The sequence below is a fragment of the Pleurodeles waltl genome, chromosome 2_1, assembly GCF_031143425.1.
Source record: "Pleurodeles waltl isolate 20211129_DDA chromosome 2_1, aPleWal1.hap1.20221129, whole genome shotgun sequence".
NCBI lineage: Eukaryota > Metazoa > Chordata > Amphibia > Caudata > Salamandridae > Pleurodeles > Pleurodeles waltl.
The window spans coordinates 522,286,926-522,575,283 of NC_090438.1; positions in this window are offsets into that span (position 1 = coordinate 522,286,926).

The window sequence follows — 288,358 nt, forward strand, 5'->3', positions numbered from 1 at the left end:
TGGGGTGCCACTGAGCCTGACTCACAAAGGGTCCTTGTCTGCAAAACTCGCCCTGGCCTAAGGTAACCCACTGCCTACCTCCCCTACCCAGACACCTCCCATGTGTGCTGAATCAGCTGAATGAGAGTGTACTCACCCCCTTGTGGCTGCTGTGATGCCCTCAAGTGCCCATCCAACTCCAGAAACGCCACTGCCAGGATACGGAACATCAGGAGGGTCATGGTGCTACAGGCACCCCTCCCACGTTGGGAGGCCATCCCCAGCTGGGCCTCCGCCGTCTTCTTGCTCCAGCGGCGAATGTCCTCCCATCTTTTACAGCATTGGGTGCTCCATCTGTGGTGGACCCCCAGGGTCTGGACTTCTTTGGCGATGGCACGCCAAATATTCTTCTTCTGGTGGGCGCTGACCTAGAGGAATAGTACAGGGGAAAATTAGAAAATATAACCATCCGGACCGTCACAGTCATTGGCCCACATTCCCACCCTTGCCCGCACGCACATACACTCACTTTCATGAACGCCTCATTCCCCCCCATCTCCCATCCACACCACACCACTCCGAACAGGCATTGCCAATACCGCATGCTCACAGTGTACTCACCTGTTTGTCTGGAGGACCGCAGAGTAGCGTGTACTGGGGGAGGACCCCATGCACTAGTTTGTCCAACTCCTCCGAAGTGAAGGCAGGGGCCCTTTCCCCAGACACTGTAGCCATTGTCGCTTCCAGACTGAGGTCACAGCAGCACTTGCAGTGTAGGTCCTCTCCTGTCGGAGATCAGGTATCAAGTGAGTGAACAGACAGAAAATGGCGGTCACGTCCGCGGTGGGGCGTACCATCACCGCCGGCGTACATCGTCATTGGCTCCTGGGACCCAAAGGGTCCAATGTTAACCAATGCAGGATTGTGCCGCGGTCTTTGACCGCCTACCGCGACGGTGTACAGCACCAGCACAGTTACCTCATATCCCATTGTCCCAACTTACAGGTCAGGCAGCTGCCATTTCAGGGGGCCACATGGCATTAATTTTAAATGCGTCACACATATCTAGGCCTTGCATACACACTAAGACAGGCACAAAACAGATTGACAAATGTGTTGAATAAAGTTATGTTTTCGTACCTCAGTGTTGGCTAATCCTCTGCTCGCTGTTCTCATCCATAGAACACGTCCGCTGGGGCAGGTGAGGAGATGGCGGCATCCTCCGGTAAACAGACCGCTGGTGGACCTGTTGACAATGGAAGAGCGACATGCAATTGTCACCTACAGACTTGACCGTGCCACAATCCATGAACTGTGTGCCCAGTTGGAGCCAGACCTGATGTCACCTATCCGCTATCCCACAGGGATCATCCCTCTAGTGCAGGTCCTGTCAATACTCCATTTCCTGGCAAGTGGGTCTTTTCAAACGACAGTGGCCATAGCATCAGGGATGTTCCAGCCTACGTTCTCCAACGTGTTGTCCAGAGTGTTGTCTGCCCTGCTGTAACACATGTGCAGCTACATCGTTTTCCCTCAGGTAGAGGATTTGCCTACAGTGAAAGGTGACTTCTATGCTTTGGGACGTATTCCCAACATCATAGGTGCCATTGATGGGAAACATGTGGCCGTGGTCCCCCTGCAGGAGTGAACAGGTGTACAGAAACCGGAAGAGTTACCATTCTATGAATGTGCAGATGGTGTGTTTGGCCGACCAGTACATCTCCCATGTGAATGCCAAGTTTCCTGGCTCAGTGCATGACGCTTACATTCTGAGGAATAGCAGCATCCTTTATGTGATGGGGCAACTCCAGCAGCACCGAGTGTGGCTATTAGGTGAGGACATGGACCCTATACAGTGTGAATATTTGTCTGGGTCTGGGGTTGTCCCTAAGGGTTAGTGTGTGTCTAAGAGTTGTCCCTCGAGATTTGCAGGTGACTCTGGCTACCCCAACCTGTCATGGCTACTGACCCCAGTGAGGAATCCCAGGACAAGGGCAGAGGAACGCTACAATGAGGCACATGGGTGAACTAGGAGGGTTATAGAGAGGACCTTCGGCCTCCTGAAGGCCAGGTTCAGGTGCCTCCATATGACAGGTGGTTCCCTATTCTACTCACCAAAGAAGGTGTGTCAGATCATCGTGGCCTGCTGTATGCTGCACAACTTGGCTTTGCGACGACAGGTGCCTTTTCTGCAGGAGGATGGTCCTGAAGGAGGTGTCTTGGCAGCTGTAGAGCCTGTGGCCAGTGAAGAAGAGGAGACAGAAGAAGAGGACATAGACAAGAGAAACACCATGATCCATCAATACTTCCAGTGAGTCACAGGTAAGAAGACATCACTGCCTCCTACATCTGATACACTTGTTCTACCTATCATCTGTCTGTCACTTTCACCCAGTGTATGGACCCTGATTTGTCACTTTCCCTTTCGATTTCACAGATGTGGGTCCCACTGTGTGACCTCTGCTGTGTTTCCTCATGGACTAGAGCTGTGTGACATAGGTATGTTGACAATACATGGACATTGCTATTTCCCTCAGTTATTGCAAATACACATTTGTGAAAGCACAGACTGACTCCAGATTGTTTTGTGATTTAAGGGTGTTTATTTAAGTGCTAAATAGTGGGGGGGTTGTAAAACGGTCAGGGGTGATGGTGGAGGAATGTCCATGGCAGAGTCCGTCTATTAGTCTTGCAGGTGCATTGTCCAAAGGGGCATAGGAAGTGGAGCTGGGGCAGTTTAAGGATGGACAGGGTGACAAAGTGGGACAGAAGGATGACAATCAGCGTGGTCTAATTTCTTGGCAGGGGTCTTGGCATTGTTCTGTGCCTTTGTCCTGAACCTCAGGGACCGCTTGCGGGGTGGTTCTCCATCTGCAGGGGGTGGGGTGCTGGTGTCGTGGTCCTGTGGCAGTGTCTCCTGTCCACTAGCGCCAGCGGAAGAGGTGGGCAGTTCATCGTCGAGGCTAGTGTCAGGGGCCCCTTGTTGTGCCACAGTGTCCCTCCTGGTGTTCACGAGTTCCTTCAGCACCCCTACAATGGTGCCCAGGGTGCTATTGATAGATTTGAGTTCCTTCCTGAACCCCAAATACTGTTCCTCCTGCAGCCACTGGGTCTCCTGTACCTTGGCCAGTACCATTGCCATCGTCTCCTGGGAATGATGGTAGGCTCCCATGATGTTGGAGAGGGCCTCGTGGAGAGTGGGTTCCCTGGGCCTGTCCTCCCCCTGTCGCACAGCAGCCCTCCCAGTTCCCCTGTGTTACTTGGCCTCTGTCCCCTGAACCGTGTGCCCACTACCACTGCCCCCAGGTCCCTGCTGTTCTTGGGTTTGTGGGTTAGCCTGGGTTCCCTGTAGTGGTGGACACACTGCTGCTTGACTTGTCCTGGGGACAGAGGTATGGGCCCGCTGGGTGGGTGCTGTTCTGGTGTTTCCTGAGGGGGGAGGCTCTGTGGTGGCTTGTGCCAGTGTGAGGGGAACCGCCTGTCCTGAGGTCCCAGATGGGCGGGGCTGGTCATCTAGATCCAGCTGGACAGAGCTGCTGTCATCACTGTTGGCCTCTTCTGTGGGTGGAGTGGACATGTCTGGAACATCCTGTCCGGTGATGTTGGGTAGGGGTCCTGCAGGGGTGTAAAGGCATGATTATTGTATCTGTGTGTGCCATGGTGTGCAATGGGTGGGTGACCCTGTGCCCCAGTGCTTGCATTCCTGTGTAGGACCTTTTGTGCTAATTATTTAGGGGTCTGTGTGGGTATGTGTAGTGGACATGCATTGGTGATGGGTGTCCATTCTTTGTTGTTGCATGCAGGATTTGGTGTTGGGCTGTGTAGTTTGTGATAGTGGGACATATGTGAGGAGTTGGAGTGATGGGGTTGAGGGCGAGGGTGGGGGTATGTGATAGCATGCAGGTAGGGTGGGTGATGTAATAGTTAAGATTTGACTTACCAGAGTCCATTCCTCCAGCTACTCCTGCGAGGCCCTCAGGATGCAGTATAGCCAAGACCTACTCCTCCCATGTTGTTAGTTGTGGGGGAGGAGGTGGGAGTCCGCCGCCAGTCCTCTGAACCGCTATGTGGTGTCTTGAGACCACGGAACGCACCTTCCCCCGTAGGTCGTTCCACCTCTTCCTGATGTCATCCCGTGTTCTTGGGTGCTGTCCCACTAGTTGACCCTGTCCACGATTCTGTGCCATAGCTCCATCTTCCTAGCTATGGTGGTGTGCTGCACCTGTGATCCAAGTAGCTGTGGCTCTACCCGGATGATTTCCTCCACCATGACCCTGAGCTCATCCTCGGAAAACCTGGGGTGTCTTTGCGGTGCCATGGGGTGCTGTGGGTGATGTGTGAGGTGGTGTGTGTTGTGATGTATGGGGTGATGTTTAGGGGTGTGTGGTGTTTTGTGCGTGGATGTGTATGTGTGATGGTGTTGTGTGCCTCTGTATGCTGGTGTTGTCTTTGCTGTGCTCTCTCTCTGGCCTTCGTCAAACATTTTGGTAGTAAGGGTTTGTGGGTGATGTGGGCGGGTGTTTTATATTGTATTGGGTGTGTGGGAGTGGTGTGTGTATGTATATCAGGTGTGTGTATTTGGAATTGTCCAAGGTGGTAGTGTTTTGTAAATGTGTGTGTATCTTGAGCGCAGTGGTGTGTACCGCCAATAGTTTACCGCGGTTGAAAGACCGCCACGTGGATTCGTGTGTCGTGATAGTGTGGGCGTATTCCTGTTGGCGTGACGGTAGAGGTTTTGTTATCACCAGTTTATCACTGACCTGTGGTGTGGCGGACTTGTGTGGGTGTCTAGATTTTGGCAGATTCCGAGCTGTGGGTCGTAATAGCTGTGGCGGAATTCCACGGCAGTGTGTTGGCAGTCTTCTGCACGGCGTAAGCAGGATTTACCATCAATGTTGTAATGAGGGCCTATATGTCCTACCTTAACCACACACTGCACCCTGACCTATGGCTACCTAGGGCCTACCTTAAGGGTGGCTTATATGTAAGAAAAGAGAAGGTTTAGGCCTGGCAAGTGGGTACACTTGCCAAGTCAAATTTACAGTTAAAACTGCACACACAGACAGTGCAGTGGCAGGTCTGAGACATGATTACAGGGCTACTTATGTGGGTGGCACAGCCAGTGCTACAGGCCCATTAGGAGCATTTGATTTACAGGCCCTGGCCCCTCCAGTGCACTTTACTAGGGACGTACTAGTAAATCAAATATGCCAATCATGGATAAGCCAATTACATACACATTTTGTAAAGGAGCACTTGCACTTTAGCCCTGGTTAGCAGTGGTAAATTGCCAAGAGTAACAAAAACAGCACACATCAACAACCTGGGGAACAGAGGCAAAAAGTTAAGGGAGACCACACCAAGGATGAAAAGTCTAACAACAATAAATAACCCACATTAATAAAACGCTAAACAACACTAAAAGGCAGGAGAATACCAAATCACGCTGTACATGCAGGTGAATCGCCCACTTACAAGGCATCCCAAAAAATAGCCTACATAAACCACAGTGTAAAACATGCATTCTTCACATCGTCATAACATGCTACACCAAATGTATTGACATATATATTTACATACATATATATATATATATATATATATATATATACATGCAAACATACATTTACACATGCATATACACACACATAAAATAAAATCACCCACCAGTGCTCCTCACGCAACTGACAAAAGTTAAATACCTCCAAGCAAAGTGAACCAACTAATACCCGAAACCAATTCCAAAAATAAAGCAACACAGCATATTAATACTTTCTTGTACATCAACTTCCTAGAATAGCACTGCTTAATCCTTTTCATCTGCCACATCCAACTAAACAAAAAAACATAGCAAGTCAACAGTAAAGTTCTTACATCCAATCTAGTAGTAGAACTCCCTCCGTACCATGCTTACCGCTAGTAAGTTACTCCAGTATAAAGAAATGACGATGTAATCTACATAAAGACAACATAAATGCTAATCCAATAACCAACTTCCCACATACACACTCAACTTGAAGTCGCTAAAGAACATAAATCAATTAGACCCAAATAATATTTACTTCACCACAGGTACGTGAACTCCTGCTGGACTTGAATCAATCATAAAGCTCAAGCGCGCAAACAAACCGTCCCTTTTAACAAAACGCCTGGAGGTCACAGCCCCTTAGAAATCACATGTCCTAGCCACACAACTGTGGAGGCCATCTTGGAAAAAATATCTTTAATCAAACCTATTGGATTCCTGATCAGCCCAAACATTTTACACAAAAAATGGGCAACAATATGATGCATTCAAACATCAAAGTGAATCCAGATCTTATTAAACACAGGTGTACAGTCATAACTACCTTGGTGGTCAAATAGTCCCTCTTAACCCAATGCTTGGAAGGCCTTACCCCTTAAAAAACACATGACCAGTCCACAAAACTGTGGCGGCCATCTTGGAACAGAATATCTTTCATCAAACCTATTGGATTTCTGATCAGTCCAAACATTTCATACAAAAATGGGCAACAATATGATGCATACAAGCATCAAAGTGAATCTAGATCTTATTAAACAGTCATAACTACCTAGGTGGGAAAATAATCCCCCTTGACCCAATGCTTGAAAGGCCTTACCCCTTGAAAATCACATGTCCAGTCCACAAAACCTTGGCAGCCAATCTGGCAATGAGTATCTTAAAACAGATCTTAATCAGGATAGTCCATCTAACAAATTCCTATTTGGTCCGAAACATTCCATAAATTAAATGGCCAACAACATGAAACATAAATCAAACCTGTAACAGCCAGAGGCCTCCCAAACATCAAAGTAAATGTGGATCCTATTACAAATAGCTATGCAGTCATACCTACCTCAATCTCAATTGCAACCCCCTTTGCCTGCTGGCTTTATTATAATATCTTTTCGACAAGCCAGCGAGTCCAAGGCAGCTTGCTGTATTTTGGAGAAATTGTATTTCACATATCTATTTAGTTTTAAAACCTGTTCCACTTCAGCCAAGACTACATTTTCAAAGGTTATCAGTTCTTTAGGTATGAGGTTTGTCGGTGGATAAAAAGTCGAAGGACAATGCAAACCTGTAATATCTTGATGTTCAATAATTGGTGTAAATTGAAAAAAATATTTCTATCTCAAAGCTCAAAAGAATTAGAGCCCTGCACCGACCTGCCTCTGTGACAACACAACCTGCCATCACTTGTGTGTCTTGTGTCAGCTCCCCTGGGTGGCAGGTGCCTCCCCGATCGATTGCAGTGCACGGGCCCAGCCCCAGAGATTTGCTGTTGCCACTGCTTGTCTTCTTCTTCTCCTCTCCCCACCTATCTCGGCTGCTGGATACGCCCTGCCAAGGGTGCTGGAGTAGGCAATATACTGTTACATCCGCTGGACTCTTCTGGTTGCGGGGATATATAGGGCTTGTAGGTCCATCAAGAACCTTAGGTACCCAGAGCCAATAAATGAGCTGCACCTTGCAGTGGGTTTTCATTCTATACCGGGTATACAGCAATTCATTTGCTGAAATATAAAGAGTCAAAAATAGGTATCAAGAAAACCTTTGTATTTCCAAAATGGGCACAAGATAAGGTGTTGAGGAGCAGTGGTTATTTGCACATCTCTGAATTCTGGGGTGCCCATACTAGCATGTGAATTACAGGGCATTTCTCAAACAGACGTCTTTTTTACACACTGTCTTATATTTGGAAGGAAAAAATGTGGAGAAAGACAAGGGGCAATAACACTTGTTTTGCTATTCTATGTTCCCCCAAGTCTCCCGATAAAAATGGTACCTCACTTGTGTGGGTAGGCCTAGTGCCCGCGACAGGAAATGCTCCAAAACACAACGTGGACACATCACATTTTTCTACAGAAAACAGAGGTGTTTTTTGCAAAGTGCCTACCTGTGGATTTTGGCCTCTAGCTCAGCCGGCACCTAGGGAAACCTACCAAACCTGTGCATTTTTTAAAACTAGAGACCTAGGGAAATCCAAGACGGGGTGACTTGTGGGGCACTCACCAGGTTCTGTTACCCAGAATCCTTTGCAAACCTCAAAATTTGGCTACAAAAAGTACCTTTTCCTCACATTTCGGTGACAGAGAGTTCTGGAATCTGAGAGGAGCCACAAATTTCCTTCCACCCAGCGTTCCCCCAAGTCTCCCGATAGAAATGGTACCTCACTTGTGTGGGTAGGCATAGTTCCCGCCACAGGAAATGCTCCAAAACACAACGTGGACACATCACATTTTTCTACAGAAAACAGAGGTGTTTTTTGCAAAGTGCCTAGCTGTAGATTTTGGCCTTCAGCTCAGCCGGCACCCAAGGAAACCTACCAAACCTGCACATTTTTTAAAACTAGACACCTAGGGGAATCCAAGATGGGGTGGCTTGTGGGGGCTCTCACCAGGTTCTGGTCCCAAGGGCCAACAATAATGTGCCCCCATGGGGAGCGACCCTTGCCCAAGGGGCTGCCCCCCCCAAACAAAACACACTCACCAATCCCTGGTGACTAAGTGGTTTCTTCCCCCCGGGGGCAGATGGGTCTAATAGAAATAGGCCGATCTGCCCCCAAGGGAAGCAGAAATGACCTAAATATAAATTTGCCCCCCAAGGGGAGTGACCTTTGCCTAAGGGGTCACTCCCCTTGTGTGAAATCGGCGCAAAAAAAAAATCCCTGGTGCCTAGTGGATTTTGTCCCCCTTGGAGGCAGATCGGCCTAATAAAAATAGGCAGCTCTGCCCCCAAGGGGGGCAGAAATGGCCCAAAATAAATTTGCCCCTCGCATCGCGATCGGGCAGCAGAAATGCTCAGAGAAGCATGAAAGGAGAGGAAAGGCCTTTCCTCTCCTTTCAGGCTTCTCTGCCCCCTCCACGTGATCGGAGGAGAAATGCAAAGCATTTCTCCTCTCATCGGGTGCTGGAAGCTGAGCTTCCAGCGCCGGAGGGAAGGCCTCTGATGAGGTCAGCGCGCGAAAGCACGCTGATGTCATCAAACGCCACAGGGGGGTTACGGGGGGGGTGGGGGTGGAAGGGGAAGCAATTCCCCTTCCATCCCTGCCTAGGGGAGGGGTGTGCCTGGCCATCGGGGAGCGCTAGCAGGACAAGGTGACACACAACCGGTTAAAGGATTTTTGCCCCAAGTTACTCTCAATTACTCAGGCTATTCATAATTTTGTAACTGGTAATGTTGCATCACAAGAGTAATGTGTAATTACTATAATTATTCTGATTACTCCAGCATAATTAAAATATTGCCTACGCATACTTATTACCTCACATATTACATCACAAATGACATATTCTATGAAATAATTCATAGCAACACTGCAACTTCAGAAATGACCTCATTGATGATAACAGGCACAACTTACAGTGACTTAAAAATAATAATGAAAGGTGAATTCATATATAAACTACTGGCTGTCACCAGTAGGTAGCTATAGTTAGGACCAATTTCCATAGGAAAAGTGCTTTTTGTTTTGCCAATATCTTTTGCACCATCTTGTTTGATGAATCTTCACCAACATGTCAAAATTTGTACACCACTCACTTCAGCTGCTGTCTTCAAGCAGGGATTGAGAAAAACGGGATTCCCAAAACACATTTTCCAATACAGTTTCTTATAGGGTCTTTAGACATGACTGCAGCTGGAACCACTGAACGGAATTACACCAAATTTGACAAGAAGCTAGATCTTGGTACACAAATTTCGCTTTTTGTTATTTGGTGTAAATCCGTTCAGTAGTCTTTGAGATATTAAAGAAAAATTATATATATATATAAATATTTATATTTATATATATGGACAATTGGCATTCAGATATGCTCTGATTGGCCAATTTAAAGGAGACTAGTTAATATTGATTGGTTGGTGACAACCTGAACAATATGTTTTGGCAGCCATTACAAGACCCAGTGACTTGGTCCCTCTGTCCTGAAAATGAATTACAAAATGATGTAAGTGGGCAGGGTGAGAACAAGCAGACCACAAAGGGCATATGTGGGAGTCCAAAATGGACCTCACTTTATTTGCTGATCACAAAATGGGCAACGTGCTGTGGCGGCACTTACAGGGCTCTGAGGCGTGGTCCCCTGTGCAATGCATTGTAGTGAATGAAAGGTTTTGAGGGTCACAAAAATGAGAGTGTAAAAAGGGTGATAACAGATTTTAGTTAAAATAAAAATAATTTGTGATGGTACCATACCAATTTTAGGAATTGTGGTGTGTTCTAAGGTTATTTTACTTTGTGAAAAAGCCTTCTTCTGGGATTTCATGAATTGTGTTTGAGAGAAAACTGTTTTCTTATGATTTTCCTATTTCCTAAGCTAAAATGAGAGCATATTTTTTGAAAAATCACACAAGTGTTCTCAGCCATATGAGAATAAAGTTTGACATTCTCAGTAATACACCCACTTCCAACTGGAGCAGCCTGGCAGTTGATTCCTTTGTGTCCCACTGCAGCCTTTCAGAGTGTTCTAAAAAACAGCTAGAGCACTAACAGTCTTACATGAGAAAAGTGTGGCACACCTGAAGCCTTCTTGATTGAATCAAACTGGCAAAATTTGGAACAATTAATTTAGAAAAGAGCAAATTGACATAGAAATTATGGTTAGTGCTGTAGAAAAAAATAAGGACATGGTTTCAGTGAGTTCTCAAATATCTGCCTCTTCTATTTCATTAAAACATTCTGACATGCAGACTGAAACATTCACATTCAACCTCTAACAAAGGGACCCCATGCTATGAATAAATGGTTCCAAGGACAGAGAAATGTTACATAGTAAAACAAATACCTTGGCAACCTTGTACATACTGTTTGACGTGGCTCAAGCAGAAATATTTTTTGTCACAAAAACGTTACTTATATATGGAGAAAAGATTGTATTAAACACATATAATACAGTTTTTATCTAGAATACTATGCTATTCAAAATTAAAACAAAGTCAACTTACACTCCACATTCATTGCAACAACCTTTCCCTCAGACATTCAAATTTCAGTAAGACTCTGCATTCATACTCACTTCACTAAAACAGCTAAAGTCTTTCACTTTGAATTTGCGCTCCTTAATTATGTTCCCAATCAAATTGTATTTTTCCTCTAGGAAACCATGGTCATCATTTCAGTGTTTATATCTTTTAATTTAATCACAGACTTCCAACCTCATTGTTGTGGCTTACACATCCTTCCAATATTGTGGCTTACACATACTTTTACATATGTTTTGGCACATCTTGCCTTTCTCAGGAAAGCCACTTCACAATTGCATCATAGATTTATTTCTTCTGCATTAGGAAAAATATTCTGCTGAGGCAGAAATTTAAATATAAATGAGAAGTCAGGACCTCCACCCAGAACATACTCCCTCGCACAAAGATTTCTTGCAATTGTTAGTTCCATGCATTTTGCAACAAAGGTGATCTCATGCTTCTGAGTGTCAAAAGTGCACCTCAAACAACCATAATGAGTGCAATGCTTATAGATCACCATATACAAAAGCACACCATTAAACCTGTGTACCCATGATGTGCTCACTGATTTGGAGACCAGTTTCCACCCTATTTATATTCTTTACAAATCCTTTGTAATTATCTTCCTTCTAGTGGAGACTTATGTTGGAATAAGAAGAGCAAACTGTCCTTTTCAGTGCATAACTTAATGAGAAACCAATCTAAGAGCCAAAAATAAGAAACCCAAAGAAAACGTCTAGGTTTGAAAATTATTGGATAATTGAGATAATTGAGGGCAGGGAGGAGGGTACAGAAGGGACAAGTTCCCATGCTGGATGGGCTGAAAGGGTGGAGCCAGCACAACAGACCATGGAAGGCAGGGGTAAGGGGAGCAGGGGCAACATACCAACCATGCAGTACAGGTAAGAGAGGCTATGGCAAAAGAACAGACCATTGGGGGCAGAAGGAAGAGGCAGTGGCAGTCCAATCATACATGTCAAAGGACCTGATTCAGGCAGGAGACACCTGATTTTTTAAAGCCCAAAGGTCCTTTATTTTATCTGTGTCCTGTGCAAAATCTCCTCTTTTTCAATGCAAGTAAATGGGGAAAATCAATTCCCCAGGTTTTTTTCAAAGTCTCCCTCTTGCCAAGTTCAAAATGTTGGCAAGAATGGTATATTGGATCACGGAGCGCAGGAGGAATGAGGTAGGGACATGAACTTGTATAACCGAGGGCAGAATAGAAATGGGGAGGTGCACCAAACTGACCTTTCAGGTCAGGTGTAAGGGTTTGCAGCATCACAGTACATCACACAGGGCAAGCGAGATGGCAGTGCAGCCCAACAAACTATGGAAAGCAATATAGAGGGGACAGGGCCATGCACATGGACATCGGAGAGCGAAAGGGAAAGAGTTTAGGACAGCAAACTGACCATACTGGTCTGACAGGAGGGACAGCTGCAGCTTAACGAACCTTGCAGGGCAGGAGGGAGGGGGCATGGGCATGACGACAGAATAGACAAGGCAGGAGGGATTGGATGGGGCCTGCCCAGGGAAAACAGATGGCAGGGGGCAGGAGGGGCAGGGCAGGAGCAGCATGCTAATCATGGAAGGCAGGCAGGATGGGCACTGGAAGCACAACACACCATTGAGGGCAATACACAGACAATTGAGGGAAGGTGGGAGGGGGTCAAGAGCAGCAAGCTGACCACATTGGGCAGGTAGGAGGGGCTTTGGCAGCACAGAGGATCATCCATGGCAAGCAGGAGGGTTAGTGGCAACACACCTGCATGGTGGGCAAGAGGGAGGGGGCAGGGGCCTGCACAAAGGGCCAAGGAGAACAGAAAGGAAAGGTAGGGGCTGGACACAGACCAAGAGAGGGCAGGGGAAGGGGCTGTACAACAGACCATGAGGGCAAGCAGGAGGAGCATTTGCAGCACAATAGAGCATGGAGGGCGAAAGGGAGTGGCAGCAAAATGGACCATGGAGGACAGGAGGGAAGGAATAGGGGCATGGAACTTGGGCAGGCAGGTTGGAGGTGGCAGGAACAGGCGGCAACCATCTGACTATGTTAGGTAGGCAGGATGGGCAATGGAACTTCAACAGAAGACTCACAGTAGATAGGATGGGCAGTGGCAGGTCCATGGAACATGGTGGGTAAAAAGGAGGGAGCATTGGTATGCACACAGACTTCGGAGTGCAGGAGCATCGAGCTAAGCACAGAGGCTAAGCAGGAGGGCAATGATGAGGCATAGAATTGAGCATTGGAAAGCACAAGGAGTTGGCAGGGACATCAAGTTAAATGAAGGGCAGTGGCAGCACTTTGGACCATGCAGGGCAGGTAGGAGGGGGCTGGTGCATGGACTCAGACAACAGAGGGTAGGGAGGAGGTGGATGATATAGCAAGCTAACTGTTAAGGGCAGCCAGGAAGAACAGTGTCAGAACAATAGCCAAACAGGGCTGTAATGAGAGAGCAGGGTCATGGAGTTGGGCAATGGATGGCAAGGAGGAGGGAGGCAGGAGCAGCAAGTTTGGGTGGGGACAGGGCAATGCCAGACCAGGCCCTGAATCCACCCCACCACCATACATTGCAATGGACATCTTACTTAGGTGGTCATTACGAGTCTGGCGGTGTCGGGACCATCATGCTGGCAACGGCAGTCATACCACCAATGGCCTGGCGGTGAACACCACCATATTATGACCAAGGCGGTCTTCTCAACTCAATACAGCCAATACACCACCAGTACCGCCAGTGCGGTCTGACCGCAGCAGACGGCTGAAGGCACCTCCAGACCGGCGGACGACCATGTTTCCGCCAGACATATTATGAGGCTGCACACCGCCAGGGTTTCCGCCATGGTCGCACCATGACTAAAAACCTGGCGGAAACGGATGATATAAAAGGAAACACTCACCTTAAGGAACACAGACCTGACCGGAGCAGCCATGGAACCAGAACTTGAAGTCTCCCACTGCTCCTGCTTGTACAACAGCACCAGATCCAGTGACGAAGACAACAACCGTAAGTACACACCTAGCACACATTGGAGGGAAAGACATTAGTAAACACACACACACACACACAACACACAGAGCTGGGACTCCTTGCAACAGACACACATACACGTACCCACACACCCATATGAACACACACTCACCACTACATACACACACACATACTACACACAGGAACTACATACATCACGGCCAACACACGAGTGACATACACACAGCTACCCGCACACACACAACACCCCCACTGTTAAACACAGTCATACACAACACCACTGAATCACAAAACCACATCACAACCGCAACTATACAGACACTTCACCTATCACTCTCACTGCACACATCCACAAAACAACACATACACACAACACATAACAACACATCACAACCAACACTAACACACAGCCATACAATGAATGTGTTGTCACACCACGCCCACACCACACCACACACAATGCATAGGACACCACACACATCAATGCACACACAACAACCACACAATGGCACACTACACCAACACAACACATCACACCATGAACAATACACAAGTTAGCTGCACACATACAACTGACTACACAATCATATCACACACACAATACACGGCCATCACAGCAGGACTGATGCCAGGGCCTCATACACACATACAGGCCATGCACAACAGCACGCACAGCCAACACACCCACACACACACACACACACGTCACATGCACAAACTAAGGACCACAAACAGAAAGAAAGGTAGGACAAGTAGTGTTTGATGGATGCAAACATCTAGTTGGCCCAGATGTATTCAGTAAACAAAATAAATAGAAATAAATAACTATATACAAATGTGCCCCTAGGCAAGTTCAATGTCCAAGGATGCCAGACAAACATTAGGCATCCCACTGTGCCCCATCTTGACTCCTGGCCGCAAAATGACCTCCACAGGGTAGGGGCATCAGAGGAGCAGGCAGGTACCTCAGTGGTGAGGAGGAGGTGGAGGGTTGGGGCTTTGGAGGGGGGGGGGTCTTTGGGTTTGGGCTTGGGAAGGGACTCTTTGGGCTTGGGTTCGGGTAGGGAGTCCCTGGGTGGCCTTGGGAGAGGGGCCCTTGGCCTTGTGGGGTGACTTTTTTGCAGCAGGAGGGCCAGGGGCACTAGCATGGCTGGCAAGGGATGACTTGGAGGTGGAAGGGATGGATTTGGGGAGGGGCTCACGGGGTGGGAGAGGGGTGGGGAAAGGGAAATATCATTCAGGAAACATTTCTTAGGCACATGGGGGCAGTCATGGGAAAAAGGTTTGGGAGTAGAGGGAGTGGGAGTGGTCATCAGATGTGTCTTGGTGGATGTCTTGGGTGGAGGTGCATGTGTTGCATGCTTGTGTGTGCTGGGTGTCTGTTGGGTGGGATAGTGTGGGCGTCTTGGGGGAAAGGGGGAGGAGATGCTGGGAGATACCATGCTGGATGGGTGACTTTCTGTTGGGGTGGTGTCTGCAGGTATGGTACATGTGCTGCATGTGGGGGTGTCGGTGGCTGTGGTGAGTGAGGATGTGGTGACTGGGGTAGATGATCGAGGGCCTGATATTGTGGTGACTGTGGGTAAGATTGGACTGGTGGCTGGATCTGCAACTGATGACGTGCTGCTGCAGGAGTGTAAGGTGTAGTGTCTGTAAAGGAGGGGACGGTGGGGAAGTCTGTGCAGGGAGTGGAGATTGTTGTGTCTGCAGGTGGATGTTGTCTGTGTGCATACCAGTGGTGGGTCTCGTGGTGCTTGTGTTTGTCAGTGTCAACCGTGTCTGTTGAGGTGGATGCATGCCTTTGAGAATGTGTGCTCTGGATGGGTGTGTGGATAGGGGTTTGGAATTGGGAACAGGTAGGTGGAGGGGGGCAGTAGACAAAGGGACACATGTTGCCGACAGTGAGGAGGCCAGAGCCTAAAAAGGATCTCTGTAGTCCAGCCATGGCACTGTGAATGCCTTCCTGGAATGCATTGTTCTGTTGTACTTGAGCTGCCAGTCCCTGGATAGCATTCTTGATGGTTGACTGACCCACAGAGATCGACCTCTGGTAGGTCAATAGCCTCCTCACTGTTGGCAGCAGGGCTGACTGGGGCAGGGGCAGAGGTGCCTGCAGTGAAGGAGAAGCCCACCCTCCTGGGTGAGTGGGCAACTGGGTGGGGGAAACAGGGAGGGAGGTGGTAGTAAGGGGGTTGGCCGACAAAGATGGTGCTGGGGTGGTCCACCACCGCCAGGTAATGTGCACCAGAGGAGGATTCTGAAGATGATGTGTTAGATCTGCTCTCACCGTGGCCCTCCCCTCATCCTCAGTCCCATTGGGTCCTTCAGTGTTGGTGGTACCACCTTCCTGGGTCCCGTTGGCTGTGGCTTCCCCACTCGCTTGTGCCCCTTCTCCTCCAGCATACAATGCTGATGCACACAATGAGAGACAGAGAGAGAGCGAGGGAGCGAGGGAGAGAGAGAGAGATGGGAAGAAAATGGTTAACATACACCTACCATAGGCACAGCTAATCATGTATATCTGTCACTATACATATCATGGCTAGGCAATCTCATTTGCAAGGACACATTACTTACATCATGTCATGACATTGCTCTACTTCCCATATCTGGCTGCGAACCCTCATACCTACAGCAATACCTAAGTAGGACAGCACTACTAGAGTCATCCCCATGATGCCAACCTATACCCTCTTAAGCTGCCACAGCATGCCCTGGATGCACTATTAATACCATGCCTGATTACACACCTTACCTCCCCATGCCCCTGTCACCCAATGGATGTGCAGATTACACAACAATACACTGCAGTCCCCCACAGTGACAACACCTGAATAGTCCATGTCCACTGTCAAATGTCAATTACAGTGAAGACAACTCCAAACACTGAACACACAAGACTTACCTGTCCTTACACATGTCTGCTCACTCATTATAGTGAGGCCATCATAGTGGACAACTCAGATTTGGCCAATACCAGACGGACACCCAAGCACTTCACATCAGATATGTCATGCAATACCCAAACAACACCAAATCTCAATCAACCTAATTGCCAAGCCAAGCTGTATGAGTCACAGGCTATCTGAAGTGTCCCAAACTATCCATGTTGACATGATGTAGGCATTCAGTCAGCAATGCAGCAGAGGACAAGCTAGGGCTTTGTAACACATGCCATATACACACCATGGTGACACATCTAGGATCTCCCAGGGTACTTACCACCACCAGTCCCAACCCATACTTTGGAAGGACACATCCCCACAAGTATAGCCCACACGAATGTTGGAACTGTGCAATCAGACCTCATTAAATCGACATGTATCAGTGTCCCAGGTTGCCTACCTACACATACCCGACAGTCAGCCCATCACCTATAGATGCCTAGTCAGCTCTCAAGCCAGTGCTCCTGCATATACAGTTTGGCTACACAGATGGGAGTGGACTGATACCTAAGAGCCACTGATGCAGATGGCTGGAGCTGGTCATACACTATGCTTAGGGTACTACTTACACTCGCATCCATCGTAGGGCCAGGATGGAGTCACACATGTGCCCATGTAATTTGTGCATATTCACAATACAGACTTTGAGAGGTATGGAACAGGGAGATGAAAATCCAGTGACAGTAGAGAATGGGGACACAACTACAAAAGATAGTCTGAAAGGGTATCTATTGCCCATTTCCAAATGCTGATGCACATGTAGCAGTAACTACAATGTCACTTTGGCAGCACTTGGGCACCCAATCCCAAATATGGCCAGCCAAGTCTCAGGATCCAGTCAGTACTCACCCCCTTGTGGCTGCTGTGCTGCCCTCAAACACCCATCCACCTCCGTGCAGGCCACTGCCAAAATACGTGCCATTTTGGGGGTCAGGGTCCTACTAGCACCCATTCCTGCTTGGGAGGACATCCCCAGCTGGGCCTCCGTGGCCTTCTGTGCCCAGCATCTGAGGTCCTCCCACCGCTTGCGACAATGGGTGCTCCACTGGACATGGAACCCCAGGGTCCGCACTTGCTGGGCAATGGCACGCCAAATCCCCTACCTTTGATGGGTGTTGACCTGCATGGGTTACACAGACAGAAGAAGAAAGTAATGTAGACTGGTACCATATCAACAGCAGTGGACTATAAACATCAGAAGCACCATATGCCCACACATACCCATCCTAATGGTTCACAAGCCTTAATTCCATGCCTCCTGCTTGCTTGCACTCCCTGACCAACACACATACGCCATTCACCCTCACACACACCTCTATCACACATGACTGTGGCATTGGGTTCACCTGTTCCTCTGGTGCCCCATAAAGCTGTCCACACAGGGGTTGGAGATCATCCACCACCCTTTAAAGTTCTTCCAGGGTGAAGTTGGGAGGGCTATCGACTGCAGGATGTGGCATGATGGCTCCCAGAGACAGTACACAGCAGCTCAGTACATGGAGGTCTTGCTTGTTCAAGTGTCAGGAGTGAAGTGAGATAGGCAGAACAAAATGGTGGTCATGGCCGCCACATACTGGACCGTCACCGCTGGCAGTGATCACAATTGGCCCCAGTCTCCCATAGGCAGCAATGTTAGCCAATGAGAAGTTACAGCCATGACAACATACGCCGGCGGAATTAGGTCATTACCACCTGTCCAGTGCTGCAGGTCAGGCGGCTGCCATTTGAGGCACAAATAATGCCATTATGTAGAAAAATAAGTGCACTGTACACATTATACGGTAGATAGCGGGTTAGGCCTAAGTGGTGCCATCATGTTTTGGTACATACTTGTGGCTGGGTGTCTGATGACCAGCATGTCCAGGTACGTCCAGGTACATGTCGGCTGATTGGCGGTGTCACTGTATAGGTATATGGCATGACTACATACAGGCTCATTGCAGGACAGATCAGTGTACCACATATAGAACTTGACACATGTGATGTATGTCAGACACTATTGATCAGGGGCAGCAGTTTGCATCAAGGGAGTAGTCCAGCCACTTCAGCGTGCCCAAAATTGTATGTGGCAGCAGTGTACACCATGTGGGCAGTGTTAGGTGTGTGTGTAAGTTAGATATGTAGTGCCAACATGTGTGGTATGCAATTCACATTGTGCTACTTCTCCTCTCTGTTCTAGATACCCTGTCCTGAGGAGAATGAGACATGCACCAGTGCAACGTCCTCTAGTGGACCTTGCAACTCTGGAGGAGCAGCACATAATTCAGATTTATCATCTGAATTGTCACACCATCATGGAATTATGTACCTAGTTGGAGCCACATCTATTGCCTGCCATACATAAGACTTATGCCATATCCCTACCACAGTTCAAATTCTGTCATTGCTACACTTTCTTGCCACGTGCTCCTTTCAGATGACAGTGGGCTTGGCAGCAGGGATGTCACAGCCCATGTTCAGCCTTGTGTTGAAGGATGTACTGTGTGCTTTATTGACACACCTGAACAGCTACATCAGGTTCACCCAATGATGAGATTCAACCCATGCAAAGGTAGACTTCTATCATGTGGGACACATCCCACATGTGATAAGGGCCATTGATGGCACCCATATACTCTTGGTCCCTCCCAGCACCAATGAACAAGTGTATAGGAACCGCAAAAACTGCCAATCCATCAATGTGCAGGTGGTGTGTATGGCAGGCCAATAAATCTCCCAAGTGCCAGCCAAGTTTCCTGGATCTGTGCATGACTCCTCTATTCGGAGGATCCCACATGATGACACGCCTACAGAGGGAGAGGGTTTGGCTCATAGGTATGTAAGCTTTTGGTTGTATGTCTCTGTTGTGGCACCTGTTATCGCAATCTTTTCTGTGGCTGTAACTGTATCATAACAGGTCCTACCTCTGTGCACACAGTTGACTCTGACTACCCTAACCTTTCCTGGCTGTTGACACCAGTGAGGTACCCTGCCACTGAAGGGGAAACTGTTTCAATGAGGCCCACTGCAGGACAAGGCATGTAAGAGAAAGGACATTTGGCCTCCTGAAGGCCAGATTCAGGTGCCTGCATGTCTCTGGAGGTGCCCTTCTCTACTGTCTCCAAAAGGTATGCCAGATCATACTAGCCTGCTGCATGCTCCACAATCTAGCCCTGAGATGTCAGATACCCTTACTAGCTGAGGAGGAGGAGGCAGCTGGACCAGTGGCTGGTGATGCTGACATGGAAAATGATGAGGAGGCAGATGAGGAAGGTGGAGCTGAGTCATGGGCTGAGCTCATCAATCAGTAACATACAGGAATGTTGTCTGTGTATTTGCAGGTCTGATATTTCAACATAGTTTTTTTACACATGGTCCTCCTGATTTGGTATATCAGTGGTGGTGTAATGTGTTTATTTCCCCATGTGTGTGTTCTGGGAGGTGACTGACTGCATGTAAGGTGCTGAGTTGCAATGTATACTGTCAAACATGTGTACTCTCTTGAGGTTAACTGCATCACATCTCTCATGGTCAGGCTAATATTGTGCAATGTGTTCTGCATACTGCTGTTCCCATGTTATTCCAGCTACTGACTGTGCATTGTTTATCTTTGACACTCATACCTATTGCTTGAGACATGCATGTTCTGTATCCTTTGGTTCCTGTGCACATTGTGGATTTTAGCATGTGAGAGGTGTCATGTACAGTGTTTGGTGATGTATTTCCTGCGACTAGTACAGTAGAGGTGTTTTCTGTTGTGCCCTGTTAAGTTGTCTGCTACACTGGGCAAGCCCATTATGGACTAAATATGTGGTTTAGCTGTCACCATGCCTACTATCCAGATGGTGATCTCTGTTAAGGTTTGTTTTGCAGGTTGGATGTGTGGATTTCCTCTGGTGTGTGGCAGTACTACATCAGTCCTGGCACATATCTGTTGTACTGTGTCTACTGCAGAGGATGCCTCCCTCTACAGTCCTTTACACTCCCTGTTGGACTGTGGCCCATTCCACTTTGACAAATAGGTAAACATACTTTTGTGACTCTAGAAATAAATAGACATATGCAGTGGCTGTGATCAATGGTGTTTATCTTAACTTGAGTGGCAAACAGGTAATGAGTCGGGTCATGGTAGAAGAAATACTGAGAGTATGTGGCACAGCTGTAGGTAGCACAGGTCCAGTGTCCATGGGAAAATGGTGTTTAGGCATTAGAACAGTCAACAGGGTGTCTCAGTGGCACACAAGGGAGAGCTATCAGGTGAGGCTCACTTCCTGCCAGTAGTTTAAGTCTTGGCATCTGCTCCAGCCGGATGTCTGAATGAGCAACAACATTTGCACGGGAGTTCTCCAACTACAGAGGGAGGGGTGCCTGAGGCCTGTGCCTCCTCTGGCAGGGCCTCCATCCCACTAGCAGCTGCAGATGTTGATGGCTGTGATGTGATGTGGCTAGTGGAAGGGGCCTGCTGGTGGGCTGAGGAAACTCACCAGGTGGTGGTGAGGTCCCTTAGCACCCCTGCAATCGAGGCCAGGGTGGCATTATGGGCCTGCCACTGCTGCAAGATCTCCTGGTGGTATTCCCTCTGCAGCCTCTGGTTGTCCCCCATCATGGATATGATCTGGCTCATCATGTCGGGGATAGTTGATATGCTGCAAGGGCTTGTGAGATGACTTCCTGGTCAAGTGAGTGCCTTGGCTGCCCCGTCCTCTAGCCCACAGGTTCCCTCCCATACCCCCTGGGTGTGAGGGGTCAATTCAGGTCCCTGTACTGTGGGACGCATTACTGATTGAACAGTTCTTGGGACACAGGTTTGGGAACAGGGGGTTGGCTGAGATGTTGTTGCCACAAGGTTGGCTGAGTTGTTGTTGCCACAAGGTGGGGGGTGTTTGGTGTGGGCAGGGAGAGGCAGGGAGTGGTAGACTGACCAGGGCTCCCAGATGAGCAAGGCAGGTCATCTCTGTCCAGACATCCAGAGGCTTTGTGCTCACTGGGGCCTTCATTCTGAGGAGGGATGGCAGCCTCTCGTATCCTCTCCATGATGGCACTGGCAAGGGTACCTGTGGATGGAATAAGAAAAGGTTTAATGGTGGTGTGAATGGTTGTTAGTCTGAAGCATCAGTGGCTTGACTTGATTCCCAGCAATAACATTGACAAGTGCAGTACTGCTTACATTGTTTGTGGATGGTGGATTGAGGCATGTGTGCCATGCTCCTTGGGCTTGTTTGCATCAGGCCTGGTCACTTTTTCTTAGTGGTTTGGTTGTGTTCCTGTGTGATGGTTCACTTGACAGGTTTGCCCTGTTAGCTGATAGACATTCTGGCTTGCTAGGTATGTGATTGGGAATGGCTGTACATTGCAGCGTGGTGTCCATATGGGAGGTGGGTATGTGTGTATGCTAGGTTGTTTGTCCTGTCTGTGCCTGTTGTGCTTGGAGTATACCTCCTTACTGTAATGGCCACGATTGGTCCATTTCAGGGTAGTGTGCCTGGATTAGTGACCCTTTGGATTGCTGACAGTGCTGTGTTTGTGTCTGGGTTAGTTTTCCATTGTGTAATGCCATAGCATTGCTGTCATTGCCATGTAGTGGTCTTCAGTCGAAGCATCCAGTTGCTGTAGCTAGTGCAATAGTCATACACGAAGAGGTGTGATGTGACGTGCACAATGCAGGTTTTTGGTGGATGTCCTAGTGCATTGTGGGAGTCATAGTGATTGGTATTGGCAGTGCTATCCGTGCACTTGGCAGGTAGAGTGTGGGCATTGGGTGTGGGTGGTGGTGGTGTATGCAGGACAGGGGAGTTAGGTGAGTAGGTGGGAGATGTAGTGGGAAATGGAGTGATTTGGGGAGTAATTGGGAGGTGAGGAAGCATGCTGGTCAGGACGACTTATTGGCAAGGGAGCGTTAGTTACTCACAAGAGTCCGGTCCTCCAGGTATACCAGTCAGGCCCTCATGATGCAGGATGTCCAAGACCCTCTCCTCACACAATGTGAACTCTGAAGGAGGAGGTGGGGGCCCACTGCCAGACTTCATTACTGCCAGCTAGTGCCTGGACGCCATGGACCACACCTTCCCCCTAAGTTTGTTCCACCTCTTCCTGATGTCCTCCCTTGTGCGTGAATGGCTGCCCACTGAATTGACCCTGTCGACTATTCTCTGCCACAACTAATTTTTCTTGGGTATGGAGGTCTGCTGCACCTGTGCTCCAAAGAGTTGTAGCTCTACCCTGACGGTTTAATTGACCATGACTCGCAACTCCTCATCGGTGAAGCGTGGGTGCTTTTGCCGTGATGTGATGGTTGTGTTGGGGTGGGGAGGGGTTGAGTGTGTGGGATGCAGTGCTAGGTGCTTGGTGGAGTGAGGTGTTTTGCAGTGAGTGGTGGTGATGGTTGTGTTTAGTTGTGATGTGTGTATGGTTTTGGTGGTACAGTTGTGTGGAGTGTGCTGAGTGTGAAGTGTATATGTGCCTATGGTGCCCTAGTAATAAGTTTGTGGGTTCTCGCTGTCTGTGTATGTGGCTTTAGTTGCAAAGGACTGTGGGTTGTGTGAGTGTGTGTTATATAGTGCTTTGAGTAGGTGTGCCTCGTGTGTGGATGTGTGCCCGGTGTGGGTTATTCGGACTGCCCAATGTGGTGTTGTGTTCTGACAGGAGTCAGTTCTGAGTGTGGTGGTTCAGGCTGCCAATGGTTTTCCACCATAGAAGGACCACTGTGCTGATTTGTGGCACGTAATCTGGTTGGTGGGAAGTTGTCAGTGTGGCAGTGCAGGTGGTGCAACTGCCTCTTTCCGCCCTCCTCTGTTCTGGCGGTGTCGGATTTGTGGCTGCTTTTTGCTAGAATACTTTGTGCACTCTTAATACAGAGGGTGGGATACCGCCAACACTGACGGCCGCCACCACAGCGGTCTTGCTTAAAGGCCGCCAAATTCTTAATGAGGGCCTTAATGTTAAAAACAAACATAGAAATCCACTGAAAATAAAGATTACAGAGTTATTATAGATAGGTTCAGATTTTACACACACAAAAACATAGAAATTCAGCTTTTATGGTTAGAGTTATTTCAAGTAATTATAATTTGTGCCCTAAGGTAACTACAACTCACGCTCTCACCATGCACAGTTTTCTAATCAATAATTTTACTGCAGGTGTTACAGTGATATTATCAATGATATCACAGAAGATGTCATGAGTGATGTATTGTCTGGGGTAATTAGCAGTGTATGGCAAGGGAGTGAGTTACAGTTACATTGAGGCATAATTTAACTCAAACTATAAAAGAAGAATTTCTATGATTTTGTTTTTATATTGAATATACATATATATATATATATATATATATATATATATATATATATATATATAGATATATATATATATATATATATAAAACATAGTGGCAGTTTCCATTAGGAAGATATAGTTAGGACCATGTTCCCATAGAAAAAGAGTTTCTCAACTTGCCTATATCTTTGGCACCATTAGACGAATCTTCAAAACATTTTCCCAAAACAGTGCCCCGGTGTACACGAAAGGTTTCAGGGTGATCCGTCAATCAGGGGCCGAGATAAAAGGGGGAATCAAAAAAGTTGTGTTTCCCCTGTTAATTCCTATGGGACCTTTAGACAGAACTACAGCCCAAACCACTGGACAGAATTACACCAAATTTGGGAGAAAGCTAGCTTCCGATATATAGATTATGCTTTCACATATTTGGTGTAAATCAATTCAGTCGTTTTTGAGAAATGTAAGGAAATTTAAGGAAATTCAAATTTGAATATCTCTGTCTGTGATGACTTTGCAAATAATGACAAGCTTGTGCAGGGAAATGCACAACTCTGATTCGATGCCAATACTTCAATCAGGAAGTGTTGGCAGCAATCTTGGGATTCAGCTTCAAGTGAGTCACTCAACAAAATGTGAAAAAAAATAAAGGGTCCATGAAAGAGATACCCTGATCCCTTAGCTCAGGTGCTGGAATCATAGAGGGACCCCACCAGAGTAAAAAAACTGCATTTTTTTCAATGTTTTTTACCCTAAATTCATCCGTTCCCCCCGCAGCTCCCAGACTTCCACCTACCTGGTGCTTGATTCTATTTGAATGTAGGGGGGCACATGGCCCCCTCGCAGCCCCAGGGACTGCCACCTCCCGGTGCTTCCTTCTATTTCAATGACAGGTAGAATGCATATCCCACTCACAGCCCTAGGGACCACCACCTCCCCAGGGCAAACATTAAAAAAAAGAAAGGGGGTCCACTTCGAACCTCCACAGCCTCAGGAGCCGTCACGTCTTTGAGGATAAATTCACAGTTGGAGGGGGGCAGTGTGGCACCCCTCAAGGAGCCAATGATGGCCCTGGAGACCACCACATCCCAGGGCTGGCTCCTTCTTTATCCACGGTTGTCCACATTCTTACTTGCAGAAAGCAGAGTTTTCTTCTGTCTTCCCTGCACGCAAATATGATTGTCAGGAATACAGATGAAAGCATTGCTCCCACAAGCAGGGAGCTGCTGTTAAAAGCAGTTCTCTGCTTAGTGGAGCAATGCCAGCTCCCACAGGATGTGCAGAGCCAGTTAGGACCATGGTGGCCTTCAGGTTCCTCACATGGACCTGTCACTCTCACTCTCGCTCTCACTCTCACTCTCTATCCCTTCCATCCTATAGTGGGATGTAAGAGCGAGAGAGAGAGAGACTGTCATTGCAATGATCTCTCCATGCAATGAATTGAAGGCTTCAAACTAGCAAGATGTTTAGGACGAATGTCATAGTTACGTCTGGATGCAGAGTAGAACAGAGTCATTTCTGGCCGAATGGTCAAGCTCTTGTACTGTCACTCAGTAGCTGAAAGTTCAAATCCTAGTATCACTTGGCGGTGTGTTCATTTAGTTAGTAGTATTTTGACTTGTAAAGGTTCCTAGTGATGGAACATTCCCTTTTCTTTCCAATCACATGTGGGTGACTGTCATAGGTATTTCTGAAAGCATCAAAGTAGAGAGCCACCTATGACCTAAAGGTTGAGGTCAAAGACACTCACACTGAAATTTGAGGGTTCTACTCCAGGTGTGTCCCTGGTAATTTTCTGTCTTAATTTTTTTCTAAACTTCAAAAGTTTAAAAGGTTCATACTGAAAGGTGATCTCACTCTTTTTAATTGAAAAATGCAAATTTGTCCAGAAATATTTCATTCTAAGTAGATCATTCATCAAAGCCTAAAAAAATCTCTCTATCTCCCTCCCACTCTTTTTTGTCTCTCTCTCTCTCAATTTCTCTTTTTCAATCTTTCTTCCACTCACACACCCACTCAGACCCTTAAGTTCCCACTCATAGACCTACTCAGACATTCACACACCCACACAGACCCTCTCAGACCCTTGTGCACCCACTTACAGACCCTCTCAGACACTGACACACCCACTCACAGACCCACTCAGACACTGACACACCCACTTGCAGACCCACTCAGACTCTCCACTCCCACTCTCAGACATACTGAAACTCTCATGCACCCACTCATAGACCCACACTGACTCTAACACACCCTCTAAGACACTGATGCACCCACTCTCACACCCAGACATCCACTCTTACAGTCACTCTCATGCTCAGATACACCCTATAACAAATATTCTCACAACCCCAGAGATAGGCCAAGGCCAGCTACCACCACGCATAGCCAAAAGGTTGTGCCCAGCGTGAGGTTGGGTGGTTACAGGGGGTTGGCACAGGGTGTGGCTGTTGCCCTGGCCTTGTAGCCAACCTTAAAGTTGGGTGCAAGGTTGGGTGCTTATAGGGGCTCGCCTCAGGGTCTGGCCACAGGCCATAAACAGCAGTGGTTGGTTTAACGTATAGTAATGAAAATTACAATACGTTAGAAAAAAACATAGAAGTTTACTGAAAAACCCAAAGGCTACAGGGACATTATTATTAGGAAATAGAATTTAACGTATATTAATGGAAATTACAATACACTAGAACAAAACTGTACCTGTGGACTACTGATCTTGATTTGATATTGGCTTCTCTGATGAAATTGTCCCAATGCTATTTATATTTCTTTCCTAGAAATGGTGGAATGCTAGTGAGGCTTCATCATAACTAATGCATATATTTGCTCTTCCTATGCTGTATAATCAATAATATAGATATACACAATTGGTGGATCATAATCAATCATAAAAAGATGCAAAAAAATACATGATTTAACTAGCAGTTATGCTGATTCACCCATCAATAAGTGTGTGTTGATGGTTCCTCATCAATGTTTAGACTTCTGGGAGTCTTTTTTGCTAGCTCAATGATGGTACTTGTTTGAAGCCTACTTGAATTTCCCAGTCTGTCATTTTCTCAACCCATATGTGGCACTGTGTCAATTACAAAAACAAAAAAACTGTACATCAGGATTTGAATAGTGGCAGCATTTAAAATATTCTGTGTGATCCATTAAGAAGGGACCAAGGAAAAGGGGTCCAAAACATTGATTTCCCATGTTAATTCCAACAGTAAACCTTTGTCCCAGCTGCAGGAAAAACAGATGAAAGGAATTTCCAATTTGGCAAATCGTTAGAACTTTAAGTAGAAAGTATGCTTTTGTAAGTTGGTGTAAATCAATTAAGCTGTTTTGGAAACTCTGGGCCTCATTTATTAGGCCCTTGCAACATCAGAGAGTCACTTTTAGCAATGCTCTGGTGGCACAATGCCCTGTGCCATATTTACAAGGTGGTGTTGAGCCACTTTTTGTGGCTTAACGCAGCCTTGTAAATACAGTCCCTTCACACGCATGGCTTAGCGTGGAAGGGGTGTGCAATGGATCTTGCTGTGGGCGTTCCACTGCAACACCCATTGAATTTTGATGCTGCCACACATTTATAGGATATTGTGAACTTGAGGCAGTGCCAAAAACTAAGACTGCCCCAGAGGTGGTGTTAACATGGTGCAACAAGGAGAAATACTTGTATTTCTTCTTGTTTTTTCTTTTTTATATGTGTGGCATTTTGCAGCACACATAGAAAAAGCAAAACGCCATTAACAATTTTTTATGTGCAGGAAGGTGTCAATTCCTGCTCATAAACAATCATTAAATAATGATGATTTGTTACTTCTATGTGTGCTGCAGAATGCAGTATGCTCATGCTCTCTAAATGTGCCACTTTCTCGTAAATGCAGCCCTTGGTTTAAAGTGGGCAGGCTTGGCATGAAAGAGTTAAAAATTAGACATATGTGGACAGTTGGTTCCACAAATGAACTGCAGGACCATAATTTAGATAAATATGGCCTTCTGAATGGCTCAAGGGCTTTTTCATTACTTTTGGACCAGGACAAGTTCAAACCGTATGGTGTAATCTGATTGACTGGCCATAGCCAGAAACAAACTGCTGAAGGGACATAAGGAGGCTGTGCAGGATCCTGGTGTCTAGGACCCAGGTCTGTAGAGTTTAGGTTCCTATTCCATGAGTGCAAGGACTTAGTTCAGAGCACTATCACTGAGTAAGAAAGCACAGTTTTACCTCAGCCCCTCATAACCTTCTGAGTATTTTTGCAGGTGAGGGTTACTTACAGTTGTTACAGGTTTAAGGTGTCTGGATCTTTCAATCCTGCCCATACATGGTGGTACTTGAAGACCGTCTGTGACCCACCTTCCGTAGAGCACACTAGTTTGTAACCTGCACTGTAATTCAGTTTTCATTCACAGACTCTAAAAGTCCTTTTGGAAACCAGATCGACTCTTGATTCTATTCCTGGGTTTACTTTTCAACTTTTAATACAGTATGATACTAGAATGCCTCACCCAAATCTGAGAGCTGGAGTGAAGTATTTCGGTGAATCTCATTTTACTTTGAACTGTGCCTTAAATGTTCAGCATGCCCACGTTCTCCCTTGCATGAGTTCTTGCAATATCCTGAAACACAATATGTTCCACTCTGGAGTATTGTTCTGTCCACTGGTTGCTTCCTGAAAGTTCAGTTCACTGAATCAGACAGTGTTGGAGGAGGAATTTAACTGCTCCCACCTGCACTGTGTAACAGCTAGCTCACACCTGTTTTGATTTCCAATCTCCCTGTGTGGCTGTGAGATGGAAGGAGGGATTTAACACTGGCTTCTTTATTGAGAATGTGTGCTTCAACTGTTGTTACTGGGAACACCTCTTTCTTTTCCAGTTGCCTACACTGCTTACATTTTGAGAACCCAAAAAGGGTCATGTTTACTGCTACTGCATTTTGCGGTGTTCTGATTTCTGTGGCTGCCCTGTGAAACATTGAATTTAATGAGTTACTTCCTTGCTTTACAGTGTCACCCTGTTTCTTCCTTTCCATTCATCCCTGATATCCAGAATTTCTGTGTTTTCCCTGGTGGGCTTCTGATCAAGTATTTGCTTAGTTGGGAGTGGTTCTCTTTGCTTCCTTGTTCTGAATTTCTGTTCTCACCTTGTTATAAATTCCTGTGTTTATCCATGTACCAGCAGAGCATTACTTGTTTCAAGGCCTGCTGGGAATACATTTGAAATCCTGAATCTTACTTTATGTTTCTAATCTTAGCAGGGCAATACTTGTTCCAGTGCCTGTTGTGTACATTCATGAATTCCTTTTTATGAAATAGACCTGGGAGAAATTTTAATTACAACAAAGAAATTTCATTAATTAGGCATTAACCTTGTGATGTGAAATTACTGAAATTATGTGGTTATGCCACCTTGAGTAATTAAGAGTAATCTGGGGCAAATGTTCTACCATAGGAACAACAAGCTAAGAGGGAGCGAGTGGCTGCTGTCTACTGCTGTTCATGCCCTGTAGCATTTAGAGCAATTTTTGTAGTGCAAAATGCATCCTCTGGTCCATTTTTGATGCAAGGGTGCATTTTGCACTAAGAAAATAGAGCTAAATATTGGATTACGCTTATTACGAGTACTTATGCTAGAAAGAATCATGTCAGTTACACCAATCGCTATTCTGAATCCTAGTTCGAGTTTCCATGTACCAAAAGGGCAGGTAGAGGTAGGCATACCTGTCACAATTTCATGTAGTGTAATCAAGTGGAGTTACCTAAGAATTCCGTGAGATCATGCCTTGAATTACTGGAGAAGATTTACTATTTCTTAGTGCTAAAATACCCCCTTGTGTCCAGAATGGATGTAAGGATGCATTTCAGGCTAAGAAATAGAGCTAACTGCAACAGAACAAGAAGCAGTTACTCTGGCTTGCTAAATCTGCTCTTGGGATAGAATTTCCACCAATTTACTCCCGGCAATTAGCACTATTTTATTAGTGCTAAAATATCTCCTTGTGTCCAAAATGGATGCAAAACATATTCTGCATGAAGAAACTGCTAAATGCAGCAGCACACAAATAGTGAGTGCAAGAGTTTGCTCATTCTCACCTAATGGGGTCTCACAGTAGAATTCTTTCCACCAGATTAATTATGTGAGCAGGTTTAATTGTGTAATTACAGAGAAAAGGGAGAGGTTGGGAGGTGCTGGGGATCACAGGAATAATGGAGGGTAGGAGTTAGGGGCTTGGGCAGTACACTGACAACAGAGGACAAGTAGAAGGGGGGGAGCAATCCATGTGCAGTACAGGGCAGATGAGAGTCAGCAAGCTGACAATGAGTGGTAGGCAGGAGGGCTTGGGCAGTATATGGAAAACTGAGGGTAGGTGAGAGGGGCAGGGCCAGCACACTGAGAACAGAGTACAGGTGGGAGTGTCAGGACAGCAAGCTGACAATAGTGAGTAGGTAGGGGTGTTAGTAGGCTGCAAACAGAAGGTATGTGGGAGGGTCTTGGGCAGCCCATGGATAATAAAGGGTAGGCACTAAGGGTAAAGGCAGTAAGTTGACAAGGGAGGGTAGGCAGCTCCAGGATACCCTTGCAGGTGATAGTGCACTTTACAAATACACATTGCATAATATACCAGAGGCAGAGGGCTTGGGCAACACACAGAAAATGGATGGTAAGTGTAAAGGGTAGCAGCAGTGCACAGACATGAAAGGGCAGGTGATAGAGGCAGGGACTGCTATTTATGGAAGGTAGGTGGGAGGGGCTGGGGTAGCACACATCCAATGGAAAACAGCCTGGAGTGGCAGGGGCAGCAGGCTACCAATGGAGAATAGGCAGAAGGGTCTGGGCAGCAAGCTGACAACAGAGGGTAGGCAGGAGTGGCAGGAGGAGGGACAGCATGCAGACAACTGAGTGTAAGTGGGAGGGACAGAGGTAGCACACAGACAGTTGTGAGTAGGCAAGAGGAGTATGGGCAAAACACAGACAATCAAGGGTAGGTGGCAGAAAAAGGGGCAACAAGCTGACAACAGAAGGCAGGCAGGAGAGGCAGGGGTAACACAGAGACAGTGGATGGTAGGCAGGATGGCTGGGGCAGCAAGGTAAAGATGGAGGGCTGGTGGGTGGGAAATGGGCAGCACACAGACAATGGAGGGACGCTAGGAAGGTCAAAGTTAGTACACATGAAATGTAGGGTAGGCAGAAGTGCAAGGGACAGCAAGTTTTCTTGGGAGGGTAGGCATGAGGCATGGCAGGGGATGCAAGCTGGCAATAAAGGGTATGTGGGAGGGGCTGGTGTAGCATACAGAGGCAGGGGCCACACACAGACAATGGAGGATAGATAAGATGGGCAACAAACCAACAACGGAGGGTAGATTTGAAGGGCAGAAGTATACATAGACAACAAAAGGTAGGTGGAGGGGCAGAAGCAGCACATTGTCACTGGAGAGTAGGTGGAAGGGGCAGGAGCAGCACACAGACAATCGAGGATAAATGGATGGGGTACAGGAAGCAAGCTGACAACAAAGAGTAGGTAGGATGAGCACCATAGGGACAATGGAGAGTAGGCGTCCATATTAAATGGAAGTGTTGGCTGAATATGATTTAAAAAACAGAAATTTACTGAAAAAAACAAAAGTTAAAGAGGTGTTGCAGTTAGAATGATCATGATCTTCCATTACATTAAAAGCATCACCAAAAATTACCGAAAAAAATGAAGGTTAACTTAATGTTATAGTTAGGAATAGTAATAAAATCTTAGCTTCTGTAAAAAAAAAAAAAAAAGAAATTCACTGAAAAATCTAAGGGTAAAGAGTGATTACATTTGGGTGTTTAACAAAGATAAATACTAATGTTTAAAGCATAAAAAACACTAAAATTCACTACTTATAGTTCAGTGAGCTAACTACAACTTTCACCCCTGACATACACTGCTCACGACCTCACATGTTCTTGAGATGTTAAATGACATCATTGGTGACATCGCTGACATCATCTCAAATTACATAATTGAAGACATCACTAACAGTTTGCTATATACTTCTTATTGGGAGGTATTAGGCAAGTTACTCCTAGACCCAATTTTATATCACTTCTGTAATGCTAATGGGAGGAACCTTTCTCAACCTGCAGGAAATTAAGCTCTATAACCACCCATATTTCGTAGATATTCTGCTCTTTTGTTTACTGGTATTCAGGTGCATAGGAGAAGTTTCTATAGAAATTAATACGATCAGCAATTTATTAAACTTTGAATACTGTTAAAAAGAGTCTCTGGTCATTACTTCGTTTAACGACACATTCACATCTATCTATTAACAGGCTCTTATGACAATCCTCTTTAGTTCGTAAAAATATTTTACACATATTCCTGAAATGAGCAGAATGGAGTACACCATTAAAAAAATGCTTACAATCACATAGCAACTTGAACCCTTTGTAAGTGAGTCACATTCCTCAACAATGTATAATGTTATAGAATTTTTACTGAAATTCTGAAAATAAAAAGCTGCATCTTCTAAATCTCGAGTATACATAGAAATTGTTGGTAGCAATACATGACATTGTCAGCATGTGCACAGAAATACACAGTTGTATAATATTTTGCAATGATAAGCTTTAGTTTTTCTTGCATATTTTGGCAGCAGGCTTTTGATTAAGCCCAACCTATTTGTAGGGTATGACTGCAACTCAAACTAGTTGTGCTCAGTCATACCATGTTTGAATGGAGCAGTGTTTCCACTTACAACTTCACTGATAGGTAAATTTTGCACCATATAACTTTTCTACACTGAACTAGACTTGTTTCCAGGAAAACACTATTTCTATTTTGTACATGCACATACAATCAATCCATGGTGTACATGCTTGTGGGGCCTTTACTACCTACTTTGTACAAGTTAAGAACACACGTTTCAAATAAAAAAAAACTGAAATTAACCAGTTATAATTTGGTGAACTAACTATATATTGAACCTGTCATGCACTGCTTATGACCTCAACATGACATCACTCATGACATGTTACATATCATCATTGTTGACATTGGTACCTACAGGTGAGGCATGTATTCTCTCTCCACATCTCACACCCAGCAGATGTTCAAACACACTATTGCAATAGAGATATAGCAAGGCACACATGCATACACAAGTCATTACTGAATTAAGTTTTAGGGTTGTCAAAAACTCATAATTCATTCATTTTAACCACATGCGAGGGTGCTGGCATACTCCCCAGAAGCTGCGTGTGGTACTGCTGTAGACTGTTTCATGTTGCACAAAGTTGCCATGTGACGGGGCTTACATAGCGAGCTTGACACTTATCTATCCACAGCCCAAATCCACATACCTTGTGCAGTTTGCAAAATAGAGATCAAGGTATTCAGATGCAGGATCCACTAGTTAACCAATTTCTTCTCTTGAGCTACTAGCCTTGTTGCTGTATGTATGTGGTTGGACAGCAGCTTATAAATGATGAATGGTGGACAACCACTATGCTGTCCATATATATACCATCCTGACACGTCAGTTTATTTCATATAATTTCATCAACTTATATTCAATGCTGTACTGAAAAATAATGTGTCACTTTATTTTCTGTAGCATTCAATAACTTATCATACGTACAACATCTCATGGGGTACACTAATGTTTTATGTCCAACATATTGAAAATGTTACTTAACACACATAGTTTAGGTACACAAGCCATACATATTAATAGTTTAATGAGTACCAATTGTTTTGTTTTTTAGCTACATGCAGATTTTTCTTTCCTGCATGGGGAGATATCTCCTGAGCAGTTGGAGGGTTCCTTTCCACATGCAGAGTCTCTGCAGCCAAGTCGGAATCCTCTGACTACCACAAAAACATGAAATTATATATATGAAGAGGCAGTCACCATTTTTCTTCCTTTTGAGTCATTCTCAGAGCACCGCAACACCATCCTCCTCTATCCTGCTGCTCCTTGCCATTATCTAACCTGCACCATAGCTAAGAGATCTAATGAATAGCATCCCAAATTCAATGACCAGAAATTAGATATAATTGGTGAGGAGATTTTCAAAAAGATTTAACAGCTTTATGGGATTTCGGAGATCTAGTTCAGTAATGTAGCACAGACCCAAATTTGGTGAATATTACCATGTGTTGTGCGCAGATGGTGTCCACACCCGTGAGGGAAGCTTTGCAGTAAAGGCTAGGAGGACATTTGTTGCTGGGCCCTAATCAAGGTCCTGAGCATTATGGGCTTGTCCACCCAGACACATTCTAAGTACCCCTGAGTGACTTCACTGAGCAGAAGGGTCCTGAGAATAGCCTGGTTGACCCTTCATGATCCACTGGGAGAGTTTGAGCAGATGCAAGAGGGTAAGTGTTTTATTGAAATTTTTACTTAAGTGCACATCCATTTTGAGAGTGGTTTCCTGTCACAAGTTCATTCTGACCTTTGTTCTAACCTTCCATATTGCATCTAGCTTGTCTTTTTATGCGTCTTTTGAAAATATTGAATGTTTAAATGTACTGACATGCCAAATATAGTTGTAGTTTTATTTGGATTCACTAATCATCTGATATTGATATTATGGAAGTGCTTTTAAAGTTGAAAATCAGGTGGCACATAACACATACAATGCAACTTGGACATTTTTAATTGTTGCCTTTCCGTTTTGTCAACCTTAGTTTATGTGATACTGACACTGTGCTAATGTTTGGAAGGCGTAGCAAAACATTATTTTGATGAAGGGCAGAATAAGTCAAAGAACTAAGCTTTATTCATTAGGGCACCAATTTGTGCCTAAAGAATCAGATAACCACAAGATTATTATAGACTGTACAATATCAGCTCATGTATTTAAGGATAAAATATACCTTTCAAATGAAATTATACTGATGTGCAGTAGTGAACATAAGATTTTAAAATGATTATCTTTTTTTAACAGTGTTTTTCAGAGGACTGGGTTGGCCAATAACCATCCCAGCAGGACATGGGCAAGGAGGACGATCCTCGACTATAAAGTGTGCACAACCACTTGATATCACCAGTAACAATCTATGGTGTCCAAAGAGCAGGCCACAACTGACCTTTTCATGGCACAAATTTCAAATTTCCTTCTCTCTTACCTTTTCCACCAAAAGTCAATAGAATCACCCAGTCTTCATCCAACAGTTATCAGAAGTTGTGAAATCCTGTTTGGATAACAGCCTGCTGCCTTGATCTGCTGAAGGTTTTTAATTCCATTTCATGGACTGAGAGTCTGATTTAGAACTTGGAGGACGGGTTACTCTATCACAACAGTGATTGATATCCCATCTACCAAAATCTAAATCTCATAGGACATAATGGGATTTAGATTTCGGTGGACGGGCTATCTGTCACCTTTGTGACGGAGTAACCTGTCCAGCGAGTTCTAAATCAGGCCCTAAGTGAGAAGGCAACATTTCTGCACGGGTTGAACCTGGTTGAATTATCCAGCCACACTTCATTGTGGTCAGTCTCAATTTGCATGCAGTTACTGGTCAAGTGCAACCACATGACCATGGTTGGTGCTCAAAGCTTTTTCAGTTATTTTTAAGTTAAAGTTCTAAAATTAATGTCTGCAGTTTCCCTTATTGGATTTTTGTTACTATGGTGTCATTTTATTTATTGTAAATTATTTTAATGTTCTCACTTGGTTTGAGAGTTTTCTTGTGTTGTTTTGACTTCATTACTGTTATAGTCCTGCATAAATGCTTTATACATTGCCTCTGAGTTATGCCTGTAGCATTCCTGCCAGGAGGTTGGTCTGAGGTTTTATTATAACTTGAGGTGGATGCTTAGTCCTATCAACTAATACTCCCATTTTTTAGATTGAAATTCAGCTGTGGGATCCATGACTTTTGGTGTGCAGTACCACTCAGTGATTTATGTTAAAATCAAAATTGTCATTTGTAAACTGACATCAAAATTGACTTTGCATTTTGTTTTTTAATTGCCCGTTATGTTATTGTTCCGAAATTTCATTCTTACTCTCCAAATCTGCACTTGAAAGAGTGGAAGTGGACTTAAGCAGCATAGAGAGCCTCAGCATGGCAAATCTGAGGAGGACATGCTAAGAGAGAGGGCTGAGGCTTGTGAAGGGGTCTAAGAAAGTAGATTACGAGGTTTCCTTCGGAGCTTGGTAGGAAGAATGCATGCTTCAGTCATCCCCACAAGAACAAGTGGATGAGGAAGAGGTGGAGAAGATGGATAGAGAAGAGAAAAATGACACTGAGGAGACTGTAGCGCCAGAGGAGAATGTGCCCTCAGAAGCTACATCACCTGCATTGGGGCAGTGTATCAGCCCACAGGCTGTCCAGTCAGAAATAGAGGATAGACATGCAGAAAGTTAAGGGTTCAATTAGTCACCGTTACCTTGGCCATAACTAGCCTTGGACGATGTGGAGCAAAAGACAGCAGCAGCAGAGAAGGCAGCAGCAGAGCTGACAGTGGAAGAGAAGAAATAAACCTGCTCCTTGGTGGAGTAGAAAGCCCCCCTAGCCCATGTGGCCCATGAGAAGAACCAACAAGAACTCAATGGGAAGGCAAAAAGAGCCTCTAATTCTAGTAATGTCTGTGGCAGTGACAGTGATGTGCCTGGGAGAGGTAAAAGAGTCCACCTCCCGAAAGACGTGGTGCCCAGTTATTATGAGGGGACAACATAGATAAGTGCTGTCCAGTGTATGAGGTTTACCCTACGTATGTATAGAGTCCAAGAGGAGAACTGGGAAACATGTTGGAAGCACATGCTCATTCGTGGGAGGGATATAATGATGACTCTTCAAGTAGCTGACCAGATGAAGGAATCATAAAGTTAAATTTAACCTCAGCAAAGTTTCACGTTATGTTCATAGACAGCCAGAAGCAGACACACTAGTCATGTATGTATGTATGTATGTATGTATGTATGTATGTATGTATGTTGTATTTCTGTAGCTCAAACCTAACCAAATGGAAGAGGAGTGCTCCACATTGTTAAAGGCTATCTTAAAGTTGTTGAGTAATAGTACAGGAAGCTGAGTTGTAGACAAATAATTCATTGTGATGTAGTGTCCTTGAAAGAGGTGGGTCTTTAACTTTTTCCTAAACTGGAGCAGCTTTGTGTGAGTCATGATGGATTGGATAAGGGAATATTGTTCCAGATCCTGAGTGCATAGATGGAAATGGCATGTTGTCTTCTTTTTTCTCTTTTATACTCATTAGTCTGCAGTCTGATGGTTTCCTGATACAGGTATGCTGAGAACCACCAGAGATGGTCAGCTTACCTGCAAGACAAGTTGGTGCTGGCTGTGATTGCTCCATTTATGATGCAGCTAGTTTGGAAGATGCTGTGGACTGTTAAGGGGAGCCAATGGTTTTTGATCAGACTTGGGTTGATAGTTTAGGTTCTCCCAGTAAAGCAGTGGAAGGTTTGTTTAAGAGCAGCAAAGTGAATTATTATGATGAGCTTTACAATTGGAATTTGAAGGATCACATTCTGAGTGATGGTGTTGCACCATTGAGCCAGAATGTAATCAATTCCGAGCTAAATCTTCCCAGAGAACTTGGGAAAGAGGCTGACACTCTGGATCAGTACCCGAGTGTCAAGGAAGGCACTTGGGGGAACTACAAGAAAGGAAGACAGGGCTCCAACCAGCAAAAGAAGGGTGGAACAAAATAACTAAAAGAAGTTCTATAAAGGCCCCAAAAGATTTTCCAGGAAAGGGAGTTCCTCTTCTGACCATATGAGGGAGGTTTTAGTTTAATGAAACACATGGGGCCTTACCAGCCCCTGTGCGATGACTGTCTCCAGTGAGGGCACAAGAAGAGAGATGCCATCTGCGGCAAAAAGTAACAGCCCACCACTGGTGAGCCACCATCAGGTATTGCCAATGTAGTGCTGGGTGAAAGAGCTGTTTGAATTAGGTTTGGGAATAATGAGAGTACCCCATGTCCCTGAATGATAATGAGACGATAAAGAGATAAGGAGATGTAACCAAAGCTCACATACCTGATATCATTAAAAAGTACAGACAGTGGCTTACCAGCATAGGGCAGAGGTTAGAGGCTCTTAGAAACAAAGGAGCCATTATGACTACTGTTAGGTGTTGTCTGGTATCCTCAAAGCAAGTATTCTCTGCTGTAGTCCACCAAGTATTGACAGCTGACAACCAGGTGCAATTCTGGTTCTCTGGGAGTAGCCGTGAGTCCAGCTACACCTGTAGAGTTAGAGTTCAGGTTACATGTTCAGATGTTGGAATTACCTGAGTGTGTGCTTATAATTACAAGAATGATGGCAGCACAACAGGGGAGTCAGTAGGACCTGGTGCCTGAAACAGTGGCCTGTCAGAACGAGAAGAGGCAGGAGGCATGGAAACCCATCTTGGAAGTTCTCATGGTCCAGCAGGACACAGACTCTCAGGGGAGACCCCATTACCTACAGGGCAAGATATTCCTACCCTGGGAAACTTACCTACACTTGCTATGTTTTAAGCTACAGGAGGACTGCCCCAGGCAAAGGTTTGCATTGCACAGGACTACTCCACTCCTGCGGGGCTACGTTGGCAAGTCAGGACACTGAAAATGACAACATCTCTGGTGATCACCACATTTATTGAGAATTAATTCTTATATAGTGAGCCTAAGCTCCCTGAGCCTGTGTCAATTAGAGGGTGGGTAGTCCCCAGTGCTATAGGGTCTTCTGACTGGTGCTGGTTCATGAGATACCCTTGGCAGACAATTGAAATGGCTAAAGCCTTTGTCTTTCTAGTTGTCCACTTTTTTGGGTTCCAGGTGAAGAGTAAACAAACATTCTGCAGGTATTGTCTGGCTTGCCAGGCCAATGGCAAATGAGTGGTGAAGCCTAAGGCTTAACTCCAACCTTTCCCTGTGATGAGAACACCCTTTAAGAGGATGAGTGTCAACATTGTTGGGTCTCTGGACCCCAAGACATGGGCTATGCCAAATGGTACCCTGAGGCAATACCCTGAGGACAATGACTCTGCCTGTGGTGGCATGGCTACTGTTGGGGGCCTTAAATAGAGTAGATTTGCCCGAAGAGGTAGTGTCTAACAGGGGTGCCATTTTCGTGTGAGCAAACAAGAAGGCTATGTGGGATGACTAGGCTTACTTTTAGATTCACAACACCATACCACCCATAGACCAATAGGCTTGTTAAAAATGTTCTATAAGATCCTAAAAGGCATGATTATGGGCCCATGGGACATAAATGGGATGACCTGTTGCCATGCTTGCTATTTGCCTACAGGGAAGTAACCCAGAAGAAATGGACTTCAGCCCCTTTGAGCTTCTGTTTCAGCACCCTGTAAAAGGACCTCTCAGGCTTGTGATTGGGAGATAGGAGCAAGCTTCTAAGATGCCTCCACAACATGTAATTTACAAAACTGCCTCAGAGATGGGGGTGGTACAGAAAGAGGCCACTGAGAATTTAGAGGTCAGCCAGGATATGATCAAACAATGGCATAACCAGAAGGCTGCTTTAGTGATGTGAGAACCTTTGCTGAAAAATGTGGGTCATGGAGCTCTGAGCTCTCCATGACCAGTGGACTGGGCACTATGAGGTCAAAAACAGAAAGGTGAGGTCACATATCTGATTGACTTCCCATCATCTAGAAACCCCTTAAGGGTTCTGCATGCCAACCGACTCAAACCATACTTTCAGAAGTCTGACATGACACTGCTCATGGTGACAGATGGTGGTGAGGAAGAGAGTGAGCCCCTCTGTGACCGCCTGTCATACAATGAGCAGGATGGGTCACTAGAGAGGGTAATCCTCTTCCCCTCATAGAAGAACTGTCATCACTTGCTGGGGCAGTCCTCCACTCTTTTCTCACCGACCCTACAGCTCACCAATTAGTGTACCCATGATATTGACACAGGACATAGCATGCCTGTCAATGACAGAATTTACAGGCTATCTGAAAAAGTGAGAGCCGGAATCGAGGATAAGGATTCTGAGAAGCCAAACCTGGGGATGAATGAGCCCTCCTATATTTACAGGTATAGCCCAGTGGTACTGATACACAATTCCACCCTGTCGGACAGCACCCCATAGCCAAGGTTCTGTCTGGATTACTGGGGCCTCAATTCAGTCACCAAGACTGATGCACACCCTATCGTCAGAGCTGGTGAACCCAAATTCCCCAAATTTGACTTGACATGATGGTATTGCAGATTGCCCTAACTGAGGAGGTCAAGGAGTGGACATCATTCTCCACAACAGAAGGGAATTTTCAGTTCAGGGATATGCTCTTTGAGTTTCCCAATGCTCCTGCCACTTTCCAAAGGTTGGTGAATCAGGCCCTGGTTGAGTTGCAACAGGCAGACCTGACTATCAAGGACAGTAGATGCATATAAGGCAGGGCTCAGTTGTGTACCTGGATCACCAGTTTAGTGGAGGCAAAGTACACACACTCCAACCCAAAATTCAAACAATTTTGGCCTGGGAACCTCCCAAGATGCAGACCCAGAGGAGGGCTATTTTAAGCCTTACTGGTTAATACAGGAGAGTTTTTCAAGAGGTATGGTACCATTGTTTCCCCCTCACTGAGCTGACTTCCAAGAAGCAGCCAAGGAAGGTGATCTGGATAGAGCTGTGTCAAAAGGCCTTAGACACCCTGAAGGCAGCCTTGTATTTAGCACCAGTGCTTAACCTCTTCGCTGCCAGGCCTTTTCCCCCTCCAGTGCCAAGCCTTTTTTTGGCTATTTGGGGCAGTTCAGGCTTAGGCCCTCATAACTTTTTGTCCACATAAGCTGCCCATGCCAAATTTGTGTCCTTTTTTCCAACATCCAATGGATTCTAGAGGAGTAAAGGAGAGTAGAGTAGACCAAGAAATTAGCCAAAATACAGCTAGAATTTCATTTTTTTTTAAATAGGAAAAAAGGGCTGCAGAAGAAAGCTTGTTCTTTTTTTCCTGAAAATGGCATCAACAAATATTTCACCATAATTTTGGCATTTTACTGGGACATACCCCATTTTTACTATGTTTGTGCTTTCAGCCTCCTTCCAGTTAGTGACAGAAATGGGTGTAAAACCAATGCTGTATCCCAGACAGCTAAACGTTTCTGAACAGTAGACAAAATTCTGAATTTGGCAAGGGATAATTTGTGTAGATACTTCAAGGTTTTCCTACAGAAAGTAACAGCTGAAATAAAGAATTTGTTGAAATTGAGGTGAACAAAAGAACCGTTTCTGTGCATGTTTTCTGCTATAACATTTTCCAGCTATAGCAGATTTTTTAAAGCAATATACTGTTACATCTGCAGGACTCTTCTGGTTGCAAGGATATATAGGGCTTGTGAATTCATCAAGAACCCTAGGTACACAGAGCCAATAAAGGAGCTACACCTTGCAATGGGTTTCAATTGCATACCAGGTATGCAGAAATTCATTTGGTGAAATCAAGAGTGAAAAATAAGTGTCAAGGAATTGTATTTCCAAAATGGACACAAGATAAGATGTTGAGAAGCAGTGGTTATTTACACATCTCTGAATTCCAGGGTCTCCATACAAGCATGTAAATTACAGGGCATTTGTCAAATAGACTTCTTTCTGCCCCCCCATTTGTTCTGAACTGGAGTTTTACCTGCAAGTCTGGGAAATATGCCAATCAAGTGTATCACAACTGCATCATGTTTACAGGGAAAACACAGGAACTCTACCACTGGCAGCAGGCTATGGTGCATAGAATTCTACAGCTACACGTGACCGCCACAGCAAAAATGGTGAAAAGCTACACACCTCCATGGGCCGTCTCATTGCTAAAGCACAAAAGATTGGAAAGACCATCAACATTGGGATGGTCAGTCCCAGGGTGATGTTTCACAGTAAGATGGACCACCTCAAGAGTTTAGAATTTTTATCAAGCATTTGCATCCGCCATCTGAATGGTCCATGGTCAATCCAAACAGGGAAATTAGTTCCAAACAGATATGGTCTTAGTTTTGTCAGTGCCAAGACCAATGCCAAGGCTTCCCTTTCAATTGCACTCTACTTGTGCTTCCTGGGTAGTAGCCACCTGCTAATGAAAGCTACAGGTTGGCCCAGCACCTCATCATTCATCTAGGACTCCCATTCTCTGAAGCACCTGTTTGCACAAGGATTTCTTTACTGAAGTCAAGTATCTTAACCCATTCTGTACCCTGGACGTAATGGTTATGTCCTCGGCATCACCGCTCGGGTTCTAAGGACGCAACCATTACATCCAACACCAGGTGAACTGGGCCCACGAACTTGATTATCTTCAAATAGGACAAACCTGCGATGGGCAGATATAGCTAACACATGGGCCAGCCCCTTCCTTTGTTTCTCCAGTCAAGCAGACACCAAACCCATTGGGTGGGGAACTGCTTCTAAAAATGGTTTAGAGTGACCACAGAAGAGAGGCTGATCATTTCCATGGCCAAACCTCTGAGATAGACATACAAGCTCTGAATAGGGGAAAAACAGTTTCACCATATTGAAGCTAGGCAGACAGGGGCACTGTGGTGTTGTTTGCATCAGGTCACACAGGAAGTGCTTCAAAAGTGTGTAGAGGTACTCCTGGGAATGTTTGCCCTGTTGGTTAGGGAGTGGTCAGGAGTTTCCCCCACCCAAAGGCTTGTGCCAGGCATAAATGTTGCATCACCAATGCCCTCCTCAGAACACTACAAGACCAGATAATTTTTTTTAAAAGGACTGAACTTGTTGTCTTAAACCAGAGTGGAACCCTGAATAACAACGTTCTTTATAAAATATATCAACAAGACTGATTAATAAAAAAGAATTTTAAATGAATGTGTACTTAACTGTTTGAAATATAGTAATTATTATATATATGTGTGTTCTCGTGAATACACATTTTATGTACCGTATATTGTAGTAGTAGCAAGTTTTTTGAAAATCTGATCATTAATGAAGATGCGAGTGATAAAAGCTTATGTGTAGGGTGTTTTACCCATTCAATTATTGTCCAAGGGGAAATTTCTCTTTTGCTTGTAACCATGGCAGAGACAGAGTAGTCTCCACCATGGTTACACCAATGATCTGCCTGCATATGAAGTGGGTGGACAGACCATTATCTTGACAGTAAGGATACTCCATCACTGTTGTGACAGGCTATACACACAACCAACATTTAAATCGGCCCTATGTGCTTTAGTTGATACATGTTTTTTCTTAGAGTTGGAAGATGTTTTCACCTCCACAACAGATTCCACTTTTATGTGCTGATATTCTCATTCTCAAAAGGTGTGTTATCTCCCCCAAAAGGAATAGATTTCATAGCCATTTGATGGCATTGGCTAACCAAGCAGTCCATGTGTGGTGTTTCCATGGGTAAATATGTTTTTTGCACAGCTGGACAATTACAGGATCTAAAATGGCGTAGGGCTGAAAGGTAGTTCTGTGCTGCAGGTTAATGTGCTATTAATATTAGGCTCAGATGGGCACTTTTATCATATGGTTGTAATTATTTTTCTCTTTCTAGAAGAAGATAAGCTTGAAAAATAATCCTCGTGGTTGAAAAATTGTGCCAGATGTGAAAAATTATCTTTTTGATGGAATTACCAAAATACCTGACTATATTTCCATGTGCATTTTGATTTTTTTTGCTTGTCATATTTTTTTGGAACAGAAGGCTCTTCATTGGGTAACAGCATAGGCCTTCACCTGCTTTTTTTAACCACTGCCAAAATTGGCCTCTATTCATCAGTCTCTTGCATAACATTGCAGATTGATCAAAAATTCAATTTCATGTTCTGCAAACATAAAAACTTGTCCAATTGTAGATTGCATTCTGTTTGCTTGTAGGTTTTCAAAACAGGGTTGTATAGGTCTTGTCACTATCATGTTTTATCTTTTTTTCCAAGGGAATTGATTTGGTGCTGCTATGTACACTAATGAATTGATGAGATTGGCTCCTGTTATTTCACCATTGCTCAAATGTATTTCACAGTTATTCAGAGCCATCCCAAATTGGAAAACATAATCTATGTATGTTTGCTAGAGCTTTATAATTTCAGTGAAGGGGATGGTATTATTGAGTGGATGTGTTTCAATGAGAACCTGAAAAAGCCTGTTTTTTTATCATGTTCTTAACGACATCTATGTATTAGGCTGTGGAAGCAAAAGTAAAACATTTGGACCAACTTGGTGGCTGTAAGAAATGGGGTTCTTAGTGGAGAGGGAAGACAGCCCCACTCAAATAATAAACACAGTCCTTGTCAAAGTGAACCACAAAGAGTCTTTTACTGAAAAATAGCACCTAAAAAATCAAAGCACCAACCATGGGTATCTGGCCGCACAGACCGTGGCCAAGTTAAAAGTTGAGCTCAACCCCAATGGAGTGCAAGCCAGATACAGGGGGTGAATTCAGCCTGATCTTGGCTTACATTTAGACTTAAAAAACAAATTCTTTAAATATGTCCTGGAGAAGCTAGTCTTTAGCCTGGCAATGCACCAGGCTGCGTCTGAGGAGGAGGCGGCATTGTGGGGGACACACTGGATGAGGCTGCGGTGAAGATTTCTACCTTTAGACCTAGACAATTTTTTGGAAGTCAAAATCCACCAGTGGACTGAATCTGCAGGTAGCCGAAGAGACTTCACAAAAACAGATATGTACATCAAGAGGTCCCACTGAAAGGGATTTGCAGCTTTGGAGAAGAATGCAGTAGGAACTGCAGAAAAGTCAATCCCACTGCCAATGTATCTTTGTTGGATTGGCTTGCAGATAGGTCCCGGTCTCCTGTTGGTTCTCAGAGCAGACGCTGTTTAAGAATTTCTAAGTCCTAGGTGTCTGGAGAAATTCTACCCTACACCACTATGAAAGGGCATGTGGGGGGCACCACTTTGGGGCTTAAGACTCACTTCAACAGAGGCCTACAGCGGGATTCAAGGTCTTAGGAGCTTGTTATGTTCCTTGTATCTCACACAGGAGACCCGCTAACTAGCCCTTGGAGTCATTCAGGTGGGCCTAGTTCAAGGAGCAGGTCCATTGTTCCCTCTTCAGGGCAGCAGGGCAGTCCTTCCAACAGCAGTGCAGCCCTTCCACTGGCACTTTCCCAGGTCCTGAAGTGATATGAAGAGTGATTCTGGGGATCCAATATTTATACCTAGTTTCAGCCTTTGTGTGTGGGGGAAACCTTGTCCTACCCCCACATATACTTCTCATAGGTTCTTCTCGTTCCCTGTCATAGCACTAAATGGCCCTGGGTTCCTTTGTGTAGCCTGGATGCAAGCCCATTTGAAGTGTTAAGAGGCTCAGAGAACTGCTCCACCCCCATCCATCCTGACAGGATGGCCCATCCTAATGGATAGGATGGGCCATCCTGTCAGGATGGATGGGGGTGGAGCAGTTCTCTGAGCCTCTTAACACTTCAAATGGGCCATGTAATCCCCTTTGTGTCACCGCCTGGGAGGAATACACAAACCCCAGCAGCAGGAACATTCACAGTCATGTGACCCAGGACACTGACTGAAGACAGAAATGATTAGGGCAAGAAAATGACAACTTTCTAAAAGGGGAATATTCAGAATTATGACTTAAAATCCAATTTAACGATTAAAGTGGATTTTAAATTACAAATCATTTGATTTTAAAAATTATCTCTTTGCTCCCAGTGCAAAGTTAGCACGTAATAAATGTAATAAGATAAGCAAGTTTTAGCCAATGGGAGAGACAGGCCGTAAAACATTGAAAAATAACTTTAGGGGTTTTTCACTACCATGACATGGAAAACTTAAAACCACATGTCCTATATTTTAAATACAATGCACCTTGCCCTAGGAGCTTTTAGTGTCTACAATAGGGGAGACTTGAAAGTATTAAAATGATGGTTTATTCCTGGCAAAAGATTTATTTGCCAGGTTGAATTTGCAGTTTAAAACTCCACTACAGGCGGCAATGGCAGGCCCGAGACATGGTTTCAAGTGCTACTTTAGTGGGTGGCACAATGAGTGCTGCAGAGCCACTAGTTGCATTTGTTTTCAGGCCTTAGGTACATGTAGTACCATATGCTAGGGATGTACAAGTAAATTAAAAGTGACAACCAGGAGTAGGCCAAATGTACCATGTTTTATGGCAAGACCACATACACTTCAGCACATGTTAGCAGTGGTAAAGTGCATGGAGTCCTAAAGCCAACACAAACTAATTCAGCAAAGCAGGAGGGTTGAAGGCAAAGAGGTTGGAGGTCACCCTCCAGTGAATTCCCGGTCCAACAGTGGCACTTCAAATTTCTCTCATTTTGTGGAATCATCCATATTATGTTATCAAGCTCATAACCACATGATACAAAACAAGGCCCTATTTATAGTATGGACGGCAAAGTGCCATCCACCGGGGAGTGCAGATAATAAACTGCCCTTACGGACTACCCCTCATCACATTTAGAGATCTCTGCCTTCCTGAAGGCATTGAAAATGTACTGAGTGTTTGCCATGTTTCATGCAGCCACTCAGTAAACTTGTCCGTTCTTTCAATCAAACTTTCAAAGTGGAAGCTTGTTTTTATAAAGCAAAAAACTCCCAGGGTGTGGTGTGATTTTGTGTTTTCTCTCTTCAGGACTGATAAGCTTTTCTTGGCAGTCCTGAATAGGAAATAAAGTATGTTAGATCATGCGCTATACAGTAGATGGTCTGAAGTACTTACACCAACTCTCTGAAATTCTTTGGGCAACCAGTATGAGGTTTCCGTTGATAGAGCCTGTGGGGACACAACTGTAGAAAAGATAACATCTCCTTCAACTTTAAATGGAGCAGGCTGACTGTCAGTAGAGCAGACAGGGCACTCAACCACTCTTGAGGCAATCAGTCTGGCATTTTCTGCAGAAATTATCTGTTATCATCTCTTAGAGCCAACTTACATTTCACTCCATTATCCTTAATGCAGGCTGAATGCAGTGAATTCAATGGACGCGATTAGAATCAATGCTTTTGTTTTCCAGATGGAAGCAGAGACATCGCTACTTTTAAATTGCACCGTAGAATCCAATAAAAGTGCATTTATGTGAGATTGACTTAAGGGCAGAATAACACAGAAGATTAATTTATAAACAGTGGTCCCTAAATTCAGTTTTGATCAAATGGCATGGACTGCTGTTCCTGCCGCTAAATACAATTTTCTATGCCCTGGAACCAAGAGCAGGATTTTAGCGAGTGTAATATTTTGTAAAGATAACGTATACTGTGGATTCCATAGGGTAGACAGAAAAAAGAAAATGCATTGATAACTTGTTATAGATGAACCGACGTGACTCAAGCATCACAGAAAGTAGAAAACCTTCTGTACAGCTAACCAAGAAAGAAAAGAGATGAACAGAGGGAATAAACAACATATACTAATATGAATGCCGCAGGCTTTGACAGAATACATGGACCCAATGTACTCATAACTCCCTAAAAGGGCTGCAGATGCAAGATACGGGAATGGGTTGAACTTAGTAAGCACAAAAATGTAGAGATATGGCAAGAAATGTAGAACACAGGAACAGCAAGCCATGATAATAAGGACAACAACACAAACGCCATAAATAATGCCATCGTTGAACACAACAAACTACTACACCAAAATACCTCACTTCAACAAGAAAGAATAATGATACATGGCATTAACCCTAAAGCCAAATCCCTGGGCCATTCAAAGAAGTAATCACAAGAAAAAGCCCCATTGGATATGACAAGGCCCCTTTTCTTTGCTGAGGCGCAGCAGGGGCGTGCTAAAGCTGAATGTTAAATGCCAGCTAACCGTACGACTCACAGTGAATTACAGCAGCACCAGGACCTCGTATTACTCCACAGTGGTCCAGCAGTCCACAATGCAGGCGAAGGGATACATCAGCATCATTGACACACACAGAGAAGCTTGTACTGAGCTGTCAGTGTATCCAAGAAAGGCCGCAGTTATGATAGCCACATACCCAAAATTGCATTATGTTTTGTTTTATCTGGAGAGTTGTTACAGCCAGACAAGCCATTGTTACCCAAGAAGGTTGACAAAACACACACTGTCCAGTACGGTGGGATAACCATTTAAGTACCTAATAGTATGCACCCACGTAACTAGGCCTAATAAGAGTGGAAGCTCTCAATGACGTCTCTCTCCTGGCAATACACACAGGCAGGTGAGAACAATGGAGCGTGCCAATGGATATGTGCTGAGTGCTCAAGTGCTTTTTGGGAGACAACAGGTACTGTGCATGATATAGTACAGGATGAATGATATGCAATGGCGTGCAGTTTTGGTATGCATTTGAGAGAGAACTGCATCGTGTCAGGAGAGGCTGCGTTTATTAAGGTAAGGCTGCTTTTAAGAGATTTCCTGACTGTTCTCAAATGTGCCCCTTTTCCTTTATCCAGGAGCAAGTCCGCTTAATTTATGTCAGGTCAGGTCACATGACCCTGGGTGGTCATGTGACATCTTGGGGTCATATGACCGAGTTTGTGATTTCAAAATGTTCAGGTGATCCAATACTGGTCACGTTAAGCAGGCTGTGATGTCACCGTGGCCAGGTGACCCTGGGATGGTCAAGTTACCCAGCTTTGATGTCAGTATGGTCAGGTGACCCCAGAAGATCATGTGGTATGGTGTGACAGCACTAGGCTGGAAAGCCGCTCCAAGCTTTGTAAAACGCTCGAGTCTAAGCATCCAGTATCCTTCAGTGAGTAAAGGTTGTAGAGTTTTGTACACAGATATCCAGATTGGGATTAAAGTGCAAAATTGCAACACATCAGTTCGTAATGTACACTCATGCCACTGTACTGCGAATCACATTAGCCTAGAAAGTGTTGAGACCACACTTAAGAAACAAAAACCAAATGAACGTGTAGCCAACCCCAGCACATAGAAAGATGCCCCTCTAAAAGATGAATCAGGTATGTTTTATAAACTGTAGTATAAAAAATATTATATGTGCATTTTTCCTAAGCAACACATTTCTCCCAGAATGAAAAAGATCCTATTAAAATGTAACAATGTATCTACCCTGGTTATAATCAGCTGTCTACACAGTATGTGAAGGTTTTAATGAATTCATATTTTCTGATCTTTTAAACCATAGATACATTACACAAGAGAGGATGCAGCTGTGCAAAAAAGTTAAGTCTCCATCAATCAGAAAGGATGAAAGTGCACACAGCAGAAAACATCACTGTGATCGGTTGTAGGATATGACTATAGGGCAAGGTTAAGTGTAAGTAGTTTATTTCTTTATGTAACAACCAAATTGTTTAAACATGGGAGTTTTTCCTGCTTCCTCGAGGGATGTGGGGAGGAATGGTGCTCTCTCTCAGCCGTCAGTTTCTTCATGTCTCTTGATCCCTTTCCTCAAAGGGGAGACAAAACAAAGAAATGGTCTGAGTAATCCAGCAGTTTTAATATTAGGGTTAGCCCTTTTCTTGCTTTTTTTTGCTCCACCTAGTGCCCCCTTACTGCCACCATGTGTGCGCATATTTAAAAAACAGAGCACCATGGCACAAAGTAGGGGGCAATAGCATGAAAAATGTTGACGATATTGATGTGTTGTTCAGGGTTAGCACCAACATTTTGGCACTAACCCTGAGCATTACATAGGGACGCATTATAAATAATGTTGTGCCCCTTTTTAACGTCTGCTCTGAGCAGGCATTAAAAATGCTACAAAAGGGGGGAGGAGCCAAGATGGCGACCGGGAAGGACGCTTGATTAAGCGCTCCTCTCGGCTCGCGCTGCCACATTCCTGCGGCGGGATCCGCTTCTGCGGCCGCTCTCCACTTGCTGGCGGCTCTGGGTGCGTTCGGGCGGCCGGGCGGAGGTGCTGCCGCGGAGCGGACCGGAGCAGAAAGCTGCAGCTGCCATCTTGTCGGCCGCGCCGGGCTGGTCGCGGCCCCGGAATCTGGAAGAGAGGTGGGTGCGCGGAGCCTGGAGCGACCCACCTCACGAGGGCGTTAAGCCCATATTCTGTCTCGGTTCTGCCCTGGGCGGCCCCCCCCTCCTCGCCAGGATATCCGACATCGGGGCTCTCCCCCCCCTCCGCTGGGCGTGGGGAGTTCCGAGGCACAGCGGCGAGCCGCGGCTGGGAACGAGCGAGGAGACGCACTTCCCCCCGCAAAAGGCCTTGTGGGAGTACAACAATATGCCTGGGGCAAATTCGCTCCATGAGCGGGTCGGGACCTGCTCCCTGGACCCCCCCGGATGCTTCACAAGGCTGTGGAGCCTGCCGGGCGGCTGTGAGCTCGGCCACAGCAGTCGCGCCCTCTCCAGGAGGCTGCTGGCGTTGTCTTCCCCTGAGGTGGGGTTTTGCACCAGATTGGAGGTCCTGACGGTGAGACGGGTGCACAGCGAGGGGAACTGGGAGTCATTGCCTTTGCCCTGTGCCGACTACCCCCTCCCGCCCAGAGGGGGGGATGAAGGACGGGTGACGAATCCTTACGTGGGCCACTGGGGGTGCCTCCTTTATCTCATGTCTGATGGCGCGGTGCGCCCGCCCCGGGAGTCGTCTCTGAGCCTGCAGCTGGATATCGAGGCCACCACAGACGTGGTCCGCGCAGGGTCAGTCAGGATCAAGCTAAGCCATATCCTCTGTTAAATGGTGCTGACCTGCACCACAGGGTGGAATAGCGCTTAAAGAACTGTGCGGGCCTGTAATACACTAAGCTCGGGAACGCCACTCCCCTACTCCACACCGAAAGAGGACCTAGAGCCTGGAGCTGGCTGCCGACCGGGGGCTTGTGACACGCGTGTGGAACTAGCGACAGGAGGTACTGGATCGCCTGAATAAGATCTCGCTTAGAGGACCATCAGCAGGGCCGAAGCCTCAAACACTGAAGTCTGCACTGGAGTGGCCCCGCGGGGAATTGTATGCCCTCCTCGCTTGCAGGGCCCAGAGAACGCAGGTGTGCGCGTGATTTTAGGAGGAATCAGGCCGCAACAGATAAGTCAAAATGGCCGGAAGGCCCAAATCAGCTAAAAACCAGGATCGGAGCACGCAAGGCCAGGCACCCGGAGATCAGCAGCATAAGCCCTCTCTGCAGTCATTGGAGTCCACGCTCATGTCCCATTCCTCACAATTCGAGAAAGTTCTGCAAGCAATCATGGACACTAAAACCTCACTGGAAACCAGGATAGACACGGTATCGCAAGATCTGAACATCCTCAGAGTAGACCATGGCAAACTATCTGATAAAATGAAGACAACGGAGGCGGCGCTAAGTGAACTGGCCCCCACGGTAGCGGATAACCAAAAACAAATTCTCCGCCTAGATGCAGAAGTTAAGTCACTGCTGAGAAGAGCAGAGGAGGCGGAGGGCAGATCCCGCCGCAACAACATACGGTTTCTCGGTTTTCCTGAAAAATCTCTGGATCAAAGCTCAGAGCTCCTGTTGGAACACTGGTTAATCAAAGAGGTCTTGAATGGAACTCCATCCAAATTCTTCTCAGTGGAAAGAGCATACAGAATCCCCGGACGCCCCCCGGCACCGGGCCAACCTCCGAGACCACTGATAGCTAGGTTCCTAAACTTCAGGGACCGGGATACCATACTCCAACAGTTCCGCAGCAAAGGCCCATACAGGTATGAGGATTCGACTGTTCATGCTTATCCAGACTTCACTCAGGATGTGCAAAGGCAACGCAATTCCTTCACCCAAGTCAAACAACGCCTCCGGGAGTATGACATAAAATATGCATTAATGTTCCCCGCTAAACTTCGCGTAATAACAGATGAACGCACCCATGTGTTCACCTCTCCGGAAGATGCCTGGACGTGGATGCATGCCAAAGGCTTCGCCCAACCACGTGAGGCAGCCGGTGCTGACGAGAACTGGTCAACGACGAAACCTAGGAAACGATCTAAGAGGCACGCCAGGGGTCAACCCACGGAGGAACAGGCTGCAGAGGAGAGAGCCAGGGCCCTTAAAGAAACTCCCCTACTAACTCAGAACTCCTTTGAGACGCTTAGGTCCCATCCAGTGGAGGGCTCGGACTCGGACTCGATCAGCTCGGACTCTACATTAACGGAGGCATTGAGAGGCCCGGAGTTCATCCCCAGGTCTGCAGACGCACTCTGAACAAAAACCACTGAACTATCCCCCTAGGGGGGTCCAACCGCCACAGCCGGAGCACAGAACTGAACTTCTCTACTTCCTCCTGAAATAGGTGATCATATCACCTGAACTTCTGTATCCTTACACGTTTGCTCCTGGAGATAACTCCTTTATTCATATTGTGCGCAGCTGGTGGCGCAGAGCGGAGGGGGGTGGGCGGAGGGCCGTGCCCTGGGAGCGCCCCAAGCTAATCGCGGACCGTGTCTGCAGAAGGATGCGAGCCCCTAAAATGAGCCGCATCTGGATAGTATTATTGCTCCCCGCAGATATCCATACGGATACACCTTAGCCCGCACCCACTATGGGTGTGTGGCCTGTTGCAAGTTCACAGTTGGGGTTGGGATCCAGTTGGGGAGGGTAAGAGGGTAACTATTAGTTCGTGCACTACCGGTCTGCTCACAACACTGGGCAAATGCCCGGCGGTGTGGGGCCCGCCCGCGGGGGCGATGGGGGCGGTGGGGACCCAATGGAGCTTCCCGGGTTCCGGGGAGCAAGACATACATTCACAAATTGAATATGGCCCAATCCACAACCCATAGCACATACAAATATGACATAATCACCTGGAACGTCAGGGGACTGGGGACTCCGAGCAAGAGGGCCAGGGTGCACACACGACTCAAACGCCATGGCACACATATTGCAATCCTACAAGAGACTCACTTGCGGGACCTAGACCTGCAGGATCTACGTAGTAAATGGGGAGGTCAGATTGTGGGCACATCCTATTCATCCTTCGCGAGGGGGGTACTCATATGGATAGCAGGAAGTGTCCCCTTCACTCAAACATCGCACAAGATAGATCACGAGGGCAGGTATGTGGTGGTGGAGGGTAAGCTGGACGGGAAACAATTGTCAATTATAGGGGTATACGCTCCCAACAGCGCACTGCCTGAGTTCCTGAGTACACTCACTCCAGCGCTATTAACGAACCCCGAAGCACCCGCCATATGGGGAGGAGACTTTAATTGCACGCCAGATCCAGCATTGGACAGGTCAAATCCCCCCACACATTCAATAGTCATTAGACACCTCAGCCGCCCATTATCGACATGGGCTAGTAACATGAGCCTTCATGACATATGGCGCATGAAACACCCACGACACAGGGAGTATTCATTTTACTCAGCACCACATAAGGTACACACTAGGATAGACTTGATGTGGGGCACTCAGGAGATCTGCACAGGGATCAGCGGAACAGAATATCTAGCCAAGACACTATCAGATCACTCACTGCTTAATATAGCCTTGGACTGGGGCAGGAAGCGCCAGGCTATTCCAACATGGAGGCTACAAGCGGAAGCATTACATGTCCCTGCATTCACAGACTCACTGAGAACAGCGTAAAACAGTACTGGGAACTAAACACCGGCACCACAAAATCAAGAGCAATGGAGTGGGACGCACACAAAGTGGTGATTCGTGGACATTGTATTTCCACTACATGGGGGGTGAGGCGCATACTTCACGCAGAGGTTAGCAAGCTGGAGAAGAAACTAAGAGTACTAGAAAACGCGGTTGCTCGCAATGAAACGCCATACATGGCTCTGAAGGAAATGCGCGCCGAACATTCAAAGGCTGATGCCACATTACGCCTCCACGACCACAAACACCACGTGGCTAGGCTACAGTCGGAAGGCGACAGATCTGGTAGGCTGCTCGCGTGGCTGCTGCGGGAGGACTGGCGGTGCCCTCCAATAGGGGCAATAGGAACAGGCGCAGGCGCAATAGCTACTACGCAGGTCAATATAAATGATGCGTTTAGGGAATATTATACACAATTACACACCAAAAGCACATCAAGCACCATTCAACAGCTTGTGTCCTTTCTAGCAGACTCTCCTCTGCCCCAACTAATGCACGTCGACAGAGAGACACTAGAAGCCCCCATCACATTAGGGGAACTTGATAAGGCCCTCGAACAACTACCTAGGAATAAAGCCCCAGGTACAGACGGCCTGCCATCAGAATACTACTCCACTTTTGCGACACACCTTAACACACATCTCCTAAAAACGTTCGAAGAAGCAGGGATCAACGGTATCCTGCCCCCCTCAATGAGAGAGGCAATGATAGTGGTCCTTCCAAAGCAGGGGCGCGACCCCACTGACGTCAGGTCTTACAGACCTCTCTCACTATTGAACCTAGACTGTAAGATACTTGGCAAAATCCTGGCTAATAGACTAGCTCCCTACATGCATATCCTGGTACATGATGACCAGAATGGATTCATCCCGAAACGTAACACCTACCTAAATATTCGGAGGCTGCTCAGTGTGATGGGAGATACCTCCCCGACCGCACTCGAGGAAGTGGTGATATCGCTTGACATAGAAAAAGCGTTTGATACATTAGAATGGGACTTCCTGTTCGCCACCATGCAGTTATTGGGTATTGGTCCAAAATTCATAAACTGGGTACGTATTCTGTACACTGCCCCACAGGCTAGGGTGAGGACGGGAGGAGTAATATCAGAAACCTTTCCGATTAGCAGGGGAACAAGACAGGGCTGCCCCCTCTCCCCCCTCCTGTTTGCTTTAGCGATGGAACCACTAGCTGTACGCGTCCGGGCCAAAAAAGAAGAATGGGGGGTGTCAAGGAACGGTACTCTCCACTCCAAATCATTATACGCAGATGATGCCTTGATATACATACGCAGAGTGGAGGATTCGCTGGCCCCAGTGATGTCGCTACTATCCGAGTTCGGAAGGGTATCTGGTCTAATAGTTAACTGGGGGAAATCCTGTATATTCCCACTAACCAGCTGGCCCCCTGCGAGGCAAGAGAGCGCCCCATCAGGCCACCTAAAATGGTGCTTCAACACATTTAAATACCTAGGGATCAATGTCTACCACAAGGCGGAAGATCTAAGGGATTGAAATCTGGGGAAAGCGGTGTCCTCTGTTAAGAGCTCAATACGCTTCTGGAATAAATTACCACTCTCACCACTGGGTAAAGTAGCTATAGCAAACATGCTGATATTACCTAGACTGTTGTATTATTTTGCGGCCCTGCCAATCAATATCCCCAAAAGCATTTTCGTTGGTTTGAACTCCATCCTACCACAGCTGGTGTGGGGTGAGGGCAGAAGGCGGATTGCACTTACCACGCTGCATCATCCGGTAGCAATGGGTGGACTGGGCGCCCCAAACTTTGAGCTCTATTCTGCGGCCGCACAGCTGCAGTGGATCTTAAATTGGCTCCATAGACCCAGCTCGGCAGAACCCATATGGCTGCAATCCCGACTCCAGGGCGCTCCCGTACTAGTGTGGTTGCTGGACAAGCAGACTAAAAGCACATGCACAAATCCATTGATGATAGTGGCACACACATATTGGAAGAAGTATATCCAAAAGGGAATTAAAAAGCTACCCTACTCACCACTCCTCCCATTGGATCGGCTCCCCGGGTGGGTGGAAGCCGGCTCATATTCACCTACAACTTGGTCAGACGCGGGTATAAGCACAGTAGGAGACTGTTTCGAGGAAGGGAAATTAATGACTTTCGAAGCTATACAGGCCCTCACAGAGATCAATCCGGGGCAATTCCTGGCATACCACGCGATATGCCATGCAATCAGGAAAACGTGGGCATCTGGCGACGCAGAGCCTGATATCTCAGTCACCCTGCACCACATGCTGAACTGGGATCCCCAAGGAAAAGCAGTCTCAAACCTTTATAAACTTCTGAACAGACCCCCGGAAGACAACCTGCAGAAAGCTAGGGAGAGGTGGAATACCGTATTGCCCACTCCGATCTGAGAGACAGAATGGCCAAAAGCTCTGTGCCACACACGCGAGGTCTCAAGAAACCCCAGATTCAGATACACACAGTTCAATTATCTACATCAGACATATCTGGCGCCGGCCAGGATTAAGCGCATGTTCCCCGGATCGGACCCAGCCTGTCCCAGATGCAAAATACCAGCAGCACAGTTCCATCACATGGTCTGGGAGTGCCCGCGGTTGGGGGGGAGGGGTGGGGGGGGGCGGTGGTCACAGCCTTAGCGGAAATCACGGGGCTCAACCTGGACACGAATCCCAAATCCTGTCTACTCGGACTAAGGACAAGGACGAAAAGATATAAACACTTGCACAGGTTTGTGGATCTAGCGTATGTAATGTACAAAAGACTGATAACTGGAAGGCTCGCAACACACCTGACTTAAAAGTCTGGCTCGCCCTCACGTTACGCTGGGCTCGCGCTGAGCATCAGGTATTAACAAATTTAGCTCGTAGGGGACTGCGACAGGCGGGCTGCGAGACCTGGGGCGTCTTAGTATCCAGGCTAGAAGCCAAAAACGATGAAAGACCCCCCTGAATCACAGACGGCTGCACCCACCTGGAAGGCTGTGGGCCCACCCCCCGGCAGAAAGACATCACCACATCTGGGGAAGCATATATATCCATCATTAATGCCTCGCCAACATGGATAGCACAGCAGTCCCCCCCTCCCAATGCATGCATGCCACAGCACTAAGAAGCCTGCACACTCAACCAATAGTCACCAGCGCTACGCTCCACTGTGCCATTCCCCTCCCCCTTGCCCTCCCCCCTCCCTAAGCTCCTCTGACCCCCCGCCCTTGCCCATGTGGCAATGCGGGCCCCTGTCACCAGTGGCAATAGAACCACATTGCAATTGAACGCCTCGTCTTATGCGGCGGCAACTTCGGAAGTGATGGGCAGAATAAACATACCGGGTAGTGCACACAAGTTCTTAGGAGTTTTGTTATATATATCGTTCTTAATACGGGAAAGCCAGACGGCAAACTGTAACCAATGACAAATCATTATTAATGTCTGTATATGCAAGAAATGTGTGGCTTTTGTTTTGAAAAATCAATAAAAATATATTAAAAAAAAAAAAAAATGCTACAAAAAATGGCACAAAGAAATCTTTTAGATTACTTTGCGCCATGTTTTCGCCCTCCCTAATGCCAGAACACTCTTCTGCATACATTATGCGTGGTACATGCATAATGTGGTGCAAGGTGTTACAAACTGGTGAACTGCATGCATTGCGCCACCTTGTAAATCTGGTGCCGCGATTTTGGCTTCGTTGGGCCACATTAGCATAAAAAAAAGAAGCTAATGTGGCGCAAGGAGGTGAAAGGCCGTCTTAAATCTGGGCCAATGCTTTCAAGAAACTCTGGACCCTCTGTTCCCCAGATAGTGAGTGCTTTAAATGACCCAGTGAAGTAATAGCCTTGTTTCACACTTTGCTGCCACCACCAGAGTGAACCTCATAATCCTATGAGGTACCTCCTCTCCACCACCCACATCGAAACGGAAGGCATTTTCTCTGTTAGTTGTCTGGTGCCACAGCTCCACCAAGTCAGAGCCATAGAGCAGGGCCGGCTCTAGGTTGGTGCGACCAGTGCCACAGTACTGGGTGTTGACTTCAGATGGGGGCACCGTGTTGGCAGGTATATCGTAATTTTAAAAGCACCTGCTGCCAGCGTTCCTTGCCTCCAGTTTTTTTCAGGCAGCAATAAAAATGTCAAGATAACTCCTAGATTAATGATCTTTCTGGAGAGAGATTGAAGTTCTGCCTAGTGGAAATTTGGACTCATGTAAGTTAACATAGAGGTTGCGAAGAACGTATACCATGCAGATCACAAAGTGCATATAATGTAAATGGGTCAGTGTTACTGATTTTGTTTCCGAGAGATCCTTTTGTTACTTGCAGTTTATAAGCTTAAATTCTAATACAGCACAGTGAGCTATTAACTGTCATGTAAGAGCTGCATGCAAACTGCAAGGTATGGATTAGAGCATTATGATTTTTCCCTTGCCTTTCAATATCCTAATGTTCCAAAAAGGGTTCATTTTGGTAGAAATCAATTATTATTATTTAAAAGAATACCCAACCATGGTGTTACATTTTAAATTATGAGTCTGTGCTTCTCCTGAACAACTACTCTTAAACTATATTGCCTACCAGTATGGGTGACTAGTGACACCTACACATTGTATTCCTCTGTCTTAATTAACATTTCCTATACACTGATTTACACACTTAGGATTAATTGTCTCTGTGCTCTGGCACCCTACTAGGGATGGACTGGTCGTAGCAGGCATCTGGCATTTTCCTAGGAGAGCAGAAGGATAAGGGCTGGTTTTGCAGCAGTGGGGCTGGTTTTGTGACTGGGTTGCCAGTTTTACAGAGATGCTGCACCAGTAACAAAAGCAGTAGTGCTTCACACTTGCAACCTCCACCCCCAATCCAGGGGCTGATCTAACACAATTGCCAGGGCTGCTTTAGGTCCCAAGTCCAGTCCAGCACCCTACCCTACACTGGTATGAGTTGTGCTAGGTAATGAATTAAATACATCTTAGAGAGAGTGGTTATGGAGACTTGAGTGGTTCTGTTAAAGGGTGGTAGAGAGGGAATCCATGGAAGAGGTGGTCATTCGGGGGGAGGTCCAAAAATCATTGTCGCACTGGGCACCACTAGCTGTAAAGCTGGCCCTGCTACAGCATTCTGGATCTCAACACAGTCTCCCACGGCCAAGTTGGTCTCACAGCAACTCCTGCCGTCTTCTATCTTCTCCGGGTCTTTCTGGCTCTCTAAGTTGTTACTTGCCATGCCTCTCAACCCCTTCTCTGCTTCCCTCACAAGGCTGCCGACATACCATTCTCTTCCTGGTTGTGTCCTCTCTTCCTCAGTGCCCTCATCTTGCTCCCTCTTCCAGGCTCAGATGACATCCTTCTCTACATGCCCTCAATTTCTTTCACCAGGGGGCTTGGTCAGCCCCACAACTAGAATGCTGCCTGTGACTTCCTTCAGGCCAACAGCAGCAGCCAATGAGGGGTTCTCATCCCCTCTTTATGGTACCCTGGCTGCAATCACCTAGAACTGGTGACTTGTCAAGGCGTGAAAAATCCCAAACAGTGACTTCGAAAGTGATACCATTAGATGCATTATTCACTATGGCGGTCATTCTGACCGCGGCGGTCGGCGGTCGCCGCCCGCCAAGCGGTTCCCGCCGAAAGACCGCTCTGCGGTCAAAAGACCGCGGCGGCCATTCTGGCTTTCCCGCTGGGCCGGCGGGCGACCGCCAGAAGACCGCCGGCCAGCCCAGCGGGAAAGCCCCTTCAACAATGAAGCCGGCTCGGAATGGAGCCGGCAGAGTTGCAGGGGTGCGACGGGTGCAGTGGCACCCGTCGCGATTTTCACTGTCTGCACAGCAGACAGTGAAAATCTTTGTGGGGCCCTGTTAGGCATTGTCATGGGCAGTGGCATGGGCAGTGCAGGGGCCCCCAGGGGCCCCACGGCACCCGTTCCCGCCATCCTGGTTCTGGCGGTGGACACCGCCAGAAACAGGCTGGCGGGAAGGCAGTCGGAAGCCCCATGGTGTTGCTGCAAGTAGCGCCGCCATGGCGGATACCCTGGGCCAGCGGGAAACCGGCGGGAAACCGCCGGCTCCCCTTTTCTGACCGCGGCTTTACCGCCGTGGTCAGAATCGCCCAGGAAGCACCGCCAGCCTGTTGGCGGTGCTTTCGCCGCCCTCCGCCATGGCGGTCATGGACCGCCAGGGTCAGAATGACCCCCTATGTCTTTCCAGGTGAGATCTTCATTGGATACACAGTACACAGAAACTGAAACTGCACTTGTTACTAGGGATGTAACCCTCAAGGGTCCCAGATCCTGAGCCAAACACTGGCCAGACCTTTCCCTTAAAAAAAGTTAGACCTATCCCTGAAAAAAAAAAACTATGGACCTCTCCATCTAACTTAATCTTTTTTCAAACTCTACCCCACAGAGAATCTGAGTTCTGCTGTCATCTCATAGTATCCTCAGAATCATACCTAAAGGTCTTATTTGGTCTCTGGGTCAAAGCAGATGTTTTTGAACAACCTCAGGTGGCAGAGACATTGTCTATGGACATTGGTTTCCCAAGAAATCTAGTTGGGGCTCATTAGCTTCCTGAGACATTTGCAAGAGCATCATTGCCTAAAGTTCTGAATTCTCATGTACACCCCGAGGATCACCCACATGAAGCTGACTAACCCCATAATTCACAAGTGGACGTAGATCCTGACTTTTGGAACCACCATACAGAGCCATGTCATGTGATTTTCCTGTGTACATTTTGACATGCATGCTTCCTTATTAGCCCTTCTTCAGATTTTGAAGGTGACACTAATCCCCACACTCACACCTCCTTGACCCCACAGAGCAAAACTGAGAGGAATGAGGGTCTTAAGCCATTCTTTCAAACACAGTGTCACAATTAGGCTTGCTTAGGAACTGAAACAGAATACAACTCAATTTATTCTGCACAGGGTTTACAGTCTGTTAAAATGACATTACAACTCCATTTATTCTGCACAGGGTTTACAGTCTGTTAAAATGACATTTGTTGGACATTATACTGGTATTAGAGCTGTGAGAAAAGAGTGATTCTGAGCAGCAAATCTATTGGTACACCTTTAATGTACAACAGTACGCATTTTACATTATTGTGTGTATTAAAGAGATGCATACTTGTCTTTGAAAGCTAAAATCAACCTGTAACTCACATTTGTTTTTACATTTATCTTACTCTTATTTACCTGTGTGTTTTTCTTTCTATTGCTCTTGGTTGCTGTACAAAACTAGATGCTAGTCCTGAGAAATTACAGTTACTGGGCCATACCTTCAACCACTGCTCAGATTACACATTGGAACTACCCAAATGGCAAAATGAGTTGCAAGAAGATCTGCATAGTACACAACTCTAAAAATGCAGTACCAATAGATGCTGAATCAGCTTTGTCAGCATTGAACAATAATTCATATTGTTCCTCAACCCCTTCAGTACCTCCCTAGTGCATCTGTTGGCCTTTGGCCAACACTGAGGAGGTAAATAAAGGTCCCTCTGGTGCAGAGCACCATAGAGATTCAATCATTATTTTTTAAACCTAGGTATACCTTTTTTTCACTTGGGTGTATTGACAATCAGCATGTAGGGCACACTGACATCATGATATGAAAGTGAAAGTAAAACTAGCTAATGGGCTTGTTTTACTTTTACTGTCAGTACTCAGGGGGCTTATCCTAGCCCCAGAGCACTTATTTGGGTGGGAAGGGTATAGTTGGAAAGGGGGATCATCTCCCCTTTCCAATGATAACATCATTCATTGGATCCATGCTTGGGGATCACCATATGAGAGCAATACCCAAGCAGGGATCCACCCACTAGACACCAGGCATTTTGGGGGAGCAGACTCTTGGGCAAAGGCTTTTGCTTCCCCCACCCAATATTAGAACAGTCTTTCTGCACCCCTTGGAGTGGATTGGGGGCAATTACCCCAATGTACCCCCTCGGGGCACAAAGCCCAGTAGATGCCAGGGACTACATTTATGCAGCATTTTGTTGGGGAGAGCAGCCCACTTTAGGCTTGGGCCCATGTTCTCCCCCACTTAGCAGCCAAATAAAAGTTCTGCCTCTTTCCAGGGGATGGTTTGGGGTAGTCATCCCCAATCAGCCTCCAGTGGCCAGAAAACCCACTAAACACTAGACATTTAAAAAAGGAGCCAACACAAACAAAAGAAGGGTGTGGCTTCTGGCATTGAGTCATACCCCTCCCTAGAAGGTAGTGTTTTTCAGCCCACGTGGGGCAGATAGGAGGTTTGTCCAATTTGGAGCAATTGCCTCAAATATGCCCGGGGGGATTTCGAAAATTTCACCTGACACCAAGGATTTTGCCTTTCGGACATACAAAGTGGTGCGGGTGTTGCACTCTGGCATTGGCCGCACCCTCACCCTCAAACAAGGAACAAACCAGTCTTTATGCCCCCCTACTCCCTCGGCAGACAGGTAGGTGTTCCTCAATTGACCCCTGGTGGCCAGAAAGCCCACTGTATGGCAGAAATATAGTTTTAAAATCCTAACATCCACCCCACCCTCACCTCTAAAGCCTCAACAGTCATTCTGCTCCACTTCAGACTACAAAATCCCTTCCCAATGGCAAACGAAAGGACATTTGATTCCTGTGGGTGTTGTTTTTAAATATATGCCAGGACAGTGCTGCTAACTCCCCACATTGTCCACTTGCAATGATCAACAGCTCAACTTGCTGGGCTTGGGTAGGCTGCCACCTGCAAAAACCTACCAGACCCAGACACTTCTAAAAACTAGACCCCTTTGGGAGTCCAGGGTTGTGTGCTCTGTGTAGATACAGCAACATTTTCTTGCTAACAATGCCCTGCAAACCACAAACTCTGACTAAAACACACACCTTCCTCGCATATCTGTGAGGAAAACATCTGGCATTTGAGGGGAAACACATTTCCTACCACTCAGCATTCTCTGAAGTCTTCTGATAATAATGGTACCTCACTTGCGGGGATGGACCAAGAGACCTTGACACAAAAGGCCCTAAAGCGCTACGTGGAGAGATCAGTGATAGGGGTGGCTGTGGGATTTGGGCCATGCTCGGCCACCAACCATGTAAACCTGCAAACCACAGACATGTTTGAAGGCTATACAAACAGGGATTGCAAGGTGGTGTGTCTTGTGTAGATCTTCTTATCATCAATGCCCTGAAAACCTGAAATTGTGCCTGAAAGTTTACATTTTCCTTACATTTCTGTGACGGAAACATCTGGAATCTGCATGAATCCACAAAAATTCTACCACCCAGTGTTACCCCACTTGTGCCAATAAAAATGTTGTGCCACTTGTGTGGTTGGGACTAGTGCCCACAATAGGAACGGATTCAATCACAGTCAATGGGAGACAGTGACCTCGGTTTGTGTGTGGCTATCTACAAGTATGTTACAAATTTGAAAAGGAAAACTTATCTATTTAAAAAGCCTTGCAAGGCAGTGAATACCAGGTAGGATTGCATTTCCTAGATGAGTACACAGCAAATAACAGCATATTAAGAGCCTTTGAACACAATGGTTATTTTTACCACAGTTAACCTCAATGCTACAAACCCCATGGGGTTCACACCCTGCTGGGTGCCAAATTTGAGCACCTGAAAAGGCAAATTTGGTCAAAGACCAATAGTTTGATATTCCCGGCATTGTTCTGAGATCCCTTTGGGAGCCAAATGGTTAGGTATGTTAAAATCAGATAAGGAACTCAGCCCTTCCTTGGAGAGCAGGGAACTGCCACAGGCTTTGAAGCCCTGTGATGCCTTTTATGATTACCCAGCTGTATAAATACACTGGCGATGGAGAGAATATACATTACAACTATTCTACAAGTCTGCATCCATACATGAACAAGGTTAAACTGAATCCCCTAGGACACTCACGGATCCTATATAGGGACTTTAGGGATCGCAACAAATGTTTTGTTGTGATTAAATGTCAAGTTTACCTTCCAAGGAGGCTTTATATCCATGTTGATGATAAGCTAATGTTACCTATGTGTCACATGTTTTAGAAAGCAAGTAGACTAAAGAGTGCAGACACTCTGACAAGTAAAGATCAATCACAGGTACGTGGTGGAGCATGGAGGTGCAAAGTTCCCTGGAGAAAGGATATAGCATTAAAAAAAAATACATGGAACATGTCACTATGAGTGGACTAAGCTTGACCTCTTTCCTAAGTATATTAAGTAATTTCTCAGGGATGAGCAGTAATTCTCAGTGTTTCTAGAATGGTTCTCAACAGGGCCACAAATCACAAATATTTTGATGATTAGTATGTGTTAGACTTGGCATCCTTGGTGTGGTCTCCCCTAACTTTTTGCCTCTGTTTCCCAGGTTCTTGATGTGTGCTGGACTCTGCTTTTGCTGTTTGTGTTACTCTGGGTACTTTACCACTGCTAACCAGTGCTAAAGTAGAAGTGCTCCTACATAAAATGTATATGTAATTGGATCTCCATGATTGGCATATTTGATTTACTGGTAAGTCCCTAGTACAGTGCACTAGAGGTGCCCATAGCCTGTAAATCAAATGCTACTAGTGGGACTGCAGCAATGATTGTGCCACCCACATTAGTAGCTCTGTAATCATGTCTCAGACCTGCCACTGCAGTGTCTGGGTGTGCAGTTTTAAACTGCCAATTCGACTTTGCAAGTGTACCCACTTGCCAGGCCTCAACCATCCCATTACATGTAAGACACCCGAAAGGTAGTTCCTAGGTAGCCCCATGGGCAAGGTGCAATGTATGTTTAAGGTAGGACATATACTAATGTGTTTTATATGTCCTAACAGTGAAATACTGCTAAATTCGGTTTTCACTGTTGCAAGGCCTATCCCTTTCATAGGTTAACATGGGGGCTGCCTTTAAATATAATTAAAGTGTAAATTCCCTTTGGGAGCAGATAGACATGCAGAGTTTGGGGTCTCTGAGCTCACAATTTAAAAATACATCTTTTAGTAAAGTTGATTTTAAGATTGTGTGTTTGAAAATGCCACTTTTAGAAAGTGAGAATTTTCTTGCTTAAACCATTCTGTGACTCTGCCTGTTTATGGATTCCCTGTCTGGGTCGGTTTGACAGTTGGGCTGTTTGCACCTCTCTCTAGACGGCGACACAAAGGGAGCTGGGGTGTAGCCTGCATATCCTGATGGGCCATCTGTGCTAGGAGGGAGGGGAGGAGTGGTCACTCACACCTGAAAAGGCTGTGCCTGCCCTCACACAATGCAGTCTCCAACCCCCTGGTGTGTGTCTGGGGCCTGGCCTGGGCAAGGCAGGATTTCACAAGCAAGAGAGTCTTTCCTTTGAAGTAAGCCTACTTCAAAGGCCAAAATGGAAATAAGAAGGGCACCCTAAACCACAGACTTTAGATCACTTCAAGGAGGCAGGAGCCCCTGCCTGGAGAAGAGCTGAAGAGCTGAGGAGAAGTCCCTGCCTGTGCCTGTGCTTTGAGAAGCTATCCTGCAGTTGCTGCTTCTGCCTGTGTAAGGGGACAAGTTTAGACACTATTTCAACAATGTTTGGCTTTACTTATGCTGGTACGATCTATACACCGAACTTCCAACAAACAGCAGATCGCAGTTATGGGGAAGCAAACAGAGAGGTTAAATCAAACTAGAGATTGGGTACTCCCTCTGTCACATACAGTGGCATACAGTGAGCTTTGTGTATATTCTAATAGTCAAATGTCAGAAGCTATGTTGCTTAGAAATTGTATGAAGCTATATTCCAATAGCTGATTAATAGGTTTTTTTCTTGGAATAATAGGTCAGAAATTATATGGCTGAGGAGCTCAAAGGCTTACTTCTGGATACAAAGCTTTTCAAAACCTTTATTTTTGCCATCCATCTACTTATCGTCAAAAGGTAAAAGTGTGTCCTTTCAGCAGAGCTCCATAGCAAGTTAGATGTGCACAACATTGGTTCTGTAGTTGAAAACATTCTCAATACAGGCTCTGTAGGCAAAAATATTATCACTTTGCATGATGAAACAGTCACTATGGGTAATGTCCACTTGGTTAAAAAAGATTACAATGGGGTAGGCAATTGTTCCAACTCTGCTATTGTCTTCTACAATTAGACCCTCCACTTTCTGATTTTACAGACCAGATACAGGAGACTATTGCTGAGTTCCAGCTACATGTCTGTGGACCCTGACACAAAAAACCCTATTGGTGCCTGTGGGGTTAAAGTGGCTAGAGGCTAGAGGTAAGAGTTCCATTAAAAAGCTACTTTCAATGCTGCTCTGTGTGGTTTTAAGAGAAAACAAATAAGTCCAACTTTACGCATTCCCCAGAAGTACAATGCATGAACATTATGGTTACTGTTTTTGAGTTTAAAAAATAATTACTTGCACAGTGATTTCTCTTGTGTCTTGCAGAGCTTCTTTTGTGAGTGACTCTGAAAGCATGGTTCCTCTTTTTATAAGGGGAAGACTGCCCCCTATGCACTGATAGTGTTCACTTTTCTTTAGTGCCTTTTTGCGTGCACACAAGTCATGTTTTGTCTTGTAGCTGCTTGTTTGTTTGATCCCACCACATCCTGGATGATGTTTGTACAGCCGCTTCTATGTGAAGCTTTGCAATTTCATATCCTCTTCTCAAGAAAGGGATACCTTTTCTAAATAAAGTGTGGAAAAACCCAGTTCTGCACAATACATAACAGGTACACTTTGAAAGAATGAGGGTCTGCTATATTTGGCATGGTGGTAGTAATATTCCATGTAAAAATCACAGTCTGTGTTCAAAAATGCCATAGTGACTTCTTTTATATTCACTGCTGTGTTGTGCCTTTAAATAAAGCTCAAAAATCACTTCCCTGTATTTAACGGCCACTGGCTCAGATTGGTCATCAAATATTATCATGGTCATGGTTTCACAGTGGTTCCTAGACATTTGGTTTGAGAAAAAGTCAGCTTTTGCACGGTCATCCCCATTTTTGTCTGAATTTTATTGCTGATTTTTAGACTCTGTATACTGAGTCAATGCTGCCCAATGCCCAGTGTATGTATTCTGACCCCTAAAATATGTAAAATTGTCTAATCCATTTATAATGTGTAGGAATTACTTAGAAACATAGATAGTCAAAAGGTAAGTGTGGGCTGCATCACTTAAGAAGCCATCCACTAGTGTGACAAACAAACATGGCTTCAGGCCTACCAGTGTAGCCTGGCGGCAGCAGTTTAAACCTGCAGTCTGACCTGTCCACATAACCCTTTTGACAAAGGAAAGACCTTCCTTTTAAATATTGATGTCGGGCGTGGGAAAGATGGCAGCAGGATAGGACGTGCCCGTCCGAGCTCCGCAGCCCTGGCCCTGAAGTTCGTCGACCGGCCCGGCGGGGGGATGTTTTAGGGCCCCCCGAGGCAGCGGGCGCAGCCGAGGTCCAGTGGTCACCCAGTGGAGGCGGTCGGACGTGTGGCGCCGCTCGCCGCGAGAGAGGAGTGGTCAGCCTGATCTGCGCCCGGGGCCGCGGAGCGGCTTGGGCAAAGACCTGGGCCGCGAGGTGGGCCCTGCTCGGGCAGCCTCCCGAGACTGAGCCGGGAGGGCCGGAGCCCCAGAGGGATCGTGCTGGGCCCGGGGACTGTGGGACTGAAATCGGGGCCTATGGCCCAGGAGTTGCAGGCGCCCAGGGTGCAGAGGGCACCCCGCCTGTTGGATTTGGTCGGGGGGAACTCCCCCCTCCCCAGTTGCTCTCTCCGGGACTGCGGAGAGGCCAGGAGGCACAGGCGGAGACAGGAGGGGCCGCCGCTTTGCCTCAAGATTTTCATGATTACCCGCATGGTGGAGAAGTAAGCGCGGGCCCCTGAGTAATGGTGCGGACACTACAGAAAGGCGACAATTGGTAAGAGGAGGTTCCACATTGCAAACACCAGGCAGAACCTTTGATACACCGGCCTCTGGTGATTCTGTCCCCGATGGAGCTTGTGGAGAGACCCAGGGGGGTGACCTGGTGAGCTGTGATCACGCACGTGTGCCATGCCGGCGTTCAAATCCAAGCAGGAGCAATCAGTCAGAGAAATGTTGACAGGGGCCCGTCTGACATCGGGCAGTATGGCTGAGGATCCACCTGCGGCGAAATCCCTAGAGGGGCGGACGGAGATGGACCCGGATGAGGGCTCCCCGGTCACGAAAGGCTTTCTAACCTCCCTGTTTGACTCGCTCCGGAGCGACATCTAGGAGCTCTGTAGGGACATTTCTCAGGAGGTGAAGGAATTGTGAGGAGAGGTTACCTCCCTGGGAGAGCGGGTGACGCAGGTGGAAGACGGCGAGATCTCTCGAGGTGAGGAGGTGGCGGGCCTGCAGCAGGAGGTCATCCAGATTGCGGTCGAGGATTTGGAAAATCGCTCGAGGAGACATAGGGGGTCATTCTAACTTTGGCGGGCGGCGGAGGCCGCCCGCCAAAGTAACCCCGTCGAAAGACCGCACCGCGGTCAAAAGACCGCGGGGGTCATTTCGACTTTCCTGCTGGGCCGCCGGGTGACCGCCAAAAGGGCGCCCGCCGGCCCAGCGGGAAAGACCCTGCAACAATGAAGCCGGCTCCGAATGGAGCCGGCGGAGTTGCAGGGGTGCGACGGGTGCAGTAGCACCCATCGCGATTTTCACTGTCTGCTTTGCAATCTTAATGGGGCCCTGTTAGGGGGCCCCTGCACTGCCCATGCCAGTAGCATGGGCAGTGCAGGGGCCCCCAGGGGCCCCATGACACCCATTCCCGCCATCCTGGTTCTGGCGGTGTAAACCGCCAGAAACAGGCTGGCAGGAAGGGGGTCGGAATCCCCATGGCGGCGCTGGATTCCCTGGGCCAGGGGAAAACCGTCGGGAAACCGCTGGTTCCCCTTTTCTGACCGCGGCTTTACCGCCGCGGTCAGAATGGCCCTGGAAGCACTGCCAGCCTGTTGGCGGTGCTTCCGTTGCCCTCCACCCTGGTGGTCATAGACCGCCAGGGTTGGAATGAGGGCCATAATGTCTGCATCAGAGGGGCCTCGGTGGGGGCAGAGAAGGAGGACATTGGGGACTACGTGGTGGGCTTGTTTCGCTCGCTGCTGGGCCTGGATGAAACCCAGGAGATGGTCTTTGATAGAGTTCATCATGTGGGCCGCACTGGTGGCCCTGGAGACCGCCCCTCAGACATCCTAGCCTGTGTCCACAACTTTGGGCTTAAAGAAAATATCTTATACCGGCCTCGCAATCTTCAGCAGGTACTTTTTAGAGGACATGAGCTCCAAATATTTCACGACCTCTCTGTGCGGACCTTGCAGAGGCGGAGAGAATTTAAGCCCATTACGGAGCACCTGCGGGCGCACGATGTGACTTACTCCTGGGGCCACCCGGTCCGTCTGGTTTTCAGGTGGGAGGAACAGCTCCGGCAGGTGAGATCCGTATCGGAAGCAAATCGGATACTGGGCTTGAAGGAGAGTTGCCAGGACGCGAGCGAGAAAGTGAGCTTGCCTGCTGGGGGGCATCCACGTTGGCGGCAGAAGGAGAAAAGAAGGAAACTGCAGCGCCCTACGGCTTTGGAGTTGAGGTCGGAGCGGGAATCCGTTCTGAATAGCGTGGCCGCCGGAACTCATGCCTAGCGGAAGGGAGATCGGAGATCCCCAAGTTGCAGATGGCTGTGATGCTTGCGGCCTGTTGGACGCTGTGGAGGGCTGGGGCGGCAGGGGCGATGGTGCTGGTTCGACAAAAATGACTGGTTCTACTGCCCTGTGGAAACTTTTCCTCGTGAAGTTGGATGTGCAAGGACTTCTTGGTTGTGAGCACCCATTGTGCCCATTGGTTGAATGTTGGTGGGTTTCCCTGTGATGCTTGCTGCTGCGTGGAGATATTTTCAGGCCCTGGTGTTTGATGTGGTTGATGATCTGGCCTGGGAGGGGATCCTCCCGTGGGGTCTCTTCCTTCTTGAATGCTGCTTCCATTCTATGGTATGATTATTAAATGTACAAGCTTGAATGTCCGTGGGTTCAATAATCCCATGAAGAGGCTAGCCATCCTGTCCGCCTTAGAGAGATCGGGGAGTCACATATGCCTGCTGCAGGAGACACATCTCGTCCAAAGGGACATTTACCGCATGCGCTCCAAGTGGTTCCCTAGGCAGTTCTGGCCTTCGGCATCATTGAACCATGCAGGGGTTGCGATATTATTAGCGCGCTCATTCCCCAGGGAGGTGGTGACAAAACTGCATGAGGTGCAAGGTAGGCTTTTAGCTATGAGGTTGGGGGCCTTTTCTTTTACTATTGCTTCTTTATACGCACGTAATACCCAGCAAGAAGTCTTCCTAAAACAGGCCTTGACCCCGCTGCTGCAATCCCCGGACAGTGCTATCTTGGTGGGGGGCGATTTTAACCTGGTGATGGACAGTGACTTGGACCGTTCAGGGCACCGTTATGGGCAGACGGGGTCTTTGACAGCGGCTGGTCGGCAGTGGCTGAGTGAGTGCGGCCTGGATGTGTGGAGGAGGGCACACCCCACGCTAAGGGATTACTCCTTTTACTCGGCAGCGACTAAGACATACGCTAAGCTTGACCTTTTCTTGGCCTCACAGGAGCTCCTGTCCCGGGTTAGGGAGTCAGCGATTGAGCCTCAAGCCCTGTCGGATCATGCTCCGGTTACTGTTGAGGTCGTTATGAATATAGAACGGGTGGGGGCATCGGGATGGCGATTCAGGGACTCAATGCTTCAAAATGGTGCAACAGTGGAGGCGATTCGTAGTGCAATAGTAAACTACCTTAGCATGAATGATGATGAGAGCACCTGCTTGGCGACGCTCTGGGAGGCACTGAAAGCTGTAGTAAGAGGCGAGGTGATGTCGCTGTCTGCCAGGGATAATAAAGCAAGGAGACTGTTGAGAGAGGATCTAGAGCAGAGAGTGATGGTACTGGAGCGATCACATAAGCATACCGATGCTCCAAGAGTCTGGCGAGAGCTTGAGAAAATAAGGAAGCAGTTGAGGAGGTTGGACTGGGATAGGGCGGAGTATGCGGTAGCGCGCCTTAAGCATAAATATTATATAGGAAGTAATAGATGTGGGAAGCTACAGGCACATCGGCTACGAGCGCAGCGTGCGGCGACAATGATAAAAATGGTTTGCTCTCCCTCGGGAGCGGATGCACACACGAACGACCAAATTGTTGAGGCGTTTGCAGAGTTTTATCGGGGATTGTACGGGGCTGAAGATCCTGGTAATGTAACTCCGGAGGCCTTCCTAGAGGGCATAGCAATTACTTCTTGGACCGAGAGAGAGGCGACTTCTTTAGATCAGCCTATAAGGGTGGAAGAGGTTATATCAGCAATTGCTCGTTTGCAGGCCAGGAAGTCACCTGGCCCTGATGGATTCTCAGCTCTTTTCTATAAGACCTTCTGTATGAAACTTGCACCGATATTAGTGCGGCTCTTTAATTCCTTTCGACAGACGGGTGCGCTCACAGCCAGCATGCTGGATGCCACCATTGTGGTTATTCCTAAACCAGGGAAGGATCCCGAGGAATGCGCCTCCTACCAGCCGATTTCCCTTTTGAATATTGATGCCAAATTGTTCACTGGAATACTGGCACACCGTCTTAATTATTACATGCCGGGCCTTGTGGACCCCGATCAAGCAGGATTCATACCGCACAGGCAGTGTAGTGATAATACTAAGCGACTGCTTCATCTATTGGATAAAACTGATCGCTCACGCAGGGAGTCTCTCTTCCTTTCTATTGATGCCGAAAAGGCGTTCGATAGAGTCCATTGGCCATACCTGTTCAGGGTGCTTGAGCGCTTTCGGTTGGGCCCAGGTTTTATGGCATGGATCTGTTGTATCTACCAGGCGCCTCAGGCAGTGGTCCGGGTCAACGGGATGCTCTCGTTGCCGTTCCCAATTCAACGAGGGACCCAGCAGGGGTGCCCGCTCTCGCCTCTCCTCTTCGCGCTTTATATGGAGCCCATGGCGCAGCGACTATGGGATAACCCTCAGATCATGGGTGTGAAGTTTGGGGGAGATGAGCATATCATTTCATTGTACGCGGACGAAGTGATCCTCACTCTGGCGGAACCCGCGACCTCATTGCCCGCACTAATGGGGATACTGGAGGAATTTGGCCGGGTCTCGGGATTCCGAATGAACATGCTAAAGTCGCAGGCTATGACCAGGTTTATAAGTGCTGAGCATGAAAGGGATCTGAAGGCCCGATTCCATTTTATATGGCATTCCTCAAAACTACTGTATTTGGGGATTGATTTAGCCTCCTCTGTTGCACGTACGGCGACACTGAACTACACGAAACTGACCCAGAAGGTGCAGCGCAACCTAGTGACCTAGGGGAGACTTAAACTGTCTTGGCTGGGCAGGGTGGCAGTGGTGAAGATGACCATCCTGCGTTCTGTATGTCTTTCAGGCACTCCCAGTAGCGCCCCTGCCACGAACGATTGCTACCCTTCAAACGGCGGTCCTGAGATTTATTTGGGAGGGAAGGGCACCACGGTTGCCACGTCGGGTGCTATATCGCCCCAAGCGGGAGGGAGGTTTGGCTGTCCCCTTCCTTCTACGATACTTTCAGGCAGCACAATTGCGTTTTCTATTAGAATGGAGTCGCCCGTCTTCCGAGAAACATTGGTGCTTTATGGACCAAGCGGTGGCGGGCTCCCATATATGGAAGGAACCCTGGCTCCGGCGCCGCCACAGGGCGTGCGGGTTGTATGTATCCCTGATTACGGAAGTGTCGATGAGGGTGTGGGATCTGGTGGCTAGCAGATTGGGCCTGAGGACGTTCCCATCCCCAATGACCCCCCTGGGTGCTAACCTCGACTTTGGTCTGGGCATGCAGCGGGAGGCACTGCGCCGTTGGCATGAAGGGGGCTGCAAAAGGGTTGGATACCTTTTCGAATAGCAAGGGGTGATCTCCTTTGACCAGATGAAGGAGACATATGGCTTAACAGAGGCGGACAGGATGATGTACTATCAAATACGACATTGGGCCATGTTGCCAGCTAACGGAGCATTAATAGATAGGCCGTTAACACCGTTTGAAAAATTGATCCTAGTGAAAAAGGACGATAAGTGGGTGATTTCGGAGCTTTATGGTCTCTTACGGGGAGAGGACCGTCCGCCTAAGACCAAGGGTCAGCTGCGGTGGGAGAAAGAACTGGAAAGGGAGCTGTCTGATGAGGAGTGGGAGGACATCTTTTACAGGACACATCACGCGGCTTATAATGCGGCAGGCGCAGAGACAGCATATAAGGTGGCCTCCTATTGGTACTAAACCCCAGCAAAGATTCAGGCTTGGGATTCCACTAAGTCCAGCCATTGTTGGAGGGGGTGGGGGGGGCGGGGGACGCTTGTACATCTACTATGGCATTGCCCTAAGCTTCATCGGTACTGGGAGAATATTATAGACACTATCGACGCAGCGTTTGATACTCAGATTCCCAGATTCCCTGCGTACACTCTGCTGGGCCTGCCCAACTCGCTTACTTTCCCCCTGAGATCATTGAAAGGACGGCAGATGGCCTTGGCCCTAAACACGGCACTGCAGCTGACATTAGCTATGTGGGGTACTGACAAGATCCCAACATTAATAGCATGGCTTCATAAGCTGTGGTTCATTCTCGCTATGGAGAAGCTTACTTTGACTTCACAGCAGCGCAGTGCTGACTTTAAGGAGCTCTGGCAACCATTTTTACAAATATTATCCACGGAGTTCACAGAATTGACATGTCCGGCCTATCTGAGGGTGCTGGAGTTGAATTGAGCGAATGGAAGTGTGTGAGCGGGGGAGACTTTGTGGAAGACCGGGACCACACTGAATAATACTTGGGTCCGAGTGATTGCTGTATGATGTGCCAGTTGCAGGGAAACAAAGTTGATGTTTGATTCATGTTTTATTCATGTTTTGTATCACTTCACATGGAGCACGCTTCATATGGCAGCACATGACTGGTGGTGTTCCCGTCCGGGGTGCGAGGAAGCAGAGGAGGTTGTAAGGTGTCCTCCTGGGATAAGATGATTAGAAGAAGACTTTGGCTACCTATTCCGCACCTCCAGACAAGTTATATTGCTTTGTGATTATATTACTTGGATGAGCTGCAACTGTGATGTTTATAACCTGTTTTATAATTTGAAATAATAATAAACAGATTTGATCCATAAATATTGATGTCACCTGCATGTAGGCCATGTAGCCCATAAAGTAGTGCGCAAGGTATTCAAAAATTAACATGTAGAAATGTCCCTGAAGTGATAAGTCTCCAAATGATACTTTCACTGTGGAAGTCCATGGATACACTTTGAAAAAACTTAAAGTACAGATTAAAATATTAGTTCTGCTATCTCAAGTTTTGGACGAGCTAAAAACAATTCAGCCACTCTTTTTAATATATCTAATATTACAAGATCAATTTAATGGTAAAGCAACTTTTCAAAAGAGTCAGCTTTTGCACAGTACCTTTCAGCCGCCTGTATCTCCTGGAGACTAATTTGCATTAGATCGCCAGCATTTTCCAATGATGTACTACACCTTAATAAAGCGCGAACTTCATCAGATGAGCAGCACAATAGACTCCTTTGATTTACAGGTTGACCTGAATGGGCACGGGGGTTAACTCTTCTAAGCTGAGCTCAACCTTCAGGGTAGGGGGATACTGCCCCTTGGGTTGGCAAACATTTTTCCCTTAGAAATGGATAAACATTCCCAGAATACAATGCTTGTTTAGCCCCCGTCTGGATGCTTATTATATTTTGCTCTCTTTTTATAACTTGGAGTACGATTTTTATTGTGTTCTGTCTTTGACTTTATAACTGTTTTGGTACTTCAAAATACTTTGCACATGTCTTTAAGTTAAGTCTGTCTACTCTGTGCCATAATTACCGATTGGCGGTGTTATTACTTGTTGTGGAATACTGTCCACCTCAATTAATAATTTATTTTCCAACAGTTGGGTTTATTATCTTGAAGATTAACAATTGACTTAATATCCCCTTTCACCTGTACTCATCTTATCATGGGGGGATAGCTGTCCTCAGCCATCTGTGGCTCTATAGTATCGCTACATGCGTTGAGAGAATAGAAACCACTGATAATATTGTGATAAATAGGATCTAGTAGTATAGTGCTTTTTATATGTTGTACAGTTCCTAAAACCCTGCTTAATTTACCCCTAAATTTAAGCTCTGAATCAACTCCAAAGGGTCTTTACAAAATTTCCTACTGACTTTATCTAAAAATAGCTGAATATCAGAATACATGTCGACATTGGCTAGGTGTTTGAGGATGGTCTCAATCACAGTTGCTGTGGTGGGGTAGTTGCCAGGAGGAAACCCTGCATAGCGTACCTAGACCTACTAGTCATGCTTTATGGTAAATCTGCAAAAGTATTCCAGGTTCAAGGGTAATGGATTTTAGTGAGAGCTACCTCCCAGTCCCATTTTAGCTGCCCTGGGTTTGCTTGTTTCACAGTAATATTAAAAATATGATCAAAATGGTCATTGTTAGGGAAAAAGTCCCTCAATGTGTTGAAAGGCAAGGTGATATAAAGAGATGTTGTATCCATATTCTGTCCTTGAGGGAGTTACATAATCACACATCTTTAGAGAGCTAGACAACATTCAACTATTGAACTACTCAAGCCATCCCCTCCATTTGACTAAGGACTGTTTCTTTGCACCCTTATCTTTCAATTTCACAATCATTCAAACCATGTCGACCCAGTGTGGATCAACTGTCACGTTTTGTAACACTTTGTTGACCTGGTTGACTTTGTACTCTATTATACTGTAAATATATACACCTTCTTTAAACTATAAATTCACCACTATAACTTTTTACTATTCAATCTTTGGTAGCCTTTTGAAAAGACCACTTTCCGCTAAGGTATCCTAACATGATCACATTCTTTCAGAATAGGATGGCCACTTGAGACACATGGTGCACCACTCAGAAGATAAGCCCACATCCTTGAGAAGAAAAAAAAAACACAAGTTCTCTGCACACCAATTACATATTGGTATTTTTCAGAGTCACATTGATAGGCCAACAATCCAAGTGCATTATGAAATTTGACAAATTTCCACAGTAGCAGTCACTGATTACACCATCTACTGGTCCTCCTACAGTTGGTTCTTCACAAGATGGTGACCTCATTGTGGTGGATTCAACATCTGCTGCAGCACAACCAGCTAATCCCAAGAACGAATTGCTGGTGTGGCAGTTATTTTTGTCACCTGGTTGGCAAAAGAAAAAAAATGCACATCAAGTAGCATGCACCTTGTGCAAACAGGTGCTACATAGAGGCAAAGCTAGCTAGTACTCCACAGGGATGAGAAAAATGTGGAATCCCTTGCATTCTATACATCCCAACCACATAGCCCGAGCAGAGTGTGGAAGAACATGACAAGGACCTGAAGACAAAAACCTTTATGCCCAGAAGTACAACAACAACATTTTGCTATTTACTGTGAACACTACTTCAGAATTGTAGCTTCTGGAGAGACCAACAAAAGAGCGTCTGCTGAAGCCATGGAAGACCACATAAAAAAGCACAAATAGTTATTTATAAAACAAAAACAAAACATTTGATACATAAAAAATAAAGTGAAAACACACAGTAGGACAACACTTGAAAAACATGCAAATAAAAAACCCCATAAAGAACAGCACAAACAATGAAGTTGGCCAGAGACAAACCCATATGTTTTGTACAGAGAGGGTCACACTGAATGCCTGCAGAGTGTTGGGCACAAGGTCTAGTCAAAGGCCAGGTCTAGTTCTCCAAGTCAACTGCACATGTCCATACATTTTGAGCAGTGGGGTGGCTTACCTGATGAAGATGTTACACGTGGTATTTTTAGAACATGATAAAAAAAACAGAAATTCACAGACAAAAACAAACTTTAAAGTGTTGTTATGAGTAGGTACATTAATATGTTCAAAACGTGAATAAAAAAAAAAACAAAGGTTAAAATGACATTATAGCTAGGTGATGGAATGAGACAAGTGCTAATGTTTGAAAAACTAAACTCTTCCTATGTTCATAATTTGACTTTTTATAATATTCCCTGCCTAAAACCTCTAAAAGGCTATTTGTGTTACATTCCAACTGTCAGCTATGAGCTGAGTACCCACCTTGACCAGGTGTGAACTTGGTCTCAGAATTGAGACAAAAGCCCTGGATGGGGGAGATATTCAGTTCTTCAGGTCCTGAACATAGCCAAATGGCCATCTTCTGGCAGGATGGCCTTTTGGCTGTGCCCAGGAACTGAATTATCCTACCCTGTCACAGGCAAATATAATCTGACACCTGAGCAGGGCCCTCTTTTGTCCATCTACTCAATCCTAGTGGGAAAGAAGCTGCCCTCAGAACTGGTTTGAAGTGACCACAAAGGAAGGGCTGCTAATTCACCAGCCACACCTTTGGCATGTGAACTGGAGCTCTGCACAGGGGAAGAAAGGTTCAGTCATCGTGATTTTAGATAGAGGCACACTGGGATTGTTTGAAATAGGGAACACAGTAATTGCTGCAAAAGTGGGGAGTATTACCCCTAGGGACTTTTTTTCTGTTTGCTAGGTAGGGACTAGAGCGTCAGGCTAGTACCAGACATAAATGTGGAACTCCTTAGCACCCTCTTCAGAACACCTCTGTACCTGTTGAAGTAGAAGAAGAATGGCAACTGTTGTTGAAATATGTGAGGAGATCTGAATGGCTGGACCTGCTCCCACTTGTACCCAAGTTCAGAAAGTGGATTTTAAGGTTGCCTGACCTCCTATTAAGGTACAAGAACAAAGCAAGCTTCTAGAAGCTTTTGTTGAAAGCCCAGCTTCCCATTTTCAACTGGACCTGACCCGGACCCTGCTAGATTCTTCAGCTGAAGTGATTCTTGACTGCCCAGTGATCCTTCTGAGATCCTGTGACCCTTAGCTGTGTACTCCTCCTAATGTCCTGAGAGATCTGGGACTTTTTCTCTCCAAAGACCGCTGGAGAACTGGGAAAAACCTACCAAGTCAGTCCAATGAAGGTGCATTGCTACAGGACCAGAGATTCAGGTTGCCCCTGCCCAGAGCTTTTCCACAGCAGAAAATCCATTTCAGTGGGACATTTGTGGAGAAGGTTTCTGACATTGTGGAGCCCTGTTTGACTGTAGCTTGCAGCCTTGCCACGCTGGAGAAATAACAACTCAGAAAAAGTCCCAATGTAGAAATCTTCATCAGGCAGAGGCACCAAAAGTATCCAACCAGCAAGGGAACTTCCTTGAGTGCCCATTTTGAATTTTTCTTGCTCTGAGCTTTCCCTCCAAAAGTTCACCAGGACCTCATCTGTTGGCTATTTAGCCTCATGGAATCCTTCAGGGCAAAATCATACTGCATTGCCCTGCTAACGATTTTTACTTAGCATTTCAGGGACTGAAGTCTGAAGGTAAAAGTCTGACCAGGAAAAACCTGCCTTCCACATCTGACCAGCGCTCCATTGTGGTTAGCTTAAATCATATCTAGGACCCAGTCAAATGCTTCCAGATAATAGTGGTTGTCAGTTTTTGATGCTATTATATCTCCAGTTACCCTTTCTATTTTGTTTGAAATAGGGAACACAGTAATTGCTGCAAAAGTGGGGAGTATTACCCCTAGGGACTTTTTTTCTGTTTGCTAGGTAGGGACTAGAGCGTCAGGCTAGTACCAGACATAAATGTGGAACTCCTTAGCATCCTCTTCAGAACACCTCTGTACCTGTTGAAGTAGAAGAAGAATGGCAACTGTTGTTGAAATATGTGAGGAGATCTGAATGGCTGGACCTGCTCCCACTTGTACCCAAGTTCAGAAAGTGGATTTTAAGGTTGCCTGACCTCCTATTAAGGTACAAGAACAAAGCAAGCTTCTAGAAGCTTTTGTTGAAAGCCCAGCTTCCCATTTTCAACTGGACCTGACCCGGACCCTGCTAGATTCTTCAGCTGAAGTGATTCTTGACTGCCCAGTGATCCTTCTGAGATCCTGTGACCCTTAGCTGTGTACTCCTCCTAATGTCCTGAGAGATCTGGGACTTTTTCTCTCCAAAGACCGCTGGAGAACTGGGAAAAACCTACCAAGTCAGTCCAATGAAGGTGCATTGCTACAGGACCAGAGATTCAGGTTGCCCCTGCCCAGAGCTTTTCCACAGCAGAAAATCCATTTCAGTGGGACATTTGTGGAGAAGGTTTCTGACATTGTGGAGCCCTGTTTGACTGTAGCTTGCAGCCTTGCCACGCTGGAGAAATAACAACTCAGAAAAAGTCCCAATGTAGAAATCTTCATCAGGCAGAGGCACCAAAAGTATCCAACCAGCAAGGGAACTTCCTTGAGTGCCCATTTTGAATTTTTCTTGCTCTGAGCTTTCCCTCCAAAAGTTCACCAGGACCTCATCTGTTGGCTATTTAGCCTCATGGAATCCTTCAGGGCAAAATCATACTGCATTGCCCTGCTAACGATTTTTACTTAGCATTTCAGGGACTGAAGTCTGAAGGTAAAAGTCTGACCAGGAAAAACCTGCCTTCCACATCTGACCAGCGCTCCATTGTGGTTAGCTTAAATCATATCTAGGACCCAGTCAAATGCTTCCAGATAATAGTGGTTGTCAGTTTTTGATGCTATTATATCTCCAGTTACCCTTTCTATTTTGTTTTCATGTTGGTGTCATGTAAATTAATACATTTTGTTTTTTTATAAGTGGGATTTTTATAATGTTTTCAAACTTTTAATTGTTTTAATACATCTGAATGCTTCACACAATTTCTAAAGTTAAGATTGTCTTATTTGTGACATAGCCCCACATTGGCTGGTGGCGGAGGCTGCCTGCCAAACTCGTGCCACCATCAGGCCGCCTGCGCGGCCTGAACACTGCTGGCCCTATTAGGAGTTCACCGCAGGGCCGGTGGGCAGAAACAGCATTTCCACCCTCCGGCCCTGCGGTGAATAGGGCCTTAACATTGATTCCAGCTCCTAATGGAGCCAGTGCCAATGTGGTGGTGTGGCTGGTGCAGCAGCACCCGTCGCGCTTTTCACTGCCAGTAATTCAGGCAGTGGAAAGTGCAACGGGCTGTCCATGGGGACCCCTGCACTGCCCATGCCAAGTGCATGGGCAATGCAAAGGTCCCCGTGGGGCCCCGGCACCTCCTTTCTGCCAGCCTTTGCATGGTGGGGCTACTGCCATGCAAAGGCTGGTAGAAAGGGGACTCGTAATCCCCAGGGCAGTGCTGCACTGTGGATTACAACCGCCAAAACCGCCACACTGTAGACTGGTGGCAACATGGTGGTGTTGACAGTCCAACCGTGGCCTTTTCACCATGGTAAAATGTCGTGGTCAGACTGCCACTTTGGCAGCGGTCCGACCATGACCCTGGAGGTCGGGTGACTGCCAGGGTCATACTGGGGACCATATTGTTAAGTGTTAAGCCTGTCTTATTTGTGACATAGCTACCAGGGGGTTGACCTCAGGTTTAAATTATTGAAGCATGTACTAGACCTCAATCAATGGTACGGTGCAGCTAATTACCCAGAGTGTCTCAAGGCGCTGTTTGTGTGCGTGCTGCTCAGTCGAAGAGCCAGGTCTTGAGGTCCTTCCTGAACTACTTCAGTGATGTGGTCTGCCTGAGCTTGATAGGTAGTGTGTTCCATGTCTCGGCAGCAACGTAGGAAGAGGATGAATAGCATCTACCATTCACTCTAAATAATAATCCACTGTTGGGAAATTACCCTTCCTGCACGGTCATCCTCGGACCTTCTGCCTTCCTCCTCCTGTTTTTCCTGACTTCATTTTTGCTGGCTTTACGACTCTGTGCACTTTGCCACTGCTAACCAGTGAAAAAGTAATCATGCTCTTTCCTTAAAACATGGTAATATTGACTTATCCCTAATTGGCATATTGAATTTACTTATAAGGCTGTAGTAAAGTGCACCCCATGTAGAGAGGAACTGAAAATTACATGCTACTTGTGGAGCTGCAGCACTGACTGTGCCACCTACTTAAGTAGCCCTTTTACCATGTCTCAGTCCTGCCATTGCAGAGCCTGTGTGTGAAGTTTTACACTGCCTTGTCCACTGGGCAAAATAACCTTTTTGCCAGGCCCAAATCTTCCCTTTTTATACATATAAGTTACCCCTAAGGTAGGCCCTGGCCACACGGGGGGCAAGGTGCCATATATTTAAAAGGCACAGCATATACATTTAGGTTTATAAGGCCTGGTAGTGAAAAACCTACAAAATGTCACTGGAATCACAATTGAAAGTGAAGTCAGATTTTAAATTGCAATTCTGAGAATGCTGCATTTAGAAAGTTGGCAAGTTCTTGCTTTAGCCATTTGGTGTCTGCTGTTTATCTCTGACAACTTGTATGGGGTGGGTGAAAGTTTACCTTTGTATTTTTCCACCAGGCAGCCACACACAATGGGAGCTTAGAGGTGACTTGATGGGGCAACCTGGGAGGGTGGGATGGAGGAACTGGACATGGCCTCACTTACATCTGAATAGGCTGTGTCCTGTCCCCACACAAAAGGCTGCATACCCCATGTAGTGAGTCTGGAGCCAGAGCAGGAAAGGCAGAACCTATGTGCAATTCAGAGGTTTGCCTTTGAAGTCTCCCTCACTTCAAAGGCCCAACTGGATATATATGCAGGACCTCTAACACCAACAACTCAGTACACTTCTGGAACTCTGAATATTCTGCCAGGAATAAGGACTGCAGTGCTGCTTAAAGACTGCCACTCTGCTGAACTGCTGCTTTGCTGGACTTCTGACTTGCTGTGCATTCCTGCTGCCTGCTGTTCCCCTGTCTGGGTAAGAAGGACTGGACCTGCATCACTGGAACTCAGAGTGACTCCAAGGGCTAGCTGTCTGTCTCATGGACATAAAGGATTTCCATCCACATTGCTCCTGCACCTGGACTCTTCCGTCTGTGAGTTTGCCCTGTCAAGTCGTGCCACCCCATTCCTGGACCCTTTGAAGTAGGTCTAAGTTGTTTGTTCCAGCAGAAACAATGCAATCTCTGCTGTGGGAGCAGAATCACTGCATCACCGCTGTTGCATGGAACACAACCAGCACAGTGCCTTCAGAACTGCCCTTGAGATGCTTTTCCCAGTGTAAGGGAAGAATCTCTGAATCTCAGCCGCTGTGCTGATTGGAACTGATGTACCGCCTCGACTGTACAATGTCTGCTCGACACTGATCTTTGCACCACAAGCCACAATGCCTGGATCATTGACGTCAATGAGGCAGGAACCCACATCCTAACACCACTGCATCTCGGAACAGAGGCATCTCCACTGTTGCATAGCGAAAACCAACAAATCATCTCTACTGTGTGGTTCAGAACCAACGCAATGCTTCACAACCTGGATTTAAAGTACTTTGGTTCAGTGGGCCCAATTGGGTCCCTGTAGCTGGCCTGGGCTCCATTACAGTCAACCTGAACTCTTGACGTTGTTCCAGTCTAGCACATCCAGTTATCCCCAGTTGGTGCTTCTTGTTTGCAAATGCTATTATACAGTTTATCCATCAAAAATTCATTTCTAGTTCAATTTATTTGATTTTTGTCATTTTGTCATTTTGGTTTTGTATTATTTATTCAATTTAGATCTATTTTTCTAACCTGGTGTGGAATCTTTTTGTGTGGTATTTTCACAGTTTTACTCTTTGAAGTGTTGTACAAATTCTTTACACATTGCCGCTAGGTTAAGCCTGACTGCTCTGTGCCAAGCTACTAGACTGAGAGCACAGGTTAACCTAGGGTTCCTCTGACACTTACCCTGACTGGGATTGTGCTTGCTGCTTGACCAAGAGAACCAAAGCACTAGCAACCAGGAAGAAAGAACATAGAAATTGGGCGCTCACAATGAATCCACAAGGTAATACATATACATAGCAGATAGGGCACGGTGCTCCTGGCAAGAGGATCTTCCCTAATCCTCTGAGGTTTCCGAAGAGACCAAACATAGATAAATTATAAGTCAGGGCACTCATGAATCAAAAACAATTACATATGATGTGTTTAGTGTCCATAGAATCCTGATCGAGGAAAACGCTGTGAGACCGAAAATCGTGAAAGAAGGAATCTTCAGTTTATTCTAGAGAGATAGAGTACATCACAGTGATGAAGGAACAATCCTTAAGGTCAACACATCCGTGACCATAGCATCCGAAACGTAATCATGTAACACAACGCCGAAATATAGGTTACAGCACAGTGTTAGAAGAGCAATCCTTGAGGTCAACACATCCGTGACCATAGCATCCGAAAGGAAATCAAGTAACAAAACGCCAACACGTGTTTCGTCTTATGAGATATAAATCTCCAAGACTTCATCAGGGCTGAGCTACAAATTGATAAATAATCAGTGATGGGACTCCTGAGCCATCTCAGGAATCTGAAATTCGTGGTACCTTGAATGGATAGAGATAGATTAAAGTAGAAAAATCTGTACCACCGAGAATCCTAATTCCAAATGAAAGTATTAGAGGAACGGAGACCGCGGTCGAATAGTTGCGCGGCGTCCCGTAATGTCCGTACCATGTGTGATTTATATCTCATAAGACGAAACACGTGTTGGCGTTTTGTTACTTGATTTCCTTTCGGATGCTATGGTCACGGATGTGTTGACCTCAAGGATTGCTCTTCTAACCCAATTTCTAACATACACTTTCTACAATATGCAACTTAGTGTAGATTGAAATTGTTCTTAGTGTAATAGGATAAACCTAGGAATTCTTCTTCTAATTTCAAAGAAAGAGTAATGATATTCTGTAGTATTTCATCTTAAAGTTGTTTCCTCCGGTCAGTTTTTTAGGTAAGCCGTGATCCTGTTGCTTTCCATCCATTTTTTAGCTTAGATTTGTCTTTTTCTTTTATTCCTTTTTTCTCTGTGTTCTATTGATTTTCTTGAGAAGGCAGTAATCATCTAAAAAGTGTTCACGTTTTTTTCAATGCTCCCCTCCTCCGTGTTTTCACTAGCGTATATGTAAGCACTAGTCCTTTGCTCTGAGTTGCTGATGGTTGATACTGCTTCTGCTGTAAGCATCTTTAGAACGTTCTTTACTTGAGATATCAACTCTTCTATGAAAGTTGAAAATTCATCCCTACAGATAGTCTTCCATCCATGTAGAAATTGCCACTTTCTTTTACCTCATCCACATATTTGATGTTTTCTTTCAAATTGTTCACAAAAATGCTTGCCTGCTTTGTGGTACGTCTCCTTTTCTATGTTCTTAGTCAGTTTCTCAATCTTGTATGAAAGCCTCTTTTCTTTTTCACTAAAAAGAAAAGACGTTAAAGTTGAGTCTTTAATGTATACAATTTTCTTTTTCACGAGTTATACGTAAGGTAGTAAGATTTTACGTTACTTTTTAAAAAACATTGAAATTCATTGAAGAAAACAAAGATTAAAGTTGAGTTACACATAGATCTTCTAATAATAAAAAATGTTTTAAACCCAAAAAGACTACCAACATTCACCAGTTACACATCAAGGACATAAATATAACTTGTAGCGCATTGGATTCCATATGTCATCAGTGATAGTTATACTTATGCCATTTAAAAATAACTGGTGAATTTTAGTGTTTTTTGGTTCAATTTTTTTTTCTTCTTATTATTAGAAGACCTACACACTCCACTTTAATGTTGGACTTTAACAGTGAATTTTAAGGTTTTTTTTTTCCTTTAGGTAAAATCTTGCTATCTTAAGTCCGTATAACTCCACTTCAACCTTTTTGTCAGTGAATTTCCATGCTTTTTTAAAACACAAGTTATTATGGTATTACTATAAGTCTGTGGTCCACCCCTTAATGTACATGGCCTTTTAGCCGTTCCTGAGGAGGATTGGCTGCATGGCCTGGCCTGTGGTAGGCCCTGCCCCCCTACCTCCCGAGGGCTGGACTTTGGCCACAGTGCCTGCATATAACCCCCTGAGGACATCTAACGTCCAGTGATGCAAGCCATTCAGCTGCGCATGGTGGGGTATGGCCACAGGGCCCACACCTAACCTCAAGTAGGTGGCCAAAACCCCTATGAGTAGCCACAGATCACTAACACACACTTTCTTTCCAGGATTACCGTGGGAGCTTGTGGGATCACACGAGGGGGGTCACTGGCTTAGTGGGAGACTTGCAAAACTACACTGAGTCCCAAAAATATTTTCTGGGGGGAGGTTTGGCCCCATGTGGGAGGCCTCCACAGGGCTAAGGTGTCAGGAGGTCCTTATCCTGTCCCTTTACATGTTACAGCTCATGTAATAGTAGACAAAACATTTTTCCTCATGTTGCAACTGTCAATCATATCACCAGGTCAAGTGGGACTTCAGTAGCACCAGCCAATCAAAATTCAATGTTTTCCCATGAGGGTTCTGCTGTAACATGTAGTTTGTGAAAAATATTGGTCAAAGTGTATGTATCTATCATGCAGAGGAGGATCCACGGACCCAACAAATCTAAAGATATGATTTGATTGGCTGCCACCACATCAACAAACTAGTAACAGTCACCATTTCAGAATTCAGGAACACAGTCCTCAAAAAAGATAAGCAAAACCATAAAGGGGGACAGGGTAGGAAAACCTTGACTCTCCAGGCCTGGTTTAGTGGTTCCCAGAGGAACACTCTGGCAAAAAACCTTTTTTCAAACAGTACAGCTCCCACCCATTTCAAATGTAAGCTCTCAGGCAGGGCTAGGGCTTCGTGGCTCAAGGCAAGTTTTAATTTTTGAGGTGTGTGGTCCCCTTTCCCAAGTGACTTTAATTTAAGGCCCCGTGGACCCCAGAGACCGGGCTGATTTCATTTTAAAGAAGAGGGTGGCAGCAATAACCTGTCCCCTGGTATCTCATCCCACTAGGCCAAAGCAATTTGTAATTGGGGAGGGGGTGTGGACCCAGGATGGGTGTTACTGCTAGCTGGGGGAGCTGGCAAGGGTTGCAGGGACCTTGGGGCTCCCCCCTTGACTTGAAAGTGAACATAAATTGTGGCTGTCTTGGGTGAGACAGTAACATTAAAAAAAAAAAAGAAAATGAATGAGCGTCATAAGCCGCTTATTTATTCTTCACTTCTTGAGGCACAGAGCACCCAGTAATGCTCTACAAGGACTTTTTAATTATATTTTTGATCTTGGTGGTGCCCCTAGAAGGAACGGGGGCAGAACCAAGCATTTTTTTTTTTATGTTGTGGAGGGCTGTAGTGAATGCAGCTTCTTCCCAGTAACATTAAACAAAAACAAAAAATCATAGTATATCTCCTGGGTCATTGATTCCAATACCCTACTTCTTCTTTTTCTTTTTTTTTTTAGAGTGCATGGCTACCTGGAGGCCTCTCAGGAGTGCCCAAGTTAGCAGGGGCATAAGCAGGAAGAGAGTTTGTTATCAAAAAGCCAGGTCTTCAAGGCTTTCTGAAAAGAAAGTTCATGCTCTAGGCTGCGCAATTCAAGAGGCAATAGATACCAAAGTCGGAGGCAAGGTAGACATTGGACCGCTCCCCCCCCCACGGGCCCTCTGGATCCTGGGCACTTTCAGAAGATGAGCAGAGGATGAGCCTAACAGTCTCTCTGGAGGATAGGGAATGGCTAGAGAATGAATTAAGGCAGGACTCTTGTTATTGACTGCCCTGTGAGGGGCTTTCCCGCTGGGCCGGCCGGCGGTCTTCTGGCGGTCACCCGCCGGCCCAGCAGGAAAGCCGGAATGGCCGCCGCGGTCTTTTGACCGCGGAGCGGTCTTTCGACGGGAACCGCTTGGCGGGCGGCGACCGCCGACCGCCGCGGTCAGAATGACCGCCATAATCTCTGTTTTGTTCTTGTTTATCTTAAGCTTACAGGTGGACATCCAACAGGCACCTTTCTTCAGACATGTGGATAGAGATGACTGGCCCATATGGCCATTCTGGGAGATGGACATCACCATCTGAGTATCATCAGCATATACACCAATGAGAGCCCATGAGCCTAAACAATCTCAGAAAGAGGTCGCACGTAAATATTGAAAAAGGTAGGGCTTACAATCCCTAGGAGAGCTTTCGATTGTTTTTAAAGCACTCTGCACTGGAGCTGTATACTCTTCAGCTGGAGTGCCTGGAACCCTTGTAGTTGGTTCTAAGGCTGCATTTTGTGTCCTGAAAAATGTGAAAAAAAGATTCAAAGACATGTTTGTGGTTGTTTAAAAATGCTTTATTTAAAATATTTTCTCATGATAAGTGTAATTAAACATCGCAATATGTGCATTTATAAAATCTCTCTTTTGTTATATTTATTGATGACCTTTTGAAAAAATCAATAGGCCTCCTTTATGTATGTTGAAGTGCTCACCACATGATGAAGCCATAAAGCCTGCACTTTATATTTTAAATAAGAGGGTTGGGTGCCTGTGGGTGGTTTGGCTCAGCACCCAACCTCATGCTGTGCATGACTGAATGCATGAGTGGTAGAGAAATTTGGCAGCTGTGGGGGTTGAGCTCAGGCCCTGCACCCAACCCTCACTGGGGGTTAGGCGCCCACTGGCCCTGCTTTTTATAATTATATATTTAAAGAAAGAGGGGGTTGGGTGTCTGCAGGGAGTTGGGCTCAGGCCATGCCCTAAATGAACTGTAACTCGTGCTCTCACCATGCACTGCTAATTACCTCACAGATTGCACCACTCATAACATGTTCAGTGACATCATTGATACTATCACTGCAACATCTGAGATGTCATAACTGATGAAAACACTGTGCATGGCCAGAGGTGTGAGTTATAGTTATTTTAGGAAACAAGTTATAGTTACTTGATATAACTATAACTGGTGCATTTCTTTTTTTTTTCAAACGTTACACTTTGTTACTGATCATTTTACCTACCAATAACATGACTTTAACTTTTGCTTTTTCAGTGAAAATATTTTAATTCCCATGGAGATATTTATACATGACTGCAACTTGAACTGCTGGACAGAATTAAACCACATTGAAGGGAAGAAAGCTCTTGGTCTGGAAAGAGTGTTTGATATATTTGAATAAAACAAATTGTATATCTGAGGTTACAACAAATTTGCGATGAATTTGAGAGTAGTCATATACGTGGGAATAGATATGCAGTGATTGACTGGTTGCAACCTGAACAGAAAGTTGCAGCTGTCATTTTAAATTATGGGCATAGTTCCTGGGGCTCCAAAAAATAAGTGAAAACTGGTATAAGAGGTGAGGTTGAATGTAACCTGATCCCATGTTTTGAATATAGGGGGTCTTTCTTGAAGAAATTATGGATGTTAAATGTCAAATAAAATGTTTCTTTTACCTCAGATGCAACATTTGGGAATTTGTTGCATTGCAGAGCACGGCCCCCTCATGTAGCATTGGACAAAATCGCAAATATCAGAAAAAAAAAAAAAAAAAAATAGATATTGGCACGCTCACTAACCCACTCAGACACTCGTGCATCCACTCACAGACAACTTAGACACTCATGCACCCACTCACAAAACTACTCAGAGATTCATGCATCTGCTCACAGTCACACTCAGAAACTCATGCACCCACTCACATAAGCACTCATGCACTCATTCACATAAGGACTCAGACACTCCTGAACCTACTCGCAAGCCCACTCAGACACTCATACAGCCAATCTCAGACTCACTCAGACACTCATGCACACACTCACAGACCCACTCAGACACACATGCAGCCACTCACAGACCCACTCAGACACTCATGCACCCACTCACAGGCCAACTCAGACATTCACATACCCACTCACAGGCCTACTCGTGTACCCACTCACAGGCGAATGTAGACACTCATGCACCCACTCACAGAACCACGCAGACACTCATGAACCCACTCACACACCTATTCATAAAGCCACTGAAACACTTATGCACCCACTCACAGACCCATTCGGAAACTCACAGAACCACTCACAAACCCGCTCACACACTCACACACCTACTCACAGACCCACTCAGACATACCCACACCCTGTCACAGACCCACTAAGAAACTCATGCACCCACTCATATAAGCACTCAGACACTCATGCACCCACTCACACCCCCACTGAGGCAATCATGCACCTAATCACAGACCTACTGAAGTACTCATACACCCACTCACATACCCATTGAGAGACTCATGCACCCAGTCACAGAACCACTTGGACACTCAGCCACTCACAGACCCTCTGAGGTACTCATGTACACACTAACATACCCTCTGGGAGACTCATACATTCACTCTCAGACACATTCAGGGACTCTGCACCCATACTCAGACCCACTGAAAGACATCTGCACCCTTTCACACACCCACTGGGTACTCATGCACCCACTTACAGATGATGTCAGATTCTCATGCACACAGACATAGACTTCGAGACTCATGCACTCACTGACAGACCCACTCAGTCACACATGCACAGTGAAAAAGGTGCATGGTAGCCCCTCACTTTTTGTGTTGAAAATGATGTGGTTTCAAACTGTAAGTGCTCTGGTCCTCCGCTAAACAGGTTCCCAGGGCCAGCTCTCTTTTCCTAAATTTTTCTATGTCTGGCACTTCAGTCACTGTTGTAAGTTCCTAGTAAATTGTACCCCTGGTACCTAGGGGATGGGTATGAAAAAGGGCTCCCCAGAGCTCCAGCCCTAGTTGTGCTACTCTGACAGGCCCCAAACCAGCCTCATGCAAACTGCCATTGCAAGTGCATGGCAAGGTGTATTTAAAAGTTGCAAACTCAACATGGCACCCACCAAGTGCCATGACCACTAACACTGCATGCAACATAAATAAGTCACCCCTTAGCCAGGCCTTACAGCCTTAAGGCAGGGTGCACTGAAAAGCATGTGAGGGTGTATTTGTTCAAACCTTAATACATAGTAAGTGTACAGGTAAGCCATAGCAAATACATGTGCTGGACACTGGTTATTATGAGTTCCCTAGCTATGTGATGGCTTCTCTGATTACTCGGTTGTGTTTTGGTTTCTAACAACTCAGAATAATAAACACACACTAATGCCAGTGTTTAATTTATTATGAACAATACCCAGAGGGCACCTTATGGTTGCTGACTGGTCTTAGCCTGCCTGCCACCAACAAACAGAAGTCCTGACTCCTGGGTGAGAGCCTTTGCTCTCAGGGACCACAACACAAAGCATTTCCTGGGTGGAGGTGTTACACCTACTCCCCCAGGCAGGCACCCTGCACCAGTGGTCAGCTTCAACAGCTTTACAGCTTCATACAAATCACCAAGAACCTCACTCAGAGTGAAGGTATTACTCACCTGCAACCAGCAATCAAGGAACCAGTGAAGTCCAGTTCACTGATTTGCTGCTGGCCAATGAACTGGAGACACCAGCCTGACAAAAATCCATATGACAGACTCATAAACTCAAACCCACAAATGGTCCATGTTTGCTGGCACTATAACTTCCAGGGCCTGAGACACTCCATTGCCCGGGGTACTGGTCCCCAAACGTCAAACACCAAGAAGGAAAGTCTACTCTGGACTCTCAAAAGCCCAGAAGAAAGCACTAGGTAAGGACTTCAGGACACCCAAGAACCACCTCTCAGAGTGGCCCTGCTGGCCTGCAATCTACCCTGCAAGTGACCTGTTCCTGGCCCCAAGGACAATTCACACATGCAGTCACACACTGAGAGAGACACTCATGCAGTCATGCACACATCCCAACAGCAGCTTTGCCTACTGGGGTATCACAACTACTTGCTAACTAATACAGCTACTCAAATATGAAGTCAGGTGCCTAGTCTCCAGACCAGAGAAGTAGGCCTTTAAACATGACTTGGGCCTACTACTTCTGAGCCTGCATGCATAGTTTTAAACATGAGCTCAACTTGTTACTAAAATATATTCTTGACAACTCTAAAGCTGAGTATTTACTACAGAAAAGCTACCCCTCACCTAGGCTATAGGTAGGCCATGGACTGTGATCTTGAGATTAAAAGCTGATACATATCCTTTATAGTTTTGTTGAGCTAGATGTGAACTGGTAGACCTCTATGCCATGTTATATCTCCAGAGTACAAACTATACGGAAACTCATGTAACTATTTATAAGAGGATATAACCATTCACATATGCAGCCAGACACTGAGAGAGACACCCATGCATTCATACACACATTCCATCAGCAGCTGTGCATACTGTGGTAATAGAAAAAGTTGTAACATATCTAGGCAACTACTGACACAGCCTAGTCTCTCTAGTCCTTTAAACATGGGTCAGGCCTACTACTGCTAAGCCTGAATCTGTAGTTTTAAACATCACCTGACTTAGCACTAGAGAACATGCTTGACAACTGTAAAACTTAGAAATTACTACAGAATCCCTCCCCTAAGCTGTAGGTACTGCCTGGGGTATAGTGCTATGTGGTTAAAAGTTGAGACGTGCTTAATAGTTTCACAGACTTACGTGTTCTTTCTGGAGGTCAAAACATTGGCGGCCAGCGTCCCCGGATCCCCACCAGCCAAATAATGAACTCTTCTGTGAGCCGGCAGGCAGAAACATTGTTTCCGCCTGTCGGCCCATAGAAAGGCCTGGCTGGGACATTGAAGGCGGCTTCACCCGTCGCGCAGATCACTGCCCAAAAATCAGACAGTGACTTGCGTGACGGGGCACTGCACCGGGGCCCCTGCACTGCCCATGCAGTGTGTGGGTACCCCCTCTGCCAGCCTTTCCCTGGCGGGATAAACCACCAAGGAAAGGCTGGTGGATCAGGAAACATTATCCGAGCGCATCGTATGATGTTTCCACTCACCGCCAGCGGAAGCCTCATTATGCGGCATGGCGGGCCAACCCGCCGTGTTCATAATGAACAACTTAGATATGTACTGGCAGACCCCTTTGCCTTGTTATATCTGCAGAGTCCAAACCATTCTACAACTTATACACCTGTTTATAGGAGGATAGAACTATTCACACATACAAACACTGAAAGAGACACTCATACATTAATGCACACATTGAATTTAAGTAAATGTAAATATAGTGATATTTTCTGTTTTCTGTTTCTATAAATCTACTAATACTTAAAAGAAGAAAACAACACAATAATGCCTGCAAATAGGCAAACAAGAAAGAAAGAATAGAAACAATACTATCACCTCAAAACTGTGAAACAAAAGGGGCGAGATGTAGAGAACATGGTGAAAGAAAAAAGAGAATCCGGTAAGAAAACAAATACATTTCTTAAAAGAATATGTGAAAAAGTATATGATACGAAGAGTAAAAATTTGTATCATGAAGGACAGAGTTTAATTAGCAAGAAGACACAGGCAGTTTAAAGAATTAGGAAATAGAATGTTTTATGGTAGGGTAATTCAGAATCTTTTTTATGGTGTCTTTCTTTTATTTGTAGAGTACTGGTGAGTATGCAGGATTATGCAGACTTTTCTGAGTTCTCACCCGCAACACACACAAAACCAGACACTACAATTCTGTTTACATCAGTTACAAAGACTAAAGTGAAATAACGTAAGAAAAACGTACCAAAAACCAAGCAAGAAATAAACTACACCCACATTGACTGCACTAGAGCATACCAATTCTTCTATTTCCAATTGCTTCATAAATGTTTTGGCTTGTCTCCTTTCCTTTCTCAAAAATTCAGTAATGGAAGCATTAATTCTACTATTATGCATTATCTTGGCTCCAGAGGATTTGTTTTCAATTCAATTCAATTTCAGCTTTATTTCGGTAAAACAATACCATAAAAGCATGCCGACACAATTCATACATTTCTAAAAGAAAACAAAGGTAATTTGGTAAAAACAGTAAAACCAGACCCATCATAAGATTAAAAAAAATAAAATCCAGGACTCCCCCAAGGCCATACAGTACAGTTAAATAAAAAAAAAGAATAAGCAATTGATCGATTAAAACACTATAGAAATACACAGTACACATCACTTTACAAATCACCATAAGAATATTATAGAATAACCATGAATACAATCTATGTGCACAAAACAAATGGGATTGATATCTGACTGTTAATAGCAACGGCTGTGTACTGGCAAGAAAGTTCACTTGGTCTCTAGAACTATAAGTAAGCACAAATAATGACCATTATGAAAATAGAATTTCGTGCTTCTTTTGTAAGACATTAGTCCCTAGCATACCAAGGTGCCTCTAAGATTCTTGGCAATGTGCCTACCATCATCACATGTGGTCTTGTTTTGCTAGTTTTTGAGAGCTGAGTGAGAATCCCTAATGCCCAACGATTTCTTTTTCCCATACATGCCTATATTTGGCTGAAAGCCATAAAAGGCAAACGATCAAGTATTATAAAAGACACATTATTCCAACAACAATTAATATTCATTTAGCTACTAAAAACCGACTGTCTGGATAAAAGCGAATATTAATCTTAAAAGCTATAAATAGGAATCAATTACAGTATTACATTTTTATAAAGCCCTTAGAATTTGCCTCCAGTGCCATCAGGCACTTATTTTGCTTTGGTAAGGGAGGACTATTTAAAATAAAATTAATAAATAACTAAATCCTAGAGCCTTAGGCCCACCTTGTCTCTAATAAATGAGATTGCTAGTAAAAACCGGCTTAAACCAAAAACAACATATGGTATCGTACTAGATCTCAAGAATCTTGCTGCTTCATTATAGTTCCTGATTCCAACGTTCCTGCAAATAGGTCGAAGCCATTTCCTCCTTGGTTTATCATAGGCATTGCAGTTTAAAAGGACATGGTCCGTCGTTTCAGGAGTCTCCATATTACACAGCCCACAAATCACCTCTTGTCTTCTCCTATTGAGGGGGCCCCATTTAGAAGTAAAAGCCTTAACCTGGAGAGTCCCATATCGAAGCTTCATAAATAAAACTTTTGCTCGTCTAGGTTGGATAGTATCTATCCATTCCTCAGCATACGGTAATGGTTTAATATCCAGGAAACTTAAAGTAAGTCTACCTAGATCCTTGCTGTAAAGAGGGCTGTTTAGGGTAAAGTCCCAAAATACTTGTTTTAGTTGATTCTTAGATTGTTTTGTTAGTGTATGTGGTTCTTCCCAGTAACATTTCAGGCCAAGAGTGTAAAAGCATTGTCTTATATAATGGAGCCACGGGAGGGAAATTGCCTTGTCCAAGTCTATAATCTCAATTAGCGCTTGCCTATAATGGATTAATTCAGGGGTAGACCAGAGTCTACACCAGTAAAGCAAGGGCCTCAAGGCTGCCAGTTTACCTATTTGTTTCATGTTAATATCATAGGTTAAAGGAATCAGTGGAGTAGATGGAGGGAGACCCAGTATCCCCCTCATAAAATTATTTTCCTGGGTAACCAATGGAGTTAGATTTATGAATCCCCAGAGTTCAGCACCATATAGGGCAGCAACCTGTGCTTTGCACCTATAAATCTCAAATACTGGTGAAACAATACTAGATCTTGAGCATTTGTAATTTTTGCCAATTGCCATGGAGCTATGCGCTAAGGAAATAGCAGCTTTGTTAACATGCGGTGCCCATGACAATTTGGCATCAAGGAGTATCCCTAGATAGTTGAAATTTGTTACTCGTTCCAATGCCTGCCCTCTAATCCGAATGTTTCTCTTGAGTGCTTTATGAGGGTTAACAGTCAGGTATTTGGTCTTGTTTGTATTAATTTCTAATCCCTTCAGGCTGCAATACTCGCTAAATTTATCTAATAGAGTTTGCAAGCCCATGGGAGTTTGGGATAATAGGATGGTATCATCTGCAAAGAGGAGGGCGGGGACAGGATCACCGTTCAATCTTGGTGAGTCATGGTTGCTTTGTTTCAGATAATGAACCAGATCATTAATGTATAGTGAGAATAGGGTTGGGGCAAGCACACAACCCTGTCTCACCCCCCTCTTGATAGGTATTGGGTCTGTCAACTCACCCTTTGGCCCCCACCGAACCTTTGCAAATGTATTTTCGTGTAGTCTCTCTAGCTGGCTCAAGAGGTTCCCTGGCATACCCTGTTTCCCTAGTGCAGCCCATAAGGAGTCTCTTGGCACTAGATCAAAAGCTGCACGCAGATCCACAAATGCGATATAGAGATGGCCTTTCGTTAGTCTAGTATATATTTCCACATTATCGTCAATAGCCTAAAGGCCTGATCGACTGTGCTCGTCTGCTGTCTAAAGCCAGCTTGGTATATAGTCAGTATGCTGTTTCCATCTATCCAGCTGTTAATCCTATTCAGCAGCTGTCTAGCATATACTTTTTGCGTGACATCTAAGAGGCTAATTGGTCTATAGTTCCCTGGTTCATCCCTGGAACCTTTTTTGAAGACTGGGATTATTTCTGCCCCTTTCCATGTCTCGGGCACAAGACCTCCCCTTGCTATAGCGTTACTTACCAAATTTCTAAACTATGTTTGAACAGATCCCCCGGGATCTTGTCCAAACCGGGGGCTTTCCCCAGCTTGATTGCTTCAATGGCGTTCACCGTCTCCTCCAGGCTAAATTGTAACTCGGGTAAGATGCCCTGAGTAGCTAAGGTTTTATGTCTTGAGGGATAGAAATCAAGGCTGGGGGGATCAGAATAAAGGTGTGTAAAATAGTTAACCCATGTATTGGGATCTATATATTATGATCAGTAGAAATTATCCCCTCTTTGCTACCATGGGAAACTATTTTCCAGAAGATCCTAGCGTCACTGGTTTTTGCTGCTTCCAGGAGATCTTGCCATTTTTGATCCTCCCAGTTACTTTGGGCAGTTGCCAGTGTTTTCTTGTAACTGGTCCTTGCCTGTTGTATGGCCAATTGGTTCTTTTGCTTTAGAGCCTCTATCAGCTCTCTTTTCCTCTCCCTACATTTGGTAGTGTACCATGGGCTGCTTGGGGTGATCTGCACCTTCTCCTTTTTGGGCTTGTACCGTGGCTGTTTGGTCAGGAAGGGTCTTAGTGCAATACTCATTGATTGGTGAATGGCCGTGATGGGGATATCAGTAAGTTCATTTTCAACATAAGGCTCTAGGAGATTAGAATATGTATGGTAAATATTTGTCATAGTCTCCATATTGCCTATTATTGCAGGCCATTTTATATCCCGTCTGTTGTTACTGAGGAAGGGTTGTAACTCCACCTTGTTATGTTCTACATATTCCAAATCCAAATCTACGAGGTGGGTGCTAAGTTCAATTATTAGCGGGAAGTGGTCGCTTTCCCTTCTTTTATCTATTTTAAAAGTCACTATTCTTCCCCATGTACTTATACTATGTAAAATATAATCTATTTTCGAGGTAGAGTTGCCTCTCTGGAAGGTATCCAAATTAAGGCCTCCTTCACCCACTCTACCATTACATGCCCTCAGTCCATGTTTTAATGTAAGGCCCATAAGTTGCAATGCAGCCACTGTGCCTGGAACAGTTTTTTCTATTGTTAAATAAGGAATTGCTCTGGCTCGATCTTCTTCTTCTGCTAAATGTTCAAATCCAGTTATGGGTTCATAATTACAATTAAGGTCACCCCCTATCATAATTGTCTCTCCTCCTGGGATCTTTTTAAGCAGGTCGTCTAATAGAGTTATTTCAGGCGACTCCAAGTTTGTCCTTCTAGGTCTTATGTATACATTGAACAAGTGGGATATTATCTTATTTTTTCCCCCCATTACCATCCATAAAATGTCATCTGACTCTGTGGCTTGCATACGTATCTGAACATTTAGTGAGATTTTCACCCAAACAGCCAGTCCCCCCGACGGTCTCCCTCTGGCAGCTGAAATTGCACTAATAAAGTAGGTTTTATATCCTAGCTTATACGGCGGGTCTTTAAGCCAAGTCTCTTGAAAGAGACAGACATGGTATTGATCAATATAGTCCTGCCATTCCGGGTCTGTAAGCTTATTTTTTAAGCCTGCTACATTCCAGGAGATCATAGTGATAGGACCCCTCCCGTTTGGGGTTGTAACATTAGAAGTAGGGCTCAAATATGCTGTCGAGTCTTTCCTACGGGGCAAAGACTCCACTACATTCCCTGCCCCTGTAACATGAGGATCAAACCCTATGTGGGGCTCACCTACTGTTGGGTCCCCAATTGGTCCCACTTGTGCCTGATCGATCTGGAGTAGTCAATCTACTCTTTCAAGATTGGAATCACAGTTTCTCTTTTGCAATCCCTCCATGTCATTATACTTAAGCCTCGGGACTAGGGGTTTGGTAATGAAAGGATCTGAACTGAACCTCATGGAATTGATCGTGGGGGCAGGGGTTCTCTGTTCCATGTCAATCAGGCCTCTGGATAAGCTTCCATCCTTAAATGTTAATGCAATAACATCATGTTGCCCCATCCTTCCTGAGATTCTTTCTGCCCTCTTAATATCTGAATGAATTATGGATAGACAGTGTCTTTTGGTCCTAATCCAGTGTGTAAGCTTATTCTTTAGGGAATCTTCGTCTTCACTACTATCTAGGGCCAATTTTGGAACATTTAACAGATAAACGACATTGGTCCTAATGGGAAACCTATCCCCCACAGAATGTCGATTCCATGTAGTATAATGGTAACGGTCATGAGACACTTGGGGATGGGGGATCTGAGTGAGCTCCACATTCCCTTTTTGGGGCCCTTTTACCAAGCGGGATTCTCTTCGTGGATTCCCTATTTTTTGGCATAAATCACTAGCATTACTTCTAGGGTAGTTGCGTGGACCAGCATTTTCCCCGTTTACCCCTCTCGTGTATCCCTGCGGATGCTGTAAAATCTTGGCTGTAGCTGGGGTAGGGTTGGGGTTAGTATTCGAATTTTGAGAACGTGTGGATCTACCTTGTGGCTGAAATGATATAAGGGGGGTCTCCTTTTCGCACTGAGCTTTGTGGGTACCCCTACCCCCCTCCTTTTCCACAATATCTGATAGGGTTCTTACTTCAAGTTTCAGGTCCTTAACTTCCTGTATTAATCCAGAGAGTAGGTCATAGAGGTCTGCTATAGTTCTTGTTTTATGTTTTGGAGGGTTCACTGGTTCTAAGTTGCATGGAGAGATCCTCTCTCTAGGTAACTGTACAATTGGAATAGTTGGGTATGACTCATCCAGCAATTCCCCCTCTTGTGTATTCTGTACTTTATTACTATCAAGTTCTGCCAAGACTGCATATTTATTGAAACATACAACTTCACACTCCTGCATGTGGCCCTTCTTCCTAGTACTATCTATGGTGCATGGATGTCTGGATCGAGTTGTAGCATCCTTAGGGCTACCAGTCCTAATATCAGGTGATACCTCCCCCTCTTGCTGACTAATAGTCTCTATCACTTTATCTTCCTCTAGTTCAACTTTCTTCGTGTAGTAAGAGGTAATCTTTTATCAGGTCCCTCCCGGACAGTGGCCCTACTACATAATAATGACTCTACCTCCTCAATAAGATCATCAATTTCGTCTATAGTGCAGTTCTCGCCCGCATTCCTGACTTTTTTTGTAGATTTCTCTTTCCCCCTTGGGGGTTCTGATGCCTTACGTTTTCCCATACTTTGAGCCACCTATATGATACTTCGGCTCTAATGGAACCAGAGGACAAATATGTATTTATGGACAAGAATAGAAGTAGGTCTAGTGGGGGTAAGCCTAAATGATAAATACTGACAATGAATATGACAAGTATTTAAGTAAAGATTTTACACTCAAGATTACAGGTAAACTTCTTGCAATAAAGTAGAGAGACAGCGACCCGGCCCGGCCCCACTTCAAATCTAGCAGGTAATAGTAAGGAAAGCACTATGCTGGGAAAGGATGACTTCCGTCCTAAGGCCCTCTATAAAAGGACCTTTTTTAGGGGTAGGTATTGGCACAGTACCTTCAGGCGGCCAGCTACTTATGAGCTGCCTAAACCGAGCGTCTTGATGTGAAAGTTAGGGGGGTGGCCCTGCCCTGCCTCTTCCTGGCAATGACGGGCAAGGACGGGCCCGCCCTTGGCCCGGGCTTCGCCCGGGCGCCGCCCGCGCGCGTACCGCGACGGCGGGAGCGCTGTAGGAAATTAAAGGGCTCCTGCCCCTGGACACACCTCTCGACGCGCTTCCCGCGACGGCGGGAGCGCTGTAGGAAATTAAAGGGCTCCTGCCCCTGGACACACCTCTCGACGCGCTTCCCGCGACGGCGGGAGCGCTGTAGCAAATTAAAGGGCTCCTGCCCCTGGACACACCTCTCGACGCTATTCCCCTGTTTTTCAAAAACAGGTAAATACACAACATTAATTAGTATAATATCCCTCCCAACCCTCCCTCACAGGAGCAAATTGCAGAAGTTACGTGCTGTACATTCATTAGTGCTCAGACAATACAGTCAGCTTTTCAACCCAGTGCAGAGGTATATACATTCCTTCATCGCCATTCCCCAATCAATCCATTTGTCAGCCATCCAATCTTGTGTTCCCATCCATGTATTCTCCTCCAGTTCTCCCTGTAAGTGCACCTAAACCATATCCCATTCAGCCCAGCCTCCTTGGTTCATTCCACTATAAATTAATATATGCCAAACCCCGCTGTCCACCCGTGTCCATTTAGCAAACTCCCACATCCAGTGTTTATTGGGGGGTGGCTTGTTTGTCATCCACCAGAAAAGCAACATATTTCTTGGCTACCATGTACTCGAGCTCTAATACTTCCACCATGAGTTTGGCCTGCTTGGGAAACTGCACAATTCACAGTACACACACCTGCGCCGATGGTTGGATCACATGTTCCGTCAGATCCCTCAGTTTATCTACCACTTCCTCCCAGAAGACACTCACCCCGGGCAGGTCCACGACACATGTAAGTATGTTCCCTGTGCGATTTTGCATCACTGTTCCGAACTAGTAGGATCAATCCTATTTAGCTACTGTGGTGTAACATAGTCCCTGTGAATGCATTTATAATATATCAGCCTTAAGCAAGCATTTCATGTTACTTTCTGGCAGTTACCCCTAACCGTCAACAACTCAAGTTCCTCTAAGTCCACCCCGAGGTCGCCCTCCTGTTGGGTCCTCAGCTTTTCCATTCAGGTAACCGTAATAATTCAGAATCTGATTTGATATATGTAGAAGTATAAAAGGAAACGCAAAGTTATGAGACAAAAAGAACATGTTGAGGCTGTAGTAGAGAAGGCCTTTGTTCCCAAGAGGATGCTATCTATTTTTATTCTAAACAGAAAGAGGACACTGGATAAATTAGTGCTATCTTTGAGGAAAAGAAACCAAAAGAAAAGACTTGTGAATAGAACTAACTTTGGCAAGATGTTCTGTTGTGAATGGAAACATACTTCCAGTACTAAGTTTTTATTTAATGAAGAAAGCTACTTCCAAGAGAACACTTTAGTGCATGTAGTGATGAATCTGAACGAAGTTATGAGATGAGAAATAGCAGTGTTATTCCAAAAGAAGAGATAGTACCTAAAAAGATAGAGGAAGTGATAGCTGAAGAGATACACAGATGACATAGACAACGCCCTGTACACAAATGGAACTATAGCAGTATTTGCAGTGTATGGCAGGAATCAATCTATAGCTTGAGAACCTTTCTTTAAAACTTTTCATGCAAAAGTCTGAAGCTAAAATAGGTATGTTGCAAGGATTAGATTCATGAAAAGTTAGGAAGTACACAAATTGTTGTATAGCCATTTTAACCATCTTTTAAACATGTTATTTTAGCAAACTAGGCCTGCTGTTGTGCATGTTAGCCCAGTTACATTTTTATTTAGCATCGCTTTATTTTTCTGGCAATAGACACTTTTGCTGTGTTGTTTTATTTTCTCTAATTGTTCTTACGTCTAGGAAAGCATTATGGCCCTCATTATGATTCAGGCGGTAAATCCTGCTTACTGTCATGCTGACTGCCGCGGTGGCGGATATCCATTCACCAGATTATGACACACACACACCAATCCAACAGAATACAGCCACATACACAAATCCACCAGACCATAGGTCAGTGATAAACTGGTGGTACCAAAACTCACACCGTTACGCCAACAGAACAACTCCCATCACATTATGACCCACGAATCACCACGGCGGACATTTAACGGCGGTAAACCATTGGCTGTACATATCGCTGAGCTCACAATGGACACCCACAGACTAAACAACACTACATTGGACAATTCAAACAACACACACCTGACACCCATACACACCACACCCACGCCACTATAAAACACCCACCCACATTACCCACAGCCCCTTATGAATACTAATCATTGTATGAGACTGACACCAAGACCACTGCGACAACTAGACACACTCACACCCATATACCCCTCATGCACTCCACATCACACACCCCAACACACCCTCACATTACACATCCCACAACACCCAGGGCACCACAAAGACACCCTTGTTTCACTGAGGAGGAGTTAAGGGTCATGGTGGAGCAAATCGTCAGGGTAGAGCCACAGCTGTTTGGAGCACAGGTGCGACAAATATCAATAGCCAGGATTTTGGAGAAATAACTGAGAATCGTAGACAGGGTTAATGCCGTGGGACAGCACCCAAGAACAAGAACATCAGGAAGAGGTGGAACGACCTACGGGGAAAGGTACGTTCCTTAGCAGCAAGACACCAGCTCGCTATACAGAGGACTGGCGGTGGACCCCCACCTCCTTTCCCACAACTCACAGCATGGGAGGATCAAGTCTTGGCAAAACTGCATCTTGAGGGCCTGGCCGGAGTCAGAGGACGACTGAACTCTGGTAAGTCAACTTTCAACAATTATCACCCCCATACCTGCATGCCATCACATACCCTCACCCTTACTCCCATCACTCCACTCCATCCCACACTCCACCATCACATCTCACTAATCCCAATGCCAAGCCCTGCATGCTGTACCCCTCTCACAGTCCTGCATGGACACTCATCACTAAAGCATGCACAGCTTAGGGAAACTAATAATCCCACCATACAGCAAACATACACAAGTAAAAGCTGGCAGGACAACACCAGCCATAGAGGGGAAGCCAGGGATGTACAATATGTCATATACATGAAGTATAATACATCATTTACATCCCCACAGGTACCCCAGCCAATGCCACTAGAGAGGAGGTGCCAGCACTATCCAGTCCCCCAACAGAAGAGGCCCACAGTTATGACAGTAACTCTGGTCTTCAGGATCTGGACGATCTACCTGGCCCATCAGGAACAACTGGACAGCCGGTTACCTAAACCCAGTCACAGACCACCACAGAGCCTCCCCCAGTCCCCAGTAGGAAACAACACCGCAACACCCACCCAGCGTACCCAAACCTCTGTCCCCAGGACACATCAATCAGCAGTGTGCCCCCCGCTACAGGGGCCCAGGCCGTACCTCGCCCCAAGACAATCAGGGACCTGGGGTCAGTGGCAGTGGGCACACGGTTCAGGGGACAGAGGCACAGGACAACAGGGAAACTGGGAGGATTGCTGTGCGCCAGGGGGAGGACAGGAGCAGGGAACCGACTCTCCAGGAGATGCTCTCTGAGATCCTGGGAGCCTATCGACATTCCCAGGACACGATGGGCCAGATCCTGGACAACGTACATGAGAACAGGCGGCTGCAGGACGGACTGTATCAGGGGATCAGAGAGGACTTGCAGGCCATCAACAACACCCTGATCTCCATAGCAGGGGTGCTGGCAGACATGGCCAACATTATGAGGGAGGCAGTGTCACACCAGCGGGCCCCTGCCACTAGCCAGTCATCTAAACAGCCTTCCACAGGACCCACAGGCCACAAGCACCCCTTCCCCTGCAGAAGGTGAACCATCCTGCAAACGTTCCCTGCGATCCAGACAGAAGCCAGAGACACTTGCCAAGACCCCCACCAGGAAATGAGACTCTCCTGATTGTCCCCCCTGTGTCCTTCTCTGTCACCCTGCCCACCTTGAACTGCCATTGCTTCCTTTCCTGTGTCCCCTTGGACAATGCAACTGTGCTAAGAACAGACTGGAACAATACCCTGCACTTTCCTGCATCATCACCCTATCCCATTGCACTTTCCCCTATATATTAGTACTACAATAAAAACTCTTTGATATAAATCGATTTCGAGTGTGTCATGTATTTCAAATATGTATTGATTGAAACAGGTACAACCATTGCAAATAAACTGTACATAGAATGAGCATAGAATCAATGACCTGTAGCTGGCTGTTGTGATCACACCAGGAGTATTTGTCAAATCACCAACATCTGCAAAATGAATAGCCAAAGGTAACAGTGAGTGGGCATAGAAGTGGTAAATATCAGCATGCCAATGCCACACAGAATACAACCAAAGTCATTGAAATGTAAAATTGCACTGTCTCACCTGTGTGTCATTGGAAGTACTGATGAATCACAAATGTTCTGTTGTCCACATCCTCATCCTCTGCCTCCTCATCCTCACTGTCCACGGGGTCCACTGCTGCCACAGGGGCATCTCCAGTCTCCTCCTCCTGCAGAAAATGTACATGGCGTCTGAGGGCCTTGTTGTGCAACATGCAGCATGCCACGACTATCTGGGAGACCTTCTTCGGTGAGTAGCGCAGGGATCCATCTGTCAGATGGAGGCACCGGAATCTGGCCTTCTGGATGCCAAAAGTCCTTTCAATTATCCCTCTGGTTTGGGCATGTGCCTCATTTTAATGATCTTCTGTCCTTGTCCTGGCATTCCTCACAGGGGTCAGCAGCCATGATAGGTTTGGGTGACCAGAGTCACCTTCAAATATTGAGGGACAACATTTAGCCACACACTATCCATATGGCCAACACCATAGGCATACACCAACATATAGTGGGTGGGAACCAGGGCTCACCTATTAGTCACACCCTGTGCCTCTGTAGTTGGGACATTACATTTGGGATGCTGCTATTCCTCAGGACAAATGCATCATGCACCGACTCAGGATACTTAGCATTGACGTGGGAGATGTACTGGTCCGCCAAGCACACCATCTGCACATTCATGGAGTGGAAACTCTTACGATTCCTGAACACCTGTTCATTCTGGCAGGGGGGGGACAAATGCAATATGTGTTCTGTCAATCACCCCAATTATATTGGGGATATGTCCCATTGCGTAAAACCCGGCTTTCACAGTGGCCAAATCCTCAACCTGGGGGAATGCAATGCAGCTGCTCATGTGTTTTATCAGGGCAGACAACACTCTTGTCAGCACAATTGAGAACATTGGCTGTGACATTCATGCTGCTAAGCCCACTGTCACTTGCAAAGAATCAGTTGCCAGGAAATGGAGAACTGATAGTGCTTGCACAAGAGGGGGTATCCCAGTGCGCTGACGGATTGCAGATATCAGGTCAGGCTCCAATTGGGCACACAGCTCTGTAATTGTGGCCCTGTCCAGTCTATAGGTGAGGATAATGTGCCTGTCCTCCAGTGTAGCCAAGTCCACCAGGGGTCTGTACATAAGGGTATGTCTCCATCTCCTATTCATCGACAGCGGTAGGTATCTAAGGGACAAAAGAGTGAGGAGGCTGTCACAAACTGAAGAATGGTGCCATAACAGCAGTCCACAATCTGCAAACAAGTTATGGGACAGTGTAATTTGTCACGTATGTGCCTATTTATCCTGTGATGCAGCATTAATCCATAGGCCTGTCCCCCCCCCCCGAAATGGTGTCCGCCTGTCCTGTGTGGAGGGACAGGTGGAAGTGAGGTAATGCCGCTGACGCTGTGCGCCGCGCCGGTAGGCAGTCGTGAACTCCTCATTGGTTATAATTGCACCGCCGCGGACACGACCGCCATTTTCTATCATATTCCTCACTTGTTTCCTGACCTTCCATAGGAGAGGACCTACATTGCATGTGCTGCTGTGACCTGTGTCTGGAACCTACCATGGCCCGTGTGACTGGGGAAACGGCCCCAGCCTTCACTTCTGAGGAGTTAGAGAGACTGTTGGATGGGGTCCTACTCCAGTACGGACTGCTGTATGGGCCTCCAGACCAGCAAGTGCGTACACTGTGGGCACGATGCATGTGGCATGAATGCATGAAGTTGTGTGTGAAGGCATGGTGTAAGGGGGGTGGGTGGATGTCCTCTTGGCGGTATACACGTTGTGTGCTGGGCTATGTGTGTGCCAATGGTGATGGAAATGGGTATGGTGGGCCATTTGTGTTACAGGCTGGACTGTTTGTCTAATGGTTTTCTCCTGCCTGTATTGTCTCTGCAGGTCAGTGCCTATCAAAAAAGGGGTATATGGCGTGCCATCCAAAGGCCCAGCTGGGGATGCCCTCCCAACGAAGAAGGGGTGCCCGTCGGACCCTGACCCCCCGCATACTGGCGGTGGCCTATCCTGAACTGGGTGGGCACTTGAGGGCATCACAGCAGCCACAATGGGGTGAGTACAGTGGCCATCATTGAAGCTCACGGCTGGAGGGGTTGTATCCGGGTGGTGATTGTGTGTCAGAGGGTGCCCCTAGGCCAGGCCAGACATAGCAGCGTAGGTCTTCTGGTGGCTAAGGGTCTGAAGGGGAAATACTGCCTAATTAGCTTGTTAGCATCCACTACTGGTCAGGGCTGCAGGGGTCCCAGGTGTGCTGCCGTTGGCAGTGTGTGCTCCTCCTCATGCCTTGGTGGCTAGCAATATCACTGGTAGTGCAATGCATAGTGCATAGGTTTGTATCCTGTGTGTGAGGGTGCTGTGTATGCCAACGGTGGTGTTGGTGCAGTCATTGACCCAGTGTATCCTCTGTCTCTCTCTCCCCTTTCTTGTTTTGTCATTCTGTCCTTATGTGCATTAGCATCATCTGACAGAGGAGCAGAGGCACCAATGACAGAGGGAGCTGCATCCCACAGGACCCAGGAGGCAGAGTCCACCGAAGCTGAGGGCACCAGTGGGACAGAGGGCGAGGGGAGCACCACAACGGAGACTGGAGGGGACAATACAGACTCTGATACCTCCTCTGATCGGAGTTCCCTGGTGGTGGTGGACACCTCAGGGACCACCCCAGCTACAGGTACAGCAGCCACCTCCCGTACCAGCAGCGGCCTCCCAGCAGCCCCACAGCGAGTTGCCCATGCCCGCTAACCCAGGAGAGTGGGCATCTCCTTCACCCCAGCCACCTCAGGCCCTGCCCCAGTGAGCCCTGCTGCCCTGAGTGAGGAGGCTATTGACCTCATTAGATCCATCTCTGTAGGGCAAACAACCATTGTGCATGCCACCCAGGGGCTGGCAGCCCAGATGCAACAATCTAATGTATTCCTGAAGGGCATTCACTGTGGATTGGCGGCCCAACGGAGATTGATCCAGGCCCTGACCTCCTCTCTGATGACAGCCTTTGTTCCTGTTTCAACCTCCCCCATCCAACTTCCGCTTTCCAATCCCATTTTCCTCAACCCCAACCTATCCCAAGCACACAGCCAGACAAGCATGCACACAAGAGAACACCCAAGAGTGTTACAGGCAAACACAAGCACCACACTTTATCGCACAGGCACTCACACAAACACCATCCAGTTGCAGACACAACAACATCCACTATTTCCACAGTCTCCCCCTCCTCCTCCTCCTCCACCTCCCACCCACTTATGTCCACACTCACACCTGCATGCACTACATCATCATCCACTAACAGCATCATCACCACACCAAGCACAACACACACCTCACTGGCAAACACCTCCACAACATCCATCCACTCATCCACTGTGCCCTCTCCCACCGTGTCAGTCCCCCCTCCTAAAGTACACAAACGCAAGCACTCAGACACCCAATAGCCATCCACCTCACAACCACATACAACCCATGCACCTACACCCAAATCCAGCAGACAGACACCTCCAACATCCACTCCCATTACTTCCCTCTCTTCCCGCCCCAATGTCCCTAAAAAGCTTTTCCTTTCCCAGATTGACCTCTTCCCTACCCCCATCCTGCACGTATGACCAGGGTATCAAGGACCCATCCAAGCACCTCAGCCAAACAGTCCACTGGCTCAGTGTTAGCAGCACCTACTCATGGTGGAAAGGATTCCAGGCCACAAATACTAAACGGGAAGGAGCCTGCCCCAGCCACAAAGCAGCTGTCACGTAGCCCCCACCACCAGCCATGGTTGCGCAGCCATCGGAGGGTCCAGGGGCAGAGAAGGAGCCTCCTCAACCACCACCACAGTGCAGCCATTAGAGGGTGCAGGGGCTAAGCAGGAGCCTACCACAACCACAACCACAACCACAGTGCAGCTGTCGGAGGGTGCAGGGGGTGACCAGGAGCCTCCCACAACCACCACCACAGTGCAGCCATCAAAGGGTGCAGGGGCTGAGCAGGAGCCTCCCACAACCACCACCACAGTGCAGCCATCGGACGGTGCAGGGGCTAAGCAGGAGCCTCCGACAACCACCACCACAGTGCAGCCTTAACCGCTGGCGGACACCATATAGTCCAGCTTCTGGGGGCTGCTGTGCGCCCTGCCCCCACCAGAACCAGTGGGGTATTCACACACTCAAGAGACTGTGGCCTTGTACTCCCCAGGACCAAGCACATGGCATGTTTCCCCCTCCAGAACCAGTGGGGTATTCACCCACTCAAGGGACTGTGGCCTTGCACTCCCCAAGACCAAGCACAGGGCAAGTTGTCCCCTCCAGAACCAGTGGGCAAGTCATCCACTTGAGAGACTGTGGCCTTGCACTCCCCAGGACCAAGCAGAGGGCATGTTGCCCCCTCCAGAACCAGCAGGGTATTCATCCACTCGAGATACTGTGGCCTTGCACTCCCCAGGACCAAGCACAGGGAATGTTGCCCCCTCCAGAACCAGTGAGTAAGTCACCCTCTCAAGAGACTGTGGCCTTGCACTCACCAGGACCAAGAACAGAGCATGTTGCCCCCTCCAGAACCAGTGGTCTTGTTTCCACATCCGGCTGAGGTGCCCCCTCCCCCTGAGGTGCCTGGCTATTTGCCAACTGATGCCCCTGCAGTGTTCTCTCCGTATTGGTGCAGGAATTGAGTGGGGCCTTGTACTTTGCCCTGTGGCCGTGTGGGCCCTGTGAACTATGGACTGGGCAGTGTCCCTTTTTTGTTCATTTGTACATATGTGTTGCTTCGCCACATCGACTTCTTATTTTTGATGTTGATCTTATTACAATCACTTTATTCAACTCCTGTTGTCGCTGCATTATTCGGCAGACTATCGGGGACAAATTGATTTTCTTGTGCATCTGCTTGTGTGTATGGTGTGTGTGTGTGGGGGGTGTGTGTTGTGCGTGTGTGTGTGTGTGTGTGTGTGTCACTCTCATTTTCCTCCCCCCTCCCTTGTGTGCTAGACAGCTGTATTCACCGTCATCGTCTTAGCCAGCGTTGGTGTTTGTGGTGGAGCATGACGTAGAAGATCATCTGGAAAACATGCAGTTCGGGTTCCATGGCGGCATGGTTCTTCCCTGTGTCTCCAATGGTGAGTCCTTTGAATTCTGTGCTCTATTTCCGCCAGGCTTTTGATGGCGTTCGTACCGCCCCAGAAAAAGTGGCGGATTGAAGGGTCTTTATATGGTGGGCGAAACATGTTCTTCTGCCTGGCTGTAGGCAGCTACCGCCGTGGTGACTGTTGTTTCCACCCTGGCAGTCGGTGTGGTACATTGGCTGTCTTTAGGAGATATCACCGTCATGGCCATAATTTGGCGGTAGTTACCACCAGCCTGTTGGCTGTATTACTACCACTTTATCACCCACTGCCAGGGTCGTAATGAGGGCCTATGTTCCTAGCAGAACATTCATTTCACTTTGTGCCTTCTTCAAGGTTGCAGTCAGATAGGGTTGCCGGCAAAAGTGGTATGCTTTGTCTCCAACATTAAAAAAAACACATACTCCTACATGTGACCCTTTCTTAGAATGTCAACTATTTTATTATAAAAAACATTCCTTTGTCCCATACACATTAGGGGGAGATTCCAGCCAGATGACCATGACTGCAAGCTGGATGAAAAGTGCCAAAGCACCTTTCATCATTTCAAAATGTTATCTGTACATCCCTCAAAAATGCAAACTTTTGTTAGGATGCTTGACTAAGTGGAAACTCCTGCTCTATCTTTAGGAGAAATTAATAGAGTTCTTTGGAATGGTATTGTAGCAGAGGAAGAAAACATATATGTGGGTGTTCATTTTTGTGTCTTTGGTACAGAACAAGAATGTAGACAAAAAAAAGAGATGGTAGATATAGGTATTGACAAACAGAACGTAGTTATTAATGTTGATAATTTTAGAGAAGAAATTTGGAAGTTTAACAAAGTTTCTTCAGAAAAACCAAACTGTGTTTGTATGTGTTGGTGACGCACTCACTACAAAAGTCAAACTTGTAATGTTGATCTGTACTCAAAAACTGAAGAAGAAAACGGGGATAAGTGGCAAGATTTTGGTGCTTATTTATTTGTAGAGGAACTTTTTGATTTGACCACAAAGCAAATAATATGTAAGTACTGCGATGATACGTTAGAGGAAAATAAAATGCCAGCTATAGCAGTACATAACAAGTTAGAAATAGTTCCAATACTGCAAGAACTTCAAGATTTAAATGTTTTTGAATCGATTCTTATACAATGTGTGCATCCCCTCCAAGCTATCATTAATATGGAACTGCAATTAGGTAAATTACCCCAACAAAGCTTCAGAAAGGTCTTAAAGGTAGAGTCATGTACTTGCCATTAGATTTTAAAAAGAATTTTGAAACTATTGGGGTACAGAGAGATATTGAAGATGCACTTATTATTTTAGTAAATGGTGTACCTACAAAGAGCAAAACGATCTGGAATTAGTAATTAACAAGGTTAAAACAGTAAGGCTATAACTGGTACAATATTACAGAAATACTGATATTATACAGGCTATAACACATATACAAGATGAGACATTATCGTTAAGTGGTTAAACAGAAAAGGTGGATCGATCAAGATCAGAAGAAATTTATGGGCACTACAGTATCCATCCTTTTCATTCAAAATAAGTTATTGGTGACGCAATTCACCAAATTTCGAATGAAGCAAGCTAATGAAGCTCCCATGAGTGTCTGGGAAAAAAATGTGGAGGCTTGCTGTTTTCCACAACTAGGTCCCACTGGAGAAGGTGGGTGCTATGATGATGGCCCGGTAAAGATACCAACAGCTGAATACCGCTCAACAAGATTATACTTAAAAACCCTCAGTTTTGACAGTGTGTTCCCTGTATATTTCATCTTATTTTTTTAAGTGATTTGTCTGGACTTTCATATGCTGTAAACCATATTTTGAAGACTGTAAGAAAGGGTCACTTTTGACATGGTAGACCCCACTTTTTGCCTGAACATGATGTGGTTTCTACTCAGAGTGTCCTGAGCCCCTGCTAAGCAGGAGCCCAAGGTCAGAACTCTTTCCCCAAAACTGTACTATGACCCTCATTATGACTTCGGTGGTCTTTTCCTAACACAGCTGAAGCCATGGGCACCAGGAAACTGCCAATGCTGGCAGTCTTCTGACCACCATATTATGAGTACTGAACCATTTCCACCACAATTTGAGTGGAAATCCTTCAGTAGTCATGCTGGTGGTTGGAGGCACAGAGGTGGTTCCACCACCATCCCTGCCCTGCCAAAAGGACTCCACCAGCCGTATTAAGTCCTGTACACCGGCCTGGCGGTGTCCTGATGGTGGGGCGCTAGTGGAGGTGGGGGTGCCGGGTCCTGTCCCCTCAGGGAGGAGTACCTTGTCGGACGAGGTAAGTGTCCTCCACACGGGGAGAGGGTGGGATGTGTAAATGGATGTGTGTGAGTGTGGATGGAGGGGGAGTATTTGTGCGTGTGTGCATTTGTGTCTGTGTGTAAATGTGGTGATGGTGACAAATGTGTCGGTGAATGTGAATGCTGGGTCAGAGTGCATGTGTACATGCTTTAGACAGGGGTGGGGTTGTGTGTGAATGTATGTTGATGAAAGGAGGGGGTGGGGGATGGAGTGTGTATGCGTGTCAATGGGGTGAATGTAGTGAGTGCGTGTGTGAGTGGCGGTGTTGTGCGTGTGTGCGTGTATGTGTGTATGGATTTGGGAGGGTGTTGCATGTGTGTGTGCGAGTGAGCGTAAGGGTGTTGTGAGTGAGTGTCAGTGTGTGTGTGTCTGTTGGTGCGTGTGGGTGTGTGTGGTGGGAAAGTATGGGGATCGGGGTGGGAAGTGAGTACATGTATGCAAGGGGTCACTACTGGGAGCAGGGGTGGGGGTACTGTGGGTTCGGGGAGGTGAGGGGTGGTAATGTTGTAAGGGAAGGGGGTGGGGGGGCTCTTTGGATAGATGAGGGGGTGGTGGAGTCATTTTGTGATACCACTGGTGAAATTGGGTGGACCGCTGGGTCGGAGATGCTGATCTCTGGCCCGGCTGCCATCCGCCCTGGTGGTACCAGTGGGGATTTGGCGGTTTGGCACAGGCTAAACCGCTACACTCATAATGTGGTAGTCTTTACCGCCAGCCCGTTGATGGTGAAACCACCACTGCAGCTCTGGTGGTCTTCGGACCGCCAGGGTGGTAATGAGCGTCTATGTTTGGTACTTCAGCCACCTTTGTAAGTCCCTAGTAAATGGTGTCCCTGGTACCTAGGGCAAGGGTACTGAAGAGGGCCTACCAGAACTGCAGTTCCAATTGTGCCACTCTGAGAGGCCCCCGCCAGGCTCATGCAGACTGCACTTGTAAGTGCATGACAAGGTGTACTTAAAAGTTGCAAACTCGACATGGCACTCACCAAGAGTGACATGTCCACTAACACTGCATGCATTATAGGTAGGTCACCCATCTGGCAGGCCTTGCAGCCCTAAGGCAGGGTGCATTATAATGCATGTGAGAGCATATGGATGCATGAGCCAATATGTCTCTACTGTGTCGTTGCGAAACCTTAAGACATAGTAAGTGGGCAGGGAAGCCATAGTAAAAACGTGTGCTGGATACTGGGCATTACAAGCTCCCCAGCTATATGGTGGCCTCTCAGAAAAATGGGTTGTTTGGTATCAAACAACTCAGAATAATAAACCCACACTGATGCCAGTGATGGATTTTTATAAAGAGTACCCAGAAATGCCCCCTGCAAAGCCTTACTGCCCTGGCATGCTTAATGACTGTTTTTTACCACCCTGCCCCAACCAGACAGAAGCCTGGCCTTCTGGGCTGAGAGCTTCTGCTGCCAGGAGCCAGAACATGAAGCCTTTTCCTGGGTAGAGGTGTTACACCTTCCCCAGGCAAGCATCCTGCACCAGCAGTCAGCTTCAAAGGCTTTACCGTCTTTGAAATCTGACCTCTGCTGCTAGCAGCATATAGCTGCCCAATGTTCTCCCCCCCCCACTTTGAGTGGGAAAACGACAGGGAAAACATAGCCTGAGTAGAAGGAGTGGCTACAGGCAGCCTGCCCACCCCTCAGGTGTGGCAGGTGACCTAAGACCTCCATTTCATTCTCCTCCATTCTGGATGGTAGGAAAATAGCCAATCAGGGTTAGGGATGTGATCCCTTCCCACAGGAAGTGTTCACATATTTTGTGTAGCCACACTAAGGTTGGTAGCCCTTTGGCCACTACAAGGTACCCCCTCTAACACACACTAAATGCAGTATTCAGTGGACATCCCTAGACCTACAGATCAGATTTGATGGACGCAAGAAGACCAGGAACAAAGAAGACCCAGGGCAGGAGAACAGAAGTTCTGCTGCAAGAAGAAAAAGGTGCCAAGCCCTACCTGCTGCTCCCAGGATTCTACAAGTAACGTTGAGGAGTCGCCTGGAAACCCGAAGGACTCTACAACCCCCCAGAGCACCTCCAGCCTTCTCAAAATCACCAAGAACCTCCCTCAGAGTGAAGGTATAACTCAATTGCAACCTACAAGCAAGAAACCATTGAAGTCCAGTTCACTGACCAGCCACTGACCAATGAACCGGACTCAAGAGCCTGACCAAAATCAACATAGCAGTCCAAAAGGACAATGCCTACCAATGTGCCAAGTTTGGTGACACTGCAACTTTGAGAGCCTGACATAAACTATTGCCTGATGTACTGGACCCCCAATGTGGCACACCCAGAAGCAAAGTCCACTCCAGATGCCCAAAAGCCCAGAAGCAAGCACTAGTCAAGGGACTTCAGGGCACCCAAGAACCACCCCCTAGAGTGGCATTGCTGACCTGCAATCTACCCTCCATGTGACATGTACCTGCCTCCAAGGACAACTTGACACACAACTTTTGGCTGACCTATCTCTACTGCACCCGGCCTCCCTGGCCTCTGCATTGGAACACCAGCTGTGTTCTAGGGATACCTAACCCCTTGCAACCTCTACACTTCAAGGAGACTCACCAGACTTACCTTTAAGTCCATCTGTGCAGTGTGTTTCCAAGTGGTCCCACACTCTGTTGCACACCAGCTTCAAGACTTTCAGCCACTGCTCCCGTTTGAACCAGGAACTGCCAGAACTCCTCCAGCTGGCCCATAGGTCATCTCGATAACCTCAACCTAAAAGTAGAAGGTGACACTTGTGAGACCATTGCTTGATTTTATATGCAATTTTAAAGTTTTTCCCTTTCATTCCAATGGTGTGTAATTATGCACAAAAAGCATATATTTTCTAAACTTTAAAAAATCAAAACATAAGATGTACTTACCATATATTAATGTTCTTGGTCTTAATATTTTTATAAAAATTGGAAGAAATTTTGTAAATTGGTCTTAAGCTATTCTTTAGAGTGTGTTTCCACATTTATTGATACCGTGAGTACAACAAATGCTTAGCACGTCTCCAAGATAAGCCTAGCTGGTCGCCCACAGAACCACATAAACAGAGCATCAGGTGGTCTGCTTTTTAAGTTTGAATACTAAAGTGGGGGTTGCTTGGAATCTCTGCAGAGTGCACGTCTTTTCTGTACACAATATAGCGAGCCAGTCTCCTACTAAGACAGGAGCAAATCTTCAAAACATTTCGGCAAAGGAGTTTGTTGAAAAAGTGAATGGAAAGGATGAAAAGTTGGAGTACATCTTAATTACTGATGGCATTGCCATTATGGGACCAATGAATTTTGATACAGTTGACACAGTGAGCTGAAATGTATGTTAAGAAACCTAGGTGCACCTACTTGGTTCTTGACACTCAATTGTGCAAGCATGGAATGATCTCCTTGAATATTTGAGAGAACCAAACTCTAATATCAAAGACATTGCACTGAAGACAGTAGTAGAACTCTGTTCCTTAGGTCCCGCTAACGTTTGCAGATATTGTAGCCATCGATTTCAAACTATGATGTCTTACATTTGCAACAAGACAAACCCTCCTCTTAGTGAATTATCTGATTTCGTTTGGGGTAAAGGTTACCAAGCAAGAGGTGCTCCTCATAGTCACATGCTGTTATGAATTAAAGATGCACCTAAATTTGGAATAGACAGTGATGAATCTGTCCTGTCTTTTATTGAACAGTATGTGACATGCACACTTCCAAAAGATACAGCTGAAAAAGGTTTGAGACAACAAGTTCTGTGCTTCCAAACTCACAGTTGTGGAAAGTACTGTCAAAGAAAATACAGAACTAAAGGTACATTTTTATACCAGATGCCGTTTTAGTTTCTCTTGACCTGTGATTTCACAAGGAAGAGTCAACAGCTTTCTATCTGCAGTCAGACATACATTGTCGTGAAAGTCACCTAAAATACTTACAACCTGAAAAAAACAGAGGCTTCAAAGTTTAGTAATGATTATAATCTAGTCATTTTAAAAATGTAGAATGCAAACAAGGACACACAGTTTGTTGCAGATAATTATATTGGTATTCCTCTGTAAGCCACATTATATATCACAAAGTCTGAGACAATAGAAATGAGAAGAAGATGTGGCAGGAGATTTCCACAGAAAAGAGTCTTACTAACAAAGTGTACAGTTTTAGCTTAAAAATACTTTCCCACAGGGAAATTGGATCTTATGAGTGTGGAGATGGATTGAGCTTATCTAATTTGTTCTTGAAGTCTAGGGGAATTGTTTGGGTAAGTCTAAGGCTTGCGAACACACAAAACAGAGTCTTATAGTATTTTCCTGAAACTCTGTATCTAGCAGAGTTTGATCTAGAAAGTAGAGAGATTGTAAAATAAAACATTTTGGACACATATTACCCAAGAAGGAGTTCAAATGTAGAAAACGTGTACTTGTATGAGGTTCTTTAGTACTATAGGTATAGAAATATTAAAACTTAAAACATAGAAGAAGGGAGATATCCAGTTCTTGGATGTGATGGTTGTTTAGTGAGACATGGCAAAAGAAATCTAATTTACCACAGAAAACTTAGTTGCCAAGCTGCAGAGAAAAGAGATTTTTTTCTACTTAGCACATTTGCAACTCTTCAAGCCATTGCTTGATTAATTTGAATTACTTGGACATTATGACTCCTATGAAGACTCTTTTAGGGCTGTGAAAGACAACATTCAATGTACTATCTTGCCTAACTATTTGAAAACGTTGAGAGATGAACCACATGGAAGAGATGATTGCTGCTGAGATGGCAAAGGAGCGTTAACAAAGCAGCCAAAGGTCTGGACCAGGGAGTCAAGATCCTCTTGGAGAGCCAGTTTTTGAAAAATGAAGCAGCTTTAACAATGATGAGGTGGAGACTGCACTGCAGCAAGCAAGAGAGGAACTTGTTGATTTGGAACAGTTGGTAGAACAGCTGAACAATGAAGAGAAAGATATCTATGAAGATGTGAAAACTAAAATAGAGCATGGATTTTTTAATGAAAAGAAAGAATGTACATGCTCTTCATTTAAACCTCTACTATTATATATTAATGGTCAAGCTGACACCGGACAAAGCTTTCCAATTAAAGTCCTCACTGCTTATCAACAGAAGACTACAGAATCAAATTTATCATGTGTAGTAATAGCATAAACAGGATTAGCTGCCCACAACATTAAATGAATTAATTTACATTGCCTGCTTATGCTTCTTGTTGAACATGATAATGGAATACCAGACATTTTCTGGTGAAGCCTGCCACAGAGTTTCCAGAGTTTTGAAGACACTGAAGCTTTTAATTATTGATGAGGTATGCATGGAGTCCAACGTAATGCTTGCCTTCATACACTTAAGAATGCAGCAAATTTTAAGGACAGAGTTCAATGTACTCTTAGGAGGAAAGCATGTAATTGTCTTGGTGACCTACTGCAAGTTACTCCTATGAAAGGACAACTTGTTGTCAAAACAATTCTTCACAATGAAACAAAACATTCTTTGGCACGTACTGGGAGTATAAATATTTGGTTGAATGTAGGGAACTTGTGAAGAATATGTGTCTAGCATCTAATCTAGAATATGGAAATATTCTGAAGGACATTAAAGTAGGAATTTTGACAAAGCATGGAAAATGTGTTTTAGAAAGTCAACTTATCAAGAAAGTATTCTCATCAAACATTATATTAGCTGAACTAATGTTCAAATGTGTTCAAGAAGTTAAGTATGTACTCTGTTTAAAGCCAGCACTTCAAGAGAGTTCCAACTACAATGAACGATTATTAAGATTGGAGAAAGAAGATATTACATAAATTACAGCCATTGACAAAATAGAATATTAGGGGCTCACAATTCCACTGACAGAAAAAATACAAGCAAAATTGGATTCTTTAGAAAAGTCGGTTTCAAAGACTGCAGGACTAGAAAGGTGCTTACGCATCTGCGAAAACTGTAGACTAAATTTGCGATGTAATTTAAATGTTAAGGAATGGTTTGTAAATGGTTCAATGGGTAAAGTTGTGGATTTTATTAATTTTCCTAAAGAGATGAGATTGAATATTTGGCCGTAAAATTTGATCAGAATGATGGAGCAAGCATATTTGCCGATGTACTGTACAATTTTTGTTAGTAAATAATTTACATGTCCAACACCAAAAGTTTCCATTCTCTGTAGCATGTTGTCACTGCCCATAAATCACAAGGTTCATAGGTAGGCACAGCTTTTATTAATATAGAAATTACAGTATGTAAATTTAAAGAAGACATGTTCTATGTAGCATTATCATGTGTTAGAATATTATCTGGTTTGTTCCTGGTTGAAGTTGATGAAAGCAAAGTTAGTGCTGATGTAAGCTTTGTCAGAGAGTTTATTTGTTTAAGAAGTTTACATACTACTCACTTAGGTGAATACCCTATTTATGAGCAAGAACCCTCACACATCCTGACGAATGTCATGCTTCATCATCGGGGTGCTCCTCGTCAGACCGGAGCTGCAATGTCTGACGGGCTCCCCGTTAGGGGGCTCTTTGCCAGAGATCTTTTGGTAGTGACTGCCGTGGTAGAAAGTTCTCAAGAGAATGCTACGGTCAGGCACTATTTCAGGCAGGAGAGCGAAAGACTAAAATTGGTTCTAAACCCCGGAAACAAACACTGTTTATTATACCAAAGAGAGGGGTTAGACCAAGATTAAAAACACAGTGAAAGTGGAAATTGAGAAGTAATGCTCAAACACTTTTTTGAGTGAATGGGGACGGGGAAATTATCACGTCACCCCTAAACACTGGTCAACATGTTTCGCGTCCAGCGGTCTAAACAGATCCTATGATGCTTCTTCAGGACCATCATAACAAAGGGACTTCTCCTGACCCATAGTAAGTAAAGACACTAATAGGTCTAACTAGATACACAAAAATGATTTTTATATGTATTAAAATCCAGTCACTTACATTGAAGTATACTGTCCAGTCGATCAAAAGAACAAAAAGGTCGCCCGTCCCCAGTCGTAGGAAGGGCTCCTTGGGAAGGAACAAGCCTAGGAGGGTTGCTATTGTGCGGCGATGGTCCCTCTGTTTGGTCCTGGGAGAACACGCTGGGAGAGTGCTGATCTCCACTTGGGGAGTCGGGCTGCATCGTTCTGGTTCAGCGTGCGGTGATTTTCTCAATGCAATGCAGGCTGTGTCGTTTCTGGCATGCTGTGCGTCAAATTTTTGCCGCACAAGGAGTTCTTTGCAGAGATTAAGTCTTTTTGGTCCTGAGACTTCAAGGAACAGGAGTCAAGCTCAATCCAAGCCCTTGGAGAGCACTTCTCAGCAGAACCAGAGTGCAGCAAGGCAGCAGGGCAACAGCAGGGCAGCAGTCCTTTGCAGAAAAGCAGTCAGGTGAGTCCTTTGGGCAGCCAGGCAGCTTCTCTTGGCAGGTTGCAGGTTCTGGTGCAGAGTTTCTTTCCCAGGAAGTGTCTGAGTTGGTAGGGTCAGAGGCCCTGTTTAAATACCCAAATGTGCCTTTGAAGTGGGGGAGACTGTTTTTTGAATTCCAGAAATATTATACTAACACTTACTGAAATTAATTTTCCTTTTCAACACTGATTGCACTTATATCTGTTCACATTTGTGAACATATTCCTAGTGCCTCATGAGAATTTATTGAAGAAGTTCTGGGGAGGATCTTCTTGCGCTTAGAATTATTTACAACTATTCTGGTTTGGATGCGGCGTATAGTGAATAACTCTCATAAATACATTGCAACTTTATACCCCAGAATTGGAAGGGACAACTTTATCAGAGCAAATATGGTGAGCAGATGCCCCTCAAGTTTCTTACAATGCCGATGCAGCCCTTTTAATGACAAATGCAGGGTCCAGATGCTGTGTGCATAATTCTTTGTTTATATGGCTGAAAGCATGTTAAGCACAGGAAACGGACTGGGAGCTAAAATTTGCTGTCTGAATGAAGAGACATTGTAGATGGCTTCTGAAAAGCACAAATTGTCACAAGCATTATGGTTAAGAAGACAATTAAATTGCATACTATGATATAATTTGAAGTAAAGCAAATGTACTGAAAGTACATAATTAAGGAAAGGTACTGCAATGACTCTCAGGTGTTGAAAGTTGTAAACTACGAATCACAGAATGCTGCACATAAATCATGACGGCAGGAGAGAATGAGGAACAGCAGACAAAACCATCAGAAAGAAGACAAGATTTTGAAACGTGTTGTGGTGCCTGATAGAAAGCTTTGATGAGCAATAAATGAAGAATGTACACTGGAGCCTCCAGGAGTGCAGCGGCTTTCTTTTGGGATTGTATTTATGAGGGTTCTGGTCTTAACCCTAATGCGGCACCAGCAAGAACAGTGTGTCGTGAGTTTTGACAATTTGTTTTGTTATATATATATGTATATATATACCTATATATATACATATATATATATATATATATATATATATATATATATATATATATATATATATATATATATATATATATATATATGCAAAACAAAGTTGTCCTCCGGACAAAAGCGCACTCTCTAAAGGTTGCAGTTTATTTTGGGAAGCAGCAAAGCCAGTAACATTGAAAGAGTTCTTTACATATTTTCCATCCCTTAAGCGTTTCAGACATCTCGTCCTTGGTCACAGGCCAAATGCTTGGGTTGAGCAAATGATTACAGGTACACTTTTACAAAAACATGCTGAGTTAATTAAAAATTGCAAGTATCGGAACATACGTCACATAAAAAATTCACAACAAATTTGTGAATATTTTAAAAAGTTAGAAAAAATAGAGTAAACATAGTATCAAATATAGTCCTGCCAAGTATTAAGTATCAGATGTTGCACTAACAAAAATCCTTAATTACCCCACATTACTATATATGCACCTATTTCTCACACACTTTCAGGCCCATAACACAGGTAGAGGTGTTTGTGCTTTGCTATCTTTTCCACTATTATTATTTCCATTGAGGTGCACCATGTCAACGGGCTACACATCCCTGCTGGTAGCTGGGGTTCTGAGCATTATTTCAGACAATGTACAATTTGTTGCTGGACTTAGCCCTTTCTGTTTCTCTATGTTTTTTTGTATTGGCTCACAGCAGTGTGTCATTTGGATTGAGTGTCTTGTTTATCCCTCACAAGGCCCACCCAGTAATCGCAGGACTCAGCAATGCTCACTAAAATATGATGTTGGATTTGACAGGTTAGGTCAAACATCCAATAATGAGACCCAGAAATAAACTACACTGTCAGTACAGCTGAGATTAGAAGCTAAGGGGTATATATGTGGAGAGGGACTCTCAAAAAGCATTGCCTCTGAATTTAATACAATATGTACATTTCAGACAGGAGAATGCCATACAGTGATGTCACTTACCATGTCACGAGTGATATATTATGTGAGGTCATAAGCAGAGCATTGCAGGGGCTTAAGTTATAGTTAGGGCTGGTAACTATAACTGCTGAATTTCTGTGGTTTTCTGTGAGTGAATTCAGAACCTAACTATAAAGCCCCTGTAACTATTGGATTTTTCAGTGAATATATAGATAGATAGATATGTATTTCTACAAATATATATATACGTACATAGATATACATACATATGTTTAGTAAACCCTATAATAATATGAATAATCATAATACTATCACTATTAATAGTATTGAAAATATTATTCATCAACATCGTACTGCCCATATAAAATATAACAAAGTATAACACCTACAATGAATAGCCTGATGTGGAATCATACCCTTCAACAATAACAATCGTGGGGTGAAATTTCTATGTGCTAACGCCAACAGACATGTCGTTTCACTTCTGAATGCATGCTGTTGTTTCGGAAGAAAATGATAAAAATGTGGCAAATGGCTGAAATGACACCTTTATAAGCCACAATGCGCATGACTTACAAAAACTTACATGATGAACGCACAGCTTGAGCAACCATTAATTCGGCTGGGTCTCTGTGATTTACTGATATAATGTAATTACGTGACAGAAACTGAAATATGCATGACAGTGCCTTCCATAATGAAACATAACATCAAGAATGGAAACAATCACAGTCAACCTCCCACAAGGTCGCAATGAATAATTCATTCCACATAGCAAATGTGTAAGCTGACAGTGGAAAGTGACATTTCTGAAATCTTACTTGAAAGGTAAATGTTATTTCTAAAAAAGGCCTTACCGCTCCTGGCACCTATGACTTTACATCTTCGTTTGGAGGTACTAGCCAGTGCTCAACAGTAGTACATGCGAACAAAAGGTGAATGCAAGTCATTTGTATGAATTAACCAATCACTCCTGTTAACTTTGAATGACACACAGGGCCAGATTTACAAGAAACTGGTGCATCAGTACAGATGCACCAGTTTTCTTGCGTCACCCCTGCCCCACCTAAAGACACCATGTGTGTTCTGTATTTACAATATGGTACATCATGGCACACGTTAGGCCAATAGAGTCAGAAATCTTGTAGATTTCACTGTGCCATTTTTGCGGGCCTCCTAATGCAGGAACATCCCCCTTGTATACATTTTGCCTGACGCAGGCACAATGTGGTGCAAGGAGTAGCAAAGTCGTGCAATGCATGCATTGCGCCACTTTGCAAATATGGTGCAGTGAAAATTACCTCCTTGAGGAACATTTGCGCCAAAAAAAATGACACTAGTATTGGGCAAGGAGGTTCTAGGGCCTTGTTGATCTGGCCCATAATGTGTTCAAGTTAGAGGCGACATTTTCCTCTGGCCATCTCCATTGCATGGATTCATTTGCGTGTTACCTGATTACACCTATGCTCCAACCAGATAGTTTTCCAGACACTGAGACACTAATTCAGCTTTATAACTTTAAATAATTACGGTTTGTTACTAGATATATTGAAAAGACTCGCTCACTCATACATCACTTAAAATCAGCAAAATTTTTACTTGGAAACGCAAGTGTCTTTCTTCCAGTGACTCTTACCAAGCATTCTTACCGTTGCTGCTAGAGCAACATTTTTCAGCAGTACTCTAGCCCCAAAATATCAGTGCCACATCATCTCTTTGAGAAAGGCTCAATAAAAGTGCCATGCAATTATGTAATGCCTATACAAAGGATCTTTTTACTCCTTCACCCCTTGGTCCTGGTAACCTAACGATTGTCTGACAGCTTCATCTCGTATCTTTTGTCTAAGAGGTTTTACATTTCATAGCCCACTCACAGTACTTAATAGTTTTGTAAACAAATAGGCTGAGGAAGTAGAAAGGTGCTGTTATTTTACGTTCTCTATAAGAAGCATAAAATAAAAAGCACACCTTTTGAGCACAAATCAAAGAAAGTTATGGTAATATCTATTTTAAAAACAACTGGCAGAGCCACAAAATCATTTATGGTTGTGATAAGTAGCACTAGAAGAGTATTTGTTAACACACTCTAACATAATGGATTGAACCACCTTGAAGTGTCCTGCTCCCTAATAGTGAAAGTGCAGAGGGCACAATCTTTTCTGTTCGTGATCATTGTATATGCATACTACTTGAATATTTCCATTTTGTTCACATTGTAGATGTTTTGGGGGTAATTCACAAAAGTATGCATGTGAGAGAAGGAGTACCACTGTACAAGTTTGCATACTTGAAAATGCCTTTGTGAATAGGCCCCAGAATATTTACACCTTACGGGAGAGAGGTGTTAATAATTTAAGTCTAACCTTATGTAGGCCTGTAGTTTCTATTTTAAATAGTCTAGCTATTGAGACTATTTATGATGACCTGTAAGAAACTGTTGGAAATATTGTAGTGTCCAATACCTGCTTGGAAAATCTGTTAAAAAGTGCAGCCTGACCAGGCTTCATAAAGAACACAGAGGACACTAATTCATTAAAGGAAATGATGTTCATGAATAAGCTTGCTTGCATTAAAATATGCAATTTGCAAATGAGCAAAAGATAAGCCAAATTTTCAAAACTTTGTTCTACAAGTGCATAACGTACACATATGCAAAAACTAAATGACTGCTACAAAGGGAAAGGGCAAGCAAAATTTAGATTTTAGAAGAGGGGGTCAGTGTCACATATTTGTAAGAAGTAAAGATACATGAAGGAAGTCAAGTACCTGGATAGCTTTGTGATTCATAGAGAAACCATTTGTTACAATTTTTGTGAACCATCTATGGCTCCCTTCTCAAAGGAACAATACTGTTTTTAAATAAAATCTTGTATACATGTGTAAGGCTTTTTGATCACCAGATCTTAGCTGTGTGAAAGAAGGGTTCTGATCTGCTTACTCATCCTGTGCCATAGAAATATGTGGTAATTATTGGTTATGAAATGTCACACCTGGAGCAATGTACAATAAAAATACTTGCACAACACACTTGTGCTTTCACCCCCATTGCAACCACTCCCAGCAAATAACAAGTAATGTATGAAGGAGACCCTGCTGCAAGTTACTATATTGAGGATGTAATAAGCAGTGCTACAATGCTAAAATCATTGGTTTCTATTGTTCAGGTAGTAAACCAGCAGAAAGAGATATTGGTGCCTGAGAGTTGTGAAAAGCTTACATATGGAAGTATGTTAGAGACAGATAAAAAAAGGACTACGTCTTAAAGCTGTGCAACCTACTTAGCAGGCTTCCTCCTCTTCCATTACTGATTATACTCTACCAAATGTCCTGGTTATACCTAAAAGTGTATTTACTACTCAGACAGTGACCAAAACATCTATGTTACAGGGCTGTGATACTAATACAGAGCTTTAAAAGGAATATTCAACTATCTGTTACTGCTTTGCTACATGATTTTTTGTGTACAAATTATCTGAACAATGATCACATATCAGAATCAATGTAAGGGGCAGAGCTTGGACTTGCTGACCATCCCTTGATTTGCTCCACAAGTGGCTGCCCTCTCACTCTGCTTGCTGCATATTCATACAGGCCCAGTGCCATTTCCAACTGGTTCCCACAACTCTTGATTCCTTCAGGAGAGGATCCCAAGCCCCGTCAGCTGAGAAGGGCCCAGATGGACGACTCTTGATGCAATCCAGAGGAGACGTGGCCTGGAGAGACCTGTGGTCCCAGTGTGGAGGAACGTACTGCCATCCCACTGGTCTTCGATGGTGTATGTGCTCTTTTGCAGTTGCTGGTGCTTCTGTGCCCTTTTAAGAGCAGTAAGCCGCCCCACTGCTGCTTCCCACCTAGACACTCCTGGCCTCCTGTTGATCACCACCATAGTGTTCATGGAGCTCAGAGGCCTTTAATCTCAACCCCTCACTGTGTAGACATGATCTTCAGCTGTATCAAGAGCACCTCCCCTGCCACCCCTCCTGATCATGCCTACCAAATCAGTATTGGATGACCCCAGGACTGTGGTCAGCTTTGCTTGGGCTCCCCTCTTCATCCTGTTGCTGGCCACTACATTTGTCTCACCCACAGCACCACCCGCTGACTTGGAAGGCTAACTGCATTTTTTTATCTGTACATCCACTGAACATTGACCAACGCCGCCCTATACTTCAGCCGAATTAGCTCCTGCTTGATGCATCTTGCATGGTCTTCAAATATGTGTCGGAACCCCCCACACCACTGAAACTTTCCAAATGCCAGGGGCAACGCATCTTGACAACTCTCTTTTGTATAGGCCCTGGCTAGCCCCAAAGATGAGTCACTCCCAGCCATGGCCATCAATTCTCCATGATCCTCAAAACACTCCTGTTGGAGCTGCAGGATATTAAATCCTAAATCAGGGCTGTAGAACAATCTTCCACAGAAATAATGAAAGAATTGAAAGACATATCAGGAAATGTCCACCTTAAAATCTGAGCTGGCCGCAACAGACACACATGTCTTGGTGCTGGAGGACATATTCTACAATACGAATGGCGCTGATTTGGGTCAAATAGTGTGGACACTGCAAGAATGGATTACAGACCTTGAGGACTGGAGCACACATAATAATATACACCTGTGTGACCTACCAGAATAAGATGAAGGAAACAAGCACCACAGTTTCATGAAAACCTATATTCCCAACTTCTAAATGTGGACTTTGCAACATTGCTGGAACTTGAGAGGGCTCATAGAATTAAGTCCAGACGATCAATCAAGAACGGCTGCCCAGATACAGTCGTAATGTGCTTCTCCCATCATCCACAGGCTAGGGGGATCTTACATTTTGTGATAAAGAATTGTTAATTTCTGTATAAAGGGAAAAAGCTGGCCTTCAGAGATGTTTTCTCCTTTGACATTCATACACTTCGGAAAGAAAATCCTTTCTCTCTTTTTCCCACTCTTAAGCATAGGGGCCTCAGCTATGGCCTCTTGGAACCAGCCACAATGCTTACTACTATAGATGAAAAAACATATGAATGCCATTATCCACAGGAGCTGGAAGATTTCTTAGATACACGTGATCAGATCCTGATGGAGAAGTCCTTGGCATCTCAAGACACAGACCCTTATCAAACAGCAGTTTCCTCAAAATTGAAGACCCTGCCCTGGGGCAAATCTTCTCAGAATATTTCTCCCACTAGATTCCTGCAATGAGATAGAATGCTTAAAGATCTGTCACTGAGGACAGGACAAATCAAGATCCCCTCCCAAAGCTTACCTCTGATGACCTGTTCCATCTGTCACTGGTTATGATGGTATTCAGGAAACTGAGACTTCATGCATCCCAACTGTTTATCACATATCAAACCCTCATTATTGCAAACAAATCCTCATTGAAAGACTATGCCAAGGCGACAAAGGGACATCTCACCCTTATAAAGGTTCACAAGCAAAGGATGCTTGGGTGCTGCCAACAGGGTAGTCACAGTCTATGGCACAGTGTCCTTTTATTCTGACACTGCAGATGTACCTGTGTTTGCATGTTCCTTGTAGCTTACTTATTCCTATTTTACAAGGGAATATCACTGCTGTTACTAAGTTATTTGTGTTTACTGATTTCTTTGTCACTTTATGCTTGCACATAGATGATGCAACCCTTGACACAGCCTCTATTTGTCTGGTCCATTAATGTTTCTGGAGTTATGAGCTATGTATGCTGGAAAATAGCACTGTCCTTTCTTGGCTCTAAATACTCCCTGCCCTGTAAGACACATGTCCTTAGGGAAATTTGAGAGGCAAAAAAAAGTCTGGGTGGGATGAGTTATTGCAGCCTCAGGCTGCAATGCGTCATGAGCACTTGGACCCTCAACAGCTTTACCAAAAAAAGGAGTGGCCATTCTCTTCAATAAATTACTTCAAGTGACGGTCCAACAGACTTGTTGTGACCCACTGGAATGGTTCATTTTCACACAGTTGATGTGTCAGGTGCATGTGTACGTTATTGGTTTGGTGTATGCTCACACTGTGGACAAAAAAATATTTATTTTCCAAAGTAAATGGATGCTATCCAAAGCTGGATCTGTACCTTAGTGGTGGGGGTAGAGGGACTGAAATCTGACAACTGACCCAAATTTGGACAGCTCAAGCTGCCCTGACCTACACCACAACAATGATGAGGGCATGTTGAACAACCTAACAATGAACTGCTTCCTGGTTGAGCATTGGCAATTAATTCATCAAACAGACTGAGAATATACATTTGTCTCCTGTTCACACAATGTTGAGACATGTATTGATTATTTCCTGATCAGCTCCTCTCCTTGCCAAAGTAACGAATTGCATAACTAGGATGCTATGTGTATCCGATCATGCCCCTACTTCCATAAGCATTGATTTCAATCCTTAAATCTCAAGAGACAAGCTGCGGATAACGAAGTTCCTCAGATACTGGCTCCTCAAGAAAAAAGGACAAGTTACTCCCCTATCTTAAGGTCTAGGTGGAGATGGGGGAAGGCTCAATATCATCTGGTCAAAGGTTCTCAGCTGCAAGAAAAGCCGACTTCGAGGGCATGATGATGAGGGATTCAGAAGAGGCTCACAAGAAGTCAATGACATATAAGCATCACTTGAAACTGAGCTGTAGGATCTTACTAACGCATATCACTCAGTGCCCTCTGACAAAACCTTGAGCTTCTTAGCAGCCAAAAGATACAAACTGAACATGTTGCTCACTGAGCATGCCTAAAAATACTTACATAGTATAAGAGGGTGCCACTATGAACATGGTGAGAAGGCCAGAGACTCCTTGCTTTTCAACTCAAGCAAGACAAGCAAGATCCACTATTCTGACCCTCTACATGAAGGATTATATTACCATCAGCTGCTCCAGAGCCATGACACAATATGTGACCTTCTACACAGGCATCGGTACATCAGGGCAGACCCCTACCTTTACTTTTGAACAGAATTTCTCTGCACGTCTCATAATTCTGCACTCATGCCAGGAAGCAGATCTGAGCTGGATAGTGGCATAACTGATGAGAAAATAGCAACAGTGATTAAGAACCTACCCTTGAACAAGGCCCTGGGTGTGGATGGCTTCCCTGTGGAATTTTATGGGATAACAGCAGAGTTCACAGTCACACATATTTCAAAGTATCATATCCCCTACTCTTCCCCTGCTGTCAGAAGCCCCTCGACTGAAAAATGGCAGTACTTTTATCTCTCTGTTCCCTTAGCTGGGAAAAGGCCACAGGAGATGTAAAAACAGTAGGCCAATCTTGCTGATCAATTGAGACATTAAAAGTTTGGCCAAAGTCCCATCAGACTAAAAAAGGTCAATTTCTTTGCTAGCTCACAGGCATCAAGTGGGGCTTTGTCTCGCAACCATCACCAGACACTATCACATTTGCTATAAGAAGTCTGGGAAAGCGATAAGGAACAGGTGGCCTGGTGGTAAGAATGCATATAGGCCATGGATCCCTACAGCTGAGGTGCTGGCTTTAACAGCTTCCAACAGCAGTGGGTTCTTGTCAACACTGATTGAAATTAGACAGGGAACTAGCCAGGGCTGCCCTCTCTCCTATTCCTTCTTTCTCTTGAACCATTGGCTATCAACATATGTGCATCCCCCATGATGCAGGCCATCCCACCAGCTGGCAATATGAAATTAATGCTTTAGGCAGATGACATTATGATGACGCTAACATCCCCTACCACCTCAGTACCACCAATGATGGACTTTATTGCTAACCTTTCCACCTTTTCAGGTTATAAGATCAACTGGGCCACAAAGTAAGGTGATGCTCTTGTCTCCTACCACTATGGCTCATTTTTTACTGCAGTGCCATTCCGGTGCCTACTGACAAAAATGAAATACCTCAGGTTTCTGCTTGGCACTGACTGACAGGCTATTGTGTGGACTAACCCTCCCTAATGGAAGACCAAGGGCCACATGTACAGAGCATTTTTCAAGTGGCAAATGGGTTGATTCGCAGAATCGGCCAGTTTGCAACTAGAAAATTGCTTTTTAGAATATACAAATCCCAAATTGAGATCCATTACTTTGCCAGGTAAGTGACAACTGACACTGTCCTCACAAATGTCAAACACACATGAATGTCCAAAACAAATACCCTTTAATGTCAGGATAGCATTTTGTGAATAGTAATACTGTGGCATGTGCCAATAAGTCAAAAAATGAGGTTACATCACCTAACACATTCTAGCCATGTGCATTAAAATGCAGCCAACTTAGTACATCACACCCTCCTACGGCTACGACCACCATGGCCTGTGCCTGGTTGGTCCACAGATGTCTGGCTGTACTGCTATGCCACATGATGCGGGCATCCGAGGTGGAAATGCTGCTCACACTGGATATATCCTCACTGTCCTGAGGAGTGTCACCAGTGCCTCTTGCTGCCTGGGAGGGTTGTAATAGGTTCACAGCTGCAGTAATGCAGCCTAGTCCCCTGGCCACATCTCCAGCAAAATGTACCTATTCCATCTAGATTGTGACTGTGCGCCGTGACAAGCATGTTGTAGTTGTGGCTAGACAGCCAGTGGACTAACTCAGCCGGTCCATCCGTGCAGCAGTGTTGTGTTCATAGTACCTTACATGGACATGATCCACCACTGTTTCCCTGCATAGTCAGTGATGGCAGTGGTGAGGCTGACCATGTTGCTATTCATGGTGGCCAATTGTGTTAACATATTCCCAAATCCCTATGTTGGAAGGTGTTTCATCTGGCGTAAATTTCTGTTCATTAAACACATCCGTTTGTTTTCCAGGAGTTGACTTTTGAGTAGGGAAGCCTCCAGACCCAGAAACAGTTGAGTACTGCCATTCTCATCACCTGCATCATGTGCCAGACAACGCTTTCTATGCCCATGCCCTGCAACTCTCTGTGTGTGGCTCTCACCCATCGGTGGACTGGGAGCCAGGATTACATCATCATTGTCCAATTCTGTGTACTCTGTGGGCTCAATGTCATTGCAAAATAGAGTTTGTGGTTTGCACTCCCCTGTGTCAATGTTATAAAATAGGTGCCTGAAGTCTGTGGACTGTTCGTGGATCAAGTATCTTCGAGACCCAGAGGGTGCCCATATTTCAGAGAAAATTAAAAGGGCGTAGCAGGAAAAATCATATCTTGATACATACTAGGTCCTGGTAGATTGCTAAACAATTTTCTTGTCAGGAGAAATTGGCTTGCTGGGAGAGTGGATTCAGGATTAAAGCAGATTATAGTAGAAAGGGAGTAAAAGGATCAGGAGTAAATAAAAATAACCTCTAAACGTATGAGAAGGAGTAGGTCATTCCTTAGTCGGGCCTGTGAAAAAAACAAATCAATCCCCTTAAGAAACAAGGGGGTTCAGAACCTAAATACAAAAAGTTTGAACTCTATCCTCTCATTTCTCTGAAAGGACTCTTGTGAGAAATTGGCAGTCAAGGGGGGAAATACATCCGGCACCAACAATAATACCCCTCAAGGTTCCGCCCAGGGCAATGACTTGAATAATATGACGGATGATGGCACTACTGTCAGTGAGGGATTAGCTTCTTTCTCCGCCTCCCCCTCCCGAGTAGGACCAATCAAGCCAAAATTATGGAATTCACCCTTCCCGATAGTGATGCGGATGAGGTGTCTGGCCGCAGAATTGTCCCTCCATCCATCCCAATAACGCCTGTAGTAGCACAATCTAATATTGGTTCCTTTGTCCTAAAACTTTTAGTAGTACTCCTTCGGACCACTTTCTTTCAGATATAAGATCTTAGGAAACCCCAGATTTGGTGTGTGCAGGGAACTTTTCCAACTGTCTTCCAGATCAACACATAGGCTCTCATTACAATCCAGGCGGTCGGTGATAAAGCGGCAGTAATACCCCCAACAAGCCGGCGGTAAAAAAAATGGAATTATGACCACGGTGGAAACCGCCAACACAGACAGCCACTTTAACACACCAACCGCCACAGCAGTAGCAACAAGCACCGTGGTGGTAACTGCCAACAACCAGGCGGAAGACAATGTACCGCCCACTGTATTACAACTGGCCTGTCCGCCACCTTTTCAGGGGTGGTACCAACAACATCAAAAGCACAGTGGAAACAGAACACAGAAGGCAAAGGACTCACCTCTGGAAACTCAAGGAAGAACCAGGACGCCATGGAGCATGAACTGCAGATCTTCCCCATGCTGGTCTACCTCCTCCGACACCAGGAATACCAACGCTGGCGACAACGACCACGGTGAGTACTGCCGCCTAGCACACAAGGGAGGGGGGAAGAAAAAGAGAGTGACACACACATACAACAGCCCCACCCCCAACACGATACACACAAACAGATGCAGTAACATTTCATATTCACCCCGTATCCCTCAGGAATAATGCAAGGACAAAATGATTTGAAGAAAGTGAGTATAATACGATAAAATACTAGAAATACATCCTCAAAAATCAAAACAGTATTTACAGATATTCAAATGTAGGGACACTGCCCAGTCCATAATGTCCGTGGGCCACAGAGCCAAATCACATAGGCCAAGGCCCCACTTGACTCGTGCCTCAACATGGGGAGAACACTTCTGGGGCATCAGGTCAAAAACACACAGGCACCTCAGGGGGAAGGGGAAGGGAGGGCGCCTCAGCCGGAAGATGGTACAACTCCACTGCTCCTGGAGGGGGCTACATGCCCTCTGCGATGTCCTAGGGAGTGCAAGGCCACAGTCTCTCAAGTGGGTGGTTTGCCCACTGCTTGGTCCAGGGGAGGGCAAGGCCACAGTCTCTCAAGTGGGTGGTTTGCCCACTGCTTGCTCCTGGGGAGTGCAAGGCCACAGTCTCTCAAGTGGGTGGTTTGCTCACTGCTTGGTCCTGGGAGTGCAAGGCCACAGTCTCTAGTAGATGCCTTCTTCCACTGGTTCTGGAGGGGGCCTTGTGCCCAGTGTGCTTTATCCTGGCAAGGAGAGGGTGAGTGGATGCCTTCTTCCACTGGTCCTGGAGGGGGCCTTGTGCCCTGTGATGCAGCACTCGGGGAGTGCAAGGTCACAGTCTCTCACCTGGGTGTCATACCCACGAGATTTGCAGTGGGCAGGATGCATGACACTGCATGGAGGCAGAACTACAGTCCATCCACCGGCGGAGACGGCTGCACAGTGGTGACAGTTCTGGTGGCGGTGCTGCCAGTGGTGGGGGGAGGCTCTAGCCCTTCCCCTGCAGCCTCGGACGGCTGCCCACTGGGGCTGCCGCTGCTGGCAGTGGTACATGTGGTGGTGCATGTGGCGGTGCTGCCAGTGGTGGGGGGAGGCTCCAGCCCTTCCACTGCAGCCTCGGACGGCTGCCCACTGGGGCTGCTGCTGGAAGTAGTGCTGGTGGCGGTGCTGGTGCTGCCAGGGGTGGGGGGAGGCTCCAGCCCTTCCCCTGCAGCCTCTGACGGCTGAAGCGCCATGGTTGGTAGTGGGGGCTCAGATCCTGTCACAGCACCAGGGGCAGGCCCTTTGCCCTTGACCTTGGCAGTTGGTGGTACATCCTTGCCCTTGGCAGCTGGTGGTGCCTCCTTGCCCTTGGCAGCTGGTGGTGCCTCCTTGCCCTTGGCAGCTGGTGGTGTCTTCTTGCCCTTGGCAGCTGGTGGTTGTTCCTTGGCCTTGCCCTTGGCAGCTGGTGCAGGCACACTGCCAGTGCAGATGGGTGTCTCCTTGGAGCCTCTCACACCTGCAGTAGCTGCCGAAACTACAGTGGCCGTTGACTGGGTGGCTGAGGTGCTGGTCTGGGTTCTGCCCACCCTGGCCTGAAGTGAAGGACGGGTGGGGAGAGGTAGGGAAGAGGTCAAGGGAGGAGAGGGAAAACTTCTTAGGGACACTGGGGTGGGAAGAGAGTGAAGGTTTGGGAGTGGAGGAAGATGGAGTGGTTGTAGGAGGTGTCTGTCTGCTGTGTTTGGGTGTAGGTACTGGGCTGGTTGCTGTTGTGAGGTGGATGGCTGTTGGGTGTCTGAGTGCTTGCGTCTGGGTACTTTGTGAGGAGGGGGCACAGACACAGTGGGAGAGGACACAGGGGACGAGTGCATGGATGTGGGGGTGGTGACTGCCAGTGAGGGGCGTGTCATGATAAGCGTGATGGTGGTAGTGGACGAGGATGTAGTGCATGCAGGTTTGAGTGTAGACGCTACTGGGAATGAACTGTCTCTTCAATATTACCTAATTGAGTTAACATATATCTTAATTTACAACTGTTAAAGTGTGGGGGGCCTCATATTGTTTTTCTTAGCTTGTTGGGTTTATCTCAAACCTTTAAGGGATGGGTGTTTTCCCTTGTGAGGGCGCCGCATAGAACATTGTATTTGGGCTGATTTGATTCCAGAGCGCCTGGTATTCCCTTATTAATACACCCCATTAGCTGAATTGGTGTTGTTTTGTATGTGTGTGTGTGTATTTTGAGGGCGGCGGTATGTACCACCAATGGATTACCGTGGTTGAATGTCCTCCGCGATGATTCGTGGGTCATAATGCTGTGGGAGTAGTTCGGTTGGCGTAACAGTGTGGGTTTTGGTACCGCCATTTTATCGCTGACCTTTGGGTTGGCGGACTTGTGTTTGTGTCTGTATAGTGACAGATTGCTATGTATGGGTCATTTTATGGGTAGCGGTATACCGCTGCGGTCGCGGTATGTTGGTGGCAGTGGGCATGGCGGTAAGCGGGACTTACCGCCAATGTCATAATGAGGGCTATAGTCCTTTCTGAATCCTTTAAGTGCCTTGAAAGAATCCTTTTGTCTATTTTGGAACGTCTCGAAAAATCCATAAAAAATTCTGATCACACTAAAGATATTCTTGTTTCCATTCTAAAAGTTTTATCAGTAAAACAAAAGGTGAGCCACTCTCCTGACGAGTCGGCCAAGACAACCATAAAGGATGTATGTAAAGGTTTGGGTCTAATCATAAATTGTAAATGTTTGCAGTCCCGAATTGCTGAAAATGTGACTAACATAGGTGATATGTCCACCCACTCCCAAAAAGGAACCCAAGCAGGAAAACCACACCTGGATGAAGTAGTCTCTACACTAGCGAATCTGGCCTCCCAAGAGAATGAGGTCTATTCTCTAGACAGCCTCTTTTCCAGTATGAATTCAGCATGCAATATTCCACCATTGGTCCCTGATGTCCAGAAAAATGAATCCGTTCTAAATCCTCGAGCAATTCCATTCCAAATCTTTCTTCCAAAAGATCATTTATCCTTAAAGTTGATGGAACAAAATGAAATCGACATGGAAAAGGATAGTAAAGTAACTAAAACAAGAGGGAAAAAGACGGGGGAAAAAAGGAACCTGCGACTCTCTAAAAAGAAAGCAAGGATGGTTAGGTTTGGGGAAAGGGAGCAGGTGTTGTAACAGGTCCCCTCACTGGAGAACTCCCAAAACAGGACTGAGGTGGCGTCTCTTGTTGTACTGCGGCGAAATCACGAACAGACAGATTTTCCGGTGACCCCTAGTGCCATATCTGAGTCCATCAACGTAATCCCGCCTGATACTGCCCCACTAAGAGCTATGGACATTTGCCCTAGATTAATTATTCAGAAAGTGGGAGAAAAATTCAGAAGGGATAATGCCCTTGTTGGGAGTATGGAGTTACTGGACTGTTTGGAGTTTTTTACTATATTTGACTCTAATATATGTCTAAATCGTTCCTTTCTACTGTCATGTTTTTTGGAAATAGAAAAACTCAAATTAATTGAGAGTTGTGATATTGTGAGGGTCTTTCTTGACTACAGTATAAGGGGTGTAAGGCAAAGGTATGGTTTACCTCTAAAACTGTTTTGAAATTAATGCTGGTCAACTGTGCCCAACTCCAACGCAGGGGTATAGACGTTATCCCAGTTCAGTATAAGTTAACATACCTTGGTGGGCAGTATCCTACTCATGGTTTAGACTCCACAAATAGTATTGTGAACCGGGGGGAAAACATTCTTTATCCTCTGGTGAAATTGTGCAAGTTTCCCTATTCCAGGGTGCAAGGGTAGTGAATGTTTTGGAAGGTCCCAAATATCAGGGCTCCAGTCCCAATCAGGAAAACTGGAATTGGTTAGCGGGCCCCTGAGCAGATCTCAGTTGAAGGGTAAGCTGATACAGTCAAGTTACTAACACTGACCTCTCATTGGTCTCTTGGAATGCTGCAGGACTAGGGAAATATCGAACTGATTTGCATTTAAGAGACCTGGGCCCATATTTATACTTTTTGACGCAAACCAGCGCCGGCGCTGGTTTGCGTCCAAAAATTTACCGCCGGCTAACGCCATTCCTACGCACCATGCAGGTGCCTTATTTAAGGATTGACGTTAGCTGGCACTGCAGGATGGTCAGAGTAAAAAAAACATGACTCAAACTAGGCAGCGCCGGCATAGGGGAAAATGGGGGTTGTGTGTCAAAAAATGGTGCAAGTCAGGTTTCAGTAAAAAATCATGGCTCAAACCGGACTTGCGCCGTTAAATAAGGATTCTGTCCCCTGGGCATAGCCATAGGGCACAGTAGCATGTAGGGGGGCCCAAATTAGGCCCCCCTATGGCACTTTACAAAATATAAAAATAATACTTACCTCAACTTACCTGGGATGGGTCCCCCCCATCCCTGGGTGTCCTCCTGGGGTGGGATAGGGTGGCAGGGGGTGTCCCTAGGGGCAGGGAAGGGCACCTCTGGACTGCTTCCAAAGTCTGAGACCATGGACGTGAGCCCACAGGTCCCTTAACGCCTGCCCTCACCCAGGCATTAAAAAAGGGTGCAAATCAGGCTGTGTGTTGTTTTTTAAGGCCCGCCCCCACATGTGTGTCAAAATGACACAGGAGTATAAATAAGGCGCACAGGCCTTAAAGTCATTTTTTGGACAGGAACGCCTACCTAGCATGTCATTAACAGAGGTCTTTTGACGTCCGCAGGGTCGGGCGTCATAGCTTAAATATGGGGCAAGGTTTGTGCCGAATGTGCGTCAAAATGTTTGACACACATTCGGCGCAAACAGAGTATAAATATGCCCCCTGGTGTTTGAATGACTTCTCATGCCCAGGTTACACGGTTTTAAGCAAAAAAGCACTTCCGTCAAAAAAAGGGCGCACTAAAGGGGGTATACCCATGCTTTTAAGCGACAGATATAACTGGGAATTTGATAGCCTCCCCGTGACTACAAACATTTTTCAAATAGTACGAGTACATGTTAGGGGGTGAAGGGTGGGAAATTCCCCTTGATTATTGTAAATGCATTTATCCCCCCTGAAAAGGAATTCGACAATATTCTTCAACAGTTGCTTAAACAAGTCTGTGCTATAGGAAATTCTGTCAACTTAATTATAATGGGGGACTTAAATTGCAAAATTTCAAATCCCTCGCTCCACATCTTTTGGGACCCAGACAGGGAAAAAGTGCTGAATATTCCACCTATCCTATTGCCTCCCAGAATTAGGACAGACAAAAGAGGACTACTTTTTTTTAAACGTCTGAGGTCCTGTAGCAGTATTATACTGAATGGGCGTTTCTGTTTGGATTCGCCCACAGCTTACACACATAAGTCCCTCAAGAATAATTCCATTATAGACTATATTTGTAGTTAGTACAATTTTGTTCAAAGAGTCGAGGATATGGAAATAATAGACCCCTGAATAGTGACCATATGATTCTAAAACTTACCTTAAAACTGCAGCTAGGGGCCATAGATCCATGGTATATAAAAGGCATAAACCCTATAATGAATGGGAAAAATAGGAGAAAGTTTTGGTCGACAGCTAAAATAACATCGATTAAGCTATTGTTGAAAAACATTGTGGGAAATATGGAGGTTTAGGGGAAAGATGCTTTAACATATTTTCCCAATTTAATGAGTCACAATATTACATGTAAGCAACTTGAGCGTATTATAACTGGAATCAAAAAAGCTCAGCTGCCCATTCTGAATCTGAATAGAGAAATAAATAAGTTAGTAAGGCAACAGCTGGAGCATAAGACTATGGAAATGAATAGGAAAATAACACTACTTAAGAGAAGAAGATCGCGGCTGAAACTGGCTACCTGAAGGAAAGAAGAGGATCATAAGTGGATCGCATTGAGGGAAGCAGCCGCAAAGAGAAACCCTAGTAAATTTTGGGCTATCATCTCAGAGGGGTGCGGAAACTGTAAAACCCTTTTCGCCCCCCACCGATAGTAGAGGAAGAGTGGAAGCTGTATATCCAAGTCCTTTATGCTGAAAACTAGGTCATTGACCCTGGGAGAGAGGTAATAGTATTAAATGGGGGGAGAGAAATGGACAATACGGGTGCACTTACTGTGGTTGAATTAGAGGGGATTATAATTTCAATGCGCCAATCGGGTGTCATGGGCCCCAATGAGGTTTTGATCACTCTAATTAAAAGGGAGCCTTCGCTCTGGGCAAAACTTCTTCATCCAGTATTCTGCACCTGCTATGCTCAAGGTAATATCCCAGAATCATGGACGGATAGTATAATACTTCCTTTACATAAAAAGGGAGATAAAACAGTACTGTCAAATTATAGACAAATTACCTTATTAGATGCAACAGGAAAGACATTTGCGAAAAGCATCTTATTGCAATTAACTGATTGGGTTGAGGAAAATGGTATTCTTCCATTGGACAGGCAGGTTTCAGAAAGGCCCATAAAACTTTAGATAATATTCCTATAATGCAAACCATCATTGACAAATATGTCCAGACTAGCGGGGGAATATTGTATGCAGCATTTATTGATTACTCCACAGCATTTGACAGAGTGGATAGGAAAATCCTGTGGAGGAAACTTCAGGAATTAGGGTTTCAGCCTTGCCTCCTGTGATTGCCCTGCACTCTTCGACTTGGTGTAAAATGCTTATGGGAGGAGAGCAGGGATTGTCCTCAAACTTTTCAACCAAAAATGGCCTGAAACAGGGCTGTTTTTTGGCTCCACTGCTTTTCTCCCTTTATATCCATGACTTCCCCAAAAACCTTAGTTGTACTTTTGGCTATGCCCCGTGGTGGGTGCCCACCAATCGTCTGCTTATTATATGCAGATGACATAGTTGTGTTCGATCTCACCCCAAAAGGCCTAAATCAACGTCTGGCTGCTTTAAATCTTTACTCGGAGAAGCACTACTTGAGAATTAATACATCAAAGTCTCAGGTTGTATGTTTCTCCGGGAAAAAAAACAGAAGGAAAATCTTTTCCTCCTGGGTTCTCTATCAACATAAGTTGGAGCGGATAAATACATATCGTTTTTTGGGTAAGATCTTTTCTGCCTCAATAAACGAGCAAGAGCATATTTACAATAATACTAGCAAGGATATTTCACATGCTCAAGTTTTGATGGCTTTCTTCAATACAAATGGTAAACGCCACTTTTCTTATTTATTGCCTATCAGGTTAAGATACCAGCTACTCTCCTATATGCAAAAGAATGTATAGACATAAACAAATGGGATTTCCTTGACAAGACAGAAGGCTGCATTCTAAGACGCATGGCCTCTTGTAATCACTCAACCTCAGGGGCAGCGCTCACACTTGAATTTGGCATTAGGAATATCTTCGTGCAAGGCCTTGCAGCCGTCATTAGAAGGGCACCTAGCCTTATCCATAGCGAGGAATTTACTCTGAGAAACCTGGCTTTCAACGAAATCTTTAATAATTTGAGAGAAAAATCCAGGTTTTTCAGAAACGACATCCATACTATTCGGCTCCTAGAGCTGGACCCAGACCTCACTCCTTCAATACCCTTCATAAGTTTTAAAAAAATCTTGAAGGAAGTGACATGGTCCAGTGGCTTTCTAATAGATCTTGATGCATGTCGCCATAGAAGAGGTCTTAAAAAGTTTACCAATTCTGTATCTATGAAAGTGGTGCAACCTTACCTGACTTGGAATCTACCACATGGTGTGAGGCGATTTTATATACTGATCAGACTTGATAGAATACCCCTGAGGGATTTTACTTCCAAATGGGATGGCTCTACTAATTCCTGTAACTTGTGTCAAGGTGGGGTACAGAATATCAAACATATTTTATTTGTCTGTACCGCTTTAGCCGCACAGAGGAAACTATGGCTGAAACCCATCTTTTTGCAGCTAAATATTAAATTAGATTTATGTTATACCCCTCCTACTGAAAGATTTTGTTATAGGATTTTCACATTTTTTTCAAACCTTCCTGCAGATATATTGATCCTTTGCGTTCTTTTTAGAAAAGTGTGCTCTTTTATTATGTATTTATATGGTTCTGTTTTCTTTTTTAATAAAAGCGTATTATTTTATTATGTATCTATATGCTTCTGTATCGTTATTCATGTGGATCTCTTCGGAGTTCCAAATCATGATAATAAAAAAATGTAATTGAATTGTGGCAATGCTGACTGCCTCCTCTGCTGCCATGCTGGCATCAACACATTGGGGTCCTCAGTAGATACCTGAGGGAGACCTGTGGGACACAGGGGATACACTGTCAGTACTTCTCAGATGTTTGGTTCATTAAATTTAAATTACATCACTCTTTTGGCTACTGGACTACATCACCCATAATGCACTATACATGCACAGAACTTATAGGCATGGAATTCTCTGAATGCTGCATGCTCTTGTGAACTGAAGTTGTGTGCATGGTGCCCTAAGAAGTGTGAAACTGTGATATGCGCAGCTTACTTTTGGGGGTTCCTGGTGCTGAACAGTCCAGGTTCCCCATTCCCACAATAGCCTCTGGCTCCAGTGTGGTCTCCACCATACTTTCGATTGCTATATTTCAATACCACCTTTTGCGCACTTCATCAATGGAGCGTGGCTGATTCCAGTAGCATTTATTTTGGATTGTATGTCCATCCATAATTGTTTTTGTGAGACAGGTACAGTCATTGCTGCCCTCCCAAACAAAACATCATGATTTAGGTAGCATTCCTCAGTGAGGACATCCAACTCTTTTTCAGAGAATGTTCACTTTTATTTCCTCCCTGCTGTGTTTGTCTCTTTGTTTGGCTAGCCATGGCTCCAGTTGCTCCTCTCTGCTTGGTGAGCCTCTGCTGTGTGTGCTGCCTAGACTCCCCTCACATTCATGGGACGCACTTCCCGGTTCAAAGTTTATTACACAATACCAGGAAGTGAAGTTTCTCTATTATCTTGCTCCTGTTCGCTAATTGTGACTCACAGTTGCAAATTGCAAGCCTGATTCACAATTTGCAATTTGGTAACAATCCCATTCTAAATTTAGGGCCGCCAGGGCCACCGACCACAGGAGCACCGCCAACAGGCTGGCGGTGCTCCAACGAGCATTCTGACTGCGGCGGTTCAGCCGCGGTCAGAAGCGGAAAGTCAGCGGTCTCCCGCCGACTTTCCGCTGCTCGTGTGAATCCTCCATGGCTGCGGAGCGCGCTCCGCAGCCATGAGGATTCCGACCCCCCCTACCGCCATCCTGTTCATGGCGGGAAAGCCGCCATGAACAGGATGGCGGTAGGGGGGGTCGCGGGGCCCCTGGGGGCCCCTGCCGTGCCCATGCCAAAGGCATGGGCACGGCAGGGGCCCCCGTAAGAGGGCCCCGCAAAGTATTTCAGTGTCTGCCTTGCAGACACTGAAATACGCGACGGGTGCCACTGCACCCGTCGCACCTTCCCACTCCGCCGGCTCGATTACGAGCCGGCATCCTCGTGGGAAGGTCGTTTTCCCCTGGGCTGGCGGGCGGTTTTTCAGCAACCGCCCGCCAGCCCAGGGGAAAACTTGTAATACCCGCCGCGGTCTTTTGACCGCGGCGCGGTATTTCCGAGGGGGGAATTCTGGCGGGCGGCCTCCGCCGCCCGCCAACATTGGAATGAGGGCCTAGGTTCCAAATCGCTAAATTGATGGTCACTTCCTACGTATATTCTGATTTGCTAGTCGGTAATTGCGATTTGCATTGCTTCACACTTACAGACTCACAAATGTTGGTTTTCGTACATGTGACCCTAATTTCTGGACCCTAGGACTCCATGGAAGATACTCTTACCTTCAAACAAACTATGAAACATCTATATCGATGTTGGAATCACTTCTTTTTGGAATCTTTTGATGAAATAGCCTGGCAAGATGTGATATCCACACATGACAGGAACCTTAGAGAGGCGAGACTGACATTTAGCTTTTTTCAAAATACTGCACCATTGGCATTGGTTTCTGTATAAATTAAATCAGGCAAAACTGTCCCGAAATGCTTACTGCTGGAGGTTTGGCCTCGCCAGGGGAGATATGTTCCATATACTTTGATCCAGCCAGGTAATCAAACCATACTGCGAATCCGTCTGGCATACACTGCAAGACACCATGGACCTCCACATCGGCCCATCTGCTGAATGGGCCTACTGTATGATATCCAGCACACAGACGGTACTACACATCATAAAAAAAAAATAGCTAGCCATGTCACTTTCTGTGGCTACATAATGCATACTATGGCACAGGAAACCTCCACAGCCTTCAGTGTTGGAGGAATGGCGGATATCACCTCCCATGAACATGTAATTACAAGACGAACAAGCAATTGCAAAAGTTTGAAGACGTTTGAGGACCCATCTTTCGTCAGAAACTCCAGTGTTCCCTAGGGGTATTTCACCACGTTTGTCTTTGCCAAGTCTACAGGCCCACTGACCAACGCTATAATATTCTCCACCATTCCTACTCACCATCCCTTAGCATAGAGTTGTAAACAGTAAAACTTGGGCACTTATATTGTGTTCCCTGTGGCACTTAACACTGCTGCCGCCGTGATAACCAATGTGGTACTCGACGAGTGAAGTAGCACACAGGTGAACAAAATGTTTACTATACACTTAAAAACTGTCTAATTGAACACTAATGTATTTTTGATATCTGTACTATATGTATGTTGTTTGTATATATACATATCAAATAAAAGACATTCAAGCCGGAATCGTTGCAAACTTTGCAAATGCTTTTGACGTTGATGCTTACCCTCTCTGAAACATCTGTAGCGGGCTTGGCTCATGCTTCTTTGATCAGAACACTAACACTACAGTCCCTGGTCAAAAATATCGGGAAGGGTCTAATGCAAGCTAAACTTCTTAAAAAGGAGACTGTGTCACAAACAGACGCCAAATGTACTGTTACGATGTCCATCCACAATAACAACCTGCCCAAAGAAAGATGTGACTCAAAACCAATAAACAATCCCTTACCACCAACAAAGGGATGTAATGCTCTAATGCTAGCACCAACAATAACGGCACTTGAGAAGCTAGCAAGGAACTCTTACCGCCTCCTCGTTCATGTTGAGGAGTCATAATCAAGATGGCAAAAACCAAAATAAATATAAGAGGAATAATAAGCTCAAGAATGGTAAAGATGTAGTTTATTCGCTGAGGCAATCATTGCTCCAACTTCATTCTCTGGAGACTCAATAGCAGAGTTTAATTTGTAAATAAAAAGGTGCCGTGCCCAAATCCCTCCTCTTAAACACGCAGCTCCTGCCATGTGTGAAAATGGAATACGGAGGCGGCGTAATCCTGAAGCCATCTCGTGCCTCTCCGATCCATATAAAGCCACTCTCTGCCCCTTCAGCTCACTCTTGCAGCTTTCTCCCTTTGTGACGCTTTTACGTTTTCCCGTCATTCGTCTTTCCCATATGTGTCTTTTGCTCGCAGCAAATGCTTGAGGCAGAAGAATAAGCCCCGGCCCTCAAAAATAAATGCTGGTGCTCAGCACTGGAAACAACAAGCACAAATTAAGCACTGCTCAATAGGACGACCAGGTATTGCATCTCTGCTGGCACAATAGACACGGGCCCGATATTTTCTTGCAAAAAGAAAGCCACTATAGCTGGGCTATTTATTAACGATAACTAGAGAAGGAAACAATGTCAGATGTCTAAGATGGGAGCGCAGAGAGTCAGGTTTGAGCTTCAGGATGAAAATAAGGAAGAACAGAATCGTGAGCTTACTGGTGAAAACAAAGCTCTAGTAAATAATGGATTTCATATTGCCCAAAAAATGGAGGAGTCTCCATCTCCAACTTCCTCCCTCACATTAACTAGAAAATTAAGGGGCATATTTAAGAGCCCCCTAGCACCTCCTTGCACCACAATAGGATAACCTTTTTTACGCTAGTGTAGCCCAACAAGGCCAAACTCACTGCACCAGATTGGCAAAGTGGCGCAATGCATGCACTTTGCAACCCCTGGCACCACATTATGCCTGTGCCAGGCATAATGTATGCAAAATGGGTGTTCCCCGTTGGGGGGGGGGGGTGAGTGTGATAAAAAGTGGCACAAAGAAATCTAAAAGATTTCTTTGAGTCATTTGTTTCAGCATTTTTAATGCCTGCTCCAAGCACACATTATAAGAGGGCATGCCATTGTTTTCAATGGGCCCCTATGTACGGTTCAGGGTTAGCGTCAAAGTTATGGTGTTAACCCTGAACAGTACATTAATAGCGTCAGAAATTGTGATGCAATTGCCCCCTACTGTGCGCCACACACAGTGGTGGTGGGGGGGCGCAATGGGCTGCACGAAAACCGGTACTACATGGAAAGTAGCACCACTTTTCTTAAATCTGGCCCTAATTCTTCTAGCAGAACCTTTCATTATGGCTACTGAAGATAGTTCTACAACCTATACAGAAGGCCTGGAATATTTACCTCACAATGTACCAGACAAAGAATTTAATAATAAATTACTTCTACTGAATTGTATTGAGCTATTCCCTGTTGTTTCTATTAATTTATCTCCGGACAGATCATGTTTGTTTGCTAGTTTTATGCACTGCAATCTTTGAGATTGAAGTTTGTGAGTCCTGTGATCTGTAATGATAAAAATGGCCCACTCGATACTCACATGGAATTTACAACCACCAATGCAATACGATTGGTTGTGGATAATGTTTACGGCTTGCAAAGAACGGGAATAAATGTAGCTCCCTATTACCCAGCCAATCTAGATTCATGTAGTGCCACTGGGTCTTCAAATGTTGCACTCAGCATGCATCATCGATCTGTGCCCCCCCCATGAGTTACTACAAACTCCCACAAAGAGTTAAGCTAGATGCAAAGCAGTTAGTAGCAACAAGGAAAGATTGCGAGAGTGATTTGTGATTGGTCTAGATGGCGGGTAAATGTAAAAAATTATGATTATAGTGGAAAATCACCTGGTCTTGGATACCTGTAATTCTAACTGATGCATATGAACTACACCCTTTTCTGAAGGACAAAAGGGAGGCTTGGCAACATGTAACTGTCCAGACTTTACTAGAGTGGGGAAAACAAGAAGGAAATGGTAGTGTACATTGTGAGCTAAATGTCCTGAGAATAGTTAGCTGGAATATAGTAGATGATCTAGAATAGCAAGCATTTATTGGGTGAAATGATATTTGTTGTATACAGGAGACATGGGCCATAACTGAGGTTAGTATGGATGGGTACCTCACGCATTACACCCGAGAAATTAAATAGAACTCTGGTCTTCCATATCAAGTATGCCTAATGGCATAATCAATACTAGACTAATCTTGGTCAGTCCCTCTGGAGATTTGAAATTTTGAATATGTATATTCTGCAGGGAGGAGATATGGGGGTTGAGGTGAGCCTATCCTAGTCACCCTTGAATGATTTGTTCAGTATGTTCTAATTTGATACCATAGACTTTTAAGCTCTGGAGATATTAATCCCTCTGCAAGCAAGGATATGCAAAGGAATGCAATCTTAGAAGAAGAGTTTTCATGGAGAGTACCTGTGTCTGATATGAAGTATGGTAAAGAGAAATGGGAGTTGAGGAAATGTTATTATGTTGCGTAAAACATCTTAATGCACACACACCATCCGATGTACCAGGAAATTTGAGAGGATAAAATATTAAACCTCATAGATTATGTTTTGATTAATATTGATGTTTTGCAATCTGCAGTTTCTGTTGTTTGCTACAGTTTTTCAAGGTCACTCACTCAATCTAGCATGTATCCGTATATGTGTGATCACCCATATGTACTGAAAACCAAATGCCTTATATTGAACTTCACTGTTGTAAAAGAAGGGCTGGTGAGTCATTTGAAGTCTTGTTTTATATCTCTGCTCTGCACCAATCAAAAACATTTTTAAGAAGAGGGAGTTATTCCTAGGTTCCGCCTGCTCTTAAAAAAATTATACTTACACATTTTAATTTTTTTCAGGCTCATCTCGTTTTCTTTTAAAGAAAACATGTTGAATAAAAAAAGTTGCTTTATTTTGATTGTTTCACTTAATGATTGAAAACATATGGGATATAGTGATTGTAATCGTGAATGCGTTTTTGAGTGCTCCCCTTGCATGTATTCATATATAAATCAAGAGAAATAATAGACTACTCAGAGAGCAGGCTGAAATTCAGCAGACACATTTAGGACGATTCAAGATCACAACCTTTTTCAAAGGATGACACATGCATCTTAAAACTAAAACTTATTTTTTTCATATGTTTTACATGGCTAGAACAGACAGCTCTATGGATTTAGCAGCACACCTTAGTTCCAGAAACATTTTTACCTTTTCCCTAGCTTCTTAGATTTTTTTTTGCTCATTCTGCCCATTTACGCCCACTTCTTCAGTTCATGCTCTATTTTTCACCTCATCTCTTGCTCAACCTATTAACTATTCTATCTGGTTCAGCTACCTCCAATATCCACTTAACCTGCATTATCTCCTCTCACCTCTCTTACCTCCCCAAGCATCTTACCTTCTTTCTCTGATTTAGCCACTCAAGCCCCCTACTCCTATCGTCTCATCTTACCACCCAACCTCTCACCTTCTTTGGGCTCAACTTTTGTTGCTTGTTCTGCCCCTTTACAGCCTCTGCTGGTTCTGCTCCTCTTAAATTCACATCTTCCCCATATATTGCTCTTTAACACTTTTTCCCCCTAGCCCCTTACCTTGTTTCAACTGCTCTCTTTCTTCACACCCATCTCTCCTCTTCCACTCTTCCACTCTCTGAAAGGGTTTTACATTTTCTCATGGATTCAGCCTCTAGTAACATTTCTCTCTCTTTGCATCCTGTAGGTGGGTGAGGCTCTGAAAGCTCAAGCCAGAGGCCTGGCTTTGCTCAGCTCGGAATCCTCTTGCAACATCAAGTCCAAAATTAGCGGAGCTTTCACAAGAGGTAATTTAGCCCAATGGTTACAACTACCCACCAAGCATCGTGGGGAGCCAAGCTTGAATCCTGGCCTTGGCTCAGCATCTTGTAAATCTGGGCAAATATGTGTACTGAAAAAAAATGAAAGCGGTCCTTGCCTGTGGCAAAGCGCTCTTATGTACACAGCCAAGGTTTGAGCCATGTAACACTGCCAAAATTATAATTTGGACCCTGCCTGTCACTCGTACTCTAGTCTTACTTTCCAAGAATTAAAGGTAAATCATTAAGCTTTAATGCTGTAAAACAATACCCCTTGAGTGGTAAAATTGCACAGTGAGAAACTGGAAAAGGATCAAACCTGGCTTTCTCTGCTTGACCAAATTGTGTGGTCCTAGTTAGATGCTTTATTTCATCAACCTCCATTTTGTTCATTATAACTGTTAGAAATGGGGTCTTTGGTTGGCAGTCAGGTTACCCCCGTCCAAGCAAGGACCCTCACTCTAGTCAGGGTAAGTCACACACAATCTGAATTATCCTGTACCCACCCTCTGGTAGCTTGGCACTGAGCAGTCAGGCTTAACTTAGAAGGCAATGAGCAAAGTATTTGTGCAATAAATCATGCAATAACACAGTTGAACACCACAGAAATACACTACAGTGTATAGAAAAATATATATAAAATATATAATATTTAACTGGTAAAATGCAGGTCAAAACGATTAAGATGCAATAAGTATATGTTGAAACTATCACTGTAGAAATGATATAAAGTGTCTTTAGTCTCTTAAAAGCAATAAGGCCCTCATTACAACGTTGGCGGTAAATGCTGCCTACCGCCGTGCTGACGGCCTCCAACATACCGTGACCGCAGCGGTATACCGCTACGGCTATTATGACCCACACAGAGAAATCTGCCAGCATACAGACACCCACACAAGTCCGCCAGCCCAAAGGTCAGTGATAAACTAGCGGTACCAAAACCCACAACGTTACACCAACAGAAATACGCACACAGTATCAGGACCCACGAATCACAGCTGCGGTCTTTCAACCGTGGTAAACCATTGGCGGTACACACCGCCGCACTCAAAATACACACACACTTACAAAACTACTCCACATTGGACAACTCAAACTACTCACACCTGACACACATACACACACCACACCCACAACACTATAAAACACACAACCACATTACCCACAACCCTTTAAAAAAAAAGATTGCTAACAGAGAGAGAGACAAGCCAGGAGCACCCACTCAATCTGAGCCACAGAACACCATCACCCATACACCATCCACAAACCTCACAACAGACACCACAACACATCACCCCACACATCCTCACACATACCACTCAGACCACGTCCATGGCACCCCAAAAACACCCAAGGTTTTCAGAGGAGGAGCTAAGGGTCATGGTGGAAATAATAATCCGGGTAGAGCCACATCGATTCGGATCACAGGTGCAGCAGACGTCCATTGCAAGGAAGATGGAGCTATGGAGGAGAGTCGTGGACAGGGTCAACGCTGTGGGACAGCACCCCAGAAAAAGGGATGACATCAGGAAGAGGTGGAACGACCTACGGGGGAAGGTGCGTTCTGTGGTTGGAAGTCACCAGGTAGCCGTACAGAGGACTGGCGGTGGACTCCACAACTAACAACATGGGAGGAGCAAGTCTTGGCGATCATGCATCCTGAGGGCCTGGCAGGAGCAGCAGGAGTACTGGACTCTGGTAAGTCAAATCTTTACTACTATATCCCTCATCCTACCTACATGCCATCACAAACTCCTACCCCTACCCTCATACCCATCACTCCACCACCTCACATAGACCCCACTATCACAACCCACCCATCCCAATACCAAGCCCTGCATGCAATACCAATGCATGGGCACCCATCACAGACCTGCATGGATGCCCATCACTAAAGCATGCCCATTAGAGAGAATCACCTAGCCCACAAAATCACCACGCACAAAAGGCAAAGCTGACAGGGCAATCACAACCATATAGGGAAACACACCCATGCACAAGATGGCACATGCAGATACAATAACACTGCATTTACATCACCATAGGACCCCCACTTAATGTCACCGGAGAGGAGGTGCCACCAACATCCAGTACCCCCCGAAGAGGACCACAGTGATGACAGCAGCTCTGTATGCCTGGATCACAATGACCAACCTGGCCCATCAGGGCCCTCTGGACTATCAGATACCCTGACACAGTCCCATACCACCACAGACCCTCCCCCCTCAGGAAACACCAGCACAGCACCCACCCATCGGGCCCATACCACTGTCCCCAGGACACGTCAATCAGCAGTGTGTTCACCACTACGGAGACCCCAGGCAACCCCACAATCAGGGACATGGGGTCAGTGGCACTGGGCACACGGTTCAGGGGACAGAGGCACAGGACAACAGGGAAGCTGGGAGGACTGCTGTGCAACAGGGGGAGGACAGGCCCACGGAACCCACTCTCCACGAGGCACTTGCAGGGATCCTGGGAGCATACCACCATTCCCAGAACTCCTTGGGCCAGATACTGGCCAAGTTGCAGGAGACCCAATGGCTGCAGGAGGGACAGTACCACGAGACCAGGGAGGACCTTAAACACATCCACACCATCCTGGTCACCATTGCAGGGGTGCTGGCTGACATGGCCAACACCATGAGGGAGGCAGTTGCACGCCAACGGGCCCATGACAATAGCCACACTGAAGAACAGCCCTCCACCTCCGCCGGCACTAGTGGACAGGAGGCCCGCTGCAGGAACAACAGGCCACCAGCACCCAACCCCCTGCAAAAGGAGAACCACCCTGCGATCCAGGCAGAAGCCAGAGAACATTGCCAAGACCCCGCCAGGAAATTAGACTCTCCTGATTGTCACCCTTCTGTCCCACTCTGTTACCCTGTCCATCTTGAACTGCCATTGCTCCCCTTCCTATGCACCCTTGGACAATGCACCTGTGATACAAAGAGACTGGACTCTAACTGGACATTACTCCACCATTACCCCAGCCCATTGCACATCCCCCTCAACTTCTTAGCACTTAAATAAACACCCTTGGAACAAATACAAGTCTGGAATCTGTCAATTGATTGAAATATGTATTAGTCCAACAATCTATAAACATTGCAATTCATATGTACAGTTATATATACATTGGTATGACCTGTAGTGGGCAGCAGTAAACACACCAGGAGCCAGAGTGGTGCACAGAGATCTGAAAATTGAGCTGCTAAGGGGTACAGTAAGTGGCCATAGACATAGGGAAATCATGCTGCCATATCCAATGTCCAACACAAAACTGCAATGTAAAGTGAAGTTACAGTGTCTCACCTGTGTGTCACTGAAAGTACTGCTGTTTGAGAGAACTTCTGTTGTCCACATCTTCATCATCTGCCTCCTCTTCCTCACTGTCCACAGGCTCCACCGCTGCCACAAGACTCCAGCCTCATCCTCCTGCAGAAAAGGCACCTGGTGTCTCAAGGCCAAGTTCTGCAACATGCAATGATGATCTGGCACACCTTCTTGGGTGAGTAGCACGTTTGTTGTACTCATAGTATCAATAAATGTGGACACTCACTCAGAAGAAAATCTTGAGACTAATTTACAAAAATACTTCAGAGTTTTATAAAAAAAATTTAAGAACAAGATCATGAAAATCAGAAAAGTGCTTCTTAGGTTATTATTTTTCAACGTTTAGCAATAATGGTCTTTTTGTGAGTAATTACACAACATATGCATGAATGGGAGAAACTTTAAAAATGCTTATAAAATCAGGCCATGCTCTCTGAAATGTTACCTTCTGTTTCTAGGTCAAGGTCATTAAGATGTCCTGTTGGTCAGCCGGAGAAGTTCAGGTGGTTCGCGGTTCAAGCAGGAGCAGTGGCTGAAAGTCTTGGAGCTGCTGCTAAACGGAGAAGGGGACCACTTGGAAACACACTGCACAGATAGACTTAAAGGTGGTGGTCCCCTTGGAGGTAGAGGTTGCAAGAGGTTAGGTTCCCCTAGACCACAGATGGTTTGGCTTTGCAGGGGCCAGGGAGGCCGGGTGCAGTGCAGATAGGTCACCCGAGAGTCACGCATCAGGGAGTCCTTGGAGCCAGGAGCAGGTGCCTTGGAGATTAGAATTCACACCAGCAGGGCCACTCTGGGGGATGATTCTTGGGTGTCCTGAAGTCTCATGGCTGGTGCTTGCTTCTGGGCTATTGAGAGTCCGGAGTGGACATTCCTTCTGGGTGTCTGACGTTGGGGGTCCAGTACTCCAGGTATTAGGATTCTCAGATCCTGAAGCTCGCAGTGCCACCAGTCCTAGCACCCTGGCAGGATTTGTCACTTTAGTCTGCTGAGTGGATTTTGGTTGGGCTGCTGTGTCTGGTTCATTAGTCAACAGCCGTTCAGTGAACTGGACTTTACTGATTTGTTTCCTGCAGTGTGCAGGGGATGAGGGGATCACTCAGAGGGAGGTTATTGGTTATTTTCAGAAGGCTAGAGGTCCTTTGGGGTTTCTTAGAGTCTGTCCGTTGTCCAGTCAAACCCTCAGGGATGATTGTTGAGTCCTAGGTGCAGCAGGCAGGGTTTGGCACCTTTTCCTTCTTGCAGCAGGACTTCTGTTCTTGTGCCTCTACCTTTTAGTGGCCAATGGTCCACCTACCTTAGGGTGGCTATAACCACTATGTGACCACTTCCTGTGGGATGGGGTCACATCCCTAACACCGACTGGCTATTTTCCTACCATCCAAGATGGAGGAAAATGAAATAGAGTAGTCATCTTGCCTGCCACACCTGAGGGATGCTGAAGGCTGGGAGTGGCCACTCCTCCTACTCTGTTTAAGTTTTCCCGCTGGTTTTCCCACTAAATGTCGATGAACAAATATTGGACTGCAATCTTCTGCTAGCAGCAGAGTCAGATTCCAAAGGTGGTAAAGCCTTTTAAACTGACCGCTGGTGCAAGGTGCCTGCCTGGGGGAGAAGGGGTAATACCTCCACCCAGGAAAGGCTTTGTTTTCTGGCTCCTGAGAGAGGCTCTCAACCATGGAGTCGAGACATCCATCTGGTGGTGGCAGGCTGGTAGAAACCAGTCAGCGACCATGCCAGGGCTGTTAGGTTTTACAGGGGCCACCTCTAATGTGTCTTCCGAGTACATTTTATACTAAATCCAACACTAGCATCAGTGTAGGATTATTATTCTGAGTTGCTCCATATCAAACAGCCCAGTATTCAAAGAGGCCACCATGTAGCTGGGAAACTTTGTAATGACCAGTGTCCAGCACATGCATTTGCTAAGGCTTTCCTGTACACCTACCATGTCCTAAGGTCTTGCAAAGACACCTCAGGGACATATATTTGCTCATGCAGACATATGCCCCCACATGCATTATAGTGCAACCGCCTAATGGCTGTAAGGCCTGCCAGAGGGGTGACTTACCCACAATGCATGCAGTGTTAGTGGACATGGCACTTTTGGTGAGAGCCAGGTAGAGTTTGCAACTTTTAAATACACCCTGTCATGAACTTGCAATGGAAGTCTGCATGAGTGTAGGAGGCTGTCCTGGCTTATAGTGGGTACCTTGTGGTACTCACACCTTATGCCAGGTCCAGTTATCCCTTATTAGTAGATTAGAGGTGTTCTAGCAGCTTAGGCTGATAGAGGTAGCTATAGCAGAGCAGCTTAGGCTGCACTAGGAGACATGCAAAGCACCTACCATACCACTTATATCACTTAGCACTATATCATAAGAAACACAATACTCAGAGTTACTAAAAATAAAGGTACTTTATTTTAGTGACAAAATGCCAAAAGTATCTCAGAGGATATACTCCCTTAGGAGGCAAGTAATATACACAAAATATACACACAAACCAAAATCAGGTAAGTAAACAGTTAGAAAAGTAGTGCAAACACTGTAGAATACAATAGAATGCCTAGGGGCAACAGAAACCATAAACTCCAAAAGTGAAATGCGAACCACGAATGGACCCAGGCCTAGTGTAGTGTGTAGAGGGTCGGTGGGAGTGTAAGAAAACACTAAGGGCCCAATTTATACTTTTTTAGCGCCGTATTTGCATCTTTTTTTGACACAAAATCGGTGCAAACTTACTAAATACAATTGTATTTTGTAATTCTGCGCTGCTTTTGCATAAAAAAATGATGCAAATGTGGCACTGAAAAAGTATAAATATGGGCCTAAGGGTGTCCAAGATACCCCACCCCAAGACCCTGAAAAGTAGGAGCAAAGTTACCCCACTACCCAAGAAACACAGTAAAATCGAGATAGGGCATTCTGCAAAGACAAGAACTGACTGCAAAGCACTGAAGATGAATTCCTGGACCTGAGGACCTGTAAAGGAAGGGGACCAAATCCAAGAGTCACGCAAGTGTCCAGGGGGGGCAGGAGCCCACTAAACCCCGGATGAAGGTGCAAAAGGGCTGCCTCTGGGTGGAAGAAGACAAAAATTCTGCAACAACGGAAGGTGCCAGAAACTTCTCCTTTGGTCAGAAGATGTCCCATGGCGTGCTGGAGGATGCAGAGTTGTTTCCATGCAGAAAGACCACAAACAAGCCTTGCTAGCTGCAAGAGTCATGTTTGAACGTTTTTGGGTGCTGCCAGGGCCCAGGAAGGACCAGGAGGTCACCGCTTGGAGGAGGAGACAGAGGGGGCACTCAGCAACACGGAGAGCTCATGCAGAAGCAGGCAGCACCCGCAGAAATACCTGAACTGGCATTCAGAAGATCTGAGCACGACGATTGACTCAGCACAACAAAAGAGGGTCCCACGAAGTCGGAGTCTAACTCAGCGAGTTGGGCAATGCAGGACGGAGTGCTGGGGACCTGGGCTAGGCTGTGCACAAAGGAAGTCTTGCAAAAGTGCACAGAAGCCCTAGCAGCTGCAGTTCACGCAGTGCACAGGATTACTGTCTGGCGTGAGGAGGCAAGGACGTACCTCCACCAAATTTGGACAGAAGGGCCACTGGACTGTCGGGGAAACTTGGATCCAGCTCCTGTGTTCCAGGGTCCACGCTCGTCAAGAGGAGAGGGGACCCAGAGGACCGGTGATGCAGAAGTTTGGTGCCTGCGTTTGCAGGGGGAAGATTCCATCGACCCACAGGAGATTTCTTCTTGGCTTCCAGTGCAGGGTGAGGGCAGACAGCCCTCAGAGCTTGCACCACCAGGAAACAGTCGAGAAAGCTGGCAGAATGTGGCGCTACAATCTTGCTGGTAGTCTTCTTGCTGCTTTGTTGCGGTTTTGCAGGCGTCTTGGAGCAGTCAGCGGTCGATCCCTGGTAGAAGTCAAAGAGAGAAGTGCAGAGGAACTCTGGTGAGCTCTTGCATTCGTTATTTGCTGAGATACCCACAGGAGAGACCCTAAACAGCCCACAGAGGAGGATTGGCTACAGAGAAAGGTAAGCACCTATCAGGAAGGGTCTCTGACGTCAACTGCTGGCACTGGAAACTCAGAGGTGTCCATTGTGCCCTCACACCTCTGCATCCAAGATGGCAGAGGTCTGGGACACACTGGAGGAGCTCTGGGCACCTCCCCTTGGGAGGTGCTGGTCAGGGGACTGGTCACTCCCCTTTCCTTTGTCCAGTTTCGCACCAGAGCAGGGCTGGGGGGATCCCTGAACCGGTGTAGATTGGCTTATACAAGGAGGGTACCATCTGTGCCCTTCAAAGCATTTCCAGAGGCCAGGAGAGGCTAATCCTCTCAGGCCCTTCACACCTATTTCCAAAGGGAGAGGGTGTAACACCCTCTCTCAGAAGAAATCCTTTGTTCTGCTTCCTGGGACTGGGCTGCCCAGGCCCCAGGGGGGTATGAACCTGTCTGAGGGTTGGCAGCATCGGTAGCTGCAGAGAAAACCCCGGGAAGTTAGTTTGGCAGTACCCGGGCTCTATGCTGGAGCCCCGGGGATGCATGGAATTGTCCCCCCAATACCAGAATGGTATTGGGGTGACAATTCCATGATCCTAGACATGTTACATGGCCATGTTTGGAGTTACCATTGTGGCGCTACATATAGGTATTGAACTATATGTAGTGCACGCGTTTAATGGTGTCCCCGCATTCACAATGTCCGGGGAAATTGCCCTGAACAATGTGGGGGCACCTTGGCTAGTGCCAGGGTGCCCTCATACTAAGTAACTTTGCACCTAACTTTCACCAAGTGAGGGTGAGACATATATGTGACTTATAAGTTACTTAAGTGCAGTGTAAAATGGCTGTGAAATAATGTTGATGTTATTTCATTCAGGCTGCAGTGGCAGTCCGGTGTAATATTTGTCTGAGCTCCCTATGGGTGGCAAAAGAAATGCTGCAGCCCATAGGGATGTCCTGGAAGCCCAATACCCTGGGTACCTAGGTACCATATACTAATGAATTATAAGGGTGTTCCAGTGTGCCAATCTGAATTGGTAAAATTAGTCACTAGCCTTCAGTGACAATTTTAAAAGCAGAGAGAACATAAACACTGAGGTTCTGGTTAGCAGAGCCTCAGTGATACAGTTAGGCACCACACAGGGAACACATACAGGGCACACTTTATGAGCACTGGGGTCCTGGCTAGCAGGATCCCAGTGACACAGGAAAAACAAACATATATACAGTAAAAATGGGGGTAACATGTCAGGCAAGATGGTACTTTCCTACAATGAGGCTGCTGTGGGGCCTCTCAGAGTGCCACAATTGTTGCTGCAGCCTTGGGGGGCTCTCTTGAGTACACATGCCCTAGGTATCATGGATACCATTTACTAGGGACTTATAAGGGTGGCTGAAGTGACAATACATAGTACAGTTTTGGAGGAAAAAAACTGGCTCTGGGCATCTGTATAGCAGGGGCTCAGGGCACTTACAGTTTGAAATCACATCATTTTCTAGGAAAAATGTGAGGGGCTACCACGTCAAAAGAGGCCCTTTCTCACAAAACCTAAGGGCATTTCAAATACTCAACTAATCACTATTATCATGCAGATGCAGTGGTTATTCTAAAGATCTTTAAGACCATGGCTGCGAGGTCCAATAGAAAGGAGCTCCCTCCCCTGGGCCTTGCAGCCATGCCTTGCTACACTGGAATATTTTTAATGGCAGTTCTCTTGTGCTGACCCCTTGGTTTTGAGCAGGAACGAGACCTTGTGCAGCTGCCCACACTGCCCATTCCTAGCATCGGCCCTGCTCTTAATGTTTATCTGATCAAAATGAAAAATGAGAACCATATCACCTGTGTAAAATTCTAGTCTGGAAATGGAGAGAACATATCTGGAGCTCTCCATGAAGCAATGACCAGCGATCTCTGAACATATCAAACAGATTGGGTGATAGACATTGTGGTGAGGTGGTTTGAATATGCATGTGTCACTTGGAATCGTGTGACATTGTGAGAGTGATGTCATGCCATTCCAGAGGACTGATGGGTGGAGGTGACGGTTGGTCGCGGTGCTGTGCCCCTCTTCTACAGGAGTAATACTTGTTTATAAATGGAATAAATATCTTCTTTTACAACGCTTCACTTCGACTCATTTCATGTGGCGACGAGGATGGAGAATCAAGGTCCTTAGGAACGTTCTTGAACACGGAACAGTAAAAAGAAATGGTGGAATGAAGTGAAATTATGAAGATCTGGATCGGATGTTTTTGATGGAGAATTTGGCAAGTACAGTAACTGCGGTGGTGTGGGGCACAGAGACTTTAAGCGTAAAGGCAGTTACAAATCAGCTGATTTGCAGCAGTATGAGATTGTTTGTGGCAGCGTGAGACACTTGACAGTTTAACGCTCGCGCAACAAACAGTGAAATACACTGTTGGGCGCAGAATATATGAGTGCATTTTGTGATCGCACAAGAAACAGTATACTCCGAGTTGGTGTGTATACGCATCGATTGGTTTAGTTTGAATTAATCGAGCACGTTAACAAGCTGAACAACGCTCGTGCAACAAACGTTAAAATACAGTGTCGCGCGCAGGACACACACGCGCTACTCGGAGTGTGGTGAGTTCGGGCAGGAGGCAGTAAAGAGAAATGAGTCGAAGTGAAGCGTTGTAAAAGAAGATATTTATTCCATTTATAAACAAGTAGTGTGGTGAGGTGGTTAGAATATGCATGTGTCACTTGGAATCGTGTGACATCGTGAGAGTGATGTCATGCCATTCCAGAGGACAGATGGGTGGAGGTGACGGTTGGTCGCGGTGCTGTGCCCCTCTTCTACAGGAGTAATACTTGTTTATAAATGGAATAAATATCTTCTTTTACAACACTTCACTTCGACTCATTTCATGTGGCGACGAGGATGGATAATTGGACAATGCAGAATATTCATCCACCTGCTCCTTTCTTGCAAGATCCGGGGGATCCTCCATTGGAATGGAAACTGTGGTTACGATCATTTAAAGCTTTTCTCGAAGCTATTGATATTGCGAAAAGTATTGAGTGTTCTTTGGAAGATGCAAAACAATTGGAATCTGCCTTAGCAAATACTACAATATCAGGTGCAGTAACTAATGTTCAGAGTGTTGATAGTAAGAAGAGTTATGGGTTGGAGAAAAAACAAGATGGTTTTACGTCATCTAGAACTTTTTCTACAGGCAAATCTAGTCAGAAGACTTTCTGTTATAGATGTGGGGCTTATTCTCATGTATCTTCTTTCAAAAACTGTCCTGCAGTTGGTCAACAGTGTAGGAATTGCAACAAAACTGGTCATTTTTCACGAGTGTGCAGAAGTCTTCGTAAGAACAATGTCCGCTGTGTTCTAAATGATGAGATTCAAATGGAACAACAAGACAGGAACGAGTTGGTATTGATGGTCAAAGAGACTGGACATACAAGTAGCAAGTTGATTGTGGATCCTGACATTCTAGTGTCAATAGAAGGGGTGGCTATTAAGTTATTAGTAGACACAGGAGCTCGTATTACTATTGTGTCAAAAGACAAATATGATGAATTTTGGGGAGCAAAACCACTATGTAGTCCTGATGTTTCCACTGTTGCTTTTGAAGGGAGTAGAATTGATCTACTTGGTTATTTTTGGGCGTCATTAACTATTTATAATGAAAATATTCATGGGAAAGTCTATGTGGCTAAAAAGGGAATCAATGTTTTAGGATTGATTCACCAGGCTGAATGTAAATTAGTTATTAAACCAGGACAAGAGATACCTGTGTATATTGAAAGGAACAGAGCAAGTCCTGTGAATACAATTGAAAAAGGGACAAGCATATGGCAACAGAAATTCAAAAGGTTATTTCAAAATAGACTAGGGAAGATAACTAACTTTACACATACTATCAAAATCAAACAAAGTGCAATTCCTGTCAAACATAGGTTAAGGAATGTACCTTTCAGTATAAGAACAGAATTAACAAATTTATTACAAGATTTGTGTGAACAAGGTGTTATAGAGAAAGTTGAGGGCACTTTATGGTTGTCTCCAATTGTTTTAACTAAGAAGAGTTCAGGGGATTTAAGAATGTGTGTGGACCTGAGAAGTTTGAACAAAGAAATTTGGGTAGACAACTTTCCGCTACCAAGGATTGAAGATTTGATCGCAAAAGTTGGTGGGTCTAGCTGGTTTACAAAATTGGACTTGAAATCAGCTTACCATCAAGTAGAGCTTGATGTTAGCTCTAGACATTTGACGGCTTTTGTCACACCTGATGGTACGTTTCAGTTCTGTAGGCTGCCTTTTGGACTAGCCTCGGCAGCGGCAGTTTTTCAGAGACTCATGTCTAGCATGTTCAATGATAACCCAAATGTTGTTGTTTTTCAGGATGATATTTTGTTTTTTTCAGACACTGAAGTAGCACATGATAAGGTTCTAGAAAATGTTTTAAGCACATTAGAAGACAGAGGTGTAACTTTAAGGGATGAGAAGTGTGTGTTTAAATCAAGAGAGGTTGTGTACCTAGGTCACATTTTATCTGAGCAAGGGATTAAGCCAAAGCCGGGATTAGTAAAAAGTATTTTAGAGGCGCCTTCACCTAAAACTAAAGAACAATTATTGTCATTTTTAGGACTATGCGAATTTTATGCTAAATTTTTGAAAAATTTTGCCAATACCACTGAGTGTTTTAGAGCTCTGCTAAGGAAGAATGCGATTTTTGCTTGGTCAGATGAGTGCAACAAAGCATTTGAAAAGGTTAAACAAGACATTATTAAAGCTCCAGTGTTACGACCTTTTACAGAAGGTTTGCAAACTGTGGTTACAGTAGATGCTTGTGAATATGGTTTAGGTGCTGTTTTAACACAAGTCTCGAGTGATGGTTTGGAAAGGACTATTGGGTTTGCATCTAGAACTCTACGCTTAGTGGAGCGCAAATATTCAGTGATAGAGAAAGAGCTGTTGGCATGTGTATGGAGTGTTGAGAAATTTAAACCATATTTATGGGGCAGACAATTTATGTTAAAAACAGATCATAGGCCTTTAGTAGACATATTGTCAGGGAGAAAGATTAAACGTTCTACAGCCAGAATTGCTAGGTTATCTGCCAAATTATTAGAATTTAATTTTTTGGTCGAATATATACCTGGTGGGAAAAACAGTAGAGCTGATTGTCTGTCTAGATTACCTATCAAAGAGGATGATGAAGAGGAGTGGGAAACAGAAATTGAAGAATGTTTTGTAGCTTATATTTCTGATGGTTGTAAATCTATGGATGAGGAAAGTTGGATTGAATCAGTGAAGAAAGATGACTTATTGAGTAAAGTGATGTGTTTGGTAAAGTCTGGATGGCCAAAAGAGAAAAATCTTTCATTGGATCTTCAACCATTTTGGAAAGTGTCAGATGAATTATCTATTGAGGGTGACAAATTGGTGAGGAGTGATAAACTTATTCCTCCCAAAAGCATGAGAAGGGATTTAATTGTTGGTGCTCATTCTGGTCATTTAAGTGCGACTATCACGAAGAGGAGGTTGAGATCAGATTTTTGGTGGCCCAGAATGGATAAAGAGATAGAGGAGTATGTAAGGAGTTGTACTAAGTGCTCCATGAGTGACAAGGTTTTGATCACAGGGAAAGACACAGATTCTTTTGTACCATCTCCAGCTAGGGCTTGGCAAAAAATAGGTCTAGATTTTTTGGGTCCGTATCATATATTACCACCGGATATGAGGTACTTTATAGTCATTATTGACCATCTTTCGAGATGGGTTGAGGTAGAATTTGTTAGAGCTCCTACTACTCAAAGTGTCATCAATTGCTTAAGGAACATTTTTATTCGTGAAGGTTTTCCTGAACAAATTTTGACTGATAATGGTGTTCAGTTTATTTCATCAGACATGACGCAGTTCTTAAATAAATGTGGTATTAAACACATTAGAACACCTTTATATCATCCCCAAAGCAATGGAATGGTGGAGAGATTTAACCGGGTTTTAGTGGATTGTGTTCAAGCTGCGTGTAGAAGCAATATGTCAGTTAGCCAGAGTGTTAAAGATTTGATTTGGTCGTATCGCACTACACCGCATGTAGCCACTGGGAAAAGTCCTTTTGAACTTATGAGGGGTAGAGTTGCTACGACCGAATTATGCCCGTTCTGGATGGTAAAGTTATTTCATGAAGGGGCGGATGTAAAAAAAATTTGGCAAATGGCGGAAATTAATTCGAATAATAGGGGACAAAGAAAATTGTGTGAGCCACAAGACAAAAAGGATCCATTGCAAGTTGGGGATTGGGTGCGAGTGAAGAATCCTTTGTTAGTGAGGAAAGGTATGTCAAAATTCAGGGATTCTCTGCAAATTCAAGAATAACGTAAGAATGCTGTGAAATTGTCAGATGGTACTTGGTGGAGTACTACAAGAATAGCTTTGGACCCTAACTTGAAAATGCAAGGCATTAAAAAACAATTAATTGTTAATGTCCCGACTGGAACTAGTGAAGATGTTGGGAGGAGAAGTGTGAGTCAGAAATAAGCCTGCAAAGTTTCAGGATTATGTCATGATGTAAAAAAAATATATATATATATTATGTATGATCTATAGAGTGTACTGTTATATCATATGTTTCTCAAGAATTTGTTTTTAGGTCCATAATTATAGATGAAATGTTGTTAGTATTTTTAGAATTATTTTAGTGTCTAGATTAATATTTAATTTATGAATTTAGTTTGGGTTGAGTTTTCAAAGAGGGGAAGAAGTGTGGTGAGGTGGTTAGAATATGCATGTGTCACTTGGAATCGTGTGACATCGTGAGAGTGATGTCATGCCATTCCAGAGGACAGATGGGTGGAGGTGACGGTTGGTCGCGGTGCTGTGCCCCTCTTCTACAGGAGTAATACTTGTTTATAAATGGAATAAATATCTTCTTTTACAACGCTTCACTTCGACTCATTTCAGACATCACCCTTGATTAGTGTCTCAAGTAATTTTAATTATATCTAAAATCTCTGAGTTTATTCTGATTGTGGCTGTCGAAGCTCTAAATAATGGTCTATTACTGCTTTGAAGTGGTAAAGCAGCACATTTTCTAGTGTAAACAAACAGACACTCACATTCCAAGTGGTGGAATGCTTTCTTACCTGGCTCATATTCCACTGGTGGCATGGTGGATATGGCTAAGAAATCAAGGTTCAACTATCTGTATACGTGTTTGAAATTTGGGATGTGTGTTTTTGCAGCCAGTGTGGTAATTTGCGAAGCAACCTATTTCCTAATGGCCAGTTTGCTTATAACTGATTCATAGTCTGTCAAAATTTCACCTACGTCATGAATAATAATGAGGTAATTTGTAAACTGTAACCCAATGGGAATTGCAGCCATCACTGGGATAGTGGCCTGCTGAGGCCAGCAGACCCTCATGTTGGTGATTGCTTTTAAATCAAGCATTTTTTCTTTAAATGCAACCTGGTTTCCTTTAAGGAAACCAGGATGCATTTATCGAAAGAAAAGTGTAATTTATATTTTTTAGGGGTAGGGAAGTGTCTATTGGCCCTTTACCTTAAAAATATTATCTTCAACATTCACAAAGGGGAAGAGGTCAGTTGTGAAACCCTTCCCATTAGCGAGTGACTTGCATTTGTGAATGGCTGCCCACCTCCTTTGAGATGGTGATAAAATGTTAATGTTTTGCAACTGGAGTTGGGGTACAAAAGAATAATACATACCATTCCAATTTACTGTTCGGATGGTATGCCCTGAACATGGCCCTTCCAAATATCAAATGGTATTTGGTTGCAAACCCAATTTGCAACTCAGTAATGAGTTACTGAATCACAATTTGGGCACAATACATTTTTGTGGTCACAAATGAACCATTTCTGTGAATTGAGGCATTTGCAAGTGCAAACAGGCTTTGTTCATCTGGCCCCTAAATGCCTGTAATTGATAATGAATATTTGTTGCTAATTTCCTGCCAGAGATAAACCTGTTCAGTTCTGTGTGCACCAAAGTATGTAGTTTAGGGACAAATCTATTAGATAAGATTCTATCAATATTTTATTTCACTCTCGAAAATTGTAATACATCTGCAGGATGAGACACACTCTCTGAGATTCTTTGGCATAGGGAAACAAACCAAAAAATCAGACTTATAAATCTCCATCTTTCAGAATGTGGTTAAAGAGGTTGGGAATTGAGCCCATCAGGCATTCTGAAAACGTTTTGAAAGATTTTGCTGGAAATCCATCTCATCACATGCTCCTTTTTGGGAAGATTGTCTATGACCTTTCCAATTTCACATACACCTTTATTGTCATTCTCTTTCAAGTCGTGCATGTTAATCATTAGGATGTGAATGTGAATGATTAATATAGAGTGCACATTTATTTAATTTAATTTATCACTTCAACATGATAAAACTGCTCAAATTCTGCTCAAGTCTAATCCAAAATTGACCTATTTTTTCTAATAATCTTTGTTAAGTTGTGAACAAAGTGAGTTATAATGCTGAAAACTAGTTTCTTAGGGCCAGATGTAGGAACCCAAAGAATAGCGAGTCGGAAATAGCGACTCAATGCAAATCGCTATTTCCGACTCGCAAAACGAGATGCCAGGAAAAATCGCTATAGCAAATAGCCATTTGGTGCGGAGTCGCTCCGCAATTTGCGACCTCACATTTTGCGAGGTTGCAAATTGCACAAGGGTGTGGTCCGGTGTCGCAAATTGTGACTGACTCACAAATTGCACACAGGTGCAAATTAAACTTTTGAAAAACCCACTTCCTGGTTCTGAGTGATGACATCAGAACCAGGAAGTAACCCCATGGAACAGGGATGAGCCCACCCAGCCCAAACTGCAGAGTCACACCCAAGTGAGAGGAGCTGCAGCAACAATGGGTACACAGGAGAAGGAGACACCCAGTGCAGGCAGAAAACAAAAACTTAAGATTTCAGAGAAGTAGTTGGAGGTGCTCACTGAGGAGTGCTGCCTGCACCATGAGGAGTTATTTGGAAAGGCAGCAATGAGTGTCCCTGACAGCCACAAAAAGAAAATCTGGCAGGACATCCTCAACAAAATAAATGCCATCGGAGTCAGCCACCGCACCTTGGATGAGGTCCGCAAAAGGTGGTATGACCTTTGCTCCCGGACCAAGGAAAGGGTGGCGTAGCGCATGAGGGAGATGCATGGCACTGGCAGAGGGCCATCTATTGTACCACCCCCTGCAGCCATCAAAACCATGGTGGATACCACTCTGGAGCCGGAGGCTGTACTTGGCATTGGAGACCTAGACAGTTCAGCACCAGGAACATCAAAAAGTAAGTAGCAAAATTAACGTATTTACACCAGCCTATGCACCATGCACACAATCACAGTACACATCAACATGCACCTTCAGATTAGCTCCATTCACAGTTTTGCAACCTATGGAACAGTGCATTATGAGCAATGTAGTACAGTAGTCCAAATATAGGGAAATGTTTATTCTGAGGCATCAAACATATACAGTATGAGACACTGACAGTGTATCCCCTATGTCCAGTAGGTCTCCCACAAGGATCCCCCATCAGCGCCACTGTGCAGGGAGAGGATCAAGGCACTGAAACACAGGAGGAGGCTGCCACAGACACTGCAGGGGAGTGCAGGGCAACACCACCCATCCAATCGGCACAAGAGGACATGGATGATCCTGCTCTGGGTTTCGAGGCAGCCATTGTGACACCAGGGCCAATGCCTACGGAGAGTCAACCATAGAGATCAGCTGGCTCAGTGTGTAGACGACGATGCCCATTGCAGTCTGTGCGTAGGGAGGATGTTACCGATGAGGAATTGTTGGGATTGGAGGCATCCTTACTGCAGAGTCACCTGCTGCAAAATAGACAAATGCGGTTAATGAACCTTAAACTTACAAGACTGCAGAACACACTCACGCATGGGTTTGCAAATGTGGACAACCAGTTCACTACAATGGACGCTCACATGGCTAACCTGACCACCTCCATAGACAACTCGGTCAGGGAAATGGTGGCCGACAGGGCACAAGCACGGCGCAGGGAGCGCAACACTGCTGCCCGTTTAGACAGGCTAGGTGTGTCTATAGGGTACCTGGCTACTACTACAACCTGGCTGTCAAGCCGCACAGCCAGCCTGCAAGTGGAACTAGGCCATTTTGCAGGAGATGTGGCTAGAGGACTTGGCCGCATCAGCCATGCAGTGGACCTACTGGAGACCAGACAGGCAGCAAGGGGTCTGGGGATACCCCGCAGGACATTGAGGAGGTCTCCAGTGTCAGTAGTGTGTCTGCCACTGATGCATGTGTGTTTCGGAGTAGCAGTGCCCGCCAGGGATCAGGGGACCAACCTGGAGTGAGCCATGGCGGCCACAGTCGCAGGAGACTGTGAGCTACTGATATGTGACAGAGGCACATGCACTTAATGTGTCAGACTACACTTTTGTTTTTCATTATGTAGTATAGTTGACTATTGTTTCCACATTATAGTCCTGCAATAAAAGGGTTTATTTGTTGAACTACACAACTGGGCAATGTGTGTCTTACAATAGTGAGTGTTGTCACAGTTCCTAAGTACCTGCCAAAGTAGTGGGTTGCTATATGGTTCCGTCTCTGTCTGCCCTCCATTGCGATGCTTCCATCCCCAGGCTGTCGGCGTGGTAGCTCTTGCTCCTCATCCTCCGAATCTGTGTCGTCAGGGGTGAGATATAGCCCACGTTTGGTGGCAATGTTGTGTAGGATGGCACAAGAGGCAACTATCTTGCATGCTGTTTCTGGGGCATCCTGAAGTGCTCCTCCACTTTTGTGCAGGCATCTGAATCGTGACTTCAACAAGCCGAACGTCCTCTCAGTTACAGCTCTGGTCCGCCGATGTCCAATGTTGTATCGCCTCTCATTCTAATTGCCAGGTGTTAGGTATGGGGTGAGTATCCATGGTCTCAGGGCATATGCACTGTCACCTGTTTGACAAAAGAGGCAAATTTAGCAGGGCATCACAGGGTTATGCAGTAAAATGTGTGTAAGGCTTCAGAGTGTACTCGCCAGTATCTAATAAATATCCTTCTCCAAACTCCCCACCTCCTAGGCGTTGGTGTATCCCACTGTGCCTGAATATGTATGCATCATGTCCCTCCCTGGATATTTAGCCACAATGTCAGTAATGACATTATGGGCATCACACTGGATGTTTAGTGAGTGGGTACATTTCCTATTGCGGATATTCCACATTTGCTGGTGGGCAAATTGGTGTATGCGTCCCTTCCACACACCTTATTACATGGGGGAAGTTGGCAATTCTGTAGAAGTCCAACTTGGTGCTGTTAATTTCTGCCTCATTCCTGGGAAGGTATATATATCTGGACATGTGTGTGAGTATGGCATCCAGGAAACGTCTGAAGAATCTTGAGAGGGCACTTTGGGATACCCCACCTGCCACTGCAATCACCCCCTGATAGCTACCCGAGTCCAAGAGGTGCAACGAGCATAGCACTTGCACATGTGTGGGGATGGTGCTGCCGCGCATTGTCTGGCGCTGCCAGGCATTGTCTGGCGCTGCCACGCAACGTCTGGTGTTCTAGCTGACGTTTCAGCAGTTCAATGATTTCTAGGATAACTGCGCTTCTCAGTCTGTATTTATCATAAATATCGTCCTCAGTTTGTTGGAATAGTGTCTGCCTGGTTCGGTATATCCTCTCCTGTCTCTGTCTCCTCCTCCTCCTCTGCTGGGCAGCCTGGACTCTCCTCCTCCATAAAATCACGTATAGTGCAGCCATTTTGAGTAACCCAGATGCCTTCGGGGTCTCCTTTTATACTTTGGTTCTGGTTACCACCTGTTCTGAATCAATGGTAATCTGGGTGTGCAAAACAGGCTTTTTGAGACTAGTCACAATTTGCGACTGGCTTTTGCATACGGTTTACGACTCACAATTTGCGACTTCCTAATTGCGAGTCGCAAAATCAGGTCACAATATTTGCGAGTCGGTAATGGGTCGCAATGCTATTTGGTACTCCGAAATCTGATTTGTACATCCCATTTTGCATTTTGCGAGGTCGCAAATGACGCTGCGACCCATTTGCGACTCGTAAACGTTTGCTACATCTGGCCCCACATCCCTTTCTGACAATTATTTAACGTGAAAGATTCAATGATGTTTTACAAGATAAGCACAGTGTATGAAGTGTTGGAGAGGGACGTCGTGCCCCATGAGCCTGTTGAAGGTTAATGGGAAGCATTCAACCTTCACTTGGTGAGCTAGTCAGCCTTGTGGCTGCTGTGATGCCCTCAAGTGCCCATCCAGCTCTGGGTAGGCCACCACCAGTATGCCGGCCATCAGGGGGTCTGGTTCCGACGGGCACCCCTTCCTCATTGGGAGACCATCCCCAGCTGGGCCTCTGCGGTCTTCTGCCGATGGAAGCTCCCTGGTAGTGGTGGACACCTCTGTGCCCACCCCAACTACAGGTACAGCCGGCACCTCTGTACCAGCGCTGCCCTCCCAGCAGGCCCTCAGTGAGTTTCCCGTGCTCGTTCACCCAGGAGGGTAGGCATCGCCCCAGGCACCTCATGCCCTGCACCATTCAGCCCTGCTGCCCTGAGTGAGGAGGCTATGGACCTCCTGTGATCCATCTCTGTTGGGCAGTCAACCATAGTGAATGCCATCCAGGGGCTGGTAGACTATTTGCAACAAACAAATGTATTCCTGGTGGGCATTCACTCTGGCATGGTGGCTCAACAGAGATCAATCCAGGCTGTGGGCTCCTCCCTGATGGCATCCATTGTCCCTGTCTCTAGCCTCCCCCCTACATCTTCCTCTACCCAGTCCCATTCCCCTCAGCCCCAACCTATACCAAGCACACATTCACACCAGCATGCACCCAAGACAACACACAGGAGTGGCTTAGGCAAACACAGGCACCACACATCATCCCACAGGCACTCACACAAACACCATCCAGATGCAGACACACCAACATCCACTGCCTCCACTGTGTCCCCCTCCTCCTTGTTGTCCACCACCCTCCCAGTAGTGTCTCCACTCACACCTGCTTGCACTACATCCTCATCCATTACCACCATCACGCCTATCACTACACACCCCTCACTGACAGTCACCACCCCCACATCCATGCACATGTCCCCTGTGTCCTCTCCCACTGTGACTGTGCCCCCTCCTCCCAAAGTACACAAACACAAGCACTCAAACTCCCAACAGCCATCCACCTCACAACAGCATCCAGCCCATGCACCTGCACCCAAACAAAGCAGACTGACACCTCCTACAACCACTCCCTCTTCCTCCACTCCCAGACCTTCACCCTCTTCCCACCCTAGTGTCCCTAAGAAGCTTTCCCTCTCCACCTTTGACCTCTTCCCTCCCCCCCCCATCCTTCACGTTAGGCCAGGGTGGTCAGAACCCAGCCGAGCACCTCAGCCACGTAGTCCACGGCCACAGTAGTGTCAGTAGCTACTGCAGGTGGGAGAGGCTCTAGGGAACCAGCCATCATCACTGACAGTGTGCCTGCACCAGCTGCCAAGGGGAAAGGCATGGAGGCACCACCAGCTGCCAAGGGGAAAGGCAAAAAGGCACCACCAGCTGCCAAGGGGAAGGGCAAGAAGGCACCACCAGCTGGGAAGGGCAAGGGCAAGGAGGTACCACCAACTGGGAAAGGCAAGGGCAAGGAGGCACCACCAGCTGGGAAGGGCAAGGAGGCACCACCAGCTGCGAAGGGCAAGGAGCCTGCTCCTGCAGGCAGGAAGGACAGGAGGCCTGGTGCTGGGACTGATTCTGAGCCCCCAACACCAACCATGGCAGTTCAGACATCTGAGGGTGTAGGGGGGAAGGGCTGGAGCCTCCCCCCACGACTGACATTCCTGCCACCAGCACCGCCACCAGGACCGCTGCCTACAGCACTGCCAGCAACAGCAACCCCAGTGGGCAGCCATCCGAGGCTGCAGGGGAAGGGCTGGATGCTTCCCCCACCACTGGCATTCCTGACACCAGCACCGCCACCGGCACCGCCACCAGCACCACTGCCTGCAGCACTGCCAGCAGCAGCAGCCCCAGTGGGCAGCCGTCTGAGGCTGCAGGGGAAGGGCTGGAGCCTCCCCCACCACTGGCACTCCCGACAACAGCAGTGCCACCAGCACCGCCACCAGGACCACTGCCTACAGCACTGCCAGCAACAGCAGCCCCAGTGGGCAGCCGTCCGAGGCTGCAGGGGAAGGGCTGGAGCCTCCCTCACCACTGGCACTCCCGACAACAGCACCGCCACCAGCACCGCCACCAGCACCACTGCCTGCAGCACTGCCAGCAGCAGCAGCCCCTTGGGCAGCCATACGAGGCTGCAGGGGATGGGCTGGAGCCTCCCCCCACCACTGCCAGCACCGACACCATCACCGCCACTGCCACCACTGCGCAGCAGTCACCGCCAGCGGGCAGTGTGTAGCCCTGCCTCCATGGGCTGTAGTGCATCCTGGACCCTGCAAATCCTGTGGGTGTGACACCCAGGTGAGATACTGTGACCTTGCACTCCCCTAGTGCTACATCACAGGGCCCAAAGCCCCCTCCAGAATTAGTGGAAGAAGCCATCTACTCACCACTTCCTTGCCAGGATGAAGCACACTGGCCACAAGGCCCCCTCCAGAACCAGTGGAAGAAGCCATCCACTTACCCCCTCCTTGCCAGGATGAAACACACTGGGCACAAGTTTCCCTCCAGAACCAGTGGAAGAAGCCATCCACTCACCACATCCTTGCCAGGATGAAGCACACTGGACACAAGGCCCCCTCCAGAACCAGTGGAGAAGCCATCCACTTGAGAGACTGTGGCTTTGCACTCCCCAGGACCAATCAGTGGGCAGACCACCCACTTGAGAGACTGTGGCCTTGCACTCCCCAGGACATAGCACAGGGCATGTAGCTCCCTCCAGGACCAGTGGTGTTGTACCATCTTACGGCTGAGGTGCCCCACCCCCGTTCCCCATCCCCCTGAGGTGCCTGTGTATTTTGGACCTGATGCCCCTGCGGTTTCTCTCCATGTTGCTGCAGGAGTCAAGAGGGGCCTTGGCCTATGTGATGTGGCCGAGTGGCCCACGGACATTGTGGACTGGGCTGTGTCCCTCCATTTGTATATCTGTATATACTGTTTTGATTTTGAAGCACAATTTTCTACAATTTTATCTTATTACACTCACTTTAATCAATTCCTTTTATCCTTGCATTATTCCTGAGGGGTATGATGTAAATATGTTTTTTTGCTGCATCAGTTTATGTGTATGGTGTTGGGGGTGGGAGTGTTGCATGTTGCGTGTGTGTGTCACTCTCTTTTACCTCCCCCCTCCCTTGTGTGCTAGGCAGCAGTACTCACTGTGGTCATCTTCGCTGGCGTTGGTGTTCATAGTGAAGAAGGAGATAGACGAGCATGGGGAACACCTGCAACTCGGGCTCCATGGCGGCGTGGTTCTTCCTTGTGCCTCCAGGGGTGAGTCCTTTGCCTTCTGTGTATTGTTTCTGCCGTGTTTTGATGTCGTTGGTACCGCCCCAGAAAATGTGGTGGATAGGCCTGTTGTAATAGTGTGGGCTGTACGTTGTCTTCCGCCTGGCTGTTGGCAGTTACCGCTGCGGTGCTTGTTGCTACCACCGTGGTGGTTGGTGTGTTAAAGTGGCTGCCTGTGTGAGCAGTTTCTGCAGTGGTTATGATTCCATTTTTGTTACCGCTGGCCTGTTGGGGGTATTACCGCCACTTTAGCACCAACCGCCAGAGGTGTAATGAGGGCCTAAGGTTACATGGACATTATAGTTAGGTTTGACAAATCTTGACAAAATTTTCCAAAAGAAGTGTGCCAAAAAATCTTGTTGTCCATGGGAAGTTTCAGGGTTTTCCGTCAATTGGGGGCCAAGAAAAAGAGGGGGTTAAAAAGTTAATTTCTCATGTTAATTTCCAGAGGTGCTTTGAACACGACTACAGCCCGAATCAGAATTACATCAAATTTGTCAAAAAGGTAGCTTTTGGTATGTAGATTACACTTTGAACCATTTGGTGTAAGTCTGTTCAGTAGTTTGGTAGATATTAAAACCACTTTTGTATATCTAGAGGCACAAACTCTTTGCAATGCCAATCGTGGCGGATTTGCGAACCCTCGTCCCACAGAAAGGCACTGAATGGCTGGTCGCAACCAAGTGGAAAGTTGTAGCTGCCATTTTCTACATCAGGAAATGGTCTATGGGGCTGAAATAAGCTCTGCAATATAGTTGAAGGGATAAGAAAAGATGTGCCCTGATCCCATTATTCTTTTAGTTTGGCAATAATATTATGTGCAAAGGATGGAGAAATTAGTTGGCAACGTTTTTTGTTTTTTTAAGTGAATTATATATATATCGTCAGCCGCCGGTAGATAGTTATAGTTAGGATCATGTTTCCATAGAAAAAGCATTTTTTTACTTACCTATATCTTTGGTGCCATTTGATAAATCTTCACAAAAGTTTTCAAAAAAAGCGTGCCACTGATTCTTGTTGCACACAGAAAGTTTTGGGTGATCCCTCAAGTGGGGACCTATAAAAAAGGGGGTAAAAAAAGGTGTTAATTCCCCTTTAGGTTTTGAACACAACTACAGCCCGAGCCTCTGGACGGAATTACAGCAAATTTGCAAAAAGGTAGGCTTCGGTATACAGAATACGCTTTTTTATTAATTGGTGTAAATCTGTTCAGTAGTTCTTGAGAAATTAAAGGGAAAATACATTTGTAGATCTAGTGCTGCGGATATGGTGCAACGCTTTCACGGTGATCACGGCACCTTCGCGAATGCCCATGCCAACAGGAATGCTGTGATTGACTGGCTGTAACCTGACTAGAAAGTTGTGCTGCCATTTTAGATAATGGTACACAGTCCCTGGAGCTGAAAAATAAAAGGAAAACTGGAATAGGAGGTCAGGGTGGAGATCTCTGACCCCAGGGCTGTGATATACAGGTCTTTGCAGGTGAAAATATGACCTTAAAAATATTTTTTTTCGTGCTGCTTACTTTTTGTGAATACATTGCGATGCTCAGGGCGCCCCTCTTTGAAACATTGCGGCAAATTTAGACCTACAGTAAAAAAAAAAAATCACAGACTCAATCATACACTAATTAATTCACTCATAGATGCAATCTGAGATTCATGCACCCACTAACACACCGACTCAGACACTCATGCGCCCACTCACAGACCCACTCAGACCCTATGCACCCACTCAGACACAGTCAGAAACTGCTGTGCCTACTCACAGACATTGACACATCCTATCACTGGCCCACTTAGAGACTCATGCACCCACTCACAGACCCACTCAGACACTGTGATGCACCCACTTACAGACCCACTCAGAGACTCACACATCCCTCACAGACCCATTCAGACTCTGATGCACCCACTCAGAGACCCACTTGGACACTGACGCATCCACTCACAGACCAATTCAGACACTCTTCCACTGACTCACAGACCTACCTAGCCACTCATGCATCCACTCACAGATGCACCCAGAGACTCACACATGCACACACCCAAAGACCACTTCATACCCTAATGCATCCACTCACAGACCTATCCAGACACTGATGCACACAGTCACAGACCCACTCAGGAACACATGCACCCACTCACAGACACACTAAGACACTGATGCACCCACTCGCAGACCCACTCAAATACTGAAGCACCCACTCACAGACCCGATAAGACACTCATCCACCCACTCACCTACTGAGACATGCACCTACTCACAGACCCACTTACACACTCCTGAACCCACTCACAGATACACTCACAGACTCACTCACAAACCTACTCAGACCCTCATACACCCATTCACAGACCCCCTCAGACACTGCTGCACCCACTCACAGACCCACTCAGACCCTCATGCACAGACTCACAGACCCAATCAGACACTGAAACATCCTCTCACAGACCCACTCAGACCCTGTTGCACCCACTCACAGACCCACTCATACACTGACGCACCCACTCATAGACCCACTCTGATCCTCATGCACCCACTCTAACCCTTATACACCCACTCCCAGACCCAGTATGACACTCACACCCCCACTCACAGACCTATTCAGACCCTCTCACACCCACTGCAGATCCACTCAGACACTGACACACCCACTCACAGACCCACTCAGACCCTCATGCACACACTCACAGACCCAGCCAAACACTCATTCCCTCACTCACAGACCCACTGTGACTGTCACTGACTCCCAGACCCGCTCAGACCCTCATACACCCAGTCACAGACCTACAAAGACCCTCACACATCCACACACAGACCCACTGAGACACTGATGTACTAATTCACAAAACCACTCAGACCCACTCAGACAGTCATGAACCCATTCACAGTATCACTCATATGGTGACGCGCCAACTCACAGACACACTCTAACTCTTATGTACAGCATCACGGACACACTCAGCTATTCATAGATGTGTTTATAGAGTTATTTAGAAAGTGATGTACAAAGTACGAGGTAGAAAAATGTGTGTATATATATATATATATATATATATATATATATATATATATATATATATATATAGTTATGAATTTTGAATGGGCTGGTGTCTATTGAATATCTGCTTTTGTGTTGCGTATTTGCGACTACGATGCGACACTCGCAATGTTGTCATGAATATTTATATTTACAAAACATTTTGGACAATTGTGTGGACCTGAGAAGAGCCTTTGTGTTCATTGTGAGTAAGTGACAGCCACATGTTTTTCTGGATGCACAGTTTCAGATTGGAAAGAAGCACACTGTAGCCTCCGTCTGTGAAGAGGACACTGCCTCTTCTATAGGTAACATCAATGTCAAAGTGCAGGCTGTTGTAGTAGATGCAGCCCAGTATATGGTCTCTGAGGAACGCAGAAAAACAGATTTATTAACATGATTCCTGAATTTGTCAATCTGTGGACAGAATTGATTTGACCACTTTCATTTCAGCCTTTTGTCATATTTTGTAGTACACCAAGACAGTGTGAGGGAAAAGTGACATAATTTGTGCCAAGGTATTCTTCATTAGGGTTTCCAGTACTACGCTAGTCAGTGTGCCTAGGTAATTTCCACCACAGTGCACCAACATGAGGTCAACATGAGGTCAGGGGGTTGGCAATTCCTAACGCTTTGAACCAAAGTAGCAATTTATGCCACTTTAACCGTCTCTGACCAATCCAATTAATGTCCACATTAGCCAAACCCAGGTTTCTGTCAATACCACTCTTTCTTGCAGTCTGCCTAGCCCAAACAACATAGCTGTGGCCCACAATCCATACTCTAACCATTTTGAAATGAAGCAGCAGTGGCAAGCAGGAGAAAGCTGGGGTGAAAGAGGTCATTTTGAAAAATGGGAGATAGTTAAAATGGAGGTGTGCTTCAGGTTTAAAAAACATATTTGATTGGATGTTGTGAATGTATTAGTTAATACAATTAGGTAGTGTCTTGAAAGGATTAGTAAGTTGGTCTATGATTGGGTCTGGTAAAAATACAAATCTGTAATACAGTCTTGGATATGCTTTCCAATCTGTACAGTAAACCACACCTGCTTCAGCTCACTTTGTAACTAGTATGCCCCTTCTAGAATGTGCTGTGAAGTTGTGATCTACTGGTTGCAGTGGGTTGTTATGGTGACTGTGCTAAGTGTGCATTGGGGGTAGGGTGCTAAAGAGAGAGTTATGACTTTTTAAAAATTAAAGGTGTTTATACTTATTATTGATTAATTAGTGTTTAATTTCCTAGTGAGGGATTGCTAATAAATTGAACTGAAGTGCTAAAGTCATGAAGAAATCAAGCTATATATGTTTTGAACACCCGTTTTTTTGCGAATTTGCCGCGATGATCACGATTCAGATGCAAACATGGACAAAAAGTCTACCATGTGGGGCTTCTTTAGAAAGTGCATAAAAGTGTTAACAGAACTGTACTTACAAAAGTAAAACATTGAAAGGTAGATTTTTATTTGCTGCCTTCCACAGTATCAGACACAGCAAAGATGAAAAAGTTGCCATTCATGGTTGCTCTGCATGAGAGTGGTGTGGCATTCTTATGCTTAGTTTTCATAATTGCTGAGACTATTAAATCTATCTAGTAACAGTAAAAACAACTATTTCACCAACAAACTCAGTCTTCAGGTAGTTGAAAGACATTTAATTCTAAGGAAAAAAAATATTCAAAATGCATATGTGTATGTGAGATAGTTCAAAGAGACTATGAAATATTTAGAAAATTATTGAAAGTAGCTGAGATGATCTATGAGTGTAGTGTGAATGTGTTTATATATTTATTAATAGGTGACTAAGATGCAATTTCTCTGAGGTGAAGACTTGGGGACATATTTAAAGAAAGTGGCGCTGCACTGAACATTGATTGCAGCACCACTTTTCTAGCACCCTTAGCACCCCCTGCATTCCACCATGTTTCACCTTATTTAATATACAGTGCACCATGGCACAAGGTAGGGGCAATAGGGTTAACATTTTTATGTAATTGATGTACTTTGCGAGACTAGTGCCATAGATTCTGGCACTAGTCTGCAAAGTACATAGAGGCCAATTTCAATAAATGGTGTGCCTCCTTTTAACACCTGCTCAGAGCAGAGATTAAAAAATTCCGCTACAAATAGTGCAAATAAATCTTTTAGATTTTGCGGCCCCCTTAATGGGGGAATGGCCCCTTGCATACATTATGACTGGAGGAGGCATTATGTGGGGCAAGGAGTTACAAAATGACACTATGCATGCATTGCACCACTTTGTAAACATGGCACTACGTGTTTGCCATTATATCAACACATTAGCACTAGGCACTCTTAAATCTGGGCCTTGGTGTGTGAGAGGTTAGTTCACAAAATGTTGCCATGGAACTGCATTAATATATGCATTATACATTATGCTGCTTTATTGCATGGTCTAATTGATAGAAAAAACTACACGCTAAGGATTAAAGGTATACTTAACAATGTATTACTAGATGTGAAAGTTTTACATACATGTATGATGTGCTGTTCAGAAAGAGTGTTTCTGTTTGCATTCTGGGACTTTTATTCCTATTTATTTAATTTTGAAAGAAGATTACAAGACTCAAATATGAAAGGGATAACATGCACTGTAGTTGTGTATGAATACTGAACCTGTGAAAGGTGAGAGCAACGCATTAGATACTCTTTAGTGTAGGTGTTGGCAGATTATAAGGTAGGTTTGTGTGTGCTTGGATGGTAAAATTTGTGCTTTAAATTAATACTGAGTCAGATGTTTAGTACAAGACTGGTAAGCATACTTAAACATGCAGTGTTTAAATATGGCTCAGTCCTAGTAGTTCAGGCCCTGACTATTGTGTCATACAGGCAAGTTCTCATGGCATGTACAAGGTGTTTGTTATCTGTGAAACCCATGTTTTATTACCCATTACTCATTTCTGAAATATGCTGTTGGCACGTCATAAACTATGGTGCAGTGTTTTGTGTTTAAAACAAGAGATGTTTCTCTTTGAGATGAAGGAGTTACTCATGCACTTGCAGGCCTCTATTCAAGGTACCATATAGAGTGTAGCACCCATGAACGAATAACTAACTCATGTACTCACAGGCCCCTAAACCAAGTACTACATACAGTATACTGCCCATAAAGCAAGTGACATACATTTTCACAAAAGCATAGAGCCTCTATCACTCCCAGTGACACAGGCACTAGGGTATTCGTTCAGCCACTTATATACCAATTTAGAAAGTCATAGAGGTATTAAAACAGAGAGTCACATATCATACAATTACTTTAATATTTCATAGCACTTCTGTAGATGCTCTCCTATATTCTATGAGAAATATAGTGAAGTAGTGAAATAGACCCTTATTATGACGTCAGCGGTCTTTTCCTAAGACCGCCAAAGCCACGGGCGCCAGAAGACCGCCAGTGCTGGTGGTCTACAAACCGCTATATTATGAGTACTGAAGGATTTCTACCACAATTTGGGCAGAAATCATCCAGCAGTCCTGCTGGCAGTCCGAGGTGCAGAGGCAGTTCCACCTCCTGCCACACCAAAAGGACTCTGCCAGCCTATTACGACCTGTAATATAGCCTGGTGGTGTCCTGATGGTGGGGTGCTACCGGCAGAGGGAACAATGGGTCCTGTCCACTCAGGGAGGAGCACCTCGTCTGATGAGGTAAGTGTCCTCCGCAATGGGAGAGGGGTGGGGTGTGTGAATGGATGTGTGTGAGTGTGTAAAAGCATGTCATGAATTGGGGAAGGAGGGGGAACATTTGTGCGTGCATTCGTGTGTGTCTGTGTGTAAATGTGGTGATGGCAATGCGTGTGTGGGTGAATGTGAATGCTGGGTTGGCGTGCGTGTGCGCATGCATGTAGACAGGGGTGGGGGTTGTGTGTGTATGCATGTGGAGGAAAGGAGGGGTGGGGGATGGAGTGTGTATGTGTGTCAATGGGGTGAATGTAGTGAGTGTGTGCGAGTGGGGTTGTTGTGCTTGTATGTATGTATGGATTGGGGTGTTGCATGTGTGTGTGAATATGAGTGTATGGGGTTGTGAGTGTGAGTGAGTATCAGGGGGTGACAGGTTGTCTGTAGGTACCTGTGGGTGCATGCGTGTATGCAGGGGTAAGGGCTAAGTATGGGGATCAGTGGGGTGGGGTGGGGAGTAAGTACGTGTATGAGGGGGTCGCTAATGGGAGCGGGGGGTTCAGGGAGGTGGGGGTGGGAATGTTGTAAGGGAAGGGGGCGGGGGATTTTGGGTAGATGGGGGGTGGAGGCGTCACCTACCAGTGACAGGAATGCAACCACCACAAAATCCCTGGTGGAAAGGGGACTTGTGATACTGCCGGTGGTATCAGGTGGACTGCTGGTCAGAGATGCTTATCTCTGGTCCGCCGGGCCGACCGCTTTGGCGATAAGCACAGGAAAGTGGCGATTTGGCACAGGCCAAACTGTCACACTTGTAATTTGGTGGTCCACACCACCGGCCCGTCAGCAGTGGGAGCACCACAGTGAGTCTCATAATGAGGGCCATAGTCTTATTATGTAAACAGACAAGTATTGCTTTAATCATGGATGTGTGCACTCCCAATGCTTATTGAACTTGGTCTCTAAAAACCCTTTGACTGGTCTAAATCCCATGTTTTAGTAGAAATAAGTCACCAAGAAATACTGTAGCTATGCCATCAAGCAAGGTACTTAGGAAATAGAGAGATGTACTTTTCAGTTTTAGAATCATACTCATTCACTTGCAGACTCCTAGATCAAGCACTATGTAGAGTATACCACTCACTAAGGAACCTGTTTCCAAAGGATAAATCCTCTGTCTCACCCAGTCACACAGCTACTCAGAATGTATTTCTATATGCAGCAGTATCAAATGAAATCAGAGAGCCAGCCACAAACCCTTCTATTCTCTAACACAGGCAATGAGGTATTTGTTCAGCCACTAACATAACCACTTAGAAAGCCGTAGAGGTACTAAAACAGAGATCACATTCCAGCACATTTACTAAAATATCTCATAGCACGTCTATAGGTGAACTTCTAAATTTAGTGAGAAGAATAAGCAAGTACTGACATAATCTTGTCATGTCTGCAGCCAAATACTGCTTTAATCATGGGTGAGGCTACTACTGAAGAGCCTGTGTGTGCACTCTTACTGCCCATTCCAGTTGGTCTCTATAGGCGCTTTGATAAGTCTTAACCCCACGTATTGGTAGAAATAACTATGACAACTTTTTATAATCCAAGTTCACTCATTACAATATTTAATGTGAAGCTATATAATCAAAACATACATCTACCTGTTTGTTACTTTTCAGATATAACTTTCTAAACTATACAGAATTACAATGCCATCAAAAAGTGAGCAAAGAAAGAAACAGAAACAACAATACCATTTCCTCACAACTGAGAAACAAAAGGGGCAAAAGGCAGAAAAAGTAGAAAAGTAAAAAAAGAGCTGCTGGTAAAAGAACAAAGATATTTTTTAAAATAGCATGTAGTCAATTTAAAATACATCTAAATTAAGTAAATAAAAAACAATGTGTGAAATCAACTAACAAAGGATTTAAAGAATGTGATATAAAAAGTAAAAAATCCTACGAAGAAGGACATAATTTAACCAGAAGGCAGCACCAGTTCAAGGAAATCAGAGTTATAATGTTTCATAGCAAAGTAATTTAGAACCTAATGAGACACATGAAGAAGTATAAAAGAAGGAGAGAAACAAAATAAACTTGTTGAGGGTGTGTTGATAAGGTCTTTACTCTGAAAAGGAAGTTATTTATTCTGACTGTAAACAGAATAAAGACACTAGATAAAACAGTGTTGAGTATGAGGAGAAAAAGTCAAAAGTAAAGATTAGTCAATAGAACTAAATTTTCCAATGTTTTCAGTGGTGAATGGAGACATACTTCTAGTTCTGAGGGTCTTATTTACAAGGCTCTTGCACCACTGCTGCATCATTTTTTTGACGCAGCAGCAGCACAAGCGCAACTCCTTTAGCGTCACTTTTTAGCCCACTGAGTAATTTACACACAGGGTTGGATCTGGCTGCGCCAGATACCGACAATGATATGCAAGGTAGACATTACCCCTTAAAAAATCATGCAGGACTGTTGCAGCTGTATTTAAAAGCTTTTCCGAAAATGATAGACCCTTTGCAAAAATCTTGCAAAGTCTGCAATGCATCAAAAAAATATCTCCGGGTCAGACCAGGCTAAAAAATTATGTATTGGCACAGGTACCAAAGGAGAACAGACCCCAATCAGCCTGGCTAGCTCTAAGACACCATGGACCTACTCCTACATCAGCTTAGAGCTTGCAAGAAGTCCATCACAACCACCACCATCATCATCACCTCTACCATCACCACCACAGTCACCACTACCCACACCACAGTGGTATCACAGGAGAATGGAGTACATATATTGGCAGTGAACTTCACTGAGTGGACTCAGGAAGGAAGAGGTAATCATCTATTACTGTCTGCAGAGGGAGTCCATGGTATAGCTGCTATACCTCATTGCACCCAGACTGCAGGCAACGGTTGAAAATATCCCGACACAGACCAAGCTCCTGGCTGTGCTTCACATGCTGGTCTTGGGTCCTTCCAGACCACTGCAGTCCGAGTGGCAGGAGTTTCACAGCCATCATTGTCAGCATTTCTGCCCTCTGCCTTGAATGCCATTATGCGGCTCACACTCCACCACATATTCTTCCCAAACACCCAGCAACTGCAGAAGGAAATGAAACAACGTTCTGCTCCATTGCTGGCTTTCCACATGTGCTGGGTGCCATTGACTACATACATGTGCAACTAGTTCCTCCTGCTACAACTTTCCACCTATACCGCAACCGGAAGCATACCCACTCCATCAACATACAGGGCATTGTTGGCTATTGTGGGTTGATCCTAAATGTGGTGGCCAAATAACCTGGCAGTGTGCATGATGCTTCATATTCTGGCAGTCCATCTTTCACCAATGATTCCAGGATGGACAATATGGAAATGGCCTACTTGTAGGTAAGCAAACAGCAAGTACCTAACAGACACAATAATAAACAGACACTGGGACACAATACACAGATCAGTATCTGCCTACACAGATAGGGACTGCGGGATGAGGGACAATAAACATACATCCACCATGCTTCAGTTTACATATACAATGTATATCACTCTGACATACATGTGAATACATTTCAAGTCAGTTTTGCAGGCATTGTATGATGTAAAGGTGCATAGCCATGCATGTCAGACAGGAAATCTGCCCAATATCTTTGTGTGCATGGGAGGTGTACCATGCCCATAGGGTGTCCTTCGCATGCAACACACATGGGCCATTGGACATGGTATGGCTTACACACCAGGGACTAGATGTAAGCTGCAAACTCTGGCTCATGGGCCAGTGACATGTAACTCTACAAATGTAAAATAATATGCAAAATCACTCTCATCTAATATGTGTGATGTGTAATGCTACACACATTCATCACTCACCATGCCACTGAGGCAGCATCCTTGGCTGGAAGGTGCTCCAGCACACACAAATACCATCCTGAAAGCAAAGAAGAACCCCTACAATCTATGATGCTATTGTGAATGTGCACTCACTAGTCAACCTTTTTGTAAGTCTAGTTTGAAGGAACCAGAAAGTACAGGAGACCCAAAGTATTGTGTACCAGTTCCCCTTCTCAGAGACTTTGTACAGTGCGGGATGTTGTGTAGCTGGACTAAAGAGGACCAACCACAGATTTTCACGATCCATGTGTTGTGTGCACAAATTGGGCACAATGACATCACACATGTACGCAATGTTACCCCACTGTGACGTGCAACCATGGGTTGGGAAATGGCAGTTGTGACATCATGTCACTCAGTTGGTATGTGTGAGTGCGTAATGTGTTAATGGCATCATGTCAACTGCCCTAGACAATATTGGACAAACAAAGGCATGGGCAAATATCATGTAGGCCAACTCCAATATCTGGGGATGACCAAGTACCCATGCATGTGTCTGTGTCAGTCATGTCCAGTATGTTAACTACCTTGGCTAGACCCACAACAAAGATTCACATCCACGTTCTGTCTCTCCACACATGTAGTGTGAACATACAACATTAAGTGGACTAGAGCAATGGGAATCAGCCACACAAAAATCTGCTGCAGAAATATGACAGCCAGGATGTTGAATTTAATTATGTATCTGCTTATGCACTGCATTTTACATCACATAGAGTGAAGGAACAGGTCCCTGTAAATGTCAGTACACTGGCACGATTGTCACATCTTGTGGCCATTACACACATGGGCAGGACTTTCACAAATATAGTAATCCTAAAGAATGATGCTGTCCTTTTTTCACATTTCAGCTGACCAAATATATCAGATCCAGCAGTGGGCGGTGACACTATTTGCCAACCCTCAGGCCAAGACAGAAAAGGCTTATAGCCATACACACATCTGCACAGAGGACATACTTGAATGGACCTTTGACTTGCTCAATGTCTGGTTTCATTGCCTGGACATTTCTGTTGGTAGGCTGTTGTATCCCCCCAACCAGGTCTGCAAAAATATTTTGTCATGTGCTATATTGCGCAATATATGTGTTCGGAAAAGTGTCCCTTGGGATGAACAGCTGGAATACCCAGAGGAACAGGAGGAGGATGGGCCAGCACATGATTGGGAAATACAAAATACTGCTGCAGGTGTACGTAGATGTGCCTTCATTGTTCAGCATTTATTTTCATGAGTACATGTGACCGAAGATATGATACAGCCAAACATGTAAATAAATTATCTAATTTAACATATGTCTTGGAGTTTATGTCACAGTCCCAACAAAAAACAAGTCATCCTCATCTGGAAACCATAAGACCACTACAGTTGTCAATCAACACTGTCATAATCCTCAAAGTACCAGCCATAATGTACTGATCTCTGAAAAGTGTGGTGTGTCATTTTAGAAGTCAGCCCTGCCTTGCAGACTGTCTTCAAAAAATGGAATGTGTACAAATTACACTTTTGAAGAAAATGTATTTCCAAAGTGCAAATCCACCTTAATCCTATATACAATTCACAATTAAGGTCTCTCCTAGGTGCCCCAAGGATGGTATAACGTGTAATTATAAGCAGGTACATATCAAAAGATGTGTTCTATGTCCTGCTGAGGGGAACATTGACCATAAAAGTGTATTCACATAGTAAAAAGTTAGCTCCATGTTCTAACATGGAAATATATGACATAAGTCCAAATATTGCTAGGAAGGAGCTACATGTGTCATGACAGCACTCCAAAGCCTGACAATGATAAATCCAAAAACCTCCTACTATTGGCTTCATCATAACTAATGCCAGTAAGAAGTAATAAGACTTCCTTTACCTGTAAGCCAAAACCAAGTCACTTGTGGGCTTTTGTAGGATGACAAGTAATACAGTTATAAACCTAGGTACCACAGGCCGATGACATGGGTGTCACCTCTCCCATGGACCATCTTGTGGAGCAAGCCTCTGAACAACATCCACAAGGCCGTGCAAAGTCCAGCTGTGTGGCACATCATGGTCTCATAGCCATGGAGTAACAGAATGCTCCCCAAGAAACTCAAAAATTTCACTCAGCATAATGGGTGTATTGGAGGGGCATTGTTGGTGCATCAGTGCTGGACAACCCACCTGGATAACGTGAATGACCAATGTAAACACATGAATGTCAACATGGAGCTACATAAGGGGCTCACATATCCACACAATCTTCTGTCATTTTGCATTACAGTTCATTCAACACTTTCATGCACAAGTACCACCCATGGCCCAGTCCAACATGGCCAATGTAAACTACATAATATAGGACATATTGGAGCAGATGGCCCATGGTCACATCAATTGATACATCTTTGTTACTGCTATCCTGGGGATGTCTGACAAGTTTGAGACTGAGGCTGATCCACATGAGTCCCACTGCCTGTCACAATGTTAACATATATTCATAACAAAGCTGTAGGGTATGGACACATACTGGCTGTGGCAGCAATAGACGGTACACTGTTTTGTGCAGGGGTGCATGGCCCCATGCTAATATGATAATCACTCTGATTTAGGCTGTATGTAAAATGTGGGGCTGGGCCAAAGTCAATCTTCAGAGGTGAACTGGTAGTGCATCCCCTTATGCCGTGATGGGAGGCCCCTGGAGGGGGAAACATGGTCAAATTGCACCATTCATATATCCCTTCACATATGTGTCTAAACTATCCCAACGCTTGCCTGCACAGGAGGCTATACCCCCCCCATGTTGTCTTACAACCTGCTGTCTGCACCTTGGGACACAGCACATATTGGCAGATGTCTGCACTGATGTGGGTGTGCTGGCCACAGTCCAGGGCAAGTCTGCGCCATCCCTCGATGTAATCTAAGCAATTAATATAGATGCCAATACAAAGTTGGCACATGGGGCAATCATTCTAAGATGTGTTCTTACCCAAACATGAAAAGTGTGTCCAATGGATACTCTGATCCTAATAATGCATGTACTTTCACCTATGTACACTCCGAAAACACACATTAAACACGTAAAAAGACCGGAATGTAGTAAACCCAACTATTCACTGGCAACGCATCAATCCCTATGACTTTTAACATGCATTCCACATCACACTATACATAAACCCACATTTCACTCATTGCATCAAAAACTAGACGCATTGTCCCAATGCATGTATTTTCAGCCATCATGTCAAACAAAATTATGCCTCCTACGCGACACATCAGAATTTCCACTCATTGGAGTGAAGCATAAAATAAAGGATGCATTCTCTGAAAACGTGCTGCATCCACTCAGGAATGCAATGATGCAATGGATCAAACATGGTGCAAACCAGTAAATTTGAAGTTACTTCACTTTCTTTTCAAATCACAATCATTGTTTTGTTGTGCTGTCTGCTGTCCCTGATGTCTGACTTGTCCTTTGTATATGTATTTTGTGTGTATATTACTGTGTATTGTTGGGTATTTATCTTTGGGGTAGATTAGTTCTTAGGAATAGTTGGGGGTAGTGTTTAGGTTGTTAATTGTGCATGTGGGATGGGGCATGTCAGGGAAGGGAAGGGCCAAGAATATGAGTGCACAGGAATTTGGAGGGTTCCTCTGCATGGTGACACACTACCTGCCAAACATGGTGGCCATAGGAGGATTTGTAATCAAGGGCCACAAGACAGAGACATGCAAGTTGTGGTGGGTAAAGGTCCTCTTCCCTACGGAGCAGATCCTGGAGGTGGTGCTCATAACTCACCAGCTCAAACATCTCTTGGCAGAGGTCATAAGCAGGCAACGTGACCTCCTGGACAACCTCAGGATAGAAATCGGTGAAACTGCTGGTAAGTACACATTTTTTGTGAATGATTCTTTGGCTTGCACTTGCATTTGGATGTGTGGTGGCCATTGGCCTCCTTTACTGAGTTTGTACTCAGTGCAGGGCCACAAGTTGTGTTGCTATGCTGACCTGCATACATAGCAAGTGCAGCAATGTGCTGTACCAATAACATATGGCACACTCCTATAATTGTCCCCTGCACTGATGCACAATTTGCTGCCAAGCATCAATTCAGACACAAATGGGACTCATCCAGTTGCAAGGCGAGTATGCAAGAAGTTGTGGTACAGCCCGCCATGTTCTAACAGGAGATGATGTAGGTGTTGTTTCATACATGTCTAAGTGATGTGAGTGAGCTATCCACCCTCCAATATCACATATGATATCTGACACATGTAGATTCTATATAGAAATGTGTCTAGATATGAGTTCTTGCCATATCAGACACATATTGTTGTGAAACTATGCATGTAATTTGCAGTCCTTGCTGAAATTACTTTGGCTAATGCCTGTGGAATCAAGGGCATTGCAGGATGAAGAAGGGGCATTGATGATCAATTCAACATGATGAGGGTGCTGTTGATACGGTCATGCCAAGCTATCTCAAGACAGGGCATTGCTATTATGCAACATTAGCTTGGCCCTGGTACCTTGCTCACACTAAATTGGGAAATGATGGATATTGTGCAGAAGTATGTTCACTGTAAACTTCAAGACGTATTTGGGATTTGCGTAGAGCAAAATATGATGTCTGAAGATGGTAGTTACGTGGCATGGTTGATGTTCATTTACCAAGTTAACCTTTGTAAGATATGTTTTTCGCCTATGACCACACAGGGAACATAATCCCAGACCAGAAGATAAAGCATGAGCTTAGGCTCATGGACTCACAGGATACCAGCACCTCTTCCACTGCAGCCCAGCTTCCCCCTCGCAAAGATGCCCTCAGACCCAGACATCCCCGTGAAACACCAGCAAAAACCAAGCCTACCGCCAGAAAGTGAGCTACCTTGTCGGCATGCCACTGCCATTTCACCATCTCCCAATGGTCCCATGGACTATGCCGCTGTGGAAATGTACCTGAATATATTGTCCACCATGTGCCCACTCTATTACACTGTCACATCAGTCATGGATGTGTTTCATTAAAAACACCTGTGCACTCAAAATATTTGTCCTTCATTTATATGTGCAAACAAATGCAAATGTGAATATAGTAGCCAGTTTCCATCATAATGCTGTTTTATTGCATGAGGGCCAAGAATATGAGTGCACAGGAATTTGGAGGGTTCCTCTGCATGGTGACACACTACCTGCCAAACATGGTGGCCATAGGAGGATTTGTAATCAAGGACTACAAGACAGAGACATGCAAGTTGTGGTGGGTAAAGGTCCTCTTCCCTACGGAGCAGATCCTGGAGGTGGTGCCCATAACTCACCAGCTCAAACATCTCTTGGCAGAGGACATAAGCAGGGAACGTGACCTCCTGGACAACCTCAGGATAGAAATCGGTGAAACTGCTGGTAAGTACACATTTTTGTGAATGATTCTTTGGCTTGCACTTGCATTTAGATGTGTGGTGGCCATTGGCCTCCTTTACTGAGTTTGTACTCAGTGCAGGGCCACAAGTTGTGTTGCTGTGCTGACCTGCATACATAGCAAGTGCAGCAATGTGCTGTACCAATAACATATGGCACACTCCTATAATTGTCCCCTGCACTGATGCACAATTTGCTGCCAAGCATCAATTCAGGCACAAATGGGACTCATCCAGTTGCAAGGCGAGTATGCAAGAAGTTGTGGTACAGCCCGCCATGTTCTAACAGGAGATGATGTAGGTGTTGTTTCATACATGTCTGAGTGATGTGAGTGAGCTATCCACCCTCCAATATCACATATGATATCTGACACATGTAGATTCTATATAGCAATGTGTCTAGATATGTGTTCTTGCCATATCAGACACATATTGTTGTGAAACTATGCATGTAATTTGCAGTCCTTGCTGAAATTACTTTGGCTAATGCCTGTGGAATCAAGGGCATTGCAGGATGAAGAAGGCGCATTGATGATCAATTCAACATGATGAGGGTGCTGTTGATACGGTCATGCCAAGCTGTCTCAAGACAGGGCATTGCTATTTTGCAACATTAGCTTGGCCCTGGTACCTTGCTCACACTAAATTGGGAAATGATGGATATTGTGCAGAAGTATGTTCACTGTAAACTTCAAGACGTATTTGGGATTTGCGTAGAGCAAAATATGATGTCTGAAGATGGTAGTTACGTGGCATGGTTGATGTTCATTTACCAAGTTAACCTTTGTAAGATATGTTTTTCGCCTATGACCACACAGGGAACATAATCCCAGACCAGAAGATAAATCATGAGCTGAGGCAGGAAAGGTTTTGCCACATCCAACAAGTGTGCAATGCCTAGGATGGGAAAGATATTTGAAAAGGAAAAAGCATTAGGCTCCTGCAGTGCCTTTCCCCAAAGGGTTCCCACATTGAGAGCAGCAACCACCAGCAAGACACGGGCTGCAGACAAGGGTAGATCTGCAGGATCAGGTCCATCAACCTCCACCACCAGTCACACAGCCCAACCAGTATCCCATAGCACCCAAAAAGTACTGTCAAGTGACTTTGAGCAGGACATGAGGAAGAAAATGGCTGATTTGAAATACCATGTCGCCTCCTTGTGCATAAAATGGACACCATGCTCATCCTGCTCTGGGAAATGAAGCAGGGGGGCACAAACCAGGAGGAGCAGAATGAGCCAAATGAACCCTTTCATCCCTTTTCATTGTATATAGTTGTTTTTATTGTTGGGGTTTTTAGATAGCTTAGTTTAGATAAGTGAGCGTAATGTAGGTTAGTTGTAGTACATTGTTGTTTTCATTAGGGGTAGGTACATTTTTAGGGGTTTAGTTTTCTTAGGTGTTTTTAGTGAGCGGGGTTGTTGTTTGAGGCATGTGTTTCTAGGACAATAAAAAATACAACAACAAAAAAAAAAAGCTAAAAAAAATATCTTTGTTTTGGCTTCAATGTTTAGTTAGTTTATGTAAAGCTGTAGTTTCTGTTCCCCTTGTCTGCAGCCATGTATTGTAGAGGGAGGGGGATTATTGTTTCTGATGTGGTGTTAAATGTATAGTATAAGTTAGGTAAAGATGAGATAGTTGTAGGTATTAATACGTGTTTGGTATTGTGGGCTATGTTAGGATAGTTGGGTTTGGTAGGTAGGTTCAGCGACATATCTATGATTTCATTAGATTTTGTTGTTTTCTACATTAGAGTCTCCATCATGAATTACTGTCTAGAAGTTAGAATGTCTGCTCAGCTTATGTTAGGTACATGCCTTTGGCTTTGCTGGCAGTATTTGGCAACATGAATGACTCAGCGAATTCTCTAGGGACAAGCAACTGTCAGGTTAGCAATGGAATCACATAAGCTATCTACAAACATCGTTGAGCAGTGCTTGTGACAATCTGGATATAAATAGATACACATCACGAAACAGGTATTCATATTGGTTGGTCTGTGTAGGTAAGGCATGGGACATGCATTGGTGGAATGTTGTAGTCATTGCCCTCACCCTACATCTAGGAGTTGTTACTCACACACTTATGACTGCCCCACACACATTCACACTTAAATCATTTGGTTGTCACAGCAATGTGGTTTTATTGCGAAGATCAATACTTAGACTAGCCACCTGTGATATGAGTCACATCAAATTGCATAATAACTGCATGATACCTGTTGCATTTCATGCTTGAGAGCCTCATGAAATGCTTGATAGTCAACATACATATCATATTCATCAAATATGTTTCCCTCAATCTGTGTGGTTTGTCTCTGGATTCCATCCTCACATGTACCAGACAATGCAACATGCAGAGTTTTGTCATGCTTCAGACACAGATACAACACACAGGTTGTAGTTAGTGGTTGTATTTACAGGTGCAAATTTACGTTATGTACTGATGTACATTTCACAAGACAACAACCCCAACAGATGTATCAAGCCATTGGCTCTCTAGACAGAGTCCACAGGTAGAACATGTCATGGGACATGTGTAGGAGAGGGGTGCTCCAGTGAGGAGGAGGACCACATTGCCATTAGGGTAGATTGGCCACAGTGACAGTCCTCATTTGTAAGAGGTCAACAGAGAGAGTGTCAAATTCAGGACAGTGCCAGTTGCTTGTACACTTGCATGATCTTGAGCACAGAGCAAAGAAGAAAGTGAGCATGTGCCACAGAGGAATGCTACCAGGCAGTTTTTCTGGTGAAAGAGTTTGTTCCACATCTACTTCCTCTGATGTTTGCAGTGTCTCCCATTATGGGGGTGTGGTAGGTGTTAAGGTAGAGGGGGGCACACACACATTAGAGGCAGAAGAGGTGGGGCCTGTGTCCACTGCAGACCTCATCAGTGACAACGCACAAGGCAACACAGCAGCAAGGAACAACTACTGATTTTGCAATAAAGCAGCAATGTTACCGTGTTGGGCACCCATGGTGGAAATAAGGGAGTCCTGCTTCTGCTCCATGGACTCTAAGACGTTTTGGATTGCCCTTAGCCTGTTAGTAACCTCACTGGGGCCACTTGGCAGGTCATTTGCTCATGCCTCTGCCTCATGACACTACGGTTGTCAGCAAGGCACTGCTGGAGATCACGGAGCGGAGAGAAGGTGCCTTGTATGATGGCACCTAAGGACAGCCTCAACGGGGTCCGCCATGGTCCCCATCCCCACCACACCTGATCTACCACTTCCTGCTAGAATCCTACCGTAGTTTCTTGGAATTTAAGTTGAGGATCCTGGGAGTGTACAGCTGTAGATGGGCTTGCAGTTGGTGTATGCTGGATGTTGGGCAGAGCATCTGGAGTGCCAGTAGTAGTGTCATGACATCACAACACAACATCGCCGTACAGAAGACTGGTGGTGGTCCACCACCTCCTCCTCCCGAATACACCTACTGGGAGTAGAGGGTCATGCCTATCCTGCACCTGGAGGGCCTCACTGGACTTGCTGGAGGACTGGACTTGGGTATGTCACCCACACCTGCAATGCATGTATCACCCAATCCCTCTCACTACCACCATGCCCCCATCCCCTACCCAACCCACAACACCCACACACTCCTACCCATGTCCCCTGCATGCCCACAACTCCCCATACAAATCACTTTCCAACCCCCGTGCACACCCATGCATGAAATGGCAGGAGCCATTGGGATGGGAGCAGTGGGTCAGGGGGTGGCCCTAGGAGGGATTCTGCTGCCCAAGAGGCCATTGCTGAGGTCCTAGGAGCATACCACCATTCCAAGGACAGGATGGCCCAGATCCTGGCCATGCTGGAGGAGAATCAGAGGCTGCAGGTAGCACACTATCACGAGGCCATGGTGCAATGGGAAAAGCTCAATGCTTTTCAGGGGTGCTGCAGTGCCAGTACAACAGCCAGCCTGAGTCCTCAGTCCACCAGCAGGCCCCTTAAACTAGCCAGGACAATGCCCTGCCATCCACATCTGCAGCTGCTAGTGGACTGGTGGCACTGCCAGAGGACTCACAGGACACCAGCACCTCTTCCACTGCAGCCCAGCTTCCCCCTCGCAAAGATGCCCTCAGACCCAGACATCCCAGTGAAACACCAGCAAAAACCAAGCCCACTGCCAGAAAGTGAGCTACCTTGTCGGCATGCCACTGCCATTTCACCATCTCCTAATGGTCCCATGGACTATGCCGCTGTGGAAATGTACCTGAATATATTATCCACCATGTGCCCACTCCATTACACTGTCACATCAGTCATGGATGTGTTTTGTTTCATTAAAAACACCTGTGCACTCAAAATATTTGTCCTTCATTTATATGTGCAAACAAATGCAAATGTGAATATAGTAGCCAGTTTCCATCATAATGCTGTTTTATTGAATGAGGGGCTCTAACAGACTGCAGTGTTCCAAGTATGTCACACTGTACATTCCATTGCTGTAACACACATCTTCTTCACACATGAAGTCTACACATAACTGGTAAGAGACACCACAGCACTTTGCACATAAGTCACCCTGAAACAATTCATTAAACCCATTGGTAACATAGAACACTACCTGAGAGTCATTGGAATTATTGCCAGATTAGCTTGGTCCTGGAGTTGATGCCTTCCCCCTCCTCTTCCCCATCACTCTTCTCCATCCTCTGAGGTGGCAGATGTGGTTGGACAGCATCCACCTCATCCAGTAGTGGAATAGCGTTCTTCAGAGCAAAGTTGTGCAGCATGCCTCAGGCCACCCTATCTGACACACCTTGTCAGGGACATAGCACAGGGACCCTCCAGAGAGATGAAGGCAGCAAACTATTGCCTTCAGGAGTCCTGTGGTTCTCTCAATAACCTTCCTAGTGCGACCATGTGCCTCATTATAATGGATTTCTGCATCTGTCATGGGATTCCTCACAGGTGTCATGAGCCATTGCATTTTGGGTAGCCAGAATCCCCTGCAAAAGTGGGTGAAAGAGCGTTGAAACACACAAAATCTACTTACATACAGCCTGCCTTTCAGCTATGTAACTGATCCACTGTTATACACACTCACCTAAGAACCAAGCTCTGTCCCTCTGTAGTTGTCCCATCATGTGTGGCACACTGCTGTTTCTCAGGACAAAGGAGTCATGGACTGATCCTGGTAACCTTGCATTGACATGAGTAATTGACTGATCAGCGGTACACACCATTTGGACATTAATGGAATGAACGTTTTCACGATCTCTGAACACCTGTTCATTTACTCTTGGGGGTATGAGGGTTAGGTGGGTACCATCAATGGCACCTATCACATAGGGAATATTTGCAAAAGCACAAAATCCAGATTTGATGGAGGTTGGATCAGCCCTTTGGGGAAACTGGACATAACTCTGCAGGTGTTGCTCGAAGGAATCCAGAAATTTGGGTAGGACATGGCTGAACATTGGCTGAGATACACCGGCTGCCATGCCCACTGTCACTTGGAATGAGCCCGTGGCCAGAAAATGTAGCACAGATAGTACCTGCACAGTTGTCAGGCATGGCATCGGGATTCCTTTTAGCTAGCATCAGAACAGGGTCCAATTGTACACAGAGTTCCAGGATAGTGGCTCAATTCAGGCAGTAAGTGATGATGATGTGAGGTTCCTCTACGGTGGCCAGATCAACCAGGGGTCTGTAAACAGATGGGTCCCTCCCTCACCACATGGGTCTGTACCTGGGGGGGGATAGAGACACATTGATTTGCCACATACACTTCAGTCACAACATTCCACAATTCAACTTGTACATACAACACTATTGCTCCTCACACAGACGCAGAAAACATGGTAATCCTGTCTGGGTATTGCCTGGTGTGGTGTGTATTCTGCATTGCATCACAGTGTAGGCACACTTCCCACTATGATTCCATGAGGAGGATCACTGATCATACCATTACTTGAAGAAGGGGAGAGGGAATGTAGCCATGGATTGGGACCCCGGACAGACTATGAAGGTGTGGTGTATGCAAAAAGGCAGCCCCCTGCCCTACAGGTAGTCTAGTGTAGGAAGTGACTACATTCCACTGGCGTTAGTCGTCATGGTGGTAGTCGGTGTTCACCGCCATGCACCTCTTCTTTGGCTAGCATTGGCATCTATGGGGAAGCAGGGCCAATCAAGATCACCGCCGGCAGTGACGGTGCACACTACAGTGGTAAATACCGCCATTTTTCTATGCCCTTCCCACTTAACTCCTACACCTTGAGAGGAACAGAACTTCACTGCGTGAGCTGCTGTGTCCTGACTTTGGGCCTTAGAATGGCACGTGTCACAGGTGAACGGGCAGCGGCCTTCACCACGGAGGAGTTTGAGAAGCTGGTAGACGGGGTCCTACCCCTGTGTGCAAAGCTGTATTGGCAACTAGAGGCTCAGGTAAGTTGCTATTAGTCTTCCTTGAATGTGTGTGAATGGGCAGATGCCTGTAGGCATTTTTGGTGGCTGTGTGGATGCTTAGCCGTGATGAGTCTGGCAGTTGACGTCTTGGCTGTTGTCAATATGTGTATCTCCATGGGCCATGTGAGGTAGAACTGGCATGGCATTTGTGTATGGGGCACCCACACTGACATCTGTTTCTTTACTCTGTGTGTCCCATGCAGGTCAGCGGCCATCAGAAGAAAGGAATGTGGCAAGCCATCGCCAAGGAAGTGCGGACCATGGGTGTCTACAACCGGAAGAGCACCCTCTGCAGGAAGCAGTGGGAAGAACTGCGGCCCTGGGTCAGGAACACTGGTGAGGCCAAGCTGGGGATGGCCTCCAAACAAGGGTGAGGTGCCCGTCAGACCCTGACCCCCCCTAATGGCCCGCATATTGGCGATGGCCTATCCCGATTTGGATGGGCGATTGAAGGCAGCACACCAGCCACAAGGGGGTGAATACCTACACTAATGTGATGCTACCATGCTGAGTGTAGTTAGGTGCCATGGAGTGCATGCAGTGTAGTGGCAGGCCGATAGACAGGTGTGTCCCTGCAGTCCTGCCCTCTCTACATCCGTGGGATAGTGTCCTTAGGTAGATATGGTTGGGAATGTAGGCCTGTGAGTGGTCCCCTGTTTGGGCTATTGGTTTAGATGTAGCCTCATGGATTAGCAGATTTGTTGTCTTGCCAAGGTCTCTCATTGTGTCCCATTGTAAAGTGTTTCAGAGTAGAGGGCCAGGATGTTCATGTAGTGTACTGTGCGATGTTGTCTAGTAGTCAGGGGAACATTCAGGTGAATGTTTCTGTCCGCTGGGGGTTAGTGCATTAGATGGGTGGGGGTGTATGTGTGTCAACAGGTATTTTTGATCTAGATTTGAATTACTTCTTTCTTGTTTTGTCCCCGCCCTCTGTGCTCTTGTGTCCTTGTGTGCTTTAGCATCATCTGGCAAAGGAGCTGAGGCACCGGTTAGTGGGGATGCTGCAGCCCACGGTCCCCAAGAGGCAGACTCCACCGACGCCAAGGGGACCAGTGGGTTGGAGGATGAGGGGAGAACCACGGGGAGGCAACTACCACTGGAGGTAGTGACTCAGACACCTCCTCCGATGGCAGCTCCCTGGTGGTGGGGGAGCCTACTGGGCACAGCCATTCCTTGACATCGTCCGCCACACCCAATACCATCACCGCCTTCCCAGTAGCTCCCCAACGTGTAGCCCGTGCCCGCTCACCCAGGACGGTGGGCATCTCCTTCCCCTCAGGCACCTCATCTACTGCCCCTGTTAGCCCAGCTGCCCTCACTGATTAGACTATTGTCCTCCTGAGAAGCATCACTGTTGGTCAGACAACTATTGTGAATGCCATCCAGGGGCTGGCATCCCAAATGCAGCAATGCAATGCATTCCTGGAAGGCATTCACAGTGCCATGTCTGCCCTCCAGAGATCTTTTCAGGCTCTGGCTTCCTCTTTGATGGCAGCCAGTGTCCCTGGTCTTTCCGTCCCCCCTCCCACAATCTCTAACCCTTCCAGTACCCCACTCCCTTCTCCCAATCATACATTCAGACAGCCATGAACCCAAATCAACACCCAAGAAGCATGCAGACAAACACAAGCATCCACTCCACACACATCCACCAAACATGGGCATACTGTACAGGCACCTACATCTAAGCATAGCAGACCCACACCTCAAACCTCCACACTCTCATCCTTCACTCCCAAACCTGTCTCCAAAACCCCTCCAGCTGCACCTCGTAAGCTTTCCCTCTCCCATGTTGACCTGTTTGAACCCACTGGCCCACCCCGTCTTGTCCCTAAATGTTCCCTTGGCCTCCTGGAACCCACTCTTTCCTCATCCAAGTCCTCCGCAGTCTGCCCTACCCATTCCTGTGACCCTTCTCCAGAGAAGAAGAAGACCCATGTTGCCCCTGGTCGCTCTGCTACTCCCGGTCCAGGTCCACTCCTCCTCCTCCCAACGGTAAGCCCAAACACTCTGCACCTACAAAACCTAAGCCCAAGACCCCCCCTTCTAATTTGAGTCCCCATCCCGCCAACCCCTGCCCCTGAACCCTGAGGTGCCTGGCTGCCCCATTGATGCCCCTTCTCAGTGGAGTGTTCCTTTACATCGTGGGAGTCAAGTGTGGGCTATCTTTGCCCTACCGGGACTTTGTACTGGCCACTGGCCTTTTGTATATATTTTTTTTAAATAAAAGTTTCTGCCCAGCAGACCTCTTGGTGCTAAATTGAGCAGTTGTGCAATGGCAATGTTTCACTGTGGGGGTGTGGTTTGCACAGGTGTGCGGTGTGGTTGTGCGGTCATTATGGCCAGGTTCAAAATGACCGCCAACATGTTTTCACAACACTGTTGCATAATAAAAGAAGAAATTCCCTTCGAAGCATTAGAAACCTAAATACCTGGTTGAACTTTGAGTGCAAAGATATAGTGAAAAATATGAGCCTAGCATCTGATCTGGAACATGGCGATATACTGAAGGACATTAGAGTGGGAATGTTTACAAAAGAGTGAAAATGTCCTTTAGAAAACTGCCTTACCAAGAGTCTATTCCGATCTAATGTGGCAACACCAGAACTAATGCTCAATTTCATTAAAGAAGAGAAATCTATAGTTTTTGTAATGCCAACACTTCAAGAGTGCTGCAACTTTGCTAAAAAATTACTACAACTGGAGACAGATTTAGCATATTACAGCTATTGCTAAAATGGAACATCAGGGAGCCGCGATATTACTGACAGATAAACAGCAATCAAAATTGGATTCTTTAGAGAAATCGGTATCCAAGACAGCAGGATTAGAAAAGCGTTTACGTATCTGTAAAAACTGACGTTATTTTGCAACATAATTTTAATGTTGAGGAAGGCCTAGTAAATGGGGCAATGGATAAAGTTATTGATTTCATTAAGACATAAGGTAGAATATTTGGCTATAAAATCTGATCAGATAGATGATGTTAAGAAGATTGGCCAATGTATTGTATGGTTTGTGCTTGTAAAAGACTTATATAACCAGCAGCAACAGTTTCCCCTCTCTTTAGCATATGATGTAACCATCCAAAAATCACAAGGTTTGAATATATATACAGCTTTAGTTAATGTTGGAAATTCTGAATACAAAGAAGGAATATCGTATGTAGCATTGTCACGAATCAGAACATTGTCTGGTTTGTTTTTGATTGACTTTGATGACAAGAAACTTAGGGGGTGATTCTAACCCTGGCGGTCGGTGATAAAGCGGCGGCCAACCCGCCAACAGGCCGGCGGTCGAAAAAATGGAATTCTGACCCTGGCGGGAACCGCCAACACAGCCCGCCACATTAACACTCCGACCGCCACGGCGGTACAGACAAACAGCGCGGCGGTCACCGCCAACAGGCAGGCGGCAGACAATGTACCGCCCACAGTATCACAACTCACCAATCCGCCACCATTTCCGGGGCGGGAGCCCCGCCGATAAAAACACGGCGGAAACAGACTACGAACGGGAAAACGCTCACCAAAACACACTCCACGAGTACGGAGGACAGCATGGAACCCGAATTAACCATCCTACCTGCTCTCGTCTACCTGCTCATCTACCACGAGTACGAACGCCGGCGCAGACGACAACGGTGAGGACTGCACCTACGACACACGGGAGGGGGGAGGACGAAAGGTTACGGGAACACACATATGCGACCCCCACCCCCCCAAACAATGTACACACCAATGCAGAGCTACAATGCACAGTGACACCACCCAAACCCCCCTGAAAAATGCAAAGACATAATTAAATTGTGAAGAAAAATTTATATAAAAAATAGACTCTGATAAATATAGGTCAACTATGCAAAATATCCATACCAAAATAATACTATATACACTGCCATGGAGAACCGAGGCAATTAGTCCTCTACATCAAAATTAATTAGAACAGTCCGTGGGCCACAGTGTAGCGACACAAGGGCAAAGCCCACACAGGAGACCTGAGTCCTTTGGAGAGAACACTGCAGGGGCATCTGATGAAAAAACTACAGGCACCTCAGGGGGAAGGGAAGGGGGGGGCACCACAGCCACATGAGTCCACGACGCCAGATCCACGAAGGGGCCACCATGCCCATTGATGTATCCTGGGGAGTGCAAAGCCACAGTCTCTCAAGTCCCTACAGTGGGTGGATTGCCCACTGTGCAATCCTGGGGAGTGCAAAGCCACAGTCTCTCAAGTCCCTACAGTGGGTGGATTGCCCACTGTGCCATCCTGGGGAGTGCAAAGCCACAGTCTCTCAAGTCTCTACAGTGGGGGGCTTGCCCACTGTGCCATCCTGGGGAGTGCAAAGCCACAGTCTCTCAAGTCCCTACAGTGGGTGGATTGCCCACTGTGCCATCCCGGGGAGTGCAAAGCCACAGTCTCTCAAGTCTCTACAGTGGGTGGCTTGCCCACTGTGCCATCCTGGGGAGTGCAAAGCCACAGTCTCACAAGTCTCTACAGTGGGTGGATTGCCCACTGTGCCATCCTGGGGAGTGCAAAGCCACAGTCTCTCAAGTGGATGACAGTGGGTGGGCTGCCCACTGTGCCATCCTGGGGAGTGCAAAGCCACAGTCCATCAGGTGGATGACAGTCTCCACTGGTCAAGGAGGAGGCATGGTGGGCACAGTGAACCATAAACAGTGCTTGACAGGAAGGGCCGAGCGGAGCGGTGCTTGAGACGGCGGGGCCCAGCGGAGCGGTGCTTGAGACGGCGGTGCCCAGCGGAGCGGTGCTTGACAGGAAGGGCCCAGCGGAGCGGTGCTTGAGACGGCGGGGTCCAGCGGAGCGGTGCTTGAGACGGCGGGGCCCAGCGGAGCGGTGCTTGACAGGAAGGGCCCAGCAGAGCGGTGCTTGAGACGGCGGGGCCCAGCGGAGCGGTGCTTGAGACGGCGGGGCCCAGCGGAGCGGTGCATGACAGGAAGGGCCCAGCGGAGCGGTGCTTGAGACGGCGGGGCCCAGCGGAGCGGTGCTTGAGACGGCGGGGCCCAGCGGAGCGGTGCTTGAGACGGCGGGGCCCAGCGGAGCGGTGCTTGACAGGAAGGGCCCAGCGGAGCGGTGCTTGAGACGGCGGGGCCCAGCGGAGCGGTGCTTGAGACGGCGGGGCCCAGCGGAGCGGTGCATGACAGGAAGGGCCCAGCGGAGCGGTGCTTGAGACAGCGGGGCCCAGCGGAGCGGTGCTTGAGACGGCGGTGCCCAGCGGACCGGTGCATGACAGGAAGGGCCCAGCAGAGCGGTGCTTGAGACGGCGGTGCCCAGCGGAGCGGTGCTTGACAGGAAGGGCCCAGCAGAGCGGTGCTTGAGACGGCGGGGCCCAGTGGAGCGGTGCTTGAGACGGCGGTGCCCAGCGGAGCGGTGCTTGACAGGAAGGGCCCAGCGGAGCGGTGCTTGAGACGGCGGGGCCCAGCGGAGCGGTGCTTGACAGGAAGGGCCCAGCGGAGCGGTGCTTGAGACGGCGGGGCCCAGCGGAGCGGTGCTTGAGACGGCGGTGCCCAGCGGAGCGGTGCTTGACAGGAAGGGCCCAGCGGAGCGGTGCTTGAGACGGCGGGGCCCAGCGGAGCGGTGCTTGAGACGGCGGGGCCCAGCGGAGCGGTGCTTGAGACGGCGGGGCCCTCTTCAGCGGTGCCTATCTTCACGGCGGGGCCCTGTTCAGCGGTGCTCTTCTGCACGGCGGGCCCTGTTCAGTGGTGCCTATCTTCACGGCGGGGCCCTGTTCAGCGGTGCTCTTCTGCACGGCGGGCCCTGTTCAGCGGTGCCTATCTTCACGGCGGGGCCCTGTTCAGCGGTGCTCTTCTGCACGGCGGGCCCTGTTCAGCGGTGCCTATCTTCACGGCGGGGCCCTGTTCAGCGGTGCTCTTCTGCACGGCGGGCCCTCGTCAGCGGTGCCTATCTTCACGGCTGGGCCCTGTTCAGCGGTGCTCTTCTGCACGGCGGGCCCTGTTCAGCGGTGCCTATCTTCACGGCGGGGCCCTGTTCAGCGGTGCTCTTCTGCACGGTGGGCCCTCTTCAGCGGTGCCTATCTTCACGGCTGGGCCCTGTTCAGCGGTGCTCTTCCGCACGGCGGGCCCTGTTCAGCGGTGCCTATCTTCACAGCGGGGCCCTGTTCAGCGGTGCTCTTCTGCACGGCGGGCCCTCTTCATGGGTGCCTATCTTCACGGCGGGCCCTGTTCAGCTGTGCTCTTCTGCACGGCGGGCCCTCTTCAGCGGTGCACATCCAGTAGGTCAAGGGAGCCAGACCTGGGCTGGACTCCCTGCTCAGTCGCCCTCCAACCGTGATGTTTCTGGACCCTTCGGTGACGGAGTCCTGGGCCCTTTGGTGTCCTCCTTTACATCTGGGATGTGGCATGTGGGGCCCACCTGCTCCGCGCTCCTGCTGGCTGACTTCTCCGCCCTGCTGCCCTTTCGCTCCTTAGATGGGGCTCTCGGGCCCTTGCCTCCCCTAGATGTTGTGGCTGGTGAAGTGGGCGAACTTTGCTCCTTGGGGGCAGCCGTGTCAGTCCTCGCACGGCGGCCCTTTTGTTTCCTGGTCCTCTTGCCGGGGGGGGGGGCTGGATGTGTCCTTGCTGCTGATTGAGTTGTCACTGCTGGCAAAGGGTGGACTCCAGAACCCATGCACAACAGTGACACTCGAAGCTGGGCTGGTGGTGGCTGTGGTGCTCTTGGGACTCTTTGCAGATGGAGGGGGTAGGTCATCGGAGGGAAAGAGGTTAAGATTTGCCAGGAAAACCTTTTTAGGGCCAAGGTAAAGGGTAGGAGAAGTGGTGATGGGAGTGGAGGAAGAGGATGTGGTTGTAGGAGAGTCAGGTGTGCTGTCATTGGGTGAAGGTGCTGGTGCTGTAGGCTGTCGTGAGGTGGATGTCTGTTGGGTGGGTGGCTGCCTGCGTTTGTGTGTCTTGGAAGAGGGGGTGACAGACACAGTGGGAGAGGACACAGGGGACGTGTAAATGGCAGTGGGGGTGGTGACTGCACGCGCGCGGACTGTACAGGAGGGTGTGGTGGTGATGGAAGCACTGGCTGATGTTGGTGTGCATGCAGGTGTGAGTGTAGACGTCACAGGGAGGGAGGAGGGAGACGAGGAGGAGGGGGACACAGGGGTGGTAGTGACTGTTGAAATGTCTGCATCTGTGTGTTGCTTGGGTGAGTGTTTGTGGGATCTGTGATGCTTGTGTCTGGATGAGCTGCCCTTGGGTTTTGAGGTGTGTGCATGCTGGTCAGATGGTGTGGATGGGATAGGCTGAGGAACAGGAGACAGAGACAGGGTGGAGGCAGTCAGAAGAGGGAGGCTGGAAACAGGGACAATGGCTGCCGTCAGTGCTGAGGCCAGAGCAGTGAACGATCGTTGATGGGCAGCCTGACCCGAATGAATGCCCTCCAGGTAGGCATTGCTCCGATGCACCTCCCTTTCTACCACCTGGATGGCATTCAAAAGGGTAGTCTGCCCAACAATGAGCGTCCTCACAAGGTCAATGAGCTCTGCACTGAGGGCAGCAGGGGTGACAGGGGCAGGGGCTGAGGTGCCTGGGGCGAAGGAGACGCCCGCCTTCCTGGGCGAGCGGGCACGGAGCGTAGGCTGAGGGGCTGCAGGGAGGGCGGGGCTGGTGCGCTGGGTGGTGGCTGTACCTGTAGAGGCGGGGGGCACGGATGTTGCCGCCCCCGCTAGGGAGCACCCATCCGAGGACGTGTCTGTGTTGCTGGTCTCACCACCGGTCCCCGTTGTGGTGCTCCCCTCGCCCTCCGGATCACTGATGCCCTCGGTGTCTGTTCCTGGGCCCACCGGGGCCTTGTGACTTGCAGCTCCCTCGTGCTCCGATGCCAATTCTCCTCCGCCTGATGATGCTAATGCACACATGCACAAGAAGATGAAGAAGAAGGGTGGGGGGAGAAAAAAGAAGACCATGTTGAGTGCATGCAATGTCAACACCGTTGGCGGAGAGGACAGACACGGGAGCCTCATGAACTAAGCCGCACATTCGGGGTACACTACTCAGTACTTATGACTAGGACAACAGGTCAAGAGACGACAAACGCGCACATGTGTGAGGCTGGACCATCAATAGCTGTACTTGTCACCCTACAGAGGTGGGGGCCGGGAGCACAGGGCCATGCCTAAAGGAGAGGACTACACTACAGAAAGCGCCCTGGCCTAATGTCACCCACAACCCTCCTCCCCCACCCAGACGCCTCCACTGCGCAGAAAGATAGCAGAATGTGCTGATACTCACCCCCTTGTGTCTGCTGTGATGCTCTCAAGCGCCCATCCAAATCAGGGTAGGCCACCGCCAGGATCCGGGACATCAGGGGGGTCAGGGTACGACTGGCACCCCTCCTAGGTTGGGAGGCCATCCCCAGCAGTGACTCGGCGGTCTTCCTGGTCCCGCGGCGGATGTCCTCCCACCTCTTGCGGCAGTGGGTGCCCCGTCTGACGTGGACCCCCAGGGCCCGGACTTCCTTGGCGATGGCACGCCAAATCTCGACTTTCTGATGGCCGCTGACCTATGTGACATGTACAGGGTGGGAAGGAAACATTCATCAACTTACTGCATGTTAGATGTGATTGGCCCCCCCTCCCCAACCTTGCCATATGGCACATGCTCTCATCTGTCTTGCGTTGCACTCCTCATTCGCCCCCCACCCCACCATCTTACATCCACCCCACTCCACACAGGCATCGCCCATTCCATGTGCACCCGGTGTACTTACATGTTGGTCTGGAGGACCGTAGATTAACGCATACTGGGGGAGGACCCCATCCACGAGCTTCTCCAACTCTTCAGACGTGAAGGCAGGGGCCCTTTCCCCAGTCGCAGCAGCCATTGTCACTTCCAGACCGAGGTCACAGCAGCACTTGCAGTATAGGTCCTCTCCTCTGGATGATCAGGTCTCGAGTGATTAACCAGATAGAAAATGGCGGTCACGCCCACGGCGGTGCGTACCGCGGCGGTGCGTACCGCTACCGCCGGCGCACATCGTCATTGGCTCCTGAAACCCATAGGCTTCAATGTTAACCAATGCGGCTGCGTATAGCGGTCTTCGACCGCCTCCCGCCACGGTGTGCTCCGCCAGCGCATTGACCTCACATCCCATTGTCCCACTTCACAGGTCAGGCAGCCGCCATTTCAAGGGCCCACATGGCATAATCTCTACTGCGACACACAGGGCTAGGCCTTGCATTGCCACACATACACGCCTTTCAATACATAGATAATCGTGTGCTATGCAAGCTGTGGTGAACGTACCTGTGATTTGCTTCACTCCATACTCCATGTTGTCCTTCCTAGGCACCGTCCGCTGGGACTTGCGAGGAGAAGGATGAATCCTCGCGTGTACCGACCGCTGGTGGACCTGTCGACAATGGAAGAATGCCACATCATACTACCATACCGACTTGACCGTGCCACTATCCATGAACTGTGTGCCCAGCTGGAGCCAGCCCTGATGTCCCCCATCCGCCAACCCACAGGAATTCCCCCTCTGGTGCAGGTGCTGTCAGTCCTCCATTTTCTTGCAAGTGGCTCATTCCAGACAACAGTGGCCATGTCATCTGGAATGTCTCAGCCCATGTTTTCAAAAGTTTTGTCTAGAGTGTTGTCTGCCCTGACGAAACACATGCGGAGTTACATTATATTCCCTGAGGAGGTTGATTTGGCCACTGTGAAGGGTGATTTTTATGCCCTTGGATATATTCCCAACATAATTGGTGCCATTGATGGGTCCCATGTGGCCTTAGTCCCCCCAAAAGACGATGAGCCGGTGTACAGAAACAGGAAAAGTTACCATTCTATGAACGTCCAGGTGGTCTGTTTGGCTGACCAGTACATCTCCCATGTGAATGCCATGTTCCCTGGTTCAGTGCATGACGCGTATGTGATGCGTAATAGCAGCATCCCTTATGTGATGGAACAGCTACAGAGACAACGTGTGTGGCTAATAGGTGACTCTGGTTACCCCAACCTGCCTTGGCTATTGACCCCAGTGAGGAATCCCCGGACCAGGGCAGAGGTACAATGAGGCCCATGGGCGAACTAGGAGGATCATAGAAAGGACCTTCGGCCTCCTGAAGGCCAGGTTTAGGTGCCTGCATATGACAGGGGGATCCCTGATGTACTCACCAAAGAAGGTGTGCCAGATCATCGTTGCCTGCTGTATGCTTCACAATCTGGCATTGCGACGTCAGGTGCCTTTCCTGCAGGAGGATGGTCCAGATCGTGGTGTTGAAGCAGCTGTGGAGCCTGCGGAGAGTGAAGAGGAGGAAGACTCAGAGGACGACACAGACAACAGGGACAGAGTTATCCAACAGTATTTTCAGTAGCACACAGGTAAGAATCACCCACGCCATTTTACTTTTCCTGAAAGCCTCCTGCTTCTCAAATTTGTCTATGACCCCCCAGTTCTTTTAAACTGATGTTTGATTTTCCCTTCCCTTTTCAGTGCTGTATGACTGTTAGGGTTTGTACACAGCAAAGAGCATGTCCCCTCTCACTGCACTAGTGGGTTCTGTAATAGCTCCCTTTTAAACTTACTATTGAAAGCCTTTCTTGTTATCTCACCTTCCCCCCCCCTAGGCTTCTGTGTATGTTGTTTAATGTGCTGTTTTGTTTACACATTGGGCCTTGCTTTTACCAGGGCTTCTTTAAAATACTCCTCCCTAGGCCATGTGTTAATCCAACTCATTTGTATAATAACTGAAACTCTGCAAACCTTTCAAGAACATGTGCAGCATGTGAGGACCACACCCAGCTCTTCAAACCACACCCAGCTCTGCACACCTTCCAAGAACATGTGCAGCATGTGAGGACCACACCCAGCCCTTCAAACCACACCCAGCCCTGTCTATAAAAGGCATCCCCCGAGCCTCACCCAGTGCTTGTGCTCGTCTACCTCCCGCTTACCTGAGAACAGATCCCTCGGCGCTGGCACTCCTGCTCTTTACAGACTTTCATTGACTTCAATGGGCGCAGCTTCTGGCTCTTCCTTCTTCCGGTTTCCGGTTCCTCCTTGCTTCAGCCTCTCTCCTATGAGTAACCTGCAAAAGAGAAAGAAGACAAGGTTAGACTGATCAGTATCTCTTGCCAGCAACAAGTAAGTGCAAAACCTTTTATTACCTGAAAGAACTTTGACAACAATTTCTGGATTCGTGTATAGACAATTTGAAACGAAATACCTTCCACGAACATTGTGATTCAAACTCTTTGTTACAAGAATATTTTGCAGAACTTTGTGAAGCAAACATTGTTTTTTCTCATGGAACTTTTAAGAATCGAACAGTGGAAACCATTAACAGCAAGGCAAACAGTAAATCAAGGACTTGCACAAATTACATGCTGTATTTTGATGTAAAAGTACAGTATTTGTTTTATAAAAGATTCTGGAAATATGGGAAAAGTGAGTCTGCTATTGGGAATTTAGGCTTTAGTTATATTATGATGAATGTTTGATATTGGTAATTCTGATAACGGTATTTGTTTAATGTTTTAGAAGCTTTACAGTAATAGAAAACACATCCCAGAGCAGTAACACATTCCAAACCTGGAAACTAGAGACCAGGATCCAAGAGGTACTTTTAGAAGAGAATTTCTAATAAATAAAGGGATAGTCAGGAACCCATTTAGGAATAGGTTGCACTTATCTGTTCTTTGTTTATGTTTCATTAGGCACCAGTTTCTACAGAAGTCAGAAAGGGCCGCAGATTTGTGCAGCACTTCAACAGTGGAAACGCAAGAACGGTGTTGTCTCTCTTTTTTATTTTATCCACTTCCCCCCTTCCCTTGTGCTTCTGTTCTTAGTGCACTGATTTTAAAAACTAGTGTGCTGGAACAAGCAGTTTCAGGGTGGGGTCGGATTGTCTTCAACCTCCATCAGAGCTGAACAAGAACTCAGGTGAGCTGGGCTTTGACAGAAGCACAAGCCTTAAAAAAATTTCAGTTCTGGTGGACGATGAATACCGGGGAAGAAATAGAGGGCATTGACGTCACAGATATGGCGCAGGCCCTAAATGAGGACTTGGCTCATAATGAATCAGTGTCTGGCATCTTGCAACATATGCAAGAGGAAATAGAGAGATTAAAGATGGAGAATACCTCTTTAAAACAGGATTTAAGCAGGTATAAATTTAGGGGATCTCAGTGGAACACAGCTTCTACGCCTTTGTTTAAAACCTCCTCAGAGACAGGGGCGCCATCAAAACATATAACTTTGCCTTCCCCAGTTGAGGTTACTGTTAATGTTCCTAATGTTGTGCCCTTAGCAGCACCTGAACGTTTTCATGGAGATAGTAACAAATTCCATGTTTTTATCAATCAATGTCAATTACACTTCATTTGTAAGCCACAACAGTTCCCTACTGATGATACGAAAGTGGCATTCGTCTTGTCTTATTTGGGTGGCACAGCAGCCAATTGGTCAAATCCTTTCGTGGATAGAGATGATCCCATCCTCCATAATTGGAATCAATTTAAACGTACCATGACCAGCCTTTTTGCAAAACACACTTTCATGCAGGCAAGTGATAATGAGCTTTTAAATCTTAAACAAGGTAACAAGGATTTATTGACCTATCTCACTAGTTTTAATCGTTTACTCACCGAGACACAGTGGCCAGAAGAAAAGCGTGTCTTCCTTTTTTATAAAGGTTTGAGAGACGAGTTAAAAGACGCGCTGGCTCATATCGTTGATTTGCCAAAAGACTATTCGGACTTTGTAGATTTAGTTGTGAAATTAGAACATAGACTAGGAGAAAGAAAGGGAGATAAATACAAACTGGAATCACGGTTAACTTTTATTAGACACGAAAAGAAAGACACAGATAATAAACTCCCTGAACCAGAGCCTATGCAAATAGGGACACTCAGAGGTCCACTCACATCAGAGGAAAAAGAAAGAAGGAGAAAATTTCAATTATGTTTATATTGTGGCAGGGCAGGTCACTTTGCCAGAGAATGTCCAGTAAAGCCTAAAACTCCACAAAAGGGTGCTGTTTCCTCCACCTCCTCAACTGAATCGGGAAACGATTAAGCTCGACAAGGGGAGAGGTTACTTGTTCGAGAAAACATCTTAATCAAACCTCTAATGCTGCAGCCTTCAGGGTACCGCACATACCTAGACATTTCATAATTCAGGTCATTTTAATTGTTACTACCCAAGTGAGGCATTCTCTCCCTGTCCTACTGGACTCAGGCGCGACAGGAAATTTTGTGGATAATAAGTTAGCTGAAATCTTAGGACTTCCTATGTGCCTAAAGCCTTGTCCAGAAGCAGTATATGCTTTGACTGACGAAGAAACCAAATACTTAAGAACCTACCTAGATGACCTACTACAGTCTGGGTTCATCCGTCATTCCACATCTCCGGTGTCATCTCCACTCTTTTTTATCCCGAAGCCGGATAAATCCCTGCGCGCGTGTATCGATTATAGAAGACTAAATAAGGCTACAATAAAGAATAAATATCCTCTTCCTCTAATACCTGTGTTGTTGGATCAATTAAGACATTCTACTGTATACACTAAACTAGATCTGCGGGGAGCTTACCACCTGGTCTGAGTAAAAGAGGGGGATGAGTGGAAGACAGCTTTCAAGACAAAGTTTGGTTTATTTGAGTACACAGTAATGCCCTTTGGGTTATGTAATGCCCCTGCGGCCTTTCATTTCTTTATAAATGAGGTCCTACACGAATTCCTGGACGTTTGTGTCATAGTATACATAGACGACATCCTCATTTACTCTAAGAACTCAGAAGAACATACCCAACATGTTCGTGCAGTATTATCAAAGTTAAAAGAAAATCATCTTTTTGCTAAGTTAGAAAAGTGTACTTTTAATGTCAACAAGGTGGACTTCTTAGGATACTGCCTGTCACCTCAAGGAATAACTATGGATGTAAAGAAAATCAGTGCTATTGCTGATTGGCCAGAACCATCCTCTGTTAAAGATATTCAGAAATTTCTGGGTTTCGCCAATTTTTATAGGAGGTTTATTGCACATTTTGCAGACATTGCGGCCCCAATAACTACCTTGTTGCGGAAAGGGCAACGATTTCTTTGGACTGATGAGGCGGCACACGCCTTTCAACTCCTAAAACAAAAGTTCACTTCAGCCCCAATTCTGAAACATCCTGATCCTGACTTGCCCTTTTTTATTGAAGCGGATGCTTCACAAGTAGCTTTAGGAGGAGTTCTCTCTCAACGAGATGCAGTAGATGGCCAGTTACATCCTATAGCCTTCTATTCTAAAAAGTTATTGCCAGCTGAACAAAATTACACTGTGGCTGAAAGGGAACTACAAGCTATCAAAGTAGCCTTTTCAGAATGGAGGCACCATTTAATAGGAGCCAAGTACCCAGTTACAATCTTTTCTGACCATAAGAACCTACAGTTTTTTGGATCACTTAAAGCACTAACACCACGTCAGATGGGCTGGTTAAATTTTTTTAGCACATTTGACTTTGTTATAACCTATAGACCAGGTGCACAACAAATTCAATCTGATGTGTTATCTAGATACGGACATACCTCAGACATGAAACAAGATAAAATAGGAGAACCCATTATTCCTCCCCAAAAGTTGTTGGCACCAGTACAACAGAAGGATTTCATCACAGATCTATATAATGCACACATGCAAATAGCACCTCAGGATTGGTTAAAGGATTCCCATAACACAATACAACGAGGTTTATTGTATCACGACAACATGCTGTTAGTGCCCACCTCTGAATTACAAACACAGGTGATAATTTGGCATCACGCCTCACCGTTGGCAGGTCATCCTGGGTGGGTAAAAACCCTGGAAAATGTGCAAAAACACTTTTGGTGGGACACTATAAGAAAGGACATTAAGCAATTTGTCACTACCTGTCCAATTTGTGCAAGACATAAATCTTCTAATAAGGCTCCTGACGGCTTGTTAATACCAATGCCAACACCCAAACAATCTTGGCACACTGTGAGTGTAGACTTTATTGTAGGTTTACCACCTGTAAAATCCTTCACAACAGTGTTGGTTATAGTGGATTTTTTATCTAAAATGGCACATTTTGTACCATTACGGAAATTACCCACGGCGGCAGAATTTGCCGATATTTTTATAAGGGAAATTGTGCGTTTACATGGTTTGCCAAGCAAAGTGGTGTCAGACCGAGGGAGCCAGTTCAACTCCAGATTTTGGAAAAAATTATGTGAAAAACTGAAAATAGATGTGGCCTTATCCACTGCTTTCCACCCAGAGACAGATGGACAGACTGAACGACTGAACCAAACCTTACTTCAAACGCTACGTTGTTTATTGGCTGATTATTCTAGTGAATGGTTGGAAGCTCTTCCTGTAGCAGAGTTTGTTTATAATAATACTGAGCATTCAGCTCTACTTTGCTCACCATTCTATTTCTTGCAGGGGTATCATCCAAGAGCTATACCCATTTTGTTAGAAGATTCCCTGTTGCCTACAGTAACGGATAGACTAACGAGGTTAGGTGACATACAAGACAAAGCCAGGAAACATTTATTAAAGTACAAGGAAAGCATGAAAAGACAAGCATACAAACACAGGTCTGAGGCCCCAATGTATAAAATTGGTGACAAGGTATGGCTCTCCACAAAGAACCTAAACATAGAGGGATCCCGAAAGCTGCAACCACATTTCATTGGACCCTTTAGTATAACTGCCATAGTAAACCCGGTAACAGTAAAATTAGATTTACCAAAAGAATATCCAGTACATACTACATTCCATGTGTCCTTGCTTAAGCCATACAACTCAAAAACCCGACCTGAACCACCACCTCCACCCATTCCAATTAAGGGAAATCTGGAATATGAAGTGAAAAGCATAAAAGACTCAAAAAGAATTAGTGGACGTCTGTTTTATTTAGTAGAATGGAAAGGATATGATGAATCTGAGAATTCATGGGAACCAGCATCATATGTACATGCCCCACAGCTGATTAGACGGTTTTATTTAAAAAATCCAGGAAAACCCCGTCCTGTAGGAGGGCCTTTGAGGGGGGCAACTGTTACGGTTTGTACACAGCAAAGAGCATGTCCCCTCTCACTGCACTAGTGGGTTCTGTAATAGCTCCCTTTTAAACTTACTATTGAAAGCCTTTCTTGTTATCTCACCTTCCCCCCCTAGGCTTCAGTGTATGTTGTTTAATGTGCTGTTTTGTTTACACATTGGGCCTTGCTTTTACCAAGGCTTCTTTAAAATACTCCTCCCTAGGCCATGTGTTAATCCAACTCATTTGTATAATAACTGAAACTCTGCACACCTTTCAAGAACATGTGCAGCATGTGAGGACCACACCCAGCTCTTCATACCACACCCAGCTCTGCACACCTTCCAAGAACATGTGCAGCATGTGAGGACCACACCCAGCCCTTCAAACCACACCCAGCCCTGTCTATAAAAGGCATCCCCCGAGCCTCACCCAGTGCTTGTGCTCGTCTACCTCCCGCTTACCTGAGAACAGATCCCTCGGCGCTGGCACTCCTGCTCTTTACAGACTTTCATTGACTTCAATGGGCGCAGCTTCTGGCTCTTCCTTCTTCCGGTTTCCGGTTCCTCCTTGCTTCAGCCTCTCTCCTATGAGTAACCTGCAAAAGAGAAAGAAGACAAGGTTAGACTGATCAGTATCTCTTGCCAGCAACAAGTAAGTGCAAAACCTTTTATTACCTGAAAGAACTTTGACAACAATTTCTGGATTCGTGTATAGACAATTTGAAACGAAATACCTTCCACGAACATTGTGATTCAAACTCTTTGTTACAAGAATATTTTGCAGAACTTTGTGAAGCAAACATTGTTTTTTCTCATGGAACTTTTAAGAATCGAACAGTGGAAACCATTAACAGCAAGGCAAACAGTAAATCAAGGACTTGCACAAATTACATGCTGTATTTTGATGTAAAAGTACAGTATTTGTTTTATAAAAGATTCTGGAAATATGGGAAAAGTGAGTCTGCTATTGGGAATTTAGGCTTTAGTTATATTATGATGAATGTTTGATATTGGTAATTCTGATAACGGTATTTGTTTAATGTTTTAGAAGCTTTACAGTAATAGAAAACACATCCCAGAGCAGTAACACATTCCAAACCTGGAAACTAGAGACCAGGATCCAAGAGGTACTTTTAGAAGAGAATTTCTAATAAATAAAGGGATAGTCAGGAACCCATTTAGGAATAGGTTGCACTTATCTGTTCTTTGTTTGTGTTTCATTAGGCACCAGTTTCTACAGAAGTCAGAAAGGGCCGCAGATTTGTGCAGCACTTCAACAGTGGAAACGCAAGAACGGTGTTGTCTCTCTTTTTTATTTTATCCACTTCCCCCCTTCCCTTGAGCTTCTGTTCTTAGTGCACTGTTTTTAAAAACTAGTGTGCTGGAACAAGCAGTTTCAGGGTGGGGTCGGATTGTCTTCAACCTCCATCAGAACTGAACAAAAACTCAGGTGAGCTGGGCTTTGACAATGACCCACTGTGTGACTTCTGCTTGGTTAGCCCATGGACTAATGCTTATTGATCTCGGTATGTGTTCAGCACAAAGTTAACAGAAGATAATTGATCTGTAATGTGTTATACATTTGTAAATAATACAGCCTGACTCCTGATTGATTTCAGTGCATTGAGTGATTTATTTTTTGTGCTAGATAATGGTACATGATATTAACACGGTGATGGGTGGGGGTGGAGTAATGTCCATGGCAGAGTCCAGTTCTCAGTCTCACAGGTGCATTGTCCATATGCCTGTGGAAGGATGGAGCAGGGGCAGTTCAAGGTTGGACAGGGTGGCAATGTGGGACAGTGGGATGACTTCAGGGGGTATCTCATGCTGGCGGGGGTCTTGACTTCCTACTCTGTCTTTTTTTTGGATCTCAGGCTCCTCTTGCGGGGTGGTTGTTCTTCAGCAGGAGGTGGGGTTCTGGTGGCCTGTCGTTGTGGTGGGGCCTCCTGTCCACTAGCGCCGGCGGAGGTGGTAGGCTGTTCCTGGTCCGGGCTAGTGACAGGGGCCCTGTGTGGTGCCACATGGTCCCGCAACGTGTCTTCTATCCGGTTGAGGGCCTGTACTATGCTCCCCATAGCGGTAGAGATGTTGGTGAGTTGATTGGTGAACCCCATGTAGCATTCCTCCTGCTGTGCCTGGATCTCCTGGAACCTGGCCAGTACCGTCGCCATCGTCTCTTGGGAGTGGTGGTAGGCTGCCATGATGGTGGTGAGGGCCTCTTGGAGAGTGGGTTCCCTGGGCCTCTCCTCCCCCCCCTGTCGCACAGCAGCCCTCCGAGTTGCCCTGTTTCCCCCGGCCTCTGTCCCCTGGACGGTGTGCCCACTACCACTGCCCCCAGGTCCCTGTTGTTGTTGGGGTGGTGGGTTAGCCTGGGTGCCCTGTAGTGGCAGACACACCGCTGATTGACCTGTCCTAGAGACAGAGGCATGGGCCCGCAGGGTGGGAGCTGTGCTGTTGTTCCCAGAGGGGGTTGGGTCTGCTGTGGCCTGTGTGAGGGGAACCGACTGTCCAGAGGTCCCCGATGGTCCGGGCTGGTCATCAGGTTCCAGGTCGACAGAGCTGCTGTCATCACTGGGGGCCTCTTCCGGGGGGGGGATGGACATTTCTGGACCCTCCTGGCCGGTGTGTTGGCGTTCGGGTCCTGCATGGGGTAAGAGAGTATGGTTATTGTTTCTGTGTGTGCTATTGCGTGCGATTTATGGGTGCCCTTGTCCCCCAGTGCTGTCATTCCCTTGGGGGAGGTGTTGTGGGGGTGTTTGGGGGGGGGTATGTGCAGTGGTCATGCTTAGGTGATGGGTGTCCATAGTTTGTGGTGGCATGCAGGGGTTGGTGTTGGGTGGGTTGTGCTGGAGAGACATTCTCAGGGAGGATGTGTGATGGGGGCTTGGGGGTGAGAGTGGTGGTGGGGGTTAGCATGCGGGGGGGGTGAAGTAGTTGAGATTGTACTTACCAGAGTCCATTCCTCCGTGTACTCCAGCGAGGCCATCAGGATGCAGGATGTTTAGTACCTCTTGCTCCCATGCTGTGAATTCGGGTGGAGTGGGTGGGGGTCCCCCGCCAGTCTTCTGCACTGCGATGTTGTGTCGCGAGACCATCGAGCGCACCTTTCCCCGTAAGTCGTTCCAGCGTTTGCGGATGTCATCTCGATTTCTGGGATGCTGTCCCACCGCGTTGACCCTGTCCACGATCCGCTGCCATAGCTCCGCCTTCCTGGCTATAGTGGTGTGCTGCACCTGTGAGCCGAAGAGCTGGGGTTCAACTCTTATGATTTCCTCCACCATGACCCGGAGTTCTTGGTCCGAAAAGCGTGGGTGCCTTTGGGGTGCCATGGGGTGGTGTGGATGAGGTGTGGGGTGGTGTATATGGTGATGAGTGTGTTGGTGTGTGGTGCTTTGTGCTTCTATATGGTGTGTGTGATGGTGTAGTGTGCCTCTGTGTGATGTAGCTCTCTATTCTGTGATGTGTCTCTCTCTCCTTCGTCTCTGATCTTCGGTCATAGGGGTTTGTGGGTGATGTGGGTGTTTGTTTTATAGTTGATTGGATGTGTGAGAGTGTTGTTTGTATGTGTGTCAGGTGTGTGTATTTCAAATTGTCCAATGTGGCTGTGTTTTGTATGGGTGTGTGTATTTTGAGCGCGGCGGTGTGTACCGCCAATGGAATACCGCGGTTGAAAGACCGTCGCGTGGATTGGTGGGTCAGAATGGCATGGGCGTGTTTGTGTTGGCGTGGCGGTGGAGGTTTGGTCATCTCCAGTTTTCCGCGGCCCGCTGATGAGGCGGCCTTCCTTGGATGTCGGGTTTTTGGCGGTTTCACAGTTGGTGGTCAGAATGACCGTGGCGGTTTACCGCGGCCGCGGCGGTAGAATGGCGGACTTCTGACCGGTGGTATAGGCCTTTTACCGCCGAGGTCAGAATGACCCCCTTAGTGCCGATGCATGATGTTTAAGAGAGTACAGTCAGTTAATAAGTCTATACGCTCCATATTTAGACCAGTGTCCCATTTTATGAGAAACAGATAATCTGTCCAAAAGAGAAAGATTACAAAACAGTCTATGAACCCTCAAGAAAAGAATGAACAGAACGACAACACAGACGGTGATAAGAAAAGAAAATTGGAAAACAACAGAGAAATTGTAGGTTACCAGTTGGAAAACAGTTCAGGTGTCAACTGCTATGCAAATGTGGTTCTCAATGTACAGTTTCATTTACCACATGCAGGAAACCAAATTGAAAAAATATCAGATAAGAGAATGTCTTCTGCACTATATAATTTGCTGTAATGTTTAATGATTGACAGAAGTGTAATCCATTCTGATTCAGGGATCCAACCTCTTTTGGGCAAATTTCAGATCAGAGGCGGTGTCTTCATTGTTTCTACAAACAACCAGAAAATACCCTATATTAATGCTACAACCCTACAGAGCAGATGGATCCAAATTGGAAACTCGGGCCTCATTTATGAGGCCATTGTAGCATACTGTGCCACGGGAGCATCATTTTGTTTTTACGCTCATGTGGCAAAGTGTGCCAGTCCACATTTACAATGCCATGCAAAGCCACCTTGCATGGTTTTTCATGGCCGTATAAATTTGGACCCCTTTCACTCATAATACTGCATGAAAGGGGTATTCCATGGGTGTTGCTTGGGGTGTTCCATGCAACAGCCATAGAACCTGAAGGACTCTGATGCATTCCCAGATTTACAAGTCCAGGAATGCGTCAGGTTTCTACTCCACCTCAGGGATGGTGTACGAATGACACATCAGGGAGAAACATCTTTATTTTCCCCTTTTTTAACCTTTTCTGCATGTGCTGCATTCTGCAGCACATATAGAAAGAGGAAAACATCTCTCATGATTGTTTTTGTGCACAAAAACAATAACCCCCTGCAATGCAGGCATCTTTGCACCATGGTACAAGGGTGCCTGCGTGGGTGCTAGGTAGTAATTTGTGTGCCAGCGCAGAGGAGAGGACAGAAATGTACTGTAAATATGGCACATTTTTGTCACTTGCTGCGCTGCCTTGCCCTGCACCACAGGCCTCATGAATGATTCCCTCAGTTTGCAAAATTTAAAGCTGGGCAAATATAACTTTCAGGAAGAACTTTCACTACCTTGGCTATCATCTTTCTTGAAGGAGTAAATACAACTTTCAGGCACTACATTATCTATTTAAGGAGCAAAACTGGATGGACAGAATGCAGCAAATTCAACCTAGGATGCAAAACAAAACTTTCATTCACACTACCAAACTCACATCTTTTCTTTCTTCAGGATAATTTTTTTTTTTTTACACTCCATTGATTGTTTTTTCCTCGCAGTTTGAAGATGATGATTTATACAGACCATCGTTTGCAATGAAGAAGTATAAAAGCTGAGAACAGTAAAAAGGTGAAAATGATACCTTTACATTGTATTATAGACTTACAGTGTAGGCAATGTGTATTTTTATATTTGTGTAACTTTGAAGATTAAATACTAACATATCTTTATCTTCTTTTTCTTTTTTAATAGTGGCTGCATATCAGCGCCTTTAGATATTTCCAAACACTTCTTGAACCTCGAGCATATTGCCTGGAGATATCCATGGACAGCTAATCCCCACCACCACCCTCACCCCCAAGCCCCCATCACACATCCTCCCTGAGAATGTCTTATCTTGAATTTTGTGCTAAGCATTTGTTGTACCCACAGTATCAATAAATGTAGGCACATAGTCGGAAGAATAACTCAAGACCAATTTACAAAAAAAAAACAATAGATTTTTACAAACTTTTTAAGACCAAAAGCATCAATTTACAGTATTTTTTAGTTATGATTTTTCAAAGTTTAGAAAATGTTCTGTTTTTGTGCAGAATTATGCAAAATAGGAATGAAAGGGAAAATGTTTAAAAATACATTTAAAATCAGGCAAGGCACTCACTAGTGTCACTATCTATTTTTAGGCCGAGTTTGTAGAGCTGTCCTGTGGGCCAACTGGAGAAGTTTGGGCAGTTCCCAATTCAATCAGGAGCAGCGGCTGAAAGTCTTAGAACTGGTGCACAACGGAGAGGGGGACCACTTGGTAACACACTGCACAGATGGACTTAAAGGTAAGTCTGGTGGCTCACCTTGGAAGGGGGAGGTACCAAGGGGTTAGGGACCTCTAGAACGCAGCTGATTTATTGATGCAGGGACCAGGGACGCCGGGTGCAGCACAATTAGGTCAGCCAGGAGTTGTGCATCTTGGAGTCCTGGAGCCAGGAGCAGGTCACTTGGAGGGGGGATTGCAGGGCTGCAGGGCCACTCTGTGGGGGTGGTTCTTGGGCGTCCTGAATTCCCTTGACTGGTGCTTGCTTCTTGGATTCAGGTTTCCAGACAACACCTCATCAGTGATGGTTAAGTCCTTGGAGAAACAGGCAGGGTTTGGCACCTTTCTCTTAGTACAGCAGGACTTCTGTTCTTGTGTCTCGGGTCTTCTTTGTTCCAGGTCTTCTTGTATCCATTGAATCTGATCTGTTGGTCAAGGGAAGACCACTAAATACTGCTTTTAGGGTGCATTAGGGGATTACCTGGAGATGGCCAATGGGCCACCAATTTTAGGGTGGCTATACCCACTAAGTGACCACTTTTTGGGGAAGAGGGTCACATTCCTAACCCTGATTGGCTATTTTCCTGCCACCAAAGATAAAGGAAAAATAAATGGAGTGGTCACATCACCTGCAACACCTGAGGGGTGATGCAGGCTGGGTATAGCCACTCCCCCTACCCTTGCTAGATTTCCTGCCAGTTTTTCCACCCAAAGTGGGGGCAAGCCATCTACAGCTAGCAGACGAGGTTCGTTCCAGACTTCAAAGGTGGCAAAGACTTTAAAGCTGACCAATCCTGCAGGATGCCTGCCTAGGGGAGGAGTAACACCTCCACCCAGGAAAGGCTTTGTGTTTTAGCTCCTGTCAGCAAATAATTCTCACCCCAGAAATCCAGATTTGTGTCTGGTGATGGCAGGCCTGCTAGGACCAGTCAGCAACCATGCCAGGGCTGTTAAGGTTTGCAGGGGGCACCTCTAAGGTGCCACTGGGTACACTATGGTGGTCATTCCGACCTCGGTGGTCTTTCTTCCAGACCACCGAGGCCGGGGGAGACAGAATACCACCATTGCCTGCGGTATTCATGCCTCCCTATTCCGACATTTCCGCTGGGCACATCAACATTGCCGCCGGCTCGTAATAGAGCCGGCGGCAATGTTAATGTGCAGCGGGTGCAGTAGCACCCGTCGCGCATTTCACTGCCCGAAATTCGGGCAGTGAAATGCGCGACGGGGCTACACCTGGGGGCCCCTGCACTGCCCATGCCAAGTGCATGGGCAGTGCAGGGGCCCCCAGGGGCCCCGTGCATCCCCTTACCGCAAGCCTTTCCATGGCGGTGTCTACTGCCACGGACAGGCTGGCGGTCGGGGACTCATAATCCCCAGGGCACCGGTGCTTGCACTGCTGCATGGGGATTATGCCCGCCAGGCGGAAACCTGGCGGGAAAATGGAGGGGCCGGCGGTATGGCCGTGGCTTTTGCGCCACGGTCATACTTGCTGGCGGGAGACCGCCAGCCTGTTGGCGGTGTTCCCGCCAGCAAACCGCCGGCCGCCAGGGTCGGTATGACCCCCTATATAATAAATCCAGCACTGGCATCAGTGTGGGCTTATTATTCTGAGTTGTTTGATACCAAACAACCCAGGGTTCAGTTGGCCAATCATGAAGTGGGGAACTCGTAATGAACAGTGTTCAGCACATGCATTTGCTTTGACTCCCCTGTACACTTACTATGTCTTAAGGTTAAGCAAAGACATAGTAGGGGTATATTTGCTCATGCACACATATGCCCTCACATGCATTACAGTGCACTCTGCCTAAGGTCTATGTGGCCTGCCAGAGGGGTGACTTACCTATATTGCATGCGGTGTTAGTGGGCATGGCACTCTGGTTGAGGGCCATGTTGATTTTGCAACTTTAGATTCACCTTGTCTTGCACTTGCAATGGCAGCCTGCATGTGGCTGGTGTGGGGCCTCTCAGAGTTGCACAATTGGTGCTGCAGCTCTGAGTAACCCTTTTTAGTGCACATGCCCTAGGTACCGGGGTACAATTTACTAATGACTTAAAAATGTGGCTGAAGTACCAAACATAGTACAGTTTTGGTGAAAGAGATCTGGCCCTGGGAACCTGTTTAGCAGGAGCCCAGGGCACTTACAGTTTCAAACCACATCATTTTCCATGCAAAAGGTGGGGGCTTCCATGTCAAAAGAGGCCCTTTCTCACACTGGTACAGTCCTTCAGACACCCACTCACACACATATACACTCACTGTCATACCCACTCTCTCACCTGTACAGGTACTCACCCATCTTCTGGCAAACTATACAACCATTTACACAGTCACTAATTCACCCAAACATCCACTCAAACAAGTACTCATTCACTCATACAGCTATCCACACTAGCACTCACATATCCATAGAGCCACTCACACAGACACTCCAAGAACCATTTACTTACTAATACCACCAATAATCACACAATAATTCACTCCCCATTATAGCTACTCACACAACCACTCATTCTCCCATACACCCACTCATATAACCAGCCATTCACACAGGCATTACCTCACCCATACATAGTCTCATGCACTCAGTCAATTGCCTGCACACACACTCATGCACTCACTCACTTATACATGCACTCATGATCTCACTTAGCAACTCATACATGTACCCATACACTCATTTACCCATACAGTACTCATACACTTAGTTACTCACCCATACAAACAGTCATGCACCCTGTCACTCACTCATCCACCACTGACACACAGACTCACCTATACACCACTCATGCACTCAGTCAATCACCCATATACTACTCATACACTCACTCAATTCAATTCAAAGAAGCTTTATTGCGGCTACAAGAGCCAAAAAAGCGCGAGCAGTAATAAATACAAAAAAATGCACATGATAAAATAAAATTGCAGGTAAATATGGTGATAAAAGGGAATGAAATATAAATAAAAATTAAAATGGAATAAAAATGAGATAGAATAAAATGGAATGAAATTAGAAAAAATGAAATGAAGTGAAATGCACTCTGCAGGATGTTGGGACAGTCTTATTTGGAGTCTTTGTCCAGGAGAGTTTTCCCTCTAATAAGCCAACTAGCTCCGAGGAATTTGGCGATAGCGATCACTAGCGTTGGTCTGGTGTCTGATCTGAGGATTCGCAGAGCTAGCGCAGAGCAGCGTGCTCCCAGTAGTCTGCATGCCGGGGCCAGCCATTTCCTACGGGGGGCAGTATACGCGGGGCATGCAAAAAGGAGGTGAGGGAGATTCTCCACGGGGGCTTTGCAAGCAGGGCATGCGGTGGATTCGTTGTTTGACCAGCTGCTGGTGAAAAGTCTTAATGGGAGTGTTCCAATGCGGAGCTGGAAGTACAGTTTCCTTTCCCTTGGGGCCGTGATTAGGTCCCAAAAAGTTTCGTACTTGCATGACTCTTTTAGGTTGGCAAAGTCACAAGATAATGTAGTGTGGAGTGCAGCCCGAGTGTCTTCGTTGTTGGCCCTTTGCCAGTAAAGTTTCTTTAGTTCGTTTTTCGAGGGAAAGACTGACGTGGCTGGTGAGTTCCAGAGATCATCGAGCCCGATAGAGTGGAGTAAATCCTTGATGGATCGTAGCCAGGGGATTCTGTGCAGGTGGTCGGCTTTTAGGATGACCTGTAGAGCTTCGGTGAAGATGACAAGTTCCGGAGTGGTCCAGAGACGCCGCCAGTACAGCAGAGGTCGCAGGCGGGCTTTGTGACCAATGCGTTTGATGCCGAGGTCCTTGAAAAGAGGGAACAGTGGGGTGCTTAGCGGAAGGGACACAAGGTTTCTTAAGAAGTTGTTTTCAGCGGTGGTTAGGTCTTGGGTTTTGGTATAACCCCAAAGTTCAGCCCCGTAGAGCGCTGAGGAAACTGCCTGGGCTTCGTATAATTGTAATGCTGGGCGAATTGGTTTTGTGTGTGAGAGGTGGAAGTTTTTTAGTAGAGCCCCAGTTGTTTGTCTTAATTTAAGGGCTTGTTTTCCTATGTGTGGCTTCCAGGACATGTTGTCAGTGAGTGTTATGCCCAGGTAGCTGAAAATGCCCACCTTCTCGAGTGAGGAGCCCTCTAGAGTAAATTTCCCTTTGAAAGATCTGTGGGGATTAAGGGTCATTAGTTTGGTTTTCGTTGCGTTGATTTCGAGTCCCTGGGATGAACAGAAATGCTCGAAGCACGCAAGGAGTTTCCTTAGACCACTAGGGGTCTTAGATATCAAGAGAGTGTCATCGGCAAAGAGTAAGACTGGGATTTTTTGTGTGCCAAGTGAAGGTGCGTCAGCCTGCAGTCTGAGGAGGGAGGGGACAATTTCGTTGATGTACAGGGAAAAGAGGGTCGGGGCAAGTACGCAACCTTGCCGCACACCCCTAGAGACGTGGATTCTATCGGTAAGTTGGCCCTTGTTGCCCCACCTGACTTGTGCGTAGTTGTCCTCGTGGAGTCGTATCAAAATGGCAAGGATGTGTTCCGGGATTCCCATCCGAGAGAGAGTGACCCACAGTTTGTTGCGAGGTACTAGGTCAAAAGCAGATTTGAGATCCACGAAAGTTACATAAAGGCTGCCTTTACCGATGAACACTGTTTTCCAATATAATAATAGGAATCTGAGGGCTTGATCAGTGGTGGAAATCTTCTTTCGGAAACCGGCTTGGAGGGGGCTAAGGATATCGTGGTCAATTATCCATTCTTCTATCTTCCCTAGGAGGCAGTGGCAGAAGACTTTTTGGACACAGTCAATTAGACTAATGGGTCTATAGTTACAGGGAAGAGATCTGTCGCCCTTTTTAAAGATTGGAATAACAATGGCCGCTTTCCAAGAGTCGGGAATTGGCGCCCCAGATGTTATTGCGTTAGCTAGAATGGTGAGATATCTTGACCAGGATGCTAGGTCTGTTGAGAATACACTCACTCACATACCCATACACACACTGATGTACTCGGTCAATCACCCATACAGCACCTATACAGTCAGTCACTAATCCATACACACACTGACACACACAGTCCGTCACCCATACACCACTAATATACTCACTCACTCACCCATACACACATGCATACACACAGTCAGCCATGCACCACTCACACACTTACTAAGTCACTCATACATCCAGACAAGCACTCTGTCAATCACTCATACATCACTCATACATTAATTCCCTCATGCATACACCACTCATACACTCACACTCTCACCCTTACACCACTCCCTCACTCATACAAGAACTAATGCATTCACTTTCTTATCCATAAATGCACTCGTACACTCACTCACCCGTACACGTACTAAAGCACCAATTTGTCCACCCATAAACACACTATGTTTACTCTCCCACCCATATACCACTCACACACTCACTGACTCATACAAGCACTCATGTATTCACTCACTCATTTATACAGGCACTCATACACTCACTCATTGACTCATACACTACTCATGTACTCACTCACCCATACACATTCTTATCCATGCACTCATTGACCAATACATTTACTCATACACTCATTCAGTCAGCAATGCACCACTCACAACCTCATTCACTCATTCATACATTCACTCATGCACTCTGTCAATTACCTGTACATCACTGATACATTCATGTACTCACCCATATGCCACTCACACACTCACTCTCTCACCCATTATAATACTCACTCACTAACTTATACAAGCACTCATGCTCTCACTCACTCACTAATATATGCACCCATGCACACAGTCAATCACATATAAACCTCTCATACACTTATTCAGTCATCCATACACCACTCTTACACTCACTCACCCATACACTATTCATACACTCATTCAGTCACCCATACACCACTCAATCAACCAATCACTGACCCATACACACGCTCATACACTGTCAATCACCCATATACCACTCACACACTCATTGAGTTGGCCATACATCACGCACGCATCGACAGACCAACACCAAAAAACATCTCTGGTTCTCTGACACCATCAAAGAATCAAAGAAAACTTGTCGCGCCCTTGAGAAAGCCTGGCGCAAGGACCGCACCGCTGACAACATGACCGCCCTCAAGAACGCTACCCGCAAACACCACCACCTGATCCACGCTGCCAAAAGGAACTTTTTCACCGACAGACTGGACAAAAACAGACACAACAGCAGAGAACTCTTCAGCATCGTCAAGGAGTTCTCCAACCCCAGCGCCAATGCCAACGCCGTCACGCCCTCACAGGATCTGTGCGAATCCCTCGCCACTTTCTTCCATTGCAAGATTAGCGACCTCCACGACAGCTTCAGACACCAGACCCAACCATACACCACCGAACCGGCATCCACGGCCATCACCCTCAACAACTGGTCCCACATCAACACGGAAGAAACCAAATCCATCATGAACTCTATCCACTCCGGCGCCCCTTCTGACCCCTGCCCGCACTTCATCTTTAACAAAGCCGACGACATCATCGCCCCACACCTCCAGACCGTCATCAACTCTTCTTTTTCTTCTGCTACCTTCCCCAAATGCTGGAAACACGCCGAAGTCAACGCCCTACTAAAGAAACCTACGGCTGACCCGAGCGACCTAAAAAACTTCCGCCCCATCTCTCTTCTGCCTTTCCCAGCCAAAGTAATAGAGAAGACCGTCAACAAACAGATGACCACCTTCCTGGAAGACAACAACCTGCTCGACCCCTCACAAACCGGATTCCGAACCAACCACAGCACTGAAACCGCCCTCATCGCAGTCACTGACGACATCAGAACCCTGATGGACAACGGTGAAACAGTCGCCCTCATTCTGCTCGACCTCTCAGCTGCCTTTGACACCGTCTGTCACCGCACCCTAATCACCCGCCTCCGCTCCACCGGGATCCAAGGCCAGGCCCTGGACTGGATCGCCTCCTTCCTCTCAAACCGTTCCCAAAGAGTTTACCTCCCTCCGTTTCGCTCAGAACCTACCGAGATCATCTGCGGCGTACCCCAAGGCTCATCACTCAGCCCGACACTCTTCAATGTCTACATGAGCCCCCTCGCCAACATCGTACGCAAGCACGACATCATCATCACCTCCTACGCCGACGACACCCAACTTATACTCTCCCTCACCAAGGACCCCGCCAGCGCCAAGACCAACCTACAAGAGGGTATGAAGGACGTCGCAGATTGGATGAGGCTCAGCCGCCTAAAGCTGAACTCTGAAAAAACGGAAGTCCTCATCCTCGGCAACACCCCATCCGCCTGGGACGACTCCTGGTGGCCCACGGCCCTCGGCACCGCACCGACCCCCACAGACCACGCCCGCAACCTCGGCTTCATCTTGGACCCTCTTCTCACCATGACCAAGCAAGTCAACGCCGTGTCCTCCGCCTGCTTCCTCACCCTCCGCATGCTCTGCAAGATCTTCCGCTGGATCCCCGCCGACACCAGAAAAACCGTGACCCACGCCCTCGTCACGAGCCGCCTGGACTACGGCAACACCCTCTACGCCGGGACCACAGCCAAACTCCAAAATCACCTGCAACGCATTCAAAACGCCTCGGCCCGCCTCATCCTCGACATACCCCGCAGCAGCCACATCTCCGCACACCTGAGACACCTGCATTGGCTCCCAATCAGCAAAAGGATCACCTTCCGACTTCTCACCCACGCACACAAAGCCCTCCACGACAAGGGACCGGAATACCTCAACAGACGCCTCAGCTTCTACGTCCCCACCCGCCTCCTCCGCTCCTCTGGCCTCGCACTCGCTGCTGTCCCTCGCATCCGCCGCTCCACGGCGGGTGGGAGATCTTTCTCCTTCCTGGCGGCCAAGACCTGGAACTCCCTCCCCACCAGCCTCAGGACCACCCAGGACCACTCCGCTTTCCGGAGACTCCTAAAGACCTGGCTGTTCGAACAGCGATAACCCCCCCCTTTTTCCCCTAGCGCCTTGAGGCCCGCACGGGTGAGTAGCGCGCTTTATAAATGTTAATGATTTGATTTGATTTGATCACTCATACACTCACTCACTTATGCACTCATACAGTCAGTCAATCTGTCATACACTACTCATACATTCATTCAGTCCCCCATACACCACTCACGCAACCAACTACTCACCCATACATGCACTCATGCACTCAGTCAATCACTCATACACCACTCGTGCACTCATTCAGTCACCCATACACAACTCATACACCCACTTACTCATATGTGCACTCAGTCAATCTTCCATATACCACTCATACGCTCACTCACATCCATATATGGAATCATGCACTCAGTCAGTCCCCATAAACAAGTCATGCGAACTTACTCACTCACTCACAAATACATGCCCACATGCAATCACCTGTACATCACTCATACATTCATTCAACCACCTGTACAACACTCATGGACTCACTCACTCATGTACCACTCACACACTCATTCACTCATTAAAGTGCTCATACACTCTCACTCACTCACTCACTCACCCATGCATGCACTCAGTCAATCTCCCATATACCACTCATGCAGTCACTCACTTATCCATACTCACACTCATGCACACAGTCACCCATGCACCACTCATGCGCTCATTCATCCATACACCACTCATAGATTCATTCACTCACCTTACACCATATATATATGCACTCACTGACGCATATACCATTCATGCACTCACTCACTTATCCATATAAACATCCATGCACAAGTCAGTCACCCCTACATACACTCATGCACTCAGTCACTTACCCATACAAACACTCATGCACTCAGTGAATCACCCATACACCACTCATGCAACTACTTACTCACCCGTACATTACTGCGTTTTCTACCCACAAAGGTTTGTTCTGACGAAAACATTATTTTTCTTTTTTTGTAGAACTTTCTTTTCAGATGTTCTAACATTTTATTCTTTATATTTGTATTTTTAATAAAACAACATGGCATCAAGGAGGACAAAAAAATTCAACAAGTGGCATAAAACACTTGAAAAAGTAAGATAAATAAAAAAATGAACAAAATTGACATTTGTGTTGGCTTGCAGCGTCAAGGATGGCATTAATGCATTGCTCACCAGCTGTTAGGGTACTGCTATAGTCTAGGCAATATGAGCGAACACGCCTCAACTCAAGGGCTATTTGGAGATGACACTGCTGCTCTTCACTTGGAACTTTCTCTCCTGGGACAGATAGTACACTTGAGGATGTAGAAGCTCCCTTTTTTTTCTCTCCCTCCTTGCCCTCCTCAAGCTGTTTGAGTGGTATGTCTTTAAATAGTACAACTTAGAAGTTGTATGAATACTTTTGATTTGTACCTCTTGAGGTGGTCTTGCCACACAAGCAGCATTTTAGCAATTTAGCAGCTGTCTTGGATTCTTCTGAGGGATTTGTGAAGAATTCCCCAACAAATGCTTAGATTTTTTGGTGCAGGCCTTTCATCAGCACTCTTATCTTCATCCACCTTCTGCTCCTGTTCCTCTGGCAAAAAATGTCTGGCTGACTTCCAGCTGTTGCCATTTTGTTCGAAAAAATAGCAAAACAAAGCGCCAAATATACTGTACTAAGTAAAGCACAGGGCACCTCCTATGAGGAATCCACAAATTAATGGAAGCTTCAAGAACTCAGCAATAGGTAAGGACTTCCTATGAACATAACTGAAAACTACTTTTTCCAATCAAATCACTTTTTACATGGTCAAATGATTTTCATGTGAAGCGACCTTATTGTGAATACCGTCATCACCAGGAACACAGGAAATACAATTTTAAACTGGTTATTTTTAAAAATGATTCCAGAAAAATGTATGGACCTGAATATGAGTTTGGTGGTCTGTGGAGTGCTATGGCAGTGGTCCGACTGGTGTTGGGTTGGTGATTGGACCATCGTAATATGATCCATGTGGTTCCATAGACCAAAGACTGCTGTGGTCCTGCTGGCCCCACAAGGCAGCGCAGACCACTGCAGTGGTGAGATAGGCCAATGAGGCCGTCGGAGCCAGTGTTCCGGCTAGACAAATTATGATGTGGACTTCGGCAACGGGTCTGTGGCGGTCCAACCACCATGTCCCAGCTGGTGAAAATGGAGATATTAAAAGAAGGAACTTATCTGCAGGCAGGGTCACATGCCCTGTGCTACCATAGAGCCAATCACAATTCTTCTTGCCATTACTCATAGATAAAGCCCAAAATATACGCCCCAGTGGACTAAACAATTACCCAACTACCCCTATTCAGAAACTCCACATCAGATCGTCACACTGCCATTCACCTGGTATATGGGTTACGCTACATGGACCAAGTACACTTTTTATGTGTCCCAGGTCAGAGTCGTTCACAACGAATGACCCATACACAGCCACATGATGCCCCCCTTGGACAGGTCACTAACACTGCCATGCCACACTCCACAAAAACACACATCTGCTCATCCCAGTTTCAGGGACAGTGAAGTGTACAGAACATTGTGTCACACAACAGCAGCACCACATCAACATCACATAATAAAAGTGACACCCTCACATTGCTCAGCTTACATGGACTGTCATGATATTGAAGACACATATATATGGATGTGTAGTTCACCCCAAACACACTTCCCATGAAACATCCCTGTGATGGTCCGACCCATATCACCCACACAATGGAAGGTCAATGTGACACACAATATTTTGTGAGACAAATATCCAAAGCTCACAATGTAAACAATACCCGTGAGATGAAGTCGGACTATTCTTCAGTTTGCTTGCTTGGCTCTAATCCCAATACCATACATGAGATAACAGACTTGGGGACAAATGGCCTCTTGTTTCTGCAGCTCTGATGACTGTTCTCAGAGGCAGGATTGCTAAATCTTCCATGAGGGATTATTATCATGGAGGAGAGAGAGTTACAACAGACTTAGCAAATCAGAGTGCCCCTCCGACCTGGTGTGAGCCCACACCCCCTGTGGGGCTGACAAGAATGTGAGAGGCCACACTTGGTAGAGCCTGTGGCTGACTCTGACAGCTGGTCTCCGTTCGAATGTAACCAAGGTGGTGTCAGATACAGAACCTTCAAATAAAATGAGCTTACCTGCATACTACTTCAGCTGGGCTTTGTGACAGGCCAGCCATGCTAGTGACAGCATGTGTTTGTGTGTGTGTTTTTAATATGCGTGTGCGTGTACATGTGCATACGTAGATTAGTGGGTGTTTGTGTGCATGTGTGCTCACGCGTGTTTGTGTGTGTCTGTGTATTGGTGGATTCGGAATGTATGCCTATATGTGCAAGCATGAATAAGAGTGTTAGAGTGTTTTCATCTGTGTGTGCTGTATGTGAATGCCTGTGTGGATTTGTCTGTGTGTTTATGTGGGTTTGTATGTGTATGTTTATGTGCACTTGTCTATGTATGCTTAACTACCAGTTTCTATGTGTATGTTCATGTGCATGTGTCTATATATGCTTGACTATTCGTGTGCAAACCATAAGAGAGTCTTTCACAAGTATGAAGCTCGGGCCTCACTGTAGAGACACTTCAGCCCAGCTCATTGTGGCCTATCCTGCTCCCAGGCAGCTAAAAGCTCCATACCTTAACCCACTTAGACTGTGCAGGACTGGCCTTGCCTACATGTGGTTGGTGCAGCCCGCCCTTGCCTCTGAGTTACTCCTCGGCTGGAGCAGGTCCCCTTTGTTTTCCAGAGTACAGTAAACAAAACCTCAAACCCCAGCAAGCTCTCTGTGCACATTCCTAGGAAACAGCCTCACCCGATCTCACCACTTCATTTCCTATTAATTGGAAGGTAATCCTGCCTGCCCCGACACAAGCCCCCCTCCTTTTTCCATTCCTGCATGCCCTCCGGACTTGGCCCAACCAGGGGCTAAAGTGTAAGCCGGAGTGGGGACACTTTTAAAAAAACTTTTCACTGAATTCACAAATCCTCCACATTTTTTGGTGAAAATTAAAAATACATTTTTTTTTACACTGGTATTCTTACCCAGCCCTTTTTTTTTTTAAGTGTTTGTTTTTGGAACTCAACTGAGGCAGAGTACCAAAATGGCTGCAAACACTTCCTGGTTTAAGTGTTGGCAGCCAACCAGATCTCAACATGAGATCTCCAGGATCCACGTAGCCTATGCGTCTCTATATATCTAGATTTCTTTTTCCTTTTAATACGTCTAAAGCTATTGAACAAATTTAAACCACATGACAAAAAGCCCACTTTCTGGACCAAAATCTAGCTTTATGCTAACTTTAATGTAATTCCATCAGGGTTTAGGCCAGGGTTCTGCAAAGTCGGTCCTGGAGAGCCGGGTCCATGCAAGATTTTTAGCATATCCACATTTAGAAAAATGTAGATTTCTGAAACATCTTTTTTCTAAATATAGATATGCTAAAAACCTGGTATGGACCCGGCTCTCCATGACCGACTTTGCAGAACCCTGGTTTAGACTGTAGTCTTGTTCAAAATCCCCATGGGAATTTACATGGGACAAATGTGGTTTAGGGACCCCCTCACCTCTCAGCCCCTGCTTGACAAATCACCCAGAAACTTTCAAGACCACAGCTCAACTGAGTTGAATGCTAGTTTGAAAAAATTGAGAAGATTTTTCAAATGGTGACAAAGTGATTAGCAAAACAGGGAAGCATGGGGAAGATATAAGAGGGCTATAAAAGACACTAAAATAAACTGTTTGGAAAATGGATTATTGGTAAGTACCTACACTCAGCAATAGGTCACTAACCCCCACTAGGTCCAGTTAGGTCTCAATAAAATAATCCAAGCTCATTACTTGGTAGCTTGGCAACAAGCAGTTAGGCTTAACTCAGGAAGCAGGTGCGTAAAGCATTTAAAAATCACAAAACAGTAATTAAGTAAATCACAAAACACAATGAAAATCAAATACCAAATTAAGAAAATAGATTATATTTTCAACTTTAAAATTACACTAAAAGTCACACTGGACAGGGACAAAGTCCAGAGTTCAGGCCACCCACGATGTAACACTGTTACACTTAATTTCAGAAGTGTTTCTTGATACAGGAAAGTGGTCTACAGTACCAGCCAAGAGTTCAGAGGCTCTGGTTTGCCGCTTGGGGTCTGGGACAACATCTTCCACAATGCACCTCTTCAATTTATGGAGTTGTTTACAACATTGGCTCTAAATGTCTCCAAACTTCTGGATCTTCTTCCAGAGGTCCTTTGTGGGTCCTTGAAGTGTCCACAACTTGATCCAAGGGTCCAAAAGCTCTGAGGTGCTCCTTGGGAGTTGGGACTACAATTTCCAGAATGCACTTGGTCAGAATCTTCAAATGACCTCTGGACGCTGGTTAGCTGGGATTTTCTCGGAGGACCTGATGCAGGGGACTCTGGGTAGCTCCTTTGTACCTGTAGCTTAGTGGGAGTGCACTCCTGGAGTTGCAGAAGCAAGGCAAAGTCCTTTTCTTGTTGCAGCCCAAAGTGGGCAGCTGGTGCAATCCTTCTTCTCCAGTATCTTCTTCCAGCAGGGATTTGACATATTTATTCTTGCTTCTGGGGTAGAAAGCGGGGGAGGCAACAGTAAAATCACAGGCAGGCCACCACCCTCTTCGATGACAACTTACTGGGAAGAGAGGCAAAAATCACTCCCAGGGTGCAACAGGCTTTCTGATTATCTCCCCCAGATTGTAAACATAAAATCGACTTTTCATCGTTATGCCAAGGTTCAGCCAGTGGGACTTGTTATGAGTCCTTAAAACACATTAAATGGACCTTTTCCTCTGTCATTGTAGTTATGGCTGAGTGTGTTTCTTGTTTAATCTGATGGGGTTGGCCTAGTGTCTCCAGTTGACCAATAGGACAAACTTTTTTTTCTCTTATTGACGAGGTTCGAACATTCCGTCCGTAATCCCATCTCCCTCTCATACCCTGTTATTTTAAGGGAAACTCAGGAATTAAAGAAAGCCCAAAATAAAGCATCCATGGCATTTGGGAAGCATCCAAATTCCGAGGAGTTAGCTATTAACTATAGGGACTCTCAGAAAGTGTATAGGAAAGCATTCTTTGTGGAAAAAGCGGAAACTCCTTAGTGCAAGCAAAGACTTGAACTCAAAGACGTTTTGGAGATTTATTAACAATCTAACAAGGACCCAGCAGGGGTCCTGTTCTGCCAATATCACTGAAGGTGAATGGGTAGCTTTTCTGATTAAACACTTTTCAGTAAATGCTTTCGAATGAATCAAGCCAAAGGTCAATTCCCTAGTGTGATCTTGGCCAATTCGGAGACCCAGTTGGTAAGCCCTTTCCTTCCCCCCTTTGGAGACTATGACCTTTTGTCCTCTCCGCTTACATCGCATTCTTAGTGAGGGAAAACGCAATGATGCACCAAGCCCTAATGGTATCCCGATGGCACTTTTTAAACAGGATACTTCTTTCTGGGTCGATCACTTGGTAAACCTTTTTGTTTATTGCGTCTTCTCCTCAAGGAGTCCCAAGTCGTAGTGTGGACCCATTATTCATCCAATCTATAAAAGTGGTGTAAGGTCTGATCCAGCCAACTTTAGGCTGATAGCCCTCCTCAACAATGAAGCCAAGCTTTATGCTAGTCTTCTTCTAGAAGGCTAATTCGAAGGCCCTTATTCCCATCAACCAAATGGGGTTTTCAGCTTCATCAGGTACATCCATGAACCTATTCCTTGTCCATTCTGATGGTCAAGGCTCATTCATTGAGCTCAGTGTTGCACTGTTGTTTCATTGACTTCAAGGCAGCTTTTGATCGGGTTCCCAGGAATGCTCTATGGGTAAAACTTCAGAATTGGGGAATCCCCCAGTACTCCTGGGAGCCATTATTGATTTACACACTGCCACATGGGTCTGTTTTAAATTAGAAGCTGGTCGTTCAGTCTCCAGAAAATTTCTGACTTTTCGTAGAGTGAAGCAGGGCTGTGTTCTTGTGCCGCTGCTTTTTAACCTGTATATTGTCGATTTGTCACCTTTTCTTGACGCTGTTAACTCACCCCTCACTTTGTAATGTTTAGTTATACCAGGGTCGGTCTTCAGTGATCGATTAACCAGTTGGCCTTGTATACTGCCGCAAACCACTTGGAGGTAAATCTGCTCAAAACCAAAGTGGTTTCTTTTGGCAGGAAAAAGCAACCGGCCCAGCTGATTTTTATAAGACTAGTAAATTAACTTCAGATCCATCTTAAAAATTTCAGGGAGTGCATTTCGATGCTTTGTTATTCATTGGAAAGAGATTGAGATCAAAGCTTAGCTCCAGGGGAGGGATGTGGTACTGAGGAAGAATCCCTGGAGCATGTGGTTTGTTTGTGTACGCCCCTGTTTCAGGACTGTAGAACCCTGCTGTGGAATAAGTGGAATGAGCTGGGAGTCCGCTCCTATTGACAGACTGTCATAGCGTCCTTGGATCCCAGTAATACAATGCTGAATGTTTTACTGATTAAATTCATCAGGGCCACGCTAGCTAACTTTCTCTAGGGCAGTGTGAGCATAGTTTAAAAAACCCTTGCTCCATTTAATTTAAGCTACTCTTGTGTACCAATTGTTTTTATTTTATGAGTTTTTATTTTGGTAACTTGGGTTTTTTATTCCCGGCTAGTGGGTTTTCAGTTGTTCACTAAGCGCACTAAGATTTTAAGGGCTGGGTTCTGTTGCCAGGTGTGTGTCGAGACTGATAGGTGGTTGATCTTGTTTACTGTTTCACATTTATATTGTAGCATAGTGATTAATTAACCATGTATTTATTAGTCACGTTTGTTTTACCTCTACGCTCACCGGCAACAATGGCGTTTTTTTTATTTTGTATTATGATGGACTGTTTCCGGTTTTTAATTGTAATGGATTTTAACATCTGTACAATAAATATTTATATGTGAGGTGCTTCAAATGTCCTTCCTTCTTTTGAAGACCAGTTTGGCTGCTCTCCTGCCTTCCTGTTTCATCATCTGCTGAGGCAGATCTCCTCTCCTAGGTACTCCCTTTGTCTTCAGCCAAGGCCACTTCACATTGCATCAAGGCAGCCTGGGCAGGCTGACAGAGGCTGCCCAATCAGAGAAGGGAACTACAGTGCTGAACTTAACAACTTCAGGTAGAGTTTTAATACATTTATTATAACAATCAGTTTGATATCAAACTTGAAATATTGATCTCCTTTTGGGGCTTTATTAATTAAAATAAATTCTTCTCACGTTAGCCTACGGAGCCCATTCACTACGGTGAGGGAAAAGGAATTTGGCTATTTTTCCATCACCAGGATTTATAAAACATCTTGTGTAAGTTCCTTGTTTATGGCTACATAGCACCCAGCCCTATGGACACGTAGGGCTCACATTAGAGGTGACATATGCAAATATAAGGTAGTTTAAGACTTTGCAACTACTTTTAATTCCAAAGTCGAATTTGGGATTACCTTTAAGCTAAAAGCAGACAGCACGGCAGGCCTGCCTTTAAAGTGACACTGGGCACCTCAGTAGTGCACCTATGGGTATACTACATATGCTGGGGTACCTAAACCTACATGCCCTACCACATACTAGGGACTTTCAGGTAGGTTGACACAGCCAAATTATAATTAGCCTAATTTGCATAATCATTTTAATCAGAGCACAGGCCCTGGGACTGTTTAGCAGTGCCCTGGGCACTATCAGAGTCAGGAAAACACCAGCAAAAAGTGAAATATTGGGGCAAAAAGTTAGGGGGCTTTTGCAATCAGCCCGGTTTTCATACAAAACATTTTTACTCTGAAGATTAAGAGTTTGGGTATTGTCCCTGAAGAATTGTTTAAGATATTTTGCTCCCTGGCAGCCCCCCCCCCCTTTGTCTCAGTAGATTGAGAATGTGCCAATTTTTTGCAGCAATGTTTCAGGATTCTTTAGAGACAAAAGTCTTAAGATTCACTCATAGTTGTCTGCCCTCTGTACAGAATCTGCAGAGCTAGAAGGTGGGACTGAAGGTGGGGCTGACAGTGGGGCAACTCTGGTGACGTTTGTACCTCTCACCGCCGAGAAGATCAAGTCCCTTATAATCAAGATTAATTAAGGATCACCAGACAATACATATCCACCATGGGTGTTACTTATGGCTATGGAAGCCATTGCCGAGGCATTGGAAATGGTGTATGCTTAGGTGCAGGAATCAGGGGTTCTTTCTCCAACCTGGAAAGAGACAATAGTCATACCCCTGAAAAAGAAACTTGGATGGGATCCTAATGAACTCAAATGTCTATGTCCCATATCCCTCCTGCCTACTTCCAACAAAGTTCTGGAGAAACATATTAACCAAGAGATAGGCAGCTTTCTTCTCACTCATGGTTGTTTGGACCCCTCTCAACATGGGTTCTGAAAAAACCATAGCACAGAATCTGCACTTATTGCCACTACGGATACCATCCGGAAGCAGGTAGATCAGAGGGTTGCTGCTATTCTAGTATTATTGGATTTGTCAGCGGCCTTTGACACCATATTGCCCCAGTTAATGGTTCAATGGCTGCATCAGGCAGGACTGAGGTATAGTGCTTTTGGGATTCTTAAGACTTTCATTTGTGGGAGAACAATCACAGTAAGCTGCAGCAACTTTAGATCAGCCCCTTTTTAGGTCTCCTGTGGAGTTCCCAAGAGATCATCCCTCAGCTCAACCCTCTTCAATTTGTGTGTGGCAAAATTGGTTCACTCTTTGGGGTTCTAGGTATTTTCTTACACTGATGACACCCAGACTATTGTTTCCAATAGAGGCAACTGGGACTCCCATCACAGCAGCTAAAAATCGTGGGGTCATATGCAACTTATTCTTGACCTTTGATCTGCAAGTCAACAGGGTTACGAGTGCATGAGTCTGGTTGGTAAAAATCTTAAAAAGGTTCTGCCTTTCCTACCACTAGAAGCTAGAGTGGCTGTGGTCCTGGCACTAGATTAGACTACTGCAAGACTTTATATTTATATATAACTCAATCCTCCCCTGATAAGTTTCAACCCATTCAAAATGCGGCTGTCCATTTGGTACTCGGGCTGCCGAAATGTGCATCTGCTAAGGAGGGCCTAAGGGAGCTGCATTGGTTGCCGATCAGGAAGCATATCTCCTTCAAGGCATTGTGCTTGACTCAAAAAACCCACCTCTCTCAGGGCTCAGGATATCTGCAAGATGTTCTTAAGTGGTATTGCCCCGTCACCGTTTGAAGTCCACAGACCTCAGGCTGGCACTGGTACTGTGGTGAAAAAAATGTAAAATGGTGTGATCAGGCTTTTTCGGTGACTGCTACTAAACGATGGAACTCCTTACCAGTTAAAAATAGAGAAACTACTTCTCTCTTACGGTTTCAAAAGCACATTAAGACCTGGCTGTTCTCACAGTAGGTTATACTTGGATTACGTATATTTCCCTTTTGACGTTCAGTGCTTAAATACCTTCGGCATGAATGCACTCTAGAAGCACTAAAAGTAGAAAATATAAATTAAAAAAAATGCTTTTCCTATGTAAACTAGGTCCTAGCCATAACTAACTAACTATTTACCCCTCTCTCTCTCTCTCTCTCTCTCTCTCTCTATATATATATATATATATATATATATATATATATATATATACCACTTAAAAAAACAAAGGTTACAGGAATGTGATAGTTAAGCTCACATTTTAAAGGTACCAAACCATAGAATTTCATCAGCTCACCAGTTACAGTTAGAGTTACCTCAGGTAACTATTACTTGTACCCTTAGGTAACTATAACTTGCGCCTCCACCATGCACATTTTTGTTTGTCAAAAAATATGTACTGCAAAAATTACATTGATATTATCAATGATATTATCAAAGATGTCATCAGAGTAGTAATTTGTGGGGTAATTAGCAGTGCACAGCAATGGTGTGAGTTATAGTTACCTTAGGGCATGAGTTATAGCTACTTAAGATAACTCTTACTATAACAGGTGAATTTCTATGGTTTAGGATGTTTAAAATGTGAACCTAACATGAAGATGAAAAAACTGTGCATGGCAGGAGTGTGTGGCCCCCCTCCCTGAGCTGATTTGACCTGGGGGCCACAGGGGGAGCGTCAAGGCTCCTGTGGTCCCAGCCGGCTCCCCATCCCCTACAGGAGCCAGCATTGCTATTCCACACAGGGAGCTGCTAAACATGCAGCTCCCCGTGCGCAAAAACAATTGTTTCATCTCTTTCCCTGTCCGCATCTCTGAGGGCAGGGAAAGAGATGAGACCTCTGCTTCCAGCAGGTGGGAGTACTTTTACAACTTCCTCCTGCTGGAACCAAAGTGAATGCTTAATGGGAGCTGTCAGTCATGGGGCATAGCTGGAGTAGGCCCTGGGGGTGGCAGTCCCCAGGGCCATGTATGGCTCTATAAGGGGGGGCTCACAGCCCACTCCAATGTTTAAATTAGCCTCAGGGAGGTGGTGGTGCCCAGGTTCGGGGATCCGCGATGGACCCCTTTCATTAATTTATTTCAGCTCAGGGAAGGTGGCGGTCCTGAGAGCTGCAGGGAGGCCACGGAGCCCCTCTTAATTTGAATTCATTGCCCCAGGGAGGTGGTGGTCCCTGGTGCTGGGCCTACCCGCATTTGTTAATTAATTTAATTAGTTTTATTTTTATCCTGGGAGATGGTGGTCCCCTGAGGCCCCCCATCAAAAATAAATGTTTTGACCGAGGGAGGTGGTGGTTTCTGTGGCTTTTAAAGATGAGAGGCCCTGTGAGCCCGCATTGTTTTTTCACTCCCCAGTGCCCCCGGGACCTGACCCACCTGGGGGACAACAAAAATGAAAAGCACAGGAGACAGAAGTTTTTTTAATCTTGGAAAAATCAGAGGATCCATCCACAGATTTTTCCAAGTTTCTCCAAAAATGCATTTTACCCCTGGCGGGGTCCATGGGTGACCCCTCGTCCAAGGCTAGAGGCCTAGGGTTACCCTACCGGGGCCCCTTTTCTTTTTTTCAATCTTTTTTTGTGGGCCTCCTTGTTGAAATGTTAGCTGCCAATCAGATATCAGTACAGAGACAGTTGGATCCATGGATGATCCGTGTCCCTAGATTTCTCTACTTTTTAAACTCTTTTATCTCAAAAACTACTGAACGGAGTTACACCAAATTACAAAAAGCACGCTTTCTGGACCAAGAGCTAGCTTTCTGCCAAATGTGGTGTAATGCCGTCATGCTGTAGTTATGCTCAAAATCCTTATGGAAAAATGTAAGGGGAAAATGCATGTGGGACCCCCTTTTTCCCTGTTCCCCCTGACTGATCACCCCAAAACCTTTAAGAGAACAGCTAAACAGACTGAAGCATTTGTTTTGAAAATATTGTGAAGATTGGTCAAGCGGCGCCAAAGTAATTAACAAAACAAAAAACATTCTTCCTATGGAAACTAGGTCTTAACTAAAACTACCTACTGGAGACTGACATTAGGTAATATATATATATATATATATATATATATATATATATATATATATATATATATATATATTAACATATATATATATGCATGTTCGTCAAGTTTTCGTGCTGGAGGCTGGCTAACTATAATAGATTTGTTTACTGTGGCCCAGTGGGGAAGCTGGTTTATTATCGGTCCGTTCCCACGCAATGCATCACTTGCTGATCGAGAGGAGTGGTGGCTTGATGGAATGTACATCAGGTTTGGCTGAAAGTGAGCTTTTGGTTGAGAAAGTGTGCTTGTTGTGATTTAGTGTAAATCCGTTCCGTCATTTTTGAGATATTAAAGGAAAAAGCAATAGAGAAATATGGCTATCTAGATATCGCGGATTCAGCAGCCCCCATGCTGATATCTGATTGGCTGCCAAAACTTCAATTAAGAAGTATTGCAATCCAATTTGGGACTTGGACTCAGCCTAGTCCTAAAAATATAGTAATAAAATAGAAAAGGGGCAGGTACGAATAACCTGACCCCCTAGCCCTCGTGCTGGGGTCTCCCAGGGACCTCACCAGGCAAAAGGGCATTATATTTCATTTTTCAGCCTAAACTGCGGTGGATCAGTGGATCGAGGGAAAAATGAAAAAAAGCACAGGTTCGTATGCTTGTTTTATTCTCAGCCCTGGGTGGGCCAGGTCCGGTGAGTCATGTGTCAATGACATAAAAGGGGAAGGAGTGCATATGCCCCTCTCCTAAAGGGCAGTTTGAGCCCAGGGGACCACCCCAGTGTTTATTTGTAAAATCAATGGGAGGGGGCCCTGTGGCCTCACTACTTGGGCCTCTTTAGGCCCCTGGGACCACCACTTCCCCCGGGACATGTCAACATAAAAAAGGGGGCCTGTGAGAACCCCCCCCTCCAATGTTTGAAAGGGCCCCAATGACCGCCACCTCTTTAGGGCACAAAACTACAAACAAGGGGGAGGGGCCCCCATCCTGGAGCCATTAATGGCCCTTGGGATCAGCAACCCCCAGTGCCGGCTTCCTATCTTCCAAGGTGCCCACCCTTGGGAGATAGCTGTTTGCTTTTGCATGGCAGGTGCTTTGACAGCCAAGTTCTGTGGTCAACCCCCATGGTGCACAGCCAAGGCCATGTGTGATACGGGGTCTAGATGCCTAGAGGGGTTGGCTACAAGGCCAGGCCATGCACCTAGGCATACAGTAGTGCGAGGTACAGTGTAGTGGCATACAGTACAATAGCAAAGATGGAGTGTCATAGAGTGGAGTGTCATAGGGTATGGTGGCGTATAGTAGAGCAGAGTAGAGTGTAGTGATGTGCAATAGAGTGACATACAGTGAAGTGACATACAGCAGAAAAGTGTAGAGTATGGTGGAGAGAGTGGAGTCGCGTACAGTGGAATAGCATAGAGTGGAGCAGCATAGAGTGGACAAGCCTAGAGTGCAATGGAGTAGATTGGAGTGGCAGAGAGTGGAATGGCATAGAGTGGACTTGGGTAGAGTAGAATGGCATAAAGCGCAGAGGCATACAGTAGAGTAGCCTACAGTGGAATACTGTATATTAGAGTGGCAGACAGTGGAGTGGTGTAGAGTAGAGTGTCATAGAGTAAAATAGCATATAGTAGAGTTGCATACAATAGAATATGGTAGAGTGGATTGGCATAACGTGTAGTGTTGTATTGTGCAGTGGCATAGACTAGAATTTCATAGAGTTGAGCAATATACAGTAGAATAGCATACAGTCTAGTAGTGTGCAGTGTCTTACAGTAGAGTATGTTACAGTGGAGTGGGATACAGGGAAAAACCATACAGTGGAGTGGCATACAGAGGAGAAGCATAGAGCAGTGGCCCTTAACCTGTGGTCCCTGGACCCCTAGGGGTCCATGAAGCCTACTCAGGGGATCTGCGACTGCTTAGAAAATTAAACACAATTAATAGATTACTAAAATGTATATAAATGAAGAAGCCAAATGTACATTTGAATATTTTAAAACATTCTGTAGATAAAAAGGAATTTAAAGTTAAAAGTTAAAAAGTAAGGCAGTATCCTCGGATTCATTAATGTGAGCAGTGCAAGTGCATCAGAACATATTATGGATATTTGTATCTGGATATTGTATGTAATATTTGTTTGTGAACTAAATAAAATATTTAATCAATTGTATATTTGTTTGATGAATTCTTGTTTCTGTGTTTTTTAGGTATTGTTTTGCAGTTCAAATTATCGAAAATGCTAGGCCAGGTTCACCGGCTTCCAGTAGTTACTCAGTGGTGGTCCCTATTGCAGTGATGATTTAGTTGGGGTCCCCAGGTTCCAGTAATAATTAATTGGGAGTCCACAGAAGTCAAAAGGTTAAAAATCACTAGTGTGGAGTGGAGTGGCATAAACTGGAGTGGATACAGTGGAATAATGTACACTAGGGAGGTATAAAGTGGAGCGGCATAGAGTTGAGTAGGATAGACTGGAAACGTGTAGACTGGAATGGCTTTAAGTAGAGTGGGGTAGTCTAAAGTGATGTGTAGTGTAATAGTGTACCGTGGATATGTTGTAGAGTTTAGCGTTGTATAGTAGAATTGTATAGAGTGTAGTGGCATAGAGTGGAGCAGAGTGGATTAGAGAGGAGTGACATAGAATGGAGTAACATACAGTGGAGTTGTGTACAGGGAAATAACATTGATTGTTACTGGCTGTTAGAAATCGGGTCTCTAGTTGCCAAAGGTATGCACCCTGTCCAAGTAGGGACCACAATTCTAGTTGGGCTAAGTCAGTTACACAACATAAATTAACCTGTGCTCACCCAATAGTAGCTTGGCATAGAGCATGCAGGCTTAACTTAGTAGGCAAACTGCAGTGCCCTGCTCACCCTATAGTAGCTTAACATTGAGCAGGCAGGCTTAACTTAGAAGGCAAACTGCAAAGTATTTGTGGAACACTTAAAACAGTAAAACAGTGAAAACACCCCACAAAGTTTAGAGATTTGAATGCAATATTGTGCTTAAAAGCATAAAGCATCAACCGGGGCTATTTGGTCATGCTAGACCAGGTGAGATCTGAAAAGTCAGACCGACAGTGATGGAGCGTGGGTTAGCTACAGGGATCAACCTTGTCCCGCTGAAAAAGCTTGTTGAGCTGTCAATAGGGCCTGTGCATGGAACAAAGAAGGTAATGTGTTGGCATCAATCCAGCTGGAGGTTGGTGGTGTGTTGGGTCTGAGCCGTGAAATCTGAGATGCATTGTTGGAGGTTTCTTTACGATGTAGGCAATGCTTTTTCATAGGGCCCTGCAGCCGATGATGCAATGTCTTTATCCTTAGGAGCGGTGGAAATGTGTTGATGTTGAGGGGAAATGTGGTGATTCCAACCAGCACATCAACTGCTATATGTTGTGTTTTCAGGTGCAGCACTTCCTACCCACTTCCAAGGGCCAAGGACTGGATTGGCAACATTTAGCAGGGCAAGACTTGCTGCAAGCAATGTCCAGGTGATGTCGCAGGATAAAGTGAAGTATTTGCTTACCCTGAGACTTCAGAACAGATGACAAGCCAGCAAGCCCTTGTAGTCACTTTGTTTTTGGGGCTGTAGAGATTCAGGTCTATTCCTTCTCACTCCCAGACAAGGAGGGTAGCAGGGCAGGCACAGCAGAGCAGGAGTCCATCAAAGTCAAGCAAAGTACAGCAGAGTGACAGTCCCTTCAGTAGCACAGCATTTCTTCTTCTTTTCAGAATACCCTAAAGAAAAGTCCAGTAGTGTACTAATTTGTTGGGGTCAGTAGTCCAGTTCTTATAAACAGTGGTACCTATGAAGAGGGGGAGACTTCAAAGAGAGACCTTTGGGGTGCACAGAGACCCTGCCCTTCCAGCCTTAGCTCCAGATCCACTACAGGGGGATATATAGCTCCTGGCATGGGATCAGGACACAAACCATTAAGGTGTAAGTGTTAGCTCCTCCATCCCATCCTGCACAGGAGGGTCCATCAGGATGTTGATAGTCTATCAGTCACATCTAGGCTCTCTTTTTCTGTGGCTGTCTGGAGGGAAGGCACAAGACCCGAGCTGTCACCCCGCCAGATGAGTATTCAAAGACAGACAGAAGGTACTCAGTGATTTAAGGTAATAAAATGCCAACTTTCTAAAAGTGGCATTTTCAGAGTTACAATTTAAAATCTGACTTCACAATCAGTTGTGATTTTAAATTGTACTTCCAGAGACACCAAACGTGGGGGTCCCATCTCTTTCCAAAGGGGAATTACACTTATAAAATGTAATAAGGCAATCCCAATGTTAACCAATGGGAGAGATAGGCTTTGCTGTAGTACAAAAGGAATTTAAGAGTTATTCAATTCTTAGGCATGTCCAGCTTTTTAAATACAATGCACCCTGGCCTTGGGGCTGTCCGGGACCTGCCTTAGGGGTGACATATGTATTGAAATGGAAGGTTTGGGCCTGGCAAGAGGGTTAACTTGCCAGGTTGACATGGTAGTTTGAACCTGCAGTCACAGGCTCTGCAATGGAAGGACTGAGTCATGTCTAAAGGGCTACTGAAGTGAGTGGCACAATCAGTGATGAAGGCCCAGTAGTAGATTTCAACTTAGAAGCCCTGAGAACATATAGTGCATTTTACTAGAGACTTGTAAGTAAATTAAATATGCTGATTGTGGAGAATTAAATGTTAACATGTTTTAGATGGAGAGCACATGCACCTCAGCACTGGTTAGCAGTAGTAAAGTGCCCAGAGACCTAAAGCCAACAAAAACAAGGTCAGCAAAACAGGAGATCGCAGGGCAAAAAGTTAGGGGAAACCACGCCCAGGATGCCTGTTCTAACACTGGTGTACAGTGTAGTGAAGTACAGTGAGTGGCATATAGTGGAATAGTGTAAAGTAGAGTGGCGTACAGTGGAGTGTGGTACAGTATGAAAAGCATAGAGTGTAGTACCTTGGAGTGGATTGGCATACAGTGGAGTGGCACAGAATTTTGTGGTGCACAACTGAGTGATGTACATTGTAATAGCGTAAAGTGGATTGTCATAATCTGGAATGGCATACAATGGACTGTGGTAAAGTGCAGTGGTTAAATATGAATAGTGTACACTGTAGTGATGTACAGTGAAGAGGCATGGAATGGAATAATATAGAGTGTTATGTTGTAGAGTGCTGTTATGTACAGTGCAATAGTTCATAGTAGATGTGGCTGCTCTGTGTTTTATGTTTCAATGCATTCTAGGTTAGGTCCTTAGATCTAGGTATGTAGAAGATTTTGTTGTTGTTCCCTACCTAGTTCCGCTTTATAACAGTGTTAATAGCTAGAGAAATATATTTATAATATTATATATTTTTTTTTTACAGCAGTTTACATATAACTCCTCATTTAAAAATTTAAAAAAAAAAAAAAAATGTAAGTAGGGCCGTAATTTGTAGGTATAACCGTGGCACTCCATAGAATTTTTGGGAAAGATTTAGATATGTTATAAATATGAAAAATACTGTAGTACCCTATAGTTGTAAAATATAGAGTGCTACAGGATATTTTTAATTGTTTAGCAAATTTATTTATTTTTGTTTACGTTTGGTACTGCAATACTCCCAACACAGACTGCGGTACTCTATATGTTTTCTTAAAAAATATATAGAAACATAAAAATATTTTCCCTGCCTATCACAAGCTCAATAAAGTGGTGAAAGGTAGGGGAATGTGGGAGACTGGGTCGGAAATAAAGTTTCTGAGGCTTTATGTGTTGAAAAATTGTGGCTATTTCTTTATTGACCTCTATGCTTAAAAAAAAAAATACAGCCAAGTTTGTACCAATGCTTTGTCTCCACAGGAGGGACGCTTTGGATAAGGTCTGAAGTCTGGGAGGGTTTTTATTGAGTGATGTTGCAATATTCTCTTCTTTCTTCTGTTTCTCACAGGTGTGGAGTTTTCGGAGCGATGACTGCAGCTGTAGGCTCTCAGGAAAAAGAGAGTATCTACAGTAAGTACAATGGTCAAAAGAGGAGTTTCTCCTCTATCAGCCACCAGCTGTGCAGCGCCATGTGAGTAGTGTCCTGAGCATACCTCATGCAGGTGAAAACAAAATAACACCCAGAGAGAAAATAAATCAACTTCAGGTGTCCAAACCAAAAATAAGTAGGTGAGAGAAAAACAAATTTATCCACCATTAGACCTGCTTTGCTCTCATTTTCCTCCCTTAATGCGCAGCATCTCAAGGTTATACTGGTGTCTAGCATTATTGGCAAAAACTTTAAAGTGCCCCCAGTGATTTAGTGTAGTGGCCCCTCACTTATCTAAATTAGTGCAAACCTTCATCGAGTGCCTGCACACAGTATTTATTTTTCTTCTTCCCCCCTTCCATTATGTCCCTTTCCACTCACCGCAGATGCCACAACAATCTGGTATCGTGGTGGGTATTATGGCATCTCCATTGGAGTCCTAAGACTTGGCTTCAAACCACTCGTCCCGCTCCTTCTCTTATTTCCCTCCTCTCTGTCCATCTGCTTCTCATCCTTGTTCCTCACCTTCTTCTCCTCCTCTCTGTCCATCTGCTTCTTATCCTCGTTCCTCGCCTTGTTCTTCTCCTGTCCATCCATCTGCTTCTCGTTCTCGTTCCTCGCCTTCTTCTCCTCCTCTCCATCTGTCTGCTTCTCGTCCTGGTTCCTCATCCCCTGCATTTCTTGTCTGCTTTCTTTATCTAGCCCCTTATTTAACTGAAAATGATGGAGCCCAACGCTGCGCCAAAATTGGCAGCACTGCACCTCGTCATTTTCACAATGTAGGAATGCGCTGTATTTAATTGAATACAGTGCACACCCATGTTGTCCCCTGCGCTAGCACTAAATTGAGCTGCCTACCGCCAACCCAGGCATCCTTGCACCATGGTGCAAGGATGTCTGCTTTGAAGGGTTTAATTGTTTATGTGTGGGAAGATGTTTCTTGCTGCATATAAACAATCACTAATGGCGATTTGGCACGTCTGTGTGTGCTGCAGAATGCGTCATTTGTTTTTTTAGGTAATAACTATTCTTTAATAAAATCCTAAATTGGAGTAGCAGACAGCAGATATCTGAGCAGTACTTTTCCTATTCAAATTTGAAAACTGTGCCAGTGGAGAAGTCGTGTGATTGGCCCATGCACCTAAGTCAGTAGCTCCTAACCTTTGACTTCTGTGGTCTGACACTTTTTCATTTCTTTAATTGGAGGACCTTCACACAATCACTACTGTGATATAGGGACCTCAGCTGCATCAATTGTGATGATTTGAACCACAAAACAATACACAACTATATAGGGAAACAAGCATTCATCAAACATTTATATTATTTGATTCACAAACAAATATAAAATCAGCAATCTTTTTATTTTAATGTAAGGGTTGAAGCTTTTTTAAATTTTTCTAAATTGAGACCATTTACTGTCCATATTATTATCTATTTGGTGTTCTTGCACTGCTCTCACAAATTAATCTGAGGATACAAACGTAATTTTTATTCTCCAATTTTAAATTCCTTCACATTCACAGAATTTTGTAAAATATTCAGTTTTACAATTTGTTACTTTATTTATGCACATTTTATGAATCAGTTAATATTATTTCATTTTCTGAGCAGTCCCCTTGAGTGGGGAGTCCAGGTATCTGCAGGGGTCCCCAGACCAGAACAGCTGACCTAAGTAAGTATGCAGGTATAAGTGTGATTCCCACTGGTCCAGTTGTCCATCTACTTCTTGCCTTTCCCAAAAAGAATGATTTTACTTTCAAAAACATTATTAATCAGGTGGTTTACCTTGTTTTCGGAATCCATTTGCAGCAATGCATCCCTGTCCAATCATGGTCTGTTGAAAAGTGACCAGGTCGTCTATATACTGAAAGATGAATACATAGGGGTTACTTTCTAGTTTGGCAGATGGGAAAGCCTATCAGCGAAACACCCGACAGGTTGGCCGCCGCCTACGCGCTGACCACACCACCAGAGTCATTATGCATTTTCAGTGAAGTTGGCCGGCAAAAACCTAGTGGGAAACAGGCTACAGCGTTGTCTCTGGCCCGTAATCGAGCCAGCAGCAATGCTGTAGCCAGCAGGGTGCAATTGCGAAGGTGATGGACAGGCGGGACTGGGCCAAGTGCATGGGCAGTGCAGGGGCTTCCCTGTAGCCCCCTGCAACTGTTCTCCTCCATCCCGCCCATGGCGGTGTTACCTGCACCAGTTCTCCTCCAGCCCCCCCCCCCCCATGGCGGTGTTACCGCCATGAAAACACTGGCAGAGAACAAGGTTGTAATCTGCAGGGCAATGCTGCTTGCAGCACTTCCCTGGCAGAATACAATCACCCCCAGGCCACCAGGATCCTTCATCCTGGCGGAGCTGGCAGTTCCCTGGCGGTCCAACCGCCAGGGTTTTAATGTGGCGGTCAGACCGCCGCATCCACGGCGGCCCTGACCGCCACACTCGTAATGACCCCCATAGTGTTGCTCAGCCTAGGGGGAAAAGATGAGACTCAATTTAGAGTTTGCTCCTGTTCTGCATGTAGAGGTTGAATATCATAGACCAAACACGCACCCCTGCTTCAGGCCATTGTTTGCTGCAATACGTTATGATATCTGGCTACAAGGCCTCTGCTCACCCTGCCCCTATGTACCAATGTAGAGGGCCTATATAACCCTCAGTAATTGTTTAGAGTGGACCATAGCTGACAGCTTACACCAGAACTGCCACACGTTTACTGTGCCATAGACCACAAAACCTGCTTTTGCCTCAAAACCATTTGTGAGTTCAAAAAGTCAAAAATCTTCCTCCACATGAGGTGAGGGGCCAGTGGGTGCATAATTTTTAGTTTCTTTGTTAAATCAGGTCATGAGTATCTTTTTTTTTTTTTTTAAATCAATTTATTGTTAACACTGCAAAGTAGTACAGAGCTCAAAGGGGACCCAGGTCCCAACATCTACAAACAGTGATACATGATAAATCAAATACTGTGGAAAACAAATAAGACATTGGAGTGTTGCTAATCACATTTTGAAAACATTGTGTATTGATCAATCAAACAATCAAAGGAAAGGAAAAAAGAAAATATGAGTTAGGGAAAGAAACAGAATACCAGGTCATGGGACCTTCGGTAAGAACAAAAAAAGGGGGGGGGGGTTAAAGGGGACATCCTTGTCGTGTACCTCTACGAATTGGAAAGGGGTCAGAGAGAAAGCCTCCGTAGTTAATTCTTGCTGCAGGCTGTTCATATAGCAGCCGTACCATTGAAATGAATCTGTTTCCTAGGCCAAATCTCTCCAGCGCTGCAAACAAATAGGTCCACTCTATGCGGTAGAATGCCTTTTCGGCGTCCGAGGACAGAGCCAGCGCTGTCTCCGGTAAGTCCTTTGAGGACCATAGTGTGTGGCATAAAGTGCGTAGGTGGTTCCTAGAGGTGCGGCCCGGTACGAACCCCACCTGTGTATGGTGGATCAGGGACGGTATAACTTTGCGTAGTCTGTTTGCCAGTATGCTTGCTAGGATTTTGATATCCCCGTTTAGGAGAGATATGGGCCGGTAACTGCCACATAGCAAGGGATCCCTCCCGGGCTTTGGTATAATGGCTATTGTAGCATTGTTAAAGATGCCTCCTAGAGCTTGCACTGTACAGGCTTCATTTAGGGCCGCATGCATGATGTCAATTGCCTGCTTCCCCACCCATTTGTAAAATTACGCCAGGAGTCCGTCTTCCCCTGGCGATTTGTGGTAGGGGAGGTTGGAGATGACCCTTTCTATTTCCTGTCTGCTTATTTCCCCTTCTAGAAGGCCGCGTCCGTCGTCTGACAGGGAGGGTAAGCCGAGGCCCGTCAGAAAAGCCATTATCTGGTCAGGGTTATACGTTGTCTCTGGTGTACAAAGTTGCCTATAGAAAGACGCAAATTTGTTTGCAATAGCTTGTGGGTGTGTTAGTATTTCACCGGATAAGGCGCGGATGGCTGCTAGCAGGTGTCCTGCTTTCTCGCCCTGTTCGTAATGTCTCCCTTGTGACCTCTGTAGAGCATACTCGGCTTGGGAGGTATACAGCTCATTAAGGGCCATTTGGGAACGCTCCAGGTTTCGGTGCCCTAAAAGAGAGGGGTGGGTGGTGTATAGCCGCTTGAGCCGATGGATGTCAAGTGCCAGTGCCGCCTGTCGCTCTTTTCTGTCTTTGTTTGCCAGAGCGGCGTCCCACGTGAGCTGTCCCCGTATCGTTGCTTTGGCTGAAACCCACAGGATTCAGCTAGAATCAGCAGTGCCCAGGTTATCTTGGGCAAGGGTGGATGCGTGATTCTGTAGCTGTGGCTTACCCTGGGGGGAACGATATCTATGAACTGCAAATCTCCAGGGCTTGCGTCCCGGGGCTACTAAGCCCAGTTTGATAGCAACACTAATAGGAGAGTGGTCTTAGAGACCACCTTCTAATATGCAGTCATCGTGGGCCTGGGCCACCAGGCTATGAGATAGGAGAAAATAGTCAAGTCGGAACTGGGTGCCGTGTACCGGTGAGAGGAACGTGAATTCTCTGTCGGTCGGGTGGGTTCATCTCCAGTGGTCTACCAGGCCGTTGTCCAATAGTATATCGGACTGTAGGGCTCTATCGGCATTATTGCTGACGTCCAGGGGTCCCTTCCTGTCCAGCACTGCGCCCCTAGCTATATTCCAGTCCCCACCTATTACGTAGCGGGATGCCCCTATCTCAGTCAGTAGGCTGTTGATTTGTAAGAAAAAGAGGCGCTTTGGACCAGTTGGTGCGTAGACTGAGCCCACGCACAGTGAGGAGTCGCCTATTTTCAGTTTAGCAAATACGTAGCGACCCTCTGGGTCTGACCACGATTTAAGAACTGTATGGTGGAGGGTCTTGCGCAACAATAGTGCCACACCGCATTTGCTTGGGATGTTCTACGCACCTGGTGGGGTTGGGTTGCAACTAAACAGAGCGGTGCCCACCCAGTCGTAATTTGTCAGATTCCAGTTTATCTAAGTGGGTCTCTTGTAATAGGGCGACGTCAGCCTGTTTGGAATTGAGATAGCATAGGACTTTTTTCCGCTTTTTAAAGTGGGTGAGAACGTTTACGTTCCATGATATAACCCGCAGGGGCACTGAGTGTGAAGTGCTCAGACCAGACTTCGCTATGCCTTATTGAAGCCTGAGGGGGGTGTAAGAAGACGCTGGGGATGAGGCAGAGGGAGGGGGGGGGGAAGAGGGGGAGTGGGGATTTAGTGTTGTCTTGAAGGCCGGGATGAAGGGACAGGGAACAAAGGGAACAAAAAATAAAGGAGGAGAGGAGGAGGAGGATGAAGAAAGGGAGAATAAGGAAAGAAGAAGAAACAGGTGGACAAGGGAGAGAAGAGAAAGATTTAGGAAATCTGGACACAAGTCCTGATGCTCTCGAACTGTAACCTGCGGGTCTAAACCCAGGCCTAAAGAGCTCTGACGCCTGATCGGCGGGCCCCAAGCCGAGGGAGGCAGCGCCCACACGGTGCCCCGGCCCCCTCAATCCGGTTCCCCCATATGCACTCCGGGGGAGGGAGGGGATGCAGAGGGGAGGTGGAAAGCGCAGAGAGTATGTTAGACTCACTCGATAGTCTGGGTCTGGGGGCAGGTCAGTGCTGTGCCGCAGGAAGGGGGGACGGGGAAGAAAGGAAGGTAGGGGAAGGATATTGGGCCAGATGTAGGAAGCCTTTTGTGCCTCGCAAATGGCGGAAAAAGTAATTTGCTAGGCGCAAAAGGACTTAGGCGATGCAGAGTCACATTTTGCGAGTTGGTACCGACTCGCAAAATGTGATTCCGACTCGCAAATAGGAAGGGATGTCCCCTTCCTATTTGCAACCGCATCGCAATGTTGTAATGCTTTGTGACCGCAAAAGCGGTCGCAAACCAACTCGCAGTTACCATCCACTTGAAGTGGATGGTAACTCATTTGCAAAAGGGAAGGGGTCCCCATGGGACCCCTTCCCCTTTGTGAATGCCACAAAAAAGTATTTTTCAGAGCAGGCAGTGGTCCTATGGACCACTGCCTACTCTGAAAAAGACGAAACTAAATGGTTTCGGTATTTTTTCTTTTTTGCAGCTCGTTTTCCTTTAAGGAAAACGGGCTGCAAAACGAAAAAAAAAAACTGCTTTATTTAAAAGCAGTCACAGACATGGTGGTCTGCTGTCTCCAGCAGGCCACCATCCCTGTGAGTGCCTAGACTCGCTATGGGGTCGCAAACTGCGACCCACCTCATTAATATTCATGAGGTGGGTCTTTGCGACCCCATAGCGAGTCACAGAAGGTGTCTGAGACACCTTTCTGCATTTCATTTTGCGAGTTGCAAATTGCGAGTCGCTAGTACTCGCAATTTGCAACTCGCAAAATGAAACCTACTTACATCTGGTCCATTGTTCCTCTAGGGTTTGGGAGCGAGGTCATTACCTTGGCCATGTTCAGGAGGGCATAATAGCAAGGACAGCGCATGGCTCATTTGGCTGTGTAAGAAGAAGAGGGAAGGGAGGGATGGCGGGGGTGTAGTAGGAGGGGGGCAGGTGAAGGCGAATCCGGTCGGCAAGGGTGAGGTGGAGTACTGTACTGCCGTTATATGTTGATCTGTTGCAGCTAAATATATGTATATATATTGCCATGTGCAATGGGCGGTGTATAATAATCCTCGAAAACTAACCAGGATTAGGATAAGGTGATAGCAGATAGGAGTGACGTGGCAACTCTAAAGAGGTGAGGTGTCTAATGTCTTTTCAATCAGATGGACAAAAGTTATGTTATTGAAGAAAGGTATGTCCCGTGCTCCCTTGGAGACATACTGAAACATGTAATGGCGTATAAAGACAATTAAAGACAATCAAAAGCAATCCGGAGCAATGGCCCCTAGTAATAACGCATCAATGAGGTCACCAAATCAGGTACTCATCTCTCCGCCTCGTCTTCTCCACAGCAGGGCTTCTTTGACACCTCGTAAGAATTCACAGGTCCGCAGTAGCAAGCGTCTTTGAGAGCACAGTTCGTTCCAGTCCTCAGGTGGGGGCCGGTGTAGGCTTCAAGGGGGAGCGGGATTTGTCTCCATCCGATAACTTCATGTGTATTGCCACCGCCTGGAGTACTTGACCCCTGTCATCGTAGCTTTTTGTGAGTCTCTCTAGGTCTCTCCCCCTAGCCTGGAGGTCTGTAGTGAATCTTCCCCCCGAGTCGAATGCAGGTGTCGAGTGGGCGGCTTCCGGGGATGGGCGCCGTATGTTCTGGGGGTTCTGGACCGTTGTGTCCATGGATTGCGTCTGGTCTTGGAGACCCTCCAAAAATGTTCTCAGTTCTTCCGGGTCGTAGAAGTTCCTTGATTCTCCGTTTTTAGTGATCCACATCCTGGCTTGCTCAAATAGGCCGAATTTCACATCTAGATGATGAAGGCAAGGGCGGAGAGATAGGAAGGCCTTCCTGCGTTCGCCAGGCTCTTTGGAGAAGTCAGCTGTGAATCAAATTTCCAGAGTATCAGAACAAAATGGCCCCTGTGTTCGGGCTGCTTGTAGCAATTGGCGGGCCTGAATGTGGCACAGCAGACAAACTTATTGGACGGGGACGGCTGTTTCCATCTCGTCTCTTGGGGCCCAGTCTGTGTGCCCTTTGAAATTCCAAAGGAGGGTCAAATGTTATACCCGTGAGTTTGGGTAACATCTCCCGTAGGTAGGCGAACATTATTCCTGCAGTTCCTATCTTCCAGGTCTATCAGTTTATTATGAAGGTGCAGGAGTTCTTGGACTCTGTTGGTCCAAGAGGCTATTTGAGTTTCCACTGCTGTTACTCGTAGGTCTAGCCCAGTGACTTGCGCCTGGAAGCCCGCTATATCCAAGCGCATTGATTCTGTCTCTGCCGTCAATGAGACCATGGCGCCGTCCATGCCCACCAGCTTGCGGCTTACGGACGATATTTCCTGTAGAATACGGTCCATTGTCGCACCCTGCGTGTCATCCGCCATGCTGGTATGGGGGGAGTGTGGAGGTTCCTCTGCAGGTGGGTGTTTCTGTTGTCTCAGGGCTTTGGAGAACAGTAGTTGGGGGGCTGGTTTTCCCAGTGTTTTGCTCGCCGTCTTTCCCCCAGGCATTGTGTATTTCCCTTTGTATGTGGGGATCCAAAGGGCACCTGCCTGTGGTGCAGCAGATGTAGAAGAGGGGGGAGGGGAGGATCCGGCAGCCGAGATGTCAGAGAGGGTCCAGTTCCAGTACTTAGCAAGGTCTCAGGGGAAAGTCATCCAAACGCTGGAGCAAGGTGTGAGTCCAGGTGTAGGTGTAGGCACCCACACCATCAGCCCCTCCACCCCCCCGGAGGGGGGGAGGAAAGTTAGAGCAACAGAAGGTCAGGGCAGACACCAGTTGAGGATGGAAGGGTGGGTGAGGGCCAAGGCGTAGGCACAGTTGGTGTCTTCACGTACTCAAGGGCAATTTGGCATCCAGTATTCACGAAGAAGCCCCGGTGAGCCTCTGTTTCAATTTCGAGCCGGGCGAAGGGTGGCCCACGGTGCTGTCATCGTTCTCTGTGAGCTGCCCGTGTTTCACTTTCATACCTGCATAGCTGGGGCTCCTCAAGCTTCAAGCAGGGGGTGAAGGGGGGACAAGCAGTGAGGTTCCCAGGTGCCTGCCGTCCCCAGTTTCTGTGAAGAGGCAGAGCACTCCTTCTGTGTCATTGGGCGGGCCTCACCGGTACGCGAGGCCGTGGCTTCTCCTTGCGCTGCAGGCCTCCATGGCTTCACTGCACCCCCCCTAGGCATTCAGGGAGGCAGCAGGCAACTCCCGCTCCAGCGTCCGCCGCAGATATGATAGGTAGGGAGGGGGGCCACCAGTGCACCCCCAACGCTGCCACCCCCGGTCCGGGCCACCACAGTTCTCCATTTCAGCCCCCAACCCAGAAGTAGGTCCAGATGTGAGTTTGAATACGAATCGGGTGAGGGGGCCCGCAGTTCCAATGTCGTCGCTCCCCGCGGACCGCTCGGCACCTCCGTTATGCCCGCAAGCGTGGGAGCTCTTCTAGTTCCAGGCAGAGAAGGAAGGGAAGGGGGTAGGCGGGGAGGCACCCAGGCGCCCGCCACCCCCTGTGTCTGCGGGCTGTTGAGTTGCTCCGCCTGTATCGGGACGCGGGGCTCACCGATACGCGAGGCCGCTGCTTCTTCTCGCGCCGTGAGCCTCTGTGGTGCCGCTGCTCACCTTGTTCGCCCAGGGAAGAGCGCTTGTCCCCCACCCCCACCGGAGCGTCCCAGGCACTGCCAGGCTCTGATGCCTGTATTGTAGATGATAGGGGGGACTGCCAGCGCACCACTGGCGCCAGGGTCCCCTGCTCAAGGCCTGCCGTCCGGCGGAGGTCAACTCCTAGGCGGCCAGCTCTGTACGTGGCCAGACCACGCCCACCAAAGCTTCATTTTGTAATAATTGTTTATGTGCAGGAAGGGACACCTAAACAAACAAGTCTGCTATTTTTTTCTCTTTCTATGCATGCTGCAGAATGCAGCACACATAGAAAAAGCAAAAATCGAGGAGGAATAAAAGTATTCCTTGTTGCGGTTTGCTAATGCCACTCCTTGAATGGCATTAGATTTTGGCGCTGCTTCAGGTTTACGAAAAGTCTTAAATCTGAGGCAGCGTCAAGAGGGTCAGGTAAGATCACGGAGGAAAGGGTTAGGCCACCGGGAAAATATCAAACCTAATAGCTACCTACATCTAAGGTTGAAATGTGGAACACAAGCAAAGGGTACCTAAAAACAACACGGTTGCCTTATTTTTTCTAAAAGCAGTCATTAGCTAATCACATGATATCTTGTTTTTACTATGTAATGTGATGGCCATGAAATACCTTGAAATTTCACAAAAATACTGCAATAACAGATATCACTAAGTTAAAATGCCTTATAGCACAAAAGGAATTTTCCTACTTATTTGCAGTACCCAAAAGGATCATCTGTGCACCATATTGTATAATCCTGCCAAACTTCTTTTAACCAGTTTAGCTGCATGGAATAAAAAATCCATGGAAAATGCATTGGTGGAAAAAAGCGTTTTGTAACCCAGCTTTTTTCTTTGCACCCCTTTGACTAATCACCATAAAACTTAGCATCATGTGCCAATGTAGAAGGATATGTATTACATTCTACTCTAATAAACAAACTCTAATATGTAGTCAGTCATCAAGATAAATGTTCTAGTCCACACATTAGCTATCATGTGGTTGCAGAACTATCTCCTGGGTCTCAGACGTATATGCTCATTGCAGACCCTAACACATGAGTCTGCATGTCAAGAAGAGGGTACATTAAGTACCTTGTGTCAGAGTCACCAGATCCTCTAGGTCTGCCCACGTTCCCAACATGTCCACCACAAGACAGCTCCAATACTCTGATTAGAATGTCACAGAGTCCTGTAGGAAACAAAAGGTTAAACAACACAACATCTGAATCAAATTACATTCAGATTCATAAAAACGCTCTGTTGAATCTAGGGTTCAATGATAGTTGGAACATGAAATAACACTCTATTGAGTCTAGAGTTCTGTGATACTCGGAACATGAAATAACACTCTGTTGAGTCTAGAGTTCTGTGATACTCGGAACATGAAATAACACTCTGTTGAGTCTAGAGCTCTGTGATACTCGGAACATGAAATAATACTTAGACTGACGAAACATGAATGGCCTAGAACTAGACTCTAATTAGGCCTCAAGAAATCTAGGTACCTGGAAAAGAATCAAGAATGGTTAGTAGAATGTTTCATATGGAATTTTCATGAATTGAAACATACTGTTCTACGAACACAAGAACCTTCTAGAACACGAGGATAAAAGGCCATCCAAACACTCCCTGGAAAACAATAGGAATGGTACTAAAGTCTTAACATACACATAGAATGTAACATTTTGAATTTAACACTTAGGTGGTCATTACAACCCTGGCAGTCGGTGTTAAAGCGCCGGTAAGACCGCCAACAGGCCGGCAGTGAAAAAATAAAAATTACGACTGTGGCGGAAACCGCCAACATAGACAGCCACTTTAACACTCAGCCCGCCTCGGCGGTACAAACAAACAGCGCGGCAGTAACCGCCAACAGACAGGTGGAAGACAATGTACCGCCCACAGTATCACAACCTACCAATCTGCCACCTTTTCCGGGGTGGATTCACCGCGAACAAAAACACGTCAGAAACAGAACTTCGAAGGAAAAACGCTCACCTCAACACCTCACGAGGAACCAGGACGCCATGGAACCAGAGGTTCACATTTTACCATCTTTCATCTTCTTGCTCCTCTACCAGGAGCACGAACGCCGGCGGCGAAGACCACAGTGAGTACTGCACCTACGACACAGGGGAGGGGGGAGGGAAAAAACAGGGACACACACACGCAATGCACACCACCCCGACCCCCACCCTCACCCACAACAACACACACACTAATACATATTGATACATTACAGTTACAACCACCAAGCTCCCTGAAGAATGCAAAGACAAAAGGAAATGAGTGTAACCATTGTAATCTATTAAAATCCAGTATGCAAAAATATATATACACTATTAACAAATATACACACCAAGAAGAGAAGTCCAAGTATTGCTCAATTTAAGTCAGTGGAACACTGGGCCCACACTGCATGGGCGAGTCCCACACAAGGTACCTGAACATGACGGAGCGAACACTGCAGGGGCATCAGATAGAAATAAAACAGGCACCTCAGGGGGAAGGGAGAGGGGGTCACCTCAGCCGGATGAGTGCACAACGCCAAATCCACGAGGGGGCCACATGCCCACTGTTCAATCCTGGGGAGTGCAAAGCCACAGTCTCTCAAGTCTCTACAGTGGGTGGTTTGCCCACTGTTCAATCCTGGGGAGTGCAAAGCCACAGTCTCTCAAGTCTCTACAGTGGGTGGTTTGCCCACTGTTCAATCATGGGGAGTGCAAAGCCACAGTCTCTCAAGTCTCGACAGTGGGTGGTTTGCCCACTGTTCAATCCTGGGGAGTGCAAAGCCACAGTCTCTCAAGTCTCCCAAGTGGGTAGTTTGCCCACTGTTCAATCCTGGGGAGTGCAAAGCCACAGTCTCTCAAGTCTCCCAAGTAGGTGGTTTGCCCACTGTTCAATCATGGGGAGTGCAAAGCCACAGTCTCTCAAGTCTCTACAGTGGGGGGTTTGACCACTGTTCAATCCTGGGGAGTGCAAAGCCACAGTCTCTCAAGTGGATTACAGACTCCACTGGTTCTGGAGGGGGCTTTGTGCCCAGAGTGCCTCATCCTGCCAAGGACAGAGGTAGTGGATGTAAATCTCCACTGGTTCTGGAGGGGGCTTAGTGCCCAGAGTGCTTCATCCTGCCAAGGACAGAGGTAGTGGATAAAAATCTCCACTGGTTCTGGAGGGGGCTTTGTGCCCAGAGTCCTTCATCCTGCCAAGGACAGAGGTAGTGGATGCCTGTCTCCACTGGTTCTGAAGGGGGCTTTGTGCCCAGAGTGCTTCATCCTGCCAAGGACAGAGGTAGTGGATGTAAATCACCACTGGTTCTGGAGGGGGCGTTGTGCCCAGAGTGCTTTATCCTGCCAAGGACAGAGGTAGTGGATGCCTGTCTCCACTGGTTCTGGAGGGGGCTTTGTGCCCAGAGTGCTTCATCCTGCCAAGGACAGAGGTAGTGGATGTAAATCTCCACTGGTTCTGGAGGGGGCTGTGTGCCCAGAGTGCTTCATCTTGCTCGTGGCGGACTCAGTAGCGTCAGTGCTCTTGGCGCTCATGGGCCAGCGGTGCTTGTTGCAGCGGTGTCCTTGGCAGCGGTGCTTGTGGCAGCGTTGTCCTTGCCAGCAGTGCTTGTGGCGGCGGTGTCCTTGGCAGCGGTGCTTGTGGCGGCAGTGTCCTTGGCAGTGGTGCTTGTGGCGGTGGTGTCCTTGGCAGCGACTCAGCTGCTGGCGGTCCTGTCTGGGCCTGCGGGGCTGCTGCTGGCTGTCCCTTCTGGTCCTGCGGGGCTGCTGCTGGTGGTCCTGTCTGGCCCTGCGGGGCTGCTGCTGGTGGTCCTGTCTGGGCCAGCGGGGCTGCTGCTGGCAGTCACCTCCTGGGCAGCGGGCTGCTGCTGGCGGTCCTGTCTGGGCCAGCAGCGCTGATGCTGGCGGTCGCCTCCTGGGCAGTGGGGCTGATGGCGGTCGCCTCCTGGGAAGCGGGGCTGATGGCGGTCGCCTCCTGGGCAGCGGATCTGATGACGGTCTTCTTCGCTGTGCCGATCTTCCCAGACTTGCTGGGTTTCTTGTGCCCCTTCCCCACCTTGGAAGGTGTCACAGCTGACTCCACACTCCCACCTGTACCCCTGGGAGCGGCTTTGGTGGCTGGTGTCTTCCCCCTCTCCCGCCGGGCACTGGTCAACTTTTGATGCTTGACAAGTGGGGGACTGTCCGTGCTGTGGCTCCTTGCCACACTGGCTGCCCTGCTGCCTGGTGCACTCCAGAATCCGGTGACTACTGGCACCACTGATCCCGCCGATGTCGTGGCTGAGGTGCTAGGTTGGGACCTTGAGAGTCAGGCCCTAGGGGACTGACGGGGTGGGGGAGGTGAGAGAAAGAGGTCAAGACTGGCCAGGAAAAGTTTCTTGGGAACACTGGGACGGGGAGCTGGAGGGGGTTTTGGAGCGGAGGAAGAGGTTGTGGTTGTAGGATGTGTACGTTTGGTGACTTTGCGTGAAGGTGCATGTGCTGGAGGCTGTCGTGAGGTGGATGGCTGTTGGGTGGGTGTGTGCCTGCGTTTGTGTACCTAGGGAGGTGGCACACTGGGAGAGGACACAGGGGATGTGTGAATTGTAGTGGGGGTGGTGACTGCACGTGAGCGGGGTGTGGTGATGATGAAAGTAGTGGCTGTAGATGTAGTGCATGCAGGTGTGAGTGGAGACGAGACTGGGAGGGAGGAGGGAGACGAGGAGGAGGGGGAAACAGTGGAGGCAGTGGATGTTGCTATGTCTGCATGTGTCTGATGTTTGCGTGAGTGCCTGTGGGATGTATGGTGCTTATGTTTGCCTGAGCTTCCTTTGTGTGTAGGGGTGTGTGCATGTTTGTCTGATGGTGTGCTTGGGGTAGGCTGAGGTACAGGGGTGTGGGTCTGGGTAGAGGAAGTTTGAGGGGGGAGGCTAGAGACAGGGACAATGGCTGCCATCAGTGCTGACGCCAGAGTCTGAAAAGCTCGCTGAAGGGCTGCCTGACCAGAATGAATGCTCTCCAGGAATGCATTTGTCTGTTGCAACTGCCTCTCTACACCCTGGATGGCATTCAAAATGGTAGACTGCCCAACAGTGAGGGACCTGAGGAGGTCAATGGCCTCCTCACTGAGGGCAGCAGGGGTGACTGGGGCAGGGCCTGAGGTGCCTGGGGCGAAGGTGATGCCCACCCTCCTGGGTGAGCGGGCACGGGGCAAAAGCTGAAGGGCTGCTGGGAGGGCGGTGCTGGAAGGGGGGGTGGCAGCTGTACCTGTAGATGGGGTGGGCACAGATGGGCCCGCCACCACAAGGGAGCTCCCATCAGAGGACAAGTCTGTATCACTGGTCTCAGCTCCTGTCCCTGCCGTGGAGCTCCCCTCGCCCTCCATCCCACTGGTGAAGTCCGACTCCGTAGTGTCGCCCTCCAGGGCCATGTGGGATTCAGCTCCCTCCTGCTCCAGTGCCACTGCTCCTCCGCCTGATGATGCTAATGCACACAAGAACAGGGAGTCCACAAAAAGGGGGACGACGACAGAAGTAAGACATGTTGAGTGCATGCATTACCGCTACCGTTGGCGGACACGACAGACACAGAAGCCCCCTGCACTACGCCGTGCACTTGGGGTCCACTATTCAATCCCTGGGACATGGCCTAAAAGGCTTTGGCCGACATCTGCACACATTGATGTCACAGGAGCCTGACTAGGTGTAGTTAGCACTGTACCCAGGTGGGGTGGGGTGCCACAGGGCCTGCCTGAAAAAGGAGAACTAACTAGCACACTCCCCCTGGCCTAGGGGAACCCACAGCCCACCTCCCCCACCCAGACACCTCCACTGCACGCTGAATCGGCAGAATGAGAGTGTACTCACCCCCTTGTTGCTGCTGTGATACCCTCAAGCGCCCATCCAACTCGGGGTACGCCACCGCCAGGATCCTGAACATCAGGGGGGTCATGGTGCGTCGGGCACCCCTCTCACGTTGGGAGGCGATCCCCAGCTGGACCTCCGATGTCTTCTTGCTCCAGCGGCGAATGTCCTCCCATCTCTTACGGCAGTGGGTGCTCCGTCTGTGATAGACCCCCAGGGTCCAGACGTCCTTGGCGATGGCACGCCAAATATCCTTCTTCTGGTGGGCACTGACCTACATGAATTGTACAGGGGAAAAAGAGAAGTTATTACCAACTGCACCGTCACAGTCATTGGCCCGCATCCCTACCCTTGCCATGTGGCACATGCACTCACCGTTGTTTCATGCATGCCTCATTCTCCCCCCTATCTTTCATCCACCCCTCCCCACACAGGCATAGCCCATACAGCATGCTCCCAGTGTACTTACCTGTTTGTCTCGAGGACCGTAGAGTAGCGTGTACTGGGGGAGGACCCCATCCACGAGTTTCTCCAACTCCTCCGTGCTGAAGGCAGGGGCCCTTTCCCCAGACGCACGAGCCATTGTCTCTTCCAGACTGAGGTCACAGCAGCACTTGCAGTGTAGGTTCTCTCCTGTCGAAGATCAGGTATCGAGTGATTGAACAGATAGAAAATGGCAGTCATGTCCGTGGCGGTGCGTACCGTCATCGCCAGCGTACATCGTCATAGGCTCCTGGGACCCATAGGGTCCAATGTTAACCAATGCAGAATTGCACCATGGTCTTCGACCACCTACGGCGACGGTGTAAAACGCCAGCGCAGTTACCTCATATCCCATTGTTCCACTTTACAGGTCAGGCAGCCGCCATTTCAGGGGCCCACATGGCTCCATTTTTAACTGTGTCACACATAACTAGGCCTTGCCTCAACACTCATACATGCTAATTTCGGATTATGAATCGTGTTCTGTGTAAGCTATGTGTACGTACCTCTGAGTTGGTTGACTCTGTGCTCGCTGTTGTCCTGCATAGGCATCGTCCGCTGGGACATGTGAGGAGATGGCGGCATCCTCTGGTGTACAGACCGCTGGTTGACCTGTCGACAATGGAGGAAAGACATGTAATCGTCACATACTGGCTTGATCGTGCCACAATCCTGGAACTGTGTGCCCAGTTGGAGCCTGACCTGATGTCAGCTATCCGCCATCCCACAGGAATCCCCCCTCAAGTGCAGGTGCTGTCAGTACTCCATTTCCTTGCAAGTGGGTCATTTCAAACAACAGTGGCCATAGCATCAGGGATGTCCCAGCCTATGTTTTCCAACGTGTTGTCCAGAGTGTTGTCTGCCCTGCTGAAACACATGTGGAGCTACATCGTTTTCCCTCAGGTGGAGGATTTGCCTACAGTGAAAGGTGACTTCTATGCCCTGGGACATATCCCCAATATCATAGGTGCCATTGATGGGACACATGTGGCCTTGGTCTCCCCCCGCAGGAGTGAACAGGTGTACAGAAACTGGAAGAGTTATCATTCGATGAATGTGCAGATGATGTGTTTGGCAGACCAGTACATCTCCCATGTGAATGCCAAATTCCCTGGCTCAGTGCATGACGATTACATCCTGCGGAATAGCAGCATCCCTTATGTGATGAGGCAACTCCAGACGCACCGTGTGTGGCTATTAGGTGAGCACCTGGAACAAAATCATTGGGAATAGTTGTCTGGGGATATCCCTAAAGGTTAGTGTGTGTCTAACAGTTGTCCCTCGCCATTTTCAGGTGAATCTGGTTACCCCAACCTGTCATGGCCACTCACTCCAGTGAGGAATCCCAGGACAAGGGCAGAGGAACGCTAGAATGAGGCCCATGGGTGAACTAGGAGGATTATAGAGCGGACCTTTCGCCTCCTGAAGGCCAGGTTCAGGTGCCACCATATGACAGGTGGATCCCTATTCTACTCACCAAAGAAGGTGTGCCAGATCATTGTGGCCTGCTGTATGCTTCACAACTTAGCTTTGCGATGACAGGTGCCTTTTCTGCAGGAGGATGGTCCAGATTGAGGTGTTGTGGCAGCTGTGGAGCCTGTGGACAGTGAAGACGAGAAGGCAGAAGAAGAGGACATCGACAACAGGAACTCGGTTATCCTGTAATGCTTCCAGTGAGAAACAGGTAAGAAGACAAACCTGCCTACTACATGTAATGTAACACTACTATCTCTCTACTGTCTGTCCTTTTCACCCATTGTATGGTCATTGAGTTTTCACTTTCCCTTACGATTTCACAGATGTGGGTCCCACTGTGTGACATCTGCTTTGTTTCCTCATGGACTAGAGCTGTGTGACATAGGTATGTTGACATTACAATTGTGAGAGCATTTTGTCACTGTAATTGCTAATACATTATTTCGAAATCACAGACAGATTCCAGATTGTTTTGTGCTTTAAGGGTGCTTATTTAAGTGCTCAATATTGGAGGGTGCTGTAAAATGGTGAGGGGCGATGGTGGAGGAATGTCCATGGCAGAGTCCAGTCAATCAGTCTCACAGGTGCATTGTCCAAAGGGGCATAGGTAGTGGAGCTGGGGCAGTTTGAGGCTGGACAGGGTGACAAGGTGGGACAAAAGGATGACATTCAGGGTGGTCTCATTTCTTGGCGGGGTCTTAGCATCGTTCTCTGTCTTTGTCCTGGATCTCATGGACCGTTTGCAGGGTGGTTCTCCATCTGCAGGGGGTGGGGTGCTGGTGTGGTGGGCCACTGGTGGTGCCTCCTGTCCACTAGCGCCGGCAGAGGTGGTGGGCAGTTCATCGTCCAGGCTAGTGTCAGGGGCCCCTTGTTGTGCCACAGTGTCCCTCCTTGTGTTGAGGATTCCTTCAGCACCCCTATGATGGTGCCCAGGGTGGAATTGATGGATCTGGGTTCCTCCCTGAAGCCCAAATACTGTTCCTCCTGCAGACACTGGGTCCCCTGAAACTTGGCCAGTACCGTTGCCATCGTCTCCTGGGAATGATGGTACGCTCCCATGATGTTAGAGAGGGCCTCGTGGAGAGTGGGTTCCCTGGGCCTGTCCTCCGCTTGTCGCACAGCAGCCCTCCCAGTTCACCTGTGTTCCTGGGCCTCTGTCCCCTGAACGGTGTGCCCACTACCACTGCCCCCAGGTCCCTGTTGTTGTTGGGGTGGTGGGTTAGCCTGGGTTTCCTGTAGTGGTGGACACACTGCTGATTGACGTGTCCTGGGGACAGGGGTATGGGCCCGCTGGGTGGGTGCTGTGCTGGTGTTTCCAGAGGGGGGAAGCTCTGTGGTGGCCTGTGACTGTGTGAGGGGAACCGACTGTCCTGAGTTCCCAGATGGGCCGAGCTGGGCGTCTAGATCCAGTTGGCAGAGCTGCTGTCATCACTGTGGGCCTCTCCTTTTGGTGGTGTGGACATGTGTGGACCCTCCTGTGAGCTGACGTTGGTTAGGGGTCCTGCAGGGGTGTAAAAGCATGATTATTGCATCTGTGTGTACCATGGTGTGCAATGGGTGGGTGACCGTGTACCCCAGTGCTTGCATTCCTGTGTGGGACCTTGTGTGATGATGGTTTAGAGGGGTGTATGGGTATGTGTAGTGGCCATACATTGGTGATGGGTGTCCATGCTTTGGTGTTGCATGCAGGGCTTGGTGTTGGGATGTGTGGTTTGTGATAGTGGGACATGTGTGAGGAGTTGGAGTGATGGGGGTGAGGGCGAGGGTGGGGCTTGGGGTTGTCATAGTTAAAGTTTGACTTACCAGAGTCCATTCCTCCAGCTACTCCTTCGAGGCCCTTGGGATGCAGAATCGCCAAGACTTGCTTCTCCCATGTTGTTAGTTGTGGGGAAGGTGGCGGGGGTCCACCGCCAGTCCTCTGTACTGCAAGGTAGTGTCTGGATACCACGGAACGCACCTTCCCCCGTAGGTCGTTCCACCTCTTCCTGATGTCATCCCTATTTCTTGGGTGCTGTCCCACTGCGTTGACCCTGTCCACTATTCTTCGCCATAGCTCCATCTTCCTAGCTATGGAGATGTGCTGCACCTGTGATCCGAATAGCTGTGGCTCTACCCGGATGATTTCCTCCACCATGACCCTGAGCTCCTCCTCAGAGAACCTGGGGTGTCTTTGCCGTGCCATGGGGTGGTGTGGGTGATGTGTGGGGTGGTGTGTGTTGTGATTTGTGGGGTGATATTTAGTGGTGTGTTGTGTGGGGTGCGTGGATGTTATGTGGGTGATGGTGTTGTGTGCCTGTGGATGCCTGGTTATAGATTGTGGTGTCTCTCTCTGGGCTTCTTTCAGGATCTTTGTCATAGGGGTTTGTGGGTGATGTGGGTGTGTGTTTTATATTGTATTAGAAGTGTGGGAGTGGTGTGTGTATGTGTATCAGGTGTGAATATTTAGAATTGTCCAATTTGGCTGTGTTTTGGAGATGTGTGTGTATTTTGAGCGCGGCGGTGTTTACCGCCAATGGAATACCACGGTTGAAAGACCGCTGCGTGGATTCGTGGGTCGTGATAGTGTGGGCGTATTTCTGTTGGCGTGACGGTGGAGGTTTCGTTTTCGCCAGTTCATCACTGACCTTTGGTGTGGCGGACTTGTGTGGGTGTCTGAATTTTGGCAGATTCCGAGCTGTGGGTCATGATAGCTGTGGCAGATTTCTGCTGCTGTGCCAATATGTTGGCGGTCTTCTACACTGCGGTAAGCGGCTTTTACCGATAATGTTGTAATGAGGGCCTTAGTTTTTTTAAATGCATAAACATGAATTGCGCACATTGTTGATTTTCACAAGAATATGTAAATGCCATAAAATGGTTGCGCACAATGAACATCATGAATTAAGTGCAATAAAAGAATAGCGCGTCTTGACGATTCAAATGCCACCATGTGAATGCCATGAAATGGTAGCTCACAATGAATAACATGAGTTAAGCACAAGAAATGAATCGCGCTTTTTGCCGATTCGAATGGCACTGTGTAAATGCCAGGAAATGGTAACACACGATGAATATCATGAATTAAGCACCAGAAATGAATCGCGCGTTTTGCCGATTCGAATGCTACCTTGCGAATGCCATGAAGTGGTAGCGCACAATGAATATTCATGAATTAAGCACAAGGAATGAATCGCGCGTCTTGCCAATTCGAGGGCCACCATGTGAATGCCATGAAATGGTAGTGCACAATGAATAACATGAATTACGCACAAGAAATGAATCGCGCGTCTTACCGATTCGAATGCCACCATGTGAATGCCATGAAATGGTAGCACACAATGAATAACATGAATTAAGCACAAGAAATGAATTGCGCGTTTTGCCGATTTGAATGCCACCAGGCGAATGCCGTGAAATGGTAGAGCACACTAAATAACATAAATTAAGCACAAGAAATGAATCGCGTGTCTCACTGATTTGAATGCCACCAAGTGAATGCCGTGAAATGGTAGCGCACACTGAATAACATGAATTAAGCACAAGAAATGAATCACGCGTATTGCTGATTCGAATGCCACCAAGCGAATGCCGTGAAATGGTAGTGCACAATGAATAACATGAATTAAGCACAAGAAATGAATTGCGCGTATTGCTGATTCGAATGCCACAAAGCGAATGCCGTGAAATGGTAGCGCACAATGAATAACATGAATTAAGCACAAGAAATGAATCGTGCGTCTTGCCAATTCGAATGCAACCCTGTAAATGCCATAAAATGGTAGCGCACAATGAATATCAAGAATTGTACACGAGCTAAGAATCGCGCGTCTTGCTGATTCAAATGTTAGCATGTAAATGCCATGAAACACCAAGCGCACATTCACACGCACAAGAGCCAAAATGTTTTATCATGCAAATTAGGCCCAAGAACTCGAAAACCTTCGAGAACGGGATCGGGGGCCCAGCCCGACCTCCGTCTTGCCGCCCTGATCAAGAATCACCAACAAAGTGAAAGGGCAAGGCCTGGAGGATCAAAGTAGGCCTCCGGAACAGGAGCTCAGGAAGTTGCTGCTGCTCTGCACCGGGACCTCTGAATAGTGAGTACGTGGATCTGGGCTGGCTCCCTTATATAGAGCCTTGGCCCAGCCCACAAACCACACCCAGTCATGCTGCAGAGGAAGTTTCTAGAAGTCCCTGGAAAGGGTCCACACCCTGACACACTCTGAAAGCCTGCAACAATACATTGCAAATGAACAGTATTTACAAGCACCTTGAATATAAGTCTTCAGGATTAAACTCTGCAATGCAAAAGGTTAAACAACAGCATATCAACATAATGCATGAATTACGTTATCTCATAAGTGCTGAGTTTTTGCATTCCAGTCGTCCGTAGAGCGCGCACTGCCCAGATGTTGACACCTTGTAATACACTGATTTTGAGACATTTAGTGCTTGTCTATCAGACTCAGTTGAACATTTGCAACCTTTTGCCCTGAGTATGAGTCCATGTCTTTCTCTCAACAACGATAATTAGGGTGGCTGTGATGTTGGCTATCCTCTACTTCCCCTCATTTATGTACTGACCATCCTATGCCATCCTCTACTTCATCTCTTTAATGTGCTGGCTCACTTATGCTATTCATACCTTTTTGATTTCAAAGGCCAGAAACATCTATCAACCTTCAGACCCGGGGAGTCCTTCTTACTTCACCATGGGAAATAGATGAGCTAGTTAAGGAGATAAACATATAGGTGCCTGCAGCATAAATGGAGGTATTGACAGGTTATGTCATGCACTTCCTGTCTTGGTCTTTGTTACCTAGTATGGCACTCCAGAGCTGGAATCCCTGCAACTATGTGTTCATTTACACCTTGATGCACATTCCAGCATATTATGCCTTCTTCTTACAGTGTCTGACACTTTGCCCCACTTTTGAGAACTGGTTATTGACTTGCTGCAAACAAGGAACCTTGCTCAACTGCAGGAAACCTGGCCTTTGAACAAAGACTATTGAAGAATACACCTGGTTTTTTTACCCTTTTGATGATGCAATCCCCCTTCTTTGCATTTCCACAGGTTTTACTGGCTGATGCTTTAAAAGCTACTAGCTAACCAAGATGAAAATGTTGTTTTTATGAGTAGGATTTCTTTAGAAAAGTGTTTGTGGACAAAGCAGGAAAAGTTGTGCTGATTCCATGTCTTTTACATGATGATGTAGGGAGAAAATTGAGGCAAAACTCAACAGGATGAATGCATGATTACGAGTCTGGCGGTCACAAGACTGCCAGACTCTTGTTCGGACCACTGTGGCGGTTCAACCGCCACATGATGAGGTTGGTGGGCTGACCTACCGATAGACTGCCCCCTTGCCCAGCACCGTTGGAATGCACACTGTCTGCTTTGCAGATTGTGTGCATTTCAAAGCTGCTGGTCTATTCTCCCTAAGCTACAAGATAGCACTCAGATCCTTTACGGAAGCCAAGTGCTATCCTGTAGCACTGTTCCCAATGGTCCAACTGGCGGGAATGCTCTATTTCAAGATTTCCACCAGTCAGCCAGGTCAGACTGGTGGAAACCTTGTAATAGGGTCAGCGGGGGCGCCACTGCTATCCCTTCTTGGGAACACCAAATTTGTCATCAGTCCCATATCTTTCTTTTAGCTCTCATTTTACAGATTTGAATACCTGATTTGGTGGAGGAAGTATACCTATTTACATCCTCACTAAAAAGTCTGAAGGTTTCCAGCGACAACAGCTCCATGGGATTCCTCTTCAATTCCCTGCTGAAAACCTTTAGAACTCTTTTATGCATATGGTCAGGACCACATACTTAATGGCAGATATATGTAATTTTGTATATCAGACAACTGTAGCTACTGAAAATGCTGCATTTTGAATGGCTGCTTGCTAGTCAATATCTACCCAGGAGATTGATAGCTAGTACTTGAGGCAATTAACAATATAGTTCCATCCCACATATTGCTACACCTTCTTACCATGAACATTGCCTGTGCAAATCACAGAGTTCTAATAAAGAACTAGAGGGTTCGACTAGGTCCAAGAATGTTTCTGTTGGAGGACATGCTGCTGGAAAAGACAGATTTAAAACCATTCATTTTCCTGTGCAGAAGGCTCAGTATACACATATAAATGCTTCTTATCTCTGCTGCTATATGTTCCTGGAATAAACAAGTTCATGAAAACAATCTTTCTATTTGTTTGTATAACATATTTAAATTGTTCTGAGTCTGTGAACATTGTATGTATGTTTTAAAATAGGAACCTCAATTTTCTGCTTGATTTATAATGTTATTTGTTTTAAATAGTGTTTGGTTTAATTACCCATAATTGGGGGTGTTTATGAATTATACAGAGCAACATTTCTGATAGAAAATAAATATATATTGTCAAATTACCTGTATTATTTCCTTATGTTTTATGCATAATGAAAATTATTTTGAAACCAGTGCACAATTCTGTTGGTAACTGTGACTACTGACTACTGACAAGACGTAGTGGGAAAAACTAAAAAGGAGATTTAAGGGCCCCATTCACAAACTGCTTTTTGAAGCATGTTTAGTCGTGCTACAATAGTAATACTTTACTACAAAAATATGCTATTCACAAACTGATCAGTGTACATGATGTTATGTTTTGTGGATTAGTGTGGCACAACTTATCATCGTTGAGGGTATCCAGGTGCTCGCCTATCTTTTCTACGGGAGAGGATCTAACACATGCAAGTTTTCTACTTTGTAGTAAATGTGGGTGGGACCGGGAAGACTGACTTGAAAAATGGGCATACTTTCTACTAAATGGGAGGGGGTTGGGTAGGATTAAGCAAGGGTTTAGGGAGAGGTTTAGGAAGGGGCATGCACCCACTCACAAAAGAGTAAGCCCATTGCTATTCACAAACTACACTTCAAATTTGTTGCTAACAAATAGTGACTCAAAACTGATTAAATAATGGCTCCTCAGAGTCCCTTCCTCCATTACTTTCTATGGGAGGGTATTCCAGTATCAGTGGTTGGCCATGTGTGGTGCTGGACTTGTCTCTATTTCTTTTTTGGTAGTAGTAATTTACACTTGTAGATTTGTCTCCACCCCCTATTTCAGGGGATGGTGCTGTGTACGTCTACACTTTGGAGTACCTTTACCATCAGATTTTGTGAACAGCCAAAAGTAGTAAAGTTAGCCAAAAGTGTAAAGTAAATGTATTTGTAAATTACTTACTAGTGCAAGTTACCTTTGTGAATACTCTTGATGCTGTCTAAACCGCGTTGAGGTAAAATATTTATAATATGACTTGCATTCTCTATTTAAGAGCAGTGCCAGATTCCAGTTGTGACAGATGTCTTCAAGAAGAGCATTGTCATCTAGAATATGTAGAACCATTATAGATATCCTAATATGAATCAACCTAACTATGCCTTTTATAACAATTGTTGGCATCTATTATAGGTATCATGTAAAATATTGTGTTTTTACACAGCAGGGGTCAGTCAGACTACAATTTTAACAATTTTCTTATGAGAGATGGTAACCACTACACTATTTGCTACTGAAATTACATGTTATCTCTGGAAGCAGAGTTAAAGTGCAGTTTTAAGAGCCTTCCCGTCAGATGTTTTAACTTGTTTAACAATGGCCTGACAGAAGGTGTTTTCAACTAGGAGACATACAATAAAAATAGAAGGCTATTGCATAGAGCATGTTCAGACTGTGATTTTAAGAGCTCGCTTGCATATAATGCTGGCATCTGGAATATTTACAACCAAATTGAAGGTACTAGCTTACACTGTGGACTCTCTCTGCATGCAGCTATCTTGAAAGTTTACAAAAGCGATTTCAAATTATTTCCAAGTTTAAACATCTATGTCCAGCAGAATTACATGAGAAAACATAGTACAAAGTGCGGTGTGAAAATGTGCTCCTGTGCAGAACAACAGTAATATTTCCAAACAGATATAGTATATTATTTGATCTGACACCTTCCACCCATCTATGGGAGGATGGCAATTGCATCAAAGCACAACTTCATGCCGCTCGCTCTTTTCAACTGCCTGCTGAGCTCTTTGTACAGTCTGATATAGTGAATTCCACTCCACTTGGTTCCATTTAGGTCCAGTCCCATTCTGAAGAAAGCATAGTGAATTTTATCGGCACTGCTAGGTCAGAAGGAAGCTGCACTGTTAGGATCTCTGTGCCAACTGGGAGTGGTAGAGTCCTTGCGTAAAGCCTACAGCCTTGAAATCTGCCACCACATGCTATCAGACCAGTATATGTCTTGTGTCCACTGCATTACTTCATTGCTGCTTTATGCACAGTGAGCTAGTTACTTCCACGTCAGATCTCCCATGTGAGTTGGCTGTATCATGCATCATGCAAGAATTGTCGATTATCTATCATGGGCTGAACAGCCCTAGTATATATGATCATTTTTCCTCTATTGTTTTCATATTTTCAAAAAGCCCTGATACTCAAAAGACAAATTTTGCAGGATTATGGAGAGTGCCATAGCAAGTGTAATACTGTCAATATAACACTTTACTTTGCACTACAGTACATATTAGTGACTACTTCATTTGGGGGGTTAGCACTGTCTAGTTTTAAGCTTTAGTATAACACACCATTGACAATTTAGATCTTAACATGCTTGAACATAGCCATGACAATTCACTATTATTAAATATGTTTAAAAAATTTGAATATTGAATTACCTTGCTTTCTTAGATTACCCGGAACCCCAAACAACTTAGATATAAGGTTTTAAAGGTAGTACTGAAACATAGCAAAACATTTAATATATTATATGTGGGATGAAGTACCCCCTGCTGTACAATATAAGGATAGGATATTGTAAGTCACCAAGGATTTCTGTGACCATACAGAGGAATGAGGCGGAAGTCTGAGTTCCTTTATAAGGTATGGAACACTGAGGTGACTTGCAATATCCTTATCATGCATGGCAATGAGTATTTTATTCCTTATACTACATTGTCACACTATCACCTTTCCAGAAATCAAATAAATACTTGGTGCAGAACTCTTTCATATAGTAGAGAGATCATGTTAGGAAACATGAAGCATAAATATAGAAACTCTAGTGCAAAATAAACTCATCAAAAGGACTGTTAGACATTTGCTGCAAAATTATATTAGAATTACTTCAACAGAAATAAGTTTTTTTTTTTAATGCACATTAGCTCGGAATATGTAGAAACATATAAAAAATTCTATCTTTTTGATAATTATCTAGGTAATGCAAAAATAAACATGTCCTTTCTGCTTGTCACTACACAGCTAGAAAAACAGACTAGAACAGAGAAAAGTAATGTTTTGTTTTGCTCCCTAAACAACTTGTTTCATTGTGCCCTGTGACCTGACCTGTCTTTCCCCTCAGCTGCTGGCTCTAGCAGCAAGGATTGTGGCATCAGAACGTAACATGAATAACTTATTTCAGTCGAGTTCTGACCTTGTTCTGACCTTGTTCTGATCTTGTTTCTTTATAGTAGATGAATTGGCACATCACAAGTCAACTGTTACAAAGAAATTAGAGACAGGTCTTTATACAGGATTGCAGAATCATACTATTAGATAATATTCTTGCGTCCCATACCAAAATAATGACAAGGGACTGAAGTGCACTAGGTTTCAAACTAGATTCCCAAATTATTTCATCCTGGGAATATGTAAATGGCAATCTAGTAATTATTTTCAGTTATTATCAGTTATTAGACCAGGTTCACCCCAGGAAACTTGTAATGGAGAAAATAGGGAAGCTGCAATATTGTCATTTTTTAATATTGCCAAATGCCAAGTTTCTTAAAGTCACTTTCGCTGAAGCAAGGTCTTTCTTGCTGTTTTCTTGCTTGGTTAGTTCTTCTTGTGTGGGACACCTGTATGACAGCATGCTATATCAGTCTCCCTGGCTGGCCATGCAACATCTATCCAAAAGTGAGCAGAACCAGTCAGGTCTAGAAAATAAGAAGTTCCTCGCCCTATTGAAACCTAATGTAGGTGCACGGTATGCTGTAGTCTGCAAAGTAAAGAGTTGAAGTAGATAGCCCCTTCGCAGCAACTGTTTTCACTACATTTTTTTACGGGATTTTCAGTTATGAAAAATGGGTTGCACACGTCGGTTTACTTGGTACTCTTTTATGCTCACTGGAACTCTCTTAGAGATTAGAGGATGATGGTATCCTTCAGGAAGCAAGTGTAGGGCAGCAATTATGGCAAGATAATATGCAGCAAAGTCAAACAAAACTGTATAGGTTATGTGTGAAGGTGTCAGCGGCCGAATAAGAGCTAGTGCTCCCCAAAGAGCCTGCAATACAAAACTTCAATCAAGAGAGAGGATGTGGCATTATGGTTAGAGCTGCTGACTTTGGAAATAAGGAACCTGGGGCTTCATGTACGAAAGAATGGATTTGCGACTCACAAATTGCGAGTCAGAGCGACTCGCAATTTGTGAGTCGCAAAACCTTATGTTGACCAGTGCCCATAACACTGTTTGCGATTCGCAAGGGGGTCGCAAATATTCATGGGATGGTGGCTTGCTGGAGACAGCAGACCACCATGTCTGTGACTGATTTTAAATAAGGCAGTTTTTTTTTTTAAATGCAGCCCGTTTTCCTTAAAGGAAAACGAGATGCATTTCAAAAACAAAAAATGAAAAGTTTTCTTTTCATTTTTTCAGAGCAGGCAGTGGTCCGTGGGAGAAAAATTAATCTCACCTCATGTAAGAGTTGGCACTATATAAGACTACAAAAAGAAAACATAAATAAAAACATATCCTGTAAGTCAAGACACATTACAATTTATTCACAAAGATAACTACATTTTAAATTGCGTTTTTAATAAATATAAGTATATTAAATTAAATTCAAATCATTGTTTTCAAGTAAACTAACATGTTTTTTTATTTATTAGATATTGAAAGTAACTAAAATATAGCTATACATTTTACTTATTTTAACTGCAATTATTTAAAAACCTTTTTAAATTAAAACATATAATTAGATTATTTTAAAATAAAAAATATTTATTTATAATTTATATTTAAATTTTAACACTAAAATAATGTAAACAAATTAAATCTATATTAACATTATTTCCTAATGGGTTCTATTTTTAATATCTACCTCTATTACTTTCTGAGGGAATGTGTTGCAGTACCAGTGGTTGGCCATGTTTAGTGCTTAGTGCTGGACTTACTCCAGCACTGCTTTGGGTCTTTTTTGACTGTAGAAGTGCAGTTTGTCAATAGGAATGGGCTTACTGTTTTGTGGGTTCAGTCCCCTCCCTAAACCCCTCCCTCAATCACAATATACTCCTCCCTTAACCCTTCCCATTTCTATGTAAATACTCCACATTCTCAAAGCACTTGTTCCACCCATGTGGGGAGAGTTCCACAATCCGATCAGAGGTCCTGCACATAAGGTAGGCGAAGAAGAGGACTAGACCTTTGCATGTATTTAGTGAATAGAATTTTGTAATATGTTAGCAGGGGTTATAAGGGGTAAGGAGAGACAATTTAAGATACTTCAATTAATTTACAATGTAACTCAGTTGGCCACATATTGAATCTCGGAGGCAGAATTAAAGTTCAAAAGATTTATTACGATTTCAAAGTCAGACTTATGTAATGGGTCTCAAAAACATACTATGTAAGTGCAGACTCACCATGGAGCAGAGTCCAATGCCACCTGACAGCGGGGCCCACCAGCACCCTTGGCATGAGCACTGTCTGCTGGGCCAACGAAAGGCTGGTAAAGAACATAATTATAATCAGCAGGACGGCGCTGACTTCAGTGCCGCCCTGGCTGATCACAACCAAGACTGCCGACAGTCTGTGGGGATCTGAGATCCTGGGGCAGACCACCAGAGTTGTAATGTGCTGCTCAGACCGCCACAGCCATCAACATAGGTAGAACATGCATGAAGCTGCAGATTAAGAATGCTTCCTAAAGTGAAAAGGACACATGTAGGCACAAGGAATGTACATATTCATGTCAATAGGCATTCCCCACTTACAGAGGGAAAGTAGTTTGTTACATCTGCAAATAGTTAGCTATGTATGCCATGTAACATGTATGATGGACATCTACGCATCACAGACTGCAGTGAGGCACCAGCACCTATCATATACTGAAGATGATTAGTTTCTGGGTGGCCGATGTCTACATACGCATATACCCGACACATGGCAGAGGACAGTGATCCATAACTTACTTACCTTTGGCCTGTAACATTTAAGGGTAGTGATGTGTAGGTTAGAAATTACACCCACTGCAACAACAAACAGTACATGAATGATCACTGGTCCTGTTTCAAAAGGCAACGCGCACCAGTTTGATACACATGACATGTGAACACAATCTCCCATCTACTGTGTGACACATGGCCCATTCCCAATTGGCAGGGGGAGCAGTCAGTACCTCACTCATTCACCTGGCAATGGGACAGGCAGGAATTTGCTGTGTACTCACCCCCTTGTGGTGGTTGTGCCGTCCTCGAATGCTCCTCAAGCTCCAGGTAGGCCACCACCAGAAAGCAGGCTATGACGGGGATCATGGGCCGATGGGCACCCCGTCCACAATGGGAGGACAGCCTGAGAGCCTCGGTGACCTTCCGGGGCCAGCATCTCAGGTCACTCCACCTTTTGCAACAGTGGGTGCTCTGCCAGGTGTGGATTCGCAGGGTCCGAACATTCTTGGCGATGGCTCTTCATATCCCTTTCTTCTGATGGGCATTGACCTGTATGTGTGCAAAAGACAAGACAAGAAATTGTGTCCTCAAGTCCCATCCAAAGTGGCTGAGTCACATATATGTCAGTACAGAAAGCTGAGAACATTCTGTTTTGCCCAAACTGCCCATGTGTGGCACATAGTAGCTATTGAGTTCAGGGACATGACTACAAACTCCTGCAACCGATCGACCAAGCCACAACCCTGCTCAGGCCCTGCACTGACTAGGTAGGCCAACTGACATCTTGTGAGATATGCTCTTGCAATCTGACTGAGATCTGAGAAACTATGAGACACATCAAACCTATGTGGCTTCTGAAACATAGACTCCTTAGGCATGAATGCATTGAAACACTCACACTGTCAGAATGATTCTCTGCATACAGTTCCTACAGGTTACTGCTAGAGTACAAACTTATATATTACACATGGGTAACAATGAAGGTACTGGCATGGTGGGTACATGGTGGGTACAGAAAGTGTCTACCCTCTCTATGTATGGATATGTGGACTAACAAATGCATACTCATGCCACCTCAGGTGGTGGGGTCATGTGTCATGTACCTGCGCCACAGAACATGCTTTTGAAGACGTGTCCATCCTACAGAGATGGCATCCAAAAAGAAAGGCATTCAATGTCCATTTCCTGCATGTGACCAAGGTACTGACTGAGATCATGGGTTCCCAAGAATCAACACACTGTGTGCACTTATCATGTATGCAATAATCCTGCACAGGACAAATTTGACCTGTGTGAACGTGAAAACAGGACTGTGTGACTAAAGGACCTGTCAGGGATCAGAGACACACATTCACAAAGATGCCAAGTGCAGATTGGTCACAGATCATTAAGTCTCCCCTAAACCATTTACATACCCATCAGGAAAAGAGCCTCAATAAGCTGCATATTAGCAGAGAGCCTAGATATGGCCACATAACAGGATCTAATGGGATACAAGGAGTGGGCACATTGCCACAGTTGTATGGCAAAAGTGACGCAACACCAGCCTAGACTTGGACCCATACTGGGAGGTACATTTGACAGTGCCTGGTCTCTGCAGGCCAAGCAGACAGAAACCTACATGAAACTCCATTCCCATCACTTCCATGCATGACAATACATCATGTAGCCAAAAGCAATTTGGCATGTGGTGTGCATGTGGTAACCTGAAGGGCAAAGTGTGTCAAAATATACCTTCAAAACAGCCGTTTAGCAAGGCCAGACATGGTTTGAAAACTCTTTACACACACCTCACACATACAACATGCATACATAGTTCATGCTGTCATGCAAATACATGCTGTCTCACATTGACAACATCCCTGTGGTAAGAGATGTATGGGAATGGCTGTAATGTCAATTCACCTAGTTTTCTGCATCCATCATAAGGTAGATCACGGGACTGTCAAAACACACACACAGAAACTTATTAGGACTCAACATCTGGCACTGAACACAAACACATGCACATTGACTCTCCCACTGATGCCACACTAAAAGGACCTCTGTGGCATTGACTTTACATTCTGGCACACATGGGTACAATCTAGCTTGTGAAGAGGGAATATATGGTGAAGCACAGAGAAAAAAACGTGGACACAAGGTACTTACCTGCTCCTCTGGTGCACCATAAAGCTATCCATACAAGGGTGGGACCCCTGTGACTAGCTTCTCCAGCTCCTCCAGGGAGAATTCAGGGGCCCTATCACCTGCTGGACATGGCATGACTGCTCCCAAAGAAGGTACACATCAGGTCAGGTAGTGGAGATCGTTCTGGCAGCAGGGTCAGACATCAAGTGAGGGATTCTGCAGAACATGGCGGTCACATCTTCCAGGTGTGGGGCTGTCATTGCTGGCAGACATAGCCATTGGCCTGCGACCACCACTGGCAACAACTTTAGCATATGGCTGTGTCCGCCGCAATTGCAACTGCCTACCACAATGATGATGTCATAGGCAGTTCCTAAAGTCCAATGGAGTAGGTCAGGCACTCTCCATTTAAAAGGCCTGAAATGCGTTATGTGGCTCGGAAAAATGTGTTACAACTCCATAATGTTGTTTTTCCACGGATGAGTGCTTAACCTGTCCTGTCATGTAGGTCCTACTACTCAGACACCATTTTTGTACCTTGTTAGGCATACATGGCAACGTGCTTTGAGGCACAGTCCCTCCCCCCTCCACACACACAATGGTCATTTTAAATCTTGGGACATCAACTGACAGTCCAGGTGACAAGTTTCATGCACAAATTGTTGATGACATGGTGTGTACACATGTGTTGCAAAGCAATGAGATAACATGTTACTTCTGTGTGATTAACAGTTGTGATATGCACTGTGTATCATGTCCTCAACTTACGACATGCCTTGTCACTGAAATGCATCATGCATGTTGCAAAGGACACATTGAATGATGGCAAAAACAATATCTTGTCATTAATAGGTACCGGGGAGGGTCAGACAACCTCCTGTCTATCATCCACTGCCAGACCTTTAGACCATGGAAGAATGTCACATCATCAAGATCTACCATCTGGAACGACAAACAATCGTGGATCTATGTCATCAGTTGGAGCCAGATCTGATGCCTGCCATTCATCTTCCAAATAGCATGCCACCCATTGCACAAGTTATGGCAGTGTTGCACTTCCTGGCCACAGAGTCCTTCCAAAATACATTGGCCCTATCTGCTGCGATGTCCCAGACTATATTCAGTATTTCTTTGATGGATGTACTCTCACCAATGTTGAAACACCTGGTCAGCTCATCTGGTTTCCTCAACATGAGGATTTTGAAGGCTGACATCAATGGTTTGGCACACATCCCACATGTGCCTTGGTCCCACCACATCGCAATGGACAAGTGTACTACAACAGAAAGAACTTCCATTTCATCAATGCCCAAGTTGTTTGTTTTGGGGATCTCTACATTGCACAGGTCTGTGCCCGTTATCCAGGTTCAGTCCATGATGCATGCATAATGTGGGGCATAGCAATCCCCCAGCTGACGTCACAACTGTACTCAGAGAGGGCCTGGCTGGTTGGTAAGTCATGTATGTCATGTTTGTTTGTCTGTAATGTCTGCTGCAAAAATTCCGATGACAGGGACTCATAGTTGCACATATGTCCCATTCGATAACAGGGGACTCTGCATACCCAAGCCGACCAAGGTTGTTGATGCTGATGAGAAACCTAACTACTCCAGGTGAGGTCCGCTTCACCGATGCCCATGTAAGAACACAGCATGTTGTGAAGCAGGCTTTTGGGCTCCTGAAAGCCAGATTTCAGAATCTGGACAAGACAGGTGGAGCACTTCAATACTCACCCAAAAAAGTGTGCAAGATCATTGTGATCTGCTGCATGCTCCACAACATTGTCCTGCTGAGGAATATCCCATACATTCCAGATGAGGGGGAGCTAGCAGTGTCACCGGATAAGAATCCTGAAATGCCAAGTAAGGATGACACTGATGAAGAAGAAGGTGAAGTCTTGCGGGCAGATCTCATCAATCACTACTTTACTTGAGTCTAGTTATGTAATGTTATGAGATGACTGTGACTGATGAACTGTAGTTGTTAGGATGTGTTGAGTAGGGTTTGTTTGCCAAAAGACATGGGATGTTAAGCTTTTCAGTATGCAGCCAAGGTTTACTTGCTGAGACTTACTGGAACATTTTTCTACCTTGGTAATCTGCTTTCTATGTGTCAGTCTCATTGCAAAGTAAATGGATCTTCTGCTGTTTGATATGAGGTTTTGGTCACAGGTATATATTTTCCAGCCTAAACACCTTGAATTCTCTTTAACCAGGCACCTTAACCATGCCATGTGGGAATTTCAGAGTTGTGACATTGGCAGATATCTGATGCTGTTCTGACATATGAAATGGACATGGATTGGTCACAGATTTAGAGTGTATGAGACCTGTGCCAAACCAGCTTGGAAAATGGATGGGTGGAATTTTGAAGTGCACAATACACTGGTTTGATGTGGTGTGTTGGTCTAATTGTCTCATATGTGTGATCATATGGCCTTGAATTATGTTCTCATCAAGTGTAATCCATGGATTCTCCCGTCACATTGTATTGACAATGATCCTGTGTGACATTTTTGTAGCTGTAGATGTGTTTCATCATTGCAGGTCACAGTGCATGTGTCACAACACTGACATATAGGTATGTATCATACCACCAGATGCTTGGTCATTGTAATAGGATAGAACTATGATCAGGGACTGTTGTACTGCCCTCTGCCTGTGCCATGGTGCATGTTATGTTGGCACACCTGATTTAGGTATGTGATAAGGCTCAAGCTGGTGACAACATCCACCAATCTGTTAGACTATTCTACGGGATGAGGTCTGACAAAGCCCTTTCTTCTGTGTTCTGGGGGACAGTACCATGGGATATCTAGCCTGACTCAATATGGTTCAGCAATTCTTGGCTATGACATTCCAGACATTTTAAAAACCTATCTGCTGTACATTGCAATAAAATGATTGGTGTGACCAGACACTTGTATCATTGTGTTGCTAGTAATCCTCAGCATGACACTACCTAGGACACACCCCTCCTTCCATTACCATCTTGTCTCTTCCTCATATGCATCACATGGACTTACATCTCAACATTTCAAAATGTGGAAAAGAAGGTAGCAGGTAATGTTTTAGTGATAGGTGAATTTATTGGCTTAGGTGCATGAAATAATTGAGAGATGCAACAGAAAAGTAAAGTGGGGGAATCATTCATGGTGGATGTAATCATGTTATTAGATGCCAGAAGATTTGAAATGAAAGACCGGGGTCCTCCGACCATAGAAAATGGAAGGTGGTTGAAGAACAGTCAACAGAGTGAATGTGTGGCACAGAAAGGAGTTCTTTCAGGAAGAGGTCACTTGCTGGTAGTGGTTGGTGTCTTGCCATCCACACTTCCTGGGTACTTTGGTGGACATCTCCTCTTGCGAAGGGGGATTTGCTATTTTAGAGCCAGGGGTGTCTGAGGCAGGTCATTCCTCTGACAAGGCCTCCCTTTCAGTCGCTGCCAAAGATGTTGAAGGGACTGGTGTTGCTTGGCTAAAGTAAGGGGTGTAGATTTGCTCATGGTCCCTGATCAGGGTACTGCTAATATCCCTGAACACCCCCAATAGGGAGGCCAGGATGCTGTTGGTGGCCTCCCACCTTTCCAGAGACTCATGATGGTAGTCCCTCTACAGCTGCTTGATTTCCCTGAGTTGAACAAGTACCTGGCCCATCATGCCTTGTGATTCTTGATAGGCTCCTAAGACTTAGCTGATGGTGTCCTGGTCAGTACCATCCCCAGTAGCCTCATGCCACTGGCCCAAAATTTCCCTCTCACACACCCTACCCCCTCGTGCCAGCACTCTTGGAACAGCTTGCTCCCTTACCATAGGTTCCAGGACATTCATTGTTGTAGGTATGCTGCTATGACTCAGGATCCTGAACTGTGGAGCACATGAGGGTTGTCACTGTCCTAGAGTCACATGTTGGGGGGGCGATTGTCTGCCTGCGATGTGGTGGATGCAACCGGGCTGGCAAGAGTCGATGTGGTTACGGCAAGGGTTACTGGTGTCATCTGTCCAGATTGCCCTGATGGGCCAGATTCATTCTCAATGTCCAGACATCCAGAAGTGTTGTCCTCACTGAGGGCTCAATCCATGGGGGTAGTGGCAGTACTGAATGGGCTTGGTGTTCCCAGTGGCAGCTAGACCTGTTGATGTGAGAGATACAATGGTACGGGTTGTATTGTGGCATCTAATTCCAATAGTTTACAGTCATATTTAGCAAAGGCCATGTACACATTGCATTTGCAGGTTTTCCTTATGTGGCAAGTACACATGCTACCAATTGTACTGACCTGACATTTGAGTAACATACCAATTCCATTTCAGTCAACCAGCTGCAGCATGTATGAGTTAATTAGCATTTGGGAGGATGGTCATGGACTAACATCTTGCCAGTAGTGCAGACAAAACAGTGGCTAAGAAGGATGTGGTTTTGATCATTTTAAGGCCTAGTTAATTGTTATGCAGGCAGACCCAGAACTTAGTTGTATATATGTGCTTGGAGTCATCATGTGGTCAGTGCATTGTGAATGTGCCTGCTGTCAATACCATTCAGGTGATGCATCTTGAGGCCTTTGATATTTTCTTGTTTTTTTGCACACAGGTTGAGCTGTCCTTCCTATCCACAATAAATTCATCTTGGCTTAGCTGCTCAAGATGGATCTAGGTGGTTAGCCACACAGAGTGTACCGTGATCTGTATTTTTGTCCCTCCCAGGTGGGTAAACTTCATTTGTAAGTTCACAGACAGAAGCACAATGTCATATGGACACTGGCCTGGTTATTGGAATTACAAGGACTGGCCCTCCTGGGATCTACAGTCATGTTACTCCAAGAACTACACACAGTATGTATACGTCATCCTCTCAGGTGAGTACACTTCCATTGTGAGTTAGCGAACAAGGATATATGGACAGATGCACTCTGGGCTTGAGTTTGGAGTTGAGGAGACAGAGCCTCCTGGCCTTAGCAGTCATCTCACTCCCTGTACTTCATGCATTGTTCTATGACATTCCCCTAGGTGCGTATACTTCATGTGTGATTTCTCAAATAGGGGTGTTTTGGCAGGTGTGCACTGGACTGGTGTATGGGGTGACAGTAAGGGAGACTCCCGTGAAATGCATCCATGTAACTCCCTGTCTTACACACACTTTACTGACAGTTTGCTCCCAGGTGAGTACACTTCAGTAATGATTTGGTAAACAGGTGTATTTTGGAGGAGGACACAGTTTGGGGGTTTGTAGTTGAGGGAGCAGTGCCTGCTGTGAGTTGCAGTCCTGTCACTACCTGATGAGTACACATCATTTAAGGTTTGAAATACTGTTGTCTTGAGGGAAGGGGACATTGTTCTAGTATTTGTAGTGACAGTAGAAGTAGGTCCTGGCCTTAGCAGTCCTGTCAGTGCCTCTACTACACACACTGCGCAGATGTCATCCTTCCAGGTGAGTACACTTCAAAGGTGAGTCCCTGGACAAGGGTAATTTAGCAGAGGACTCTGAGTTGTCTGAGTGGAGTGACAGTACCACTGTCCGTGCCTGTACTACACACACTAAACAGACCTCATCCTTCTAGGTGACTACACTTCAATGGTGAGTTCAGGGACAAGAGTCATTGGAGCAGAGAACACTGTGGTGACTCAGTGGAGTGACAGTAGCAGTGCCTTCTGGCTTTAGCAGTCCTGGCTGTGCCTGTACTACACACACACACACACTATACAGATGTCATTCTTCCAGGTGAGTACACTTCAATGGTGAGTTCAGGGACAAGGGTCATTGGGGCAGGCAACATTGTGTTGGCTGATTGGAATGATAGTAGCAGTCCCTCCGGGCTTTAGCAGTCCTGGCAGTGCCTGCGCTACACACAATACAAATGTCATCCTCTCAGGTGGGTACACTTCAATGCGAGTTGACAAACAAAGTAATTTTGAGAAGGATACACTGTTCTGGTTTTTGGAATTGTAGAACAGTGCCTGGTGGAAATTGTAGTGCTTTCAATCCCTGTACTGCACACAATATATGGAGATGTTGTTCCTCCAGGTGAGTCTTTTTTATATGTGAGATGCCAGACAGGGGTCTATGGACAGGTGGACACTGGGCTGGTGAGTGGGATGACAGTGAAGTTGGCACAAGATGAGCAGTGAGGATGCCTGACAAAACATTTTGGTGAACTATTTTTGTGTTGTGACTTACCAGACTCCACTTCCCCCGATATTCCTGTCAAGCCATCAGGATGCAGGATAGCGAAGACCTTCTTCTCCCAGGATGTGAGTTGTAAGGGAGCCTGGGGGACCACCAGCAGTCTTCTAGACATGCAGCTGGTGCCTAGTTGACATGGAATGGACCTTCCCCCTGAGGTTTGTTCCACCTCTTCCTGATGTCATCCTTTGTGAGTAGGATGTGGCCTGCAGAATTCATTCTGTCGACTATCCTTTGCCACATTTCAGTTTTCCTGGAGATATTAGTGTGCTGGACTTGGGCTCCAAATACGTGTGTCTCTACTCTTATGATTCCATCCACCATAACTCTTAACTCATCTTCAGTGAAACTGGGATTTTTCTGATTTGACATGGTGGTGATTAAAAATTAAGTAGTGGGAAATGGATAGGTAACAGTGAGTTAATGGAGGTGGGAAGTGCAAATGGATGTGATTGGAAATAGGTTGAGGGTGTGGGATATGTGCTTAGGGAAGTTGTGGGTGTGCTTAATGTACAATTTGGTAATTTTGTGATATGCTCTGGCTTGGGTGTTTGCCGTTGTAGATGCCCACGGATTGTTGTTTGTGAAGGGATGTGTTTTATGGTCTGCTTTGCAGGTGTGTCGGATGTGGCAATGGGTGTCAACTATGTTGTTTTCAAATCCATGCAATGTGATATTGTATATTACTTGGTTGACCGCAGACTGCCGTGGTTCGAACCGCAATTGGTGGACAGCCATATGTGTCTGCCACGGTGACTTTTGACCTGTAAAACATTCAGTGGATGGTTGATGGGCTCTCAGTGCTGGTTTTTACCGCCCTCCATGGTTCTGGCGGTGTGTCTTTTTTGGCTGGCTTTCAACGGTCCTGCCTTGTTAATTCATAATATGAGGGTCTGCATGACCACCAACATGGTGGGATTTGGCAGTTGCCACTATGGGTGTCTTGCGTTTTGACTGCCAAACTCGTAATCAGGCCTGAGTCTCTAATGGTCCACTCTAGTCAAAGGGTAAAAGGAATTAGTGTGCCTCTAACCAGCTAAATACAACTTTAATATCTGCAGATCTTTCAGTAGCTGACATCATTAGCAGTAACTTTCCAACGTTCATCCACAGTTTGAAATTTGCAACTGCTAATAGCCTATCATAGCATCAGGATGGCCTTGGATCATTCCCATGTCCAGAAACCTAGAGGGGGGTTCTTCTTCACGGATCATCGTTAACACTCCTCATCCTTGACAATCTGTCTTCCCATACCCCTTTATCTACCACTAACAATAAGTTCTGCATTAATTGGAGACTTGTGCAGACACACCTGCAAGTAAAGAAGTATGCAACAAGATCAAAACTCCACATTGAAGGTTAAACACAGAAAAATGGTTCCGGCCTTAACTCCAGCCAACTTAGCATAGAATTCAATGCATGTTCAAAAAGATGATTATACATTCATTTCTCATAAGCACAATAAATAAACAATAAATAGAAATATATCATTTAACTAAGATATCATAATGCCAATACATTTGAATAAAATTACACATATTTGTATTTCTTCAATCAGTAAATGTCATTACAGAACATGCATTCAACTTTCCCACACTTCTACTTAGAAGTGCACTTTCCATATATGGCTTTTCCATCCACCAAGTTTTCATGAATACATTTGAACACACGTTATACATGTCACCGGGTATGTTTCTCAGAATAATAATGGCACATCCAAGTTATGGTCTCTCAACCCCAGTCTGGAAACTTTCAGATACGATCACAACAAAACCCTTCAGAATGCACCTCTATCCTGATATGGAATGATTACTTAGGACTTCAAAATACACTCCACCCATGAAATTGAAATAGAGATTTGGTGAACCTCATGATACTGTTGTTCAACATTAATACTACAACTTTCAGAATGCACTATTGCCTTACTGAGCTAAAGAACGTTCTAGCCTAATAGAATGCACATTTCATGACAGTCTGACTTTGAAATTGAGGTACACATTCACTTTGCGAAACAAGGTATCAGAACTAATGACCTCAAGTTGTTCACAGTGTTTAGAGAAAAAATAGCAATTCCGATTATGCTACCCATATGATGACATCAGCAGCTGATACTCATACAATCACTTGCAAAGCTGTTAGTTAGAAGGAAGCAGCTGGCTTGCCAACCATAGAAACATGAAACCAGCAATAGACAGCCCAGAGGATTTCAACTAATTAAGACTGAGGACCTAATTATGAGTTTGGCGGTCTGACCACCCGAACTCCAATAGGGTGATAGGGAGGTGACCATCAAGCCAGCAGCCTCACCACTGTCGTATCACGATGTTTTGCCAGGCTGACCAGCAGAAACGGTGTGATGGCATTGGTCCCAGCTCTCAGACACAGCCAAAGCCAATGCCGCTGCACACTGCAACCTCAGAATGACTACTGTCTGCCATAGCGAGGGTACTGACATGGCCGAGAGCAGTGCAGGGGGCCCACTGAGGCCCCAACTCTGCCGTTCTGACAGCCTTTTCATGGAAGGAACCCTACCATGAAATTGCTGCTGCAAAGGAAAGTTGTGCTCTACACTGTGCTGCCGAACACGTCATTGCCGTGGCTGATCACGACTTTCTCTGCCAGCAACCTGTCAGGTCTCCTGGGGGTCCGACCAGCAGGATCGTAATCTGGTGGTTGAACCACCATGGATGGGTTGGTCAGGCCACCACACTCATAATCAGGCTCTGAGACTCAAAAGATGGGAGAATTACCCAACGAGTATAAGCTTCTAATAAGAACATGACTAGACATGCCTGTCTTACTTCTCCCCCAGAAATGAAGGGTCATACACAATGCTCTCAAACGTAAAGTAATCTATCGCTGTGAGATTATTATTTCAGAAAAAAACATGAGAACCTTCTGAAAAAGTATGTTTTTAATCCGTACTTTTCTATTCTTTCTTCTTTCCAAAGATGTGTCTGAAACCATTAAGGTTAGAAAGTGATTCACAGTATTTCCTAGCGATATGGTAGAGGATACTTACATAACATATGCACTCCACATGGCCCCTCCCTTCCCTTTATAGACGATAGCCCCGCACTGAAAATAAGGTTCACCATATTGGTATGTACCTCTTCAGCACCTGTGCTGTAACATCTGAGTCCACTTTATGATGTTAACAATAATTACATGTTATTTGTTCATTGTTTAGTGTCCCACCATTTTGGTAATGATATTACCCTGACAAAGACCTCAATCCTAACTTTTGTTGTTTGAAATGCATTGGTACAGCATTTAGCACAGAGGAGTGAAACTACATTAAGTATTGTCTCACACATAACACTTCAGAATCATAATTATGGACATAGGAGCATTTTGAGATACTCGACAGCCCTGTCTTGGAATTGCAAGGATTGCTAACTATGGGTCCATGAAAGGAATATCAGATGTGTTAGATATTTGTTTTGGACATTGATTGTATTATTTTTTGTATTTTGTGTATATTATCTTCATTTTGTCATTTGAGTAACGTTGTGATGTCCTTTTCAGTCATGGAAGTATGTCCTATTAAATATCACCATTGTTGAGTATTACATTATTTATAAAGTATATATGTAAAAGATATATGTGCTTACATATTGATTGAAAGCTGTATGTAAATATTTGAATACTTGATTGCATCTATGGCCATTGTTTTTTTTGCCTTTGCATGACATATTTTATAATGATCCCTCCCCCACTGGCCCCCACAGGATAATATCCTGTTTAGGATAAAACACACAAAAAAAGCAGTGTCTTGGACCACTCACCAGCACTAATCACAGTGTCACTGGGACTAATGCACTCAGCAATAAAATGTGAATTGTGAACACTTCTAAATATAAGTACCATAAAAGAAGAAATTGCTGCAGTCTCCTGCCTCTCGCTTCTTGCTAAATAACAGCAGTCCCCTGCAAATATAGGATCAGATTTTATGGGCGGCTGGGAGGTCATGCCTTAGGGGAACCATGATGAGTGATTGTCTTACAAGGCATATGCATTACAAAGACTGTAGGGCATCTCTAGAGGCTATTGTACAGGACCTAATGATCAATGGGGAGCAGCCAAGGTCTAACTAGGAGACATGCAAAGCTCATGCAATACCACTGCAGTCACACTGTACTCACACACATGAAAGAAAATTCTCAGTGTTACAAAAATAAAGGTACTTTATTTTGGTGGCACAAATGCAGAGAATACCATAGATACTATACTTCCTTAGGAGGTAAGTAATTCAGAAATTATATACACTAGTATGCAGAGATGGCTGTAAAAACAATTAGAAAACAGTGCACATAGTGAAAATCACAATAGTTAGAAATGGGCCTAGGGGGAACACAAACCATCTACTAGGAAAGTGGAATGCGAATGTCGGTTTCCACCTAGGCAAGTTTAGTGTGCAGAGGGGTGATGGGAGTTTTAGAAAACACCAAAGGTAAGTATTAGAACCCACCCAGAGCCCAGGAAAGCAGGGGTAAATCATAGTAACTTTCCTAGAACACACAAGAACATGAGAAATAAGATAATGCAAGAACTAGAAGAGATTGCAAGACACCAACAGTGGATTCTTGGACCTGAAGACCTGTGGAAGAAAGGGACCAAGTCCAAGAAGCACAAAAGAGTCTAGGGTGAACAGGAGCCCCTGCTAACCTGGATGAAGGTGCAAAAGAAGAACCACAGGTGAAGAACAACAGTCAGTACTGCACCCAAGAAGACAGATGCAGGATTCTGGTTGATGCAGATGATGTCCTATGCCAGATGGATGACTGTAGTCTGGTTTGCGTCGCTGGATTCCACCTACAAACCTTGGGACACGCAAAGTTCCCGGTTAGCAGAAAATGGCGCTGCCTAGGACCAGGGGGGACCTGATGGACTCTACTCAGGAAGGAGAGTCGGAGGGGACTTTCAGCAACTCAGAGAGATCCCTCAGAAGACCAGGCAGCATGCACAGGAGTCCCACAGCACGGGGAGAAAGAAGGTGCAAAAGGAGGCCCATGCAGCACTACAAAGCGTCCCACATCACCGGAGAACCACCCAGGAAGCTGTGCATCGCAGGATAGAGTGCTGGGGGCTGGAGCTGCACCGTGCACTAAGAACTTTGTGGAAGGATGCCAACAGGCCTTGGCAACTTCAAACATGCGGTGTACGGGGGTACTCTCTTGCATGGGGAAGAAAGCTCTTCTCTCCACCAAAGTTGTACAGTAGGGCATCAGGACTGTTGGGAACACTTCAGTCCACCACCTGTGATGATGGATCCACGCACTTCATGGAGAGGGGGCCCAAGCCACCAGTCATCGTGCAGAGAGGAGCCTGCTGAAGCAGGGGAGTGACTCCTTCACTCCAAGGAAGATTCCTTTATACTTCTGGTGCAGACTGAAGACAGGCTGTCCGCTGGGGATGCATGACTGGGACTAGCATTTGCTGGCAGGAGTTGAAGATGCAATGTTGCAGAAGTTGTCTTTGCTTCTTTGTTGCAGTTTGTAGAGTTCCTGAAGGGTCCAGATGCAGTTTCTTCGGTGAGAAGGTGAAGTAAAGGATGCAGAGGATTCTTGATGGAGTCTTGCAATCCAAATCTGAAGAACCACCCAAGAGGGAGACCATAAATAGCCCTAAAAGGGGGATTGGTCAGCTACACAGGTAAGCACCTATCAGGGGAGGGTTCTGATGTCACCTGCTGGCACTGGCCACTCAGATGCTCCCAGACTTCCCTGACAACTTGGAATCCAAGATGACAAAACCTAGGGACCCTCTGGAGGAGCTCTCAGCACCACCCCTGGGCTGGTGATGGACAGGGGTTTGGTCACTACCCTTTTCTTTGTCCAGTTTTGTGTCAGAACAGGGACTGGGGGGTCCCTGAACCAGTGTATACTGGATTATGCAAGGAGGGCACCAAATGTGCCCTTCAAAGCATTTCCAGTGGCTTGGGGAGTGTAGGGTACCCCTCCCAAGCCTGTAACACCTATTTCCAAAGGGAGAGGGTGTAAAACCCCTCTCCCAAAGGAAATCCTATGTTCTACCTTCCTGGGCTCAAACTGCTCAAGCAATAGAAGGGCAGAACCCTCTCTGAGAGATGGCAGCAGCTGGGGCTGCCTGGAAAACCTCAGGCGGCTGGAATGGCAATACTGGAGGTCCTCTAAGGAGCCCCCAGAGTGCATGGAATCATACAACCAATGCTTGCAAAAGCTTTGGTGTATGATTCCAACATGTTTGATACCTAACGTCTATTTTTAGAGTTACCATTATGTAGCTGGACATAGGTAGTGACCTATGTCCAGTACAGACATAAAATGGCGTACCCGCACTCACGAAGTCTGGGGCTCCTTTAAGGATGCTATCCGTTTATGCCCATTACGATTCTCATATGGCCTGATTACTTTGACCTTGACTAGAATAAACAATACATTTATAAAGATAAAAATAACAAGTCGTTGGCGATTAGCTGGTCGGGTCGACCTTTATAATCATATTGGAGGGTCAAGGCAGCTCACTGTAATTAATGTATATATCCAGTCTGGGATAACTGTAGATTATGATATCCAGCTGGGCCTGCTTGAGGAAGACTTGGAGCCAATATATATAAATAAAGTATACCAGTTGGTACTGATTTGAGGAGATTTTAAACATAAATTAGATCCAACAATAGGTGATAAATTGCATAAAGAGATGTCGGCCGCTACACATGTGCTGCAAGCTATTTTCCCTAGATCAGAGGTTAGAGCACGGGAAAGGCCTTAGTAAGAAGTTTAGGCTCCTTAGGATTGTTTTGTGTCAATGGGCGTATGAATGCAGATTGCTCTGAAAAGCAGACCCTTCGAACAGGTAATCAGGTTTGCCCTATTGATTATGCCTTTGTAATGTTTGAAATTTCAAGGATGTGTTTTCGACTTGAACATATAGGGTGGTGATCAATGGCCCCTACAGTTAACACTCAAAGCAGGGAATAAAGATCCAAGAGAAGGAGTGGTTGTATTTGCAGGTAGAGTACCCACGTAGGGCAACCACCTGTATCACAGAGAATAGCTTAAAAGTACTCAATGATCTGATGATAAATTATATGGTCCTCAGATTAACTGAAGATCCGAATGATGTGTTTTGGGATATGAAATGGTAATTGAACAAGTAGTAGATTGTCTGAAAGTAAAATTAAAAATAAGGCATGTGAATAAAGATCAGGGACAAGTTATAAGGGATTATAAAAATACCTGGTATAATCAAGAGTGTAGGATGCAGAAGTTGAAGGTGCAGGAGTTGGAAAGGGAATTCAGGAAAAGACGCACTGAGGAACAGAACAGAAGCTCTGCATAGCCAAACAAGACTATAAAAATATCTTGAGAAAAAGAAAAAGGGAGTACATAAATATGAATTGGAAAGTTAAGCTAGATATGATAGGAACCCACAATAGTAGGAGGTTTTGGCAGTTGGTGATGGAGGGGAAAGCCTCTGGGAGTATGCGATGTTTGGTTGAAGAAGATGATTGGAATAAGTATTTGGGCAATTTAGATGGAGGGAAGGATTTGGGTTTAGCCCAGGAGAAGAAAGTTGTGGTGGTGACATAAGGTAATATTTTTCCTACAAAAGATAAAGGAAATAATTGCAGCTCTTAATTTAACTAAGCCAGCTGGCCCAGATAAACTTTCAGCAGCAATAATAAAAAATAAAATTGATTGGTAGCCATGATTTTTTTATGCTATCTCTCATTAAATTTTTGAATCTGGCTGCCTCCCTGAGAGTTGGAAGGGTGCAATAATTAGGACAATTTATAAGAAGGATGATGCAACACAACCAAATAATTATCATCTAATCAACCTCTTGGACGTGGGGGAAAACATTTTTGCTAAGCTACTGTTAGGTAAAATGAAGTTCTGGGCTGGGTAGAGTTAAATAATCTGATTCCAATAGACCAAGGTGGCTTCAAAGAAGGTCACTCTAAAATAGGCCACTGTTTTAGTCTTTAGGCACTGGCGAAAAAGTCAATAGAGGTACAAGGGCGTCTTTTTGTTGTTTTGTGGATTTTCGAGGTAGATCAGAATTTGTTGTGGGATATGTTGAGGTGGTTTGTGATTGATTCTGAATTACTTTTTCTCCTCCAGGGACCACATACACAACATTAGGCACAAGTGATTATAGATACCAGTGGGTCGTTATCAAAGATGATCTCTATAAAGAATGGGCTGCGACAAGGTTGCATCTTTGCCCCTCTATTATTTGCCATATTTTTGTCTGATTTGCCAAACATGTTAAAGGAGGATAAGGGGTAAAGGCCAAAAATGGATGGGACCCATGTCTCTTGTTTATTATACGCTGATGACTTGGTGATAGTTGATATGACGGAGCTGGGATTGCAAAGAAAATTAGATGCTTTTCATAACTACTCTCAAAGTAAAAAGCTTTCAGTAAATTTGGACAAGACAAAAATAATGTTGTTGGGAAAAAGGAAAGGGCATTTTCCTGGAAACTGGGATGTGACAAAGTAGAAATGGTTGATAAATATAAATATTTAGGTATGTGGATTGTCTCTGAAATAAGATGGCAAGAGCCTTTCGAGTCACTAAAAACATAGGACCTTCTCTTCATCCCATACTTTCTGCCTTTAATGCCACGGTGCACCCTCAATTTCAATATGGGGTGGAAGTATTAACCTATGCTGGGAGGTTGAATTGGGATGTGGAACTGAGTAAATGTTTGAAACGACTGTTTACGCTTCCCCCTTCAAGTATGATCCAGGTTATACGGGCTGATGCCAAATGATGAGGTGGAGTTACCAGGGAATGCAAGCCACATTGACATTTTGGTTGAGTCTGTTTGAAGAGGGTATTTGCAAGATTGCGTGCCTATGTAAAAGGGAAATAAGGACAAGTGATTTGAACTCGGCCTCCCAAGTGAGAGGTTAATTAGAGAAGATCTGTGTTACTTTGGGTTTAGCTGCTAATCAGTGGCATAAAGAACAAATTCCAAAGCAGGAGCTGTGCGTCATGGTAAATAAAAGTGCTTGAGAAGGAGATTTAGGTTATTTAGAGGAAAAAATATCTACCTAGTTTATGCTGCGTGGGTGGAGCAATGAGGAAAACTTTCCCTATATAGAGGCTTTGCCCAACTTTAAGTTAAAGGCGGGGTGCTAAAATTCAGGGTCAGGCTAAACCCATGTTATGTGGATCTAAATACAAGAGCCATAATGGGGGATGATTTGGGCCTATGTACATGTGGCCTCAAACAAAAATGTAATGGTCAACATATCTTATTGAATTGCTTTAGGTTCTTAGATGAACAGAAAAAGTTTGAAAGCCAATTTTTAGGGAATATAGGCCCTCATTATGAGATTTGCGGTAAATCCCACTTAACGCCACGCTGACTACCGCCAACATACCGTCGCCGCTGCTGATATCCGCTTATCATATTTTGACACACACATACCAATCCGTCACTATACAGCCACACACACGTCTGCCAGACCAAAGGTCAGTGATAAACTGGCAGTAGCAAAACCCACACCGTTACGCCAACAGAACAACGACCACAACATTATAACCCACGAATAACCACAGCGGACATTCAATGGCGGTAAACCATTGGCAGTACATACTGCTGCACTCAAAATACACACACACATACAAAACAACACTGCATTGGTCAATTTAAATAACACACATCTGACAACCATACAAACACTCCCACACCAATATAACACACACATCCACATTACCCACAACCCTTATGACTACAAACAATTGCCAACAGAGAGAGACAGCAAGAGCACTCACACAACCTAAGCCACATACCACCATCACCTATACACCACCCACGCACTTTACATCACACACCCCAACACATCACCCCACACACCCTCACCAACACCACTCACACTACACCCATGGCACTACAACGGCACCCCATATTCTCTGAGGAGGAGCTAAGGGTCATGGTGGAGGAAATCATCCGGGTAGAGCCTCAGCTTTTTGGATCACAGGTTCAGCAGATATCCATTGCTAGGAAGATGGAGCTATGGCGTAGAATCGTGGACAGGGTCAATGCCGTGGGACAGCACCCAAAAACTAGGGATGACATCAGGAAGAGGTCTAATGACCTACGGGGAAGGTGCATTCCATTGCAGCAAGACACCAACTCGCTATCCAGAGGACTAGCGGTGGACCCACACCTCCTCCCCCATAGCTAACAATATGGGAGGAGCAAGTCTTGGCAATCATGCATCCTGAGGGCCTGGCCAGAGTAGGAGGACTGGACTCTGGAAAGTCAACTCGTTACTACTATCACCCCCCTACCTGCATGCCACCTCATACCCCAAGCCCACCCTCACTCCCATCACTCCACCACCTCCCACACACCCCACCATCACAACCCACTCATCCCAATGCCAAGCCCAGCATGCACCACGAATGCATGAACACCACTCACAGACCTGCAGGGACACCTATCACCAAAGCATGCACGCTAGAGACAATCACCTAGTCCACCAAATAACAACCCACACAAGGCAAAGCTGCCAGGGCAATAACAACTATAGAGGGCAACCCACTCATGAACAATCTGTCACACGGAAATAATGACACTGCATCTACATCCAGAAGAGGTGCCAGCAACATCCTGTCGCCCCACAGAAGAGGCCCACAGTGATGACAGCAGCTCTGGTTGCCTGGATCTGGATGACCAACCTGGCCCATCAGGGACCTCCTGACAGTCGGTTATCCAGCCACAGTCTCACACCACCACAGAGCCTCCCCCCTCAGGAAACACCACCACAGCACCCACCCAGCGTGCCCATACTTCTGTCCCCAGGACACGTCAATCAGTAGTGTGTCCACCACTACAGGGACCCCAGGGCACACCACAAACCCAGGACAATCAGGGACCTGGGGTCAGTGGCAGTGGGAACAAGGTTAAGGGGACAGAGGCACAGGCCAACAGGGAAACTGGGAGAAGTCAGGCCCAGGGAACCGACTCTCCAGGAGACACTCACTGCGATCCTGGGGTTATACCAACATTCCGAGGATACGCTGGGCCAGATCCTGGACAAGTTGCAGGACAACATGCAGCTGCAGGAGGGACAGTACCTGCGGATCAGGGAGGACTTGAAGTCCATTAACACCACCTTAGTCTCCATTGCAGGGGTGCTGGCAGACATGGGCAACATTATGAGGGAGGCAGTGTCACACCAGTGGGCCCCTGCCACTAGCCAAACTACTGTACAGCCCTCCACCTCAGCTGCCTCTAGTGGACAGGTGGCCCGCCACAGGACCAACAGGCCACCAGCACCCCGCCCCCTTCAGAAGGAAACCACCCTGCAAATGTTCCCTATGATCCAGGCAGAAGCCAGAGACCATTGCTAAGACCCCCCCCCCAGGAAATAAGACTCTCCTGATTGTCACCATTGTGTCCCACTCTGTCACCCTCTCCACCTTTAACTGCCATTGCTCCCTTTCCTATGCCCCCTTGGACATTGCACCTGTGCTACAAATAGACTGGACTCTAACCTGGACCTTCCTCCCTCATCCCCCCAGCCCATTGCATTTCCCCCTTTCCCTCAGAGCACTGCAATAAACACACTTTGAAATAAATACAAGTTTGGAGTATGTCAAATGATTTAAGTATGTATTTGTGTAACAAGGTTTAAACATTGCAATTCCACTGTATATTAATGTTTACATAGGAAAGGCCTGTAGTTGGCTCCAGTGAAAACACCAGGAGTGATAATGGGGCACCAACATCTGCAAAAAGAGATACCAAAGGGTACAGTGAGTGGGCATAGAAGTAGGAATTCACAGCCTGCCAGTGACAATGTCAAACATTAAACTGTCAATGAAATGTGAGTTACACTGTCTTACCTGTGTGTCATTGGAAGTATTGACGAATCACTGCACTTCTGTTGTCCTCATCCTCATCCTCTGCCTCCTCATCTTCACTGTCCACAGGGTCCACCGCTGCCATTCGGCCATCTCCAGCCTCCTCCTCCTGCAGAAAAGAAACATGGCGTCTCAAGGCAAGGTTGTGCAACAAACAGCATACATAGATGATCTGGCAGACATTCTTTGGCGAGTAGCACAGGGATCTATCTGTTAGATGGAGGCACCGAAACCTGGCCTTCAGGAGGCCAAATGTACATAAAATTTTCCTTCTTGTTCGCCTATATGCCTCATTGTAACGTTCCTCTACCCTTTTCCTGGCAATCCTCACAGGGGTCAGTAGCCAAGAGAGGTTGGGATAACCAGAGTCACCTGCAAATATCGAGGGACAACTGTTAGCCACACACTAAACCTTATGGCCCACACCATACACCAACATCCACTGGATGGGAACCAGGGTTCACCTATTAGCCACACCCTGTGCCTCTGTAGTTGGGTCATCACATTTGGGATGCAGCTATTCCTCAGGATAAAGGCATCATGCACAGACCCAGGTTACTTAGCATTGACATGGGAGATGTACTGGTCCTCCAAACACACCATCTGCACATTCATCGAGTGAAAACGTTTTCGATTTCTGAACACCTGTTCATTTAGCCCAGGGGAGGGACAAATGTAATATGTGTTCCATCAATCGTACCAATGATGTTGGGGATATGTCCCATTACATAGAAGTCAGCCTTCACTGTTGCCAAATCCTCCACCTGGGGGAATACAATGCAGCTGCACATGTGTTTAAT